Source organism: Rhinatrema bivittatum, chromosome 4 (genome assembly GCF_901001135.1).
Source record: "Rhinatrema bivittatum chromosome 4, aRhiBiv1.1, whole genome shotgun sequence".
Classification (NCBI taxonomy): domain Eukaryota; kingdom Metazoa; phylum Chordata; class Amphibia; order Gymnophiona; family Rhinatrematidae; genus Rhinatrema; species Rhinatrema bivittatum.
In genome coordinates this window covers 338,752,278-339,023,839 of record NC_042618.1, presented here as the reverse complement: position 1 = coordinate 339,023,839, position 271,562 = coordinate 338,752,278, and the positions used below count along the sequence as shown (strand labels likewise).

At 44.6% G+C, this 271,562-nt stretch overlaps 3 protein-coding genes across 7 annotated transcripts; 1 reads left to right on the top strand and 2 right to left on the bottom strand.

Moving 5' to 3' along the window:
* Positions 1 to 477: 477 nt before the first annotated feature.
* ACOX1 (acyl-CoA oxidase 1) lies at positions 478 to 91,895 on the bottom strand. Of its 2 annotated transcripts, none has more exons than XM_029600468.1 (14): positions 91,621 to 91,895; positions 74,669 to 74,828; positions 53,423 to 53,583; positions 43,453 to 43,560; positions 42,395 to 42,514; positions 41,246 to 41,361; positions 31,235 to 31,404; positions 29,696 to 29,858; positions 22,493 to 22,683; positions 22,082 to 22,261; positions 21,784 to 21,889; positions 20,325 to 20,468; positions 7,300 to 7,506; positions 478 to 1,000 (listed from the first exon to the last, which is right to left on the bottom strand). In XM_029600468.1, the coding sequence occupies exons 1-14, from the start codon at positions 91,727 to 91,729 to the stop codon at positions 950 to 952; spliced, it is 1,986 nt and encodes a 661-aa protein (XP_029456328.1). In that variant the 5' UTR covers positions 91,730 to 91,895; the 3' UTR covers positions 478 to 949. The 2 variants fall into 2 exon arrangements, with proteins under 2 accessions (XP_029456328.1, XP_029456329.1); XM_029600469.1 differs by lacking the exon at positions 53,423 to 53,583 and adding an exon at positions 60,077 to 60,237 and having other exon boundaries at positions 91,621 to 91,894.
* Positions 91,896 to 91,914: 19 nt separating this feature from the next.
* On the top strand, positions 91,915 to 121,069 carry TEN1 (TEN1 subunit of CST complex). 2 transcript variants are annotated; one of them, XM_029600473.1, is made up of 4 exons: positions 91,915 to 92,116; positions 111,629 to 111,742; positions 119,352 to 119,509; positions 119,885 to 121,069. In XM_029600473.1, exons 2-4 carry the CDS (start codon positions 111,654 to 111,656, stop codon positions 120,025 to 120,027), a joined length of 390 nt encoding a protein of 129 aa, XP_029456333.1. In that variant the 5' UTR covers positions 91,915 to 92,116; positions 111,629 to 111,653; the 3' UTR covers positions 120,028 to 121,069. The 2 variants fall into 2 exon arrangements, with proteins under 2 accessions (XP_029456333.1, XP_029456332.1); XM_029600472.1 differs by having other exon boundaries at positions 91,924 to 92,077.
* Positions 121,070 to 150,888: 29,819 nt separating this feature from the next.
* Positions 150,889 to 269,937, bottom strand: EVPL (envoplakin). 3 transcript variants are annotated; one of them, XM_029600465.1, is made up of 24 exons: positions 269,797 to 269,937; positions 262,117 to 262,263; positions 224,631 to 224,903; positions 208,125 to 208,224; positions 206,988 to 207,142; positions 204,736 to 204,859; positions 204,099 to 204,224; positions 203,681 to 203,719; positions 200,949 to 201,110; positions 199,619 to 199,726; positions 198,755 to 198,850; positions 197,389 to 197,505; positions 193,820 to 193,966; positions 192,444 to 192,598; positions 191,012 to 191,109; positions 185,142 to 185,338; positions 179,619 to 179,797; positions 176,891 to 177,029; positions 173,185 to 173,378; positions 171,643 to 171,793; positions 170,066 to 170,149; positions 169,845 to 169,955; positions 168,506 to 168,598; positions 150,889 to 154,723 (listed from the first exon to the last, which is right to left on the bottom strand). In XM_029600465.1, exons 3-24 carry the CDS (start codon positions 224,693 to 224,695, stop codon positions 151,268 to 151,270), a joined length of 6,096 nt encoding a protein of 2,031 aa, XP_029456325.1. In that variant the 5' UTR covers positions 224,696 to 224,903; positions 262,117 to 262,263; positions 269,797 to 269,937; the 3' UTR covers positions 150,889 to 151,267. The 3 variants fall into 3 exon arrangements, with proteins under 3 accessions (XP_029456325.1, XP_029456324.1, XP_029456326.1); XM_029600464.1 differs by having other exon boundaries at positions 262,142 to 262,263; XM_029600466.1 differs by lacking the exons at positions 262,117 to 262,263; positions 269,797 to 269,937 and adding an exon at positions 226,123 to 226,253.
* Positions 269,938 to 271,562: the final 1,625 nt, after the last annotated feature.

Genomic DNA, 271,562 nt, shown 5'->3' with positions numbered 1-271,562 from the left:
CAAACTAGGAGCTTAATTCAAACTGCCCGTGTGCGCCGAGTATGCATCTTCAAACCGTGGGGGGATACTTGTGTAAATAAACATGCAGACCCGTTGGTATAAGTACTCCACAAGCAAACTCACAATTGTCCCATAATGTTTAACAAATCACATCTTTTGATGCTCATGCTTTTTTCTCTTCCATTATTAAATGAAAAAGCTCATTCCACCAATCTGGCCAAGGAAATTGTTCAATACAGCTTTTCATGTGATAATCTAAGATTTAGCCCTTCTTTATGCACAAATACATTTGCTTTGTTCATTAGAACCTGCTATAAACAGGCTAAGGGACCAACAGCAAACTAGAATTGTGCAGAAGTGTGAGAACAAGCAATCCAAAAACAAAGCAAATGTGATTGTGAAATGAGATCCTGACTTTCAGGAATAGAGAAAAGTGGTCTCAGGAAGTGCCTTTATAGCATCAGTTTTTCCTCACCAATATATATATATTTATAGCTTCTATTAATCTGTTCACGTGCAGCCAGCAAGAGCTGGCCCTGGTAATTTCTGTAGCAATTTTCAGTGGCAGTTCTTTTTTTCTACAAATTTTAAAAGTTTATCCTATGAGAGTTTTATCCTGATTTCTTACTTGTTGGATTGTGAGATTTGACCACGTGGATGTGCAACTTGATGAATGTAGATGCAAGTCTTTTGACTTAAGGACCCTAAATTATTAAAAGGTCTTTTCTTTCCAAACCTAAGATTAACTGAGCTTTTATCCAGTTTCACATTGTATTTCATTTATAAGAAGTTTTAGATCTGCAGGAAAAAAAAATCCTTATTTTTTCTTGCTTGTTCATTATTCAGATTCTAAAGAGGCAGAGAGTCTGATGACCAATGGTGGGTCAAAGCGAAAGGCGAACACTGGAATCCAGGAGTCTCATGATATGCTCACAGTGGGCCTGACCTTTCACAGCTTAGCTTGTAATGGCTTCAGGTATTTGTAGAAGGAGTCATGGACCTTTAAAGATACAAAACAGAGATCAGGGTCAATGAGAGAGTATTTTCAAAACATGCAGTTCACTGTTCAGGAAACTGAAAATACTTGTACATTTTCAACTATTAAGCACTGGGTTACACTAGGGTACTCCAAAGAATTAGTGGTTCCACTTCCCCATCAGACCCAATACTGCCCAAGTATACATGCGACTTAACAAAAAAGTTAGCCCTTAGTTTGCTAACATAATGAATGCCATGCTAATCAAAGGCTTCCTGCCTTCCCCATTAAAAAACACATAATCAAACCAATCCAAGGAAAAAAAAAAAAAAAAGCTCTGACCCAAATATAGGGGCCGATGCAATACAGTGCGCTCAGCCAAGCGCACTGTTAACGTGCAGTTAGATGTGGAAAAAATAGGCGCTAATCAATTCCCTAATGCAATATGGAGATTAGCGCCTATTTAACACGCGTCTTAACGCGGAGGGAATGAGATAGCGCTCATCACATGCAAATGCACGTGAATGAGCCTATTACTCATTCACTCCCAATGCAAAAAGATAAATGTGAGTCTCAGACACACATTTATCGCTCAGATATTAACGCCTGCCTGGAGCAGGCGTTAATAGCTGAGCGCATTGAAAAGAAGTACAGAAAAGCAGAAAAAACTGCTTTGTACTTCTTTTTTAAAGTAAAAAATAAATAAATAAATAACTCGGCACACACTTCTGCTTTGGATCGGTCCCGCTGGGACCAGCGAGGCCCTTACCTGCTGGGTGAAGTAGTAAGTTCTATAGGCGGGAGCAATGACAGACAAGTAGCTCCGCAGGGAAACATGGATGGAGTTAAAGGCAGATCCAGAGAGGATGAAACATACTGAAGACTGGCAGGTTATGAAAACAGAGGCAGAGTTTACCGGCATCTGTTTTCATAACCGGCCATCTGCCAGTAATGAAAACGGCTGCCGATAAACTCGGGGGCTGTTTTCATTACTGGCAGACAGGCAGCCACGGCAGGTTGCGCTAGGAAGGAGGCGCTAAGGTAGCGCAAGCATGGGGCACCATGCGCGTGTTAAGAGAGCGGGCGCTGATTGTTCAGCGCCCGCTTTCTACGCACCTTTATTGCATCTGCCCCAGAGTCATCAAAAATTGATTCTAGCCTCTTCTTCCTATACAAAATAGTGGAAAAGTGGTCTACTTCCAACTTCTAGAAGAGTGCAAAATCTTACATCCTTTCCCCTTCAGGATTTTGAAAACACCATGGAACAAAGTCTGTCCTATTAGCTGTAACAGAGAGCAGCCACATGAATGCCAACCAAAGTGGTCACTCCCTCCTCATCCTAATGGATTTCTCCGCCACCTTTGACACCGATCACAAACTCCTACTGGAATGACTTAAGTGATATCAGCATTGAAGACACAATCCTCAAATGATTTCAGTCTTTCCTCACCAATGGGACTCAGACCATATCCTTGGTGAACAAGTCACCCTCATTCAAAGATGTCACCTGTAGAGTGCCCCAAGGTTCAGTGCTTTCACATATTCCTTTTCAACATTTACATGCGTTTGATTTGTGATCTTTTTTAGTTCAACTTTGAATGCCACTTTTTTGCTGGCAACATCCAACTCTGTATCAAAATAGAAATCAGACCAAACCTCCTCCATCGCCAACTTTAACTACTATCTTACAAAAGTAGCACAATGGCTCCATAACCCCAAACTCAACATCTCCAAATCTGAGCTCTCTTGCACCCCATACTATTCTTTCCTCTTTCAGGAACTCTTTACAGCCTAAAGACTCAGTACAAAGTTTGAGAGTTCACCTCGATTGCAACCTTACATCATAAAAATAGTAAGGGTCTCCTTTATGCATCTGCGCCAGATGTGTCAGAATTCTATTATATACGTAAATATTGGAATCCGCTTCAAATAATATTAAGGAGATAGCAGAACACAAAAATAAATAAATAGTGACAATTTCACAACTACTTCAACATAATTGTGCTATTGCTATCCATGTACTAATAACCAACTGCACAGACTACCGTAACTCCCTTTTCCAAAGCAACTCTCACAAAATAGTTGCAAGAACTTTTGTAGGAGCCAAAGCAAGTGACCGTCAATCTTAAGACAGTTTCGTCAATTACGTCAATCTTAAGATAGTTTCAGAATTCAAAACTCTGCTTTGTCTTCAAATGTGTAAAAAACTCAGCCCTGGATTATCTCACTCAACTTCTACTATCAAACACTCCCCTCAACAGAACTTTCTTTCTCCACCCTAGCTTCTATAATATTAACTCGCACCAGATGCCATTCATTCTGTTGCTTTGCTCCAAAACTTTTGAATTAGATGCCAGTATCTCTCCATCTTGAGTCTTATTACCTTCAGGGGGAAAAAAACAAAACACAAAAACAAGGCTTGGCTTTTCATCCAAGCCTTTACTTAAACTCACTTCAAAGACTGACAACTGTGGCTATATTATAACAGACACTCCCCTTTATCACTTGACCACTTAACTGTATTTTCTAGCCACTTGACCCTCCTCATTAACTGTACTACCCCTGCACCCATCTCTTCTATCTTGTGTCACCCTGCTGTCTAAGGCAACTAGTAGCCCCTACTATATCCTCACTGTTACTCCTTTAGTTAACCACTTCAGTCCTCCAACCTCAATCTTTCTTATAAAGCCATCCTGAAATTTTCCTTCATTTTATGCTTAGTATAAAAACAAAAAACACAAGAATTCTATAACTTTTTTGGTAATGCAACTTTAGGTCAGCTTAGTTAAGGCAGAATATAGGAAAATTGGTTCTTAACCTGCTAATTTTCATTCCTGAGGTACCACAGATCAGTCCAGACTCCAGGGTTTTGCCTCCCCTCCAGCAGATGGAAATAGAGAAAGTTTTACTGACACTGCCACATAACACAAGGTGCCACTTGCAGTTCCTCAGTATTGATCTGTACTCAAGCCAAAAATAGAACAAATACTAATACAACATGTAACTAACATCCCCTGAACGAGCAATGGAAAGTGGAAAACCTGGAACAGATAACTGCGCCCTCACAAAAAACCTGTGTAGGACTAACAAAACCTGTGCCATTCTTCAGACTAATCACAACAACAGATCGAGCAGACTCTCCAAAATTTCCCTTTCCTCCAGTGAGCGGGACTCTGGCCTGATCTGTGGTACTACAGGAATGAAAATTAGCAGGTAAGAACCAATTTTCCTTTCTCTGAACATACCCAGATCAGTCCAGACTCCTGTGATGTAACAAAGTTTCCCTAAATGGGGTGGGACCGCGAGAGTCCTGCTCGAAGCACACTCTCACCAAAACCCATGGCCTCAGGAGACTAGACATCCAAATGGTAATGCCTGGCGAAAGTGTGAAAAGATTTCCAAGTAGCCATCCTACAGATTTCTTGCGGCGAAACTTGCTGACACTCGGCCCAGGCGGCCACCTGAGAATGGGTAGAATGAACCCTTAACCCCTCCGGGACAGGGCGACCCTGACAGATGTATATGGAGCCAATAGCCTGTTTCAACCACCACGCCATTGTGGCTTTTGACACCTTATGACCCTTTTTTGTACCATTCCATAGCAGAAAAAGATGATTTGACAAGCGGAAGTTGTTAGTGACTGCAAGGTACTGCAACAATGCACGCTTCACATCCAAATGCTACAACTCTTTGGCCTGAGGTGTAGTAGGATCCAAACTGAGGAAGGACTGGAGCTCCACTAACTGACCTTTCGGCAGAATACAAGGAACCGTCCTCAAGGAGATCCTGGAATCCGAAAACCTTTAAAAAGGTTCTCTGCATGACAAGGCCTGAAGCTCTGAAATCCGATGAGCTGAACAAATTGTCACCAAGAAAGCCATCTTCAAAGTGAAATCTTTCATAGTAGTCCATTTCAAAGGTTCAAAAGGGAGCTGTACACATGCTTTAAGGACTATGGCTTCAAGAAGGACAAGGTTTCCAAACCAGAAGACGCAAATGCTTTGCTTCCCAGAGAAAACGCATGACATCTGGATGTGCAGCTAGAGTCACTCCTCAAACTTTCCCTCGAAGGCAGCCTAAAGCCGCCACCTGAATTCTGAGGGAATTAAAGGATAAACCCTTTACCAGACCATTTTGCAGCAAAGCCAGAATATGTGCCACTGAGGCCCGCATAAGATCAACACCTTGCTTCTTATACCAGGCATCAAAAACTCTCCATTCCCTCACACAGGCAGAGGTGAAAGTCTTCCTAGACTGCAAAAGAGTAGCAATACCCCCACAGAATAACCCTTATTTCTTAATTACTCCGTCTCAAAAGCCAAGCCGCTAGACAAAAGTGAGCTGCCTGATCTGAAAATATGGGGCCTTGACATAGAAGATTCGGCAGATGAGCTGGCCTCAACGGACCATCCACTGCTAGGTTAATCAAGTCTGCAAACCAAGGATGCCTCAGCCACTCTGGTGCTACAAGGATCACATCACCTGGATGGACCTCTCTGTTCGTTGCAAGACTTTGCCCACTAGCAGCCAAGGCGGAATCACATACTGCAGGATGTCTTTCGGCCAAGACAGAACTAGGGCAATGACACCTTGTGCTCATCATTCTCTCTTTTTCAACTGGAGAACCGCGGGGCCTTGGCATTGCGGAAAGTTGCCAGATCCACATAAGACCTACCCCATCTGCGACTGATGAGGCGTATCGCTTCCTCTGACAGTTCCCACTCTCCGGGGTCCAGCTGTTGCCATCTCAGAAAATACCAACAACATTTTTATATTAATGATATTTTCCAGTTAAGTCTTTGGTGGAGTCCAATGGATTGAGCACACCTATGAATACACCGATTTAGATTTCATTCAGGTATGATTGTTTTATAAGTTGCACCACCGTATGAAGGGTTTTATAGTACATGTCAGCTAATTTACATTCTAGGTTGATAGTATTGAGGCTTCTGTTGCTGTAATTTTATCTTTTGTCTTCCTCTGTTTTGTTCCATATAATTTGTTTTATCATTATGCACACTGAATTTTTTATGATTACGCAACCTGAATGTTTTATTAGATGTACTTTTGCGTCTATTCTTAATTAATATTAATTTTTTCAATTAATATTATTTACACCATAGTTTTGTTTTTATAATCTTATAAGTAACTGATTATATTTTTAATTATTTATTGTTTATTATTTATTATTTTTTATGTAGCCCCTGAAGCAGCCCTCTGTTGGGCGAAACTCAGGCCTAAGTCGGGCAACCAATAAAGACTTTCTGAAGGACTTTCGGCTATCCCCTTCTTTTATTCATCTCAGAAAATACGCCTGCACGTTGTCTGTGCCGGCTGTGTGAGAGGTCGCTAACAGCGGTAGATGCTGCTCCGCTCACCTGATTAATTCCTGGGCTTCCTGAGCCACTGCTCGACGCATGGTGCCTCCTTGTCAGTTGATGTAAGCTACCGTCGTCGCGTTGTCTAACAAGATTCTCACCAACTTCCCCCTCAACGGGGCAGAACGCCTGTAGTGCCAAATGCACCGCTCTAGTCTCTAAGCGATTGATGGACCACAAGGCTTCCTCCATTGACCACTGTCCCTGTACGGATTCGTCCTAACCCCGCTCCTCATCCGGAAAGACTGGCATCGTGAAAATGATCGTCCACACCAGGACCTCCAGGCCCACATCTCATTTCAACTTGTCTGGAATGAGCCACCATGAAAGATTGGACCTGGCAAACTCCGAAAGAGAAAGTGGCAGGTGAAACTGCTCCAACAACAGGTCCCAGCGGGATAGTAAAGCTGAATGTAGAAGCCTCATATGGGCAAATGCCCATGGAACCAACTCCAAAGTGGAAGCCATAGATGAGAGAAACTGCAAGTAATCCCAAACCTTGGGCACCTGCTTCTCCAACAATCTGCGAACTTGAGCTTATAACTTGGAAATCTGCTCTTCGGTAAGAAAACCCTTCCCCACCTTGGTTTTGAAACATGCCCCCAGAAATTCCAAAACCCGTGAATGTGTCGGGAGAGCAGGCGCTCGCCTCGGAGCCCCAGCTCTCCCACACGTTTTATTGCATCATTATTACATTATTGTTTTATTGCATCATTATTTAGTCATCATCTATGAGAAAAGATGTTTCATTTTGACAATGTGAAGAGAGAATTCCTTCAACTGAGGTCTTCCCAGCTATGATTTTTCAAAGAACAAATTCTCTTCTTAACAAATAAGAAAAGCTATGCAGCACATCCCAGAGAACAAATCTTAACAGCTTTTTTCACTGGCTAGACAGATAAAGAGCAGCTGCTTCATCCCCAGGAAGAGGGCTACAGGTCTTACCTGGGTTTTGTTGAGAGGGGATTTCTTTGCCCACTCAAACATGCTTTCATAGACATTGCCATCATAGCGTCCAAGCACTGAACCAAGCTGGGCATCGCTGTAATCAAAGGCATCAACCAGGGTAACAGCATTGGGGCGGATTATGGCAAGCAGCTCCTTCACACGCTGTTGCATTTGGCTGATCTGAGGAGATGTTAGAAGACCTGCCTGAGAAAGAATAAAAGAAACTGTCAGGTCGATCCAGTATCGTCCGCTCGAGGATTGCCCGTCTGTAACGTGCTCGTAGCGCACAATTCGGGCGCGCAAGGCAATTCGGCGATACAGTCTCCAGTTTCACGCGTCCGTATCGCTTCTGAAAACAGACGCATAACCCTTTCCGCACCCGGCATGTAAATGAACGAAAAAGCTGTATAATGAAGGAATTAGCTATTCCCCTGCGATACTGTAACGGGCGCTGATATTATCTCCTCCGTAACCCGCTGTTCTGCCGCGGCCTTAACCTGCTAGTTTACCGCCTCCCCCTAGTAGGAGTTAGTGTAGTGTAGTGTAGTGTAGTGTAGGGTAAAAACATTGCTTACCCGCCCTGGTCCCGTCCGGTCTCCTGCAGCCCTGTCCGGACCGGACGGGGCTGCAGGAGACCGGACGGGACCAGGGCAAAAAAAAACAAACGAAAAAGTAGCAAGGCTCGGGCCTGCTATGGTAAGTGTAAAAAGTGTAAAAAACAAAAAACCTGTGTGTTATATAAAAAAATAAAACAATTTTAAATACCTGTCGGAGGGCCGTGGGTCCAGGCGGCCGGTGGGCGGCGGGCAGCCATCAGCGGCATCCGGTAGTCCCTTCTCCCTTCCTCCCTCCCTCCCCTGCCTGGATGAGCGCCAAAATCGCATGGGCGGGGCGGCAGCAGGATCCGGGAGCGGCGGGTAGGCAGCAGCGGGGTCCGGGGGGGCAGCAGCAGCGGGGTCCGGGGGTGGCAGCGAGATCCGGGGAGCCAGCAGCGGCAGCATGTTCGATCGGGCAGGCAGGTAGGTGGCAAAGTAAAGATGGCCGCCTGCACGGGAAAATCGTGCAATTGGCCGCTGAAGACGTGACGTCACGACGTTTGGCGTCACGGGGTGTGACGTCACGTCTTCAGCGGCCAATTGCACGATTTTCCCGTGCAGGCGGCCATCTTTACTTTGCCACCTACCTGCCTGCCCGATCGAACATGCTGCCGCTGCTGGCTCCCCGGATCTCGCTGCCACCCCCGGACCCCGCTGCCCCCCCGGACCCCGCTGCTGCCTACCCGCCGCTCCCGGATCCTGCTGCCGCCCCCCCGCTGCCGCCCCCCCCCCCCCCGCTGCCGACCCGCCCGTGCGATTTTGGCGCTCATCCAGGCAGGGGAGGGAGGGAGGAAGGGAGAAGGGACTACCGGATGCCGCTGATGGCTGCCCGCCGCCCACCGGCCGCCTGGACCCACGGCCCTCCGACAGGTATTTAAAATTGTTTTATTTTTTTATATAACACACAGGTTTTTTGTTTTTTACACTTTTTAAACTTTTTTACACTTCCTGGTGCCTGTCATTTCAAATGTCATTTGAAATGACAGGTACCAGCGCACCCAGATTACTGTATAGGCGCTGTTACAGCGCCTATACAGTAAAATGGGTTGCGCGGGCATAACCCTTCCCTAACGCTTCACAGCCGCGGCATGCATTTGCATGCGATTAGAGGAGAGTATCGGGGAGTTAGTGAAGAGAACTGTGCGTGCGGGGAGGAAGGGTGCGCCTGACACTACACCTCACTGTTTTTACCGCAGCCTTACTGGATCGACCTGTGTGTTGGTTACTGGAAATTTCATGCTGGAGAGAAGGAATGTAGTCACCCATTAAGGTGTCTTTCTGCTTCCTCTTTACCCAAAAGGTACAGGTGATGAGGGGAAAAGTTTACCTAAGGCTGAAAGAAAATGCAGACAATCCAAGTTCCTGGTTTATGTTCTCAACTCTGCATAAACTTTTACAAAGACAAGGGTTGGGAGGAGGATTATGTGTCTCTGGCTTTCAGAAGAACAATGCAGAGGAAAAAAAAGTGAGTTTTGAATGAGAAAATGTGTGTGTTTGTGTATCTGTATTAAATAGCTAGTCAGAACAGACAAAAGCAAGGAGTTTTATGTTTGTATTTCCCTCCCACCCATCCCTTGCTCATTCTTTGATTTATAGGCAGGAGACACTTTCAATTAAAAAAAATAAAAATTAGTCAGCCTTTTAATTTAAGGCCTGGGGCAATCCTTAGTTTATCAAGAGTTTAATCATTCCCTTTTAAGTCACTACCAGATAAATAGTGACTACACTAATACATTTAAAGGACTCTAATCTACTCCCATAACAACCTGAACTTAACTAGGAACTGAACAAAATTAAAATGAAGGCAGCAGCCAGCAGTAAGAGGGGGGGGCCTTCCAGTCTTTTGCATCAAGTGTCACATGTATGATTTTTTACTCACCGGTGAAAGGTTGTATATCTCTCAGAACAAGTTTATTTATGTATTTATTTATTTGCTTTTTTATACAGACATTCAATTCAAAATATCACATCGGTTTACATTGAAACAAATTGTCATCAAATACTATTGAGGACATAATACAGTAAAACAGTTGAAAAACATAACATATGGAACTAAGAAACACCAGATTATAAAAAAAAAAGCCTATAGATTAAAAATAGATATAAAGCAATAACCTATCATTGTCACACAAATTTCAGTATCTCATGAAAATAAAAGGAAAAAACCATAGATAAGGGGATGTAATCTATTGTATATGTTGGGGGAAAGCTTTGATAAAAAACCATGTTTTGAGGTTTTTTCTAAAGGTAGGTGTGGAAGGGTCGGTCCTTAGTGGCGATGGTAGGGAGTTCCATAGATTAGGACCAATTATAGAAGGGGCCCGGTTCATAGTAGCTGTTTTGAGAATTTTTTTGCTGGTGGGAATAGTGAGTAACCCAGTGACTGTTGAACGAGTTCAATCTCTGGAGGCGCTGAGGCAGACAGAGTATTATAGATAAGACCTTCAGGAATATAGTAGCCAAGTCCCAACTTCAGGCTGGCAACCCTGGTACTGCCTTGGAGGAGGAAGATCTCCTAATCGGACAGCATCAACCTACTGCAGCAGGAAATGATCCTGTAGCAAGGACCTGCTCTCCAGGTGATATATTGTCCTCTTGCACAGAGGATGTCTCTCCCAGGGATACTGCCCAGGAGGAAAGTATTATGTTGGCCATCATAGCTGGTGATTCGATTATTAGGAACGTAGATAGCTGGGTGGCTAGTGGGCGTGAGGATCGCCTGGTAACATGCCTACCTGGTGCAAAGGTGTTAGACCTCATGCATCACTTAGCTAGGATTTTAGACAGTGCTGAGGAGCAGCGGTTGTCGTGGTACATGTGGGCACCAACAACATAGGAAAATGTGAGCAGGAAGTTCTGGAAACCAAATTTAGGCTCGTAGGTAGAAAGCTGAAATCATGAACCACCAGGGTAGAATTCTCTGAAATGCTTCCTGTTCCGTGCACAGGGCCCCAGAGGCAGGCAGAGCTCTAGAGTCCCAATGCCTGGATGGGACGATAATGCAAGAAAGAGGGATTTAGTAAGGAACTGAGGAACCTTTTGGGGAAGGGGGGAGTCTTTTCCGAAGGGATGGGTCCACCTTAACCAGGGTAGTATCAGGCTGCTGGCACTAACCTTTAAAAAGGAGATAGAGCAGCTTTTAAACTAGAACAAAGGGGAAAGCAGACAGTTGCCCAGCAGTGCTTGGGTCGGAGGGAGGTATCTTCGAAGGATACTAATGAAGCATTAGAATCAGGGCATCCCAACAGAGGAGTTCCAATAATAAGAAAAGTAGACCATGTGCCTATAGTAAAGAATCACCTGAGCTAAAAGATTCCAATTATCCCTGTCAACTGCAAAGCAGAATGTCAATTCAAACAAAAAACATACTGTATGCTAAAGCCAGAAGTTTAAGAAATAAGATGGGAGAGAGAGCGTATAACAGTAAATGACAGACTTAATTGGTATCTCAGAGACATGGTGGAAGGAGGATAAATATGTATTTCCTTCCTTTTTCTTTTCGAAATGCAAATATTTTTAAATGAATATTTGTTAGCTACTGTAAACTGATTTGATATGTTCGCATGAAAAACCAGTATATAAAAATTATTAAATAAATAAATGGGACAGTGCTATACCGGGGTACAAATTATATCGCAATGATAGAGAGGAGCAATTTGGTGGCGGGGTGGCATAGAGTCCAACAGAATAAAGATCCTGCAAGAGACTAAACGCACAATTGAATCTTTGTGGGTAGAAATTCCTTGTGGGTTGGAAACGAGTATAGTAATAGGACTATACTATCATTCACCTAGCCAAATTAATGAGATGGACAGTGAAATAAGAGAAATTGTGCGAACACCGCCCTGCCTAACTGCTACACCAAGGCACCCACTAACCTGGTTTTTCTTTCCCCCCCCCCCTTCTCTCTCTCTTCACAGGCGCCGAGTCCCGCGACCCCGGAAGTGCGACCCGCGCCCCTCCCCCTTGGCCGATGATGACGTCGGCAAAAGTGCGCCAAGCGGGGGGATTTAAAGCGGAGCCAGACCCGGAGGCGCCGTGTGCCGGCGTCGCACACTGAAGGGGCGCAACAAAAGGGCATGCCCCTTCGTACACCCCTAAGAGATCCTACAACAAAAGAAGAACTGACTATAAATCCAGAACAGACAGCACTGATCATGGACAACGAAAGGGATGAACCAGGAACTCAATCTATCAAAACTTGCCTAAACAAAGGTAAATATGGAAATGACTACTCATATAAACACAGAAACAGATACACAGCAAACAAAACCAAGAAAACACAATCTAGTAACTTCATACAAATAAGAAAGACCACAATCAAAAACAACGCAATTACAAATAATTTACTAAATGATAACCTTCCTACTAGTAAATGCACGATCAATCACTAAGAAATTCCCTATAATTACGGACCTATTATACGACACAAAACCAAGCTTCACTGTAGTCACAGAATCATGGTTACAAAAATATCAGACACCGTATTAAAAAATCATATAGCACACAAAAACTATGATGTCTTTTCAATCCCCAGAATAAAAGAGGGGGTGGACCTCTCCTAATAATTGAAAAACATTTTAAATGTAAACTAATCCCAGCAACACCCCCTAGAAACCACGAAATCGCTATTCTCGAAACCAATAACTTACAAATTTGACTTATATACTGCCCCCCAAGCCTTCTAGAATTAAACATCTCACCTCTAATTGAATTCCTAACCACACACTTAAATACCTCAAAACCCACCATTGTATTAGGTGATTTCAACTTACATATGGATGCACACCCCTTATCTAACACCTGCCAAACACTAATGGATATCATGACGGCACTCGGATTCACTCTAACTACTGACAAGCCCACTCACAAAGCAGGACACTCTTGATTTATCATCCACAGACACCTAGAGCACATTAAAACTGACTACACACAGATACCTTGGTCAGATCATTTCCTCATACAATCCTCTATCAAATATACCGAACAAGTGACACAAAAAAATAGAACCCATTGAATTTAAATATCGCCCACCTTATAACATAGAAACCCTGAAAGACAAATTAGAAGAAAAGCTAACAGAAATAGATTACACTGACTGCTCATCTGCTACATCAGCATGGATGCAAACAACCAAAAATTTAGCTAATGAGATAAACCCAATAAAATGTATTTGCATCAAGGAACCCAAGGAAACAAACCTGGCATAATGAAAAGATAAAGGAAGTCAAAAGAAATCTATGGAAAAAAGAAAAAGAATGGAAAAAAAATAAGACAAATGAAAACCTAACTAAATACAGAAAACACCTAGCCTACTATAAACAAGTAATTCTCAGCGCAAAGAAACAATATTACAGCACTAAAATAGAAAAATTTGCAAATAACCCAAGAACATTGTTTACCATAGTAAAAAATCTCACAAACGACAAATCTGACCCTCCCCAAAACCTTCCAGTAAATGGATGTAATGAAACAGCTACATTTTTCAACGACAAAATTAAGAACCTAAAAGCAAAGATCCCAAAGATAACTAAACAAAAAATTATAATGCAAAAAAGAGACGTTAACAATGGACAACATTCAATGAAATATCAGAACTAGAAGTTGAATCTATGCTAAAAAAGATAAACCCTGCCCCACATGCACTTGACATAATACCAACCATAGAAATAAAAAAATTAGCCAACAAATATCATCAATTTATCATTAAAAGAAGGAACCATGCCAGAAACACTAAAAGGGGCAATCGTAAAACCAATTTTAAAGAAAAAAAAAATAGCGATCCACTCATCCTGAGGAATTATAGGCCAGTGTCAAACCTACCACTAATTGCCAAACTAATAGTAAAAAACCATACAAAATCAATTGGCAGAACACAGAGAACAATAATATCCTGTACCCATCGCAACATGGCTTTCACAAAAACTACAGCACTGAAACACTACTGCTCACACTAACGGACAACATCATGAGAGGTTTCGACAGTGGTAAACACTACATTTTAGTGATGCTTGACCTGTCAGCGGCATTTGATACAGTAAATCATGACATCCTATTAGATAGATTAGAAGAAATAGGATTAAGCAACAAAACAATCGATTGGTTCAGATCATACCTAAACAGATACTTCCAAGTACAGATCAAAGACTTAATAGCAGAAAAAATAAACCTTCAAAACGGGAGTGCCACAGGGATCAGCCCTATCCGCCACGCTTTTCAACATATACATGCTGCCATGTCACCTGCTAGCTGGTCTGGGTATCTCATATTACATATATGCTGATGATATCCAATTAATACTTCCCATCGATGACACAATTGAAAAAACATTAAACATAGCCAACATGTATCTAGATATCAAACAACTACTAAACCAAATGGAATTAGTAATTAATATAGAGAAAACAGAATTCCTACATTTAGAACGTAAAAACAGATCATTCAAAACCCAATCACACTCAAAAATAAACCAAAAAATAGAATTAGCTGAAAAAGTACGAAACCTTGGAGTGATAATTGATACAGAACTAAGTATGAAATAACACATATCTCTAAAAGTAAGGGAAGGATACGCCAAACTTATGACTCTTAGAAGACTAAAACCACTGCTAACGCCAACAAACTTCCAATCAGTGTTACAAGCTTTAATTTTTGCAAGCACCGACTACTGTAATGCCCTTCTACTGGGTTTACCTTACACCAGGGGTCGGGAACGTTTTTGGCTGAGAGAGCCATGAACACCATATATTTTAAAATGCAATTCCGTGAGAGCCATACAAGACCTACCAAATTAATTTCTACAACCCCCTTCTCTCCTGACGCCCCCCCAAGACCTGCCAAATTAATTTACTACAACCCCCCACCCTCCTGACCCCCCCCCCCCCCAAGACCTGCCAAAAGTCCCTGGTGGTCCAGCGGGGTCCAGGGCTCGCAGACAAATCTTTAATAAAAAAGTAAAAATCTAACAAAACCCCCCACCCTCCTGACCCCCCGAAGACCTGCCAAAAATCCCTGGTGGTCCAGCAGGGGTCCAGGAGCGGTCCGGGAGCGATCTCCTGGATTTGGGCTGTCGGCTGCCAGTAGTCAAAATGGCGCCGACGGCCCTTTGCCCTCACTATGTCACTGGGGTTGACCAATGGCGGCGGTAGCCCCTGTGACATAGTGAGGGCAAAGGGCCGTCGACACCATTTTGATTACTGGCAGCCGACAGCCCTTTGCCCTTACTATGTCACAGGGGCTACCGCCGCCATTGGTCGACCCCAGTGACATAGTGAGGGCAAAGGGCCGTCGACGCCATTTTGACTACTGGCAGCCGACAGCCCAAGTCCAGGAAATCGCTCCCAGACCGCTCCTGGACCTCCAGGGACTTTTGGCAGGTCTTAGGGGGGTCAGGAGGGTGGGGGTTGTAATAAATTAATTTGGAGGTCTTGGGGGGGTGTCAGGAGGGTGGGGGGTTTTGTTAAGATTTTTACTTTTTTATTAAAGATTTATCTGCGAGCCAGATGCAGCCATCAAAAGAGCCACATCTGGCTCGCGAGCCATAGGTTCCCGACCCCTGCCTTACACCATAAGACCACTCCAGATACTACAAAACACGGCTGCTAGAATTCTGACTGGTAAAAGTAAAGGAGACCATATCACCGAAGCCCTAGCTGAGTTACATTGGCTACCCACTGAGCAAAGAATGCAATACAAAACACTATGTACCATACATAAATTAATACATAACGAAAAAGCAGAATGGCTGAACACAGCCCTTCGCGTACACGTCCCTCACAGGAACCTGAGATCAGTAATCATAGCACTGCTCACAATTCCTTCAGTCAAAACAGCAAAACTAACGCAAGTAAGGGAAAGGGCTCTATCCTTAGTAGGACCTACAATATGGAACACCATGCCATTAGAAATCAGACCACAAAGACACATCAAAACATTCAAGAAAAGTTTAAAAACATGGCTATTTAAGCAAGTGTATCACAAAGAGCATAGAGAGTAGAATCCAGGAAAGTGTAGAATGCGGTCAGTAAGACAACCACACACATCACCGTAATCAATGTGTGTATTTTATTTTATTTATATTCTTGTATCAACACCAAAAGATAAGATTTAACCATTAATTCATTTCATAGTTGATAAAGATAGAAATGGACATGTTTTATCACACCTAACAATTAGTATTTATTACGAAACTATGCTACCGTACCTTGATGGCACCTGTTTAAGTTGATATAAGTTAATACATTTAGTAACTTTAATTTATGTGCCTTATTGTGAACCGTTGTAACAGCAACTAGCTTAACGACAGTATAGAAAAGACTTTAAATAAATAAGGGAAGCTAACCAAATTGATAGTGCAATAATAATGGAAGATTTCAATTATCCAAATATTGACTGAATAAATGTAACATCAGGACATGCTAGAGAGATAAAGTTCCTGGATAGATTAAATGACAGTTTTATGTAGCAACTGGTTCAGGAACAGGCAAGCAAGGGAGTAATTTTAGATCTAATTCTCAGTGGAGCACAGGATTGGTGAGAGGTAATGGTGATAGGGCTGCTTGGCAATAGTGATAACATGATCAAATTTGAATTAATGACTGGAAGTGGGAAAGTAAGTAAATCCATGGCCCTAGCTCTAAATTTTCAAAAGGGAAAACTTTGATAAAATTTTTATTTTTATTTTATTTATTTTTAAGTTTTTTATATACCGAAGTATTGGTGTTGGCCTTCACTCCGGTTTACATTTACAACAACGTACTACATTTGAATCAGATGAACAATAATAACAATAAATAGCAATGGTAACTTCAAGATAACTTTTGCAGCAACGATCTACAGTTAAATCAGAAGAACAATAACAGAGATTAACATTGTAATTTCAGGGTAACAGTGGGAAAATTGGTTAATAAAGAGTGACATTGGAAGTGGTTAGATAAAAACATTGGATGAGGATAAACGGAGGGTATAGAATGGCTGGGTGAGAGAAGGTATAGGGTTAGACAATGGAGAGGTGGAGGGGATGGGGAGGGAGGAGGGAGGGCTAGGGTCTTGAGAGAGGGGAGGAGAAGGGTGGCGTAGTTAAAAAAAATAAATAATAATAATAATAAAATAAAGGTTAAGAGTGTGCAACAAGCATGGACATACCATCTTAGAAGCACAGTCCAGATGTATTCCACACATTAAGAAAGGTGGAAAGAAGGCCAAATGATTGCCAGCACGGTTAACAACTGAGGTGAAAGTGCCTATTTTAGCCAAAAGATCTTCATTCAAAAATTGGAAGAAGGATCCATCAGAAGCATAAGCATTGGCAAGTTAAATGCAAGAGACTGATAAGACTGGCTAAACAGAGAATTTGAAAAGAAGCTGGCTGTAGAGGCAAACACTCATAAGAATTTTTTAAAAATATATACGAAGCAGAAAGCCTGTGAGGGAGTCAGCTGGACTGTTAAATAATTGAGAGGTTAAAGGGGCACTTAAGTTTCCTAAGGCCATCACGGAAAGGCTAAAAGAATCCTTTGCTTCAATGTTTACTGAAGAGGATGTTGGGGAGATATCCGTTCTGGAGATGATTTTCAAGGGTGATGATTCAGATGAACTGAACCAAATCATGGTGAACCTGGAAGATGTAGTAGGCCAGATTGACAAACTGAAGAGCAGTAAATCACCTGGACTGGATGATATACACACCCAGGGTTCTGAAAGAACTCAAAAAATGAAATTTCACACCTATTACAATTAATTTGTAATCTAATCATTAAAGTCATCCATGGTACCTGAAGATTGGAAGGTGGCCAATGTAACCTCGATATTTTAAAAGGGCTCCAGGGGTGATCCAGGAAACTACAGACCAGTGAACTTGACTTCAGTGCTGGGAAAAATCATGGCAACTGTTATAAAGGATAAAATGACAGAACATTTAGATAGACATGGTTTAATGGGACACAGCCTGCATGGGTTTACCCAAGGGAAGTCATGCCTCACAAATCTACATTTTTTGAAGAGGTGAACAAACATGTAGACAAAGGTGAACCGGTAGATGTGGTGTATTTTGGATTTTCAAAAGGCATTCGACAAAGTCTCTCATGAGAGACTTCAAAGAAAACTAAAAATAATGGGATAGGAGGTGAAGTCCTTTTGTGGATTGCACACTGGTTAAAAGACAGGAAACGGTAAGTTTAAATGGTCTATTTTCACAGTGGAAAAAGGTAAATAGTGGAGTGCCTCAGGGATCTGTACTTGGACTGGCGCTTTTTAATATATTAATAATAAATGATCTGGAAAGGACTACAATGAGTGAGGTGATTAAATTTGCGGATGACACAAAATTATGCAGAATAGTTATATCTCAAGCGGATTGTGATAAACTGCAGAAGGACCTTTTGAGGCTGGAAGATTTGACATCCAAATGGCAGATGAAATTTAATGTGGACAAGTCCAAGGTGATATATATATCTAGATCTCTTTCCTGGGTGAAAACTCCTAATATGGAACCTAAAATTGCTATAGGGATCCAAAAAAGTAAACAAACAATGTTAGGAATTATTAAGGGGGGAATGGAGAATAAAATGGTGCCTGTCATAATGCCTCTGTACAGCTCCATGATGAGACTGCAGTTTGAATACTGTGTACAGTTCTGGTCGCTGCATCTCAAAAAAGATATAATTGCCCTGGTGAAGGTACACAGAAGGGCGACCAAAATGATAAAGAGCATGGAACGTCTCCTCTATGAGGAAAGGCTAAAGAGGTTAGGCTATCCAGCTTGGAGAAGAGATGGCTGAGGGGGATATGATAGAGGTCTACAAAAATCATGAAAGGACTTGAAGGGGTAAACATGAATCGGTTATTTACTCTCTCAAATAATAGAAGGACTAGGGGGCACTTCATGAAGTTAGCAAGTAGCACATTTAAAACAAATTGGAGAAAATTCTTTCATTCAACACATAATTAAGCTCTGGAATTCAGTGCCAGAGGATGTGGTTTCAGCAGTTAGTGTAACTGGGTTTAAAAAAAGATTTGGATAAATTCCTAGAGGAGAAGAAACTCTTGATGAACCCCCCAAAAACTGAAATAATTTGGTTGAGCCGCAACCTACCAAAATCTATACCCCCAAGGATAGATCTCAGAAGTTGCCAATTAATCCCAGCAACCCAAGTGAGAGATCTAGGGGTCCAAATTGATGAAAATTTAACAATGAACGCCCACATAAGCAAACTGATTAGATCTGGTTTCCACAAGCTGCACATTCTTAGCAGATTGAAACCTCTACTAAGCACAACAGATTTCATAAAAGTATTACAATATCTCATATTCTCAAACCTGGATTACTGTAATTCCTTAATCCTAAGTCCTCTGGCAAGTCACTTAAAACCTTTGCAACTACTGCAAAATGCCACAGTTAGACTATTGTCTGGAGCAAGGAAATGTGACCACTTCACCCCAACACTGATGGTTCTGCATTGGCTTCCTGTACAGTCAAGAATGCATTATAAAGTTCTAACAATAATATTAAACATTAACCTGAACAACAATGATCTGCTGAGAATAACATTTAAACCACACAACCCCTTGTAAACTCTCAGATCTCAGAACAAAGGCCTCATAGATATCCCGAACTTAAGAAATTCTCAACTAATGCAAACAAGAGATAGAGTGATATCAGTTGCTGGCCCAAAACTATGGAACTCCATGCCAGAGGAACTTTGAACATTAACAGACAAAAAGAAATTCAAGAGCAACTTAGAAACTTGGCTATTCAAAAATGCCTTCTACTTGACAAACTCCCAGTTCCCCATGACTCAGATAACCAAAATAAGTCTTGAACAATAACCCACCCTTCTCAAATCCCTATAATCTAGCTTTGTTTTCATGTTTGTCTACCATTGTAATACTTCCATTTATTATGAATGTTTGTACACCTTGTAACACTCATTTTAATTATGTTTTACCTGTAAACAGTTATGAACTAGTGATTCTCACATGGAATGACGGCATATAAAACATTTAAATAATCAATAAGGAATAGCCACTGCTTGTTACCAGCATTAATAGCTTGGGATCTATTTAATGTTTGTGTACTTGCGACTTGGATTGGCCACCGTTGGACACAGGATGCTGAGCTTGATGGACCCTTGGTCTGACCCAGTATGGCATGTCTTATGTTCTAGGAGGTGTATGTTGTGGAGCAGTTTGTATCTAACCTCCTGGAAGCCCCCATGCTTTTAACAATTCCTATAGTGTATTTAAAGCCAACTAACTACCAAGCGCACCTTGATTGGGTGGCAGGGAAATGAGAAAAATGGCATCTCATGACTGTCCGGACACTATCCTTTTGTTCTTGTTGAGTTCACAAAACACACAGGAGACATTACTTAGGACAGTGTGCCTTGAGAGAAGTAGGGAGTGGCGTGAGGATGCTGCATGACAGACCTGTAGGAAATCCCCTGTGTTCTTGGTGATTCCATGGAGTGCATACAAAAGACACAGATGGCCGAGTACATTGTGGATAGCAACATCACTTATCTCCGAGAGCTTTGCTGCAAATATTTTCAGTACAACATAGTGACAGTGTGCCTGAAGAAGAAGAAAAAAAAAAAACCCCACACATTATCCGAGTTCAGCACTAAGTTGAAACAGATGCAAGGAGAATTCATAGACTTCCTAGCTCATCCAAACTGAATACTCCTTGAATAGCGATCCTCATTTCCAAACAAAATTGTGAATGGAATAATCTTTTAGGTGAGCAAGGCAGGATGGAGAGAGAAAGGAATGAGAAATTCCAATCAGAATTTTGTTCTTCATTATTCAGTGTTCCATTTTAGATCTGTTCCTTAATTTATTTATCATCCGATTTATAAAACTACCCCTCCAACCAGGGCTCTGGGAGAGATCATAACATGGAACATCAAATTATAAAAAGGCATATAAAACAAATACCCAAAAAAGACAAAACATACTGCATAAATAGCAACCATAAAAATAGAATTAAAGTTTTAAACTAAATCAACTTAAATCAAAATATAAATATATCAGGATTTAGCAAAACTACATGGTTATACCTATCATTTAACCCATCCAAAAACAGAGGCCAACAGTCAGGGGTAGATTTTCAAAAGTATGTGCGGGTGTACATGTGTGCGGGCTACCCGGTGCACATACATGTACCCCCGATTTTATAACATGCAAATCGGGGGTCAGCGCTTGCAAGGGGGTGCACAGTAGTGCACCTTGCGCGCACCAACACCCGTGGGCTTGCCCCGTTTCCTTCCCCCTAAGTTAACCTTCCCACCCCTTCCCCTAACCTTTCCCCCCCCCTAGCCCTACTCTAACCCCCCCCCCCCAAATTCTTAATATACCTCTTGCCCCTGCCTGGAGGCAGGCGCAGGTTGCGCGCGCCGGCAGCCTGCCAGCAAGCGATCCTCCAATACAGCAGCAAATGGCCCCTGTGCCGGAGGCATCTGGCCCTGCCCCACCCCTTCCCCGCCCTTTTAGTAAAGCCTCGGGACTTAGACACATCCCGGGGCTTTACGGGTGAACTAGGCCTTTATAAAATAGGCCTGGCACGCGTAAGCCGATTTATGTGCGTAGAGCTTTTAAAATCCGGCCCTCAGGTTTTACAGGATTAATGGAAGACTAAATCATCCATAGCCCATAATTCCTTGGGTAAAGAGTTTCAGAGAGATTGATCTACTTTGATCTTCCGCTGTACAATGGTTATCTGGAAGCTGTAAGATTGTAACTAAGGCTTACGGTCTAAGACAGATGCTACTTATTATACACAGTTAGTATAGTGTGCTAGAGCACCCTGCAGCCACTCCTTCCAGTCCCAACACAAATCTTGCACTTCTGAAAAATGATTATTTTTTTTTATTTGTGGGAAATAACTGACCTCAGATGCTCGCACCAAGTCGACAGAACTTCTGTTCCAGGCATCATGTTTGTCCTTCCTGCGGTTTAGTTCAGCTTGTACGTTTTTAGCTGCAGTTACCACAAGCCTGCTCCCCAAAAGAAATTGAAGGGGGGGTCATGAATGAGGAGTTATATAAACCAGGCAAAGGGACAAACTGGTTCCACCTGGCCCCTCTTTATCATACAATCCTCTACCTCCTCACAGAAGGTGCACACTGATTTAAAAAACATTTTTTTTTCTTACCTATAAATTAAGATGATCTGAAACACATACTTACCAAGCAGCTCGAAGTTTATATGCCTCCACTAGGCCAGTAAGGTCATTGATATCCTTTACTGTGGGCCGAGCAGCCACAGCCTGAGGCTGGATCCGCTGCCGTGGAAGGTCATTCAAATAGGAGACCATGCCACCAACTGGTTTACCAGAACTGACCTGGGTGTAACTTTTCACTAGGAACCTGCAGATAAAATATAACATTCTTATCACATACAAATAGGAAACTGGTTCCTCTCTACCTTAAGCCAATCTTTGACACAAACTGACAACTCATATAACCAAAGGAAAGAATTAGGAAAACACAAAGGGCAACAGATAAGAGGAAAAGGGAACGGAGGATCAAATAGGAGAAAGGAAATAAGGGCAAGATGAGAGAAACCCACAGAAATTCTTCAGTGATACTGTTGCTCACCTGGCAGTCTGGAGCATCATGACTGTGTTTTCACCCTCATAGGTGCAGGTCGGGGTGAAGGTGACATACAGATTAGGGATGCCACTGCAGTGAGAGTAGCCATGCCCACCGCATGCCATCCTGCATTCCTCAATGCCAGCACTAGCCACCCAGGTGGTGAAAGCTTTGAGTCCTGCAGACAGTGCATGGAGCTAAAGAGGGAAGGAAAGAACAAAAACCAGGGGCAATAACCAAGAATGGGTTTTCTTGTAGCCTCCCCACCACCCATAGCTTACACTCCATCATGCTACATGCAGGCAACCCAAAGAGATCAAAAGGTTAAAAAAAAAAGTGCTATTCCAGCTACACATGAAAAAAAATCAATTTTTTTATGCACTTCTCACAAAAAATTAAAAAATTATTATTTTTTTCTTTACAAACGAAGCCTAAGTCGTATTCTGGCAAAACAGAGAGGGAAGTAGAAAGAGGAGGTTCAAAGACAATTGCATCACGAATGCTTGTTCTCAGGTGGGATTGACTATTTAACAGCATGTCAGAAAGGACAGGCTGAGCCCAGCCCTGGTTTCACTCTACTGCATGAAGGGAGATGTAGTTATGATTTTCCTAACAAAAAGGGGAGCTACATCTCCTTGCATGAAATGGGATAAAACCAGAACTGGGTCAGCTCGGCCTTGCTGACATGAAGCTAAATAGTCACCCTAATTCTAAGGTTTAACATTTTACCTACATCTGGAGTTTCCACTCCATTTCATGCTTTCCCTTGTGTCACTTGAAGCTTTGTTTAGTGTGATGCTGATGAGCAGTCAGAACTAACCAGAGAACAGACTCCAGGTTGGACTCTGGCAAAAGTCTTTATAAGCTTCTTTATTGGTGAACAATAAACAAAAACAACTTAGCTGGTTTGTGCAGTTCAATAAAACAATTCTAACTTACAGTTCATTATCTCAAGGCTTCCATCTCTCTTATGTGGCCTCCCTCATCCCTTGGGCCCTAGCCTCTTATCCCTGCTTGCAGTGATCCACCCTAGCCCAGAATCCCTTGCTGGGTTGGGAGTTAAGGAGGGCCGGTACAGATAGCTGTAGCCAGTCCTTTTAAGGTGTTCTGAAGGAGTTTCTTATATGCTCCCTCACATACCCTCCTCACTCAGCTCAGCTTTGTGAAGCCGGGCATCCAGCCATGCCTTGACTACTTCCCAGCTCTTCCTCACTGGTGACTGGGTGGGCTGCCCTGAGTCCCTGTGAGCTGGCTCTACAGGGCCGTAAACTGGGGACGATAGTATCCCAGAATAACTGGGTACGGGATCTCAGGAAGGACTCCCGCTTCCAAAATGGCCTAACCTGGTTGGGTATTCCTGTTTGTCCCCAGATACCCAGGTGTCTCTTTTCTCTTGTAAATGATGCACTCTTTTTGGAGGAGGAGATCCTCAAACAAGAGTCTTGCCAGACCCTGAATCCACCAAAGCTTGGGTGGGCTCTTTGTCCAGTTCCACCTGAATCGAACTCCATACAACGCTGATGAGGAACATCCACCAAGCTACAATTTTGCAGTTTTGCAAACATGTTCTTCCACTCCTGTTCCCACTTTTTGTTCTCATTCTGGGGTTCTGCTTTTGCCATCTCTGCTCTTTCATACAGCTTTCATCCAGCTTGCATTCGCATTCCATGTCATTTAACTATGGACACACTTCAATGTTATGGTCCACCGCCTTACAAAAAGTGCATGCCCACTGGGTGGGTTCGCCTTTGCCTTTAGTCGTTGCATTCGAGGGCTCTTTATTTTTGGCCTTTCCAAATGGGCAGCGGGCTTCCTAATGACCATTCTCTGCACAGAGGCACAGACGGAAAAATTGTCCACAGTTTCATTCCTGGGCTGAGTTGAATTACTTGAGGTACATTATTTCTTCCAGGGTGAGGATTTTTCTTCCTTTGGAGCTTTTCCTTTATCCCCAGAGACTTTACATTCTAGTGTTAGCTTGGTCACTGAGCTGACATCCATAACTTCAGGTCCCTCAAGTTGGCAGTCCCTGCCCAAATGGCTTCTCTAATCACAGTTAAACCACATGGAAGAGACTGGGCTAAGTTCTAGGTACAGAAGACGAGCTATCCACTTCAGAGGGACACTGCTGGGGATCTCTACTCTCTGTTCTTCACCAGGGAGTTTGTGCAGGGTGTCTTTCTAGCCTCCTTACCACATCAGCCATTAATTCTGTTATGCGTCTCATCCGCACCTGTCCCGTGCACAGGCCTGCTCATCTTCATGGTTCCACGGTAGGTCCTGAGTCGTGCCAGGACCTTAGAACTGTTGTGAAGACACTATTGGTGGCCCAATATGGTGCAAGACTCCCAAAACTATGTGGACTCGTGTCCTATCTGTGCCCAACAGAAACCGCCTACTGGAAAGCCTTAGGGCTTACTTCAACCACTCCCAGCACCTACCGAGCCATGGTCTAGTATCTCGACGGACTTTATCACGGACCTGCCTCCTTCCCAGAACAACACTGTGATTTGGGTCATCGACTGTTTTTTGAAAATGGGTCACTTCATTCCCCTGCCGGGCCTCCCTTCGGCTCTGGAATTGGCGAAGCTGTTTCTGAAGAACATCTTTCGCCTTCATGGACTCCCCAAGGAGATTATTTCCGATCGGGGACCACAGTTCGCTGCCAAGTATTGGCGTTCCTTATGTAAGAAGTTCAACATTTCCTTAAGCTATACTTCGGCCTATCATCCACAGGCCAATGGCCAAGCTGAAAGGACCAATCGGACTCTGAAGACATTCCTCTGTTCCTATGTAAATGATCAGCAGGATAACTGGTCTGATCTTCTTCCTTGGGCTGAGCTGTCGCACAATACTCATGTTGCTGCAGCCACCGATGTATCCCCATTTTCTGTGGTATTCAGACGGCAGCCCTCTTCCTGTTCCTCTGACAGTTCCTTCTCCCACGGCACAATCCATGGCTCACACCATTCGTCAAGTATGGAACAAAGTAAAAGAGCATCTTTCTCAAGCCGCTGAACGCTCCAAGCGTAACTCTGACATCCATAGATGTCCTGCTCCACTCTTCTGTCCTGACCAGCAAGTATGTTCAGCGCTCGGCACATACAACTGAGACTTCCCTCTCATCGCTTGGCTCCAAAATACATAGGACCATTCCCTGTAATCCGAAGAGTGGGAGCTGTATCATATTAACTCCAGTTACCTCGTGCCATGGGTATCCATAACACGTTCCAAGTGTCCTTGTTAAAGCCGTTGGTCCTCACGCAGAGTTCCCTCTCCTCCACGAGTCTCTGCTGAACCTGACTCTTACCTCCAGGTAAGAGAAGTCCTTGACTTTCGGCGGCATCGAGGAAAATGGGAATACCTCCTAGCATGGGAAGGTTATGGGGCCAAGGAGAATTTGTGGGAACTCCTGAAAGCCTTTCATAGAACTCATCCTGACAAACCACAGCTGCGCTGGGGGGGGGGGGGGGAAAGAGACCTAGCAAGGGTACTGTTACACGTCCGCGCCTGTCCCGCGTACGGGCCTGCTCACCTTCATGGTTCCACAGCAGGTCCCGGGTCGGGCTCCCTAGCAGCAGCTGCTAGCACTTCCAGGCCTCGGCGTCCTACGGCAGCAGTTGCTGGGCCTTCCACTGCGCACCAGGCCTCACGCCGGAGCTTGGCATCCTCGGCTGTGTTGGCCATGCCCCTATGTGCATGCGTGGACCGCCCGGCTTCCTGTAGGGCCAAAAGCGGGTCTTAGCTCCGTGGCGTGCCCTGATTGATTCCTTGTTATAAGGAAGTCCCTGCTTGTACTTCATTGCCTTGGCAATTGGGTCGGTGTTCTGCTAGATTGTCACTGCATTTGAATCTTGTCCTAATCTTGTTCCAAGTCTCGTTCCAGGATCCTTCTGTTCCAGCTCTGTTCCTGCTTCCTAGTTCCAACGTCCTCCTGTTCCTGTTAGTCTGTCCATCTTCCCAGGTAGTACCTCCAGACTGACTCTCTGGTACTGATCTTGGTTTGCTCCTCAACCTGCCTGCCTGCCTTCTGACTCCAGCCTGCTCCTCAACCTGCCTGCTGCCTGCCTTCCGACTCCAGCCTGCTCCTCAACCTGCCTGCCTGCCGCCTGCTCCTCGACCTGCCTGCCTGTAACCTTGTCTGAACTCCGGTATCTGACCTCTGCTTTGTTGACCATTCCTCAGACTGACTCCCGGACTTTGACCTCTGCCTGCTTGACCTTGTCTCTAGATTCTGGCTCTGTTCCTAGCCTTGTCATCACCTACACTATTCTGGTCCTCCTTGTTCTACCTGACCTCCAATCTCCACAGACAGAGGGGGAGCGCGGTCAGGTCTCGAACCTGACCGCGCTCCCCCTCTGTCTGTGGGCACGCCGGAATTCCACTCTCCCAGGAGACCCTGCGAAGCCCACCTAAGTCCAAACGGCCCAGGTCCCTACGGGCTCCTCCCAGGGGGAACCTCGGGCTTCCAGTGGCGAAGCTCTTTCTAGACTCTGTCTCCTCCAGTGCTCTGCCCCCTGGGGGCAGTTGCCTCCTGGTCCCTACCAGGAGGTGGTTCTCCACTGCCTCAGGACAAGGGTCCACCCCTGAGCGCAACAAATTGTGCCTGGTGGAAAGCATCCATCACTTCTAGAGCTCTTTCCAACATAAGCCCTGTGTGTCGGCAGACCCAATTCCGCATGGCCTGCTCAAGCCAGTCTAAGAATTGTTCCAGAAGATTCTGCTGGGCTACTTCGAGACCAGTCTTTGCGACTAACTTCCAGCCAGCATCCTTCCAGTGAAGCAAGTTTTGGGGGCTCTCTCCAGGCTACAGGAACATCTACCAGAATTGCACCAGTTTGTTTCTGAGGTTTACCTAGCTTTCTCCAGGATAGTGGCCTGGACTTCCACATAGCTAGCCCTCCCATCAGGCTGGCTGCCTGAAAAGGCCACTTCACCCCTACCCATGAGCAAATTAACCAAGTATGTAGTCAAACTGGCTTTGAGCCAAGCCGACAGGTGGCGGTCCTCAAAGATATTTCAGGAAAACCTGCGGGTCCTCACATAACTTCATTTTAAACAGGATGTGAGGTAAAGGATTCGCCTGGGGTATACTGGTCACAGCAATCTGCACGGCCTGTGCTACCTGAGTTAGTTGTGTTTTGCTGTGTAAGTTGTTCTTGCTTGCCCTGCTACTGGTCAGTTTGAGCTTGTATGGCGTTCTGCAATTGCTGCTTCTCTGTAGCAAGGACCTGGTTCACTTGCTCCATATCTTCCTTGCTTTCTGCGCCATCTCCAAACTAGGTGCTTCTCGAGAGAAGGGGGGGGGGGGGGGGGGGGGGACTGCTGGCAGGTCCGGCCCTGACTCACTGCTTGACCTACTGACTGCACAGGTCAGTTGTAGCTTCAGTTGGGTGAGTAGAATTGGGAGGTCCCAGGAGAAAAGAAAACAAATGTATGTTTTTTTCTCTTCTCCTCCTCCTCTGCTGCGGGTTTCTACCAGTGTGCCTTGCTTAGGCAAGAGATCCCACTCCTGATAGGATATGTGATGCTGAGCAATCAGAACTAGCCAGAGAACAGACTCCAGGCTGGACTCTGATAAAAAAAAATCTTTATAAGCTTATTTATTGGTCAACAATAATAAACAAAAACAACTTAGCTGGTTTGTGCAGTTCAAGAAAACAATTGTAATTTACAGTTCATTATCTCAAGGCTTCCATCTCTCTAAGGCCTCCCTCATCCTCTTACCCCTGGCTTGCAGTGATCCACCATATTCCAGAATCCCTTGCTGGGTTGGGAGTTAAGGAGGACTAGTACATTTAGCTGTAGCCAGTCCTTTAAGGTGTTCTGAGGGAGTTTCTTATGTTAGCCCTGGGAGAATTCTGTGCTACTGCGGAGCGCAGAATTTGTGCAGAATTCTCCCCTGCGCAGAATTACCGCCTACGCAAAAAAATGGCAGAGGAGGCCCTGGCATGCTGCGTATGGAGAACATGCCGTTTGCGGCAAAGATGAAGGCTCCTGCATGCCTCTGGTTGCGCTCCCCTCGCGGTGAAAATGAAAGCCCGGATGAGTGTGCGAGAGAGTGAGAGAGAGTGTGAGTGTATAGGGGGACTGGGTGTGAAAGCTGCATGAGGAGGGGGAGGGGCGGTGGAAGAGGTGTGTGAGCAGGGGCAGGGCAGTGTGAGTGTGAGGATGGTGAGGGGGGTGGGAGAGGTGTGAGAGCAGGGGCAGGGCAGTGTGAAAGGTGTGTGCGAGTGTGTGTGGGGGGGGGGGGAAGGGATGTGTGCGTGCAGGAGGCGGAAAGAAAGACAGCAGGGGGAGGTGAGCAGGAGGATGTGAGAGAGAGCAAGGGAGATTGGGAGAGCGGGGGGGGGGGGGGGGGGGGGGGGGGGGTGAGGGAGACCAGGAAAGGTAAGCGGGGGGGGGGGGGGGGGGGGGCGGTGAGAGAGCAGGGGCGGGGTGCTTAAGTGTGTGTGTGTGCCAGAGAGAGAGGGAGCCTATATGAGGATATTGTGAAGGAGTATGTGTATGAAAAAGGCATCGTGTGTATGAGAAGGTGCTAGCCTGTGTGAAGGGATTGTGTATGTGTGAGAGAGAGCCTGTGTGAACGGATGCGGGTGCATGAGAGAGAAACATAGGTAGCCTGTGTGAGGGTGTATGTGTGAGAGAGAAAGGGAGCTTGTGTGGGTGTGCATGCAAGAGAGAGGGACCCTGTATGAAGGGATGTGTATGTGCATTAGAGAGAGGGAGTCTGTGTGAGGGGCAGTACTGAGAATGGAGTCAAACTCTGGAACTGGTGTTAGAGTGGAAGGGGTTGAGCCTAGAGATGGAGGGGAGAGATACTGGCAGGTGGAGGAGTTGGGGTCTGAGAGGGCAGAGTGACCAGGGGAGTAGGGAGAGCGAGTAGAAGGGACACTCTTACAGTGAATTTCTAGGGAAATTCTGCTCAAAATATTTAAAATTCTGCATCTTTAAGTAATAACTTTTTTCTGTATTAATTTAAAATGTAATTAGACTGTCATTTATTTAAACTGTCATGTAAATTGTTATTTTGACCAATATAAAGTTTGCAGAATTTTAAGTTTTTGTGCGCAGAATTCCCCCAGGAGTATTATATGCTCCCTCACATTTAGGTTGAGATTAGTGAAAGCATAGCTCACCAACTTCCCCTTGGAAATAATCGCCTCTACTTCCACTCCTATCTGCACCATTTCTAGACAGGCTTATTACCTCTGGCAGCTCGCTAAGATTCCCCTCATTGATATCCCCAGTGATTCGGTGGTACGTCTCCGTCATGTAAGCCCCTACAAACTGGTAAGCATAAGCGGTGGCCAAGAGAGGAAACAGTTTGTACTGCTGGGTCTGATAGTCCAGGATCTGTGGCTCAGGTTCACTAGGGGGAAGAGTGAGAGAGGGAATGGATATCAATGGGGCTGTTTCAGCAAGCCCCCATTCCAGTAATAGTCTCAGAGAAACACACTGATATACTATTTTATTTAGATTTTTATATTCCGCTTTTTGGCACTTCAAAGTGTAATTAGTGCCGAACGTCACAAATATGTTAACATGTGCTAAAATGGCAAATAATGCATGCATTATTTGCCATTTTAAGAAACTGTCAGTTTCCCAGGACCTTTTTATCTTGGCATTTACATCTGAGCTTCCATGAGTGATATACAAAATGAAGCTTAAGAGGCCTATAAATTAAGCCTCATTTAAAAACCAGATGCAAATGAGTCTGGAGGTAAACAGCAAGTGTTAATGGTCACATTAACATGAGAAATTTATTGCACAAATGAATAAATAAAATCACTCAACTATACTACAGACAGCCATTATTCAAGAAACTTAACACCTGTTAAAACATGCAGATGTTATTTTGCTACACGAACAAGAGTAATAAGCTGACTTACACAATTACACAGCTCAACTAATTAGTAACATAGTAATGAGAACAGAAAAGGACCAAATGGGCCATTCAGTCTGCCCAGCAAACTTCTTATGGTAGTATCTGCTGCGCTCTGCAGGTTACCCCGCATGCATCTCTTAAAAGGTAGCAACTGCTGCTCCATGCAGTTATACCCAAGCCATATGACAACCCATAAAGAAATTTATTGCTAGCAATGTTTTAACTGGGCGGTGAGCCTTCTTGAAAATTCAGACAATGCTACTTGAGTACTTTGCTTAAGGACTATAACTAGATTTGCATAGGTATTGTGCCGAAGCTCACAAGAGCTAAATAATGTGTGTTATACCCACTTCTTGCCACTGTGGGAGGCATACCAGGCTCAAATAAACCTATGGCAGTTATATCGTAGTTATAAAATCAATGAGGTAGTTAGTTATCACCAATCAACACAGCAAGGTAGAAGTTTGGGAAATTGCAGAAAAAAAAAACTTACAGTTTATAGAATATAAATGAGATGTACAAACCAAAAACCTCAAACATAGAAGGATTTAGGTCCTCAACCCAATGGATTTCCAACTAAAGCAAAGACAATAATGGTGGACAAGAATCCTGGAAACTAAGGCTGTGATTGATGGCACGAGACCTGTGCAGGATCTCAAAATAAATTACTTGAAATGACCTAAAAATTGTGTGGTACATTTATTTTATTTAAAATAAAATCTGTAGCTCATCTTCTCAATTCTACAACTGTTACATCAATATACACCTGTCTCCTTCCAAAACAATTCCCTGGCTCGGAATGCCAATATGTATCTAGCAGTGTCTGCTATATCTGCATCTACAGTGTGTTCCACTCTTACCCAGGTTTCATTTCAGATTGGTGTCTCACTGCACTGTAGCGGATGGCAATGGTGCATGCCTTGGAAAGAAAACGTGCAGTTTCTCCCACGATGTGAGAACGGATAAATACCATGGTCCCATACGTCAGCTTGTCGCTCACTGGCTTCACATAAGTGCCATCAGTTTCAACCTAAGAAAGAAGTTATGGTCACTCAAGACAGAGCTTTCCCCAGCACACACAATTTTCCTCTGTGGCCATACACACTGGAGTCCTCTCTGCCAGCCAGCAGAAGGCTTACCTTCTACAAGTCTTAAAGGATGCTGTCATTTTGAAAAAACAACATATTTAAAAGTCATCCTTTCTATTTACACATGTACAAACGTATATATACATATGTTTAATTTGTGACACTGTGAGAACCCACCTATTTGTGTTGCTGTATGAAAGTCACAGCAAGCGTTTCATGCCTCCAATGACATCAGAAATCAGGTTCCCGCTACAAGGGTAGTGCATTCAAAATTTCAAAAAAGATGGAATGCTTTATAAAGAGATACCATTTCCAAATTCACAGCCTCATATGGCTATCGCAATGCTCATTTGCAGTCATTCTTTAAAAGAAAAAATTTCAAGTATGTGCTGAGCCCCCTTTAAGAATCAAGTGACATATCTCCCTGTTTCCATGTGGCTATTTAGGCACAATTATAGCATCCCCCACACAGGTTCCAATGTCATAATTGTGACCTCTGAAGGATTAAAAAAAGGACACAAAATGCTTGCATGTGTCTGTGCTTATACCTGTTTTCATAGCCAAACTGCTCCCCTCCTTCTCTCCCCCAAAAAATGAAAAAAGTCACCATTTTCTGGAATGCCTATAACTATTTCTGTGGATGCAGGTTTTCCTCCAGCTTCTTTAAGATTAGGGAAGGCTTCTGCCTAGTTTTTGTTATATTGCTGTTGGTAAGGTGCTCTCGGAAAAAAAAAAAAAAAAGTTACAGCGTATTTTAGGTGTTGGGGTGAAAAATGTAAAAGTTAAAATGTAAACATCAGTGGACTATAAATTTTGTAAATAAATTCTAATGTTCCAGTATGTACCCAGATCAGTCCAGACTCCTGGATTTTGTACCCCTGCCAGTAGATAGAGACAGATAAAGCTTTATTGAAACTGCTATATAACCCTAGTGTGCCACCTGCAGTCCCTCGGTATTTTTCTGTTTCCAGCAGATGGTGCAAAACCTGCAATCTGAAAAAGAAAAGGAAAAAAAAAAAAAAAAAAGAGGGAACGAGAAGAGATAGACTTCAAGTGGAACCTCCCAGGGAGTTGCGAGTTCCTGATGGGGCTATCCTCCCTGGTCAAGGCAGATGGGCAGGGGGTTGTTGACCCTTCTTTTAGCTCTGTCAGGAGTATAGTGAGGCAGACATCTGGTGGTTCAGATCCCTCAGCCTGTACGAGACAGCATTGTAGCCTGTTGGCGATCCTGTCCACTCCTCGAAGGAACAGTAATTAGGAAGGTATTCCATCTATTTCATGGTGCCAAAAAAGGAAGAGTCCTTTCGGCCCATTCTGGATTTAAAGAGTGAATGAAGCCCTCAGGGTTCCATGGTTTCGCATGGAGAATTTAAGATCCGTCATTGCAGCGGTTGGCATCTCTAGACCTGATAAAGGCTTATTTACACATAGCCATCCGACAGGAACACCAGAGGTTTCTGTGGTTCATGATTCTCGGGGAACATCTTCAGTTTTGAGCCCTTTCATTTGGCCTAGTAACAGCTTCGTATATGTTTACCAAGATAATGGTGGTGCTGGCGGCAATAAGAAGGGAAGAAGTGCTAGTGCATTTGTACTTGGAAGATTGGCTCATCAGGGCAGAGTCAGAGGATCTCTGTCGGCAGTCTGCGCAAAAGATGTTGGGCCACTTGCAGTCACTAGGTTGGATGGTGAATGTTCCGATGAGCCTGCTTGCTGCTTCTCAGTCCCTGGAGTACTTGGGGGTGCGGTTCTACACACGGGAGGGGGGGGGGGGGGGAGTTTTCCTCACAGAAGAGGTGATTTTGAAGCTTCAGGGGCAGGATCGTTGAGTGCTGATGCTTTTGGTGCCCAGGGTTTGGAACTATTTGCAGGTCCCGGGTTCCATGGCATCGACCTTGGAATTGGTCCTTTGGACATTTGTGCTTATGCAACCTCTTCACAGGGCTCTTCTTTCCCGGTGGAATTTCATATTCCTCTCTCACTCAAGGGGGAAGGCAGGGACAGTCTTTCCTGATGGCTACTTTGGGCCAATCTGGCACATGGGGTGCCACTGGAAGTTTCGGACTGGGTGGTTATCACAACAGATGCCAGTCCGAAAGGCTAGGGAACTGTGTTGTCAGAATCAGACGCCACAGGGCCAGTGGTAGAAGAAAGAGGCTTCTTGGTCTATCAATAGGTTAGACACAAGAGAGTATAATTCACTTTGCTTGCCTTTCTTCCTCGATTATAAGGTCATCCGGTGAGGTTTCTTTCAGACAATGCAACAATGGCTTATGTCACCTGACAGGGTGGAACCAGAAGTTGGGCAGTGGCTAAGAAGCGCAAGAGTTGATTCTCTGGGTGGAAGAGAATTTGGAGAAATTAGCCACGTCACACATTGCCGTGGTGGACAACGTGCAAGCGGACTTCCTGAGTTGCGAGGCATTGAACCCTAGAGAATGGGAGCTGTCAAAGGCAGGACATGGGGCTTGCCTCACATGGACCTTATGGCAAAAAAGGAAAACATGAAATGCCTCAGTTTTTCAGCTGAAGAAGAGAGCACGATATGGAGGGCATCGATGCTCTGGTTCTGCCGTGGCCTCTCAAAGTGCTCCTGTATATCTTCCTCCCTCGGCAACAGGCGAGCCAGGTGATACGGTGGCTAGAGAGGCATCCAATAGATGTGATTCTGTTGGCTCCGGAATGGCCATGACATCCTTGGTTTGTGGATCTGGTCAGCATGGTCATAGATGGGCCCCTAAGGTTCAATCATACAGATAATCTTCATTAGGGCCCCATATTTTCGGTCCAGGCAACTCAATTCTGACTAGTGGCCTGCCTTTTGAGAGGCGGCGGTTAAGACGGCAGGGTTATCCCGAAGCAGTTTTTACTACCTTGCTGCAGGCCAGGTGGACTTCCATGTCTTTATCTTATGTGCAAGTTTGGAATGTCTTCAAGTTCATTGCAAGCTATAGTGTTGCATATTTTGACTTTCCCTCAGGAGAGTTTGGTCAAAGGTTTGGCCTTTAGCTTTGAGGGTGCAGGAAGTGGCCCTCAGCTTTCTTCGTGGCAAAGTACAGAATTATTCCCTGTCGGTGAATTTGCTTCTCATACTTTTTCTTTATGGGGCAAAGAACTTGCAGCCGCCGATGAGGAAGTCAAGTCAGTCTTGGAATCTAAATCTAGCGCTTACAGCTTTGTGTGTGGTTCAGTTTGAACCACTAAGGAGAGCAACTTTAAAGGATTTAACTATGAAGGTGGTTTTTCTGGTGGCCATTTGTTCAGTGAGAAGAATCAGAGCTAAAGGCTTTGTCATGCCAGGATCCATTTTTGCAGTTTTCGGAGGCAGGGGTGTCGTTGCGCATGGTGCCCTCCTTTCTGCTGAAGGTAGTGTTGGGGTTCCATGTTAATCAGACAGTGGGACTACCAGCCTTTCCAGACCTGGATCCCTCAGCTCCTCATGCAAGAGAGCAGAGGCTTTTGAACATCCGGCAGGCATTAAGATATCTGAAAGTCACTAATGATTTTCATGCTTCGGATCACCTTTTCTCTCTCTGGAATGGTCCAAGGAAGGAGTGTCAAGCTTCTATAGCTACAATTGCATGTTGCCTCAAGCAGACTATAGGGTTGGTATATATCTCCAAGAGTCAGCTGGTGCCTGAAGGTTTGATAGCTCATTCGACATGTTCGCAGGTAGCCTCTTGGACCAAGGCCCAGTAGGTGTCGCTGCAGGAGATTTGCAGGGCAGCGACTTGGGGAGTCGCTGCACACTTTCGCCAGACCTTATCGGTTGGATGTCAGGGCTCGAACTGCAACTGGTTTTGGTGAGTGTTCTGCGAGCGGGACTCTCCAGGTGCCACCCAGTTTAGTGAGCTTAGGTACATCCCAGGAGTCTGGACTGATCTGGGTAATACTGTAAAGGAAAATTGGTTCTTACCTGCTAATTGTTGTTCCTGTAGTACCACAGATAAGTCCAGAGACCCACCCATGGTATGAAGAAGAAGAGTCATCTGCTCCATTTGTTTGATGGTTTGTAATTTTTGCAGAGTTGTTAGCTGGACACTATGCTGTTTTAGTTTACTCGGTGGCAGAGTTTCTTTCCCACAATGAAACAGTGTCACTTTCCTCCTCGTCATTGGGGATAGGGTGGGCTGGTAAATTTGCTTTGTTTGCATCTTGGTTTGGATACAGGTCCATACTGAGGGTCTGTAAGTGGTACACTAGGTTATATAGCAGTTTCAATAAAAATGGTGTCTCCTTCTGCTGGCAGGGGTACAAAACTCTGGAGTCTGGACTGATCTGTGGTACTACAGGAATGAAAATTAGCAGGTAAGAACCAAATTTTCCTTTAATCACCTGGCATCTACTAAACACAGCAGCAACAGAAGAAAATCATTGCACAAGCTACAAAAATGGAGATGGCAGTGTCCCTATAGAAAGCTGTGTACTGCAGAATATATAGAGTAAAAAATATTTAAAAACAGTATTTTCAGAAGTGCATTTGGCAAACAGGATTCAAAGTAAGAGTTTTGAAATTCTGGAAGCCATCAAGCTACAATTTCTCCCTCAACAGCTGGGGGCCGCCATGGTTTAGAACAGTGTCGCTGAATGCTTCATGCACATACTGGCTCCGACTAGGCCACACTGGCTCTCATGTCGGAAAAAATATCACACATGCAGTTTGAATTAATTGAGTATCAATCAATAGCCATTACATCTGCAATGTAGTGAACAGAGGAAGCCTGCTAGTAGGTTAACAGTTCTACATCTACACATTGCTTAGGAGCTTCAAAATAACATCTGTATGGCCAGGAGAAGCTGAGCTCTCAAACGTATTCCTGTTTGATGTTTGGTTCAGTGGTACAGTAAATTGAAATCATACTTTTATAGTAATAGTGTGAAGTCTTAAAGCCATTCAGCCAGACTTCACAATTTCCTTCAGAAAAAGTTCTCCTAGTAAAATGAAAACACAAGCACCTTCTGTCTGTCAGCCTGCTTTAGGAAATACATGTTTTCTCAGAGCAGTCAATCACTTCAGCTCTTCCCACATTCAACTGAAGATTGGGTGGGGGGTGGGGACAAGCTGCTTTCGGAAAACTAAAGGAATGCACAGAGTAATCTCATAGCACCTGGCTCTGATGAAGCCATAGTATTAAAATATTTCATCTTACAAATCAACATCCAGTCAGAGAGATACTTTCACTGGGCCAGGCTCCCACAAGTGTCACATACTGGGAACACAAGGGCTTGCCTGTAAAGGCCAATAACTGAGGCCAGATGAATGGGTTTTGCCTCCCTTCCAGCAGATGGAGACAGAAGAGCAGCTTCACTGACACTGCTTCATAACAGAGTGCCACCTGCAGTCCTTCAGTATTTCTGTCTCCAGCAGATGGTTGAGATGTTAAAAAAAAAAACAAAAAAAAAACCCAAAACAGAAATAACACAAGGAAAAGTACTTAAATCCCTACTCCCTGGGATGTTAGGCTATCCCCCAGGTTGAGTGGCTGAGCAAGGGATTGGTGACCCTGTCTTGTCTCAGCACAAAGATACCTTCTCTCATGGATAACCAGTGATCTGGCTCCCTCCTTGTCTTCCACGTGGCCTTCTCTCCTTCCTGGGCTAGTGATCAGCAAAGTAAAAGTACTGCCTTTCTTTCTTTTTAGTTTTGCTTGCTGGGTGTAATTAAAAAAAAAAGAAGAAAAAAATGGGTTGCCAGTGTGACTAAAGGTAAATTTTGGGTGCCCAGGAGTGGGATTTATGTGGTTCGGTGGGGAGGGGGTGGCCCAGATCAGAGAGATTAAAGTTGACAGGCCAGCGGTGAAAACAACTGGGGATCGGCTAAGGTGCACTACGTGACTGCCTCACTAATCGACAGGAAGCTGTGCAGTGTACTTGGGGGCACATGGGACAGCAGCGTGAGAGACAGAAGAGTCTGGCACAGCAGTCTCTACAGATATGGCAGTGACTGACTTGGCTGGTGCTCAGGGACTGAACATGAGGCAGACAGTGTTCCATCTGTGAAGGGCCGCTAAGGAGGAAAATGTATACTGCATGCAGACCTCAGTGCACACCCCCCTAAGGCTTTGATGGCTCTGCCAAAGGTTTGCGGCAGAAGCTATTGGTGATATGGTGAGCTACATACGAGCCTGACATTGGCAGGCCTTGGTGGCTGCTGCTGCATATCCGGAGGAACCAGCACCACGCCGGTGAGGAGTATACCCAGATCGTCAGAAGCAGGCACTGCAGCTAATTCGGGAAGCATGGGAATGACGGCCATTCTGTCCACCTGTGCAGAGGAAAAGAATGAGCTGGGGGGGGGGGGGGGGGAGAATCCCCTCCTCCTATATTCCTGGCTGGGCGCAGGCACTCGAGGATGCGGGATATCTTAGAGGACACTGAGGACCCCCCTCAAGGATGATTCTGCATATTCACAAGACTTTGCTTCAGAGTTGGTCCTGCTTCGGCATAAGTCCTTCCTGGCTAGGAAGGTGACAGGGGGAGGCATGCTCACTCCCAGAGTTACCCTAAGCAGTTAAAAAAAAAAAATACCAATGTTGGTCCCTAAGAAGGAGTCTAGGAATATCTTGCAACTACTTGATCGGCGAAGTCAGCAAAGCAATTCAAGGAGGTGGGGGACTTGGAGGAATCCGAGGGAGCAGATGCTCCGGCGGCAGAGTCTCTGGTAGGAAAATCAGTGCAGGATCTTGCTGTTCCTGAGGAGGGGATGATCCTAAGGTGGTCTGCCTTTTCAGAAAGTGGCCGTTAATTCCAAATGGATTGAAGTAGTTACAGATTAGGCAGCTACAAGAAGGATCCGATCATGAAGGGGTGGACCCCGTCATGGAAGTCTCATGAGGACTGGCTAGGGTTTTTCCCTTTCTATAGGTCAGTAGAAAGGTTGGTGGTCCAGGAGTGGAATACTTCAGAGACTAGTCTAATGTGGGAAGAGTAATGATGAAGCTGTACCCACAAGCTGAGAAGGCCTTGGAGCTCTGGATGCTGCCAAAGGTGAAGACTTCAGCATCAGCAGTGATCCAGGAAACCACCAATGTGGTGGCAGGCTCTGCTGCTCTGAGGGACATGCAGGACCAGAAGGTGGACGGCGGTATGCAGTAGCTTTATGTGAAGAGCATGTTTGCACTGGATGTGACAAGCACCAAGAGCAAGCAAGTTTTCTTAGACTCCTGCCAGGCTAGTGGGACATTTGGAGGCAGCAGTGGCCTACATGGCAGACATTCTATGGCTTGATTAGGACATGACAAAATCATAATCCTAGAGCATCGGCCAGAAGTTTCTTGTGGCTGAGGAATTGGTGGACGGATATCTGGTCCAGATCTTAACTGAGCTTTCTCCCAGATGGATCTGATGGCATTAACCCACAAAGCAGACTGAAAGATGATCTGTCGAAACCAGAAGGCAAACAGAAGCAAGACAGACCAGTCGCATTAGCTTGAAGATATTTATTGGCACATATATTTAAACAGAGCCCAACTCTGGCCATGTTTCGCACAGCGGCTGTGTCAGGGGCTTGTTTTTTTTAGAAAATGTTGTACTTTAAAAAAAAAAAAAAAATCAGTATGAATCAATTTTGCTAGATGCAAATTCTAATCTTTTTTTTAATCACTAGATAGGTTTCTGGCAAGATTAAACTTCGAATATTGTGCTTTTTTCAATTCTGCCATTAAAAAGATTTTGCACAACAGAAAGTATCTCCACCATAGTGTCAGATAGAGAGGCACCCAGGAAAAAAGTGATACTTGTGGGTCTGGAATGGTCACAGTGGCCATGGTTGGCAGACCTAGTAAATTTGGCGGTAGACAGACCACTAAGGTTTGTACATCTTCACATGTTGATTCGGCAGGGCTTAGGGGTCTTGGATCAGGTGGATCGCTTCTGTCTCATATCCTGTATTTTGAAAAGATTCATTTGAGAAGGAAGGGATAACTCCAGAGAGGTCATTACCACCTTGCTACAGGGTAGATGACCTTCCATTTCCCTTGGCTTATATGAGGGGGTGGAAAGTGTTCAAAACGTGATATCTTGGGGGATAGTGTTGAGCTACTCAACTTCAGTTTCGCATAGTTTGTCTTTTTATGCAAAGAGGTCTGGTAAGTGGACTAGCCTTTCATTCCCTTCGCGTGCAGGTGGTGGCCTTAGGTTGTTTTCAGAGTAAGGGTGCAGGGAGTGGCTATAGCTTCTTTTTCGGATGTGGCTCATTTTTCTTTGGTGGGGGTGAAGCATTTGCATCCTCCAGTGAAAGAGATGGGTTCCTCATGGAACCTTATTTTGATATTGCGAGTGCTCCATGGAAATCTGTTTGAGCCATTGAAAAGGGAATCTCTACAAGATCTCACCTTAAAGATAGTCTTTTTGGTGGCTATTTTCTCTGTTGGAATTATTTCGGAGCTGTAGGCCTTATTTTGTAGGGACCTTTTTCCTACAGATTTCAGAGGCTGGTGTGTTAAGGCATACAGTGCTATTCTTCCTGCCAACGGTAGACTCTGCATTTCATCTCAGAGAGCTTAATCAGTTAGACAATGGTTGAGCATTGTTAAAGGTTATCATCAGCTTTCAAAGACTGGATTGCCTATTCGTGCTATGGAATTGGTCCAAAGAAGGGAAAGTCTTGCTTCCAAGGCTACTACTGCGAGGTAGCAGAAGGACGCGTTTGGAATATCATATATTTGCAGGGGGTTGTACGGTTCCTGAGGGACTGAGGGGCCCATTCTTCTGGAGCACAGACCACCTCGTGGCTTGTGTGTCCACTAGTTTCCCCACAGAAGTTCTGTCGGGCAGCTACTAGGGTTTCATACACACTTTCACCTGATATCACCAGCTGGATGTCCGGTCGCCAAACTCAGTTGATTCTGGTGCAAGTGTACCACGAGCAGAGCTGTCATATTCCCACCTAGTTAAGGGGAGCTTGGGTACATCCCATGCATCTGGACTGATCTGGGGTATGAACAGGAAAGGAAAATTGGTTCTTACCTGCTAAATTTCATTCCTGGAATACCACAGATCAGTCCAGAGCCCCACCCATTCTGAGCCCGTTCTTGTTTTCAATATGTAGATATTATAGAACTGGTTGGTTGCTGGGTAAGACATTCTCTCACCCAGCCTGGTCAGAGGCAAGCTCCAAGTTTCATGGAATTCACCTTCCTCCTGCTTGGTTTAAGAGGTGGGTTTGGAAGTTGAATTTAGTATTTACAGTTAATTTCATCTTGGCTTGGGTACAAGTTTGCAGGTAGCACTCTAGATTAAGTAGTAGTGTCAGTGAAGCTTTTCTTCTCCGTCTCCTGGTAAGGAGGCAAAACCCATGCATCTGGATTGATCTGTGGTATTCCAGGAATGAAAATTAGCAGGTAAGAAACAATTTTCCTATAGAAAGTCTTCTGCTTGTGCCACACAGATAATTCAGATACTATATTTCACTGCAATTGATATTTTAATGATTGGTGGTAGATCATGGACTGCTAAACCAGAATGCAGCATTTTTTTGGCAGCAGAGGAAATGCATTCTCATTCATACCACCTATGTAAAACATTATTCAGAAACCCTCTATCAGTGAAATGTAAAAATAGGCAAAAACCAAAACCAAACTAATTCATGCTGTACTGGAGCTTTCCCCTTCAGTCAGCTAGGAAGAAAACTCCCTTCAACTCCTGTCAAGTGAGCATCCTGCATGCCATGCTAGTTTCCCCAACAGCGGGATTCAACTTGTCACCCGTTTGCCAGCCTTTTCTCACTCCCTGGGCATCGTGACCATAGAGTGAGATCCCCCCCAATCTGAAGACATGCCTTACCTTGGCATATTTCATCAGCATGTTCTCCCGAGGAATGCGAATATTGTCCAATTTCAAGAAGCCATTGTCTATCTCATCAAAACCAAACTTTGGCCCAATGTCTCCCACAATAACACCTAGCACAGATGAGGAAAACACAGCATGAAACTAGCAGGCAGCAAATTTAAAACAAAATTTGAGAAATTATTTTTTTTCTCTCAACACACAAGCAAAATTGTGAAATTTATTACTAGAGGTTGCAGTCAAAGCACATAGTGTAGATGGGGCTTAAAAGATACATGGACAAGTTCCAGAGGAAAAGGCCATAAACAATTGTTACCCAGGTGGACCAAGGGAAACCCACTGCTTATCTCTAGGAGTGAGCAAGAAATGAAGTATCCAGCAGATCCAATTCTAATGAGACAGATTGGAGACATGATGCTGGGCTCCGTGGATATTTGGTCTGACCCAGCATGGCATATCTTATGTTCTTATAAATCATACCAATGTTTCACTATCCCAGTTTGCAGCTCCTGCCCCTTGCACTTTCCTTAGGTCTAGCAATTGAATTCTCTACATAATTCTGCCACCTCCAGTGCTCAAACAGCACACAAAGAGGCAGGAGTTTAAAATTAGCGGGGGTTTCCACTCAGCTCAATGAACATGTCCAGAAGAAATCCAGGTAACCCTCTTCCTCTTCAGCACCAGTCCATCATACCAAAGGACTGATAGCTGATATTGTCCCAGAATGCTCCAGTTACTATTCCTCTAACACGTTGCTGGTAGTACATAAGTTTCAAAAGCACATAGTCCCTTTCTTAGGTGCATTTCACTAGAGCGAATGTGCTTGTTGGAAAGGTGGTATTTCTATCCATGCATCTGCTTCTTGGAGGCACCTTTCGGTGTAAGGTGTGGATGTGTGGCCACACACTCTGCATGGAAGGCCTTGAAAAATTTGAGAGGAGAGCAAGAGCTTCTCATCTGTGCTGGTTCTGTAAGCACAGAAGTGAGCCAGTAGGAGAAGAGGAAGTGATGGCAGAAACAGGAAACACACTTCTGTGCCATGCTTCTAGCAGGCACTTGCCAATGTGTTTCATACAAATGTCAATACTATTAAAAAACATTACCAAAGACCCCAGGGGAGCCTTAGGCTACCGTCCAGACTCTTACCTGGCAGAGGCTCATGGGTGCCCAAATGGCGTATGGGCACAATGAAGGCATGCAGCCCTTTGCACTGTCCCTGGGTATAGAGTTGGGCCAGTACCACAGCATGATTTGCTGTCTTGCCAACTGAAGCAGCCAACAGCAGGAGGCAGAAAAGAAGGAAAGGGAAAACACAGTAAGCTTAAGATGTACACTTTATATTGTCCATCTCATGGCATAATACAGTTCGCAGAAACAAGCTGGAAAGTTGCAAGAGCACTAGTAATACTCCCTCCCCCCTCCCACCAGAGACAGATCACGTTCCAACTGTGTGTCTGTCTAGTCTGGACACTCAATGCCTCAGCACACACTTTAAACAGGGCCATGTGGTCTTTCTAAATTACTTTATGAGCAGCTCAATAAAATATATCCAATACAGATGAGAAAGAAAATTAAGTACATTAATAAGTGCAGTTTATTAAAAAACAAAAAAAAACTGGCTAAGGAGGATGAAAATGAAGTGGGTTTTAGAACAAAATCTAATGCTAGATGTTACAAATGGCTTCAATTCTCAACAGATATAAAATAAATTATTCAAATGTCATGTGGAAAGTGTATTAAACTGCTTCAAATCCAAATATGCTAGGTCCAACTAACAAATAAAATCTCATTTAGTTCACTGCTGGGTAGACAATTCAGGAATGTTTGCTATTCTGATTTGTGCAAAATCACTCCTTGATCAGCAATGTTAAATAAGACCAAAGAGACACTGAGGAAGATGGCCCCTAAACACTGTCCAGCATCCAGAAAGTTAATCGCCTCCAAAGAACATAGAGTTGTTCTTTCACCCTTATACAAAGGAGGCAGGTCCCAATATCCAACCCTGTACTTCGTACTGTAGTACCCAAACTCAGATCTGAAACACTCCATTCAATTCCAGTGGGGCATACCTGCACAGTGACTGCAATAAGCCAGGCACAGCATGACCTTGTCTTTCATTAGAATATATCACCTGGTAGGCTGAAATAGCAGGGATACATACCCTAGCTACCTGTAAATGTAATACCATAGAAGGCTTCACTTACGTCCACCTGGCCACCACTTGATGGAAGTCACCGTGGGACTGTTGAGGATGAACTCTTGTGAGGATGAGTCGTAAGTGGCAGTGGTCTCCAGACCTCGCAGATGAGTTCCTGTAGGCATTAGCAGATTGAAGTTTGTACAATCCTAGCTGGAAAAAACTGTTGGAGGATCTTCAGGAAAGCCAAAAATAAAATAGCAAGTAGCACAGCTTTCTTTAACATGCAAAGTATAGCAACACTGCCTCTAGAGAAAAAAAAGTCAGCTGACAAAGTCACCTCCAAATGTTTTACATTCAAATCTTGCAGGGTATGTTTATCAGCTCTGAGCATTTCACATTTCTTAGTATCCTTCAAGCTATACTATACATTTGTGATCTACACATTTTTTAGATGTGTCCAGCACACTTGGAGTTATGCTGGATTAATTATACAGATTTGCCAAACAACATGTTCTCTCTTTGCTCCTGATTACTGGAAATCAGTGGAATACAAATTTCCTACATAAATAAATCTTCAGACTTGTTCCTTTATTCATAAGTATTATTAAAAACATTTTTGCTATCCATCTCTCACTCCTCCCATTCAGCAGTGATATTATTGTGCTTGTATATGTGGCAGTAATATCACATAATGCTCAACAGAGGTGTCAGTCAAGTGTTCTGTACTTGATTATGCAAGAGAATCTGGTCAATTCTTTTGAATTTCTCCCTACCATCATCTTTCAAAACTGGTTACAGAAAGCCTTTTCTTTGAAAATTTTAATTTACCAAATCTGTGCACAAGCCCCACAATTGTGTTATAAAAATATAAAGAGTCCTGTTGGTGTAAAGACAGACACAAGGGACTTTGGACAGAGGAGGATACACATTTTTTTTTAAATAAATAAAATAAGGGTGGAGCAGGGCAGGTGAATTTTAGACTGCAAGAGATGCCTGGTTGCTTCTAGCAAATCAGAGTCTGCCCTGACAGGCCATTTCAACTTCTGCATAAACAAGTCAAGCAATTCTACCTTTTTGGGGTTTGTTTTTTTTTTAAATACCAGTGGGTATCTAAGAGGGACTGAGTAAATTGAGAGGGAAGCTGATTCTTCCACCAATACGTTATCAGCAACATTGGCTTATTCTTAGTGCTATATTGGTAGAGAAAGTGTTTTGCAACGTCACAGGTCAATGTTTTCATAACCTGTACCAGAGGTCAATGCTAGCATCACAGCTATAAAAACACACACAAAGCTCACAGAAAGAGAAATCTATTATCATCACCATAAAATAGGACACAGAACTCAGAGGAATAGACTTATAGTAGGCTAGGTAGGTGCCGCATGGGACAAATTCAGGCCATCATGCAGCCACCTTCCTTTCTGTTAAAGGCTCTGTTCATGGTCATAGTCTGGGCTGAAATCCATATAAAGCAGCAGTACTAGCCTGGGGATACTTAAGATTCCCATTGCAAACGAGTTAGACTTGTGCTAGATTTTACTATGATACCAGTCAACCATGCTCAAATGGCTAAGAGGTCCTTAGTTTTCTCAGTTGACAAGCAGAGCTGAATTAGCCATGAGATATGGGTGACATTATAAGGCAACACCAAACAAACTTCTCTCTCTTAGCTAGTAGAGCTTTTGCTCTACTGAACATGTGCAGGATTTCCTGCTCGAACATTATCTTGGGAGCCCCCTTGGTTCTTTTTCATCCAAACACCAGAACAGATGTATCTCTCATTTTTCTGTGAATTTTTTTTTCTTTGAAGTAGTCTCTCTCTGCCTTAGCAGCCCCCAAATAGCACTTTTTCAAGGTTACCTTTAAAAAAATGCTTTTTTTAAATCAGAAATTGTGAGGAAAAAAATCAACACTGAATGGTTTCAAGGACTGTATTTGCAGTAGGAGAATATCTATTACTGATGGACATGGCTTATGCTAGCAATGCCTAGGACTGGACCACAACCAGCCTAACTGTTTTAAATGTGAACGGATGTCCCCGTATACCCAAGAATTGGGGGGACTGGAAAAGGGAAAAACTGCATAACTCTCTCAGAAGCTGCAGTTAGTCCTCTTCTCAAAATCGCAGCATTGTCTGCCTCCTTGGGAATGGAGTTGAGCAGCAGCTCCTCAAAAATCTCACCCATCAGCAGAACAGGCCAAGTTTTTGGGGTCAAGTAAACAGAAATGGCATGCGAAGGAAAAAGGTGCCATTGTACACCGAAGAAGCACCAAGTCTCGGGTGCACCAACACTGTTGCGACACGCCTCTGAAGCAGAGCCCCAGAATATTGATCCTCAACACCTTTGGCCATTAAAGTACTTCCATTAGATGCATCGTGCTGCAGAGCTTCCCACATAGCTGTATACCAACCTAGGCGAAAGTGCTAACAAGGACAGGAGGAGATATGATACCCCTATACCCACCAATTAACAGGCATTCACAACAATAAAATTAATGGAACAAGGACTTCGTCTGGAGACCCTAGATCCCAGTTGCTCTCTGGTACCCCTCACATGTATTCAGCCTCTAACCCAAATTTTGCAGAGCCCAGATGTAGTACAAATTCCATACTAGTATCAGAAGAGGATGTTCCACTATCCAAACCAGAACAGAGAGCATATCAGCCCCTCAACCAAGTAGCAGAGTTGGTGAAGGATTTCTTTACCTCTTTAGTGGCTAAGGATAAGGCGGGTACCTTCCAACTTCTCTTTTCCCGAATATCAGATTCACTTCCATGAGAATTCATTCCAGTATCTCTATTTCATACAGATAGTTCTAGCCCATGTCGTTCCCTTGCAGCATCCAGCCATTCAGAAGAGATGCACCAAAAGTATACCCCTCTGAGGCAACCAAGGACCCCTCCTCAGTCATCTTCTTCATCACTGGGGTTCTGGATTAGTTTTCCCTCACCCCCAGGCTCTGAAGGAGGTAATTCTGGGGGAGGGGGGGTGGATCTCCTTCAACCCTCTTCCAGAGCCTCCAGACCACTCGTCCCCATTGGAAGATTTTTCCTACTCCAGGTTTCCAGACAAGTTAGGAAAAGCTCTTGGAGTTAATGTGCAAGGGACAAAGATTCCTACACTACGGTCTTTGGTCTCCTCCAAATTCTTGACACCAGTGGTGCCAGCAGCTATCTCAATCCATGAGATCCTTCAAGAATTGAGGAAAATCCAATTTCCTGTGCCCCAGTTACAAGAAAACTAGACTGCAAATAAAAGTACAAAAGCCCCAGGTTAAGGGATAGTGCAATTACACCTTCAGACAGTTGTGGAAGAATTGGCTCTTAAAAGAGCAAAGAAAACAATATACTTGAATACTCCACCAAGGAAGGACCTGAGGTTCTTAGACAATTTCACTAAAAAGATATTACATGCTTAATGCATGCATCTCTGCATACCAAAGCTACATGGTTCAATACTTATATGACTGTATATAGAAACGAAAACTTTCTTCCACCCGGTGAAGGCAAAATTGCATACCTTCAGCCATTCTTGGATGCAGAAGTGTGTAAGCTCTTTTATTTGATCTATTTACAAGGCTTTCAATACCACGGCATGCACCTTGACAGCATCCATTAGAACAGACTGTATGGCTTGGTTGAGAGCCAGTAGCCTACGCAATGATGTCTATGACAAGATGGCAGACCTCCCCTTCTTGGGTGATCACTTTTGTAGAGAAAAACTCAGAATTTAGTTGCTCAAATAATGAAACAGCATATGGAAGTCCAGTCCTTCTCTATGGAACCAGAACAATCTTCTTCAAGGCATGCTTACTACATTTTTAAGACTGTTTTTCTAGAAGCACCCCTTCTGGCAATTCCAACAATACCAGATGTTGCCTCTACTTCCACAACATCAACTTCCAACTCATATTCAACAGCTTGAAAGCTGTCATCCAAAAATAATGCAACAAGACCAGCCGAAGTCTGGGCCAAGTTTTTGACCACCTTTCAAACCCAGCAGCCATCCTCTCTGATAGGGGGAGAATCCAATACTGCCTGGAATAGCATAAGATCACCAAAGATTGCTGGGATCTCAAGACTATATTTTGTGATCATGGCTTTCCCATGTATTTTTATAAAGGAGTACTAGTTTTACTGTATTTGACAAGAAAATTGACCTTATGGATTATGTTAATCCAATGATTCTTGTCTGTCATGAAGCTAGCCCTAGTCACCCATCTCTGTGTATTTTACTCTATGTTTACCTGCCTCGACTGAATTCAGAATGGCAAGTAATAAATTAAAAAATTAAATCAAGATCGTGGAGTCTGGATACAGTTTGCATTTCTCCCAGCTTCCTGCACTGCCTCATCGCTCAGCCTTCAATCCAGATCAGTCTCACTTGATGCAACACCACCTGGAGGCAAAGTCACTCCTTGAACTGCAGGAATTAGAATCAGACCAAACCCATCCCCATGGCCAAGTGCTCTATTCCCACTACTTCCTTAACCCCAAGAAACCTGGGTGAGTGAGATTTATACTGGATTTAAGAAGCCCGAACAAGTACATATTCTGGGAGAAATCCAAAATAAATTCCTCCTACACATTCAAAAGTGGGAGTGAATGTGTACTCTGAATCTAAAGGATACTTATGCTCATATCCCTATCTGTCCCCACACTGGCATCACCCTGCATTTATGTCACTGCTCTACAAATCTACGGCGGCACTGACACTCGGCCCACAACTTTGCCTGCACTCTAGCAGAGTGTGCATGCCACCCCTCTGGAATTATTCTCCCCTTACAAAGGTAGGCTGAAATAACAGCTTCCTTCAGTCAATGCATTATCGTGCTTTTGGAGGCCTTGCATCCATTTCTGGCACCTTCAAACAATACAAACAAATGATCCGACCGCCGAAAACTGTTTGTGACTTTTGCCTCCAGTGACTCAACAAACCAATTCGGGAAGGTAGGAGCTCCACAGTCTGATTCAGGTGAAACGAAGATACCACCTTAGATAAGAACAAGGGTACCCTGCACAAAGACACCCCCTAATGCGAAATCTTCAGAAATGGTTCTCTACAGTACAAAGTCTGCAGCTGCAAGATCCTTCTGAACAAACAAATCGCCACCAAAAATACCACTTTCAGCGCAAGGTCCTTTAACGACACCTTCCTCAACAGCTCAAAACAGAAGCCCACAAAGCACCCACAAGACCAATTTTAAACTGCACGCTGGACCCAATCTATGCACCAGTGGCGGCACATGCTTGCCCCCCTTCAAAAACCTCAACATTTTGATGTGAGGCCAAAGGAAAATTGGTTCTTACCTGCTGATTTTCGTTCCTAGAGTACCACAGATCAGCCCAGACTCCTGGGTTTTACCTCCCCTCCAGCAGGCAGAGACAGGTGATCAGATTTGCTGACGACACAAAATTATGCAGAGTAGTTAAATCTCAAGTGGATTGTGATGAATTGCAGGAGGACCTCATAAGACTGGAAGATTGGGCTTCCAAATGGCAGATGAAATTTAACATGGACAAGTGTAAAGTGATGCATATAGGGAAAAATAACCCTTGCTGTAGTTACACAATGTTAGGTACTATCTTAGGAGATACCATCCAGAAAAGAGATCTAGGCGTCATAATGGATAATACATCGAAATATAGTCAGCCCAGTGTGCTGTAGCAATCAAAAACAAACAGAATGTTAGGAATTATTAGGAAGGGAATGGAAAATAAAACAGAGGATGTCATAATGCCTCTGTATCGCTCTATAGTGAGACTGCACCTTGAATACGGTTTGCAATTCTGGTCACCACATCTCAGAAAGGATATAGCTGCACTGGAGAAAGTGCAGAGAAGGGCGACCAAAATGATATGGGGCATGGAACAGCTGCCCTATGAGGAAAGGCTAAAGCAGCTAGGGCTGCTTGGTTTGGAGAATAGACAACTGAGGGGGGATATGATGGAACTCTACAAAATCATGAAAGGACTTGAACAAGTTAATGTAAATCGGTTATTTACTCTCTGATAATAGAAGGACCAGGGGGCACTCTATGTTTATTTATTTAAAATCTTTTCTATACCGTCGCTAAGTTATATACCATCGCAACGGTTTACATATAGGCATATATTTAATGTAGGTAAAAGTGTACTATAGTACATGCTAACAGGTGCTGTCAAAGGTTCGGTTACAATATATCATTAGACAATAATTTTAGGGAAGTAGGTCATGACAGAGTGTACCGAAGGTACTTTCAGGGGTAAATTTATCATACATAGTGTTATCATTATGCTTATTGTGATGTAGAGTTCATAGACTACTCTACTGTACAGTCCTAAGTACTGTGTGTCGGTGCTCATCTGCCTATTCCTGAATAAATCCTATTCTCCCGTCTCTTTGTAAAATGCTTGTTTAAAAAGCCATGTTTTTAAACTTTTCTTAAATGCCTTAAGATCACTTTGTAATCTGATCTCTTGAGGCATTGTGTTCCATATTGTGGGTCCTGCTAATAAGGCCCTTTCCCTCACTTGGGTTAATCTTGTTGTTTTTACTGAAGGAATGGTTAGGAGTGCTTTATTTGCTGATCAAGGTTTCTGTGTGGGACGTGTACCTGTAATGCTGTGTTTAGCCAGTCTGATTTCTCGTCATGAATTAGTTTATGGATGGCACATAGGATTTTGTATTTAATTCTGTGTTCAATTGAAGTTAGCAAGTAGTTTATTTAAAACAAATTGAAGAACTTTTTTTTTCACTCAGTGCATAGTTAAACTCTGGAATTCATTGCCAGGGGATATGGTTTCAGCAGTTAGTGTTACTGGGTTTAAAAAGGTTTGGATAAGTTCCTAGAGGTTAAATCCATAAACTGCTATTAAATAATTAATAAGTAATAGTAGCTTGTGATCTATCTAATGTTTGGGTACTTGCCAGGTACTTGTGACTTGGATTGGCCACTGTTGGAAACAGGATACTGGGCTTGATGGACCCTTAGTCTGAACCAGTATGGCATTTATGTTACCAGCAGCAGCAGGACATCCTCCGTGAGGGGATACAACTTTGCTACGGCTCTAGCCTTCTTGGGGCTTGCCTCCGGGAAGTCCCACTCCTGGTTCATTAGATTTTTGATCCTTTTTGGGATAGGAAAGGGTTTTGGTGGGCCCCAAAGTCCAACCAACACCGGATCCACTCCTTCATTGTCCAACTCCTCCTGGGCCACCTTAATACCCAGTTCCTTCCGAACATGGGAAATAAGGGGCCTCAACTCTTCCTTACGGAACAGATGAACCACTCATGGATCATCTCCCTCCATTATTGGGACCTCTTCCGGATCAGCCATGTCCTTAGCATTGCCCTGATCGACATCCGCCATGAGATCCCTCAGACCAAATCCCAAGACCATCTTCCAGGTCATCTGGGTCTGAATCATCCGAGCTGCCAGGCCCCTCAGGATGGTCCAAGCCCAGCAGACGAAGGAGGTCCTCTGACCAAAACGTCCCTTGGCTTCTTTGCAGCAGGACGAGATGGCTGACAGAAATGCCCTTTTATAGCCAATGCTTTTCCTGGTTAAAAAGACCTTATGTATAAGCAAGACAAATTGAGAGGAAAATTCCATGGCATCCTCTCCCCTGTCCGGCCCAGAGCTTGCCATCTTCTCCCACCCCCGAACCCTGAAGGGATTGTCAGAGACAACATGGGAGGGGACTCCTTGGACTCCTCTAGGAGTCTGTCACCTTCCACAGCTGTAGCCCTTCTCCTGCCTGACAGGCTGTTTAGGCTCCCAGTATTGATCCTGACACGGCCTTGGGAATCTGTGGCTCTTCTGCCAGGCTCGTTCAGCAGAAGGAGGGGGGGGGGGGGTCATTCCCCCCCAGAAATGGATTACCACATAGCGCTACTGTATTCAGCTACCCCCAAGCCAGGCCACCAGCGCAACAACCTTTCCCGCACTGGGAAACCACCGTCTGTGCCATCTTGTCTCCACACAGCCAGGTCTGCTGCAGAGGAACAGAAGCCATGTGATCACGGCATGTGAGAGAGGAGGGGAACACTGCCCAATGCAGCCTTCGGCTCCCCACACAGCCCAAAGCTTTCCCACGCTGGGAAATCGCTGTTTGAGCCATCTTGACTCCATGTGGCTGGGCCTGCTGCAGAGGCACAGAAGCCATGTGATCGTGGTGTGTGGGAGAGGAGGAGAACAGGGCCCAAATGCAGCCTCTGGCTTCCTGAGCAGCCCGAAGCTTTCCCCACACTGGGAAATCGCTGTTGGAGCCATCTTGTCTCCATGCGGCCGGGCCTGCTGCAGAGGAACAGAAATCGGGTGATCGCAGCGCCGACGATAGTACCTAACACTTCAGGAAGCGTCTTCTAACTTCTCTTCTTTAGTCCCTTTTTTTTTTTTCTTAACTGCAGGTTTGCATCTCTACCATCTGCTGGAGACAAAAAAATACTGAGGGACTGCAGGTGGCACACTCAGTTATGTAGCAGTGCCTCAAAGCTTTTAAGTTCTCTGCCTCCATCTGCTGGTAGGGATGCAAAACCCACTTGTCTGGACTGATCTGGGGTACGAACAGGCACAACATAATTAGATGTTTTGTTGTCAATTTCTGCACTTATATACTTTTTATTTTCCATTCATGTTACCATGCAGTGTTTGTGCTTCATTATGCTTACTAAAAATAAAGTTAAAAAAAAATTAGAGGGGACTTAAAGAACAAGAGGATGAGCTGAGAAATGGGTTAGCTGATACTTTGAAGAATCTGCCTAGTGATAATGCATTAAGTGATCCTGTTCAATTACAACTGGTTATTTTCATGTAAGCTTAAAGTGAATCCCAGCAAATCTGAAGCTATGTGGATTATTAGATGACAAGGCAACTCTATAAATCTAGTTCTTCAAATATCTAGAATATACCACAAAAAGACCATCAGACCGATGCAATGATCTGTGCATTAACTGTACATTGAAATCAGCCCACACAGTTTAATGCACAGATTACATTTTTTTTAACTCCCAATGCAGTAAGCTAATGCTATGCTAATACATTGTGAGTTAAAATATACATATGACTAGTTAAAACATGTGTTCAGTACAGGCTGAATAATAGCTCTCTGTATTCCATCCAGCCCAAGTTTCTAAAAGAACACATGAATCACTTGTTCTGGTAAATGATTATACCTAGTGCTACAACATTGTAGTTAAAGAGCTTGGCTGTACATATGGATCCAATACCAACAAAGATGACAACATAATTCACTTTCAATTATAAAGTCAGAACTGTATGTAAGATGAATAGGTATTTTGTTACCCACTGTTTTTCTTTTTTGAGATTATAGTGTGGATTTTTGGATGATTCTCTATTGCCTCGTAGCGGCCAATTTTGAACCAGTCTGAGGTGCAAATCATGTTGCTCTACCACAAAAAGAGGAATAAATCCTCAGTTTTGAATGACTTACCGGCATTCGTAATGCAAACCAAAACGTTGCTAAAAGAAACAGGCATGCAAAAAAAGTGCTCATGGTTCACTGGCCAGAACTCTGTGTGGCATAGGTTCCTATTACAGAAGTTGATGGGGGGACTAGGATTACAGAGGAGGCGTGAACAGTTCCTGGTTGCAGAGTAGAGAAGAAATGTGCGTCCAGTGTGAATTTCTGCTAACTTATCCTTCAGGAAACTATAATCAGCTTGCATGGACACTGGGCATCCATCCTCTGTAGTACAGGAGGAAAGTGATAAATGGTATATAGCTGGGAAGCCATAAGCAATAGTTGTACAAGAGCCCTGCACTGACCTATGAAAAGACCCAGTTCAGATTAAAAAAAAAAAAAAAAAAAGGTGGTGATTCATGGGACCATAAACAAAGTCCATGCAAGAGGCTTTATGATGGAGACAAGCCAGGCTTTGAGTGACAAAAAGTAAAGTAAAAAGGGATACTGCTGCTCATGCATACAGATACACACAGAAATCTTTGCTTGGAGACACAGCAACATCAGGACAAACCGAAAGCTTCCTTCCCCCTTGTAACTCTTGCAAGTAAAGGGAGTTGTACTGTACCATGACCCATCTCAGTCTGGGCATATGTGCCAATGATCTCCAGGTTCCAGGCAGACATGAAGAAGTGGTCCTGCTGCTCAGGGGTTGCCTGACTCAGGAGGGTGGGCAGGAACATGCCCAGATGGAGGTCCAGAGGTTCAGGCCGTCCACGGTGCACATAACTGTAAAGAAATGCCGAAGGAGTAGGAGAAGGGGATATTATAGGATCATCATGAGGTGGAAAGATATAGGAAAAAAAAAATCAAGAAAGGTGAAGAGATTGAAAAAGGGAAGTGTAGGGGAGAGGAGAGAAAGTAAAACAATAGTAAAATAAAAAGTAGCTTAATTAGAAATACAGCATGCAGAGGAGAAGAGCACTATCTTTTTTTCCCTTTGTGTAGCTCTGACAAATAACCATGCCTTTTCTGCATCTGTTCTCAGTGTCTCAAAAGATGATTTGCTTACTGGTGAGGAGAAAGGCATGCCAACTATCCCAGTCACAGATATGCTGGTGCTCAGAGGACCACTGATCTCTGCAATACTAGACAGATCTCTGTAGCAGCCTCTCATGTGCAAACCTTTCATCTCCCTGGTGGATTTCCTCCAGGGCCTCCATGGTTTTGGATGGGCAGCAAATATTTTTATTACAGTGCTAATATTCACTGTTTATAAAGTGGGTTATAGGAAGGATGGAAAATTCATAAGCACTTTTCAATAAAACATCTCAAAGCACTTTCTAGTCATAGCAACTCAGAAACAAACATGCAGCAACCGTTCTGGTGGATAATATACAATGACTCTTTGCAAACTTGAATGACGGCCTCTAAACTAGTAATAAATAAATAAATATAGATAAATAAATAAATAAATTGAATTACTACCACCACCACTCATTTACAGACACGGCAGTAAGGCCATGAAGCTGGTGAACAGTCACATTTCCAAAATAACTGGCCAGATTTTCAAATGTCCCTGTTAGTATCTTGCTCCTGAACTATACTGCAGAACATTCTTCTATTGAAGTTAGAAGCAGCATCCTTTGTTCATTTTTGCTGTTCATATTCCTATCAGTAGTATATCCAGTAGAGAGAGAGAGTACAAGATAAATCAAAAGTGGACTGCCAGGATTCTTACAGCAGAAAAACAGTAACCCTCAGGGAATGGCTCAGTGACTAACCAAGGATTCCCTAAAGTGAGGCTCGGTTACCTTAAGCTTCTATCACTACTACTTTTCTATTGAAAATTTGTCAATCAAAAAAAGAATAGTGCTCTTCAACCCAAGTGCTTCTTCATTCATTAATTATAGAGTGAGTGATTGCATCCCCAGCTCTTCCCACAACTGTGCTATGAAACCCGAGTGCCAGTCTGGGCCCCCCTCACTCCTCAGCATGTCTGATTTTTCTATCCCATCAGAAATTCTAAAAAGTCAGGTACTCAGAGAAAAAACAAACATTATGAAGCATGAAAGAACTAGTTTTTGGAACCTTAAAGAAACTATTTTAGAAAACATAATTAGTATTTAAACATCACCTTTCATATTGGCAAGGCTCGAACATGCTTTAGAAGCAAAAGTTATCATTGAAAAGCACTGCATGAAACTAATGTTATAGTATAATCCAATTACATTGGGCAGAAGGGAGTAAAAGCAATGTGCCACAGCTTGTATAAAATGTTCACAGAGCCTGCATTAGAACTCAAAATACCAAGTGTTTTCCCAGGCTTGCATTTAAACCATCAGATCATACCATCTCCACTACATACAGCGAATTTGCTAGAACAAAAAGCAGCTAGGAAGGGAAGGAAACAAACAAAAAGTACCTTTTAAAAACTATCAATCATTCACAAAGGCATAGAAAACCTAATCATGGCTGCTCTGTATTTTTAAAAGGTTAACTGAGCTGGCTGCTAGCAATAAAGCTGGCTAATTGCAAAAGAAAGAGTGGCGTATCTGAAAGAACTAGATAAAATATGAGCTTTTACCATCTCAAAATTCTTAATACTGATTTTGATCAGTTCATGGAGAGCTAAATGAATCAATGGGTGTGGCAACTACAGTAATAGGGGAAAGGACCTGATGTGTCCCACAAATTGTTTAATTAGTTTATATATACTTTTACATGTAGAACAGAATATGACAGCAGATAAAGATCACAAAGCCAATTTAATCTGGTGACCTTGTCACAATAGCACATTCTACTTTGATCTCCAAATTTAGATTCATTTATCTGCATCTAAAGGATCTGCTGTGCTTATCCTGTTTTCTTGAAATCTGATACTGGTTTGCCTCCACCACCACCACAGCAAGTCTATTACCCTTTTTCTGTGAAGAAATATTTCTTTCCACTACTTCTGCATCAGCCCCTTTTCAGCCTCATAACATGACCCCCTTTCTCCTAGAACCAGTAGTTCCCAAACCTATCCTGGGGGACCCCCAGTCTTTCACATTTTTGGGATAACTGCCATGAATATGCATGAGATAAATTTGCATGCACTGCTTCCATCGCATGCAAATTCATGGCAGATATGCTGTGGCTGGCCAGAGATCCCTCCGGACAGGTTTGGGAACCACTTTTTTATAGCATCTTTTCCACTGAAAAGCATGTCTTGTATATTTATACTTTCTTCTTACAGGAGCAAAAAACAGTAGAAAAAAAAAAAAAAGCCAAACACCAATCCATGGATCTTGGTATCACTTTTGGCTTGTCTAGTATTTTGCTCAATACTGGCAGTAGCATATCACTTACAGGCTGATACAGTAAAGCGCGGCCACCCTGTTTTTAACCCGCTTTGTACGCACATTTTGGATGTGTATGTCTAACCCACGATTCAGTATCTAGTTTTACGAGTCCTTACCGCTTACTGAAATAGACACGTATCCCTTTCCGCCCGCCGCATGTATGTTATGTTAATGATCGGATTAGCTATTCCCTCCGATCCAGTAACATGCGCCCAGATTATCACCTTTTTAACCAACTATTTTGGCGCGTCTTTAACCTGCAAATTTACCACCTACCCTGACCCTGGTGTTAGTGTGGTGAACTTAGCCGCCCAGTCCCAAACTAACCCAATCCACAGAAAAAAAATTGTCACGCAAGGGGAAAAAAGTAACCCAACCTGGCACCACCGCGCTTAACCTCAGAGTACTTCGGTTCCGTAGGGAAGAACGGACACCGTTTCTGGGGGCTCCTCTGGCCTTCTCATGGGTCTGGGCTCCTTGTCGCCGCTGACTTGCAGCGGGCACGAGCTCCTGTATCAGGCCCTATCCCTACACACCCTACACCGTGACCTCTGACGTCCAGCCGGGCACTCAGGTCACGGCGTGCGTTCCTGCACCCTCCCCCTGCCTTGAGCGCCCAACTTGGACGTCCAGGCGGGCGCTCAAGGCAGCGGGAGGGTGCAGGAACGCACGCCGCGACCTGAGCGCCCGGCTGGACGTCCAAGTTGGGCGCTCAGGTCGCCCAACTTTCTAGGAAAGCGGCAGCTTCTCTTTTTCTAAAGTGTAATTTTACAAAAAAAAAAGAAAACCACGCAGTCTTTGCAAAGTTCATCCTACAATGGCATTAACTCCACTTCGGCCCAGACACCGAAAAAGTGAATAGGTAAGCACAAATCACCGGCGACCTGCCCCACCGAGCCTCGCAATCTGCTCATTTGTGCTCGCCCAGTGGAAACACACAACTTCGCCGTTCTTTCAGACGCTCCGACACCGCTAGCCCTGCCCCAGAAAAACCATCTGCAGCTCGTACAACTGATGCACTAGTAGTAGCCACAGGCACAGCAGATCAGCCTATGCCAGGCATGCACACACACACACAAACTCGAGCCCCTGATCTTTCAGGGGCATGTACCGATCGAGGTAAAACCCCAGAGGCACTCCAGCAATAAACGGCCCCATGCAACCCAGGCCCTAATAGATCAATCCCATTGCAGCAGGCGAAGGGCGCAAGAGTGCCCAAGGGGAGCCACTACTCACCAACTGCAAAGTGCAGAGGAAGATCAGCGTGCAGCGTCCCGTGCAACAACCCATGGTAAGGAGGAGGGGAGAGAGAACCCCGGCCCGGACACAGACCTGCTCCTGTCCCCGTCTCACAAAGAGCTCCTCCCAGGCATCCACGGCCCCTCCACACCCCCCTGGCTTTGGCGTCTCTCCCTCTCCCGCTCGTTTCTGCTGCTGCTGCTTTCAGTAGCTCGCATGTACTTATTCGATGCTGGGCTCAGTGCGACCTGAGCGCCCGGCTGGACGTCCGAGGTCACAGTGTGCGTTCATGCACCTTCCCGCTGCCTTGAACGCCCAACTTGGACGTCCAGGCGGGCGCTCAAGGCAGCGGGAAGATGCATGAATACTCGCCGCGCCCTGACCGGCTGCGGCAGCAAGCGGTACAGCGGCATCGCATGGGCTTCGACCAGCGGCACGTCGGCCCTCGCTCCAGCTACTCGGACTCGCGCTACGGGGCCCCGGGCGACCCTGAGGCTGACTGCGCTGGCCCGCCGCAGGCCAGTCCACGCTCCAGCCTGTGCGGTCAGTCCCTAGAACTGGAGAAGGAGCTGGTGCTGCACATGAAGAAAGAGTATTTTGGTGAGTAACTAGTGTGTGGTACTTGCTTCAATGCAGACAGACGTTCATGGGCCTGCGCCCAGGCTGGATGTCTAAGCCGGACGCAGCTTGGACTTCCAGCCTGGGCGCTCAAGGCAGGGGGAAGGCCCATGAACGTCTGTCGGCACTGAAGCAAGTACCACACACTAGTTACTCACCAAAATACTCTTTCTTCATGTGCAGCACCAGCTCCTTCTCCAGTTCTAGGGACTGACCGCACAGGCTGGAGCGTGGACTGGCCTGCGGCAGGCCAGGATACTGTATAGGCGCTGTCTACCGCTCTATACAGTAAAATGGATTGCGCACGCCTACTGCTTCATGGACGCGCTTTGAACACCTTGCATTTGCGTCTCATTTGAATACTGTATCGAGCGGTATGTGAACCAAATTGTGTGCGCGGCAAACGAGGGTGCGCCCAGCACTGCCGCACTCTTTCTTATGCGTCCTTACTGTATCGGCCTGTCATAGCCAAATATTGATGCTGAAACCCCACAAGGCCAATTTTTAAAACTACTAAAAATAGATAACTATTCTAGGATATTTAGCAAGATAAATACCCCACTGAATATCCCTGAATAAAGTTAACTGGCTAACTTTAGACCCAAGTGGCTATCTTTGAAATCTACCAGTTAGACAAAGTTATCTAGGTACATGTACCTGAATAACTAACTTAAGTGGTGACATTCAAAGAATTATGGTGTACCAAAGATAGCTTTAAAACCCCCCCCCCCCCCCCCGACAAGCTCACCTTGTGGGCAGCAGAAGCATAGCTAGCCCTAAATTTCTTCCCCACTCCCCAAATTATGGATATTAATGTTATGCACTTTACTGCCCCCTCCACCCCCAAAAAATCTATAAATGACAGCATTGCTCATCTGAAGCAGGAGGGAAGTGTCCCCCTCCCTCCCATAGGGCAAGAGTGGCTAACTCCGGTGCTCCAGCCACAAACAGGACAGGTTTTCAGGATATCTACAATGAATATGCAAGAGATAGAGGTGCATACAATGGTGGCAGTGCATGCAGATCGCTCTCATGCATATTCATTGGGGGAAACCTGGTCCATTTGTAGCTCGAGGACTGGGAGTTAGCCACCCCTGCCAAAGGGTATAATTCCACACTATCTATACACCTAGATTCTTTTGGTATATGCTTGCCATCTCATCATTGAGTTTATGGTCAGCGAGGAGACTAGAGAAGATTAAGACCATCCCTTGACAAAAAAAAAAAAAGTATCAAAAAACTCTTACCAATTAAATTATGGAATAGTCCAACTAAATTGCTTTACATTCTATTTTAAATTGAACCCCTACTCATTTAGATCCTTAAACTTTACCATTTAGAGAAGACCATATGCAGACAGTTCAAATTACTGTACCCCTATGCCCTCCCCCTCCTAGAGCAGAAAGCTAACCGTTCAGAAGAAAAACTGCTTCTAAGGAGGGAATAGCTTCAAAATACAGTTCTTTTCTATAATTTGTTTGACCATGATGTAGCCCTAATGCTTGTGTCATAAAATCTGAAAGCAGAGCACCCTGCATACTTCTAATCTTGAACATAAAAAAATCATTTCACTTTTGGTTTCCAGTCTTATTGTTTCTTGTCCAGGGAAATCTGTGAAAAACAGGAGCAAGAGGCAGCTCCTCAGGTTAGAAGGTACAGGTTATCAATTTGTTCCTGCCCAAACATACTTTATAAAGCTCCCTAGGTGAAGAGGTGGTGACTTTGTAAACTGACAATGCACATAAAAAGTGAGCAGAACCCCCTTGCCATTTCATTAGCACAAAAAGGAAATTCTTCTATATCTCATCCAGAATCATATTCAGGCATTGCTTTAGAGATTTTTTCATGTTAGTTTTAATTGTACCTCAAAAAGCTATTTGTAACTTATTTAAATTAAAATTAAAATTGTCGTCATTTGCACTCCTTGATTAATGCAACAACAGAATTTAGCTCCACTGGAAGATGATTATGGTGGTGATTTAAATCTAGATGGGTTGCTACAGCTCCTAATACCAGATTTTGGTGCCATTCATCATGCACAGCGCCCATTGTACATAAGTGATTCCAGGAAGTGGACCAACCGTGCCCCATTTCAGTCTGGGCGTAAGTGCCAATTATCTGGAACCTCCTGGACAGGGTCAGCCATTTGTCTCGCTGGTTATCAGCAGACTGGTTCTCCAGGGTGATGCGAAACATGCCAAGGTGCAGGGAAAAAGGGTCAACCAAAGACCCCAGACATGTTCTATCAAAAAGAAACAAAAAAGGGAGGAAGGTCTAACGTATACGTAAGCATTGCCACCTTTCATGCCTCTTGCATCTCTCCTCCTTGAGCCTCCAAATTTCTATCCAGATCTTAAGAGAAACACCCCCCCCCCCTCAACAACTGAGCAACATTTTAGTCCCAAAGCAAAAAAGACATGCCAAGAGAGAGGGAAACTCATACCTGCAGAAAGTGCCTGGCACCCTGTCTTTCATAATATCTGCTGCATTCCAGGATACAAATATCTCCCAACTTGATGTCCCCCTGGCCATCCCACAGTTCAAGTTAAGCGTAGCTTAAGAAGAGCAGACTCTCCAACTGGACCACACCACTAGTCAGAGTGATAAATATTTATATCCAAAGTTTACAATTTGCTAGCTTTAAAAGAAGACAGCTATGGACACAGCAAAAAGACAGAAGAGAAAACCTGGTAGGGATTGCAAAGGAAACCAGTTTTGGAAACATTTTTTGTGAGTAATTAACTAGGTTGAAAACTTGTAATATTTACAGATTATACAGCCTATGAACTTGATGACAGCTGAGGCATATGCACTTGGCAAATTCTAAGAAAAAAAACTTAATCTGCATCCTTCTAAATAGAAGGATAAAGTTGTTCCTTGCAAATTACGTAAATCTTCCTTTGGCTCCTTCTGCTTGTTAAGACTTTGAAATGGGAAGATCTGTATTCCTTCTCATTCTCTTTTCCATTTCTTTTGTGTAATATTTTCTGATCATGTATGCCTTTTTTCTACTTGGAATTAATCTGAAAACTATATAAATATGTAATAAAAAAATAAAAACCTCCTCCTTCAGTTAGAAAAACACTAATCCATAATATCAAGAATAACCAACATTTACTTAAAAAGCTTTAAACTATGAATGCTGTAATAAATGATCTTTTTCATACTTACAGATTCACAAATGGGGTTATTTGCCTGCCTCTAAAATTACCATGTTAAGGAAGACATAAGGAAATTAGGGGGGGGGGGGGGTTGATCTCAACTTGCCTCTAGGTTTCATTTCACCAAAGCTGCTCTGAGCAGGAAGGAGGCTCCAAAAGTAGGCAGGATGAAGGAAGGGGAGGGTAGGTCAATGCTCACTTGGTCAAAAGACATGCACTCACTTCAACTTTCAACCAAGTACAATAAAAACCATATGCCATTCCTACCCAGCCTGTTTCATAATCTCCAGAGCAAGGGGTAAAGTACTGTGCATGCTTGTGTATGTGTGTAAAAGGTGATGAGATAAACCAAGGGAATGTTGCGACACCCCTACTGTTACAATCTCTTCTCTTTTTGTATATCCTATGGAAGGATTACAGAAAAGGATTGATGATCTGCACACGTTGTACAGAAAGATTCCTACGCTATTACGAAGTTAAACTATTCAATCAAAATCCATTGGGGGGGAGGGTGTGGAGGGAAAGAACATTTTTAAAGTTTTCTTGGGGAGGAAGAAGGGGAGAAGGAAATGAGAAGGCATGAAAATCTCCTCACAATATTCACTGGTAATCTTTTAATGTCCAGCTTTAACAGCTGTCCACTAAAAAAAAAAAAAGTCCCAAAAGTTATGTGGTTATGCACAAGGTTAAAGTGTCAGCGATGGGGTGCACAGAAAATAGCATTTTGTAGTGTAACCTTTTAAGGACATTTCATCCTGAAAACATTTTTCTCAAGATCTTAGTTTCATCAACAGTCCAAAACTGTCAAATCATCATTATAAAAACCCACCCCCCCTCCCTCCCCCACATCCAACAACCAAAAAAACAGATAGGGGAGGGAGAAAAACTGGGAAGGGAGTCTAATTTGAAAACTGGTATAACCTATTGCAAAGCAAAGAGATTTTCACTGCATATTCCTTCTAACTGGCCAATTTAATGACACTGCATGGAAAAACTCAGAGGTCCTGCTAGAAATGACTTGATCATTTGCTCTCGATGTTTAATTATTAGCATGCAAGTTCTCTAGCCAAGAAGCAAAGTCTATGATACAAGGTTCATTTGCCAGTATCTCACCTTTTCTCTTAGAATTGTAATGACCTGGAATCTCAGTTTATGTCATGTTATAAAAATACAGAATTTGACAACCCTATATGCACAATTCTTCAGAAATATTTTTCACATAAGATACTTAGCACAGAGCTGATCATGTTAGAAATGTAAACACTTTACATGTATCCAGAACAAAAGAATCTTGAAACACTTTATAATCAAAAAAAATATATATCTACTGTCAAAATATTAAATGCTATATCTGTGTATTCTGTGATCTGACATTTATTAAATAGTTTGCATAAAAAAAATAAAGATTCTACTGCTGCTGGAAAGCACAGTTGCTTACCTGTAACAGGTGTTCTCTTAGCAGGATGTTAGTCCTCACATGTGGGAGACATCATCCGATGGAGCCCAGCACAGAAAACGTTTGTCAAAGTTTCTAGAAGCTTTGACTTGCACACTGAGCATGCGGAGGTCCCCCTTCAGTCTCATAACATAGATAAAAATACGAGCAAAAAACAAAAACAAAAAAAAACCCACAACAAACCTGAAGGAGAATTCGACTCCACGGGGTGGTGGGTGGGACTCCTGAGGACTACCATCCTGCTGTCCTAGAAGAACACCTGTTACAGGTAAACAACTGTGCTTTGTCCTAGGACAAGCAGGATGGTAGTCCTCATATGTGGGTGAATACCAAGCTCTAGACTGTCTCCATTAACAGGTGAGACCAACAGGTGCCGAACAAAGTGCCAACAGGCACAACACAACTGCAGCGCCGCTGTTTGGTAGGAGACTGTCTGGCTTAAACCAGGGGTACCCTGCAAGGAGAGTTGGGCTCAAGCCTGAAAAAGATTGCACAGGACGAACTAACCAAAGGCACTGTCCTGTCACCCATCTTTGCCCAAGCAGAAGTGAGCCGCAAACATGTAAAGAGAATTCCAAGTTGTGGCATGGCAAATTTTGACCATGGGGACAGCTCACAGATGAGCCACCGATGTCGCTATGGCCTGCACAGAGTGAAATTTGATGCAGCCTGTCAGCTGAAGGCCCGCTTGCGCATAGCAGAAGGTGATATAGTCCGCCAGCCAGTTGGATACGGTCTGTTTAACCACCATCATTCCCAGTCTATTGGTGTCAAAAGACACAAAGAACTGAGTGGACTGTCTGTGACTGCTGTGCAATCTAAATAGAAAGCCAAGGCTCTCTTGCAGTCCAGTGTATAAAGGGCCTGCTCCTCCGGGTGGGAATGAGGCCTGGGAAAGATGGTGGGTAAAACGATGGACTGGTTGATGTGGAAATCAATCACCACCTTAGGAAGGAACTTTGGGTGCATACGCAAGACCACACAATCGTGAAAAAACCTCGTGTTCGGCGGGTACCTAACCAGGGCCTGAAGCCTACTGACTCTACGAGCCGAAGTAACCGCCACTAGGAACATAACTTTCCAGGTGAGGAACTTCAGATCGCAGGAACGCAACAGCTCGAAGGGAGGCTGCATGCGCCGCGCCAGGACAATGTTGAGGACCCAGGACGCAACAGGAGGTTGAAGAGGGGGCTTCAATTGAAGCAGGCCCTTCATGAAGTGATCCACTGAAGGCTGGACTGATATGAGTGTGCCAGAGACACCTCGATGGTACGTACTAACAGAGCTAAGATGGACCCTGACTAAGCTGGTTTGAAGCCCAGACTCGGAAAGGTGCCACAATTAGTCCAACATTTTGGGTAGGGGGCATGTGAATGGATCCAAGCCATGCCCCGCACACCAGGTGGAGAAGAGTCTCCATTTCAAACCATAAGACTTCCTGGGAGACAGAGTCCAAAAGCTCCAGACCCTGAACAATTAGGCACTCAACATCCTCACCCATAAGGGCCAACGCCCAAAGGTTTGGATGGCGCAGGATGCCCTTGTTCTGAGTTATCAGATCGGGTACTGTCCCCAGCCGAATGGGGGCCGTGATCAACAGCTCCTGAAGAAGAGGGAACCAGACCTATATGGGCCAATAAGGCACCACGAGAATCATGGTCCCTCTGTCCTGTTGAAGCTTCAGGAGGGTCTTCAAGAGGAGAAGGAGAGGAGGATATACATATAGCAGACCCCTCCCCCAGTGAAGGGAGAAGGTATCGCAGGCCAGAGGACCGCTCCCCGGCAACAAGGAGCAGAAATTACCCACCTTGTGACTGTATCAGGAGGCGAAGAGGTCGACATCCGGGGTACCCCACCGACAAAAAAGTCTGGCCACTACCTCCGGATTCAGGGACCGCTCTTGTAGCTGAAAGGAGCAGCACAGCTGGTCTGCCAGCACGTTCAAAGCCCCAGGTAGGTACGTCACTCGTAGTAACATCCCCTGAGAGGGGGCCCAGGACCATACCTGCACTGTCTCGCGACAGAGAAGGAACAAGGCCGTGCCTTCCTGTTTGTTGATATACCACACTGCAACCTGGTTGGCCGTCCTGATCAGGATTTTCTTGTGGGACAACCGGTCCCTGAATACCCATAGGGTGTAGCGGATTGCTCGAAGCTCCAAAAGGTTTATTTGGCAATGCGCTTTATGAGCGGTCCAGAGACCCTGCATGTGGAGGCTGTCCACATGGGCTCCCCAGCACTGAGGGGAGGTATCGGTGGTGAAGACCACTTAAGGCGGAACAACCTGGAAGGGAATTCCCTGCTCCAGGTTGGAAAGGTTCTCCCACCAGGACAGAATTGCCCCCAGAGGCTCCATGACAGAGAGGAATCTCAAGATCCTAGGAGGCTTGCTGCCACTGTGCCCCCAAGATCCATTGAGCCCTTCGCACGCACAAGCGGGCGAGAGGGGTAATGTGGACCAAGGCCACCATGTGGCCCAACAAACCAAGCAGAAGGCGGGCAGTGACATGCTGGCTGCTGCTCACAAAACCTGCCAATGAGGTGATGGCGAGAGCCCGATCTCAGGGCAAAAATAACTTTTGCTTGCAGTGTCCAGCCTGGCTCCTATAAATTCCAGCTGAGGAGATGTGCAGAGATGAGACTTCAGGTAGTTGATCACGAACCCCAAGGGTTGCAGAGTTCGAACTGTCCTGATTAGCGCCCCTTTGCAGGAATCACTCTCGATTAACCAGTTGTTTAGGTGTGGGAGGACATGCACCGCATGATGGAGGCACATAGCCACCACCACTAGGCATTTGGTGAATACATGAGGGGCTGAGGCCAACCCAAAAGACAGTACCTTGTACTGGTAACCAGCCTTCCCCACCACAAAGCGGAGGTATTTTCTGTGGCCAGGGAAGATGGCTATATGAGCGTAAACCTCTTTGAGATTGAGGGAGCAGAGCCAGTGTCCTCTTTTGAGGAGGGGTATCAGCGTGCCCAGAGAGATCATCTTGAACTTCTCTCTTCTGGAGAAACTTGTTCAACGCCCTGAGGTCGAGAATGGGGTACGGACCACAGTTTCTCTTCGGAATGAGGAAATACCTTGAATAGAACCCTCAGCCCTGCTGAGGGAGAGGAACAGGCTCTACTGCTCCTGCCGAGAGAAGGGTAGAGAGTTCTGTCTGAATATGATCAGCTGGGTGGACAAACCCCATGAAAGCAAATTCTGTTGCTGCTACGGCAGGCTCTCTGCGAGATCCTGGACTCAATTTCCACAGGTTCCGGTTGTACTGGGTCATATACAACTGGTAGGCGGCAATACGGGCGATGAGCATAGTACCCTAAAAGACCTTTCTGCCCAGAGCATTGAGCTCCCTATGCTCTTGCTCCACAGGGGCAGAGGTGTGGGTATGGGAGCACCTGGCCTTTTTAAGGGCGGACTCCACTACCACTGACTGGTGAGGGAGGTGCCGTCTCTCGAATCCCATGGCCTGCCGTACCAAATAGGTGGCATCCGCCTTCCTATTGACAATAGAAATGGAGATCGGGTGCTCCCACATCCGAAGGAGGAGATCCTTAAAGATGTCATGGATGGGAACTGCCACAAACTCCTTAGGGGCTTCGACAAACTGCAGCACTTCCAGCATCTAATGTCGCGCATCCTCCTCTGTAAGCAGTTGGAAGAGGATAACCATCGACTATGGCCCTGACGAACCCTGCAAAGGAAAGATCCTATGGGGGAGACTGACACTGTTCCTCTTGTGGGGAAGGTTCGGAGAGGGAGTCACCCAAATATTCGGACGAAGACTCCGAGGAATCGTACCCCCATGGGTTATAAGGGCCTTCCTCCTACCGTCATCACGGCGCAGGCAAGGCCTGTGGGGGAGTCTAGCCCTGGGCTCCGAGGGCTTCGGCGGCAACGAGGGAATCGACAGTTCCCCCGGCATTGGGAGAACAGAGTCCTCGGGAACGCGACACCAGCCGCGTCTTCCTCTGAGGAGGATCCAATTATAGAGATCACTCCCGAGAGGGGCATCAGTGGCCGCTGGGGAACCGAAAGTCTCTCGGGCACCAGTTGCGTCGATAGGGTGCCTAACAAGATGTCCAGATGCTCAAGCAGAGGTGCCAGAATAGGCAGCTGAGGCTCTGGCACCAGCATGGGGACCAGTAGACAAGCTGCTCGATGCTCCGTAGAGCTCTGAGCACCGCAGTCTGCACCCTGCGGTCCAACTCCTTCTGAAAGTCCGGTGAGGTGAGGACGCGGCGTCACCGGCTCTTCCTAGGTTCTCCAAGGAGGCATGGTGCCTGGCACCAATATCGGTGGGAAATGCCTGGAACTCCCAGGTATGTCAGAGGATGGGGCCTCCAAGGCACAGGATCACTTCGGTGGTGGTACGGCAGCACCAGAACTGGAGCCATGTGCCGACAATGACCGGTGTCACTGCTTGCGGGATCTCCCTCTGTGCTCGGCCCGGTCCTTCCCCGGTGCCGAGGAAGTGGAGGATCCCGATGTCCTGGAAACTGGTGAGATCAAAGATGACTGTTCACTGTTCCCTCAATCCTTCAAAGACACAAAAGGAGTAGCAGTGAAAGGGAGCATATCGAGGGGCTCCCCTCGCCTCCTGGCATTGATGGAGCCAAATTTTTGGAACTGAAAAATTTCTCCATCTTGTCGAGGCGCGCTTGACGGCCTTTGGGGGTCATCTGGTCACATGGCTGACACCCTCGGACGTTGTGCAAAGCCCCCAGGCAGAGGATGCAAACCTCATGCAGATCCGTGATGGTCATAGTCCGCAGGCACTGGGGGCACCAACGAAAGGCGGACGATGCCATGCAAAAATACCCGACGTGTGGTTGATGACCAGCAGCCACCGAGTAACAGGACGCAAGGAATCGACCGCGGAGAAGCAAGAAGAAAGGGTTAACCTACTGCACCAAGGAGGCACAGACTGCGAAGGGGGACCAGATGATGGAACAGAGAAAAAAAAAAAAATCACTTTTTAAACAGAAAAGGCAAAAATGAAGCAGAGCTCCACAAACTGCGAGGCAACTGCACCGTGGATAAAGAGAGACTGAAGGGGGACCTTGCGAGGATGTGCGGATAGTGGCATGCTCAATGTGCTAGTCAAAGCTTCTAGAAACTTTGACAAGTTTTCCGTGCCAGACTCCATTGGATGATATCACCCACATGTGAGGATTACCATCCCTGCTTGTCCTAGGAGAATAGCTATATACATCAGCTGGTGATCAACATATACAATAGTTTCTGAAGAATGGAAAAGAATAATAAGACAGATATTAGTCACTTACAGTTGAGTAAAATGAGACACAAAGCTGTAAAATGGACTTGTTCAACAATATACCCACTAACCTATGCAGGGAACTGCCAATGTCTCCTACCTGCCAAACTCTGCTCCAGCCATCTCACCTGTTTGAACTGTTCGGGACCAGCCAGACAGCAAAATTGCTTACCTTGTAATAGGTGTTATCCCAGGACAGCAGGATGTAGTCCTCACATATGGGTGACATCAATAATGGAGCCCTATGTACGGAAAACTTCTCTCAAAGTTTCTATGAAACTTTTGAATGGCACCGGAGTGCCTACTGAGCATGCCCAGCATGCTATGATATTCCCTGCCACAGGGGTCTCTCCTCAGTCTTGTATTGTAGCAATGAGCGTTAGCCAAAAATAAAATAATAAACGTATGAGGCCCAACTCCGCGGGGTGGCGGGTGGGTTTCGTGAGGACTACATCCTGCTGTCCTGGGATAACACCTATTACAAGGTAAGCAATTTTGCTTTATCCCAGGACAAGCAGGATGCTAGTCCTCACATATGGGTGATTAGCAAGCTAGAGGCTGATTCATTTTGTGCTGAAATGACCGTAAGGTATTGTTATTGAAATGAATCAGTCGAAATCACAGCAGGTTGGATGTAGAAGGAGTTGGGATTACACTGGAAACAAGTTCTTTAAGACGGATTGTCCATAGGCTGAATCTTGTCTTCCCTCTTTGTCTAAGCAGTAGTGAGCTGCAAAGGTATGAAGAGAACTCCATGTTGCTGCTTTACAAATGTCCAGAATAGGTACAGAGCGAAGGTGTGCTACTGAAGTTGACATCGCTCTGACTGAGTGTGCTTTTACTCGCCCTTGAAGAGTAAGGCCTGCTTTTTCATAACAAAATTGTATGCAATCTGCTAGCCAGTTTGACAGAGTATGCTTACCCACTGCTTTACCTGGCTTGTTTGGATCATAGGATACAAACAGTTGACTGGATTTTCTTTGGGCTGTAGTGCGGTTTAAATAGAAGGAGAGCGCACGCTTACAGTCCAAGGTATGTAGGGCTCTTTCACCTTGATGGGAATGAGGCCTAGGAAAGAATGTAGGTAAAACTATTGATTGATTTAAGTGAAATTCTGTAACAACCTTAGGAAGGAACTTTGGATGTGTCCGGAGGACTACCCTGTCATGTAAGAACTTCGTAAAAGGCTCGTATGTGACTAGTGCTTGCAATTCACTGACCCTTCTGGCCGAAGTGATGGCTATAAGAAATACCGTTTTCCATGTAAGGTATTTAAGGTCACAGGTACTTATGGGCTCAAAGGGAGAACGCATAAGTCTAGTGAGTACTACGTTCAGATCCCATTGTATACTCAGGGAATGAACTGGAGGTTTAATGTGAGCTAGGCCTCTCATGAATTTAGTGACGAGAGGCTGTGTAGAGATAGGAGCGTCGTCCAGCTTATTATGGTAAGCTGAGATTGCACTTAAGTGTACCCGTACCGATGATGTCTTAAGACCAGAGTCTGAAAGATGGTAAAGGTAATCTAGTAGTGATGTAGTGGGGCAAGTGAAAGGATTTAAATCCTGCTGAGTGCACCACAGCGTAAACCGTTTCCATTTGTAGGAATAATTCTTTCTAGTGGAAGGTTTACGTGCAGCTATAAGTACTTGAGATATAGCGGATGGAAGGTTGAATTGCTGTAATATTAAGCTTTCAACATCCATGCTGTCAGGGACAGGGATTGAAGGTTGGGATGGCGCAACTGACCCTGTTCCTGAGTTATGAGATTGGGAGCTACTCCCAGGCGAATTGGATCCCTGACTGAAAGATCCAGTAGTGTGGGGAACCATACTTGTCGAGGCCAATATGGGGCTATGAGTATCATAGTCCCCTTGTCCTGTTTTAGCTTCACTAGTGTTTTGGTTAGGAGCGGTATCGGAGGATACGCGTATAACAGGCCTGAGCTCCAATGGCGAGCAAATGCGTCCTTTGGCAGGCTGTTCTGCTGTCGGAGTAGAGAGCAGTAATTGTTCACTTTGTAGTTGAGCTGGGATGCAAAGAGATCTATCATCGGTTGGCCCCAGCGCTGGAAGATTTTGGATGCTATTGTTGGATCCAAGGACCACTCGTGCGGTTGGAACTGACGACTGAGGCGATCCGCCACTGTGTTGTGGATGCCCGCTAGGTAGGTGGCCCGTAAAAGAATTGCATGTGTCAGGGCCCAGTCCCAGATCTGTGCTGCTTCTTGACAAAGGAGGTACGATCCTGTCCCTCCTTGTTTGTTGATGTACCACATTGCAACTGTGTTGTCCGTCTGGATTAAGACAGTCTTGTGTGATAGGCAGTCTGAATGCATGCAGCGCATAACGTATAGCTCGAAGCTCTAGGAAGTTTATCTGAAAAGTAGCTTCGAGTCGTGTCCACTTGCCCTGTGTCTTTAGATGACCAATATGTGCTCCCCAGCCTAAGGTGGATGCATCTGTAGTCAACGTCACTTGTGGCACTGGCTGCTGAAAAGGTAGACCTTTGAGCAGGTTGGGCATTAGCGTCCACCAGAGAAGTGCGGCTTTGAGCTCTGGTGTGATGTAAACAGGAGTGGACATTGGTTGAGTGGCTTGTATCCACTGTGTTTTGAGTGTCCATTGTAGAAGTCGCATGGTCAGTCTGGCCATGGGAGTTACATGAACCGTGGAAGCCATGTGCCCTAGAAGAATGAGGCACTGGTGAGCCGTCACCTTGAATCGGTTGCGGAGCTGGTGAGTTAAGAGGACAAGTGTCTGAGCACGGTCTTTTGGTAGAAAAGCGGTCGCTAGCGTAGTGTTTAGCTCTGCACCTATAAACTGTAGTAGATGAGTTGGTGACAGATGGGATTTCTGGTAATTGATGAGAAATCCCAAGGAATGAAGGACTTGGATGGTGAGCTTGAGGGACGCGACGGCACCTTCTTTTGAATGACTTTTGATGAGCCAATCGTCTAGATAAGGAAACACGTGCACCTTTTGTTTGTGTAGGTGTGCCACTGCTGCAGCCATGCATTTTGTGAACACTCTGGGTGCTGATGCTAGTCCGAATGGCAGCACCCTGTATTGAAAATGCTGATCTGGTACTTGAAACCGCAGGTACTGGCGATGCGGAGGGTAGATGGGGATGTGAGCGTAGGCATCTTGAAGATCCAGAGAGCAGAGCCAATCTCCCCTTTGAAGAAGAGGCAGAATGGAGCCTAGGGATACCATTCTGAATTTTTCTTTCTTGAGAAATTTGTTGAGATTCCTGAGGTCTAGGATAGGACGAAGGCCTCCTGTTTTCTTTGGAATGAGGAAATATCGGGAGTAGAATCCTCTGCCCTTCTGAGGACCAGGAACTGGTTCTATGGCCCTGATTCTCAGAAGGGTGGATAATTCTGTTTGAAGAATTATGGAGTGTTGATTTATTGAATGAGAGTGAAGTGGTGGATTCTCCATAGGGGTAGTTGAGAAATCCAACCTGTAACCGTGGGTCGTGATGGATAACACCCACTGGTCGGTGGTGATGGAGGCCCAATTGCTGAGAAAATGTTGAATGTGGCCTCCTACAGGTGTTTCGGGGAACGGATTTATGCTGCTGCTCTCTGGGGTTGTTCAGAAACCAGACGTGGCTGTTGTTTGTGGAGGCGGCTGAGGCCTCTGCTGCCTTTGCCTAGGCTGCTGGCGCTGTGTTGGACGGCTAGGCCTCTGTCTACCTGCTGGGGGGTAGTATCTTCGTTGGTGATAATAAGGCCTTCGAGTGTCTCTTCTCGGAAATTTTCTGGAAGAGGCCTGCGACTCCTGAGGCTGAGACGACAATTGCTTCAAAGTCTCTGAATGATCCTTAAGTGTCGCTACCGCTTCCTTTATTTTGTCTCCGAAGAGATTATCCCCCAAGCATGGTAGATCAGAGAGATGATCCTGGACTTCTGGGCGAAGATCCGATGCTTTTAGCCATGCCCATCGTCGTGCAGCTATAGCTGATGCGGACAACCTTGCTGCTGTCTCAAAACAGTCGTAAGTGGCCCTGACTTCGTGTTTCCCCGAGTCAAGGCCTTTATGTACTAACGCTTGAAATGCCTCTTGGTATTGATCCGGTAAGGCCAGAGAAAGTTCCTGTACTTGCTTCCAAAGGTTTCTTTGGTATTGGTTCATGTACAGCTGGTAAGCTGTAATCTTCGATACCAGCATGGAACCCTGGAAAACTTTCCTGCCGAGGTTGTCCAACAACCTACTATCCTTTCCCGGCGGCACTGAAGCATGGGATTTCTGTCTCTTCGCCTTCTTTTGGGCGGACTCTACCACCACTGACTGGTGGGGCAGTTGTGGCCTTTGGAATCCCGGAGTTGGCTGCACTAAATAAGTGGCCTCAGCTCTCTTATTGATCGGGGAGACCGAACTTGGATGCTCCCAGATTCTTTGTTGAAGTTCCTGTAAGACTTCATGCACTGGGATTGCTAACATCTCCTTCGGTGGGTCTACGAACTGTAAGACTTCCAAAGTCTTCTGTCTTTGATCCACCTCTGTTTGTATAGGGAATGGGATGGTATCAGCCATTTCCCTAACAAAGTTCGTGAAGGAAAGATCCTCTGGTGGAGACTTCCTGTGATCCTCAGTTGGAGATGGCTCCGAGAATAAATCTTCCTCCGAAGAGTATTCTGAATGGGAATCATCCGATTCCTGCTGAGGCTTAGGATAAGGTGCTGATGGTCCTACAGGTGAATGTGGCCTAGGGGGCCTTGGCACCCCTGAAGGGCCTGGAAGTGGATCTTGCGGTGGTTGCCTTGTCAGGATTCCCAGTAGTGTGTCCAGTTTGTTGAAAACTGGGTGCGAAATGGGAACATCCTCCCGAGGAACCGGTGTTGGCATCGGCCTTCCTGGTGAGGGCACCGGCATGGGCATCGGCACCGAGGACGGAATCAGGTAACGGTGAATCCACCGGGGTTGGAATCGATGTCGGTTCCCGCGGCATCGTCGATGACCCCGGAATCGTTAGTGCAGAGATGGGCATCGATGGATGTGGAATCGGCATCGATGGCGGTCTTGCGTCTCGAAGAGCCTGTTGCACCGCTTGACGAATGAGTATGTCAAGTTCCACACGCACAGCTGGTGAAAACAGAGCAGCTGTGGAGGGAGGCGGTGTTGGCGATGCAGATTCCTCCTCAGGGCCCTGAGGAGGTTCGGAACCCGGCACCGATATCGGTGGGGATCGCCCATCAGTAGGCCTTGGAGCCTCTGCTTCCGTCCGGGTTTTCTTAGCAGGGGAGGCCGTACCTGTGTTAGTGTCTCCGGACACCGACTCCCGCCGTCGTCGATGTCGATGGCGATGCTTCTCAGGCTGTTTGTCGCTTCCTGAAGTGGATGCCTTCGATGAAATCGACGGGGTTGGAGTGGAAGCGTCCCCCGCAGCCGGAAGTTTCTTTTTTAATAGTAACTGCCGAACCGAGGCCGATGGCGAAGACTGGGCCAACGTCGACGGTCTTGGCAGCAGCTGGACTGAAAAGAGCTGCTCCATCCTTTCGGCCCTCAGTCGTCGACCTTTCATGGTCATTTCAGCACAGGATGAACACGCTTGGATGTTGTGATCCTTGCCGAGGCAAAGAACACACTCACCATGCGGATCAGTAATAGACATTGTTCTATTACAATTCGGGCATTTTTTGAACCCGGAGGCCATGGCGCCGGACAGCCGTCGACGGCGAACCCGAATTTTATCGTTCCCAGCCGGGAATCGAAAGAGAAAAAAAGTTACCAGCCGGTAACAAATGGGAAAAACCCTTCGATGGATAAAAATTTATTTGAAATTTTCCGATTTTTTGTGGAGATGAAATTTCACCTCAGACTCCAATCAAACCGCGAGGCTAACCGCTTCGCGGAAAAAAGAAGACTGAGGAGAGACCCCTGTGGCAGGGAATATCATAGCATGCTGGGCATGCTCAGTAGGCACTCCGGTGCCATTCAAAAGTTTCATAGAAACTTTGAGAGAAGTTTTCCGTACATAGGGCTCCATTATTGATGTCACCCATATGTGAGGACTAGCATCCTGCTTGTCCTGGGATAACATACGTTTCAAACCAAGAAATGGCTGACGTAGCTCCAAGTACATAGAAGAGAGCTGGATGTCCACCATGAAAACAGTGTGAAAAAAAGTGTCCAATGTCTCAACAAGCCCCTGGAAGGCCCAAGGACCCACAATTCTGAACCACAGTCTTAACCACAAAACTCTTTCCTCCTTACCGTTTGATCTTCTGAACCAGAATATTGTTTCTGCAGATCCATTGACCAGGCTGACTTTGAAATTGTCTTTTCCTATCTAAGACTGCATTAAAATAAGAATCTAATTTAAAAAAATGCAACCCTCTATAGGTCAAACAGTTACATACAGGGCCAGCTCTAGGCTAACTAGCACACTGTGCAAAAAAATGTTGGCACCCCTATTCCCCTTTGGCGGTGGCAGCTCCAGTACAGGACTTCCTCTTTTAGTAGTGACAGTAGCTCCAGCACAGTATTCTCCTCTATATTTTATTCTTGCTCGGTATCTCCCTCTCTCTAACCCCCCCCCCCCCACACACACACACACACACACCACCATTATCTTTCCATCCCCAACCCTCGCTCTTTCCTCCTGCATGTAAGAGAGTATGGAGATAGGGTGTCTGCAGAGTGGCACCTCCTCATACTTTGCGCCTTATGTGACTACACACCCAAAATGCCAACTCTGGTAATACATTTCTTCTGAAACCAAAATCCAGCGTTTTGAGATTAACCAATAGTAGCATGCATCAGGTACCTTTTAAACCAGTATATCTCTTCTGGGTCTGAAATGCCATGCTCTCTTATTTTCATCACCATTTGTGAGCTCTTCTTGACAGCGACCTCATAGCGCTCACTACGCGAGAGGAAATTTGCATCTTCATGCTGAAAATCAGGATCATTCAAAACCAAGTTTTCTATGGGGACAAGAGAAAACAAGAGTGTATCAGACTAAACTATTAAAACAGTAGGAAGAAAGGAGAATTTCCTTACCTGCTATTTAGGTTTCTCGAAGTCCCACCATAATAGCCCTGGCCATGAGACATATCCTCCCTTCCAGCAGATGGCAACAAATTCATGCAAATTCTGGCTACATGATTATACAGTTGCCTCCTGCTTATAAAATCTCTCTCAGCCGCAAAATTTACTGAGTGTTGTTTGGTTAATAATATTCATTACATAGAGTAAAATAATCGGGCATTCCTATAAAATGTAAGATCCCTCCATGAATAAATTTTATACATAATTCAGGGCAGGCGGTCTGGACTATTATGGGGAAACCAAATTGTTCTCTCTCTCTCTCAAGTGTTTCCATAATTGCCCAGATCATCATTACAATAGCCTGCGATGCTGTTGGGAGGGAACACATTGTTACTTGCCACTGTAGAAAAATCCTTTTTATTCATTTTTTTTTTTTTTTTTTTTTACAAATAACTGTCTTTGGATTTACTTATTATACTGACAAAGCCTTAAACATGCATGCTAAGCTGGTCAAGTAGCTGCCACACATAGTTTTATGGAAGCAAATGATCATTCTACCTAGGATTTATCCTGCAAAATGGCATTCAAAATGACATTCTGGAATACATCAACTCTCCTAGAAAATATACAGTAAACAATTACGCTCTAAAAATGCATTTATTAAAAAAAAAAAAAAAAAACTTTCCTGAAAAGATTTATATAATAGGATCCACTGATTAGCCTCTCTGCATCTTTTGGAAGGAAGGATCTCTTATTGTCTCAGCTATTAGGGAAATTATCAAAAGTACCCATTAGACTCATATGCAAATAGTGTCCAATGCAATGACTGCAATAGAGTCTGCTTTCCTTCATACTCATCAAAACACTCATAGTATGCCCAAACCTCCCAAAGTCACCCATCCCCCACCATGGGCCTTGATTTAAAGTCAGCCTGTGAGGACATCAGTTGGAGGGGACTGGTCCACTAGGCCCCTATTAGCATAACCAAAGCATCAGCCACCAGGAAACAGCGCTGTGAATGTCCTGTACCACTACAGAAATAGCAAGAAGAAGTAGAAGTAGTCGTAGTAAACAGACATGAATCACATGGAACTCTGGGCAACTACTAGGTATTAGGTGGAATAAAAATGTTTACTATTTTACTAACTACCAATCTAAGCAGATTACAAAAATTAAAGCCATCCATAACCACCTCAGATGGTTAAGATATGAAGCAAGGAGAAATTGTGTCTTACCTATTAAATTTTTTCCTTTACTTCTGCTATGGGTTATATCCTCTCATCCAGCACATGGAGACAGAGGGGTGGGGTTGGGTTTTTTTTTTTTTTTTAAATATATGACATCACATGCATAAATGTCATATTTAGAACATAGTCATATTTAGAACATAGTCAGCCAGTTTACTATCATCAAAGCTAAAACAAAAAAAAACCAAAAAAAACTTAAACTAATAATAAACGGCATTACAAGAAAATTAACAGTCCTAATAAAAAGGATAAAAATAAAAATTATCTATGCAAATCTTCATCTTGCATTGTCACAGCCTTCTATATCATCACTAAAAAATTGAAGGAAGCTCAATCTCTGTTTGCAAAAACAGTAAATACGAAAGGGATGGGTTCTGGACTGGTATAGCTGAAGTAAAGGAAAGTAAATTAACAAGAGAGACATAATTTCTCCTTCCTCTTCCTTCTGCAGGGTCGATATGATATAGACCTTCAGACAGCCTGTGCATCATTAAAACTTTGCAATTGTCAAACCTTTTCCATTAGAAAAAAAATCAATAGAACTAGGGGTCATGAAATGAAACTCCAGGGAGGACGACTCAGAACCAATGCCAGAAAATATTTCTTCACGGAGAGCATGGTGAATGCCTGGAATGCCCTTCAGGAGATGGTGAAGATGAAGACAGTGAAGGAATTCAAAGGAGCATGGGATAAACACTATGGATCCCTAAAGGCTAGAGGATGGAAATAAAGAAAAGAGTGCATGGGGTAACTGGGGATAATTTGCTGGTGTAGCAGTTGTTACCCTTAACAAATAAGCCTCGATACTGTTAACACAATTCCATCATAGCTCTTTGCTTCCACGGCAAGGTTTAAGGAAAACTAGATTCAAACAGCATCCAAGGACCCTGACTTTTATGGTCCGGAAAACTGATAAACATGAGGATAACCTGCACAGTGCAGCAGATACTGGCATAAACTTGCTGGGCAGACTGGGTGGATCATTTGGTCCTTTTCTGCAGTCGTTTCTATGCTCCACTAGTCCCAAACCTATGGGAAGTACCAAAGCCCATTCTAAGGGTGGGTGGATGAAAATCCCACTTTTAAAACTGAAGAACCAAAAATTGTATCTTGTCTAGTGAGAAGATCAAACCTGTAGTGTCTTACAAATGGCCTAAAATATGTCCATGTGGCTGCCTTACAAATCTTCACTGGACTTACTATGCATCTGTCAGCCCAGGAAGCTGTGCTTGCGTTGAATGAGCCCAAATCATTTCTGACACATTCCTATCTTGAATCAAGAAAGTCAATGCAATAGAATTTTTTTTACCATTTTGCAACTGAAGTCTTTGAAGCTGATTCTCCTTTACATAGTTCACAGAAAAGAACAACCAACCTTTTGGACCTATGGAAATCCTTAGTCTTATCAGTGTAATCTCTCCAACATCAACACTTTAATAATTCTAAATCTGCCTTGCATTCAATTTTGTTAAAGGCAGGAATAATAACCTGCTGATTTATATGAAAAGAAGAGACTACCTTAAGCAGAAAAGAAAGAACTGGTCTCATAACAGAATTCTTCGTGAACCTCAAAAAAAAGGAGACTGCCATGACAAAGCCTGCAATTCAGAAATTTGTCTGGCCGAAATAATAGCTGCTAAAAAGGCTGTCTTTAAAGTTAAATCCTTTATTGTTGATTGACTTAAAACCTCAAAAGTAGGTTTAGCTAAAGCATGCAAGACCAGATTTAAATTCCAATCAGGGAAACAAGATGTGATTGGTAGACATATATGCTTCATTCGAGACAATGAGAAATAAACTACCCCTTATTTGATCACGAAAACTAGAAATGTCAGCTAACTGTAAAGAATTTAAAGCTAAATCTTTATCCAATCCACATTGTAAAAGGTTAGAATATACTGTATTTGTGCAACCCAAGGAGATAAATTTCTATTCCTGCAAAAATCCTCAAAAATGCACAACACTCCTATATTAAAGGTAAAGAAGTGGATCTCTTTCTAGACTGCAACATCGTGGTAATTATAGAGGGAGAATAACCTCTCTTTGCTAACCTTGCTCTTTCAATAGCCAGGCCGAAAGCAAGAATGGAATTGGATCCTCCATCACTACAGGTCCCTGATGCAGAAGACCCTTGACCTGTGGCAGACGCAGAGGCTGGTCTATTAATAACCTTCTTAGGTCTGCATACCATGGCCTTTGCGGCCAATTGGGAACTACCAGCAATACAGATACTGCTTCCATTCCTATTTTCTTTAACATGTGAGCTATTAGCAACCACTGGGGGGGGGGGGGGGGGGAAGATACAGAAGTTTGCATCCCTTCCAACTTTGTGGAAAAGCATTTATCGCTTCGCTGCCTACTTCTCTGCGCAGACTGTAAAATGTTTTTACTTTCCTGTTCTGCCTGGAAGCCACCAGATCTATCTGATGTGGACCCCCACCTTTGCACTATTTGAAAGTAGTCTCCTGACTTAATTCCCACTCGGGATTATCTGTCGGGATCTATTACATCCCGACAGATAATCTGCCTGAACATTCATCTGACCTGCTATGTGTTGAGCCGACAACTGAATCAGGTAATTCTCGGCTCATGCAAACAAAAGATGTCTCTTCCGAAATGCCTTGACTGTGTTCCACCCTGCTTGTTTATATATGCGACTGCTGTTGCATTGTCACATAAGACTCTCCCTGTCTTCCCTTGAAGACAATTCTGAAAATGTAAAAGAGCCAATCTGATACCTCTGGTTTCTAGCCAATTTATTGACCACTGAGTCTTGCTCTGGCTCCAAAGGCTCGGAGCATAATGATTCTTGTAATGTGCTCCCCAACCTGTTACACTGGCATCTGTTGTCAGAAGAACCCAGTCTGGGTTTTCCAAGGGCATTTCCTTTTCACAAATTCATAAGATGAAGCCACCAAAATTAGAGACAATCAAACCTCGTTGAATAACGAAAGGTGTACTCCATAACCCTGAAGTTGTGGCTTCCATTTGCAAAGAAGTGAAATCTGAAGAGGTCTCATATGAGCCCTTGCGCCAGGTACTATATCCAGATTCAATGCCATTGTACTTAGAAGCTGAAGATAATGCCAAGCAGTTGCTGCTTGATCTAGAACACTTCACCTGGGAACAAAATTTTTTTAAATTCTCTTTTGTGGTAGGTATATCATACCAGTCGATATCAAATAACACCCTAGATGTTCTATAGTCTGAGGGGGCTGCAATTAAATCTTGCAAAATTGATTACCCAACCTAACCATGGAGTAAAAAGAGACCTCCACTTCCGATGCTACTCCCTCGGAAAACAATTTAACCCTTATTAACCAATCGTCCAAATAAGGATGAACCAAGAAGCCCTTCCTTTTAAAAAAGGCAGCTACTACAAACAACTTCTATAAAGATAGTTGGGACTGTCACCAGCCAAAAAGGCAGGGCAATGAATTGATAATGTTGGTCAATTAGACGAAAAACAAAGGAATTTTTGCAAATCTGGTTTTATTAGAATATGAAAAATAATCCTCCTTTAGATCGAGGGTTGATAAACTCACCTTTGCGAACTGAAGCAATCACCGTGCAAATAGATTCCATGTGAAATAGAGGGATATATATATTCTGATTCGCTCCTTTTAGATCTAAAATGGGTCTGAAAGAACCATCCTTCTTTGGAATCACAAAGTATACTGAATGCTACCCCTTTTGATATTCCTTGATAGGAACTGGACGAATTGCTTGCAATTCAATTAACCTGTTCAATGAATTGTGACAATCTTGTCTGGGGTATGGGCAGGTGAGATAACAATGATCTCTTACCAACCTTCTTAATTCTGGAGCATATCCATGTTGGATTACATCAAAAAAACCAGTGATCTGAAGTAATGTGGATACATTCTCTGAGAAAATCCTGCAACCTGCCCCCATAGGCTCCCCAGAGAATGAATCCTCTGGGCTTCATTGTGTACTCTGTAAAGAACTGGAGGACTAGAAAGAATCACCCCTTGGTCTTGCTCCTTGAAAGGAAAGAGACCTACTTTTATCTCTCATAAATTGGAGGATTCCCTTGCTGGCAAGGTCTATATCTCTTAGCTTCCAAGAACTGACCACAACTCCAGTATGGCCGAAAACTGGATCTGGCTTTATCCTTGGTTAATCCTGAACTTTTGAATCCCCCAGATTTTTTATCAGATGGTTCAGCTCCTCATCAAAAAGGTATTTACTTTTAAAGGGTAAATGAGACAGTCTAGACTTTTCACCATGAGTCTGCAGACCAATTTCTTAACCACAGAAGACATCTAGCTCCTACCGAGAGAGCTAAAAACCTAGCTGAAATTCTAATTATGACATACAGAGAGCCAGATAAATAGGCCATTGATGACTAATTTTGCAGTACTTTCCACCTCAGATAATTGCTGAATCCAACGGAGCAAAGATCTGGAGACATAACTAGTGCAAACTGCTCCCTGGAGCACAAATGAGCCTGTGGAAAGTAAAGGACATGTCTACATCACAGCAATTATCAACACAAAAAACTTCAAGCTACAGAGCTCTCTCTAATGTGAGGCCAGGTCTAGAGGTCATTATCAATTCAGACTGATACTTTCACCTGGCTGCACAATAAGTTGTCTTGAATTTTAGGCATGAATTCTCCTTTTCCACTTTGCAAAACATACACATGCTTTATAATAAGTTAATACTCTGTAATGATTGATGACTATTTCTGGTTATAGAATGTCTCCACTTGCTTTGCATTCATGACCCTCACAGCAAACATTAGCAGGGTGACACTTTAATATTATAAGATACACCAACAGTATATTTCCTTACTGTCAGTGTATCCAAACAAGAACTGTATGGCAAATTCAGCAGAATGTATGGAAAAAAATATGTAAGAATCTGACCAATGGGAAAATGACTAAGCATGGTAGCTTACTCAAGCTCTCCCACATTTACACTTACTCCTCCTTCTAACTATATAACATGCTGATTAGAGATTATAACATTACACATTCACAATATTTGTATCCCAATCAGGGCTGAAGCCTTGTGCCATACCAGGAGGCTGAAAAAAAATATAGGCAAAAAGAACAGTATTCAGGAAGTATAAAGTATCCCAAAAAGAGGAACACAGGGAAGAACACCTGGTGAAACTGAGGGACAAAAAGAAATCAGGTCAAGCGGAAGAAAGGATTGACAAAGAGGTAAAGAGAATTAACAAAACATTTTTCAGATATATCAGAGAAAGAAGGCCTGAAGTGGTATAGGGAAATTGAAAGGTGACAAGGAGCAAGGTGTAGAGACAGATGAAATATTAAACAAATACTTCAGTTCTGTGTTCTCTAAAGAAAACTCTGGAGAAGGACCATTGCTGGTTGACAAGACTGTAAATGGGGAATGGGGTAGACAACTCCTTTTACAGAAGAGAAAGTATGGGAAGAGCTAGTAAAACTGAAAGTGGACAAGGCCATGGGCCGGATGAGATACATCCCAGGATACTACGGGACTCAGAGATGAACAGGTATTTTGGTAGACTGCCAGGACAATAGATCCCTCAAAACGGGAGTGGTGTCCCAAGATTAGAGAACAGTGGTTGTGATCCTGCTTCACAAAAGTGGTAGCAGAGAGGAGGCTGGAAACTACAGGCCTTTTAGCCCTACTTCAATAGAGGGAAAATTAATGGAGACTCTTCTGTAATAAAAAAAAAAAAAAAAGTAAAGTATCTACAATCCAGTAAGTTGCATGGATTCACCAGGAGAAAGTCCTGCAAGACAAATCTGATTGATTTTTTTTGACTGGGCGACTAGAGAACTGGATTGAGGAAGAGTGCTCAATGTGATTTACTTGGATTTCAGCAAAGCTTTTGATACGGTCCCGCATAGGAGACTTGGGAGTTGGCACCAAGGTGGTGGAATGGATTGCAAACTAGTTGACAAGAGACATAGAAACATAGAAATGACGGCAGAAGACCAAATGGCCCATCCAGTCTGCCCAGCAAGCTTCCACACTTTTTTTTTCTCTCTCTCTCTCATACTTATCTGTTAATCTTGGCCTTTAGTAACCTTTTAGTTCTATTTCCCTTCCACCCCCACCATTAATGTAGACAGCAGTGCTGGAACTGCTTCTAAAGTGAAGTATCTAGCTTAATTGGTTAGGGGCAGTAACCGCCGCAATAAGCAAGCTACTCCCACGCTTATTTGTTTACCCAGCCTGTGCAATTCAGTCCTTGTTGGTTAATGCTAAATGGAAGTGGGTAATGCTAAATTGAACCTACTCTCAAGAGAAAATGGTGTTAAGTGGGGTGCCACAAGGATCGATATTGGGTCCAGCTCCGTTCAATATTTTTGTGAGCAACATTGCAGAAGGGATAGAAGGTAAAGTTTGTCTATTTGCGGATGATACTAAGATCTGCAATAGAGTGGACACACCTGAAGGAGTAGAGAGAAGGATAAATTATTACTTACTGAATTTCCTTTCATCTAAGGAGGGCAGGCTAATCCATACAAGTGAGTTATACACTTCTACAGCAAATGGAGATGGAGTAAAACTGACTCGCTGATGTCACGGACATATAGCCCTGCTCCAACATCAGCCCGCCAGTATTCTCTGGAAAAGCCAAACTGTGGACAAACTGATTATTCTTGAACATAACTATTAACAGACAACCATTCATGATTCCAACCAAATAGGAACACTGGGCTCAGTTAAAAGAATTAACATGTACTAACCATAGAAGCTGGTGATGGCACTTAATAGTCCAGCATCTGACCTAAGGGATGAACTAAAAGCAAGTAGGCAGCCCAGGACGGGTTGTGGATTGGCCTACCTTCCTTAGAGGAAAGGAAATTATCAAGTAAGTACTAATTTCTCCTACCTCTGCACTCAGGCAGGCCAATCCATACAAGGAGGATATTCCAAAGCTACTCAGAAGTGCGGAAGGCTGCCTGTGGTCCCCTTGACGCCACACACGCGAAGACCGCATCCTCCTAGGCCCGCACGTCCAAGTGGTAATGCTTGAAGAAAGTGTGTAAGGAGGACCACATCACTGCTCAGCAAATCTCGACAGGAGACAGCCACCAAAGCTTCGCCCACGATATTGCCTGAGCCCTAGTGGAATGCGCCCTAACCTGTCTAGGTAATGGGACATCGGCATCCACATTGGCGGCTGTGATTTCTTTTACCCAATGGGCAACAGTTGCCCAAATTGTCGGTTCACCCTGTTTACCTCCATCATGGAGCACAAATAGACAATCATGTTTCCTGAAAGATGTAGTAATCTTCAAGTACCGCATCAGATGCCACAGACGATAATCATGTTCATAGCTCATCTCTATCCCTGTCCTGCAAAGGCAGGGAAACAGGCCAATTCAAATAAAACTCCGAAACCACTGTCAGCAAAAAGGAAGATACGGTTCTAAGCTGAACAGGCTGCTATGAGAAAAACTGTTTTCAAAGTGAGTAGCCAGAAAGAAAGAGAGACCACGCAGTGGGTGAAAATTGGAACCCACCAAAAATCTCAAAACCAGATTAAAGTCCCAAAGAGGCACCAGTAGCCGTAAGGGAGGATGCAGATGTTTAACTCCCTTCAAAAACCTAGACACATCTGGATGGAAAGGCAGTGCTCTCCCATTGACTCACCCCCTATAACAAGCGAGAGTTGCTACCTGCACCTTTACAGCGTTAAGGGCCAAGCCTTTAAGCAAGTCTTCCTGCAAAAATTCCAGAATCAGAAGAATTTCAACTTTGAGAGGATGGGAATCTCACTCCTCACCCCAGCTATTGAACACTCTCCAAACTCTAACATAAGCTAGAGATGTACAAAATTTCCTGGCCTGGAGCAAACTGGAAATCACTGCAGAAGAATAACCACGCTTCAGCAACTGAGTCCTCTCAAGGGCCAAATCATAAGACAAAAAAAACAGTTATCCTCACCACTCGAGTTTCCAGTCACTCAGCAATTCGCAAGCCTGCCAGACGAACTGCACACACCTCTAACCCATTTATGCTCCACTGTCGCTTCTCAGCACTCCAGCAGCCTTGCGTCATCAACTCTTGAGGGTGAGCCCCCATCTGTAGTAAGCATCAACTAATCCAGTATCTCCAAGGAAACCCCCTTCCGGAGATGATCCACTTATAACCACCACTGCAACTGGAGTCTCACCGTGTACTCCTGTGACTGTGAATTCCACCAGGAGACCAAAATGCGCTAAAGGGGCTGCATGTACCCCATCGCCCAGGTGACAACGTCCAATGTGGCTGCCATCGACCCTAAAACTTGCAGTTAAGATCACACCATCAGGTGAAACATCCTTCTCAGGGCCTGAACCTGAGAAATTAATTTCTGAATGCAACCCTCTGGCAGAAACATTCTGCCATGCTCCATATAGAATCACGCACTGAGATACTCTAGCATTTGAGCCGGCTGAAAACTGCTCTTGGTCAAGTTTACCAGCCAGCCTAGTTTCTGAAGCAAGGAAATCACCTTCTGCACTTTTGGCCCAAATCAACCAGCTGTCCAGATACGAATGAACTAGAATGCCCTCCTTGTGCAGTGCTGCTGCTACCACCACCATGACCTTGGAGAAGGTCCTAGGCATAGTCCTGAAATTGATAACGACATCCCAGAGCAGCAAAGTGATGAACAGACAGGAATCCCTGGAGCGGCCCTTCACCCCAAAAGGAAGCGATGCCGCCTTCTTGTCCTCCAATAAACGAAGAACTTTGGATTCACCCCAGCTATTTGCCATTTTTTCTAACTCACTGCCAAACAAAGGGGAACTCAAAGGGTAACCTTGTGAGATATGGTCGGCAGACACTATTCCCAAGTCCAATTTTGCAGCCACAACTGGCGTCTAGCCACTATCACAGAAGCCGCATATCTAGCAGCTGTCCACACCAAATCATAGCCCATATCAGCTAAGAATGCAGCACCCAGTTCCATCACCAATCTGCCATCAGACCCCACGTCTTGAGTCTCCTGAGAGAGACGCAAACCAGCCTAAGCCACCAGGCAACACCAAGAAGCAATCTGCAAATTCATTGCCATAGCCTTGCTTAAAGATACCTTCAATCCTCCTATCCTGAACATTTTTAGAGCTGCCCCTCCCTTCCACTGGAATGATGGTTGGCTTGTAACAGCACATACCAAGACATCCACCTTCGGGAATCGCAACTGATCCCTTGCCTTCAGATCCAATGGGTACAAACCCACTAAAGCGTGCCCCCACTTTAAAATTTGCCTCCGGAGCACTCCATTCAAGGTCAATCAACTCTTGAATTGGATCCAGGAACAGAAAGAAACAGGACGCCTTGCGTAAGGTGACTAACACAGGATCTTACTTTTGCAAGCCCGCAGCATCATCCCTATCCACACTGAGCATCTTGAGAGTCTACATCAATAGACTTGGCAACTCATCTTTGTGAAAAAAACGGAGCAGAGTCCAGTGCGGTTCAAAATCAGGTGGAATTTCTCCCTCTTCCAAAGGGAAGAAACCCAAGTCCCTATCAGAGTCATCTGAGGTATCATGAACCACATCCCCCAGATCATCACTAGGGTTAGCCTCCCTGCCATGCTTGCTCGCAGTGGCTGACAAATGGGAGCCCCGAGCACACAAACCCTTCTTAGTAGGTTGCATTGCCTCCGTTTGACACTCCTGCAGAAAAGTCTTCAGATACTAGAAAAATTCAATCCATGAAAAGGAGGGAGGAGCCAAATTGGGGCCCATAGGCCAAACCAGACACTCTCCGACCCTTCTGCCGGAGATGTCTCTGTTAATGGGAACAAGGAGAGGAACCCATCTGCTGCGTCTCCCTTCACCCCACTCCCCTCCCAAGGAGATGGCCCAACATCAGCAAAATCCAGTGGCCAAATCACTTTGAGCAAGCAAGCAGCGCCGACACAGGTAAAGAGAGACAGTGATGGTTGGATTGCCCTTATATGGCAAGCTTCACAAATAGCCAAGCATTTGTTCCTGTTTCATTCCTGGCGCCATATTCTTTCTGCACTGGACTCTAGGCAGCCTCATGAGTGCCCATCACCAGTGTCCAGGAGTACAGGCACAAATACGCACCCAAGAAGTAGGCTGCGGTCATACGTGTTCAAGTACCCCCACGCTCAACTACGCGCCCAAAAGTAGGCCGTAGTCGTACGTGCACAAAATATCCCTGCACGCAAATACCCGCACAAATATAGACCGTGGCCTTATGCACACACACACACACACACTTACATCAGAACACCGCTGGGTGACAAGATTGCACACACGACTGCACACGGGAAAATTGCTACCAAGGCCTACCACGTGGCTAACAGGATCAAGCCTGAGGAGCAGGGACTAGCTAAAAGCTACGCAACCCTTCGAACCCAAGCCGCTTTTACTATACACTTACTTCCCAGAGAAGTAAGAGAGAAAGGGGGTAAGGATGCAGAGCCACCAACATCGAGGGAAGGAAACCTAGTAAGGAAAAAGAAAGGAACTGAAATTTCCCTACTTTTTTTTTTTTAGTCTGAGCTCAGCCCTCCCTGGCTGAAAGCACAATTGGGTCACTGGCCTTCACCACCAAGTACTCCTTTGTCCACAAACTGTTTTTGGTTTGTTTGTTGTTTGGTTTTTGGTTTGTTTTTTTTTTTTGGGGGGGGGGGGTTGTTTTGTGGTTTTTTTTGTTTGTTTGTTTTTTAAGGCTACACCTATCCAGCTCCCAGACTTAAATTGTTGAACTGAAGGAGAGACCAAAATGTGGGGTCACCTCAGGAACTCAAGGAGTGCTCTGAAATCTCTCTTTTCCTTTTTTTTTTTTTACAAGCAATCCCCAGTAGGGAGATGCATGTCCACCACCTGCTGAAGACAGAGAACACTGGTGACTATGGGGGTTATATGTCTGAAGTCAGTGAGTCATGTTTACGCCATCTCCATCTGCTGGGAAAAGTGCATAACCCTCATGTGTGAATTGGCCTGCCTGAGGAGTACAGAGGAATGAAAAGTGATTTAAGACAGCTTGAAAAGTGGTCGAAGATTTAGTAATTGGGATTTGATGCCAAGAAGTGCAGAGTCGTGCAACTGGGATGGGGTAATCAAAAAGAGCTGTATACGATAAGGGGTAAAGGACTGATGTGCACGAACCAAGAGAGGAATCTTGGGGTGATAGTGTCTGGCTATCTGAAGGCAGCAAATTAATGTGACAAAGTGATAGCTAATGCCAGAAAAATGCTGGGCTGCAAAGAGAGAGGAATAACCAGTACGAAAAAGGAAGTGAAAATGCCCATGTACAGGTCCTTGGTGAGGCCTCACCTGGAGTACTGTGTTCAGTTCTGGAGCCCGTATCTTTTAAAAAGGATAGACAAGGGATGGAGAAGGTACAGAGAAGCGCAACCAAAACGGTGCGGAGTCAGTATTGGAAGACCTATAAGGAGAGGCAAAAGGATCTAAATATGTATGTTCTCAATTATTGTTTACATGAAATTCATGGTATGCTTTTTTATGTTGTAAATTCTATAATCATTTTATGTATGTTCTTATTGTAAATCGCCTTGACCTTTTGTGAAAGGCAATTAATAAATTTTAATAAAAATGAAAAAAAATGAAATATGATACAGACCTTCAGATACCTGAAAGGTTTTAATAAGAACATAAGAACATGCCATACTGGGTCAGACCAAGGGTCCATCAAGCCCAGCATCCTGTTTCCAACAGTGGCCAATCCAGGCCATAAGAACCTGGCAAGTACCCAAAAACTAAGTCTATTCCATGTTACTGTTGCTAGTAATAGCGGTGGTTGTTATCTAAGTCAACTTAATTAATAGCATAAGAACATAGCAGGTAATGGACTTCTCCTCCAAGAACTTATCCAATCCTTTTATAAACACAGCTATACTAACTGCACTAACCACATCCTCTGGCAACAAATTCCAGAGTTTAATTGTTCGTTGAGTGAAAAAGAACTTTCTCCGATTAGTTTTAAATGTGCCACATGCTAACTTCATGGAGTGCCCCCTAGTTTTTCTATTATCCGATTCACATCTACCCGTTCTAGTCCTCTCATGATTTTAAACACCTCTACCATATCCCCCTCAGCCGTCTCTTCTCCAAGCTGAAAAGTCCTAACCTCTTTAGTCTTTCCTCATAGGGGAGTTGTTCCATTCCCTTTATCATTTTGGTAGCCCTCCTCTGTACCTTCTCCATCACAATTATATCTTTTTTGAGATGCGGCGACCAGAATTGTACACAGTATTCAAGGTGTGGTCTCACCATGGAGCGATACAGAGGCATTATGACATTTTCCGTTTTATTCACCTTCCCTTTCTAATAATTCCCAACATTCTGTTTGCTTTTTTGACTGTCGCAGCACACTGAACCGACGATTTCAATGTGTTATCCACTATGATGCCTAGATCTCTTTCTTGGGTAGTAGCACCTAATATGGAACCTAACATTGTGTAACTATACCATGGGTTATTTTTCTCTATATGCATCACCTTGCACTTGTCCACATTAAATTTCATCTGCCATTTTGATGCCCAATTTTCCAGCTTCACAAGATGCATGAATTCCAACGTTTTCCATTGGAAAGAAATCAGAAGAACTAGAGGTCATGAAATGAAACTCTATGGGGGACTCAGAACACCAGAAAATATCTCTTCACGGCAAGGATGGTGGATGCCTAGAATGTCATTTCAGAGAAGGTGAAGACAAAACAGTCAAAGAATTCAAAGTGGCATTGGATAAACACTAGCTAGAGGATGGAAATGAAGAAAAGAGTGCATGGGGGTAACTTGCTGATGCGGCAGTTACTACTCTTAACAAATATGCCTTGATACGGTTGATACAACTGCAACATGGCTCTCTGTTTCAACAGCAGGGAAAAAAGGGGAGTTGGATTCAGACAACCACCAACAAGGGCTCTGACATTTACAGTATGGGGAACTGATAAGCATGGGGATAACCTGCACGGAGCAGCAATTACTACCCTTAACAGAAGGCAAGGGACTAATACTCAACCAATAAGCTTTGATGCAACTACATCACTCTCTGCTTTGCTAGCAGTGAGGGGGGGGGGGGGCAGGGGATAAGAGGAATTTGATTCAGATGAATATCAACATGGCCCCTGATATGCAGACATAACTTGAAAAAGTACAGGACTGCTTCAAAGGCCAAATCCACAAGCCAAACACATCAGCACTGTCTGAATTTTCAAAAAGGCTCATCGAATAACCGCAGGGTTATTCTGGGGTTTTGGGAGAGAATCCGTTCTCACGTGACACGGTTTGCTGTGAAAGTTGGGGGAGCTTTTCTTCCTGGAGCAGGAAGCAGCAGTTGCTACCCTTAAGAGAAACATAGGGGTAACCAGTGTTGCCAACCTCGCTTATTTACCGCGAGATTGGGCTTCTTTTTGTAATCATTCGCGGGTTTTTTTTCCCGATTCGCGGGTTGCTTTTAATTGGGCTATTATTTCTGCCAGTCGCGTTTTTTTGGGCTTGTTGGGCGGGACTTGTGCTCTGAATCATGTTACAGTGATTGGCTGCTGCGATGAAGCCTGTCCATAGCAGGCGCACCCTATCCCTATATTGCAGCAGTAAGCCAATCAGAGCAGGAGCTGCAAGCCTTGTTGATGCACACGTCAGGAGCACATTTTGTGGGCAGACCTAGCCAGCACTGTACAGCATCGCTCGTGGCCGGAACGGGAAGACCAGCAGAACGGCATTGGAGCGCAACAGCAAAGGAATCCAGAGTGTGCAGCTACAGCCAGGTATCAGGAGGGGAGGAATTAGTATGTTGGGAGGGGGAATGAGAATGTGGGGGCCAGAGATGTACTTGGAGGGGGGGGGGATGAGTGTGTGGGGGGGCCAGAGATGTACTTGGAGGGGGGGGGGGAAGGAGCGTGTGGGGGGCCAGAGATGTACTTGGAGGGGGGGGGGGAAGGAGCGTGTGGGGGGCCAGAGATGTACTTGGAGGGGGGGGGGGGAAGGAGCGTGTGGGGGGCCAGAGATGTACTTGGAGGGGGGGGGAAGGAGCGTGTGGGGGGGCCAGAGATGTACTTGGAGGGGGGGGGAAGGAGCGTGTGGGGGGCCAGAGATGTACTTGGATGGGGGGGAATGAGTGTGTGGGGGGCCAGAGATGTGCTGGGAGGGGGGGGAATGAGTGTGTGGGGGGCCAGAGATGTGCTCGGAGGGGTTAGGGAGGGGGGGAATGAGTGTGTGCGGGGCCAGAAATGTGCTCTGAGAGGGTTAGGGAAGTGGGAATGAGTGTGGGGGGCCAGAGATTTGCTTGGAGGGGGCTGGGGAGAGGGGACTGAGTATGTGGGGGCCAGAGATGTGCTGGGAGGGGGGAATCAGCATGTGGGGGGTCAGAGATGTGCTCGGAGGGGTTAGAGAGATGGGAATGAGTGTGGGGGCCAGAGATGGGAATGAGTGTGGGGGCCAGAGATGGGAATGAGTGTGGGGGCCAGAGATGGGAATGAGTGTGGGGGCCAGAGATGGGCTCGGAGGGGTTAGGGAGGGGGGAATGAGTGTGTGCAGGGCCAGAAATGTGCTCGGAGGGGTTAGGGAGGTGGGAATGTGTGTGAGGGGCCAGAGATGTGCTCAGAGGGGTTACGGAGGGGGGAATGAGAGTGTGGGGGCCAGAGATTTGCTTGTAGGGGGGTGGGGAGAGGGGTATGAGTATGTGAGGGCATTAACTGCTATAAAAAAATAAAATGTTTCAATCTCAGGTGTTTTGGGCTTTTTTTGGGCTTGTTTTTTTGGAAAAGAGTGCTTGATCTTTCATGAAAACCTGGCAACACTGGGGGTAACCTGCACGGCACTGCAGATACTACCATAAGAAGCTTTCTGGGCAGACTGGATGGACCATTTATTTGGTCCTTTTCTGTCATTATTATGTTAACATGTACTATGTTAGATAACTATAGACAGGTTCAGATCCTTTATGTTCTTTCAAATGACATGTACTGTCAAATTACTGTAGATTACAAAAGTGTTAAGCACGGTTTCTTAACAATGTATGTACCACCACCCCCTTGATACAATCCAAAAATTACAGCCCTCCTCGTTACATAGCTCAATTATGGGCATAGACAAATTACTTATTTCCTCTTATTCATACAGTAAAGTAAGATTTTAGTTAATTATAGGGAAATCATGATATTCCCCATCTCCGCCTCCCCCCACCCCCAAAAAATTGATAGTTACATATCATTACGCTATTGGATTTAGTCTGAACACGAATAAAGTAACCATTTCAGCAAATTCAAAACGCTCAATGACCACAACGCACTCGAATCTACAATCCTTACTCTCTCGTCAAAAACGCCCAATGAAAAAGGTTTACTTTATATTCGGCTCAGACTGTGCTGAATATTTCACGGGAGAAACCCAAAAAGGTAAAATTTAAAAATAATTTTGCGAATTCAAAAATCCACCCCAATGCCTTATTTCCCAGGCTGGTGCCTTGCAGGTTCCATGCAGCCAAGAGCCCCCACCATGGCCTCCTCAGTTTCTTACCAATCTCCCTGCGGCGCCGGGTCCGCTCTGCGCCTCTGTCCAGAATATGAGTGACATGCTCGGGGTTGAACGAAGCATTCTCTCGCTCCCTGCGCAGGTCCGGGTTCATGGCTACTCAGAATCCGAGAAGGCGGCAGTAGGACAGCGAAACAGCGTCCGGAGAGATTGTGGAGTAACAGCAACACTGCCAAGGCAGAACTAAAGAGCGACCGGAAACAGAGAGAGACAGCCAACCCGTCACCAGGAAGTAGGACACTACTAGCAACAAGCCAACCTTCGTACCCTCGGAAAACCCCATCACGTGACCACACTGGTGTCTGTTACATGAGCACGAAGCGTGGCCAAAACGAGGGGCGGCGCGACTGTTCTTTGTCACGTGACCCTGACAAAGGTGGAGACGGAATGGCGACGTAATCCCGGGGCCTTCGCAAAGCCCAAAATTGCTTTTGTCGACCAGGTCAGGTGGAAAGAATGAGTGGCCGGGTGGAAGGAAAAGGTTTATAATGCGAGAAAAGTCGCTATTGTTATATCTTCTGGGGTTTGGGGGAGAAAATCCGTTCTCACGTGACACGGTTTGCTGTGAAAGTTGGGGGAGCTTTTCTTCCTGGAGCAGCGGGGCGACTCCAGAAACAAAGCAAAGAAGGGTTGAACACCGCTCTAGGAGTCCAAGTTTAGGCTTTGGGGGCCCCATGTGTCAAACATTTTTCTTATAGATGCGAAGAGAAGAAACCTTAGCACGTTAAACTAGAACTGGCCAATTACCTAGTTTCATTGATATTGTGCTGATTTTGAACGAAAAAAAGCGGAACTAATGCCCCCATACGCTCATTTATGTTAAAAACAAATATAAAAATGGCTAAAAGCCTTCCTCCAGGAACTAGTTGAATTAGCGATTCTATTGAATTCATATTCCTAGAATGCACGTGTCAATTCCCAGCATTGTAAATCCAGCTTATTGACTAAAGAATTCATCTTCCACTAGGTCAAATTCACTTTCCCTGTTTTACTAGTTCACCCAGTGCACACTCAGGGCTAGATTTGGTACCTTTAGGTAATCTCGGAAAGTGATGGGAGATGGAGGTCTCCCTCCCGGGTCATCCTCATTTGCCCACCCCTTCTCAGTCCTCTTTAGTGGCAGCAATAAAAAGAAGTTAAGTTAGCACAGGGCTTGTGACAGCCCTTCCACCCTCTTCGGCATGAGTTTCTATTTGGAAAACCCATGCCAGAAGCAGGACCTCTGCAGGGTCTGTGAGCGTGTGCCTGCTCACTGTGCTTTTTTCCGTTGCTGCCAGGGGAGGCGTGGGGCACGGTGCATTCTGAATTACCATCTTCAAGCTCTCTACTGGTACTGGAGATGAGATTAGTATATCTGGTAACTTTTGTGTTGTGGTCAGGTTGAGATTGCAGTGGATTGGTGGTAGGTTGTTTATCAACTTTCTCTCTTCCATCCTTCACTTTCTCTGCTAATACGTATTGTCACACTTTTTCTCTTTTCCCCCATTTCCCCTCCCAGGTTTGACCCCAGCACTCTTCCCTCTCTACCCCCCCCCCCCCCCCCCCAATAAATGACTTAATTCCTTGCCTTGTGCTTTGGAATTTCTCCTTCCTTCTCCCCAACTCTGCACTCAACTAAGACCCAAGTGGTAGGCCAATATAATAAAGCGCATTCAGCAGAGTGTATGCCTGTGGTGGTGTGCCCATTTTTTGAGCATACGCTTTACTGCTGATGCAGCATGGAAATTCCATGCTAATGAGGACATCAGCTATTTCCTTCCAATGCAGAGATGCACTATAAATTTTACTCCTGGTCAGAGGTGGAGTAAAGTTTCCTGAGTTAAGGTGCCAGAACCTTTCCTGCATGCAAACCTGATCAGTCTCCCGATCAGAACTGGGACCAGCTTTTTCTGCACCTGGGGTAGATATACATAATTATGCCCCCACCCCCTTTCACTTTCCAGTGTCTGCTCTGATGCAGTGCTTTCTCCTTTAGCAGCAAAGGCACTGCTGCTTGTAGTGATAGCAGCTTCAGCATGCACTTCCCTCCCTTGCTCTCTCTCCTCCTCCTACCTAGCATCCTCCTTCTCTTCCCCACCCCATGCTCAGCCATCCCTTTCTCTTCCCCTCCCTTCCTCTATATCCCCTTCCTTCCATTCTGTGCCCTGAATCCTCTTATTTCTCCCGAACTCCTTACCCTGCAACCCCCCCCCCCCCACACTACTTGTCTTGCAGCCCATTTACAACCTTACCTATCCCCTGCCCAACAGCAGCCCCTGCTCTCTTTTTGCCCTCTTCCCAATCTATTGCAAAGTAGCAGTCCATTCTTTAGCTCCTCTCTTTACTCCTGCCAAGTGGCAGCCCCCTTCCTTCTCCCTCTTTCTGACTCTCCTTCCTCCTCTGTTCCTTGGGCTGCAATGCTGTAGATCTTTCTACACTTACAGCAGCAATAGAAAAACTTAAAATCAACATGGGGCCAGTAAGCCACGAGGCAGCCCCTACCTGAGACTGCGGGTTCCAACAAAACAGCAGAGAGCACTGACGACGCATATGCGCCATTCTCCATGGCACCACTTCCAGAGTAGCAGCCATCAAGCCGAGCATCTGTAGGTAGGACCACACCGTCTGTCATATGGTGTTCATCTACCGACACACATGAGAAATCAATTTCTGGATCTGAACTTCTGATAGGAAAACTCTGTCCTGTCCTGTTTCGAACCAGACCCCCAGATATTCCAAAGACTGGGATAGCTGAGGATTGCTCTTGGTCAGGTTCACCACCCAACAGAGTTCCTGCAAGAAGGGGATTACCTTGTGTGTCACCAGGCGGCTTTCTGCCGGAGACTTGGCTTGAATCAGCCAGTCATCCAACTACGGGTGTACCAGGATGCCTTCTTTTCGCAAGGCCGCTGCTACTACCATCATAACCTTGGAAAATGTTCTGGAAGCGGTAGCTAGACCAAAGGGCAGCGCCCAAAACTGATAATGGTGCCCCAACACAGCAAAGCACGACCCTTCGTTGAGTGCAACAGTTGCTCACCATGCAAGAGTTGCCTCCAGCGGAAGCGGAGCAGGCAGATCGAGTGGAGGTGGCTGTTGCTTGCACTGCGGATGCCTTATATGATTTTCTCCGGACCTCCTTGCACACATTGGCTTTGGCGGTCTCGGCTCGAAGACTTCTGTGGCTCCGCACCTTGTCAGCTGACGTTTCCTCCAAAGCCCAGTTGGGCAATCTTCCCTTCAAAGGGAAGTTCTTGTTTGGGGATGATCTGGAAGCTCTTATCAAATCTGTAGGAGAAAATAAGGTGTACAAGTTGCTGGAGGATAAGCCTAGAATCTCCAGGGCTTTTGCTTCAGCTCTCCCTCTGTTCCGGGGCCAGCGCAGGTTTCGGCAGGGCAGGGCTCCGACCTTTACTCCATGTCAGCCGTTGATGAGTTCTCAGGCTTGGAATAATTCCTTTCACGGCCGCAGGCCTCTCCACGACGGGGTTTCTCAGGGGTCTTCCGGGGGCATGTCCTCCCAATGAAGGTGTCCTGGCCCATCCCTCTGTCCCGGTGATAGGCAGCCACCTATAAGAACATAAAATGCCATACTGGGTCAGACCAAGGGTCCATCAAGCCCAGCATCCCGCTTCCAACAGTGGCCAATCCAGGCCACAAGAACCTGGCAAGCACCCAAAAACCAAGTCCATTCCATGCAACCACTGCTAATGGCAGTGGCCACTCTCCAAGTGAACTCAACAGCAGGCAATGGACTTCTCCTCCAAGAACCCATCCAATCCCTTTCTAATCACAGCTATGCTAACTGCACTAACCACATCCTCTGGCAACAGATTCCAGAGGACCCACTTCGAGGAGTGGGTCAAGATTACATCGGACCAATGGGTTTTAAGCATCATCGAACATGGCTATGCTTTGGATTTTGCACGCCTGTTGTGGGAACTGTCGCCATGCGGGTCCCACGCGAAACGGGCAGCAGTAACTCAAACCCTGGACCGGTTGAAAGCCCTGGGAGCCATTGACCCGGTCCCGCCCCTGCTGGAGGAGTACAGGACCGGCAGATACTCTCTATGTTTCGTGGTTACCAAGAAGGAAGGCTCCTTCCACCTGATCCTGGATCTCAAGAAAGTGAACAGGGCGCTTCGGGTCCCCCGCTTTCACATGGAAACTCTCCGCTCAGTCATTGCGGCCGTCCACTCTGGCGAATATTTGACCTCTTTAGACCTGACGGAAGCGTATCTCCACATAGGGATCCGCGAGCAGTATCAGCAGTTTCTCAGGTTCATGATTTTGTGCGAGCATTATCAGTTTCAAGCGCTCCTGTTCGGATTGACGACAGCTCCCCACGTCTTCACCAAGGTAATGGTGGTGGTAGCAGCAGCTCTCAGGCGGGAGGGGAATTTAGTTCATCCCTACCTGGACGATTGGCTCATCTGCGCAAAGTCGGTGGAGCTTTGCAAGATAGCGGTTCAGTCAGTACTGGACCAACTCCGATCCCTCGGTTGGGTCGTCAACTTTGCCAAGAGCCAGTTAGTCCCGTCCCAGGTGCTGAACGTCTTAGGCGCTCGGTTCGACACATCGGTCGGCAAAGTCTTTTTCATGCAGGAGCGAATCAACAAGTTAACGGTGCAGATCCGGTGGCTGTTGTCTCTACCGCTTCCCCGGGTTTGGGATTACTTGCAGGTGCTTGGTTCTATGGCATCTACTCTGGAGTTAGTACCTTGGGCCTTTGCTCATATGAGACCCTTGCAGAGGGCGTTACTTTCTCGTTGGGACCCGAAGTCGGAAGAGTTCCAGATCCGACTGCCGCTCTTGGAATCCGCCAGGTCCAGCCTCTATTGGTGGTTGATTCCGGCCCACATATAGCACGGCATGGACCTGGAGAAGCCTCTGGATGATTGTGACAACAGACGCCAGCCTCTCTGGCTGGGGGGCGGTTTGTCAATCGCGGGCAGCACAGGGACAATGGACGGGTCAGCAGTCGAAATGGTCCACAAACCGCTTGGAAACCAGGGCACTACAACTGGTGATGCGCAGTTTCCTCCCCCTGGTGAACCGTCGATCAGTCAGAGTGTTGTCCGAGAACGCAACAACGGTGGCTTACATCAATCGTCAAGGGGGAACAAGGAGTCGTCCAGTGACATTGGAGGCCGACCAACTAATGGTCTGGGCGGAGCGCCATCTGGTCTGCTTGGCAGCCTTTCACGTAGCCGGGGTCGACAATGTTCAGGCGGATTTTCTCAGTTGCCAGCATCTAGATCCCAGACAGTGGGAATTCTCCGAGGAGGCGATGCATCTCCTGAGCCGACAGTGGGGGGTTCCTCGCCTGGACTTGATGGTGACTCAGAGAAATGCGAAGGCGGCTCGTTTCTTCAGTTGCAGGAGGGAACACGGGATGGAAGGTGTGGATGCTCTGGTCCTGCCGTGGCATCGCTACATTCTACACACTAGCGTATCCCTAGCACCTCCTTTTTGACAGAAGCGGCGGCTGTCAGCAGGTTTGACAGCCAATGCTCAATTTTACCGGCGTTTGTTCTTGAACCCGCTGACAGGCAGGGGTTCGGAAAACGGACGCTGGCAAAATTAAGCGTCCGTCTTCTGGGTCGTGGGTAGATTTTTAATTTTTTTTTTTTTTTTAATTTTGGGGCCTCCAACTTAATATTGCTATGATATTAAGTTGGAGGATTACAGAAAAGCAGTTTTTTCTGCTTTTCTGTACACTTTCCCGGTGCCGTCCGAAATTAACGCCTGCCTTTGGCAGGCGTTAATTTCTGAAAGTAAAATGTGCGGCTTCGCTGCACATTTTACTTTCTGTATCGCTTGGGAATGACTAATAGGCCCATCAACATGCATTTGCATGCTGCGGGCGCTGTTAGTTTCAGGGGGGTTGAACGCGCGTTTTCCACACTTCCACGTTTTCCACGCGCGTTTACCCCTGTATAAGGGGTAAAAACAGCGCGTCGAAAACACGCGGCCAAAAGGGGGCTAACAGTACGCTCAGCCTTAGCGCACTTTAGTGCATCAGCCCATATGATTGTAACATCTTTTATTTGCTTATCAAGTCATTTTTCTCCTCCGTCCTTTGTCTCTCTCCTCTTCCAGTAACAGCAATTAAGTCCAACTTCATTTAGGATTTTTCAGTTACTGATATAATAATGAACACCATCTAAAAATTACAGTCATTGGCAGCCAGATCCCAAAAGGAGAATTTAAGGTAATAATCAACTCACTGTAGAAAGACCCAGTATTCATTGACTTGATAGTTGAGCAATAATAGAAACTGCATTTGCCTGGTTCTTTGGATGCTCTACATATTGTTCTCATATAGCAAGACATCTACCAGCTTTACTCAACCCAAAGAATCAAACAACCTATTTGTGTATAAAATGTTTATTCATGTCATTGCTATAAATAATAGCCGTCCTTAGTACAAATATTTGCAAAACAACCCTAACCCAGATTAAACGAATGAATTAAACTAACCATCATTTGTAATTACAATCTTTAAAACTGCTGCAGGGAAAATATATTTCCTGCTGTTTTAATAAGAGACAATAAGGAAATCATGTACTTTTAAGGTCAGCTGCTTCTAGGGCTCATTTATTATTAGATGCTAAAATGACTAGTCAGTTCATTTACAAGTCAGTTCATTTACAAGTTTTGCTGCTTATAAGACTGAAACAGAAAACATACGCATACATTTGTCATGTTAATAATGGAGGGCCAAGCATACTCCTGCCAATCAGCTACTAGCTTGGTTTAGTTTTTTTTTGTTTGATCACTTTTCTTTACACTGATAAAACAAAGTGATGTACAAAATGGTAACTGTAAACAATAGCTGAAATTAAAATAATGAACAAAAATCAAGTAAAACATGTAACAAAGAAAAAACAAGAAATTTATAAACTTTAACAGATGCTACACAAAATATCCAAATTTGACTACACTTTGCATTAATTTGATAGATTTGCAAGAAAAGATGGCTTTTTAAAGGTTTCCTAAATTTTTGGTAGTCCATTTCGAGTCATAGAGCCAAACAAAGATAGAGAATTCCATATATCTGGAGCAAGGTTGGAAAAGCTTGATTCTCTAATAATTTCTATTTATTTATTATTTATTTATTTAAATTCTTTTAATATACCGATGCTCAAGACCAGGTCTTATCGTACCGGTTTACAATAAACTAGAAGTAAACCAGTTAACATTGAAAGCGAAAGTTACATTACAACAGGGAGTGTGGAACTGGGCTGTTAGAAAAAAAAGATAAGTTAACAATTTCTACTGGAGAGCATTCTAATCCTATTTCTGTTGGCAATGGAAGTATCAAAAGTTCATGCTGGAAAGAATGGAGTGAATATACAGGGATGTATGATGGACGCCCTATCTGAAGACTTTGAAGTTATGGCAGCAACGTTTGAAGTTAATTGGTAGCCAATGTAATTCTTGAAGGAGGGGTGGTTTTATTTTTATATATATATAATACCAAAAATAGGTTAGGCTGCCATATTTTGTATAACCTGTAGTCTTCTAATTTGGGTTGTGGGAAACCTTGAAATAGAGAGTTAGAGTAGTCTAGTCTGCTTAATACAAGTGAATGGTGTTACATTTGTCGGTTGTGGATTCCGTCTGCAACTGGCAACCCTCATCTCTGCAGTGCCTTGGCTTTTGGTGCGACCTGGAAACCAGCATGTTCTCCCATCACAGCAGGTTGCTGCCAGTGCAATGCCCCCTTAGCACGCACACGTGCAACATGCCACCAGTTAAAGGGCCCATGGTGGGAACTGCGGCTACTGGCACCTGTTGATGATGACGACATGCAGCTGGGTATATAAGGCCCAGTCACGCACAGAAGCCTTGCTTCAGCAATGGGTCTCGTTTCCAGTAGTGTGTGTTGCTCCTGCATTTCGTGTTTTCCTGGTTCCTGTCTCATCAGCCTTGCCCTTTCCTGACTTGCCTTGTCCAGCCCGTCTCTTCCAGTGTTTTGTGTGTGTGTCTTCTTGTGTTCTCAGCTTGACTTCCTAATATTGACCTCTTGCTTGGACCTGACATTTTGCCTGCCACCTAGACCTGACCTCTTACTTGATCCTGATCACGCTTTGCTTGCCATCTGGATCTGACCACATCTGCTTGCTACCTGCCTCGACCATTGGCATGTCTCCATATCTCTTAACTTGCCTGTCCTGACCCCAGCATGCCTTGGATTTTAGCTTTCTCTACTGCTCTAGGCACCTGCCTAAGTCCTGCCGGCCGCCAGAACCCAAAGGCTCAGTCTGTGGGGGAGATGGCTGGAATAGGTGAAGCTCCAGTCTGTCCTGTTACAGGGCATGTTTGCCAGCTGCTGGCATAGGCCTCATAGGTTCATTTACAAGCTGCGTCAATTATGCTGCAGCACAAAGGGCTCACTTCCACACCAATCATTAGAGCTTGTTGAGGCCATGAGCTCAGCAGACTCGTTCCAGGCCTCCACCATTGCCAAGCTAGCCAACCAAATGAAACAGCAATAAGACCAATTGAATACCATAGCTGGAAACCTTCAGGGCATGGCCACCCTTCCAGCACTTTCTGTTCCTGCTCTGGCAACTCTGTAATGGCCTGCTACTCCCATGCTTCACCTGCCTCTGCCTCCAAAGCATGACAGAGATCCCACTAAAAGTAGAGGCTTCTTAAATCAATGTCAGATGCAATTTGAATTGCAGGAATTCCTCTTTCCATCAAAGTGAGTCAAGATTACCTTCATCTTGGCATTGTTGGGCAGTTCCACCTAGCCTGGGTTTCGCCCCTCCTAGAAAAGAGAAGACCCACTCCTAGGGGATTTGAACAACTTCCTGCGAGAATTTTGCATGATATTTGATGTACCTGGTTGCACATCATCCATGGCCATAGAGCTACTCCAGATCAGACAAGGCACTCGCTCTGTCGGAATATGCAGTTAATTTTCATACACTGGCATCTGAACTGCAATGGGGCCATGATAGTTTGATAGCCATCTTCAGGCAAGGGCTGTTAGAGCACAATCAAGGATGAGCTAGCTGGCTGAGATCTGGCTGATACATTGGAGAGACTAATCAATTGGGCCATATGCTTGGACCTTAGATTTCAAGAAAAGGCTCAAGAGAAGGGTCTAGCTTGATGCCCCATTCACCTTGCTCCCAGTTTCCACCATCAAGTGGTTTCTAGGTCGCCTCTTGAGTCTTGGTCAATCCAAGAGGAGCCCATGCAAATAGATCATCTCAAATTGTCCACAGAGGAGAAACTGGCAGAGTTGCCTCCGTTTATGCCTGTATTGTGCCATATCTGGGTACTTCACTAGTCCTTGCCAAGCCAGGAAACTCCAGGACCTTGGACTGGAGGGAGAGGCCATCCTAGGTCAACCTTGCACTCTCCACAAATTCTGGTACCAATATATCTCTCATTTGAGGACACCTTTGTTGATTCTGAAGCTTCCTTGACACTGGCGCTGGAGGCAGCTTCATTTGAGTCCCTGATCCAGAACTATGGGATCCCGACAGTTCCCTTGGACACTCCACTCATTATCTTGTCTGTTCATGGAGAACCCTTGTCAGGATGTGTTACTAGAGCCACTGTTCCACTCACTATGCAGTCAGGCAACTTTCATACCGTGATGCAACTCCATCACTCGCTGCTTCAACAGCAAGGGAAAAAGAGGAATTTGATTCAAACAACCAACAAGGACACTGAACTGTACAATCTGGGAAAACAAATAAGCATGGGGGTAACGTGCTTGATGTGGTTGCTACCCATAACCAAAAAGCCTGATACTGATGCAACTCCTACATTGCTCTCTGCTTCTACGGCGGGTGGGGGGGGAGGGGAGGGAAGGAAAATTGGACTCAAACAGTAACCAACAAGAGCCCTGACCTTAGCGGTCTGAGGAACTGATAAGTATGGGAGCTTGCTCGGCAGACTGGATGGGCCATAATGTCCTTTTCTGCCATCACGTCTATGTTTCTATGTATATGTTATGAAAACCAATCAGTTTATACGTCTTGCCCAAAGCAGTCAATTGTCATCTTTGGCTCTCTCTGGTTCATGCTGCAATCAGCCCCACATCGATTAGGGTGCTCTTCAGCTTACCAAGTGGCGCTCCCACTGACATTATTTGAGAACAGCCCTAGCAACAAATTTATAAAGCACAGGAGTCACTTATAGCAGTAGTGGATATTTAAAATATTAAAACCTTGGAGGAAGTGACGTCACCGAAAGGGATGGCTGCCTGATACCCGAGCTCCGCTCTCCACCGCGGCGAAATCGGCGATCATCCGCTCCTATAGCGCAGCACATGCGGCGAAAAATCAAATAATCTTACCAGCTGAGCTCGGGAGAGCACGGATGGCTCTTCGAAAAAAACTCCCGGACCTACAGCAGTTTGCTTTCTCGGTGGCGGTTGGAGCGCAGCCAGATAACATGGCCGACCACGTGGCTGAGGCAGCGAGCACAGAACGCAAATCACCCCAGGAGGAGGTGGAATCAGCAGGGGCAGAGGGTGCGCACGCCGTGACCCGGGAAGACTTCCAGCGGTGGTTTGGTGAGATGAAGGAAGGGCTGGGGCACTTGAAAAGCGAGATCCAGCAAATTGCTGCTGATCTCCGTAGAGATTTTGCAGGCTTAGGGGAGCGCATTGATACCCTGGAAACCCAGCATGAAGAACAATTTATTGCAGTAACGTCTCTGGAAAAAGAAATGGGGACCCTGAAACAAGGGCAGAGGGATCAGGCCTGTTGGTTGGAGGATCTGGAGAATCGCTCCAGGAGGGGCAACCTGCGCTTTCGGGGGGTCCCGGAGGAAGAAAAGTATCGCGACTGTTCCAAAGTTATAACGGATATCTGCACTCAAATTTGGCAAGCCTCACAGACAGAGGAGACTCTCCCCGAGATACTGCTCGATAGAGCACATAGAGCCCTCACCAAACCCCGGGGGAATTTCCCCAGAGACATAGTGGTTTGCTTCCACAGTTTCTCATTCAAGGAGAAAATCTTACAGAAGGCAAGGAAACTGGAAGACTTTCAATGGCACGGGGTGAAAATTGAGACTTTTCAAGACCTGTCCCCTCTTACTATTAAAAAAAGAAGGGACTTTCGTGAGGTGCTTCAAGTCTTGCGAGCAGGAAATCATAGATATAAATGGCTGTTCCCCTTTGGCTTACAGTTTACAATCCAGGGAGTTCCATCCAGAGTGTCCACTATGGAGGAGGCGGCAAAAATCCTGCAGGCAGCTGGCCTTATGACATCCAGTCAGGCTGCTAAGCCCCTGGAGGAGAAAAGGCCTTCAGCAACAACATCACAGCGCTGGCAGAGAGTTCCTTATGGAGGAAAAAGGCTACGCAGGAATATCAGCGACCAGCGGGAGGCGCAAGACACAGAGACTTGAACTAACCAGATCAGCATAAAGGATACTCTCTACTGGGTTTCACGGTCCAAAAGCAGGTGGACAGATGACACAGATGCTGGTTCCCCTAGGTCGGGGAGAAACTAATGATGAGAAAGTTTGCTTAATATGGTTTATGAGTTTAAGTGTGCATTGTTAGTATACAACGGTTATGTTCGGATGGTTATATGGTTATGCATAGATCGGCAACAGGGGAGAGGGGTGGGGGGCTCATGGGATGTAAGCTAATCTCTGAGTGGCGTCAGTCCTTCACACACAGGGGACGAGGATTGAGACTTTGGGGAGGGGAAGGGGGGAGGGTGGGAGGGAAAGGGTGGGAAGGGTACAGCGAGCTGCGTGGGCAGATAAGTTAATAGGGGCAACCCAGCTAATATTGTCACCAGTGAGGCAGAGGGGAAGTTTGTCTGCGATTGAGGGGCTTGAGAACCCCAGGCATAGTCCAGACTATACCGACCATGGGTGAAATAAAGGTTATGTCCTGGAATGTAAAAGGCCTTAATACTTGTCACAAAAGGAAGCAATTATTACAGGATGCGGTTAGGGATAAGGTACACATACTTCTGTGTCAGGAGACGCATCTGCGCAAGAAATATGAGAAACTTATGATATCACACCATTACCCTGTACAGTTTTATGCAGCAGCTAGTGTGGGTCACAAGTATGGGGGTGTGGGGATATTATTTTCTAAAGATCTGACAGTAGACGCAGGATCTGTTGTAAGAGACGTCGAAGGTAGATATATTATAGTGAAATTTAAGCTGGGCAGTCTTATGTATACCGTGGTCAACCTATATGCGCCAAATACAGGGCAGGGACCCTTCTTTGAAAAGCTATCGGAAACCTTAAAACAGTGGGTGGAGGGCTCATTAATAATTGGGGGGGATTTTAACCTGACCAGATATCCTTTTCTTGACTCTAATGGCGGGGGCGGCAGTCACTCACGGCGACACAGGAAGGGATTAAAACGTTTAATGAGCGACTGGCAGCTCCTGGATATTTGGAGACTCCACCATCCTACGGAAAGGAACTATTCCTATTTTTCCTCAGTACACAAAACGTATACCAGAATAGATTACTTTCTGGTGGACAGGGATTTAGCAAACAAAGTTTGTGACTCAGACATATGCCCCATCACATGGTCGGATCATGCGGCTATTACCCTCACATTACACAAACTAGGCATCCACTCTGGCGACCGTTTCTGGCGCCTCAATGAGAGTTTGCTAGCGGATGCTGAATATGCCACACAACTCAAGGCAGAAATGGAGACATTTCTAGCAGAAAATACAGCGGAGGGGATATCTGCCAACATGCTGTGGGACTGTTTTAAGGCTGTAGCAAGGGGTAAGTTAATAGCTAGAGCTTCGCATTTACTAAAACAGAGACTTAAGAGGAGAACTGAAATCCTACATTTATTGGGGAAATTAGAATTACGGCATAAGCGGGAGGGGGGGGCGGATCTAGCCAGGCAACTTGTGACACTGAGAGACGAATTAAAGACCCTCTCCCTGGGAGAAATAGCCTTTCAAATGGATAGAGCTAAACAAGAGTTTTTCGAAGGGGGCAATAAAGCCGGGAGATTACTGGCCCGCCGACTAAAGGTGAGGGCGGCCCAGAATCAGATTCTAAAAATTAAGTCTGAATCAGGAGAGGTACTAACTGACACCGAAGATATCCGGGAGAGATTTATTCAGTTCTACCAAAAATTGTACTCACAGCAAACGGAGATTCGGCAGCAGGAGATAGATATCTACTTAGAGGGGGTGAATCTGCCACAGGTAGAGGAGGTACAACAAAGATATTAAAATAAACCTATCACGGCTGCCGAGGTGTCCACGGCTATAACAGGGTTGAAGTCTGGCAAGTCGCCGGGTGTCGACGGCTATACTGGCAGTTTCTATAAATCTCTACGGGAGGTGATCACTCCATTACTGGTGGACGCCTTTAATAATCTTTTGCAGAATGGGGAAATAGCTAAAGATGCCAATAAAGCGGGGATCACTATTCTGGCCAAACCGGGCAGGGATGTTACTCTTTGTGGCTCCTATCGACCCATTTCATTAATAAATTTAGATCTCAAAATTCTGGCTAAAATACTGGCTACTAGACTGGGTCATGTGGCTCCATCCATCATACACACCGATCAAACGGGCTTTGTACCAGGAAGATTAGCTGGCGATAATGTGAGGAGGGTCGTCGATCTCATTTGGTATGCTAAGGTCAAACAATACCCCATGGTTCTATTTACAGTTGATGCGGAAAAGGCTTTTGACCTTGTGCACTGGGATTATCTCTTTTCAGTCCTTCACAAGATGGGGATGGGTGGTAATTTTCTCACCTGGATTAGGAAGTTATATACTACTCCCAATGCGTGCATTAAGGTAAATGGGGGCTATTCAAAAGTATTCCCAATTGAACGGGGAACTAGACAAGGTTGCCCGTTGTCCCCCCTTCTATTTGCTTTATATTTAGAGCCCTTAGCCGAATATATCAGGTGTTCAGGGGAGATACAGGGGATTAGAATAGAAGACCAGGATTATAAACTTTCACTTTTTGCGGACGATGTGCTTTTCACTGTGGTGAATCCCTCCAGCTCCCTCCCACACTTGGTTAACGCTTTACATACATTCAGTGGGGTTTCTGGATATAAGTTAAATATGGACAAGTCTGAGCTACTTAATATAACTCTCAATTCAGCGGAAGTGCGAGAGATACAACATAAGTTTCCGTTTAAACTGGTTAAAAAATCCTTAAAATATTTGGGAGTCAGAATAGGAGCCGACCACGGGGATTTGTACTCTTTGAATTATGAGCCCCTCTGGAACGCTATCAAGGAGGATCTGCAAAAATGGGAAAGATTGGAGTTGTCCTGGTGGGGGAGGATATCCACTATCAAGATGAATGTCTTACCCCGGCTTTTATATTTATTCCAGGTTTTACCGATTCCTGTCCCATCCTCAGCTTTGCGTTTGTGGCAGAGGCACCTCTATCGCTTTTTGTGGAAGAGGCGACCTCCTAGGGTTAGCAGTAAGGTCTTACAATTGCCTAAGGATGGGGGGGGGTTGAGTGTGCCGTGTTTACAGTACTATTATGCTGCGGCCCAGCTTCGATATATCATTGACTGGCATGTTGAGGGGAGTCAAAAAAGATGGGTGGCCCTCGAGGGGGCACTTATGGGGGATTTACCTCCAAAAATGATGGTTTGGCTGCCACAGTCGGCACGTATACTGCCGAAGGAGATCGCTCCGTCCATTGTACATACGTTTTCTATTTGGGAACAGTGGCGAAGGGAGTTGGTGGGAGACCGCACGATATTCTTTAAAACCCCTATTTTCAAAAATAAAGCTTTTCCCCCTGGAGTTTCCGGGGCTGTTGCCTCCAGATGGAGGTCCTTTGGGTGTACATCACTGGAGCAGGTGTGGGCCAGGGGGGCGATTAAGGAATTTTCTGAATTCTCTACAGATTTTCCTTTATCAAGAACGGATCAATATTTTACCTTCAATCAGGCACTATATGTCACAACGCTCAGTCCTGACTGATTTACGTAAAGGAAAATCGCTCTTTGAGGGTTATTGTGATAATGCTAATAAACTTCACAAGGCTTTATCTAGGATCTACACCCTACTTAATAAGGGTCTGACAGTGCCCTCAGCACATATTATTAACTGGGAAACAGATCTGGGAGAAAAACTGTCGGAGTCTGAATGGTCTGCTTGCTATAGGGCGGCGAAGAAGGGCTCAGTGTCAGCCTCTATTATAGAGCATAATTATAAAATGTTATATAGATGGTACCTGACCCCGATGAAACTCCATAAGTTCTACCCAGCTGTTTCAGATCAATGCTGGAGGGAGTGTGGGAGTCAGGGTACCTTTATTCATATTTGGTGGGAGTGTGGCCGCATCAAGGGTTATTGGGCAATGATCATTGAGCTAATATTTGAGATATTACATGTGTCCCTTTCTGTTCAACCTAAATTATTTTTGCTGAACATCTTTCCGCAGGAATGTGCTACTGAGGACACTTATTTAATACAGCAGATTACTCAGGCAGGCAGGGCAGAACTGGCTTTGCTATGGCGCCAGACGGAGATACCGTCGCGGGCACGGGTACTCCAGCGTCTGACCAAAGTGTGGTATTTAAGCCAACTGACAGCTATCAAACAGAAGACTTTGAAAAAACACAAATCCCAGTGGAACTGTTTTGAACTGTGGAAGCGGAAACAGGCGGGGCAGCCGGGGGCAGAGGGGTAGCATTCTGAGGCACGTGAATCTGTATATATGTTTTGCCTAGTATCAGGCTGGATCACCCCACTGTGAGCGCCAAGTCTACATGTTGCGCTTGGTGTATCCGGTACTCTTCACCTTTCTGTATGGTAGCACTGAGCTCCGAAGTCGTATCTGGTACTACCTTATATGTGTTTGCTGGGTGTTGTCTCTTGATAACGGTAATCGGCAGGGGGGGGGGGAGGAAGGGGAAGGGAGAGGGGGGGTGGGGGGGGGAGAAATTCACAAAACAAACGCATTACACACGAGTTGGTATTCAAAACTGCATGTTGCTTTATTATTCAACATTTTATTATTCAATATTTCTTATAGCTTATCTCTCTGTTACGTTGACTATACATGTTTGTTTCGAGATGTATGCACTTGCTATTTGTTTACATGCATAAATTACAAATAAAAAAAAAAAAAAAAAATATTAAAACCTTAAGTAAAAAGTTAGTTTATCTTTCTAGTCTGTTATTGAAAAAGACCCTATGACTTTTATATAACAGTATTTTCCTTCTGGACATTTCATCCGCATTTGACACCGTGAACCACTCCATCCTACTAAATCGCCTAGCAGAAATCGGATTAACAGGATCTGCACACAGCTGGTTTAACTCCTTTCTAAGTAACAGAAGCTTCAAAGTAAAAATCAATAACAACGAATCCCCAGATGACAAATCAACATTAGGAGTACCACAAGGCTCTTCCTTGTCACCCACACTATTCAATATATACCTCCTGCCCCTCTGTCAACTGCTTACGGACCTAAAATTAAAATTCTATCTCTATGCAGATGACGTACAGATTCTGATTCCCATTACAGAATCTCTCCCTAAATCTCTCGCCTTTTGGGAAATCTGCCTCAAATCTATAAACAGTCTGCTCACCAACTTGAATCTAGTTCTGAATGCAAATAAGACTGAACTCCTAATCATCTCCTCGGACCACTCGGCCTTAATCAATCCACCAGCAGGCAACACCCAGATCACGCAAGTAAGGGACCTTGGAGTAATCATTGATAACCGTCTGAATCTTAAGAAAGCCATCAATAACACTACCAAGGACTGCTTTTATAAATTACAAGTCATGAAAAGGCTCAAACCCCTCCTCCACTTCCAAGATTTCAGGACAGTGCTTCAAGTCACACTCTTTTCCAAAACAGATTACTGTAACTCTCTTCTCCTCGGGCTCCCTACTTCATCTATCAAACCATTACAGATGCTCCAAAATGCTGCGGCAAGAATCCTGACTAATACCAACAGAGGAACACACATCACCCCCATACTACAGAACGTGCACTGGCTGCCAATCAAATATAGAATATTACACAAGGCTCTCACTATAATCCACAAAGTCATTCACAACCAACAACAACTAGACCTCCAGATTCCCCTCAAATTATACTCATCAGACAGACCGATTCGAGAAGCATATAAAGGCACCCTGCAACCCCCTACAACGAAATCTACCCGCCTATCATCTACCAAAGAACGAACCTTCTCTACAGCTGGCCCAGCCATCTGGAACAAGATGCCCACAGAACTCAGATTAGAACCATGCCCGTTTACCTTCCGCAAAAAACTTAAGACATGGCTCTTCATCCAGGCCTTCACTTAACCTACAGTTCCAGCAATTCCTCACTAATTCAGACACTGACTCCTACCTAAACTCTCTGACAAGTGTAGCCCATACACTTATGCCTCTTCTCATCATATTATTGTATTATCTAATTTGTTCAGTTATGCCTTCTATCGCTCCAGCTATCCTAGCCCTCCAGGTTAATACCCCTTGTTATATGTAACTTTCATTTCTTGTTATATGGTTGACTTTGTTATTCCCCACATGTTATTTGTAAACCGATCTGATATGAATTTCTTTCATGAAGGTCGGTATATAAAAATGTTAAATAAATAAAATAAAAAATAAATAGACACCCCACTGTGAAAAGTGTTTTATGAATAACCACCTTCTACTAGACCTTAATGTAATGTAATCTAATTTGCATATTTAACAAATCTAAATCAAGCTCCCCCCTCTTCAGTTCTTATAATCATCCTGGACTGTGAAGTGAATCTCAAAATATGGGTAAATAGTATAATCAAAGATGTCTTAAAGAGGCTAAAACCTCTATTACACCTGAATGATTTTAGAACTGTTTTACAAGCCCTTGTCTTTTCCAAGTTTGACTATTGTAACGCTCTCCTTTTAGGCCTACTTGCTTATTCTATAAGACCTCTTCAACTACTTCAAAACTCTGCCGCTAGACTCTTGAGTAACCCCAAAAAAAAGCTGATCATATTAACCCATCTTGAAAGATCTTCACTGGTTACCCATTGGTTACAGAATTCAACACAAGGCTCTTTCTTTAATTCATAAATCACTTTATAACGACAAAGTTGAATTGTTTACAGCATCATTTCATTTCCATATCCCCTCAAGAACAACCAATACTGGGCTGCTTCCAATTCCATCAGTAAAAGCTGCGCATCTAAATACAGTAAGTGAAAGAGCACTATCGATAGCTGGGCCCCGATTGTGGAACTCCCTGCCGCAAGACCTTAGGATGGAATCTAACATTAAAGTTTTTAAGAAAGGAGTAAAAACATGGCTGTTTTATCAAGCCTTCCAATAACTCATTCTGATTTCTTTTAGTCTTTCTGTCTTAATAATTTTAATTTAAGTTTTAATATTTAATTTTAGCTAATTTTATAATACTTTGATATTGTTTTTATAATTTCCTTTTAAATTTTGAATTGCAAATGTTTTAATTGGCATTTGTCCATTACTGTGAACCGATGTGATATCTACACATGAATGTCTGTATACAAAAAATCCCCCAATAAACTAATAAAATGATCAGTGACTTGCTAAGGTATCACCTGTTGTACACTTTGCTTGGACAGTTACCCTGGAACTTCCAGATTTGCCACCGCAGTGGTGGTGGATCATTTTTCAAAGATGGCCTATTTCATATTTCTCCCTGGTCTTCCACCTGCCCCGGAATTGGCCAGTCTTGTCCAGCATATCTTCCAGCTGCATGGCCTTCCTCTCCACATTCTCTTAGATCAGAGAGTACAGTTTACGGCCTGTTTCTGGAAAATCCTGTGTAAGAAATTTGAGATTAGCTTGGACTTCACGTTGGCCTATTGCCCACAGAGCAATGGGCAAACCGAGCATACAAATCAGTCTCTCAGAGCTTTCCTAAAAGTGTATGCAAATTAACCCCAGGACAACTGGGTATCCTTACTCCCATGGATGGAGTTTTGCCACAGTAATCATGTGAGCATCTCGGTCAGCTCCTCATCTTTTTATGTAGCGTTTGGCCTTCTAACACAGCGCTTCTCAACCGGTGTGTCGCAAAGCAGCGGCAGATGTGTTGCTTTCTACTGGTCTCCCGCTGCTCTTCCCCCCTCTTCCTTCACCGAGCGAGAGGCAGGCTATCTTCCACTGCTGCCGTTGCCGCCCAGGCTATCAGCACATTCAAGCCTGGATGGGAACGGCAGCAGTGTTAGTGGAGGCTGGCAACTGCGGCTGGACCTTTTCTTCTTCCCGCACCTGCCCCCACCCTGGTCCCCTAGAGAGCCAGCCTTCACCTCCATCAATCTCCCCATCCCCATCCCCCTCAGCCAGCCTTGACCCCCTTTTCAATCTCATCCGCACCCGCACAGCCAGTCTCAACCTCCTTCAGCCTCCCCATCCCCCCTCAGGCAGCCAGTCAGCCTCAACCCCTTTCAAACTCTCTCCCCTTAATCTGCCTCCCCACTCAGCCTTGACTTCCCCCAACCTATCTCATACCTCCAATGCCCCCCAGCCAGCCTCTCTCTGTACTCACAATAAGCTACTCCATTTGCAACCTTCTGCGTGCGCTGCAGAGTTTTCTGAAGATTTGTTCTCACAAGACAGTGCGAGGATACAGGCACTCACGTCGCTCAAACTTGCAGGGAGCTGTGCGGTGCCTACAGCCTAAAGGAGCCTTCCAAAACAGCAGGCCTGAAACATGAATCGGCCAGGCCCTGGTTGGTTCACTCCAGTCTGACAACCATGAAGAGAATACATTTAAATTGGCAGTGAGGAAAAATTTCACTGCATGGAAAATAATAAATGTGTGAAAACAAATGGATGCCTGCACGTAACCCCTGTGGAATTAAGAATAGAATTACTTTTTATTCTAAAATTCTTAAAATGGTCAGCATCTTACAGCTGCCTGCTGGTGGGAGTTGGGGATGCCCACCCAGACTATATTCATCATTTCACATTTTTGCACTTAAGAGGTAGAGTAAAGAAAGGAGCTGCTCTAGGAAGAACTTGCTGACCCACACACAGTGCTTTTCATTTGTAGATCCTCCAGCAGTTGTCCTGCAGGAATGCTGCCTGCAGCCGGGGTCCATCGCTTTCTTTGGGAAATCAGCTGCAGATTGATTCAGGAGGAGGAATCAGTGAGGACATTTGGCAGGTGAGAATCTTACCAGCTTTCTTTCATGCAGTTATGTTGCAAGGCTGCAAAATTACAATTTGCCATCACTCTCTTGCAGTCCATTTTCCTGCTTTGCAATTTTAATGTCTAAAGAGCCAAATCCTTTATATTGGGCATCAAGCCATAGTATCAGATGACAGCTGGGGCTATAGTTAGTGGTTCTTTAAGCCTTTGAAATCTGGCATTCATTGTAGGGTGGTTAAGCCACTGCCTGCCACGTCTCTTAAAGTTGAATGTATCAGAGTAGAACATGGAAGAGCTTCTGCAATGGAATGAGAGTTTAGAAGAACACAGTGCAGATCACCTTGTCTCTTGCAGCCACTTTTCTTTAATTCCAAACCAACCTGACATGCGAGTGTAGCTTTGTGCATTTCTAGAAACCTCTGCAAAAAGCAAGAGCAAGCCAGGGTTTCTAACGGCTGCAAGAAAATCCTGAGACAGTCTGAAAGGACTGTTTTTGTTATATTACATTTATATATACAAAAAATAGAGTTGTAAACAAACAATTTCACAAAAATGTATTTAATCCAAAAAATAAGAAATAATACAATAAACAATTCTCTGAATATATATTTAAATCTATTGAAAACTTCACTTTATTAGAATCTAAATTAATCAGATTAAAAATTTAAAAAGATGAAATATACAACCACACCATTCATACTGCACACAGATAAAAAAACAAGGTGAAAAACATTAAAAAATTATTTCAAACACTTATAAGTGAGCATGAAAAAACTATAAACTTGCATAACAGTCTGAAATTTCAGTTTTTGTGAAATTAGTTTTGTTTACAACCCTTTTTTTTTTTTAATGTATATGGATTAGTTTAGGCTTGGAGTTTTGCTTCCTTTTTTGTTGTGGATATATTTATAGACTATTTTTTCCTCAAACAAAGCTCAACCCAAAGCGATTAACTGCTGAAAATAATACAATAAACATAGTAAACCCATAATAAGGGTTTCCGGTCTCCTGCTATTCCACAGCCACAGGAAAGGGCACAAAAATGTTATTTATTTAAAATATGGGTGTTTTCTGGAGACCAAAGGCCAGAGCATCAACAGGAACAACACTGTCAGTTAGAAGCCTTATGTATCACCCTGAAATGATCCTGGCTTGTCTGCAGCAATTCAGTGCCAAAAGCTGTGTCTTCTCTGATAGTTGACAAGGCTGCAAGTGTCATTTTTGAACTTGCAGCACTTGTGCTTTGAGCCACACAGAGCACCTAACACCAGCCAAAGAGGATAACAAACACGATTTGAGGTGCTGCACTGCCTGGGTATTTCTGCTGAAGGAAGAGTGAATGAAGGGATTGGGGCAAGAGTGAGGAGGTTTGAGAGGGTCAGTGAGAGGTGGGCTGGGGAGGGCTTTTGGAAGAGTGAGTGAGAAGCGCAAAGGATCCATGAGTAAGTGAGGGGACATGAGGGGTTGCAGGAACAGGGAATGAAGTGCAAGGGGGTAGACGAGTGAGTGAGGGGATCTGAGGGAGTGCAGGGGGGCAAGAATGAGAGGGGATCTGAGGGTTGCAGATAAGGGAATTGCAGGAGGGAGATAAAAGTGGATTTGGGGGACTGGAGAGCATGTTGGGGGATCAAGTGAAAGGATTGGAGGAGATACAAGAGAGGGGAGGAGTGGGGGGGATCAGAAGTGCTGTGAAGTGTGAGTGAGGTAATTTGCTTGTGGTTTTATGTCTGTTTATTGTTCTTATGTCTGTTTCATTATGTTTTTGATTATTTATGTTTTTTATGAATGGTCATATGTAATCTTCCCTGAACAATACTTTGGAAGTAGCAAAATATAAGATTGAATAACTAAATAAATAATTGGAGGGCTAGGCAGTGTGAATACATAGAGAATCAGAGTGGGTGTGAGTGAGGGGATTATTGAGTAGGAGTGAGAGAGAGGATTGATATCATGGGGAGTAGTGTAAATAGATCATTCTTCCTCAATTCCCCCCCCCCCCATCCTCTTTCCTTCTCCTCCCATCTTCTTCCTCTGTTGCTTTATCCTCCTCCATCACTTGTGTCTCATCTCTTCTTCATTTCCCTCCTCTGAGATCCCCTCTCTCCCCATCCCTAGATCTCTTCCCCTGCTTCCTCCCAAGCAGCAATCACTAAGCTCCCTTTTCCTCTAAAAATGAAATAAATTAACTGGGCACAGAAAAAAAAAGACTGTTGGTTTTTATAAGGTCAGAAAATACATTATATTTCAATATGCAAATATGTCACTTAATTGCTGCAGAATCTTGAAAATCTGCCACAGGAAGCCAGGGGCACCTTACATAATATACTATCATAATGTAGTCATTAAAAATACATACAAACAATAAAATCATACCATCTCCCATTTCTAAGCTAATCTTGAACACAAAAATAAATAGGAGCTAGTGGCTGATGAACTCTAACAAGTATTCTGTCAGAAGGGTGCAACTGGAATGCTTCATATCAGTTTGAAAAACGGACACCCCTCCCCAAGGGTGGTGAACATAATATCAATAACCAAACACAGAAGTAAATATAAAAAACAAAAATACAGGAAAAAATAATCATTGAACAAAGAAACGACCAGAAAACAAAACATCCTAAAGATGAAATCAAAACAGTAATTGCTAAGCAGCCAATGGTAACTGAACAAATACTTATGTAACGGCTGTTTCAAATAGTCATGCTTTTACATAACATTCTAAGAGATTTGTAACTATATATAAAAAAAAATGAGGCTTGATGGTAACTAACCAAGGCTGCCAACTAAAAACAAAAAAACCCACTTCTGTGAGGTTTCTAATTTAGCAGAATGTATTACCCTTCAACTAATTTAGGACCGTAAAATATAATCACAGGTAAACTTAAGACAGTATCATATATACCAATGATGTGTATAACAATCAGAAAATGGCCAGTCATAAGAGGTAGTGAATGTGATGTCAAAATGGAAGAAAACATGGCTTCCAAGTAGAGAAGGCAAGAAAGAGAACAAGGAGGAAGAGGAGGACATCCACAAATCTGACATCATTTGGAAGTCAGGACTGTTGAGAAGATCAGCATCAACTGGCCATAGTCTCTGCTGCCATATGAATTAATAAATTGGTGAGAAAAAGGATAATTTTCCATTTGTGGGGTCTGAAAGCTGTTTTTATATTTATTATTTTTATGGGTATATAGAATAAGCAGCACTGATAGTAGACAGTGGTGACAATGTGACCATTCTGAATTTTAGTTCTGGCAGCGTGAAATTTAACTTTGAAAGCAATGAAAAAGGCACAGGATAACTGGTATTAGGACATTGAGATTTTATTTTATGAATTAGTTGTAGCATTTATGTGAGGAACTAATTATAAGCTACATATTGAACATGTTTGTAAAGCTGCATTGCAGTGTAGCCAGCTCAAAAGCTGACAATTGAAGTGTTGCCTCATAGTGCTGCACATCCTTTGCAGAAAAAAAGCTTCTTAAAAATGACAAAGAAGCAGGTGGCACCTTATAGCCTTACCAATTTTTTTAAGGCTGGAGCTTTCAAAGAGTCCACATTGTGGAGCTGCCTCCTACTACTGATTTTTGTAGATAGTGATTTGGAGGAACTGAAACTGGAAGATGTAATAGAGCAATCTGATAAACACATGACAAATTACCAGGACCAGATGGTATTCACCCCAGAGTTCTAAAATACCTCAAATATGAAATTGCAGACCTACAACTAGCAATCTGTAATTTATTATTAAAATCAGCCAGTGTGTCTGAAGCCTGAAGGATGGCCAGTGTAAATCCAGTTTTTAAAAAGGGCACCAAGTGTGATCAGGGAAACTATAGACCAGTGAGCCCGATATTAGTGCTGAGCAAAATAGTAGAAGTTATTCTTAAAAACAAAGTTACTGGGTGTATAGATATAAATGACAACAGGGACGAGCCAACATGGATTTAGCAAAGGAACATCATGCTTTACTGATCTATAAACATTTTTGAACGTGTAAATAAGCATGTAGATAAGGGCGAGCTAGTGGATTTATAGCGCATCTGGATTTTCAGAAGATATTTGACAAAGCCTCTCATGAAAGATTCCTCGGAAAATTAAAAGGCCATGGGATAGGAAGCTATGTTCTACTGTGGGTTGGTAATTGGTGTATTAGCGGTAGAGGGACAGTCTTGTGGAAGTTACTTTGATGTATCATGGGAAAGGTTAATTTAGCTCCTTATGAGAGAGAAATAGTTATTATAGGATGTAGCTTTGTGCTGGCTTGAATTTGCTGTAAAATTTACTCCATTATTATAGTAAAAGGTCAGCATATAACTTAGAAAGTACTGAATATTCTGCCAGAAAAGATAACAGGATTCTGAGTAGTTAGATAGCCCTCCCTCCACAGCTCTCTCTCTACAGCCCGCAGCCTTCCCTTCTCCCCCTCTAATAGAAGTAGCCTGGAAGCTTCCAAGGTCACAAGCAGAGAGATACAAGATGGAGACAAGACCTAATTAAAGAATAAGAATATCGCTTAGATCCAGCTGGTAGTTAGGGAGTTAAATTTTGTCCTTGGTATTTAGTGAAAAGTAGAATCAAGTAGCTCTACTATTGCTGAGAGCTGAAAACATCTGGCATCTGCCCAGGTTTAGTTTATGGTAAAACTTCTTTTTTAAGAAATGGATTATAGATACAATATAAACTGCACACAGTATTTACAGATCCTTTTATATTGGTTTTACAGTAGTGTTTCTATCTGAATTATTATATGATTGCTTTTGTTTATAGGAGCAAAATGTGTTTAGATTTAGATGGTCCCACATCTGAGAGAGAATGCTTGGGCAACATGGTGATTTCAATCAGTAAAAAAATAATCCACCATTTCAGAGTTATCCTGACACATGCAGTAGTTTTTTCTTATCAGTTTGGCAGTATTTCAAGGAGGGCTATTAGACAAAGAAACCTGTTTGGTGCATATGCCATCCTGAAGACATAAAACCTTAACACACAATGGGAGGAGAGAACTGAACTAAGAAGTTAGCATGGCAAACTCTGCAAAGACCCGGAGTTCTCGGCCCTGTTTCAGCCTTCAAAAGAAGTAACACTTGCAGTCACTGACTAGCAAGATAGAGGGTGCGCATCCAGGAAAATGGCAACATTTTTTTGTTAGCCTTTCGTATATATATATTTCCCTGTAAGCTGGGGGGAGATTTTTTACCCTTGTTCATTTGTTGATATATAACCTGTTTATTATAAGAATCTGTTTGTGCATTTATTATACACACAAATATCACTTTCCATATTTTCACGTAAGGCATAGACCAATGTCATTATTTTCTTAGTGTGCTTGTGAGATCCAGATTGCAAGGCAAAAACCTTCATCCTTCTATCCACTACAATTGGTTAAAAGATAGGAAACAGAGAGCTGGTCAATTTTCCCAATGGAGAGAAATGAATAGTGGAGTGACCTACTGATCTATATTGGGAATAGTTTACATAAATGATCTAGAAAAGGGAGCCATGAGTGAGGTGATCACATTTTCAGGTGGCACAATTATTCAAAGTTGCATGAGTGGATGTGAAGAACTGTAGAAGGACCCTCCCAGACTTGAGAACTGGGCATCTAAAAGGCAGATGAAATTTACTGTATACAAATACAAAGTGATGCTTATAGGATAAACCACACTGGATGGGCATTTGATGGGCCAGAAAGGTGGAGCATAAACATTTAGATTATAGGGAGAAATAATTCTAATTATAGGTTCACAATCCTGAGTTCCGTATTAGGAGTCACACCTCGAGTGTTGTGTGCAGTTTTGCCACCCCCTCCCCACACCCATCTGAAAAAAAAGATATGGTGTCACTAGTAAAGGTATCGAAAAGTAACAAAAATGATAAAAAGATGAAACAACTCCCTTATGAAGAAAGATTGAGCAAATTAATGCTTTTCGGCTTGGAGAAGAGATGACAGAGGTTTAATAAAATGAGTGTGATGAAACAAGTAAATAGGGAATGGTTATTTACCTTTTCTAATAGTGTTCAGAATAGAGGGCACTCCATAACACTTTCTCCAATGTGTTTTAAATTTGCTACAACTTTAAAACACATCGGAGAAAGTAATTTTTTCACTCTGTGCACAATCAAGCTGTCACGTGTGTTGAAAGAGGATGTGGGCAAGCTGCCTAACATAGGGTTTAAAAGGGATTTGGACAAGTTCCTGGAGGAAAAACCCATAAATTGTTATTAGCCAGGTAGGCATGGGAAAGCCATCGCTTACCCCTGGGAGCAAGCAATAAGGAATGGCTCTGTGCCTTGGGATGTGCTGTGTACATCTTAGTGACCCACACTGGCCACTGTTAGAAACAAGATGATGGGCTGAATAGACCTTTGGTGTTACCCAGCATGGCACATCTTATGTTCTCTAGAACCCTGCAGGAGGTCAGAGTGCAGCTGGCAGTTCAGTGCCCATGAGAGGCCTTGAAATATGGAGGGCCAAGTGACAGTTATTTCTCTTCAAAGAGTTTAAAACACCATAAGCTAAAAAGGGTACTCGGATGGGCAAGAAAAATGATAAAGGACATGGAACGGCTAACTGATAGCAAATTTAAAATGAATTTAAGAAAGTATACTTTCAGCCATTGCATAATTGAGCTATGGAATCTGTTGCCAGAGGATATGGTCGAGGCATCTAGCAAAGCTGAGTTTAAAACAAAGTTTTTGGAGAAATTTCTGGAGGAAAAGTCCATTAATTATTAGCCAGGTAGACTTGGGGATCATTGCACCTTATTGTGAGTAATCAACAGGGATGTGATCTCCTTCTTAGTGACAGAGACAGGATGCGGGGCTCAATAGACCATTGGTGTGATGTGGCATATGTTCTTACATAACTTGTGCAGGTTATGTAGAAAGGGCAAATGCTGAATTCAGCTGTGTTAGGCTGCCTTAAACCAAGAAATATATTTAGGCTCTGTTTGTTAAAAATTAGTTGTAAAATTGCATTATAAAAAAGATACTTTGATAAAATACATATAGGGCCAGATTTTATAACATGCGCGCGGGTGTAGATTTTATAACATGCGCTGCAGCCGCGCGCATGTTATAAAATCCGGGGTCGGCGCACGCAAGGGGGTGCACACTTGTGCACTTTGCTCGCTCCGAGCCCTAGGGGAGCCCCGATGGCTTTCCCCGTTCCCCCCCCCCCCACACACACATACCTTTATTTTGTGATTTATGCCTGCCGGCCAAGTGCAGGTGCATGAACCAACAGCATGGCCACTGTGCCGGAGGCCTCGGTCCTGCCCCCTTCCCGCCCCTTTTTCAAAGCCCCGGGACATACGCGCGTCCCGGGGCTTGCGCGCGTCGCTGAGCCTATGCAAAATAGGCTCGGCGCGCGCAGGGACAGGTTTTTGGGGTTACACGCGTAAGTTACGCGCATAACCCTTTGAAAATCTGCCCCATTTTGTTTACATACCTACCGTTGATTGACATTTCAGGTAATGAAGAATAGGCCATTCTACACCCTCATTTCCAGAGACCCTGTGGTTTGGACATTTTGATAGTAGCTCCCGGGTACCAGAGCTACTCCCTGTTACGCAGTGAACCAGTGGCTCCCATCTCTACTAAATTCTGTACATTTCAGGTTGAGCCATTATGACGTGTCTCGTTCAGAGGCTGTATTAACTGCCCCGCAGGGTTCAGCACAACATCAGATCTGCATCAGCACAAAATTCGTGGAACCATTCCAGGCGCAGGTTGGATCTATGTACATGGCTCTCGGGGAGATTGAGCATGCCGAAGGTAAGCTTTATCTATGTATGTCTTTGATGTTAATATGATAAATAAATAATAAGGAATTAGCTTTTATGTGCAGGTACAGCTTTTTTATCCCAGCATTGCAGGGATAGCTGATTGATAATAGAAGAATTGCTCAAGTTCACAAGCGGAATGGTGGGAAAGAGATTCTTCTGTTCTCTCCAGTACTCGGCCAATCAACATCCAAGAAGATACCTTAACTGTGGATGGTTCCCCGCATTAAATTTGACAAGAATGTTTAAAAATGCAAGCCAATGTTGCCATGACATTGCCGTACTATTACAAGGAGAAATGTCAGGTTCAATCATGACATGAGCTAGAGATCTGACTGTAACCCACATCTTTGTTTTATATTTGCAGGGGCCATTCCAATGTTACAAGCTCGCATACTGACATGTGTGGATGGGATCAACCTCTCCTTGTTGGAGTTTGCTGTTCAAGAACAGAGGAAGCACTTTCAGGGCAGAGAACTGCAGGCAGAGAGCAGCTCCTCCAAAACGTGAACCATGTCTCATTGCTAAAGAGAACTTTTGTACTGGCCTTACATTCTCGTTTATTACAATATCTTTTTGTAACAAGACTGCATATCCTATGAAATATTTCAGGTTTGGAAGATCTGAACTCAAATCATAATCTTCGCTGGCAAAGATCAGGACTTCTGTTTGTACTAGTAATATTAGAGGTTTGTGAACTGTGATATTCCAAGACCCAGAATACCTGTGATTTTTTTTTTTGTTCTGATAATATTTGGACTCATGAATAATTGCAAAAAAAGATTTATAGATATATAAGAGCATGTACACCTTTGGTCATTTCCATCCAATCAAAATTTGTATAGGTTTTTATTTTTTTGGATTATTTACTTTTTCCTAGATGTTATTTTCTGTAATTAAAATAATTTATTTCTACACGTTTGAGTTTTTTCTGTGCTAGTAATTGCTGTGTCTATGTTGGCATGGTTGTGGCCTCTCGGGCTCCTACGTTCACGGTTGGTGGACTTGTAAATGTATTGGGACATTCTGGAAATCAGTACTGAGGGTATGCCGCCTTACTCTAGGAAAGGAAATAGCCCTGTCACCTGTATTATGCTTGCTGGGTCTATGGAGGAATCATACTCTCACTACTTCACAAAAGAAATTAGCAGATCATTTAATACATGCTGGACGATTCACAATCACCCTCCTGTGGAAATTGCCTCCTTCATTGGAAAGATGGTTGAGTCAGGTGCATGAAATTGCTCTTGTAGAAAAGCTTGCCTCTACCCTTAAATGAAATATGCTGTTATATGACAAAATATGGTCACCCTATTGGGATTATAGGACTTTGCCTGTGTGACAAAGGAGACATTGCTGTCACTGACAAATGTCATGTATTGTCTTGCAGTTTCTGTTATAGCTACACACTGTGTCTGATACGCTTAGATTGTGGCATTAATTTTGCTCCATGGGGAGAAGGGGTTGTCATTGTTTCTTTACTCATGTGTCAAAATTGGTTTTTGTATTGTTAAAATTATTAAATAAAGTTAAAAACCTACTAACAGTGCAAGACCGCTGTCTAAACAATAATGTTTTGTAAAAATTGTGAATAGAGGACCAGATTGCTGCTTTGCCAATGTCCGGTATGGAAGTGGAATGATGAAAAGTCACTGTAGCTACTCCACTATAAACCTTTACTGTTTTAGATGGGTTCGTTTGAATATTTTTATAGTAAATTAGATGCAGTCAAACAGCCAAGAAATGTCTGCGTCCCTAAAAGATAGCCTTGTCTGTTTGTATCAAAAACAATGAATAATTGGGAAGTCTTCATGAGAGACCTTGTCTTTTCTAAATAGAAGAGAATGGCTTTTCTACAGAGTGTGCAGTCTTTCTTCTGCTTTATTGGAAGGTGGCCTTGGGAAATAAGTAGGGAGTACTATAGATATTTCAAATGGACTTGAGAAATGATTTTTGGTTTAAATTTCAGGTGAGTTCTGAGTACTATTGTTCTTGAATATCTTCATATAGGGAGGGTCAACAACTAACGCTTGGAATTCACTTACTTTTCTAGCTGAAGTAACCACTATGACAAATAGCATTTTCCAAGAAACATATTTGAGTTAATTTCTTGTTATGGGTTCAAACAGTGGATTCATCAATCCTGATAAGACTATGTTAAGATCCCACTACACTGTTGGATCCCTTATGAGTGGATGAAGATGGAAAAGACCTTTTAATGGATCTATTAGCAGAAGTCAGGATATAGTCAAACTCTCCAAGTGATGATGATATGTGGCGCTAGCACTCAAGTGCACTATAATCAAGTTTGCTTTTAAAACCTAACTTAGAGGACTAAAGTACTATAGTGATGTGAAAGTTTCAAAATTTTAAAAGAATCTTTGCCCTATTTGATACAGCAGATGGCAGACATTTTCCATCTGAATCTGTAAGAATATCTAGTGGACAGATTCCTAGCCGCCAGAAGTACTGTTTTAATTTCTGAAGAAAAAGGCTTAGGATTTGGCTCTCAATATGTATGTCGTGAGGTGATCAAATTTGCAGATGACATGAAATTATTCCAAGTTGTTAACGCACAAGCAGATTGTGAAATATTGCAGGACGTCCTTGGGAGACTGGAAGAATAGGCATTCAAATGGTAGATGAAATTTAATGTGGACAAGTACAATGTTGGGTTTCATGTTAGGAGTTACCTCTCCGGAAAAGGAACGGTGTCAGAGTAGACAATATTTTGAAATCCTCAGCTCAGTGTGCTTCAGCAGTTAAAAAAAGCAAAACATAATAATAGGAATTATTAGGAAAGGAACAGAGGATAAAACAATGAAAGTCATAATGCTTCTGTCTTGCTCCATAGAGAAGCCACAGAGCCACAGCTGGAGTACTGTGTGCAGTTCTGGTTGCCACATCTCAAAAAAAAAAAGATACAGTTGCATTCAAAAAGGGCAACCAAAATGATAAAGGGGTGAAATGGGTTCTCCTATGAGGAAAAGCTAAAAAGGTTAGGGCTGTTTAGCTTGGAGAAAATACAGCTGGGGGGGGGGGAGATATGATAGAGGTCTATAAAATCATGAGTGAAATAGAATGGTTAATTACTCTTTTAAAAAAAAAAACTAGACCAGGTAGAACTCCAAGAAATTAGTAAATAGCACATTCAAAACAAATTGGAGAAAATTATTTTTCACTCAATGTATTTTATTTATTTATTTAAATTCTTTTACTATACCGATACTCAAGACGCGGTCTTATCGTACCAGTTTACAATAGAACAGGGGGGAAACCAATTAACAACTATATAGAAGGTAAAAAGTTACATCAAACAGGGAGCGAAAACATGGGAGCTGGAGGACAGGAAAGATTTTATAAACGATAACAACTGGAGAGTGATAAAATAGTCAATGAAAAACAATAGAGTAGCGAGACATAATCAGCTAGATTGAGTTCGTCTGTAGGTTTATCTTTGGCAATTATTTACATATCTTGTGGACGGAGGAAACATGGGGAGGTAAGCAAGGGGGGTGGTGGCGGGGCAGGGACTAAGACAGGGGGAGGGGCTAAGACTAAGACAGGGACTAAGGGGGGGGAGTAAGGGAAGAGGTCAGAGGGTGAGAGTCAATGTGGTTGATAAAGGTTCCTTCAACGGTAAGCTTGTGTGAGCAGCCAGGTTTTCAGTTTCTTTCTGAAGGAGAGATGGCATTGTTCCTGGCGTATATCTGGGGGAAGCGAATTCCAATGGAGCGGACCCACAGTCAAAAGTGCTCGCTTATGAATGGAGTTGTGGACCGAGGATTTGTTAGGGGGGGCCTTGAGAGAACCTTTGTAGACGGATCTGATCGGCCTTACGGACGCATGTAGTTCGAGAGGGATGGAGAGTTGGAGTGTGGATTGCTGGTATACGGATTTGTGTATGATGGTGAGAGTCTTGAATAGTATTCTATATTGGATGGGAAGCCAATGTAGGATTTTTAGAATAGGTGTGATGTGGTCCTTACGACGTGTGTTTGTAAGGATCCTGGCTGCTGCGTTTTGCAGCATCTGTAAAGGTTTAGTAGAAGAGGCGGGAATGTACAGTTAAGTTTTGGAATTCATTGCAAGCGGCTGTGGTGAAGGCAGTTAGCATAACGGGGTTTAAAAAAAGGTTTGCACAAGTTCATGGAGAAGTCCATAAACTGTTCTTAACCAAACATACTTAAGGATTAACCACCACTTATCACTGCTTGGGATCGTGCCTGCATTGGATACTGCATTGATGTACACTCAGTCTGACCTAGCATGCAATTCTTATGTTATATTTGTTAGTGCTAGAGAGCATAGATTGGGGTGAAGAAGAAATTCACTGTACTGGGTCAAAAGAATGGAAGATGAATTGGTTGAGCAGTGGACAGCCTTTGAAGTCAAGGAAATCATGGTTGGTATGACTAGAAAGGGGCTATTAGTTTCATCTTTGCTTTGTCTTAATTTAAAGTTATTGGGGGGGAGGCAGGAAGCATAGATTAGGCCCCCTGACCAAGAGATTATCTAGGCAGCTGAGGCCATGGCTCTGTAATCTGGTCTTTTTTTAATAGTAGAGTGTGAGTTTGTAAGGAAAATAAGCTGCAAAGTGGTCCTAGTTGGGGAACTCCCCATTCCTGAGAAATGCTTAGAGGTGTGTCATTCTGTAGTGACCATTTGTGAGGCTTTATGCGAGGGCCTGTACATTGGTTGTCTGTGGAATGTGCATTGTGTACAGATTAATCTTTTTATTGCCTGAGTCCATATAGTGAGAGCCTCATGACATAGTTAATAAGAGCCCATTCCTCCTTGTTTATGTAGTACTTACCTACAATAGTGTTTAGCTTATTAATTTGTTACACCGCTGTTTAGAAACTGTGGTTTACAATACCTTATAACATACATGATTACAGTTAATATAAAACAATAGAGATGTGCATCGGGTGCCCGATCGTTTCCGCTTTCGGGTTTGTGTGGCCACAGGAAAATCTCGTATTCCCGCGGATTGGCTTTTTTTTTTCGTGAAAAATCGTTTTTTGGCTTAGTGCGCGTTAACTCCTATTAGCGTAAACTAACAAAAAGTAATGTTTTTTTGTTAGTGCGCACTAAGCCGAAAAACGATTTTTTACGAAAATTTGGGGAAGTGCACTCGTTTTATCGGTTTCCCGATCCATGACGATTTAGGAAATATCGTATGAATTTCCTAATCTTCAAAAAACGATTGCACATCCCTATAAAACAATGCATTATCATCATACAATTAAAATAAATCAGTCCTTGGTGAGACTCATTCTAAAAAAGCCTTATTAAAAAGCCAAGTTTTGGACTTCTGGTGATGATGCAGGGCTGAGCAGAGGTCGTGGCTTGGAACTCCTAAGGAGTCGGCAAATATCAACTGCCATCTTTCTTCACTAAAGTAAGATGATATCTAAAATCATTGTGGGAGCGTTTCTTTAAATCCATGGACAATTTCATTGTTAAAAAATTGGCGGAGATGACCATCAGGCAAAAGAAACTCACGAGAAAAAACCAGGTCCACAAGATGAGAAAATGGCACCTGAAAATCATCGCAGTCTGAAGATGTGTCAGAGGCACTTGTGCTGGCGTTAACCAGTTTCTGCTGCATTAAAAGATCAATTGCAGAAATTGCAACCTTCTTTGGATGAACTGCATGACAAATTTGAGAATAATCAGTGCTATAACTGCTATAGATTCAAAAGTTTCTCAGCACGAGAAACACTTGACCACTGTTGATGCAGAGGTGACACAGCTTAGAAAACTGGCCTAGGACCTGGAGTCTAAAATAGATTACCTAGAAAATCACAGTCATCAGAACAATGTACATATCTTAGAAGTGGCAGAGTCGATTCAAGGGGTTGCTTTGCTGCACTGGAGTGAAAAGTGGCCACATGAGGCCCTTGGTGTGGTGAATAGGGAGCAGTTGCTACTGGTTGAGCATGTGCATCGCATTGGGCCTGTTACTACCGCAGCACCTAAACCACCATACCTGGGAACCTTTGACTTCCAGTCACCCTGAGATTATCATGGATTAGCAGGGGGGGGAGGGGCAACTGCACAGTGGGACCGGATGCTCACAAATTTGCTCTCATAAACACTCTTACATGTTCACACTTACTTTCACTGCTCATTCTCTCACATTCTCACATGTCCATTTACACCTTTACTTCTGCCATTCTCCCACCAACACATACACTCACTCACGTCTCTCCCTCTTCCATACACACATGCCCACTCACTTTTACACCCATGCTCACGTGCACTCAGCTCTCTCCTACTCACCTACATACACTCTGATCTCTTCTTCCTCCACAAATGCACACTCACTCGCTCTCACATGCTCATTCATTCTCTCTCCCCCCCCTTTCAAAACACCCTAGCAACAGCAGCCTCTAACTTGGGCTCCTGGAGCAGCAGCAGCCTCTTCCTTCTCCTCCTGTGCTGAGGAAGTGGACGCTGCCTGTTTCTTACTCCTCGTTTGATGCACGGGCAGGAAATTGCAGTGTCGATTGGCCAAGGCAAACAGGATGGGGCGGGCAAGTGGCTGGATACAGGAAACAGGCTGTGCAGGAGCAGGTGGTGTCACGAGGAAGCGAAGTTAAGAGTTAAAAAGGTCCGGAGATGGTAGAAATCATTGTCAAGTTCCTCTTTTTTCAGCTGCTCAAGACCAATGACGTTCCTTTCTTCTTTCCGGGTCCATGTCATGTTTGCCTTTGCTAGTGGAGTTCTGCTATCGCGAATGCTTCAAGACGCAACATAAGAGATCATACAGCTCTTTATATGATCACACTATATTCTTAGTCGATATATAACTAATGAATTCAAGAAGATTATTGTAAGCCCCTGAGGCAGCCGTTTTGAAACGGCAAAACTCGGCCAGAGTCGGGCTACCCTTGTGTCTCCACTGCAATAAAGGATTGTTTTAAGACTACAGGCATCTATTTCTTTTCTTTCTTCTTTCCGGGTCCATGCAGATTGGTTTTGCTATAGGACCCGGAGATTTCCAGTATTGGCCCGGAGTCTCCGGGCCAAATCCGGAGAGTTCCCAGGCATGCTAAACCACGACAAGTGTTAGTGAAATATTTAAACTTCATTGACAACATGAAAAACCTTGAAGCCTTTCTGAAGAAGGTGCTTCTCTATAAAAACAGCAAGATACTGTTGTTCCCTGATTTTTCTGCAAAAGTGACGGCAGCTCGAAGAGACAAGATGCCCTATTACTCCCAATTGTTTAAGAAGGGGGTGAAATTTTCACTGCAATATCCTGTTTGCGTGAAAGTTTTTTATAAAGGGGAAATCAGGGTACTCAGCAACAAGGAAGAGGCAAAGCAATTTGTGGAACTGTGCTAGGATGTTGTACATCTGATATTTATGTGGCTTTACAGCTTTATTGATTTCCATGCCACACTGGAGATGGCTCTCCATCTGTAATAAGGAACTTTTCCTAGCACATGGACAGATGGGTTCAGGACCAGTGGGTTATGCACCTCTACCACCAGAAGGAGACAGAGCAAACTGACGTCACAGTATATATACTCCTGCAGTGACATCAGCCTGCCAGTATTCTCTGTCCCCAGCAGATGGTGGACATGCATTTATTTATTTTATTTTATTTATTGTGGGGTAGATTTTAAAAAGCATTTACTCGAGCAAAACTGGTTTTTGCTTGAGTAAATACACTTTACTCAAGTAAGTGGGCTTTTCAAAATTGCTACAATATATGCCATTGAATTGTCCATAGGATTTACTCAAGTAAGTGCACTTTACTCGAGTAAATAGCTTTTGAAAATTGCTACGATAGTATGTCACATTTACATGCGTAACTCCTTTGAAAATGACCCCCTAAGGCTTTTATATACCGACTTTCTTGATACAAATCAAATCAATTCGGTTTACAATGAACTAAGCAGAATATACAATTAACCAATCAACAAGAGATACGGAGCATACAGTTACATTATAACAAGGAAGCCTTAACTTGGAGTAGGAAAATAAAGAAGGGGTGAACGGAGCAATAAATATATAAATAAAGTGAAATAAAATAGAATAAATACTATATACAGAAGAGGGGTCAAGGGGCCAACCTCTCTTTAATGGATATTATGCATGAAAAATTTGGAGAGATTTTGTTTACAGAGATGTGTGGTGTACAATTCTAGATCAGGCAATGGAGTTTGTAGTGGGGAAGGCTTGGCTGAACAGCCATGTCTTTAATTTCTTTTTAAAAGTTGTTAGACAAGTCTCCAGTCTGAGGTCCGGAGGCATGGCGTTCCACATGGAAGGGCCTGCGGTAGAAAAAGACCGGTCTCTGAGGTTTGCGTGGTGCACTAATTTGATTGTAGGAACGTGTAAAGATCCCTTGTAAGCATCCCTTAAAGGCCTGGCTGTCGAGTGCAGTCTGAGAGGATGAGACAGGTCAAGTGGGGTTTGATGGTGGATATTTTTATGAATGATTGTGAGAGATTTATGGAGGATCCGGAAATTTACTGGGAGCCAGTGGAGATCTTTTAGAATAGGAGAAATATGCTCTCTCCGATTGGTATTTGTCAAAATCCTTGCCGCTGCATTTTGTAGCAGCTGGAGCGGTTTAATAGTAGAGGCTGGAAGACCATGCAGAATGGAGTTACAATAGTCGATCTTGGAGAACAGAATGGCTTGGAGGACGGATCTGAAATCGTAGTGGAATAGGAGCGGTTTGAGTTTTTTGAGTACTTGTAACTTGTAAAAGCACTCCTTAGTAGTGTGTTTTATAAAATGCTTTAGGTTCAGGTGACTGTCGATTAAGACTCCAAGATCTCTGGCGTGTGATATATGTGGAATATTTTGTGATTGGAGAAGTATGGGACTACCTTCTGGAGTAATTAGCAAGAGTTCGGTTTTAGAAGTGTTGAGCACAAGGTTGAGGCTGGATAAGTAGTGGTTTATAGTTTGTAGATGAGAGTTCCATAACCTGAGTGTTGAGTCCAATGATTTGGATATAGGGATTAAAATTTGAAGGTCATCTGCGTAAATATAAAATTTGAGTTTGAGGTTTGAAAGTAGGTGGCAGAGGGGGAGAATGTAGATATTAAACAGGGTGGGTGATAGGGAGGAGCCCTGGGGGACGCCAAAAGGAGCATTAGTATGAGGTGATTCCATGTTTTTAATTTTTACCTTATAGCCTCTCATTAATGGCGCTTGCTTTAGATTTTGGAAGGAGAAATAAAAGGAAAATTAATTTGTCCTGCTCTCCTGTGTTGATATCAAATGGTCCCTCCCCCAATCGAGAATTCCTGAGGTGATTTCCATGGTCCCTCAGCTGTGTGCCTTGGTCCGGTAGCTGGTTTTTCAGCCGGCGTGGACTTAGCTGCTTGGACAGCTGAAAGGCAGTGGGTGCAGGAAGCCGAGTGTGGCGGTGACAGCATATAACCTTTCCCCCACAGCCAGAGATTGGCTCTGTACTCAGCTGGGAAAGGCTGAGCTCAGATAAGATTAAAAAAAAAAAAAAAATATATATATATATATATATATATATATATAGTGACGCATAAGGAGGGTTTTTGTTTAGGGCTTCCTCCTTACCCGGTCTCTGTGCTAGGCGGGCCGTTCTGACGTTCGTCCTGATCCTAGGGAGGTTTAAAGGATATGGGCAACCTGGTGGGTTGAGCAGCCTCTATCGGCTAGGCCCCACTCTTAGGCTTTTCTCCTGTGTGCCGCGTAGTAGGCCACTGCATTGTTTCATGCACTTTGCCTGTGCACTCAGCTGCCCTCTTCAGGAGCATTAGTTCAAGCAGTGCATCTGTTTGTGCGTCCAGTTTTTGGATGCTTAGGTGGGTGGGTATAGGTTTGGGCATCCAGGTTAAGTGGTATCCGGGCTGGACGTGTACTTAAGCCAAGCGCTTAGCTTGGGCGTGTTGAATGTGCAGTTATCTTTGGGATGTCTAGGTTTTGGATGCCTAAAAGTTTGGATGCCTAAGTTTTGGACGCATAATTAAAAAAAAAAATCTAAGCACCTTTCCCTGTGTGCTGCCTCTCATGTTCTGGCCTCTCAGCCTGGCATGCCCTCTAACTTGTATCAGCGCTATTTGCAGGCACAGGGAGATTTATCTTCCTCTGATTTTACTATGCCTGGTTCTTCCCAGCCTGATGAGGGCCTGGCTAAAGACATGTCAGGAGGAATGCCGGACCTTGGCACTCCCTGAACTGGTTATTCAGTGGGAGAAGGTAGTTCAGTAGGCACAGCAAAGGTGTCTCCTGGTTTGGATCCATCTGCCTTTGCTTGGGTAGAAGTTTTGAAGGGTTGCAATCCTTTCTTCAGGCACAGTCTTCAGCTCAGCACAATCTTGCCAGGGCAGAGCCGCAGCCTGTTACTGCTGTTAAGCACTGGATTACACCTAGATCAGCAGAGTAGGAGTTCCTGATAGGGAAACGGATGACAAGGCTGATCCTGATTCCCTGGAGGATGGGATATTCCTCCGGGGCTGAAACTGTAAACGACTATGTTGTAGTTCTTTCATAGAGATGGGCTGCTGGCTCTGATTTTCCAGCTCTTGCAAAACCTGGGAGTGCCTGGGATGGATTCAGATTCTAAGTAAAAAAAAATCCATTTTGGTTTCCTTGGAAGGTCTATACCCCTTGGATCCAGTGGTGAGAGAGTGTTTATGTTTTCCGAAGGTGAATGTGCTTGTTTGTGCAACCTCCAGACGGGCATCTATCCCCATAGAGGGAGAAACAACCTTGGAAGATGTTCATGATAGGAGGGTTGAGACCATCCTTAAAACAAGCATCTGAAGCAGTGGCAATGACATTGCAAATAGCTTCTTGTCCTTCCCTGGTGGCTCGCTCTTGTTTACCTCTCTCTTAGGAGGTTGAGGCTCTGGAGTAAATTTCAGGGCAATTATGGATCCAGCAGCCACCTTTTTGATAGATGTGGGCGGCTTTTAGTCCACACTTTGGCCAGAGGGGTGGCTTCAATAATAGCAGCCCGGCATCAATTATGTCATAAGAACATAAGAAACTGCTATATTGAGTCAGACCAAGGATCCATCAACCCAACATCGCCGCATCTCAAAAAAGATATCATTGCGATGGAGAAGGTACAGAGAAGGGCAACCAAAATGATAAGGGGAATGGAACAACTCCCCTATGAGGAAAGGCTAAAGAGGTTAGGACTTTTCAGCTTGGAGAAGAGACGACTGAGGGGGGATATGATAGAGGTGTTTAAAATCATGAGAGGTCTAGAATGGGTAGATGTGAATCGGTTATTTACTCTTTCAGATAGTAGAAAGACTAGGGGGCACTCCATGAAGTTAGCATGGGGCACATTTAAAACTAATCGGAGAAAGTTCTTTTTTACTCAACGCACAGTTAAACTCTGGAATTTGTTGCCAGAGGATGTGGTTAGTGCAGTTAGTATAGCTGTGTTTAAAAAAGGATTGGATAAGTTCTTGGAGGAGAAGTCCATTACCTGCTATTAATTAAGTTGACTTAGATAATAACCACCGCTATTACTAGCAACGGTAACATGGAATAGACTTAGTTTTTGGGTACTTGCCAGGTTCTTATGGCCTGGATTGGCCACTGTTGGAAACAGGATGCTGGGCTTGATGGACCCTTGGTCTGACCCATTATGGCATTTTCTTATGTTCTTATGTTCCAAATTGGTCGACCGATGCAACCTCTAACGCTAAACTTAAGACGTTGCCCTTTGAAGACTCGCTCTTCTTTGGGAGCAAGTTGGAGAAACTGGCCAGTGTGGGGGTAAATCCTTGGTTTCCCGGTTACCGGAAGATAAGAAGCAGATGCCCTGCTCCTTTACAATGAGAGGTCATGCTCAGGGATCCAAGCGTTTTCGACCCTACAGAGGAGCGATCTTCCAGAGGACTCATCCTTTTGGTAGGTATTAGTCCTTTCATCCCTGATAGTTCAGACAGGCGCAGACTCAGGTACTGGAATCTCCTGAGCCTCCCTATACAGTTTGCCGACACACCCCTGGGAACAGGCGAAGGGAAATGCCTGTCTCTCTTTTATCAGAGGCGAGTCGAGAAGCAGGCAGTGGTGTCTACTCTGTCAAGGCTCCTCAGTCTGAGGGCTGTGGTTCCAGTATCCATGTCTCAAGAAAATACAGAGCGATATTCCATTTATTTCATTGTGCCCGAGCAGGAAGGCTCCTTCATTTCATCCTGGATCTCAAAGGGGTCAACTGTCATTGAGGGTGATTCATTTTCACATGGAATCTTTGCGTTCAGTGATAATGGCTGTGCAGTCGGGGGAATTTCTGACCTCCTTGGGTCTGTCTGAGGTGTACCTACACATTCTCATCTGAGTGGAATAATGTAGTTTTTTGCATTTTGTGATGTTGGAGTGCCATTATCAGTTTCGAGTGCTGTCTTTTGGATCTGGCCACCACACCCAGAACTTTTCCAAGATTGTGGTGATGGTGGCGGCAGAATTGAGATAGGATGGGATTCTAGTTCATCCATATTTGAATGACTGTCTGATTTGGGCCAAATCTCTGGAAAAAAGCCGCCTGGTAACCCACAAGGTGTTCTCCCTGTTGCAAGAGCTCAGTTTGGTGGTGAACCTAGGCAAGAGCATTCTTCAGCCATCTCAGTCATTGGAGTATCTGGGTGTTCGGTTCGACACGAGGCAGGGTAAAGTTTTCTTGCCAGAAGCTCATATTCAGAAGTTAGACACTGGGGCGTATCTTGGTGAACCTTATATGCCCGTCAGCGTGGGCCTATCTACAGGTACTCATTTTTATGGCGGCAACCCTGAAAGTGGTGCCGTGGGTGAGGGTGCACCTGCATCCTCTTCAGTGCTCCCTACTGTTTCATGGAACCCGCAGTCTCAGGACTACTCAATATGGCTCCACCTGCCGATGGAAGTCTGCTCTCACCTCCAGTGGTGGTTGCAAGCAGATCATCTGAGAAAGGGAGTTTCCCTGACATCATCAGACTGGTTGGTATGCTTGACAGATGCGAGCCTCCAGGGTTGGAGGAGCTCACTGTTAGGAACTATCGGTGCAAGGGCGCTGGGATTCAGAGGAGTCTCTCTGGAAGCCCGGACGGTCCAGTTGGTGTGTTTGCAGTTCAGTGGCAGATTGCAGGGTCAGGCGGTCTGGGTAATGTCAGACAACACAACGACGGCTGCAGCTTACATCAATTGGCAGGGAGGAACAAAGAGCCAGCAAGTCTCCCAGGAAATAGACCAGCTTATGGAATGGGCAGAAGTGCAACTTCAGGAGATTTTGCCCTCACACATTACAGGAAAAGACAAACTAGGAGCAGACTTTCTCAGCCGAGACAGTCTGAACCCAGGAGAATGGGTATTGTCAGATGAGGCGTTTCAGCTGATAGTGGAGCACTGGGGCCTTATGTTCCTAGCACTGCTGGCAACTTCTTGCAATGTGAAGGTTCCTCGATTATTCAGTCGCAGGAGAGATCCAAAGGCCTTGGGTTATCGATGCTCTTGTGCAGATTTGGCTGGAGGACAACCTTCTGTATGCCTTTCTCCTTGGCCCATGTTGGACAGAATGGTTTGGAGGGTCGAAGGCCACAGGGGGATGATGCTTTTGGTGGCACCAGTTTGGCCCAGGAGACCATGGTATGCAGATCTGCAAAGATTCCTGGAGGACTCCCCTCTTTGTCTGCCGGCACACAGGAATCTGTTGCAGCAGGGGACCTGTCCTTCTCGATGATCCGAGTCTTTTTTGTCTTATGGTATGGTCTTTGAGAAGACTCGCTTATTGAAACATGGATATTCTGCTGTGGTGATTGCCACCTTGCTAAAAGCATGAAAGTTCTCCAATTTCTTAGCCTATGTACGGGCTTGGCAAGCATTGGGAATCTTGGTGTGAGGATCGAGGTGTGTTTCCTCGTTCAGTTAGGATCCTGCTCATTTTGGAATTTTTGAAAGATGGGTTGAATAAAAGGTTGGCTCTTAATTTCTTGTCTGTTTCAGAGGTCAGGTGAATGGTGAATCCTTATCTCATCTTGATGCGACCCATTCCTTGAGGGAGTGATATATCTTCATCCTCCCTTGCAGTTACCGCTACCCTTGTGGAGTCTTAATCTGGTTTTGGACTTTTTGGCAGGTCCTATGTTTCAACCACTGTGCTCCCTTCCCTTGAAAACAGTGTTTCTGGTGGCAATATGTTCTGAGTGTAGAATTTCTGAGCTGAAGGCCTTGTCGTCAGTTCCTTCGGGTGACTCCAGGAGTGGTTCAACTGCATACTGTTCTTTCTTTCTTGCCTAAAAGTGGAATCAGTTCATTTCCTTGCCATCTCTGGATAAGAAAAGTGATGCAAAGGAATATCACCTGTTGCATCCCTTGGATGTCAAAAGACACATCCTGAGGTATCTGGAGGTTTCTAAGCCTTTTTGAAAGACGGATCGCCTGTTTGTCCTTCATGGTGGAGATAAACAAGATGAGCCGGCTTTGCGGGCTACAATAGCTTGTTGGATTAAGGAGACAATCACGACCGCATATGTGGCTACTGAAAAGCCGTTGCCTACTCAGGTTAGGGCTCATTCCAAAAGGGTTCCGGCAGTGTTATTGGCAGAGGTTAGATTGGTCTTGTGACGACATTTGCTGAGCTGCGATGTGGTCCTCCTTACACACCTTTTCCAGGTATTATTGTCTGGATGTACAGGCCAGGGAGGACGCAGCCTTTGCACTGGCAGTTTTGACTAGAGCATGGGCAGCCTTTCACCCTACTGGGGGTAGCTTTGGTATATCTGTCTATGTGCTAGGAAATGAGAAATTACTACTTACCTGATAATTTCACTTTCCTTAATATAGACAGATGGGTTCAGCTTCCCACCTTGGCTGCCGTATGTTTATGTTAGAGGCCTCTTGGGTGACTATGTGTTCCAGGGATTACTGGTAAGTGTTATTCTAGTCCCTAGACTATTGTTAAAGTATTGGCTGTGTATTGAAATGGTTATCTATTTTTAATCAAGTTTTTGCTAGTCTGTCCTCAATTGCTTTTGAAAAGGATACTGGCAGGCTGATGTCACTTCAGGAGTATATATAATGTGACGCCAGTTTGCTTTGTCTCCATCTGCTGCTAGAGGTGTATAACACACTTGTCTTGAACCCATCTGTCTATATTAAGGAAAGTGAAATTATCAGGTAAGTAGTAATTTCTCAATATATTTTAGAAGAAAAGGAGGAAAAACATAAACCACCCCCAACAAGATGTGATTAATAATCCGCTCTTAATTGGACTGATTATTCCATCCTTAGCCATGACATATTGAAGTGGATTCGTGCGGATTTCTGCAGATCAAGGCATGATTAGCTCTGCTCTGCTGGATAAGGGGGATTGTTGATTTATCTGCACTATTGGTTGTCTTAGGTCTGTACTTATATCATATCCAGTGGATTCCTGCATGTTGGTTCTTGATGAATTTTGTCAAAATTTGTCAACTCCTAGAGCCTCAGGGTTTGCTCGTGGTGTATAAGATGGCAACACCAGAAGAAGAAAAGCCGAAAGACCTGGACTGATCTTCCGTGGGATTTAAGTTTCTTTGGTTGAGAGGGTTTTGAAGAATTTATAATGTGTGTGATTGAGATTTGTGTGAGTGTTTGTATGAAAATGTCAACCTGCATATACCTGAACTGTTGAGGAAATTATGCTTTGAAATTGGTTATAATATTTGGCGGGGGGGGGGGGGTGATCTGAGCTGGGGGATTCTACCACTTCCAAATCTAAGAGTCAACCTTTGTGATTCAATCTGGTATTTTGATGTTTCATGACCAACTAGTATTATCTTTAGTATGTTGAACATCGATGGTTTACATTCTCCTTTCAAAAGGAAAAGAATGCTTACAGCTTTGCACAAGCATAGTATACATGTGGCATTCTTGGAGAAAACTCAGTTGGAAGACCACGAATACCAGAAACTGCAGTGCAAAGAGAATGGGTGGGACATTGTTTTTACTCATTTAATTCCAGACAGAGAAGTGTAGCTATTTTGATTAATAAAAATGTGTACTTCAATAAAGAGCGAACCCTGATGGAACCAAATAGGAGGTATGTCATTATTATGGGTCTGTAACAAGGAGTGAGTGATGCTGGTCAACAACTATGCTCCAAATTCTTACTTACATGGGTTTTTCAACACTATTCTGGAAAAACATTTTTATTGAGAAGGATATTCAGTAATTATGGGGAGAGATTTTAACATTATAGATAATCCCTTAGGGCAGGATTTTTAAACCTACGCGCACGGCCTACATTTGTGTGCGCTACCCGGTGCGCACAAATGTACGCCCAATTTTATAACATGCACGCGTCCCTAGCGCCTCTTTTTGGACAGGAGCGGCGACTGTCAGCAAGTTTGACAGTCGACACTCAATTTTGCCGGCATCGGTTCTCAAACCCGCTGACAGCCATGGGTTCGGAAACCGGACGCCGGCAAAATTGAGCGTCTGGTTTTCAACTGCGAGCCACGGGCCCATTTTAATTTTCTTTTTTTTAACTTTTTTTTTTAACTTTTGGGACCTCCGACTTAATATCGCCATGATATTGCCATGATATTAAGTCAGAGGGTGCATAGAAAAGCAGTTTTTACTGCTTTTCTATGTACCCTCTGTACCTTTGGGTAGGCGCTAATTTCTTAAAGTAAAATGTGCAGCTTGGCTGCATGTTGCGGGCGCTATTAGTCTCGGGGGGGGGGGGTTGGACGTGCGATTTCGACGCGTTGAAAATGCGCATCCAAATGCCGGTTAACAGTGCGCTCTACTGGAGCGCACTGTGCTGTATCGGCCTGCTAGAGGAAATGGTAACATGCGTAGCCGCGCGTATCCTTTAAATTCAGGGTCGGCGCGCGCAAGGCTGCCGAGCCGCGCCGCCTGCCTCCGTTCCCTCCGAGGCCGCTCCGATTTCGGAGCGGCCTCGGAGGGAGCTTTCCTTCCACCCCCCCCCCACCCCCGCACTTTCCCCTCCCTTCCCCTACCTAACCCACCCCCCACTCACTGAGTTAGAGATGAGAAAGGCTATTAAGTATTTACAATTGGCAAAAACTCCAGGGCCAGATAGTTTTGGTCCTGAATTTTACAAGCTCTTATGTGAGTAGATTGCCACCCCACTAATATTTATTTTTATTTATTTATTTATTTAAAAGCTCTTCTATACCGTCGTTAAGTTAGATAACCATCACAATGGTTTACAGCAAGGCACGATAATGAATAGAGTAAGTGGTATAGATTACAATTAATCATGTGCCATCATAGTGCGGTAACAATTCACTTCAATAAACTATGTGTGTACATTAAGTTTGTCTGTAGGGAGCATATTAGGCGGAAAGAATTTAACCTTAATGTGCATTTGTAGGTTACAAATAACAATTTCTAGTTTGGTGCATCCTAATTAATCAACTGTTTTTTTCCTTCTCTTTATCTTTATAAAAAGCTTGTTTAAATAGCCAGGTTTTCAGATTGGATTTGAATATTTTGAAGTTTCTCTGCAGCCTTATTTCGAGTGGCATGGTGTTCCATAGCATGGGGTCAGCCAGTGATAGTGCTCTCTCCCTAACTTGCGTGAGGCGTGCTGTTTTGACAGAGGGAACAGTTAGTAGAGCCTTATTAGCAGATCTTAGGTTTCTTTGTGGGACATGTACGCGCAGAGGTTTTTGGAGCTTTCTCGGGATTTAAAATTAATTATAGCAAGTCTATCGCTTTATCCATTGATGTGACCCTTCCTAAGAGCTGGGAAGGTTCTTTTCCCTTCGTACAGGCCGCAGATCATATCCGGTACCTGGGGATACAATTAGCTTGCATGAGGCTGAGATATATGAGTGCAATTTTATGGCAATTTTGGACAATATAAAATTTTTGTTGATGCATTGGAGGTCTTTACCTTTGTTGCTCCTGGGCTGATTACTTTTATGTTTGCCTCTGCTGCGGTAAACAGCGCTCTACAAATCCGCCGGGCGGTCTCTTTGCAGTCAGAATACTCTGCCTCTTCCGGTAGCCCTCTAATTCGTATATTGTTACGACGCGTGCGATTTTCTAAATCTTCAAGTTTCAACTCTAAATCCTCTTGTGCGGTATGTATGCCCGCAACCTCCGTTGTTAGAGCAGTCATCCGGGTGTTATGTGCATCAAGCTGCGTCTCACTTTCCTCTACCCGATGACCCAAATCGCAAATATCAGTACGGATAGTAGCAATCGCCTCCCGAAACTCATCCGAGAATTTTTTAATATCATTTTTCAGGTCTTTAAACCAGTTTTGGAGATCTGCTTTATTAATTGTCCCGTCGCCACTATCCGTACTCAATACGGCTGGGCCGCGGTTACCTTCTGGGTCAATTGCTTCAGCGTCCCCCGTGGTCCCACTCAGGGCCGCAAATCTGGATCCTCCAGCATCAAAGGAGAATTGTTGTAAATCCACGGTCTTTTTGCGGCTTGCCATATTCCTGGTCAACTAAGCTACACAGAGGAGAAAATATGAAGCCTCTATTGCGCCTCGATCGGGAGATTTTAACTTTGCTGCTTTGGAGAGTGTCGGAGGAAAGATTCAGGCAGCCATCTTATTAAGATGACGTCACTTCCTCCATCTGAGCCGATTACTTTGATAAAAATGGTAGTTCTGCCCAGATTCCTGTATTGTTTACAAATGCTACCAATATGGGTAAAAAATAAGGTTATTCTATCTTTTCATGCCATGGTGGCAGATTTTATCTGGGATGAAAAGGCTTAAGATATGTTTTGACACTTTAAATCTGGAACATCGTCAAGGGAGAGTGTCACTGCCTGATCTTTGCCTGTATATTTCCTATCTTCTTTGCTTTATTCAGGATTGGGTTTAAAAAAAAAATTTAATCTGATGTTAAGGGGCTGATGGCAGTATGGACATACCCATATGGACCAAGTAATCTCCTTCATTTACTCACAAGTAAGCTGCTTTCTATTGGGGGCCCTAGATTTTGGTTTCATGCTGTCCATAAGGCCTGGATCAGCTAGTGGAAGCTACCTGGAAGGGACCCCAGGGTATCTCCTTTTCTGATGTTATCTGCTAATAGTGAATTTTTGCCTGGCATGGGAAGGTTGTTGTTTCAAAACTGGGCCCAGAAGAGTTTGGATGCTGTAGGTAAGTGGGTAGATGAAGACTCTTTATGTTCCTATTCTTTTGAGGATCTAAGGGAAACATGGGATATTCCAACATCTCATTTCTTTACCAACCTACAGGGGTGCCATTATTGCACTCAAGTGTGTAAGGGAGATCTGGGTAAGATTGTTGATACAGAACAAGAAGAAAGGATTCTGGAGTCAGTTCCAAAATTTAATAAAATTGCCTTTTGGTCTGCCTCTCTAAAGTCTTTGATGCCTTCTCCACATTTAACTAAATTGGGAACACAATGGGGTAAAGATTTGGGAGAAATTACTGACATATTTTCTTACAAATATTTGCATACATATACAAACATTTCATGGTTGCCAATATGAGGGAGATTCAATTTAAACTGCTCCATAGAGTTTGACTAGATCTTTGAGATACCGCGTGGGGCTGTGGAACTTGACCTTATGTCTAAAGTGTAAAATACGAGAGGGCACTTTGCGTCACGTGCTCATGGGCTGCCACAAATTGGGATCTTTCCATGGATCATATCTTGGGAATTAACATCTCCTGGTCAGGCCCTATAGTATATTTTAATTTTACTGACATGAAGTAAAATTTACCATGGGGGGGGGAGGCAATAAATTTATTGCTATAGTGATTCTATTGGCCAAAAAAGGAGATTCTGATGTGTTGGAAAGATGACGAACTCCCCTCATTCAGAGGCTGGAGAGGATCTATGTTACAAAATCTGCAACTTGAGCACTTAAGAAGCTGAAGCAGTGCAGTAACTGTTAAGACTAAGGTGACTCAAACAGGATACTTTTGTTATGGAAATTGGTTTCTGAACTACTATATGTGTATAATTAATATGTTTCCATTATTTTAAGATGCATGGTTTATGCAAATCTGTACGGTATAGCTGGGAGTGTGTGTGTGGGGGGGGGGGGGGGAATTAGGGGAGGGATATTTTTATAACATTTATAAAAATTAAGTCACTGTGGCTTAGTACCACACTGCTAGACCTAATCTTTTCTGTTCAACCTTCTTGGATATATTAGGAATTTTATCTTTGTTTTGCTTACCACTGTATTGGTTGCCTGGTGACTTCAATAAAAAGAGATTAAAAAATAGCCAAGTCTTAACTGCTTTTTGAAACCTGAGATAATTCAGCTTCTTACAAATCTCAAGGTTTAAGGCATTCAATAAAAAAGGACCTTGGTAGCTAAAAACTATTTAGTAAGTACACTCTATTCTTATTGGGGCCTGGGACTTCTAATAAATGCTGCTTTGATGAATGAAGGACCCATATGGGGAATAGGGTACTAAAATATCAAAAAGGTAAGATGGACTTCATCTGTTTAAGGCCAAATAGTAATTTAAAGTGAACTCAATAAGAAACAGGAAACCCATAAAATGCTTTTAAACAAGGCATTACATGATTGTAACTTTCTTTAAACCAAATATAAATCTGGCTGCTGTGTTCTGAATAATTTGTAACCTTCTCATAGACCCTACTGATAGACCATCCCAATAATCTAGGCTATTAAAAGTATGAGAACATGAATTATGGTTTGAAGATCATGCTTCTTTAAAAATGGCCTCAATCTTCTCATATAATATAGACAGAAAAACAATCTATCGCTGAAACATGGACAGACATAGTTAGCCCACTTTCTAGCTTTATACCCAAAGTATTTATTCCACCGGGGATTGTTTGAATCCAAATGACCTTTACCAATATTTAAGCTACAAGGACTATAAATATAGCCTTCATTTCCAAACTGTTTATGTGAAGACCTTATTCCTCTCTGGTCCACATTTCCCGAGCACATAATTGGTCCCAGGCCAGATTGGATCCATTAATAGCTAAGGTCAGTCAAAATTGTGGAGAGTGAAAAGGTTGTCCCTGCCAAAAAGAGTAAGGTGATTATTCCACCAATATAGCAAATCACAGAGGGGAAGTGTCAGTACACTGTGAGCCAGTCACTGAGTATATTGGTTCCAGAAACACTTCAGATGCCACTGTGGTATTCTGATGTAAAATGTGTGAACGGGGTTACATGAACGGTAACTGCAATATGGCCTAGTAACTCCATAAACCACCTTGCCAATATCGTGTTCTGAGTGAGAATTGAGCATATCAACAATAGCAGAGTGGTCATTCTCTGGCCCGGCAGGAAGGTTTTGCAAGCCTGTGTATCAAGATGTCCTTCTAGGAACTCCAAATGCTGAGAAGGATTCAGCTGGGATTTGTCATAGTTGAGGATAAATTCTAGAGCAAATAGAGTTGGAACTGCAAGATCTGTGGGAATTTTGGCTTCTTTGAAGGATGTACTCGATATTAACCAGCATGAAAACACCGAGAGATATTTCTTTCTCAGATGAGCTGCAACCACATTGCTAGACAAGACATTTCATGAATACTCTTGGGGCTGCAAAAAGCTCAAAAGGAAGGACCTTGTATTGATAGTAATGATTTGCTCTGTTAAATGAGGTATTTTCAATGGTCTGGATGGGAATGCAAATATAAGCAGCCTTAAGATCCTACATGGTTAACCAGTCATTCAGTTATAGCAGAGGAAGGATGGCTGCCAATGAGTTCATTTTGAATTTTCCCCATTTGAGGAATATGTTCCATGCTAACAAATCTAGGATGGGACAGAAGCCTCAGGCTTCTTGAGATTAAGGAAATATTTTGAGTAAAATCCCTTGCCCTTCTCTGTCAAAGGAACTGGTTCTATTTCTGGGAAGACAGGGAAGATGAAGGAGAATTGATCCTTTGGAATGTGATGAGACTGATGTAGAATTATTAGTGGAAGAGTTTCAAAGTTTAACCGTTAACCCTTTTGGATGATGATGAGAACCCACTCATTTGTGGTTTTAAGGGACATTTCGTAATAAAAGATTGAAGCCGTCCCATCACTGGAAGATAACTTGCAGTCAAAAATCCTGTGGCTGCTTTTTTTTTTTTTTTTTTTACTGACTGCTGGGCTGATTCCCGATCCTTGCATGTTCTCTAGCCTGCAACTGCTGCAGCTGCTGTTGTGGCTAGTATCACTGCCTCTGTTAAGATTAAGGAGCATAATATTGTCTCTTGTATGGTTGGAAAATCAATAGAGAGGCTGAAGGATCAGAAGTAGCTGTGGTACACTGATGTCTTAGTATGTTCACAGTCTCCTTAAGCTTATCTCCAAAGAGCTTCTAATGAACATCCTCCCTTAAGCCAAAGGCTTTGAGCCATGCTAATTTTCTAGCTGCAATAGTGACTACTGAAGCTCTGGAGGATGAGTCAGAATTGTCATAAATGGACTTGAGATGTTTTGTTACTTATACAAAATAACCACACATGAGCAAAACTGAATGATGTAAAAAAATTGCTCAATGAAATCAGACATCACCATCAATATAAAAAATGGATCACAATGATTTGATATCTAGCCTTTGCGTTGACCTTACAGCTAGACATCCAAGAGCCATAGTTCATTAAGCCAGTTGTGGCTGATCCATTTCACAATAAAAGTGTTCTTTGTTTTTTCATATGGATGGTGATGTTTGATTGCATTGAGCAATTTGTTTTTACTCACTTGAGATGTTTTGAACATTCATCTGCTTTCTGGAAGTATGATTGGAACTTCCCTTGAAGTTTGGTAGGAAGAGGAGTTAAGACTAATCGGAGAAAATTCTTTTTCACTCAACGCACAATAAAGCTCTGGAATTTGTTGCCAGAGGATGTGGTTAGTGCAGTTAGTGTAGCTGGGTTCAAAAAAGGTTTGGATAAGTTCTTGGAGGAGAAGTCCATGAACGGCTATTAATAAAATTTACTTAGGGAATAGCCACTGCTATTAATTGCGTCAGTGGCATGGGATCTTCTTAGTGTTTGGGTAATTGCCAGGTTCTTGTGGCCTGGTTTGGCCTCTGTTGGAAACAGGATGCTGGGCTTGATGGACCCTTGGTCTGACCCAGCATGGCAATTTCTTATGTTCTTAATTAGTTATTGTCTGTAGAATATTATAGAGATATTGGGCCATCTGAAAGTAGTGGATAGATATTCTATTTTGCAGCATAGTTGCTTGAAAGAACTTTTTGCCCATATTATTCAGGAGCCCATACTCTTTGCCAGGACAACTGCGAGTGGATTTTGGAATTTTTTGCCATGTGGCATGCCAAAAGTCAACTACTAAGTCATGAGGAAGCTGCACCCTCTGATGGCCCAGGTGGTCCTTAACCCTATGCTTGCGATCAACCTCCCTTGCTACAGGCATCGCAGAAAGAGGTGTAGCCCATAATTTTGACTGAAGGTCCTTCAAGGCCTTATGCACCAGAACAGCTGAGGGTTGTTTTGGAGCCTTGATATGTTATAGGACCCCTGAATTCTTCTGATGTTTCCAGCTCTTCCTACAACAAGAATGGGATTGACTCTGCCAACTTCTGTATAAGAGCTGCATATGAAGGTCTTCCGGCCAAGTATTGTTACTCCTTTCCATTTCCGGGCAACGCTCAGGTGGTAATCCTGTAGATTCAGGTACAGAATCATCTGAAATTGAGTCATAAGAATCTGCATCTGAGTGTAATATATGAATTAGAGAGTTTGATTTTGTGCAGTGAGGAAGGGGGCATATCCCTTTCTTCTACAGGTGTTTGATAAGGCAGTACTGGAGACTAAGAGCTGGATTTTCAAAGCCTTACGTGCGTAGGGGGGGTTACACGTGCTGGGCCTATTTTATAGAGGCCTGGCAATGCATATAAAGCCCTAAGTCCCGGGCTTCGAGAAAGGGGCGGGGAGGGGGCGGGGCTGTCTGGGGGGGCAGGGCGAGGTAAGAGGCTCCCGGCACAGCGGCCATTTGCCGCTGTGCTGGGTAATCACGTGCAGTCAGGCTGCCAGCGAGCACAACCTGTGCTTGCCCGGAGGCAGGCGCAGAAGGTAAAACAAAAGTTGGGGGGGTAGGAAAGGGGACGGGGTGGGAAGGTTAGATTAGGTGGTTAGGAAGTTCCCTCCCAGGCCGCTCCGAAATCGGAGCGGCCTGGGAGGGAATTGTGCACCCCCTCGATTTTATAACATGCGCGTACCTGCTTGTGCATGTTATAAAATCAGGTGTCCATGTGTACGAGCTGGGTAGCGTGCGCACATGTAAGCCCACGTGCTTCTTTTAAAATCTACCCAAAGATTCCAATTTTTAAACAATATTTCCAAAATTTGTAAAGGCTGTTCCTGTGGCAATGGCATTTCCTTCTCTTCATAGATTATTTGACAAAGTCATGCCACATTTTCTGGATGAAGGCTTGGTTGTTTACATCTGGTGGAAATGCATATGAAGATTTGTTAAGACTCTGGCATCAGGATGGATGGTGAACACTTATTCTTAGAATCTGAAGCTCTGTCTGACATTTTCTTCACAGATGTAGATGGTTGTATATATGATGGCACTGACAGAGATTTTATCTTCTTTTGTCAGTGCCAAAAGTCTTCATTTTCTTTGGTGCCAAAGTCTGGCATCTAGAGCTGTGCCCCAAAGGGGAAGCATTTATTTTCTGAGAAGTGGATGAGGACAAGGAGCTCTTACTATGGCTCTTCAGTGATTTGATCTCTTTCTTTTATGAGGTACTGGTGCACCCACCAAAAAAGTTCCTTTGCCTTCAGGCGAGGATGGCTCTGAATGAGTTTCAATTGTCTGTATTGGATTGCTCCTGAAGACATCCTGGCACAAACCTCACAGTTAGTGGTGTCATGAGAGGATGACACCTAAATTGTATATAGATTTGTAATTAGCCTGTTACCATTTAAGACTTTACTTATAGACTCTTGTAAATAGCCCGTTACCGTTTAAATCTAATGCTTGTAATTTTCAATACTCTCTGCACTATGTATTTACTCTCTCCCGTTTCCCCTCCCTGTTGATTGTACTTTCAGCCTATTAGTTGCAATGTGAACCGGTTTGATGTTTGCATACTAATGCCGGTATATAAAAGCTTCAAATAAATAAATAAATAAATGAGAGGGGCCCCAGGCACCTAAGGCAGACTTTGTGAAGGTCTGCTGTAGTCATCTTGGAGCTGTATTTCCTAAACAATTTAAACTGTTGGGTTTTCTGACATGACTGACAATTTTTTAAATTTCCCCTCTCTTTATTTATTTTGGAGGAGACTTGAGAAATAAAAGAATAGCCAAACTAAAAACAAAAATAAAGAATGGAAAATTGGTTCTTACCTGCTAATTTTCGTTCCTGTAGTACCACGGATCAGTCCAGACAGTGGGTTGAGCCTCCTTTCCAGCAGATGGAGACAGAGAAAAACTCAAAAGGTATCCTATATCAGGGCAGTGCTCCCCCTGTGTCACTTCAGTATAATCGTTATCAAAGCAGGAAAAAAATTGTAAACTATAATCTTAACCAGAGAAAAATCAAGCAAGTAAAACCTGTAACCTCCAAATTGGAACTGGAAATTTGAAACAATGCAAAAAAGCGCTCATATATAATGGTCTGATACTTCCGGTGCCTTATAGCTCAGATATGCGTTGCTCTGATAAACTTAGGAGATACTCCCAAAATCTGTAAATGAAAGAAACTTCAAGCGGTCATTTCCAAGAAAAGTCAGAATGCAAGAAGGGCGGGCGTCTGGACTGATCTGTGGTACTACAGGAATGAAAATTATCAGGTAAGAATCAATTTTCCTTTCCCTGTACGTACCAGGATCAGTCCAGACAGTGGGATGTACCAAAGCTTCCCTAAGTAGGGTGAGACTGAGATAGTCCCGCTCGAAGCACCTGTCTGCCGAAGGAACCAAAAACTGGCGCCTGTACATCGAGGCGATAATGACGAGCAAAGGTATGAAGAGATTTTCAAGTAGCTGCTCTGCATATTTCTTGCGGGGAGACCAACTGGCTCTCTGCCCAAGGGGTAGCCTGTGAATGCATCGAATGGGCCTTTAAGCCCTCTGGAACCAGCCGGTCCTGACAGATATATGCCGATGCAATCGCCTCCTTTAGCTAGCAAGTGATGGTAGCCTTAGAAGCCTTGTTCCCCTTATTGGGTCTGCTCCATAAGACAAAGAGATGATCAGAGACCCGAAACTCATTTGTGACTTCTAAGTATTGCAGAAGCACTCTTTTCACATCAAGGTGCCTTAGGTCTCCGCCAGGTATGCTCGCAATGTCATCTGGAGAAAAGGCAGGTAGCCCCACTGACTGATTTAAGTGAAAAGATGACATGACCTTTGGTAAAAAGGATGGTACTGTCTTGAGGGAAACACCTGAATCAGAAAAACGAAGAAATGGTTCCCTACAAGACAAAGCTTGGAGCTCGGACACTCTCTTCGCTGAGCAGATAGAGACCAGAAATTCTGTCTTAAGTGTCAGGTCTTTGAGCGTGGCCCGCCTGAAGGGTTCGAAAGGTGCCCCGCAGAGAACTCGAAGTACCAGATTAAGGCTCCATGACGAACAAGTAGCCTGGACAGGCGGGTTCAAATGCTTAGCCCCCTTGAGGAACTGCATGACATCCGGGTGGGCCGCCACCACTTAACCATCGACCCGCCCTAAGAGGGAACCGAGAGCCAAAACTTGAACCCGCAGGGAACTGAAAGACAAACCCTTGGAGAGGCCATTCTGTAGGAAAGATAGGACCTGGGACACCGGGGCCTTGCGCGCCAGTACTCCTGAGTCAGCACACATCGTCTCAAACACTCTCCATACCCAAACATAAGCGAGAGAGATTGAAGTCTTACGTGCATGCAACAAGGTGGAAATAACCTCCTCCTTATAACCCTTCTTCCTCAGTCTGCGCCTCTCAAAAGCCAGGCCGCTAGACAAAAGCGATCCGCCTGATCGAAAAATACGGGACCCTGCCGCACTAGGTTTGGGAAGTGACCGAGGCGAAGAGGACCATCCATCGCGAGGTTCACCAGATCTGCGAACCATGGTCTCCGGGGCCATTCTGGCACTACGAGAATGACCGGCCCAATGTGAAGCTCTATTCTTCTGAGTACATTTCCCACCAGAGGCCAGGGTGGGAACACGTAGAGGAGGATGTCGTGAGGCCAGGGTAGGACCAGGGCATCCACCCCTTCCGACCAGTGCTCCCGTCTGCGGCTGAAGAATCTGGGAGTCTTCGCATTTTTCAGAGTGGCCATCAGGTCTAAGTGGGGGGCTCCCCATTTGCGCACGACAAGATCCATCGCCTCTTCGGACAACTCCCACTCTCCGGGGTCTAGGTGTTGATGACTTAGGAAGTCGGCCTGAATATTCTCCTTCCCCACAATGTGGGAGGCTGCCAGTCGAGCCAGATGGTGCTCCACCCAGGAGAACAACTTGCTGGCTTCCAGGGCTACCACCCTGGCGATTGATGTAGGCTATTGTGGTGGCATTGTCGGAGAGAACTCGCACCGCTTTGCGACGGAGCAAGGGCAGGAACATCTTGAGCGCCAGGCGAACCACTCAGGCCTCCAGATGATTGATGTGCCATTGAGATTGGACTGGGGACCATTGCCCTTTGCCCAGAGAGGCTGGCATCCGTCGTAAAAATGATCCACTGAGGTATTTCCAAGTGCATCCCCATCAACAGCTGAGCGAGTGAGAGCCACCACTGCATGCTGGTGATGGTAAAGTCGGAGAGTGGTAGAGGTGTCTGAAACTCCTCCAAGACCGGCTTCCAGCGGAACAGCAAAGCTTTCTGTAAAGGCTGCATATGTGTGAAGGCCCATGGAACCAAATCTATAGTTGAAGCCATAGAGCCCAGGACCTGGAGATAGTCCCAGGCTGTGAGCACAGAGAGAGATAAAAGATGTCGTACTTTATTCATGAGCTTGAGCGCCCGGGCCTCAGGAAGCAAGACTTTGCCCACGTGTGTGTCAAAGCGTGCCCCTAAAAATTCCAGGACTTGAGAGGGCTTGAGGTTGCTCTTGGGGAAATTGACTATCCAACCGAGGGAGGTGAGAAACGACAAGACTCTGTTGACTGCAATCGCGCAGAGTTTCTCCGATTTTGCCCGAATGAGCCAGTCATTCAGGTAAGCTTGGACCAGTATACCCTCTTGGCAGAGGAAGGCCGCAACTACCACCATGACCTTGGTAAATGTGCGTGGAGCAGTGGCGAGACCAAACGGGAGCACTTGAAACTGGTAATGCCGTCCCAGGATGTTGAAACAGAGATACTTCTGATGTTCTTGGTGGATTGGGATATGAAGGAAGGTCTCCATCAAATCAAGAAAAGCAAGGAATTTGCCTGTGCGAACCGCCGCGATGACCGCTCTCAGGGTCTCCATCCGAAAATGGGGGACCTTGAGCGCCTTGTTGACTCTCTTGAGGTCCAGGATTGGTCGAAAAGAGCTGTCCTTTTTGGGAACTACGAATACTGGCTTGACCCCTTTTCCTCCAGGGGGACAGGGACTATGGCTCCGAGCTATTGAAGCCTGTCGAGAGTCTGGCGCACAGCTGGACGCTTCCGAAGTCCGCAGGGAGCAATTAAATAGAGGTCCGGAAGATCCCAAGCAAATTCTAAAGTGTAGCCTCATTCGATTACTTTGAGGACCCACCAATCCGAAGTAATTTTGACCCATTCCTCATAATATAGGGATAGACGACCACCTAAATCAGGAACGGAGGAATGGGCTGGCTTCATCTCATTGCGAGGACTTTGGGGCGGATCCTTGAGGGTTATCCTCCCAGAATGGCCGTCGTCCACGAAAGGAATGAGACCATGATTGAGATCTAGTGGAGGGACTTCTTTGAGAAGCCCCCCACGTCTTGCTGTACCTGCGCTGCCCCCTGAAATGAGAGCGCGAAGGAAAAAAAGGACTCGGACTGTTTAGGGCAGTCCTCAGGCAGCTTATGAATCTTCTTGTCGCCTAAAGATTTGATAAGCTGTTCCAGGTCCTCCCCAAAAAGCAACTTACCCTTGAATGGGAGAGTGCCCAACTGCAATGTAGAATAGGAGTCAGCTGCCCAATTTCGCAGCCAGAGGAGGCTTCTGGCCGACACCGCTGAAACCATGGCTCTGGCCTGCACCCTGAGGAGATCATAGAGGGCATCAGCCCCATACGCAACTGCAGCCTCCAGCCGCTCCACCTGTTCCGCCTCTGCAGACGGGAGGTCCTGGGTGCTGAGTAGTTGCTGAACCCACCTGAGACTTGCCCGCTGCATGAAACTGCTACAGACTGTTGCCCGAACACAGAGCGCTAGAACTTCAAAGATCCTTTTGAGAGGTATCTCCAACTTCCGATCCTGAAGGTCCTTCAAAGCCATCGCTCCAACCACCGGGATGGTGGTCTCTTTGTGACAATGGAAACCGAAGCATCCACCTTAGGGACCTTGAGCATATATAGGCAGTGGTCTGGGAGGGGATAGAGCTTGTCTATTGCTCTGCCCACTCATAAGCCGGATTCCGGAGCTTCCCATTCCTGGAGAAGTAACTGCATTAGCATAGGATGAAAAGGGAAGGTACGTGGAGGGGCTCTCAGTCCTGCCAGGCCATGGTCCACGTTACTGGAAACTGGGGTACTAGCGGCTTCCGCTGGAGGGGCATCTATGCCTAACTCGGCTAGAACAAAAAGGGATGAGCGGGTCCAGCTCCTCCCATTGGAACAAGCATAAGACCCGCGGGTCGTCCCCTTTGACCGGTGGATTCTGAGTTAAAGGATCTGCATCCGTGGGGTAGGAGAATCCAGCAGGTTTTGTGCCCCTGGTATGGTCCGAACCTGATTAGTCCCCTGGGAATCTGGGAGATTGGGTCCCTGGACTGTAGATACCCTAAGCACCTTTGCAGGCGGAGGGCCTATAGGAACCTTCACCAGTGGGGGGTCTTTGGGGGGATCCTCCTGCTGCAGCAAGCTAGCGACATAAGCTCTGTGTAATAAAAGTACAAAATCAGTAGTAAAATGAGAAGGGGCTTTCCCTGGAATTGGAAGGGAGATATCGTCCTGAGGGTCCAGGATCAAATCCAGAGAGTCCACGGGGCTTAAATCCGGAGAGGATTGATGAACTATAGAATCCCTTCCCCCGTCCGGCAAAGAAACAGGCTCGATATGAGCAGCAGGCTGGCACTCCACATGTTGATACAAAATGGCGATTGAGGCATCGGGAGGGGGGGGGTGAGGAGTTGCCATGGGAATGGCAAAGTCCTTCTGTGCCTGGCTGCTGCAAGCGGGAGAGAGAGAAAACTGCTCTCTGCTCCTTCCCCCTAAGCTGCCGGTCCTTGTCCAGGGTACTGATTAATAAAAAGTAAAAACCTTTCCTCTTTTTTTTTTCAGACAGCTTAAAGTGCCAGAGGAATTTTACTTCACGGACAACAAGAGACCAGAGGCATGAAACTTCTCAGGGGTCTTAACAGGGGAAGGACTGGACCACCAGTATCACTCCAGAACCAGGCAAGAGGCCACCGGGAAAAGGGTCCTAGGCAGAATAAATCAAGGGGCCAGGACCCCCCTAGACCGAAGCAAGAGTGAAGAGTCAGAACAAAACTGCTCCTGATGACTAGACTTCGTTTTCTTTTTAACTTTTTAAACACTGGGAATTAAACCAATACTTGCTTGATCCTTTATAACTAGAGAAGGAGGAAGAAGAACTTCCACAAACCAAAAACTGCTACAAAGAAAGGGAACCACAAGTTCTGCTATCTGCATCTGCTGGAGACAGAGAAATACTGAAGGGACGCAGGGGGAGCACTGTCCTGATATAGGATACCTTTGAGTTTTTCTCTGTCTCCATCTGCTGGAAAGGAGGCTCAACCCACTGTCTGGACTGATCTGGGTACGTACATGGAAACAAGTTATAATGCTAAAATAAAGAAGCAAAAAATACCGCAGGCCATGGAGAAAGAGAAAGATGTTCTACCACTGCAGCAGAAGAAAGACTGAGGAGGCTCACATGGCATTGGAGTATGGTAAGACCTGTGCATGTTCAGATTTCTTTCTGATCTTAGAGAGAGAACATGTTCAAGCTTGTGCCATTGGAAGATGTCACCCACTTGTTTCGCTGTTTTTGACTTGCTTGTTCATGGAAAAAATTTTAAAGTGAGACTAGATACCATGTGAACATCATCCAGATGACTCTGTGTATTTTGGTCTTGCCTAGGAGCTTATTCTGCTAGCCCTGGGTTTGTTAGGAGCAGTATCACCTAATGATACCAAATTATGTGATGAAGATTCGGTTCTACAGATATTCACCTACTACAAGCAAGATTGATACATCTACATTTCATCTGGAATTGAGGCTGGATTTCACTCCCAACCTTTTGAATTTAAATGTCCTATTTTATGTTTGTAATTCTCTTTAAATCTGCATAAGTAATTGCACAGGATCTCAAATCTGCTGTAAAGATGACAATGCAGAAATTAAGATGCAACGTCTGCATTTATTTATTGTATAGGAAAGAAAAGACAAATAACCTGTAACAAACATCATTTCAGGCTAGTACAAAACCCAGAAAAGTTAAGACAATATGGGCATATTTTTAAATACTGGTATACATTCCCCTATTCCCATCAAAACATCAGAAAAAACTTCAGCAGCATCTTTTTACCAAGGTGAACATAATATTTTAAAATAGTCAAGATGGCAGGGCTATTGTGTCAAAAAGATATTTAAGTAAAACATAATAATACAGCAACTTAAAATCCTAGCAAATGAGTTAATGGCATGAGAAAGCAACCTGTTGGTGGATTAGCTTGTAAAAGGACTATAGTAGTAACAACTTGATTCAGCTCTAGCTGCTTAGTACCGAAGATTATGTAATGATGATGAGACATTCACTGGACGATAAAGAGTAGGCTGAAAACCCTGAGAAGCAACAGGGAGAAGCAAGAGGCTACTCGAAGGATCTCTTCGGCAGCGAACCATGGCTTCTTTGTAATTCATCTTTTCTTGGGTGATGGGATCAGTGAGATCTCTCTCATACTCTGACTCATCTTGGAGCTTCTTGGCCATATCATTATTGAGTATGTTTGTCTCAACTGCATCAGATACTGGGATTCGACCTGTCTTTTTGGGATCTATCAGTCCTCCAGTTAGGTGCTGGACTTCCAAATAGGGAAATGCAGTTTCTTTGGTCATCCATCCTTTCTGCACTGCTTCACCCACAGACAGTCTCTTCTTTGTCACAGGGTCTTCAACCCCTGTAAAAGCTTTCTGTGCATTCAGTAGCCTTTGTGTATTGGTGTTATCAATAAGTCCTCTATCAATAGCTTTGTAGACAGAATATCGATCTTTTGTTATTATATCTACTATGCCTCCAGTTGCAGCCTGAGCCTCAAGTAACTTCTGAGCTGTGATTGGATCCAGCATATTCTTTGCCACTGCACTTCTAATGGTGTACTTTGTGTCTGTTGTGTTGTCATACACACCAGCTATGGGAAAAGTGTCATCATAGAAGTTCTTTGGAGAACTTTGTGAGAAGAAACTATTGGCCTGTGGACTAGTTGGTGAAGAAAGTGGTGACCTAGAGCCAATGATGGACCCAATAGATAAAGATGAAGGCTTGGATTCACCTGCTACTAACAAAGCAAACTCAGATATTGGGAGCCTGCCATCCTTGTAACGCTGAAATTCTTCTCTGGTGATCTTTTTTGATCTTAAAGCATCTTCAATTGAATATTGCTTTCCACTTTTCTTATCTAGAAGAACTGAAATTTCACCACTAGACCCCATGGTTGAGATTTCCTCCCAGTCACATTCCAGTTCTTGCAGTTGAATATATTGATTTCTATCTATAATGCCTCTCCTGTATGCTTCATAAGGAGACATATCCAGTCCTGTATCTGGATCTAAAATAGAAATTTTAGTGGATACATTTGTCTCTCTCATTTGGGTTTCCTGATTAATTTCCTCTCGGTTGACCTTTGATTGGAGATCCCTGATGGTCCTTTCCTTTTCATAAATCTGATCTTTCTCCTTAAGGATATCTCCTTCTAGAGATGATAGCTCCTGTCCTAGCTGCATCCTTTTTAGTCTGTCAGACTCTGTTCTTTGTGTAAGTAGCTCTGATTCTTTGCTAAGGAACACTGTATTCTGTTGCTTCTTTCTACCCAGCTCCCTAAGATCATTTTCCAAAGAAGATTTCTCCTGGAGTGCCAAGTTTCTGCCTCTTTGGAGTTCACTTTCCTCTCGAGACCAATTTCTCTTCATACCTTCTGCTCTTTCAATCTTGTCCTTGAGCCGCCTTATTTCTTCCTCAGCATCTTGTCTGGAATTTCGTTCTTTATTGTAGAGTTCTCGTACACGTATGCGCTCATTTTCTAATATTTTGTCCTTCTCTACTCTGATGACCTCTTTGTAAATGGTCTTCTCCAGGGATTTTTCTCTCTGTAACATATCAATTCTACCCTGAACGTTTTTGCATTCCCTCTGTAGGTTCAAAAATTGACTTCTCTCATTGTCCAGATCCAAACGCATGGTACTAGCAGATTTCTCAAGAACTGGATCTTTTTCTATCTTGACTACTTCTTCCATTACAATTTTCTCTTGCACAGGGGGAGGGCTTTCTTCAATTTCTTTGATTCTCAATGTTATTTGCCTCAGTTCTTTTTCTGCAGCAAGTTTCTTATCTCTTTCTTCCTGGAAGTTAAGCATTCTCTCTCTCTCTTCCACTAGAGCTCGTAGTTGTTGTACGTCACGCTCTAGTCGACGTCTGTTACCAGTTTCTTCATCCAAACTTATCTGTAATCTGCTATGCTCCTCTCTCAGTTTTGGATCCTTCTGTAACAGAACAACTTCCTGAAGCACCACCTTCTCTTCAGGCTTTCTCCTTTCCAACAGCATGTACTTATTCTGCAAATCATAGACAACATCCTCAACCTCTCTTCTCCTTTGAGATTCATTACGCACTTCTTGGCGCAAGCGGTCTGCTTCCTTTTCTAAGAGTGGGTCATTTTCATACTTAACAACTTCCTTATTGACCAATTTGGTCTCAACTTTGGACCGTTCTCTCTTCCATTCATCCCGGTCAATACGAAGTTTAGGAAGTTGTTCTTGGTACCTATTACTTGTAGTCACTAGTTCATTCCGCTGCTGCTTCAGTCTTTCAATTTCTCTTAGAATTTCTGGACTCTTCTCAAGCTTCACAACTTCCTGGACAACCTCCTTATACTCCACAGTTGGTTTCTCAGACCTAAGTATGTTCAGTTCAGTCATGGACACATTTATTTCCCTTTCATAGTTTGTTCTCTTGCTAGAAACATTTTGGAGCTCTCTCTTGAGACGAGCTATCTCCTTTTCTGTTTCTGGATCTACTTGGAAAGTCTCATTGACTCTTTCTTTAATTTCTACTTTTGGTTTTTGTTTCTCCACAACAGTATATTTGGTTTGCAATTCGGTCAGCTCCCTAATTAATGTCATGCTCTTTTTCCTTTCTTCTTCAATCAGTGTTTTAAGTTTAGCAGACTCTTTCAGAATCTCTGGATCCTGTTCCACTTTCTTCACTTCTTTCACAATAACTTTAGGCTCTACTGATTCAATCAACCTTTCTAGCTCATCTGTTCTGTTTCGCAGTTTAATTATATTTTCCTCTACAGATTTTCTTTTGAATGTCTCATCATCAATTTGCATCTGAAGAGTCCTGGAAGCTTTTACCATTTCTGGGTCCCTTTCCAACTTCACTACTTCTTTCACCACCACCCTCTGTTTAATATTTGGCTGCTTTTGCTCTAAAATTAACACTTCTCTTTTGAGGCGTTCAAGCTCGTTGGATAGAGATGAGTTCTCTTCCCTGAGTAGCTTGATTTCCCTGCTTAAACTGGCAGCTAAGCTGTCAAGCTCTGGATCTCTTTCAATCTGCGTAACCTCTTTTGTGAGAAGCTGAGGCTTGAGGGTTTTCCTCTGGTTCTCTAGTTGGATAACCTTATTATTCACAGCTACTATTTCTGACTGCGTATTTTCCCTCTGCCTGAACTCATTCTCAACTTGACGTTTCAGCGTGGACACGTTGCTCTCAAGGTTTGGATCCCTGTAGTACTGTACCACCTCCTTTTCCTCCACCCTTTCAATGGGCCTTTTAGTCTTCAGAAACAGAAGCTGTTTCCGGTGCTCTTCCAACGCCTGCTGAACCTCTGCAACTTTATCTTGTTCTTCCTTCAGCTGAGACTGCAGTGCCTCAGTGTTTCTCATGGACCTCACATCATTTTCAGACCTGAGGTTCTGCTGCGTAGCCATCTGCACACCATCGACGACGTCTGTCTGCAAAATTAAAACAGCAATAAAAAAAAAAAGTGTCCGATAAAAGGAAGGAAGGTAATTTTATTTCTATAATTCTATGATCCTGAGATTTCTTAACTTCTACTACAGGATGGCCAGAATTAAAGAGCTGTCTCATTCTCCTGACCAGTGAGGGAAACCCCAAGCACTCAAACACAAGAAGTGGTGCACAGGGTCTGGGACTCACTGGAAGGCCTCGCCTTAAATGGTGCCAGTTACTGTATATTTAAAAAAAAAAAAAAAAAAAAAAGGAACTTCAGAAGCTCTGTGCTCTATGAAAGAAAACAAAATGAAAAGTTTAGAAACTTTTACAGCTAGATAAGACAGAAACCATGCTGATGACAACTGCTCCTTAAAGTAATTGGAGGCAGTCACTCCATTCTGTCACGCAAATACATTACTACACAAATAAAAAAAGCTATTACTACTGCTTCATAGTTCCTTGAAAATTGGGTAATATTACTTAAGCATAGTTTTTTTTCTGGGTAGAAATTTAAAAAAAAAATGAGCGGGCCCACGCCCCCATGTGCGAAGCCCATCACATAATCTGGTGCCTATTCCCGGCTGCAATCTCCGGTGGGGGTGGCCTCCGGTGGCAAGCCGCGCCACAAGGCAGCTCACCTTCCGCCCCCTCACGGCGGCCCGATGCATGCAGCGGCGACATGGCCGGGCGGGGGATGAGCAGTCGCAGCATGATGACGTTGCAGCCTGTTTAAAGGGCTGCAACATTTATTTATTTATTTAACACTTTTTTATACCGACCTTCATAGTAATAACCATATCGGATCGGTTTACATAGAACAAGGGGTATAACTGAAGCAATAAATAAAGTAATTAACAATAGAGGTGAATAAGGCAAAGTTACATTGAACAAGGAGTAAAAACTTGGAAGCTTAAATAGCTGGAAGAAAGGTAAAGGCAGGAGGTAATTATAACATAATACAATAAAGAATATGGGTTAAAGCTTAAGGTGCTTTAACCTGGAAGTGCCAGAGTCCATCGTTCGAGAGGATAGAAGACCATACGTCCAGGTGAGAATAATGACGACTAGTGATTGTCTGGAGGATCATCGAAGGCTTGGTGAAAGAGCCACGTCTTGAGTTTTTTCCTGAACGTTATGAGGCAGGGTTCTAATCTGAGGCTTGAAGGGATGTTATTCCAAATAGATGGTCCTGCTATTGAAAAAGCTCGGTCTTTGGTCGAGGAGAGGCGTGTGGCTTTGGTTGGGGGGAAATTCAGAGTACCTTTGTGAATATCTCTAACATGGGAGCAATCTGGCCTCTTCTTCGCGGCCAGCATTTCTTTCACATGGTGGGTGTGTCGAGCGAATGGGTGGGGCAGGGGAGTAGACGGCCTGCTCTAGGGGAGCCCTTGTCGCTCCTTTGGGGGCGAGAAGGGGGGCCATTGGTGGTCGGCCCAGCTGTGGAGGGTTTTCATTGTCCTGACGGGGAGAATCAGGACCTTTTTTTGTAGCAGATTGGCCGGCCCGGAACAGAGTGGGTTTGGGGAGAGGGAGAGTGGCAAAGGGGCCTTTGTCTTCTAGGCTCTGGGGGCCTTAGTTTGGAGTCAATGGTGGTTGGGGGTGGCTCCTCTGGTTGGGAGTGGACTGGTACCTGGGGTTGCGGGTCAGGATGATCCCAGTTGTTTGGGTTGGGCTGGGCTTTAGACCCGAGGCGTTGGGGGGCTGCCCCCCCCAACTCCTGTTTCAGGGGTGCTCTTGAGGTTTGGTGTGTTGAGAGGAGGCTGGGGGTGGGGAGCTTCTTTCAGGTGGGACTCCGGGGCTGTCAGCAGCTCAGCGGAGGGACCCCCGCTTTTTTCTCTCTCTGTTCCCCTGCCCCCCCCCCCCCCCCCCATTTGTTCCCCTCTTCTCTTTCTGCACAGATGTAAGTTTAAAAAAAAAAAAGAAGGAAGTTTTGTTTATACCAACCAGTGTTGGGAGGAGGGGCCGTGACTTGGCCAGGCCACTACCCCTCCGGCACTGTAGTGGCTCACAGTGGTCTGGGTTGGGAGATATGTTCTTGGCCTGGTGGGGTGGTGTCATCCTTGGGATTGGAGCGGCGGGCTGCAGGGCTGGAGAATTGGAGGTTCACCTCTTGCTGGTGCTCCTTGTGCCCCTGGCGGGTTACTTGGGGAGATGTCATCTTGGCATAGGCGGTTTTAGGGGGGGGAGTGTCAAGCCCAGCTGCATTTTGGCCCCGTCTGGCTCCCTTGCACGGCTTTTTGGCGGGTCCATGAGTGGTTTTAGTTTCGCGTGTGGATTTTCCATGCAGAGGAGAGGCGGTGTGTGGATGAGTTCCCAGGACGGGGGGGTGCGCTCGGTCTGGGGGGTGGGGTGCCCAGCTGCCCTTTTGGTCTCCATGTGCCTCCCGTGTTGTTTGGTCATGCAGGTAGTTGCCCTGGGTGGCGGTGGGGTTGTCGTTGGCTGCGTTGGGCTTGTGTGGGGTTTGCACCCAGGGTCCTTGGCCAGTTTTGTGGGGATTGCGATCACGGGTCTAGTGGCGGAGGAGCAGTTTGGCGCTTCATGGGGCATGTGGGATGGTGATGGCCGACTGCAGCCGGTGGTGCGGTGCATTCCCTGTTGATTTGTGGCGGTCTCGGTGACTGAGCGGGAGGTCTCCATCCCCCGCACCGTCGGGGCAATGGGGTGGTGTGTGGATCACGATATGTTTGCCCCTGGCTATTCCCCCATATGTTCTTCACTGGTGGGGGGGGGGTTGTTTAGTGCCTGCTCAGCTCGGCGGTCTGCAGCTCAGACATTGGCACGTGATATGGGGCAGTTGCTGGATGCAGAGGCGTGAAGCTAGTTGCCTCGGGGATGGGTTGGTTGGCAGCATGCGAGTGTACCACAGGCTTCTTTCCAGGGGTCAGCAGAAGAAGTTAGGAAGAGGGGGAGAGAGAAAGGGTGGATTGGGTTTCTAGCGTGGGAACCGCATAGGATATTTTAGACACAAGTTCCCTCCCCCCCCCCCCCCCCCCCGACGTAGTCTGACACGGTCCGCTGGGATCCTCCGGAGCCAAGCAGAGCCCCTTTGGTCCATTCTAATTTATCCCAGCCGTGGGAGAGTCCACTTAAGTCACTGAGAAGAAACAAAAGAGATCAGGCCTTGACATATGCTGGATACTGAGGGCAGGGGGAGGAGAATCGACAAGAAGGAGAAACAGAGGAACGAGACGGGGGGGTAGGGTAAGAAAGATTCTGACATAATTGGCAGGATGCGGTCATTCCAAAAATGGTCAGTGTATTTGGTCGGACGATGCCTCGCAATCCGGCCCAAGGCCGAGTGAACGATCAGATCCCCTCGGAATCCCACTTGTTACTGTTTGCCTCCTTGATCCTGTAACCATGGCGCCCGCACAGCAAGGATGGACAGTTGAGCCAGCGTTGCGGTTGTTGCTGCCATACTCAAGCAGCCTTCAAACACTCAATTTTTCCATTTCAAAGGCACCTTCTATGGCGATGGGTGTATGACAATGCAATGTTCAATTTTATGCCCATGCTTAGGAGCATTCAGCGCCTTCCTACGCGAGGACCAGTGAGGCATTGCACCTTGCATCCTGACGACATCATGCTTAAGGGAGGAAAGGGTGCACCAAAGGCTCTCATTTATACATTTTTTGCGAGATAACCTACAGGTTCAGCGCCTCTTGCCAGTGGACAAGTCTGGCGCGCAGTAGCCGCCCTTGTCTCTGGGGGATCGAGTTTGTTCCCACTCAGGCGAGCCTGGACCCCTGAGCTATGGGTTGACGTGACTGGCCAGTTTGGTCCAGGGCACATGGGCCCCTCAAGAGCAGCCGGCCTTCATCAGGGGTTTCTTTTCAGGGGCGGGAATCTCCTGCCCTGTGTAACCCTCTCCATGTGGGTTGGGTTTGCTACCACCTCCGCCGGTGGATGGCCCAGGCCACCGGGGCTGGCTTGTGGTCTGGCCCCTCAAGGAATTTTGGTGGGCTTTGGCATGGCTTCATGGAACGGTCTCCAGCAGTGGCCTTCAACGGTATGCTTCCGCTGTCGTATCGAGAGACTTTTGCAGTGGTGTTTTGTTTGTGGGATCCTGCTGCACTGTATGTTGGTCAGACCACAAGGCAGTATTCTCTGTGCTGTTCTATCTTTATAGTCGCTGTGCACACTGGGCAGGACATGTAGACGTCGAAGGGCAGTTTGTAGGGTGATGGTTCAGTGATAGATCAGTTGTCTGACAGCGTAACTTGCTCAGGGGCATTATGGCACGGGAGGGACATGTTTTTCTCGGAGCACACTGTGAGATGGTGAACCCGCCCTTTTCCTGCGGGCGGTCCCATCGCAGGGAGCTAGTGTCGCATGTGGATCTAATTGCATAATGCACGCCGGGCAGCGGGAATGTCTGGGAGCCTGGCTCATTCGTAGCTAGCCGAGGCAGTGTCCTTCTCCAGACTAGAAGCAGGCTGCCCAGGAAATTATTTTGCTGCCGGGGGGGGGGGGGGGGGGGATGATGATGCTGGGCGATGCCGGTGAGTCCCTGGCCTCTGCACAATATGCTGAGTTTGAAGATACACAATGTCACACTGTTCCTTTGTGTACTGGCTGTCGACAGAGTTCACACCCTTCCAAGTTCCCATTTATGCTTGCATTCCTTGGAGCATTACGCATTGGCGGCTGGCAGTGCCATCATGGAGCGCTTCACAGATCTTGTCGGTCCAGGACTGAACTAGAGGCTGTTTTCAGGTCATCGGCTGGACAGCTGTTAGCTGTCTGGTGGCAGCTATCCAGCTGTAGCCACGACTCCGGGTTCCCCCTTCAGGTCTCTGTGCTCGACCTCTCGTGCAAAAAGGGGTGGCTGGTTCACGTTTCACCTTGTGGGTCCCTTATCAGGCAGGTGCCAGTTTCGGCAGTCTTCAAGAGATGCCGTGCTATATGAGCCACAGAACAAATGTTGGGTTCAGGGCTGAGCAGCGAGCAACAAAGAATACCATCGGCGGGGACTGTGTCACCAGGACTTGTTGGCCCCGTTCGGCAAAAGACTGGACTCCCCATTTGGCGACTGGACAGTCACCTGGCTTGAATGAAGTGAGTGATCGGGAAGTCCTGGAGATGGTTACCTCCCGGAGGGCAGGTCCTAGCCTTGATGTGGTGGGTTCCAGGCCGGAGGTGGCAGGCATGCGCCAGCTGAGCGCTGCGCCGAGCAATGGCATAGTGCGATGGCCGCTTTGTGGTGACATGCCTAGGGACCAGCCTGTTACCCTGCCAGGGCGGTGAATGGCGAGATTTGCCCCTCCAGATGCACCACATGATATCGTTGCGGCAACAATCTGGGAACCATGCCCAGGCACCTGATCCTGGACCATAAGGAATGACTTCACGATCATCTGGTACATACGGCACCACATCAGGTTAATGGATCTGAGATAATCCCCCCCACCCCCGCTATTCCTCGTACAAAGTTGACAATGCAGGCCGTGGACTAGGAGACATAAGTTCCAGGGGATGGTTGTTGGAATTGTCGGTGGCCGCAGCTAGTTTTTTGTTTGGGGGTCATGAGGCAAGGGCACACCCTACCTCATGCTTGTGGTGGGTTGCCTGGGCAGGTAGGGGCATTTTGGATGTGGTGCTGGTGGGAGTCACGGTCCAGGTCAGACTTGCGCCTTGGGTGGCGTAGGGACCGGTGTTCCTACACCAGGGGGGGGGCCCTTGCTTGGGGACGAGGCAGGGGCCCGGTGCGATGTTGCCCTGCTAGTTATTGCGGCAGGCAGTGGTGAGGTGGTTGCCTTGCTTTGTTATTGTGGCGGATAGCAGAGGTGGGCATGTAGCCTGGTCTTCAGGCAACTGACTTACTGGCTCGGGTACCAATTCATAGAGGATTATATATATGTATATTGGAGAAATTACTTACCTGATAATTTCGATTTCCTTAGTGTAGACAGATGGACTCTGGACTAATGGGTGTTGTGCTCCTCTGCTAGCAGATGGGAGATGGAGTCAGATTTCAAAGCTGATGTCACTCTAGATATATCCCTGTGGTAACCTCAGCTCTTCAGTATTTTCTTCGAAAAGCCATTGTGGATATATCTTTGCATAAATAATTTGATTAAACATGAGTAAAACTTAAACTGGTTCAACTAATTTCCAAACTGGAGACCTACCAGTGCACTCAACCAATTAACGCCGACACAGGACAAACTGTGGGTGTCTTGAACTAGAGGTAGGCCGCGGGTTACCCATATTTGCTTAGTCTCGAGATTTGTTATCAGAGGTTCTCCTTTTCCGGGGCAGCCGTGGGCGGGATGCTGAGTCCATCTGTCCATATTAAGGAAAACAAAATTATCAGATAAGAAATTTCTCCATTTCCTGGCGTGTAGCCAGATGGACTCAGGACCAATGGGATATACAAAAGCTTCTCCCAGACAGGGCGGGATGCTGCCCGTGGCCACTTAATACTGCCCTTTGGAAAGCTGTGTCTTCTCTTGCCTGAAAATCCAGGCGGTAGAACCTGGAGAAGGTGTGTATGGAGGACCACGTCACTGCCCGACAGATCTTGGTGGGCGACAGCAACTTGGTTTCTGCCCAAGAGACTGCCTGGGCCCTTGTAGAATAAGCCTTAACCTGTAGAGTTAAGAGCTTTCCTGCCTCTATGTAGGTTGCCTTGATTACTTCTTTGATCCAGCGGGCTATGGTTGCCCGCGAGGCCGCTTCTCCTTGTTTCTTCCCGCTGTGAAGAACGAACAAGTGATCATTTTGCGCACTGGTTCTGATCTTTCCAGGTATCACATCAGGAGCCTACCGACATTTAGATGGCGAAGAAGGCATGAGTCTTCCAAGTCCTTATGTTCATCCAGAGATGGTAGCGATACGGTTTGGTTCAAGTGAAACTCTGAAAGCACTTTTGGTAGGAAGGAGGGGACAGTGCACAGTTGTATGGTTCCAGGCATGAACCTAAGGAACGGTTCCCGACAGGATAGTACCTATAGTTCGGAGATGCAATGAGCTGAACATATTGCTACCAGGAATGCCGTCTTCAATGTTGAGGCGTAGTGACAGACCGCATTTTGGTCTGAAGGAAGCCCCAGCTAGGAAGTCTAACACTAGATTGAGATTCCACAAAGGCACTGACCACTTTAAGAGTGGTTGGAGTTTAACCCCTTTCAGGAAGCGGGACAAATCTGGATGGGTTGATAGCTGGATACTGTCCACTTCTGCTCTGAAGCAGGCCAATGTGGCTACTTGGACCTTGAGGGAGTTGAGAGACAACCCTTCTTTATATTGTCCTGTAGAAACTCCAGAATCAGGGGAATCTTGGCTGTCCAAGGGAGAATCCCACAGTCCTCACACCAGGCTTCGAATACTCTCCAGATCCGTATGTACGACAGGGATGTGGAGAACTTGCGTGCTCGGAGCAGGGTGTCAATCACGGCCTTAGAGTAGCTGCGCTTCTTCAGGAGAGGATAGGCTTACTCCTCTGCTTAGGTAGTCTTCCTGTAGCCACCCCTGGAGCTGAGAACATACCTCTGCAGGTAGTTGGAGGCGAATTGAGTAGTTGTTAGACAGTGGGTTCCATTGTGACAGTAATGTGCGCTGGAATGGTCGCATATGGGCCCTTGCCCACAGGATGACCTCCAGGGTTGATGCCATGAGGCCGAGGACTTGAAGATAGTCCCATACTTTGGGGCGTGCATTGGTCATCAACCGTTGTAATTGTTCCATCAGTTTCCTTCTCCTTGGAGAAGGGAGGAAGACTTTGTTCTGTTTGGTGTCGAAACGGGCCCCCAGGTACTTTAGCAACTGAGAGGGCTGCAGACTGCTCTTGCCCGTGTACATGACCCAGCCGAGTTCCTGCAGTAGGCTCTTGACTCTGCTGGTTCACCTGCCAGCTCTCTTCCGAAGACTTTGCCCTGATTAGCCAATCGTCCAGGTAAGGATGTACCAAGATCCCTTCCTTCCTCAGTGTTGCCGCCACGACCACCATGATTTTGGTGAAAGTTCTGAGGGCGGTTGCTAGGCTGAAGGGTAGCGCTCAGAACTGGTAATGGTGACCCAGTATCGCAAAGCGCAGGAATCGCTGGTGATCCTGATGGACTGGGATATTAAGGTAGGCTTCGGAAAGGTCCAGGGAGATTAGAAACTCTCCCGGTTGTACTGCCATTATTACGGAGCAAAGAGTTTCCATGCGGAAGTATAGAACCCGCAGATGATAGTTGACGTTCTTGAGGTCCAAGATGGGCTGGAATGATCCTTCCTTTTTGGGAACGATAAAATAAATGGAATAGCGCCCTGTATTTTGTTGGGGTGTGGGAACCGGAGTTATTACCTTCAGACTGAGTAGTCTTGTTAGAGTGGTTTCTACTGCCAGTCTCTTGGAGTGGGAGTGGCAGGGTGACATCATAAATTTGTCTCGAGGGATGCTGTGGAACTCCAGAGAGTAACCTTCTCGAATAATGTTTAGAACCCATTTGTCTGACGTTCTCTCAACCCATCTTTGGTAGAAGAATAATGTTTAGAACCCATTTGTCCAACGTTCTCTCAACCCATCTTTGGTAGAAGAGGGCAAGTCGAAGGATGTTGAGATCTTTTATTCCTATCTTCCGGTAGCCGAGGCACTGGGGATTCGCCCCATTTGCTGGCTAACTTTTCCAATTCGCTTCCGAACACGAGAGATCCTTTAAAATGCATTCTTGTGAGATTTGCTTTAAATGTTGCGTCCGCAGACCAATTCCGTAGCCATAGTTGTCTTCTGGCTGCCACTACTGAGGCAACTCTGGAATTTGTTGCCAGAGAATGTGGTTAGTGCAGTTAGTATAGCTATGTTTAAAAAAGGATTGGATAAGTTCTTGGAGGAGAAGTCCATTACCTGCTATTAAGTTCACTTAGAGAATAGCCACTGCCATTAGCAATGGTTACATGGAATAGACTTAGTTTTTGGGTACTTCCCAGGTTCTTATGGCCTGGATTGGCCACTGTTGGAAACAGGATGCTGGGCTTGATGGACCCTTGGTCTGACCCAGTATGGCATTTTCTTATGTTCTTATGGCCCCTGGCTGAGGTGCGCACCAGGTCTGAGCTTGTGTCCGTGAGGAAGGCTGCTGCAGGTTCTATCATCTCACAGGTATAGGTTCCGGAGTTATTTGCCTCTGTTCTGTCTATCGGTTCCCGACGCCCTCTCTCTGCCCTCCTTACTTCTTTGGCGCCTCCCTCTTCGTCCGCGGGAAGATTGGCTGCCGCGGCGTTCTTCTGCCAAAATTCTCCGGTGTCCCCGGACCAGCTGGACGCTGCAAACCACCATGTTTCCTGGAGGCCTAGGGGCGCATACGCGGCCCCGACTGAGTACCGGCGATGGCGCGAACCTCGGGGGCGTCCCCCGAAGATGACGTCACCCGCGACGGATATATAAGGTCTTAGAATTTGCTAACAGATTGAGTTAGCAAGGAATGACTACAGACTCGCTTCGACTTTCCAAGCTACTCTGCCTTCTTGGAGTTAGCAAGGGTTACACTACCTAAGCTATTCTGCCTCCTCGGACTTACTAGGGGTACCCGCTCCTCGGGGGCCTCGCTCTCTCCTTTGTTTTCAGGTGACAGTCTGGAACCGGTACTCGCTCCTCAAGGGCCCTCGTTCCCAGACTTGCTCGGTACTCTCTTCTGCCTGGAAGACATCACTGCCAACTCTCTCAGAGCTTTCCCTGGAACCAGGTACTCGCTCCTTGAGGGCCTATACATTCCAGCTCCTGGGCTTCTATGAGACATTGTGTGAGTGTTACCATCTGGTTCAGTACATGAACTCTGCATACCCTGCCTACTCACTATATTTCAGTTTCTCTATGGCTCAGCCTCCAGGGATCACTGTTCCAGTATCTGAGGGACTACAGCCCAGCCGGACATTCCAGCTCACTACTGCCACCTCTGGTGGTTCAGTATACTGTCTAATAAAAGAACTAGTGTGTGTCTGTCTCCATACTCTGAGCCTGACCGGTGGTCCCTCTCGGGATCTTCCCCCGGGGGCATAGTCATCTGCCACCGGTCCAAGGATCCACCCACAACTCTCCTAAATAACAACAGATTGCTATCTCCAAGCATACTGTTAACTCCGAACTGAACAGCCTCTCTCGAGAGAAGGAGCAAGCAGGAACATGACACCAGTGTGCAGCAGGAAGCAATCTGCAGTGTCATTGCTGTTGTGTTGAAGGTCTGCTTAAGGATGGATTCCAATCGTCTGTCCTGAGTGTCCTTCAATGCAGCCCCTCCCTCAACAGGAATCGTTGTTCACTTTGAGATGGCACAGACCATAGCGTCCACTTTCAGGAAACGCAGGCATTCCTTGGTCGCTGTTTCTAGAGGGTATAGGGCTTCCAAGTCCTGACCCCCCCTTTGAAGCTGGCCTTCGGGGCATCCCATTCCAGGTCAATCAGTTTCTGGATGGCTTCCATCATTGGAAAGTAGCATGAGGCCTTACAAAGGGACACCAAGATGGGTTCTTCTTTGGTTCTGCCATAGGGTCCATGCCAGGAATACCCAGCATCTTCAGAGTCTGGGAAACAAGGGCTGGTAATTCGTCCTTGTGGAAGAAGCGAAGCATGGTTCGGTATGGTTCCATTCCTGGAGGGATTTCTCCTTCTTCCAGGGAATCACTCATCATCTGAGGTGTCTGGGTCCCTGTTAGGGAAGTTCTTGGTAGAGATGTGAATCATGTCCTCGATCGTCTTAACGATCGATTTCGGCTGGGAGGGGGAGGGAATCGTATTGTTGCCGTTTGTGTGTGTAAAGTATCGTCATAATCGTTAAAATCGTGAGCCGGCACACTAAAACTCCCTAAAACCCACCCCCGACCCTTTAAATTAAATCCCCCCCCCAAATGCCTTAAATTACCTGGTGGTCCAGCGGCACACTAAAACCCCATAAAACCCACCCCCGACCCTTTAAATTAAATCCCCCACCCTCCCGAACCCCCCCCCCAAATGCATTAAATTACCTGGGAGTCCTCCATAGCGGCGGTCCGTGGCTAAATCGGGGGAAGGGGGAGAGCACGAAAACCGGCACACTAGATCGTGAGGTCTTCAGCCGGCGCCATTTTTCAAAATGGCCGCCGCAAAATGGCGGCGGCCATAGACGAAAACGATTCGACGCAAGAGGTCGTTCCGGACCCCCGCGGACTTTTGGCAAGTCTTGTGGGGGTCAGGAGGCCCCCCCAAGCTGGCCAAAAGTTCCTGGGGGTCCAGCGGGGGTCAAGGAGCGATTTCCTGCCGCGAATCGTTTTCCATACGGAAAATGGCGCCGGCAGGAGATCGACTGCAGGAGGTCGTTCAGCGAGGTCCGGAACCCTCGCGAGATTTCCGGACCTCGCTGAACGACCTCCTGCAGTCGATCTCCTGCCGGCGCCATTTTCCGTACAGACAATGGCGCCGGCCATACGCGTATGGCCGGCGCCATTTTCCGTACGGAAAACGATTCGCGGCAGGAAATCGCTCCTTGACCCCCGCTGGACCCCCAGGAACTTTTGGCCAGCTTGGGGGGGCCTCCTGACCCCCACAAGACTTGCCAAAAGTCCAGCGGGGGTCCGGAACGACCTCTTGCGTCGAATCGTTTTCGTCTATGGCCGCCGCCATTTTGCGGCGGCCATTTTGAAAAATGGCGCCGGCTGAAGACCTCACGATCTAGTGTGCCGGTTTTCGTGCTCTCCCCCTTCCCCGATTTAGCCACGGACCGCCGCTATGGAGGACTCCCAGGTAATTTAATGCATTTGGGGGGGGGTTCGGGAGGGTGGGGGATTTAATTTAAAGGGTCGGGGGTGGGTTTTAGGGGGTTTTAGTGTGCCGGTTTTCCTGCCCTCCCCCCGATTTACGATTTTTTGACGATAAATCGGGGGAATTGGTATTGTATCGTGGCCCTAACGATTTTTGACGATTTAAAATATATCGGACGATATTTTAAATCGTCAAAAAACGATTCACATCCCTAGTTCTTGGTTAGGCGAGGCATGTCTTGAGGCATCCGAGCCGGGCCAGGAGGATCTTGTGCTTCTGGCACTGGTTGAGCCTGGGGCGCAGCTGGAGCTGATTGCTCCTGGACGAAGGCTTGCAATCCTTGGAAAAATTCCAACCAGGAGAAGGTCCCTGGGTCCTTGTTAATCACAGGGGGAGTTGGAGTAGGGGCCCCAGAAGTGCCCTCCTGTGGGGAAGCCATCTCGGAGATGCAAAGTTCCGGGGAGTTATCTTCAGTAGTTCCGGAACCATCTCCCGACAGTAAGGGACCAGGCTTTGGTTTCCCCTGGGATTCTTCGCAATGTTGACACAGGCAAGACTCCAACTCAGGCTGCGTGGCTCTTATGTGGCAGGCTGTGCAAAGAGAGTGCCTTCTGGCCTTCTTGGGTGCTGGTGTCATTGTCTCTATGTAATTGCGCGCGTGCAGTTGTAAATGTGGCTGTGCGTGTAGTTGTGCGCACGGGAGTGCTCAGTTGTGCGCGCCGGGTGCACTCAGTTGTGTACGTCTCAGTTGTGCACGCCGCTGTGTGTGTAGCTGTGCGCGCAGCTATGCGCGCGTCTATATTGAACGTGCACAAGTTAGGCGCCTCAGCCGCCCAGCCTGCCCTGCATGTACTGCCGGCCGAGAAGGGAAGATGGCGCTGACGACCCCCGCACATAAGATGGCACCCCCCGAGGGTCTTCACGTGTGTGGACCCTTGCACCGGATCGGGGCCTAGCCCAAGCAAGGCTGCTCAACCCGATCGGTGCTCCCTTCTAACCTCACTGGGGATGGATTCGGCATGGTAATCCGAGCTCTGGAGACCTGAATTTAAAGATTTTTCCCTTACCTGGTCTCGGCGCTTACCGATTGTGTGCCAGACGGTCTCCAGCTGCGGGGGGAGAGGGAATTACCTTCACCGCATCGCTTGTTTCTGCACCCGCTGCCTTTCAGCCTCACTGGGGCCTAAGTCGACGCCGGGAACCGGCTACCGGACCAAGGCACACCTCTGAGGGATATCGGAGATCACCTCAGGAATTCTCGACTGGGGGAGGGACCCTTAGGTATCACCACAGGAGAGCAGGGCTTGATATTCCTTGAGGTAAATTTGCTTCTTCTTTGCTGTAATTCTTAACACTAATCTAGTGTGTGGGATAGTGTCCGCATCTGCTAGGAGACTGAGAGATACTGAAGAGCTGAGGTTACTGCAGGGGTATATCTAGAGTGACGTCAGCTTTGAAATCTGACTCCGTCTCCCATCTGCTAGCAGAAGAGCACAATACCCATTGGTCCTGAGTCCATCTGGCTACACACTAGGAAAACTGTTAATAAAGCTGTGGCCTTTTCCTCCAATATCTGTCTTTGTGGTTATTCTGTTATATTAAACTATGTATACAGGTAGGGTCACAGGATATTCAGAGGTGATTGGGAATGGGAGGGATGCGGATGGGATGACACTACAGTCGCGGCTGCCAGAATTACAGAAAATATAAGCATATAAGAATTTAACAAACACAGTTTTAGATTCTGAAGCTGTTCTTAAGTTCCAGTGCTACTTTTAAACAGTGAGAAACTTGTTTTTGATCTTGGCGTCTGTTGTGGAAAGAACAAATCCGAGATAATTTTGCATGATTACACAAAAGAAGAGCCACAAATATTTACATAAACAAACAGTCAGCTCTTCTTTAAAGTGGCTACGTGTTACTCTGCAGCACCGCTACAGGCTTGAGAACACCAGTTATTAGTTCAGCACTTTCTTTCCCCCTTTATCCTGACCACATGTTGGCAATTTCCCAGCTCTGTGTCTGCAGGAAATATTCTCATATTTGCTTCTAAATCATGTACCTTGTCCAAAACGTTCTTGGCAAACTGCAACTGATTTAGGTGCTGCTGGTTTTCCACTGCAGTTTCAGTGTAACGTTTCACCAGGTCTTTCTCCTAAATGGAAAAAAAAAACCCGCAGGTGGTGGTAACAGGATAATTGTAGTAGTTCACGACTCACATACATTCTGAGAGCACTGCGTGGTTCTCAATTTTATATCTGACTGAAGTGCAAGAGCCAAGGCCCTCTCCACAGAGAGAGTTGTGCTTGATATGCTATAGCCCCATACGACATTTTGCTTTGTACCCACAGAATTTAATAAATAAAATTTGAAATAGGGAACAAAGTCTGTGGTGTCAATTTTTTTTTTTTTTTTTTTAAGTGTCTTAGCTAGCCTCTAAGGAACAAAATTCCCTGCTCTTGCCACAGTTTATGAAAGCCCTAGCATTGCACAAAATGAGATTACAACCCTAAAGATTTCCATTGCACTTTTCTTTCTGAAAGTAAAAAGTCTGACGTGCATAAAGCAAGAGCAATTCAGGTATTCTTAAACTCAAAATAGGAAAACCTTTTTTTTTTTTTTTTTTTTTAAAGGAAAAAGACATTTACTTCCTATTTTTTATTTTTGGAAGGTTTAAGGCAGTGGAAACTCTACTGTAGTAAAAAAACCCCCAAAAACCCTAAACTGCTTTAGTTAGAAATTTCCTCATTAATGAAACAGAACAAGAGACTCTTCTCGGTTAGTGTATATACTACCCTGAATCCATCATTAACCAAGTACTTCAGAACATTTAAAAGACAGTCTTCAAAGTCAGCAGCTAACGCGTGTATATCATGCAAATTTTCAAAGAGAAGATGCCCAAATAGTTTCTCTCTGAAAAGTGCAAGGTGCACGCGTTAGAAGCTGCTGTGGTACTTTGCACTGGGTGTGGGTAGAGGACGGGGACACAGAATGGCTCGTGGTACGTATGGAAATCAAAGTGTACACATGCTATTTTCTTCCCTCAGCTCGCTACTCCTATTTATAATTTATAAAAGCGCTACTAGACATGCAGCGCTGTACAGCTACACATAAGACAGTCCCTGCTCCATGGAGCTTTCAGACTAGTCAAGACAAATATGCACAACAAACAAGGGTCAATGAGAAGTGTATTTATTGGCGAGAAGTGGCTAGAGTTGTGCGCCATAAAACCCGTGCATGCTTTTAGCCACACTGGAGGAGAGTGGTTTTCATTCAGGCTATTTTACCTGCGTAAATGCCTTTTGAAAATTTCCCTCTCTCTGGGCTACAGATGGAAAGATGACCATTGGATGTCAAGTATTAGTGATTTTGAACCTGTTGGTCTGCTTTCAAGATCTCACCTGGGCTTCAATGTTCTGCTGCAGGGGGGTGATGCGTGGCCTCTTGGCTGAGGAAGCACTGAGGGAAGGGTCCAGGGTTAAGCGGTATCTGTCAGCCTGAGATTCATAGTCCTGTTAGGAAAAAAAAAAAAGCAGATGTGATAATTGGATCAAGGATACCATAAGATACATTTGAAAAAAAAAACTTCCTAAACAAAATGGAAAATGGAGAAAAGACGTACGTTCAGAGCAGACTGAACATCTTGTGACATCTTAACAACTGAGTTTTTGTCAGCTTCCTTGTTTTGGATTTCATCCACCAACCTCTGCCAAAGAAAAAAACAAAACATCAAGAATGGGACATCCAGCAGTCTGTAGGGTAGAAAGGCTTACTCCAGGAATCCATTCTGAAAAGATAGCAAAAATGCACTTAAAATTGGCAGGTATAAAAGGAGCACTCTCTCCATCTCAAAAGAGCACGGCATAAGCACAGAGTATCCCTTGTGGCTAAAGGATGGAAATGAAGAAAAGGGATAACCTGATTGATGTGGAAGTTAGTAACCTTATTAAAAAAAAAAAAAAAAAAAAAAAGCTTGCTGGTCAGACTGGATGGATTCTTTTACTGCCAACATTTACTATGTTACTATTATTCCAACCTGTGTAAATACTGTATTGCATAACTGCACTTAGTGGATGACTGGAGACACTTTACTTCTGTAAAGAGCATATCAGTGCAAATACGTTTCCTCATCATTCAGTCAGACCAGTCCAGACAAATAGGTTATGCCCACTGACCAGAAGACAGAGATGAACGGGTTTGCCGAGGTCACCCTTTCCATGCATCCATGCTGACCTTAGCCTGCTATTACTCTCTGTCTCCAGCAGATGGCAGGCAAGCAACCCATGCTGTGGACTGAGGTATGATTAGGCTGGTGGAGAGTGGCTGGCAGGCAAGTCTGGGCCAGGAGGCTACAATAAGTCTTTGTATTTTCTTTCCATCTCTCCCCCCCATCTTTCTCCTCCCTCCTCTTCCTGCCTGCTACAAAATAAGAAGTAGGAACAGGATTGTTGTGTTTGTTCCTGTGCTATAAAGTAACAAAAAAAAAAAAAAGAAGAAGCTGAAGCAGTGACCAGCAAGACTGTGATGAGGAGGAAAGGCGCGGATAGCAGGTCAGCTGGCACTGTGAACTGGGCGTGAGTGAGGTGTTTGCTTGATCTCCTGCTACTAAAAGATGGAAATTAAGAAAAGGGGTGAACAGCAGTTAGTACCTGTAGCGAAAGGCATGATGAAGGGGAACCTGCATGGAGTGGCAGTTAGTACCCTTAAAAAAAAAAAAAAATATATATATATATATATATACAAACTTCCTGGACAGACTAGATGGACCACTTGGGTTTTTTTTTCCTGCTGACATTGACTATGTTATTATTATTCCAACCCATGTAAATACTGTATTACATAACTGCACTTAGTGGATAATTGGATACGCTTTAGTTTTGTAGAAAGCGTGCCAGTGCAAATAAGTTTACAGTTATAAGATGAATACACACACAAAATACGTCTCCTGGACATGTATTTCTCCAGCAAGCAGCAAGAAAGAACTAGAGTAACAAAACTAAGAAAGACAGAAAGGGAAGGGATGAAAGGGACATAAAAACAGTATGTCTCGAGAAGCTCTCTCTTTAGGTAGTTAAAGATGATTTACAGACAAACTAGTCATAGTAGTGCTATTGCCTTTCTGTAGTATCTACCTCTCGCCAGTCTTGCCCCCTTCCTATTTATTATTTCTAACCCAGCTATCCTGGTACTTCTGCTCACCTTCTGAGACTGCAGTTTATAGTTGATCTGGCTAGGTCCATCTGTGGACTTCACCTGATTTCTGGGCAGGTTATTCAGCCAGGAAGTCATGTTTTCATTGGAGGCCCTGAACTGCTGGTAGGTGAGGTTGGTGTCTCTCAGCAGCTTCTCTCTGAAGGAACAAAGGGAAGGGGCTTTATGACAGGTAGTTCTTCATAATAATGGGGTAGATTTTATAAATGTACGCGCGGGCGTACTTTTGTTCGTGCACCAGGCGCGAACAAAAGTACGCTGGATTTTATAAGATACGCGCGTAGCTGCGTGTATCTTATAAAATCTGGGGTCGGCGCACGCAAGGGGGTGCACATTTGTGCAACCTGTGCGTACCGAGCCCAGCGCGCGCTGCCTGTTCCCTCCGAGGCCGCTCCGAAATCGGAGCGGCCTCGGAGGGAACTTTCCTTCCACCTCCCCTCACCTTCCCCTCCCTTCCCCTACCTAACCCAACCCCCCGGCCCTATCTAACCCCCCCCCAACCTTTGTTGGCAGATTTACGCCTGCGGAAAGCAGGCGTAAATCTGCGTGTGCCAGCGGGCTGCTGGCGCGCCATCACCCGACCCGGGGGCTGGTCCGGAGGCCTCGACCACGCCCCCGGGCCCGCCCCCGAAACGCCGCGTCACTCGCGGCCCGCCCCCTGACACGCCCCTCCATGCAAGCCCCGGGGCTTGCGCGCGCCGCCGAGCCTATGCAAAATAGGCTCAGCGCGCGCAGGGGGGTTTGGGGTAGGTTTTCGGGGGGTACGTGCGTACCCCTTTGAAAATTTACCCCAATATGTATAATTATGACACTTCCACAAAGTACACAGCACGGAGCAAGGTCATTTACGATCACTATTCCAAAGAAGCTAACTATGAACACACGTCTGGGGGTTTCACAGCTTTGCAGTCTAACATCTGGGAAGGTCACCTTTCTTTATGACCATGGTTGGGATCAGATAAGAATACTTCACTAAATAAGCATATGGATAATTTACAAAACATACTGTCAACCATTAAGAATAATGGCAAGCATGCACGTTGCCTTAGGAGTCCTAAGAAAGTACCCAAGCAAGGCTTCCATGGTTGACCCTGCTAAGATTGGAAACTCAAACCACAGGTTTTCTTTAAAATCAATATGCCTATACTGCAGTTTTATTTGTAATCACCCCTTCAACCAAATCAGGGCTGGTGCTTCCATTAGGCAAACTAGGCGATTGCCTAGAGTGCCAAAAATTCTTGGGGGCAGTAAAATGCCACCAGCACAAGGCCAAAGCAATGCTGTGCTACAGCCACCACCACAGGTAGGAGGGAGGATTGTGATGGAGCTGCTGCCAACAGGTACTCTGAGGAAGGGGGAGGTGCATGACTGAAGGTTTGCTTAGGGTGCCAAATACTCTTGTACCGGTTCTGTACCAAATTAATTACAAATCCTCAAACAGAGTAACAGGAATCAAAATGTGTGCCATTTTTGGCAGATGTTATATTGCCAAACTGTTGGCTAAATCCAGTCATCCCAGCAGCAACTCACCTTTGATCAAGCTGGTCAGCTACAGCATGATAGCGGTCATTCAGACGCTGGACTTCGGCCTTCTGCCTGGGAAGGTCAGGGGCGTACTCCTGAAAGTTGGTCTGCATGGTGCTACTGGCCAGTTCTGTATCTTTCAAGCTGCGGTTCATCTTCAGGAGGTAGTCCTGTTTATCAACTAAATCGCGCTTCATTTTCTATATGAGGTGAAAAGAAAAAGGGCAAAGAGAAAAAAATAAGACACTTTATTCAGAAAGCTGCAAAACAGAATATTTATTTATTTAAAAAAATGTATATACTGCTTAAGCTTAATTCAAAGCCATTTACAAGCATACATACATAGAATATATTTAAAAAATGCAAACTTTACAAAATAAAAGACAAAAAAGGTAATAATTACAGAGCCAATAGCACCAGAATGTAACCAACTTCAAGAGTCAAAGGATAACCAGAATAAGAACATAAGACAATGCCATACTGGGTCAGACCAAGGGTCCATCAAGCCCAGCACCCTGTTTCCAACAGTGGCCAATCCAGGCCATAAGAACCTGGCAAGTACCCAAAAACTAAGTCTATTCCATGTTACCGTTGCTAGTAATAGCAGTGGCTATTTACTAAGTCAACTTAATTAATAGCAGGTAATGGACTTCTCCTCCAAGAACTTATCCAATCCTTTTTTAAACACAGCTATACTAACTGCATTAACCACATCCTGTGGCAATAAATTCCAGAGTTTAATTGTGCGTTGAGTAAAAAAGAACTTTCTCCGATTAGTTTTAAATGTGCCACATGCTAACTTCATGGAGTGCCCCCTAGTCTTTCTATTATCCGAAAGAGTAAATAACCGATTCACATCTACCCGTTCTAGACCTCTCATGATTTTAAACACCTCTATCATATCCCCCCTCAGCCGTCTCTTCTCCAAGCTGAAAAGTCCTAACCTCTTTAGTCTTTCCTCATAGGGGAGCTGTTCCATTCACCTTATCATTTTGGTCGCCCTTCTCTGTACCTTCTCCATCGCAATGATATCTTTTTTGAGATGCGGCGAACAGAATTGTACACAGTATTCAAGATGCGGTCTCACCATGGAGCGATACAGAGGCATTATGACATTTTCTGTTTTATTCACCATTCCCTTTCTAATAATTCCCAACAATAAGCTTTCAGGAATTTTTTTTTTAAGGTTTTAGCACACAAGGGTCGATTTTACAAGCGTTGCCCATGCTAAAAAAGCCCATATATGTATTTATTTATTTTATTCCATCTTATATTCTGCCATTTTTATACATTCAAGGCGGGCCGCACCATTGCATACATAATTTTACAAACAATACCATTAATAGACGAATAAATAATAAAAAAATCCCAAAATGTATGCCACACAAAAATAAAATAATAAAAAGACAAAGCACTTTCACAATCTTACTGAAGACTCACTTAAGCCATTGCAAAAAGAACAGCCTTGATTTTTTTTTTTTTACAAAATCTTAGTTTCTTTCTTCATGTATCCAGATCTGTATTCTGGGCTGCGCACGAGCGACACAGATTTTAAAAGCTGTGATCCATGCAAGTATATGTGCGGGTGCAAGCAAAAAAATAAGGGGGCGAAACGGGACGAGGCCAAATGTTATGTGCATAACTCCATATTTTAAAACCGGAGCCTGCGGCACGCAGCAGCTTGTTAGCCATGTAAACTTTACTGCTGCTGCTAATGTGAATCGGTTATTTACTCTTTCAGATAATAGAAAGACTAGGGGGCACTCCATGAAGTTAGCATATGGCACATTTAAAACTAATCGGAGAACGTTCTTTTTTACTCAACGCACAATTAAACTCTGGAACTTGTTGCCAGAGGATGTGGTTAGTGCAGTTAGTATAGCTGTGTTTAAAAAAGGATTGGATAAGTTCTTGGAGGAGAAGTCCATTACCTGCTATTAAGTTGACTTAGAAAATAGCCACTGCTATTACTAGCAAGGTAACACGGAATAGACTTAATTTTTGGGTACTTGCCAGGTTCTTATGGCCTGGATTGGCCACTGTTGGAAACAGAATGCTGGGCTTGATGGTCCCTTGGTCTGACCCAGCATGGCATGTTCTTATTTCTTATGTTCCTGATGAAGAGCAAGTCTGCAGATCTCGCATTTTTGGGTTTACACAACAGGGTGAAGGGTCCGGGTCAGCCTGGGGGGGGGGGGGGGGGAACGTGCAGGATGAATAACTAGAGGGTCTGCATGGGCTAACCAGAGGACTAACTGGAAAAACTGGGAATGTCCCTCACGCGAGCATGTTTTAGAATCCGCTGACGTATGCGCATTAAAGCCGGCAAAGTCCTGTGAGAGATACACAAAGAAGGTTTGCTCGAGTAACCTCTTAAAATTAGGAGCATACTTGCGCGCACGATTTAAAACTCAAGTGTGTGGCCGCGTGCGCGCTTGTTTTAAAAGTTAGCCTGACAGGGAACATGATTTTGGATACAGACGGTTACCGCTGCACATACTCTAGGTACAGAATGGGAGGAACCCTTTTGGAGCTAATCTAAGCCTAAACTCGGATTGGTCCCTGTTGTCAATAAAAACAGTGCATCAATAGTAAATAAAAGACATCTACAACATTGGCTATTGTACCAAAAAAGGAAGCAAAGGCATCCTTAGTTCAGTCATAACACCAACAAAATGTCAAACCATGCTGTGCCGGCCTAACGGTACAACACTCCAGTTGCTGAATAAAGCAGTGCAGTTGCCACATTCATCCTTTTAAATGCACAGAAACGAAGGTCAACAAATAAGTTACAGATGAGACCTTCTTACTGGACTAATTTAATATATTTGCGAATAGCTTTTGAAAGCTGTGCACCCTTCATCAGGTCAGTACAAAATGATGTTATCAAACTATACAAACGAATCACAAGTTGCATTACAATAGTTTTCTCGTTCCTCTGCAAACAGAGAAACATGACGGCAGAAAAAGACCATGTAGCCTATCTTGCCTGCCCAGCCACATCAACTGCTCAGCTCAACAATCCCTATCACTCCCTCAGATCCCCTATGCGCATCCCATGCTGTCTTGAATTTAGATAATGTCCTCGTCTCCACCACCTCCTAACCCTTTTACTTTGAAACTCCGAAAACAAAGCCCCGCCATGTAATGCAACCAGTGATTTTATTTGCATATTTGGGAAAATCATCCTTTGATCATTCTGCACTGACCTGAAGGGAGTTAATCACAGATGTAGTAAGTTTTACTAATAAAACAGAATAACCTACAACTTATTTGTTGGCTTCTGTTTCTACAAGAGTTGAAGAAGCTGACAATATGAATGGTTGAATAATTTTAAAAGTAAAATGTTTTGATTTGTATTGGAAAAGTAATTAAACTAAACTAAATGTACCCAAAGAGCTCTCAGTGTCTCCTTCATGACACTTGGTGTTGACAAAAGTGACAGCAAAACTAGTTTCACAGACTATGCCGTGAAGCAACTTTATTTGCCCAACAACTATAGGGTTTACACATTCAGACAGGACTCCTCCGCTTTCAGCGGTTAAACCTAGAAAGTGAAATTAGAGAGGACAAGAAGCCCATGAAGAGACTTCTGATCTCCACTGAAAATTACCCAACTATTTCTCAACATGGGAGAATTATAGCCATGATATTCAGGCAACTAGGTGGATTCTGATCTTTCAATTTTATATGAAGTCAGTGACGTGCTCACCTGAATCTCACCAGCCCTATCCTGCAGGGCTGTAGGCGATACTGGGATAAAACTGTCCTGTACCAGTTTACCTTCAAAACCACTGATGACCTGATCTGTCTTCTTCATCTGGTTCTCCAGGTTGAGAGCAGCCTTAGCTCTGGGAATAGAGGAGACATTAAGGGTTAAAATGAAGTCTTGCAGAGGGCGTCAACAGCTCTCTCACAGCTGAGGCTCTGTGGTTACGACTTGCAGGACAGTTTTCAAAGTGGTCTGGGCTGGCTAAGCAAGGCACTAACTGGCTACTTCCCTTGTCTGAAACTGCCCCCTCACTAAGCAGCCCATTGCAGCTGACAAGTTTCACTTGGCGGCTACGCTTATCTGCTTTTGATGTAGGCTCACCCGAGGCACAGTTAGGTCGGGGAAATTTCCTTCCATTCTAACCCATCCATTATACTGTCTTAGGCCAGGAGCTACCGAGAGCGCTAGATGTACTTGGATTTCAGCATAGCCTTTGACACAGTTCCATATAAGCGACATATAAACAAACTGAGTGCCCTTGCTTTGGACCCTAAACTAATTGAATGGGTTAGAAACTGGCTGGGTGGGAGGTGACAAAGGATAGTAGTAAATGGCGTTCTCTCAGAGGGAAGAGGGATTACTAGGGGGGTGTGCAGTACAGCGTAGGTAGTTTTCCTCTGAAATCCCCAGCCACACACGCTGCAGGGGAAAAGTAGATGGGGATTAAAATCTGGTGAACAAACATCCTAAATTAAACTGGCAGCAATGAAATTTATTAATAGACAAAAGCATAAAATGCTAAAAATGATTGCAGTTATCCTAAATAGCTTTTAGACTGTAGATTTAATCCACGGGTCTCTGGTTCCACGTTCCCCTTTTGAACTGGTGGTTTTGTTAGCTAGTTCCTTCTTCTCTTTAGCTTGCCTCAAACCAGCATTGTCCCCCCATGTCTTCAAAAACATTTTCGGCCTATAGTTTCCACCTGCTCCTTTGGGTTTCCAGCTCAGCCAGAACTCTCCTCTGCCGGGCTATGAGATTATCATCTTTGATCCCCAGCTAGCCAGACGGTGTCCCCCTTTTAATAAACACTTCCTTCCATTCTAACCCATTCATTATACTGTCTTCAGCCAGGAGCTACCGAGTGCCTCTCCTTCAGGAAACAGCTCTTCCAGCGCGCCCAGTCTGGAGGCCAGGTTTCTCTCCCTTCCCCCGGGGGGAGCGGTGAATGCCACTTCTGAGATGCGATCATCATCATGACAGAAAAAGCAGTGCTCCCACAATGCGCAGCACCGACTCACCGACATAAGGAGGAGAAGTAAAAATGGGACTGTAAGACTCAAAAGCTGAAGGGGGATTATGTAGAAGCCGATGAGAATTCGGAACTGCTGGACAAATATTTCTGTTTGGGGTTCACTGAGGAATGGCACTGAGCTGGACCGCAGAAAATGGCCACAAAAAGGAATGGAAGCGAGGAAGCCCTCGATCAATTTTCAGAAGACTGGGATCATGAGGAGCTAGCAAAACAAAGTTGATAAAGTGATGGGGGCCAGATGAGATACATCCGGGGTATTAAGGGAACTTAGGGAAGTTCTGAAGTCTGACCTTTTCAACATTTCTTTAGAGCGAGGAGACAAGCAAGTGAGGTTTCACTTCACAAAATCAGAAGTAAAGAAGCCAGTTAGTCTGACCTCGGCGGTGAGTAAATTATTGGAACTGCTATTAAACAGAGGATAGTGCAGTTTCTGGAATCCAATGGATTGCGGGATCAGAGGCAGCATAGTTTTACCAGAGATGGTTCTTGTCAGACGAACCTGATCAATTTCTTTGACTGGGTGACCAGAGAGTTAGATCAGGGGAGAGTGCTAGATATACTTGGACTTCAGCATAGCCTTTGACACAGTTCCATATAAGCGACATATAAACAAATTGAGAGCCCTTGTTATGGACCCTAAACTAACTGAACCAGTTAGAAACTGTTTGAGTGGGAGGTGACAAAGGATAGTAGTAATTGGAGTTCTTTCAGAGAGAAGAGGGATTACTAGGGGTGTGCATTACAGCTTTTTATCTTTCGGCTAGGATAGGAGGTAGGGCATTTATTTTTTCAATTATTAACACACCATTGTTGGTAGTTATCTGGGATAGCCTTGATTCCTGAATAGATAGAGACAGGTTTTACCAGTTATCCAGGTACTGAGTAACTACCGTTGGCTCCCTGTGACATGGGGAGTAAAATGTAACACTTTCTTGCTCATCTTTAAGGCTGTTGAGGGATCCATGGGTATTTAAAGTCAGCTCTGATGGAATGCAGGTCTGTGCATTCAGTTAGACCTGCAGGTGATGTGAGGCTTGGTAGTCCTGTAACAGATCTATTTCTTATCTGAGCCCCATATTATGGAATGTGATTCATCTGGAAACGGACCTCCTGTGTTTTAGAAAAATTCTAAAATCTTTTAGCAGGCCTTTGAGGGTTGATGTCACCCTCTTTTCTGGATTATTGCAGTTTTCTGTATATATTTATTGTTGTTTGTTTTGTATTGTTATTGTTTTTATCCTTGCAATACTGGTAATATACTTTATTTTTTTTGTTGTAATTTGCTGCAAGCAAGCTATTTTGGAGCAACAGACTATAAATGTTCAAATATAAATGAACAAAAAAATATATACATCCTAGAGTGCCTCCTTAAAAGCATTTCCTTTTACTATGCTAGCACCGAACAGGAATTCTTACTCGTCATCGTACAGATTGGACAGTGCCTTCACATCATTATACTTGTTCTTGACATTGTTCAGTGTAGTTGGGAGCTGAGTTGCTGAGGGACCAGATGGTTTCTTGGACAGGAAAACCTCACACTCCCGCTGGGCTGCATCCTTCTCGGCTCCAATATTCTGCAACCGCCTGGCTGTGCCCTAATGGAAAGATGCATCATGCACTGTTAAAGTCATTATTCAGTCACAACACCTCAGACCCAATAAGAAACTCCTTTCTATCAAGAGCTGAAGTTCCCAGCCTTCTCTTCTTAGCAGGGACTGCAGTGTTGCTTAATGGTCTTGCTTTATTACCATCAACCATAAAGCTTGCTTAAAAAAACCCCACAAAGGCTGGGGAAAAGCTAATTAATTTGCAAGACTAACATGGTACACTCTAAGATGCCAACTTCTGCAACCACCACAAGTCACTCCATTGGCTCCCCAGCCGCTGTACCTCACAGTTCAAGCTTCTATCAATCATCTACAAATGCATTCACTCTGCAGTTCCTCATTTTCCATCTTTTCTTCTCCCTCCCTCCTTTCCTCCATTCATTGGGCAAGTTGCTTATATCTGTGCCCTTCTTCTCCGCTGCAAACTCCCGACTCTGTACTTTCCATCTTGTCTGGAATAGACTTCCCAAGCTGGTGCATCATGCTCCCTTTTCTGGTCATACTCAAATCCAGTCTAAAATGCCAATTGTTTGAAGCTGCTCTTAAATCTTAACTATTTTGTTATAATAAATACATTGCCTGTAGACTCTCGTTTCTCAAGTACGTCTTGACTAACTTCTTAGCTCCTTGGACCTTAACAGTGTTGTATGCACATCCATTCAGCGACACATACGTCTAGTAGCATTTTAAAAATGATTAGTTATACGAGTAGAATGAAGCAGATGTTCCTTACCCTAAGGAAGAACAAGATACGTTTTGCATATAGGTTTTGATACCTTGCATTAGGGCTTGTAATTTGTGAAAGCTTGCATTTTACGACATTCATGAGCTTAGTGCTGGCATCACTAGCACCAATCTTCTTTTTTCAATTTCTTTTAACAGTGTCCATCTTCCACCTATCACTAATGGTAGGTCACACAATGCAACCCACAGAGAAGCAGTTCTAATATAATCCTGTGATACGGCATCTGACTTTCTAAACTTTTACATGCATGTTGGGATTACTAGTTCCTCTGACATCAGCAATGAACCGGGAGGGGAGGTAGGGGGAGGAATTCTATGCATTAATTCAGGTCATTATTCCCTTTGACTGGGTTTGGGGGCTCGTGCATTGTAATGCTAGCTTGCCTTTGCTACGCCCTGACTGAAAGGAAGTCCCTACTGCCTCCTCCCGTCACTGAAATGAGAATCCAGAAGGGCTGGGTTTTCTATTTACTTGCTTATTATCTTTGCAGTGGGGCTAAAAGCGAAGAGATCCACCTGATAGATGAGGAGCTGATTCAGTTCCACTTATGATAAAGAATCAGGGTGGAGGTAATCAGCTGCACCTCTCCTAATGAAAGGGTTCAAAACAAAAAAAAGAGTAGGCGTAAGGTGAGGTGCCTTTCTCTAAAAAAAAAAAATAATAAAATAATTTATTTTTTTTTTGTTTTTGCTCAGTCAGTGTTGTGTTTCCAGAGCTGGGAGGAACCCTCATTCGTCCATTCAGTGAAAAAAAATCACTTTGTACAAAACTAGATTATGGTACCACAAACATCTCCTCCTTGGCTTATGTCGTGCTTGCTCAGTTCAGCACCCAAAGTTTTAACTGCTTTGATTACTGCAGAGCTAATCTAGTGGAAACTGCTACATAAGCAGAGTTCATTTTTTCGACTTTTTTGTCTCCCACTGAGAGGACTTGATTTTATTTGCATATCAATGTGTGGAAGAAAAAAAAAAAAGACACAAAACATTTTGTTTTCCTTCTCTACAGTGGATTAGCTCAGGGTTCCGACTCCAAAAACAATGTTAATTCAAGCAGTACCAGAGCAAGCAGAACAGGAAAGATACAGAGGGACCGCTTCATGCACTTGTTCCAAGTTTTAAAGCCCTGTTTTACTAAATGAACACCAAGCTCCAAAAGAGCGGCTAGGTTAAGGATGTAAATATCCTTTGAAAAATTAAGCATTTAAAATGAGTTAAAATCTAAATGGTTAACAGTTTAAATGATAAGAGCAGCCTGCAGCTGCAGTGAGGCAGGGCAGGATGCAGCCACCCCCGACATAGCCAGGTATTAAGGCTCCCACCCACCCCCCAATACACCCGTATGATCCACACTTTCCCTGAGGGGCCCACACTCTCCCCAGGCTGGCCAACCACAGCCTAGCTGCTCCGACGGTGGGGAGCCACATAGCACACTGGGAAAAGGGAACCCAGAAGTCAGCTGTGGACCGAATTGAGTGAGTTGCTGGCTGACAGCGGCAGGCATCAACATTTAAAGACTTACTGTTTAATCATTTAAACAATTAATTTTTCATAACACTGGGATAGGTATTCATGGTTTCAACAAGGTAAGAAGCAGGGCCAGATTTAAGAATCTGACGCCCCTAAGCAGAGCGCTTTGAAGCTGTGCTGGCACATGGTCCTAAAAAAAGCAGAAGCAGGCTCCTTTTTGGCCTGGATATTTGGCACCCTAGGCAGTTGCTTATGTTGCCTATGCCTAAATCTGGGCCTGGTAAGAAGGAATCTGACACAGGAAAGAGCATCTTTCTCTCTTTCAGAAAAAGTCTCACATTACCCCCAAAACATGCAGCCACTGCTTACTAAACGAGAATCATGTATCATTGGCAAAGAGGACTTCTGTACTAGCCTTGCATTCTCCCTTACTACTGTATTCTCTTTTTCCCAGACTGCACTCTCTATGAATTATGTTTCAGGTTTGGGAGATCAGAACTCAAACCATAACCTTAGCTGGCAAGATCAGGAGGTTTGTGCCCTGTGACATTCCAAGACCTAGATGACTTGTGATTTTTGCTCTTACTGTTAATATTTGGACTCGTGAATAATGGCATCAAAGATCTCTTTTCGGTGCTTTTTTTTTTTTGTTTCGGTGGTTTCTGTGCATAATGCTTCATTTTACTTGGATAAAATTTGATTTTATCTGCATAAACTGTAATCAAATTGTATGTCTCTAAAAGATTTATATGCATAAACTACTGAAACAAATGAAAATGAACACATATCCTGAAGGTGTACCGGTTTGGAACTGAGATTTATGATTTTGTTTTCCTAGTGCAAATAACAAAATAGTACCCCAGTGAAGTATTTCTCTCTCTTTTTTTATTCTTGATTATGCATAATACTATTTTTTTTTTATTATATATCACTTTGATTTCACTGCAGAAAGGCGATTAATCAAACACTCAAAACTACTGCTGACTAGCCTGTAAGAAAGAGAAGCTACTTTAAAAGGGAAACCCTTGTGGAAAGCAGATACTCAAATCATTGGAAAAGTATCTCACAAGCTATACCAGTAGGTAAGTGCTGGAGCCAGCCAAAGTCAAGACTTTTGTTCTTAAGTATTATGTATAGAAAAGTGTTGTATATCTTTTCTGTTATACACAGGGCCGGATTTTAAAAGCCCTGTGCGTGCCGGGCCTATTTTAAAAAGGCCCGGCGACGCGCGTAAAGCCCCAGGATGCGTGTCAGTCCTGGGGCTTGCAAAAAGGGGCGGTCCAGGGCGGGGCGGGGCCAATTGCCGCTGTGTTGGAGGATTGTGTGCTGGCAGGCTGCCGGCAGGCGCAAAAGGTAAGACAAAGGTCAGGGGGGGGGGTAGAGTAGGGCTGGGGGGGGGGGAATGGTTAGGGGAAGGGGTGGGAAGGTCAGGCTAGGGGGAGGGAACGGGGAAGGCAGTGCGGCTCGGCACGCACAAGGTGAACAATTGTGCACCCCCTTTGCGCGTGCTGACCCTCAATTTTATAACATGCACGCGCAGGCCTTTTAAAATCTATCCCACAGTGAACTGTAATTTGAAGTCCTGTAAAAGAAGGGTGACTGTTGTATAAGTGTAGGTTACAGAACAGATTATACATAGAAGTATTAAAAGGAGTCAGTGTGAGTGATTCATGCCTGTTAATGTTGCATTGCTATATAATAGTTTTGTTTTTTGGCTGAATATCACTCAAATATCTGCTTTTATAATAGGTTTGGTTTTTTTTTTTCTTTTTACAATATTCATCTTCCACAGGCCAAAACGATTTTGGGCGAATCCTAGTTTTCGGGTAGAATAAACTTGTTGGTCCAACTGTCGATTCTGCGAATCATAAACCAGTCAGCCTATTTATAACACTGGCAGCTAAGCGTTATGTCCAGTTTCTTTGTAAAGTACCTCAGTGTTAGATGTTTCAGTCAAGGCTTTGGTGGCATAAGCTGCCACAGATCTCATCACTTGAACTGTAAAAATATGTTTCCCTTGATTTTAAAGTAAATTTATCCTGAATCATTTTTACGCCATGCCTTTTGGTCCATAGTATTTTTATTTAAGTGGCATCTACTTAAGGATTTTCCTGCTTCCCAGGTTGTGACATATATTCTCTTGCATGGTTTTATCTTTGGTAACTTGCTTAATCCACCTTTATTTTAAAATGCCTGGCATTGCTCCAGTTTAGTAGTGCCATAAATGATTCTGCCCTCCCCATCCCAAGCAACAACCCACTGGTCTGGACTGATCTGGGTATGTTCGGGAAACTCCAGTACTGCCCATGTATTGCATTACTATGCTCACTTGTGTTGCTGAGAGCCCTAATTAAGTTAAAAACACATGGAGAGGCCAACTTTTCAAAGCATCTTAGCTGGTTAAAATGGTCTAAAAATTGCCTTCCTCAAATATGGCTAAATGTATGCGCAGGCTTCCATAGTCCACTGACTACTAGCCAGGTTAAGAGGAGGTGTAACCAGAAGTGTGTTTAAACACAGAAACAACGGCAGAAAAGGACCAAATGGTCCATCCAATCTGCCCAGCAAGCTTCCGGTAGGATCTGCCGCCCATGCAGGATTCCCCCATGCTTATCAGTTTCCCAAACCGTAAAAAGTCAGGGCCCTCCGTTGGTTACTGCCTGAATCCAATTCCTTGTAACTCCTTGCCACTGAAGCAGAGAGCGATGATGGAGTAAACAGTATATAAGGCTTATTGGTTAAGGGTAGTAACCGCTGCACCAGCAAGTTACCCCCATGTTTGTTTCCCCAGGAGAGAAAAATAGCATGTTTATGACCTTTTCACAAGTACACTCACTGCTGTTTCCACCCCCCCCCCCCCCTAAACTGACTACCTGCACAAAAATGCAGCTGCACAATACACGACCGCTCTTAGCATTCATACTTTACATTTATTTTCAAAGAGAACACAGGTAGTCTCTCTTTGAGTGGCAGCGTAAAGTACAGGCATGAGAAGCGCCTGTGTTATCTACTACAAGGGCTACTGGAAAACTGCCTCCAAAAGAGTTTACTTGGAGGGCTTCAAACTCTTCTCCCCTATCAAACAGTTACCGATTAGCCATGACTGCGATACACTTACTTCTTGCTCCTTCAGCCTATTGATGATGTCATCGGAAGGGGCGTTGTGGTTCACTGGAGATCTCACCCGGCTCAGAATCTCCTGTTCCATTTGCCCCAGGTCCCCATTAATCCTGTTGAGCCTGCCGAGGAGATTGCCAGCCTCAGGGTCATCAGCTTTCCCACTGCTGGTACCGACTGTGCCACTACTGACTGGGGCTGGAACGACAGCAGAGAACAAGCTGGTGAATCTCTACATTTGTGGTATCCTTCCTTTCCTATTACAAGACTCTAGCGCTCACGCTGTCTTAGTGGTATGGCCTCCAAACCTTAGATTCAAATCCCTCTCTACCATAGGTTTGATAATATTTCTCTAAAATATTCACTGGTGGAACCCTGTCAGTGATTCCTCTGTTACTGTGAATCCTCATTCAAGGTACACCAAAGGCTGCAAAGAATAGTTAATGAGTACTTTTATTTATTTCTGAACATTTGATTTTCTACCTTTTTCCAAAATGGCCTCCATCAATAAGGATGGTTTACAGGTACAAACAATAAAGATAGAGAACAGGTACATGAATGGTAGCATATGTTCAAGGGTAGTGCGTAGCTATCATAGAATCAGTTTCAAGATTAATGGATATTTCTTCTTTGTTAATGAACAGTCTGAGGGAAGGCCTGCTTGAACAACTATGCCTCTGCCTTTTTCTGGAAAGTGAGGTAGGACAGTTCAAGGTGAAGGAAAAGAAGCATCTCATTCCAGATTTTGGGTATCATGCGGAGCACTCACTAACGTGGATTATTTGCCAGACACATTACCTAGACCAGTAGTTTTCAGAGAGGAAGGATTCATTTATTTCCAAAGGGGACAAGAATGTCCCAGCTCCTCTACAGGATTGTAATCAAGGAGAAATGGAGTAAAGAGGAATAATACAATAGGGAAAAAGAAGGGAGTGTGAAAGAAGCAGAGAGTTGCACCAAGGCCATCAATTCAAAAAATGGATGGGAGCAGGCATTCATAAATAGTGACTATTTTGCCCATCTCTTAGAGATTTACCTGATACTAAAAGAGTTTCACCAAAGCAAAGTTGAAGCATCCTTGATATGAGCTCTAAAGTGACCAACTGGGTGAGAAACTGGTTCAATGGAGGGTGGCAGAGAGTATAGTAAAACAGAGTTTTTACTCAGAGGAAAGGGGAGGGGGAGGAGTTACCAGTGGTGTGCCACAGGGATCGGTGCGAGGTTTGGTTTTCTTCAAAATGTTTGTCAGCAATTATTGTGGAAAGGCTTGTCTTTTGTGGATAATACTAAAATCTGCAACAGGGAGATACCCTGGAAAGTGAGGAAAATGAAGAGGGGACATAGTGAAGCTTGAGGAATGGTCTAAAGTTTGGCAGCTATAATTTAATACTAAAAAATGCAGGGCTATGCATTTGGATTAGGGAGCAGTATAGTGTAGGGCAGGGGATGCCAGCTGCGGTCTTCAACAGCCACATATAGGCATGGTTTTCAGTATATCCATTATGAATATGCATGAGATATGTTCATGCAAAGGAGGCAGTACATGGAAATTCTCTCATGCATATTATTTGTGGATATCCTGAAAACCAGACCTGTTTGAGGCTCTTGAAGACTGTAGTTGACCACCCTAGAATAGGCCAAACAGGTAGCTAAGGTGATGGCAACAGCCAGAAGAATGATTGGGTGCATAGGGAAGGAAATACCCAGCTGAGAAAAGTAGGTGATAATGCCTTTATAAAAGCCTCTGGAGGGACCTCATTTGGAGTAAGAACATAAGAAATTGCCATGCTGGATCAGTCCAAGGGTCAATCAAGCCCAGCATCCTGTTTCCAACAGAGGCAAAAGCAGGCCACAAGAACCTGGCAAGTACCCAAACACCAAGAGGATCCCATCCCTAAGTCAACTTGATTAATAGCAGTTAATGGACTTCTCCTCCGAGAACTTATCTAAACCTTTTTTAAACCCAGCTACACTAACTGCACTAAATACGTCCTCTGGCAACAAATTACAGAGCTTAATTGTGCATTGAATGAAAATGAATTTTCTCCAATTAGTCTTAAATGTGCTACTTGCTAACTTCATGGAGTGCCTCCTAGTCCTTCTATTATCCGAAAGTATAAATAACCGATTCACATCTACTCGTTCAAGATCTCTCATGATTTTAAAGACCTCTATCATATCCCTTCTCAGCCGTCTCTTCTTCAAGCTGAACAACCCTAACCTCTTCAGCCTTTTCTCACTGGAGAGCTGTTCCATCCTCTTTATCATTTTGGTTGCCCTTCTCTGTACCTTCTCCATCGCAACTATATCTTTTTTGAGATATGGCGATCAGAATTGTACACAGTATTTAAGGTGTGGTCTCACCATGGAACGATAAAGAGGCATTATGACATTTTCTGTTTTATTAACCATTTGAGTTCCTTCAGTACTCTAGGATGCATACCATCCGGTCCAGGTGATTTGCTACTCTTTAGTTTGTCAATCTGGCCTACTGCATCTTCCAGGTTCACAGTGATTTGGTTCAGTTTATCTGACTCATCACCCTTGAAAACCATCTCCAGAACTGGTATCTCCCCAACATCCTCATTAGTAAACACGGAAGCAAAGAATGAATTTAGTCTTCCTGCAATGGCCTTATCTTCTCTAAGATTCCCTTTAACCCCTCGGTCATCTAATGGTCCGACCGACTCTCTCACAGGTTTCTTGCTTCGGATATATTTTAAAAAATTTTTATTATGAGTTTTTGCCTCTATGGCTAACTTCATTTCAAATTCTCTCTTCGCCTGTCTTATTAATGTTTTACACTTGACAATTAACTTGTACAATTCTAGAGACCACAACCTCAAAAAGATATAAGTTGAATAGAGTCAGTTCAGAGGGCAGCTACTAAAATGGTCAATGCCCTTCATCATAAAGCAAATGAGGACAGACAGCAGTGGCAGCCTCCTGGCCGCATGGCTGGTCAGCAGCGCAGCGGTCCGGGTCACGCAGGTGTGGCGGCAGCAGCAGTCTCCTGGCTGTGTCGGGGAGCAGCAACACAATAGGAAGGAAAAGGTGAGAAACTGCTTGCAGTTGGCCCCGCAAGCAGAATCACAACATTTATATCTTTAGGTCTGTCCTCATTTGCTTTATGATGAAGGGCACTTAGGACCATCTCTCGCGGCAGGAAGCCGCGAGCCAGTCTACCTTCCTAGCAGAGAGCCGCTGTAGCCTGCCTAGCGGCCTGGGGCCACCCTTGAGCCTACCTTCATGGCAAGATTGCCGCCAGCACTCTGTTCTTCCTTCTACCTGCCTCTAGGCGCGTGGCCGCGCCTCCTTACTAGATTTAAAAGGGCCCGTGGCCGGATATGCCCTGGGTCCCACCTGATGATGTCATTCTGGGCGTCTCCAGTTCCAGCCCTATAAAAGGGCTTCACTTTCACTCCTGCTTTGCCTTGCATCGGAGTTCTTTGCTCCTGCAAGTCTCGTCTTCCAGCGCTCCATCAGGTCTTCGTGTCTTCATTGGAGCTCCATGCCCTGTTTTGATTCCTGAGTTTCATTGCTTGTCCTGATGTCCGTGATCCAGTCTTATGTTCCTGTTGTTCCGTGATCCAGTCCTGATGTTCAGTGATGATCCTGTCTTGATGTCCTGAGCCCTTGGTTCCTCGTCGCCACCTTTCCTGGCGTGCCATGTCGTGGCACAGGCCACCTTCTCGTCCGCAGCACAAGTCTCCAGAGGGTCACCCTGCCTGAAGCCAAGTCTCGTCTTGGTCCTCCGTCCTGAATCTCGTTCCAGCCCTCGGATTCCCTTGTGGCTGCTCCGTCCATGCCTATGACTCTGTTTGAACCTGCTCCACTCCAGCATGGTCCGTGACCAGCCACAGGCAGCTGTGTAGGGCACGTCTCGGTGCAGGCTTCTTCTGAATCTTCGCCATGTTCCAGCTTCAAATTCCACGTATTCATTCATCTGGAGTCTGCCTCGCATCAAGCGTGGTCTGCAACCAGCCCTGTTGGTCCGCCCTGTGGTGGGCTGTGTAGGGTGCGCTGTGTCGTAGCCTCAACCTAGTCCTCAATCCTAAACCTTGATCCTGAACTTCCTCATTTCGAGTCCTCGTCTGAGTCTCCCTAGCGCTCAGAGTTCCAAGTTCCTAGTCTGAGTCTCCATGTTCCAAGTTCCTCATCTGAGCCTTCTATGTTCCAAGGTCTTCGTCTGTCCATGGCCTCCATCCGGCCTACCGCTTATTGCCGTTATCCAGCGGCAGGTCCGAAAGGGCTTGGAATGGTCGGAGGACCATTCAAAGACCACCATTGCATTGTTGGTCTTCCTGAAAGCGTGCATGTCCGGTGGAGAGTTCGAACCTTCAGTTTCCACCCATGCTTGGACACGTCTCGCCTGCCTCGGTACTGCTTTGGAGCCCTCTGGGGTTGTGCCGTGGCCCAAGGACACACATTTCCTTCAAATGGGACTGCTCTCCTAGCATTCCCTAACACTAAATGGGGCGGATTTTCAGAGCCCTGCTCGCGTAAATCCGCCCAAAACCGGGCGGATTTACGCGAGCAGGGCCCTGCGCGCCGGGAAGCCTATTTTACATAGGCCTCCCGGCGCGCGCAGAGCCCCGGGACTCGCGTACGTCCCGGGGTTCTCGGAGGGGGGCGTGTCGGGGGCGGGGCCGGAGCGTGCGGCGTTGCGGGGGCGTGTCGGCAGCGTTTTGGGGGCGGGTACGGGGGCGTGGCTACGGCCCGGGGGCGTGGCCGCGCCCTCCGTACCCGCCCCCAGGTCGCGGCCCGGCGCGCAGCAGGCCCGCTGGCGCGCGGGGATTTACGTCTCCCTCCGGGAGGCGTAAATCCCCCGACAAAGGTAAGGGGGGGGTGTAGACAGGGCCGGGTGGGTGGGTTCGGTAGGGGAAGGGAGGGTAAGGTGAGGGGAGGGCAAAGGAAAGTTCCCTCCGAGGCCGCTCCGATTTCGGAGCGGCCTTGGAGGGAACGGGGGGAGGCAGCGCGGCTCGGCGCGCGCAGGCTATACAAAATCGATAGCCTTGCGCGCGCCGATCCAGGATTTTAGTGGATACGCGCGGCTCCGCGCGTATCTACTAAAATCCAGCGTACTTTTGCTTGAGTCTGATGCGCAAGCAAAAGTAGGCTGATCGCACTTCTTTTAAAATCTACCCCAATATGTATACGCTAGAGGAAAAAAGGGAAAGGAGAGATATGATAAAGACATTTAAATACCTCCAAGGAATAAATTAATAGGAGGCGGGCCTCTTCCAACGGAAAGGAGGCTTTGGAAGAAGGGGGGTCATGAGATGAGGGTGAAAGGGGGCAAGCTCAGAAATAATCCAAGGAAATATTTCTTTAACGACAGGTTGGAGAACATATGGAACAGCCTCCCAGTAGAGGTGGTAGAGACATCGACAGAATCAGAATTCAAGAAAACATGGGACAAGCACAGAAGATCTCCAAAGGCTAGGAAGGGCTATAAAGCTGAACAGGAGTTGTGGATGGGCAGACTGGATGGGCTATATGGTCTTTATCTACCATCATGTTCTATGTTTGTTAACTCTTGTCTTTTTTCTCCTTTTCCTCTTCCTCAGTATGACTACCTATGAGATCTGGTTCCCCTGACTGTATAAAGGCTACGAGGGAGGTCTCCTGAGACTGAACCCCTGAAGTACTGCTCTGTGGTCAGCAGAAGTTGCCCTTGCAATGCCAGGTATCTTCCTTCTGAACTGGAGCCCAAGCATTTCACCTCCATAATGTGCCCACACCGCAACGTGTTCTAAGGCCAAACGCCACGAGCCAGGTGATCCTTCAGATTTTAAAGTAAACCAGCACTATCTATTCTGCAGTTTTGGTTTTTTTTAAGCACCTAATTATTTTCATATCCCAACATACTTAGCTGGATAGGTCTGAGTGGCTCTCTGTTGTTGGATTTCAAGGTATTCTGCACTGCTGCTTGTTTCCTTTTCACCTCGTTCATGTCACTTTCGAGCCTGAAAAAAAAAAAATCAGCAGATTTTCTGAAATAAGTCTCCCTGTGACCCTCTCTAAAGTCTAACCTGCCTTCTAGATCACTTTGTACAAGTCTCTAATTCCTCTTCACAGCCCAGTCCAGAGCTCTTTTCACAATCCGCTCACCCTCTCCCACCCCACGCCTTCCAAGAATTATCAGTAAGGAAACAGCAAAGTTGCTAGTGCAGCACCAGTGCCTACAGTCCTCAAACTATTAATGAAATATGTCTCTTTTAGCTCTTCATTCTTGGATTATTCTTATTTGCGCCTTATTTTACTTCTTATAATTTTAGCATCTTTGCTTGCCTCTAGGAGATGCTAATACAAGAGTTTGATAAAGATCAGCTGGGCAGCCCCCAGCTTACAGACAGCCGGGCTTGCTGGAGGAACTTCCAAGAACTGGAAGCATTTTATTCAGCTCGGGAATAAAATTAGAAAAGGAGAACGTTTTCTCCAGCTGCCCACTGACTTCCTTAACGCTCTGCATTAACAGCAGGGCTGCGGCATGAAAAGGGGGCAATCTTCAGACTGTGCGTGTTTCTCACAGCCCTCGCACCAATCACGAAAGCAAGGGCACACGCACACTTTCATTCTGAAGGCCTCCGGGTGTACAGAGTACCTGCGGATGTTTGCGCCTGCTTTTTCCCTGAAAATAACAAGCGCGGGGCTGAACATGTAATCCGTGCATCTTATTTTTCCCCGTGGACAAAAAGCTCTGCCCCATACCCCCTTTCCCTGGGGACGTGGCTAAAAGTATGCTCGTTGTGGATCAGCACGTGAGCTTATAGATGCATTGAGGGATAGCCATTTCCAAGTGGCCAATTCTAGTGGATAAATGCTCTCTTTACATTTAGCAAATGCCTGCTACGACTTGCAGAGATTTACAAAAATAGATTATTATAAATAAAATATATATTTTCCCCAATAACGCTATTTAGTCAACATTAAATCTGAAAGCCCCCAACCCTCCCAAACACCCCTTGCTACACAACCAAAACATTTCAGCTTTTGAGATCATAAAATAAGCATGTCAAAAATACGTCATCGGCCTCCTAGAGCCAACAAAAATCTAGGAAGCCAGAACACTGCGCTCCTGACCCACTCCATCGCACTTCATATCGTTGGCACATCTGACACAAATCGCTTTGGAAATTGCCCCCTCTAAATGATTTACTTATGTATTTATTTTAGATGTAGATCACGCCTGTGCACTGGTAGCTCAAGGCGAGTCACGTCCAAGCGCGGTGGGTACCGGTGATGTCGGCCGAGAGAACTCTTGCTCCCTACCACAGCCCCTAGGGGTTGTGTCCCCCACCTCTTAACACGGTCACTGCAATCAGGGTCCGGGGGTGGAACGATGAAGCAGGCAGAGGGGGCAGTCTTGGTGTCTCCGCTTTTGCTCTGCACCACCCAGTTCTCCGGGTTACTGTTGTCTTTCAGGGTGTACTTTTCCCCCCTGCTGAGCTGCACCTGGGAAGAGAGAAGCAGAAACAAGTTCTTGCTCAGACATCCAACCTATCGGCTTCTCAGAGATTACCCTCCCCTCCACCCCACCCCTCCGTATCTCCTTAGCCGTGTCTCTGCAGAAAAGAGGGTGGGGTAGATGCATGAAATAGCTTTGCAGTAGAGGCAGTGGGGGTCTCGTACAGTATCAGGATTCAAGAAGGCCTGGCATGAGCAGAGAGAATCCTCCGTGGTGGGGAAGCAGGGATAAAGCTGGAAATTAAGTAAGGTCAGTGGTATTATAGGTAGGTAGGGGAAAAACAGGCAGACCAGAGGGGCCAGGCTATCGTATTCTCTGTTTCTATGTTCCTTCAATAGAAAAACCATGGTTGAAGAGCACCCATTTAAATATGGGAAAGTTATAGTATGAAAAATGTTTTTGAATTTGTCAGGGAACCTTTATTTGGCAGTTAGAGAACCTTCTGGTGGGACGGTGCCCTTCTAAATTACTATCACCAACGGCATATGAGCCCTATCTATTTACAAGTGTGTTCAACACACCGAAAGGTCCATATTGAGTGAGCTGAAAAATTATCCGGGTAAGGTTACCTGGATAAGTCTCCACTTTGGATAGGATTTTCGTGGGAATAGCGGATTATAACTGTGTTTAAAATAAAGTAAAATTAAGAACCAGATATTCAATTAACATAAATGGCTGAGTGTTCTGCTGGATGCAGTTATCTGGATAACTCACCTGGCTAGCTTTATCTGAGTGATGCTGACAAACCAAAATAGCTCCTTGGAAACACCCCCCCACACACACACTTCCCAGGGCCACCTCTCTGCAGCCAGGTAAATTTTGTGAGGGTAAGGAGTTATTTGGATACAACTTAGTCGGCGACTGGGGGCAAATATTCAAACCTCAAGTCAGTCCGGCTGGTTAACTCCCAAAGTTACTTGGACAAACCCGATGAATATTGACCTCCAACAGAATCAACCTGTAGCTTCTTCAGTACCCTGTTCCTTTATAGTGCTCTTTGACAAGCTTGTGCCAAGTCAGTTTTATTTTTCTTTTACACTTTCTCTCAGATCTTATTACTGGTAAGTTTGAATTACTGATAAAAAGGGATCTTTGCTAAAGATGAACTGAAATGTCTGACCTCCAGGACAGAGTGTATAGTGAAGGAGGTCTGATAAACTGTGTGTGCACTTTCCCCCTTACTTTTAATGGTAATAAGGTTTCCTTACCTCTCCTGAGTCCCAGTCACAGATGGTGTCCACAGTAACGGGCTGCGAGGGACGGGTCCTCCGTAGTTTCAAAGGTGGGATCTCCATGCTCCTCTTCTTCAAGCCTGCGATATCCTTCTCGGCCTGGTTTAAGATCTTCTCGTTTTTCTGAATGGAGAGAACGTGATGATAAAACAGGTTACATAGAAACGTGGCTCCAGAAAAAAGACCATACGGCCTATCTTGTCTGCCCATAAAAGACTACAGAAAAGGAGTCTCCTACATATTCCTAGGGTGAGAAACCCAGAAAATGGAGGCCTCTGATGGCTATATGACATAAGCCTGCAGCTGTATCACCACGGGTTTTGACCCTGAGATATTTCAGAAGGTAAACAGAGTTAGGCATGAGAAGTACTTAGATGAAAGACCTTCAAGAAACGGATAATTGTGGCAAGAAAATATGCTGATTGCCCACTAAAGGTGAATTCTTCCATCAAGGTCCCAGCAAGGTGTTGGGGGCAAAATGCTGTCTGCATATTAAAGATTTCATGTTACATTTTACAAGTCCAACGATGGTAACCTCGATGTCATGTCACGGTTCTAAGATAGGTTGGAAGTGTTTATGGTTGCTTTTTTGATTTTTTAGAAATTTGTGAAGAATAGCAGATTACGGATTGATGAATTGTCTCTCTTGAATGAGTCCCTCAAGAAGCCCCGATTGAAGGGAGAAACAAAGATCTTTTGTTGGACGGTTGAGTGTGAGCACACTGCGGTGAGCAAGAGTTTGTGCCCGCAGTATTGAGGAAATAACCAGCAAATTTCAAAAACATCTGAGAAATAAATGGACAGTGGGTTACGATCAAATTGAGGCAAGCAGTGGTGGTTATCCACTGTATTAAGGAAATAATAATGAGAGATCTGAATAATTGAATCAATAATTCATTGTTTTATTCATGTGATTTCATGTTCATTGTGAAATGATATAAAATTGATGGTGAAATGTATTAGGGGTCACTATGTTCATCAGATATATGTTTTAAATGTTTTTAGTATGGTGTGAATGTGTACGGATGTGTGGAACAGAGAGTTTTTATTGTCTAGATAGCGTGAGGATTGTGATATGATTCAATAAAGTTTGCACATTATTTGGTATTGTTTAAAATATTCTCTGGGTATTGTATTATTAATGTGTGAGGGGATATTGTGATAAAAACATAAGAAAACACGGTAATTTATGTTCTTATGTGTATTATATACCTTTGACGGTTCTAAGATAGGCAGACCAGATCTCATAGCCTAAGTACCTAACAACACATAATTAGGCTCAGAAAATACTCTTGCCTACTTTACTTGCTATGTTCGTCTCTCATATTTTCTCTCTCCATAAAAGTGCTATTACACTTCCATTAATAATACAATGTGAGTGTTGAATTTTGATGAGCTTTCCAAGGCTCTGAAAGTTTTGTATGCTAATCTGCCCAGCGTGTTGCTGCAGCTGATGTAATTTGGCTTAATGCGGAAATCTCCCTCGTGAAGAGTTTTAAGGATATTTTCACTAAGTGAAAAAGGCACAGAGGATTCGTCATAAATCTCAGACACAAAAAAAGGAGCTTAATTACCACAAGTTTCTCATTCATGCTGGTTCAAACCCATTTTTTTGTCAGTTACTGTACACCCAATATGGGGGCAGTATTAAGAACATAAGAAATTGCCATGCTGGGTCAGACCAAGGGTCCATCAAGCCCAGCATCCTGTTTCCAACAGAGGCCAAACCAGGCCACAAGAACCTGGCAATTACCCAAACACTAAGAAGATCCCATGCTACTGATGCAATTAATAGCAGTGGCTATTCCCCAAGTAAACTTGATTAATAGCCGTTAATGGACTTCTCCTCCAAGAACTTATCCAAACCTTTTTTGAACCCAGCTACACTAACTGCACTAACCACATCCTCTGGCAACAAATTCCAGAGCTTTATTGTGCATTGAGTGAAAAAGAATTTTCTCCGATTAGTTTTAAATGTGCTACTTGCTAACTTCATGGAGTGCCCCCTAGTTCTTACCTGCAGAAATACACTTTCAGGAAATGTTCTCCCTCCTCTCCCCCACCTCCATCCAGTGCATGGGAACAGGGGCAGAGGTGGAGCCAGGGCCGTCCCAACACAGTACACACAAAGAGTTTAACTCCTCCCTGTGGAGTTTGCACTCACAAACTCTGCAGGTACTTATATACCTGTGGTCCTCGCTGGGCAAAAAAAACTTTCAAAGGAAAACCAAAGGAAGAGGAAAATGAAAAGGACCCTCTACAGGTGCACATATTCTTCTTCATAAATCTTTGACTTGCTTCTTTTGCCCCAGATGATAGCCCTTGTGCTGCTGGTTAACACTCAGTGGAAAGGCAAATACAATTGCTCTTCTTGTTGACAATTTGTAGCAAATCATAGCTTGTGATTTATTTCCACTGATGAAGATGCCAATAGCAATTTTTTTTTTATTGCTCTTAGTGTCCATTTTTTATCTTCTTCTCATGTCTATCCATCAAGGTCCTATTTCTTTCCACCAACAAGCATATTTCAATGCTCATGAGTTGTCCATAACAAACAGCAAACTTGCAGAGCTTCTAACCTTAGCTGGATGCAGCCCCCATTTCACTTCTGCAAGATTATGGATTTTGTGGCTTGTGCTGACCTTGTTGGGTTGTTTTTTTTTCTATGTGAATCTTGCAAGAAATTGGGTAGTCAGAACCACTCCACAATATGCTGGATTTGTGCAGTGAATCAGATGTACTACATTCCAGCTGATGTTTGGTTCTTTATTTTCATCACAGTTATGCAGGTGGAAGAGCTTGACCTTACAGTATATCTCGGATCGAAAGAGTCAAAGAAACTCACCAGGGCAAGTATTTTCCCTGCTCCAATAAGCACTGGAGGTAATTTTCAAAAGGTTTTACACGCATAAATGGACTTTTGAAAATTGCTGCTATATATGCTACTTTTGTGCACATAACTCCTTTGAAAATTACCTCCATTATGCATATGGCAATTCAAAAAGGTCCATATTCAGTCACTGTCCAGAAAGCATAGTTAGCTAGATAACCAGATAAGTTTAACTTTGGAGGTATATTAAATTGTGCAGCCACATTACTGAATATAGCTGGTGATCTGAAAGTTAGCCACATAAGTTTATTCGGCTAACTTTAGGACAGCTCTTTGGCGTGATCCAACTTAGACAGATAACTTATCCAGCTAATGTAAACTCCTCGAAATGCTCTAAGTTATCTGGCTAAGTTTTAGCCAGATAACATATTCTGCTGAAATATAGCGGGAAAAGTTATCTGGCTAAGTTTTAGCCAGATAACATATTCTGCTGAAATATAGCGGGAAAAGTGCCCAAATATTAGTTTTAGCTGGATGACTTCTAAGTTATCTAGCTAAATGCCTACGTATAGGGACCTCATGGCAATTGGTGCCGCACCACAATCTAAGAAACGTTTTCACTTTTCACATGTGCCACACTAGAAAACAAGAGTGGTGTATTATATTATTAATTTAGACCTCTGCCCATGTCCACCAAGTCCCTAACAGTCCTCACCTCTATCTGGCGAAGGAAGTCAGAAGCTACTGCTGGGACATTCTTGTTATAGTTTGTATCCAGGTCAGAGTTCACCTTTTTTAGCGACTGGCTCACAGCATCTGCATCCTCTTGGAACTTAGTAAATGAAGATAAATACTTAAGTCAGATATACAGTCTGACCTAAAAGGAAAAATATTGCCAACTTCTTTCTACAAGCCTTAACTATCCACAACCAGTTTCATTTATAGATTTATATTTTATTCTCTGCCAAAGCAGAACCACAAAGGTTGATGATAATATAAAAATGGGGCATGAAAGATCAAGAAGTTCCACCCAGAATTAAAAGGAGCCTGATTTCTGGGATGCATATATCCACAATCCACGGATATGTATAGATCTAAAAAAAAAAAAACATCGGGGTTAAGAATCTTTATATCCTGAAAATCTGTTATGGATAGGATGTCAAACACAAAACATATTCAGGGAACATGACCACACACACACACACACACACACAGACCTCACAAGCTTTCTTTCCCTTCAGGCTAAAAACAGAATTTAAAAAATATCCAGAAAAGGTGAGTTAAATGTTTTATCGTCTTTAAAAAATAAAAGAACAGAATGAAAGAACTAATCTTAAGAATAAAGGTGACCCAGGTCTAACCAACCATTACTTTTCTCTATGAATACCCCATGGTCTGTAGCCATGGGGTACATCTACTTCTGGAAGTAACCCACTGCAAGTAACAATGACTAGTGCCATATCCAACCAATTAATATTAATTCCCCTTTGCCCTACCCAACGTGGTAAGTAAGCTATCAGACCTCACTGGGTGTTGATCCGTGCCTTTGCTTTGTTCAGAAATGCGACACATGATTTAAGCACTGGGTTCTAGATTCAGTGGGAAACAGTGACAAATATAAAGTTCAGTGCAGCAGGGAGGAGGAGCAGGACCACGTAGTACATGCAGTCATAATCAGAAGAAATCATAAAGCACTGTGGCTGGAATTAAAGAGGCATTCTGCTGGTTTATGAGAAATGTAATAGCGAGTATGGAGGCACTTCCCAGCTTCTGCCTTCCTTGCAAAGGAGAAGAGATTTAGAAGACTGGGTAGGTCAACTTCACACACCTTCCCTTCCTCTACTTTTATTTGTCTTCTAAATGGTAAATACCGAGCACTTTTGAACCTGACGCCCAAAGTAGGTTCAACGCTCCAAACTAGTATTACTGGTTGGACCAGGCGGGTTGGCAACCACTCCCAATTGCAAACCCAATTTGTCTGTTCTTCTTTTTATGCTTACTGGTTGGCCAGCATTTGAAAAACTGACCCTTTCTTTGGTAGTTGTCGAGCACAGTCACCCCCCTATATTTGAGCATTTTACCTTTGCATAGTTTTCTGCATTCTTCAAGTGGCTCTCCTGGCAGATACACAAGTTCAAGAAGTTTTGCCACTCACTCTTGATAGCGTCCTGGTGCGTCTATGGAGACACAAGCACTCCTCATTGACTTATGACCCATACTTTAACAAATTTAGCAAAAGGCGTCTATGCTCTATTTTGTTTTCTGGCATATGCACAATGGGTACAATCCAAAAAGTTGCATGCATGAAACATGTTTCCTAAATAAGAATCATTGTTTTAAGCTTGGGCAAGAGGACTTGACTGTGAAATAGAGAATGAGATGACTTGCAGGGCAAGAGATGTAAGAAATTTCACATAAATAATTACTTTATGATAAACTACAAGAAAAATTAAAATATCAGCAATTAATTGCACTGAAAACGCAAGTGGGTTAGGAGAGCTGATTTTAAGTTTGCCATGTGATAAAGATGTACTTTCTTCTTAACTCATATTGGGCTGATAAGTTGGGCGTGCAATCAAATATAACAAATAAAATAAACAAATGAAACACGTTCTGCAGCCCTCTCTTTCTTCATATCCAACATAAATAAAATAGCAAAGTGTTCCATGATTTGAAATATTTAGAGATGTATTAACATGGATCGCCTGGCAATTTTAGGCAATGCTCCCTTTGACCGATTGTCAGACATAATGTAATTTTAATTTTTTTCTCAAGTGTTGTTTGGCCTAGCAAATCCACTAAAGTGCAGTCACGTTATTGTGCAACCTTCTTGGGTTGACCTTGCATGTTTCTTCATAATGGCCGATCTCAAGGTCATGGGTCTTTACCGGAAAGGTGGGGCATAGAGGTTGAAGACAGGAGGACAGGGATGTAGGAGACCGTACCTGAATACTTTCAACAGCTGGGTGCTTCAGCTCAACCATCCTGTCTCCATCATCCTGTAAATTGTTCACAAACTCCTCCTGGGCCAGAAGGTCATTAGACTTGAAGTTCTGCAGACAGAAAGGTAGCGATCACATGGACACTGGACAACTACACTCGGATTTTACAAAAATGCTACTGATCAAACTATCACATGACCAAGGGAAAGGGTGTGCAACTCTGGTTTCTCAGGGGCCGCAAACACCCCTGGTTTCTGGGACATCCACAATGAATATTCATGAGATATATCTGCACGCGTACAGGTCTAAGAAACACAAATCTGTGTCTTTTGATTATGCTGAAAACCAGTCTGTTTGCAGTCCTTGAGAACCAGAACTGCATACCCCTGGCCCAGGGTATTACAAACTTGAAAGCCATCCAAGCTTTCATGCCATACAGAGTATCAGATTTTATTTTCCGGTTTTAATTTATTTAGCCCACTGAGAGCTATTTATTTCTCTTTTTTTAACCTTGTATTGTCATTTCATAGGTCATAAAGTTTCTTTCTCTGGTTGAATACTTGTATCCTCAGATACCCAACTGTCTCTGATGACAGTAAAGCCTTGCAGCAGAAATCTTCGTGCGGCGGGTTCCACATTCCTTGGTCCTGTGCCATCAGCCCTCTGGCTCCCAAACCAGGAACTCCACTACTGACAAAGGAACAGCTGCTGCAGCGGAGCTAATGACTGCACGTTTATTTCATCTTCTTCTATTGCTCTTCTCAGACCCTTCCTGAGAGGCTTAGCCCCATTCTGTGCAATCCTGCTAACTGCGCTGAAGAAATGTAAAGAAAATCTCTATTTCCAGCAGTAAGCTGCCCTGCAAGCAACAGAGCAAACAGGGAGAAATGCTTCTCAGCAGCCGCTGAAGGTCAGGGAATGATACTGGATGGGGTTGTACTGCGAATAAGGGGGCATGCTGAGGAAAGGGCGAGCCAAATTATTTCCAGTCCCTCTCTCCTTTCATGTGACATGTAGCAAAAGATGTTTTAATCACCTGCAATTCCTTCAGATTGCTATTCACTCATATACTGCATCCACAGTATAGCACGTTACTATCTGGACTGAAAAGAATTTCCACCTCCAGATTAATATAAATACTTGTCGTGTTGTCTTTGGGCTAATTGCTTTGCTTTGTTTTCTTTTTTTTTTTTGGGGGGGGGGGGGGAGGGGGAACGCAAGGAGTATATATAGTTTCGGCCTGGTTACTATAGCTGCATTAACATGGAATAAGGGAAGGAGCCCATCCTCCTACTCTTGAAACCAAGGGAGCGAGCATCGCAGTCTAACCCACCTCATACTGCCGGCGTACATCGACAGAATCCGCCATCTTGTCGCTCCAGTCCCGTTTCAGAATCTTGTTCTGCTGGTCACTGAGATAGAGTAATTCCTTGGTGCAGCCATGCAGGTGGTTGTAGAGGCTGCCCAAATTCCGTGATCTCCATGTGGAAGCTTCCTATGCAAGAACAGACAAAGAGCAAATCTTTCAGCGGACTTGCTGAATCCTTTTCGTACCTTCCTCTTTGCTCACATACACACTATCAAGTAGAGAATGCTCTTTTCTAACCCAGTGCTGATCTCGTGCTTAGGGAACACTCTGATCATATCCTTACATTCCTCTTGGAAAAGGTCCATTACTCTCTGCCGGGCCATTAAAGTAATATCTGAGCACTTTTATAGTCTGAAAGAAGGAAAAAACAAAAGGTGCTGCCTCTGAAGCTAAAAGGAGACAGAAAGGGAAGACAATTTCTTGTGTATCAGAGTGAATCATCTTCTTATAAACTTTCAGTGCATGCTCATAAAAGATGAGCCTAGAGAACCATACACTGAAGTCATGGCGAATCCTGCCAAACCTTGGGATCAAGGCAAGGACAACTGTACACAAAGGGGACAATTTTTGGATTCCCTGCAGAGCTTGCAGGCCCATGCGCCCTTTATTCCCTTAAGAACACAAGGCTTGCCATACTGAGTCAGGTCCATCAAGCCCAGTATCCTGTTTCCATCAGTGGCTAATACAGGTCACAAGTATCTGGCAGGATCTCAGAGAGTAGAAAGATTTCAGGCTGCTTATCCCAGGGATAAGCAGTGGATTTTCCCAAGACCACCTTAATTGCTTATGGATTTTTCCTCCCTTAACTTGTCCAACCTTTTTTAAATACAGCTACACGAATAGCTTTCACCACATCCTCTGGCAACGAATTTCAGTGCTTAATTATGCATGGAGTAAAAACATATTTTCTCTTAGAAATTTTAAATGTATCACTAGTAACTTCATTGCGCCCCCTAGTTTTTGTACTCTTTGAAAGAGTAAACAACCAATTAATGTTTACTTATGCCACTCCACTCATGATTTTATAGACTTCTATCATATCTCCCCTCAGTTGTCTCTTCGCCAAGCTGAAGAATCCTAACCTCTTTAGCCTTTCTTTATAGGGGAATCAATCTATCCTCTTTATCATTTTGTTTGCCATTCTCTGTGCCTTTTCTAATTCGGCTCCATATTTTTTAAGATGTGATGATCGCAACTGCACACAATATTCAAGATGAAGTCACATAATGGTGTGATACAGAGGCATTGAGATATTCTCCAATCCTTTCCTATTAATTCCTAGCATTCTATTTGCTTTCTTGGCTGTTGTTGCTCACTAAGTAGAAGATTTTAAAGTATTATCAGTGATGACGCCTAGATCCCTTTCCTGAATGGTGATTCCTAATGTAGAACCTTGCATTGTGTAGCTAGAATTTGGGTTACCCTTTCTTAAGTGCATCACTTTACACTTGACCACATAAAATTTTGTTTTCCATTTCTATGCCCAGTCTCCCAGTTTTGCAAGGTCCTCTTGCAACTTCTCTTGTGATTTAAAAACTTCTCTTGTGATTTAAAAACTTTGAATAATGTTGTGTCATTTGCAAATCTGATCATCTCACTTGTTCCAATTTCCAGGTCATTTATAAATGTATTAAAAAACAGTGGTCCCAAAAAAGATCCCTGGGGGAACTCCACTATTCACCTTTCTCCACTGGGAAAATTTACCATTTAGCCCTACTCTCTGTTGTCTATCTTTTAACAAGTTTGCAATCTGCAATAGGTCACTGCAATCTATCCCATGACTTTTTAATTTCCAAAGAAGCCTCTCATGAGGGACTTTGTCAAATGCTTTCTGGAACTCCAGATACATTGTATCAACTGGCTCACCTTTATCCACATGCTTATTTGCACCCTCAAAACAAAAACGTAGCAGATTGGTGAGGCAAGACTTCCCTTGGCTAAATCCATGTTGGCTTTGTCCTATTAAACTATTCCTATCTGTACGTTCAGCAGTTTTGTTCTTTATGATTAGTTTCTACCATTTTGCCTTTCAAGCTCATTTCCAAAAAGGGGAAACTGCCCTTGAAAATCTTATCTGTAACTTGTACCTAAGGAATTCGCACCTGTTATTTGTGCAGCTCAAGTGCACGGAGAAATGTTTGCGTACAGATTTTAAAAAATCAAGTGTCTGCGCACATCCCTCAACTTCTAACCCCTCCCAGCAGCACGCCTTTTTCCCTACGTGTAAGGGTACGCTCGCCACTATCCAGCGCGGGAACCTGCACGCACAAGAAGAGTGGTCAGTTCTCAAAAGCCCATTTTATAGGGATAAACTCATGTAAACCGCTTTGAAATATTACCCTCTACAAACATGGGTGGCCCTGTGGCTACATCAAGGCAATTATTTTCCCACAGATAAACTTAATTCGTGCACAGATGTGCAGTTATCTCAGATGTAGAACTAGTCAGTATCAGTCCATCCAGAAAGAAGCAAAGTCACCAAATCCAGTCTGAACAAAAGGAGGACGTTAAGTTTTGTAACTCAAGATATGTCTCAATCATTACTTCTAGAACCAAAGGGGGAGGGGAGTAAGGAAACGTAGCCGAGTTTACTATCAAATAGCCCATCCTTTTGGAAGCATTCACCAACCAGAGTGCTTCTTTCGACATAAGGCTGGTACAGGGATCATGTACATAATTCAGACGGTGGAACTTACCTTCAGGTCCCTGTACTGATTCTTCACAGCTGCAGAGTCCTGCTCATCAGCAGAGTCCCAGACAGAATTAAAAGAAATAAAAAAAAAAACACATTAGATGTGAAGCCTGCCGGTTTTACAAAGGAACAGTTCAAAGCATGGAACGCGCCAGGATCAAATCTGAGCGCGTCAAGCACGACCCGGGCAGCTTAGGAGTGGCACAGGACGCAGCAGGAAGCTATTCCCACACAGACTCCAATGGGTGGCACTAATCTAAGTTGAAAGAAGGCAAGAAATAACAGAGAAACACACAAAAGCAGGGTCGAGGGTGCTGCGAGGCTCTGGATCACCTGCCAGGCTGACATACACCTGGAATCGGAAGAGAAGCAGCAGAGCAGAAGGGGTGGCAGAGGGCCTGTGAAGAGCCTGAGGATCTCACCGGTGTGGAGAGGCTCTGGACCTGAGGACCATATTCGTCAATCTCTTTCTGCAAGATGTTGTGCTCAGCGATTTGCTTCTCCACCTCTGGCAGACCTGGTCCATACAGCCCCCTCTCTACCTGTGCCTGAACACAAAGAAACAAAAATACCAGCAGTGAACTCCCGGCTGTTTCATTTCAATCCCTGGATATCTCCAGAGTGTGGAAACAGCAAAGAACTGAGAACAGCCAAGCAAAGAAAACAAAAATCTTTGGAGGACAGGTGAAATTTTTACAATGGTCATCTGTTTATTCCTCACATTTTCATCCCTAAAAAGGTTACATTTTCCTTTCATTATAAATCTGTAGTCTTTGCATTTATATTATTTATTTAGATGTTTATATTCTGCTTTTTGGCACTTCAAATTGTACATCAAAGTGGATACTATAGGTATTTCCCTATCCTCACAGGGCTTACAATCTAATTTTGTACCTGAGGCGACAGAGGGTAAAGTGACAAGGTCACAAGGAGCAACAGTGGGATTTGAACCCTGGTTTCCCTGGGTCATAGTCCACTGCTCTAACCACTAGGTTTCTCCTCCACTCCTGTAATTCCAGCATAAGAGAAGTTCATTTTGTCTGTCTGCTACAAGCATACCTGCTTCTGGTTCAGAACCTGTGGCCAATCCACCTTTGGCCCAATGGCTGGAATGTTAAATTTTTCATATATTTCGCGGTACTCGGCACACTCCTGGCTTATACGCTCGTGCAGTTGCTGGATGCTGCAAACAAAGGAATGAAGAAGAAATGGGATGTTACTCTGCACAACTCTGAACGGGACTTCACTAGGTCTCCATCCATCTTCCTCGTTGCCACCGGTTCTCTCCCCTGCAGGCATTGTGAGAACCCAGGTGGTAAATACTAATGGACTGTGCCAACCTTGATGGAAAAAAAAAATCCAAACCATGATCATAATTAGTTACTACTTATAATTTTTTCCAGATTTACTATGCAGAAATTCCTGGTGCACAAAGAATTTGTAATACAATAAAGTTAGGAGGAGGAAGAAAAAGCAGGACAAAATAGCTTAAGAATTATATTCTGGCCTGTGTTATCATGATGACTCTGTAAAGTGCATGGCATATTATGCTGCTGCTTGTGTGCAATTTTCAATAAACAGTAAGTGAAAAATAAACACATAGTTAAATGTAATCATATTGCCACAAGCTGGGAACAGGCAGATATAGGGACTGGAATGGGCTGGACCTCAGAGGCCATGGTCTGACCAAAACTTGACTCTTCCCAAAGAATCACTGTGGGACATCTAGGGCCTGGTCAGGCAGGAAGCAGTTATTTTGGCAGCAGGAACAGAAGAGCGTGGTGTGTCAGCTGCCTGCTCCACCTCTGCAGCGCTGGGCCAGACTGCTGCTGTGAACCACGTGAGAACACTGTACAGCTGCAGGGTTCAAAGCCGCAGAGGAGGAGGAGGAGGATGTGGCTCAAGGCATCCCCACTCTCCTCTTCCTGCCATTGTGCAGTGCTGGGGGAGGAAGGGGTGGAGAAAGAAAGGAAGAGAGAGAAGGAGATGCTGGGGGAGAAACACCGCAGAGAAGAGGGGTGGGGAGAGGGCAGAGCTTTCTTAGCTTAGCTCCCCTCCCCCCCCCCCCCATCCAAGGTGATGTTCCACTAGCCCTGCAGGTAGGCATCTTGCAGATTCAGTCCTACTGCCTGCAGAAGGAGATGCCATGCAGAGCTCTTCCCTTCCACCCCCCAACCCCCCCCTCCCCACCTCCACCACCATCCTTCCTCTCTAAGGAGCTCAGGAATGGCACCATTTTCATATCTGGATAGATAAGAAGGGCTCGGACACCATATGTATATTAATAAAACTGTCCCCTTGGAATTTTCTTTAGAGGTATTAAACCTTTGTGTTGCATCTGCGACTTCCAAGACAAAGGGATCTCTGTACTAACAAGTGTTCTCCACACTTGTGATATCAGACAGACCATTCTCTAATTGTCATGAGCTGAAAGAAGCGCACACCTTTAAGAGAGAGTCACCATCTCCAGTCAGTGGTTGTGGCAAACGTCACAAGTATGACTTGGAACTCAAAGCAGATACTTAAAAGTCAAATGTTTTAAACTGATCTTTATTACTGTAATGATCCTTAAACACACTGCCTAAGAAGATACCTTTTTATAAGCTGTTTTAGTCACTCAAGAAATTCAGATTAGAAAGAATTCTTCATCTTCCTTTTTGAATCAAGAAGCACCTGCTCTCTTGGTTTCATTCTGTCTCCGTCTCACACACGTATACACAATAAAACCAATTCAGAACAGGAATTCCATTGCGTGAGTGCAACAGCTCAGATAACTTGAAGTCTAAGATCCAGAAGGCATGAATCGAATGCCATAAACAGCTTTGATTGATCTTTAGCAACCATATGGGTCCTGAAGAAAACTGGATTCTTTGCTTGTTGTGATACTTTTCATTGGACCAGTGTAAGAATTATTAAAAAAAAAAAAAAAAAAAGGGGATAGTAGATGGGATTTCTACAAAGCTGAGCAGGAGATGTGGATGGACAGACTGGCTGGGCCCTATGGTCTTTATCTGCCATCATGTTCTATGTTTCTAAGAAGACGGGAGCTGTGTGGTCTCAAAAGCTCACACACATCCTCATCTCTGGATTAAATCTTCTGTTGGTCAAGTAGACAGCATCACAAACTGCAAATGATCCTGTCAGGTTGATCAACCACAAGTACCTCATCCAAATGTACTCTATCAACAGGAACAGGACTTTAGGCTGCTTCAATTCTGGCATTAGCTAGCTCAACAATACCTTTGAGACATTCCTGAGTGCTCTCCTGCTGCCTCTTATGCTGTTAATGAATATACATTTCTTGCACTCACTCTTTGTTGATTTCAGAAGCCTGAGGGTGCTTCATTTGCTTTGCCTTGTCTGCATCCAGGAACAGGTCTTTGAGCAAGATCTCAGACTCCTTCAGACATTTTGCATTTTCCTCCTGGTACTGGAAGTTCTTTTTCAGCCGGTAGTTATCAGCATCCTTTTATCAGATAAACACACAAAGAAGGGTGTGAGTTGGCAGAGTGTGATTACCCTTTCCTGGCATTAATGCAACTTTTTGCACATTACAAAACACCAGGAGACATTTGGCCAACCCTTGCCTCTAAAATTACATGCAGTATCTGTGCCAGCAACTGAATAGCATTTAAACTGTTGCATCATGAGCTGTCAGTTTAAAAAAGTATCACGGTAAAAAGCTCCCTAACTCGCAATCATCAACCTAATAAACGAAGCTTGACCGACGTGCCGCAAATGCATGTAGAGAGCAGCTCTACTGCGCATGTGCGGGCAAGCACGTCGGTCTCCGTGAGCGTCAGCTGGATATCAACACGGCATTGGCGAGCGGCAGCGGCGACGAGGAGCGACGGCCAGTAGCGAGGAGAGAGAGGGAGGAGAGAATGAGTGGGAGTGAGTGAGAGGGAGGAGAGAGTGGATGGGTGGGTGAGAGGGAGGACAGTGGTGGGAGGGAGGGGAGAGGGAGAATGGAGAGGGAGAATGAGGGGGAGGTGAGAGACAGAGGGATGTGAGTAAGTGGAAGGGTAAGAAGTTGTGGAGCAGAGGAGGGCTGAGGGAGAGGGGATGGGATTGAGAGAGGGTGGGGAGTGACTGAGGGAAGGGGAGGGAGGAGAGAGTGAGGGGAGGGAGACAGAGGGTGAGTAAGACTGAGTGGAGGGAAGAGGGTGAGTGAACGAGGGGAAAGGAGAGTGAGGGAGAAAAAGTGTAGAAGGGTGCTGTGTTCGAAAATGGACTGAAAAAAATTTTAATGTAGCCCGTTTTAACAGGCTTAACGGCTTGTTTATTATAAATCAACTACTTGGGTAGTTTCTCTTTGAAAATTCCCCGACAATTAGATGGGTACAAAGGCACCTTGCTAGTAGGTGGCTTAGTGATAGCTGCCCTCGTACTCATTGAGAACGGAGCTCAAACCAGCAGGAACCTATTCTCTTCTTTCTCAGATCTACCTGTGAAAGCTTCTTCTGCGTTTCAAGTACATTCTTCTCCACATGGTCAGCATTCTTCTGCATACGAGAGATCAACAATGCAAGCTCATTGGATGTTGACCTGAAGGACAGAAAAGAGAAACCATCAGACCAAGGTTCAGGACACGGTAGCCACATGCTGAGGAGCTGGCCAAATGCAGATTTAGCAGGTCCAAATCAATCTGCAGCTTGTCCCAGCTAAATTTCAGTTATCTGAACCTCCTCTTTCCCAGTGTGGATAAATTTAATACCACTCAGGTCTGCTCATCTTTAGACCAGATGCACATTTAAAAAAAAACCAAAAAACTTAAAATGCAAGGATTCAATAATACGAATGCCGGTATAGAAAAACACAAAATAAATAAATAAAATAAATAAATAAAGGTTTCTTAAAGGGTTACATTATATTGCAATGCTCTTTTCAATATATTCAATGGTTTGAAGGCTCTTTACAAGTGACTGTGGTACTCAATAACAGATATATTTTAGTGACAGAGAGATGCATCAGTATAATCTTGGGGAAATGTGCCAGCTGCAGACTACCAGAGACCGTTATCCACGAGTCTGTGCTGACTGCAGGCGCACTCTAGTTAGTAGCATCTGTAACCTGCTGGAGAGCAGTTTAAAAGCAGCTCCCGTTTCTGATCAAGCTGAAGAGGGGGGGGGGGAGTGAGAGCTCATGCGCCATGGGGCTGCCGAATAAGAAGCCTCAGGCCGCTTCACCCTGAAGAAAGAGCTCCAGTATGGCTTGTGCCACCTGAACTGAAAATGTGCTGGTCAAAAGCAGCTTAGCTGCCTCAGCCTCACATACAGTTTAGTGAGGCTGTTATATAAGTAGGGGGCCTTTGTTTTCAATTTTATATTATTTTCCCTGAGAATTTAATAAGTGTTACAAAAACAACAATGATATTTATCTGGAAAAGTGATGAGGCATTTATTGCCACTGATTTTGGCCAGGAAAAATTAAAACAACCGAGAAAGAAGGTCCCTGTATATGAGGGAAAATCCCGTAAGGGTTCAATTTTTGGTTTTAATTTTGTTTCAAAATAATTTCAAAAGAAAATAATTTCACCAGGAAACACTACAAATGAGGGCGTTTTAATGTGGTATATTTTGGACATCCACAATGTGCAGTGCAGATGACAAATGATGGTTAAAACATTACATGAATTGTTTAAATGGAAATAATGGCACTGCCATGTTGATGAATGTATAAGCAATTCAATAGCCACGTGAGATTGTAATGTTTCCAGCAGTGATTAACGGTGATTAGTATCACATGACTTAATTGTAAATGCTTTATATTTTAGGGAGCGATTCAGTTTACTGGTAGAACAGTGCTAAGGGCTATAATTGATGTGTACATGTTTTTGGATACATTTTGAGAACTTTGAAAATTACAGCACCTTTAGAGAGAAATAGTATATGTTAATGTTTTTTTTTAAAAAAAAGAATTGAAATGAATAAGAAATCAATTGTTTTAACAGATTTGAAATAAATACATTGTTTTTATATATATAAGAAAAAGTGTTGATGTACGGCATCTGTCTGAAAGTCAAAGTGCTTTTTCCTTTTCTCCAAAATATTTTGTTTTTGGGGGGGTAATTATATATATATATATATATATATATATAGTAAAGGGGGCAAGCGTCTGCTGTTTAAGCTCTTGATGGTGGAATAAACTGCCTTCGTCTCACCTATACAGTCAGCCTAAAGTGTTCTGCTTGGATATCCAAGAGTTCGCCTGGGACCCACACACACACAGGCACAGCATCCTGCGAGTCTCACATACCAGCACGGGCAGAGAGAGGCAGTGGAAGAGAAGAGCTGCTGGTGCCGAAAATGCTGGAGGGGGGAGCTGAAGACCTTCACCCACATTAAGCTGCAGCTATTGACCGGCTCCAGGTTCATTCTGCCAAGTGGCTTCTTGCCTGGGATCCCCCCACTTCGTTGTCTCACCACCTCTCTCTCCCCCCTTTTCTGGTGCCTTCAGTGCCTTTCTTGGAACGGCTCCTCTTGTGCAACACCCCCCTCGAGCAACAGCCAAGGGTAGGGAAGGGAGCGAGGGCAAAAGCAGGAAAAAAAAAGTATAGGGCCTGGGTTATGTTGGTGTCTTTGGAGCCGCAGAGTGCTGGTTTTGCTATTTTCATTGAGGGAGATCTCCAGAACTGACCCTGGCAGCTCAGACAGACCAGGACTTTTTAAATTTTTTTTATTGTCTGCATTTTCTCTTAAGACAGCTCTTCCACCATGAATAACCAAATCAGAAAAGGGTGGTTTCGAAATCAACAAAAATATTATATATTTCTCTTCCGCTCCTTGACGCCGTTCTTCTCTCAGCCCCTTTTCTCCTATTTTTTTTTTTTTATCCATAACTAATTTTATGTACATTTTTGACATATGTACCTCTCATTGTGGCATTCCATACATAAAGTTCTCCCCGAATCTTCATTTTTATGCTTATTTTCTGACAGAACCCCACAAGCAGTATCAGACTGGGTCAGAACAAAAGTTTAGTCTATTCCTGCATCTCGTCTCTGCTTAGAGGACATGTATAAGAAACAAGCCACGAGCAGAGTGGTCCATCCCCTGTCGTACCTTCCCAGGATGCAGCAGTCATGCTCCTCAGTTGCTCCAGGCACAAACATGCCACAAAAAAAATAAACCCAACAATAATAGATTCCAGTAAAACAAAAAAATGAATGAAGAGAAAGCCAAAGAGCAACTGGAGTCTGTGGCAATGGCCCAGGATATAAATTTAGGCAGACTGGATGGGCCTCGTGGCCATCATATGCTAAGTTTCTATGTGACAGCTGAGGTGCAGGTGGCCAGAAACTCCAAGCAAAAAAATAAAATCCTAGAACGGGGCAGAAACAGATACAATATGCAGGTTCTTCCGTGGGCACTAGTGTGTCTCCAAACAGAGAAGGCAGGTTCATCTCATAGAGCCCTGAAAAGAATGGAGGAGAAGTCTGCTCTGTCTCTCACTGTGCAATGCAAGCCCTGATGGGCTTCCAGGACAAGATCTGATCAGACCTCCGAGAGTCTGAGCTGTCCATAACAAAAGGCAGACAGAGAGAGGTGTGGGAACACATTTTCAGTTCACACACGAAACGAATGGGGGTAATACTGAGGGTACTGGTCCTGCATGGGCTGCAGAAAAGTAGGAGGCAGTCGACTGACCTGATTCCAATGACTCTGCAGCCATTGCCATGGCCACTGAACCACGGGAAAATGGAAGCCCTGCTTATAGTCTTAGCTTTGGGCACATGGAGATGACATAATTTACTACAGATCATATGGTGAGTGGTGGAGATGGGATTTGAACCTCATTCTCCAGACCGCATGGATCAGTGTTTTATGTCATTTTTTTCCTTTCCACGTTTTTGCACTGTTTGACACTTCCTTTCCTCCTCTATTAATTCTTCAGTTGCTCAGATCAAGGTTCTCATCTCTGAACTGTTTGATAATTTTACATTGATTTGTGCCATTGTGCTAAGCACTTTGAGATCCTTCCATATGAAAAGACACTGTATAACATTGCATTATCTTGACGGGCAGGGTGACTTTATCTCTCATAAATCTAGGTCATTCCCATTATTGTTTTCAGCACCATTTACCCAGGCATAATGACTTGCCCTCTTCTGCCCAGCTAAAAGTATGCAATGGGCTTCCATGGCACGCTTACTCTTCTACCAGAGGCAAGGAGGCGTTAACAAAAAGGCGCGTTTAGGCCAGGGAGGAAACCTGCGGGCATACATGACCTTTTCACAAGCATGCGCGCTACGTTCCTCCTCTCAGCTGCCTGCACAAAAGAGCAGGGCCAAAACGCACAGCCACTTTTAAGGGGCGTGCCTTATGCTAATTCCGATCCAGATACTAGCTGTGCTGTTTCTCTTAGAATTTTTGCAGAAGGTACACACACCAAAAGAACTACACAGGCTGTTTGAAATATTGCTCCCCCCCCCATTATGTACACAGCTCATACTGTTCGGGGAAAGAAAACATAATGGTGATGATCATGGAGAGGGCAATGTAGCCCTTGTCAGTAAGGACCCACTAAACAGTTGCTCTGAATACTATTTTTAATGCACGAGCAGCGATAAAATCCCGCAGTTCTCAAGATGTGAGTGCATGTAGATATCTCCTGATGGTCTGTGGGAATGTTAGACAGTGACGGGAAAAAAATGTGGGCTGCCTTCACACACACATGTGAAAGCCCAGATCCCATCCCCCATCCTGCCCTCCACATGCCCGTAAGAGGTCAGATCTCTTTCCCCTTCTTAGGCCCGGATTTAGGAATAGGCAACACAGGCAAGGGCTTAGGGCACCAAATTCTGAAGGTGCCAAATACTCGGGCATAAGAGGAGAGCCAAGGAGGCACCTGCTCCTGCTGTCCACTTAAAAAAAAAAACAACAAAAAACACTCTGGGATTCTGGGTGGGAAAGAGGATAGAGGGACTTCACCCACTATCTTATCTCCATGGTCTCTCACATTCCAGTCCTGCCTATGGGCACTCAAATCGTAAATCTGGCCCTACCCTTACTACACCTACATCAAAATCCCTCTCTCTCAGCTGTGCAGTTTTGTTCTAGGTTGATTTCATAAGAATTTGGCTGTTGAGTCACACCCCTATCCCACTCCTCGACCTTGAACTAGGAAGGAATCTGTCATGGGTAAACAGCTCAAGCACCACCCGCCCAACATTCCTGCTGCCATTGCTCACATTGTGGGAGAGGGAGCGATTAGTCATTGCCACCCTAACGTGCTAGAACATTCATGCCTACATTCAAGGCTTTTGGATGTGCTTTTCTACTCGTTACTCCAGAGCCAGTGGAGGGAAGAAAGAAAGAGTCATAAATCCACCTGGCACTGTTTTTCTACTTCATTCATTTAGTAATGGAAACCCCAGTTCTTTGCCTTCTAGGCTGCAGTTAAATAAGTATCAAGACTACCACTCTATGACAATGTTTATCCTGCTGGAAAGTTCAGCTCTTTCTGTCTGCTTGACTGTTTCCCCTGCAGTACAGCCAGATTCAAGCTTAATGGAATTCTTGCATGTCCCATCTGATTTTTTTTTGTTGTTTTTTGCAGTGGATATGGGGAAATGTAGAAAGCATTTCAAGAAATCTGAAATGAACTTGAAACGTTTGCATCATACTTCTGGAAAGACCTGAAGCAGATTCGCAAGCTGACGAAATTCTCTTTGAATCTTTAGACCAGAATAACTGAGCAGACTGGATGGGCTAAACTGGTCTTTTATCTACCATTATCTATCTAGTCTGCTACCTGCGCGGACCGAAAATATTTCCTGCATTTGTGCATGGAACTTTGGAATTATGCACACACACACAAAAAAAAAAAAAAAAAAAGAGTTTTGACTACTTCCCCCTGCCGAAAAGTGCACAAAACGTTGCGTGCACAAAATTTGACCGGACCAAAAGTGGGTGTCAATGGAGGTATTCAGAACGAGGGGCTTAATTTCACTCAGTGTGCACACACTGGCCGGATAAAATTATGCCCATATGCCTGCTTGGAAAAATCAGCAGTCCCAACTTTACCCAATAAAATGTAATGCACGTAACTTTGAGAATATTCAATGGGAGACTTGCGCACCCACGTCCTGCTGAATATCCGGAACTGGAAGAGAAGGATGACAGTAAGCCACAAGAGGGTTTCTCATAAAAGAATGAAGAAAAGGGCTTGTATAGGAAACCGTCAATAAAAACATTTACCTAGGAGGAAATGTAAAAGGAGGAAAAAAAATTGTATGAAAAGGCCGAGATCAATTCAGTGACATAGCAAAATTATCTGGGGAAAGTTGTGTGTGTAATTATCTGGGGAAAGTTGTGTATGTAACTTTCCCCAGATAATTTTGCTATGTCACTGAATTGATCTCGGCCTTTTCATACGATTTTTGTCCTTCTTTTACATTTCCTCCTAGGTAAATGTTTTTATTGACGGTTTCCTATACAAGCCCTTTTCTTAATTCTTTTATGAGAAAACCCCTTGTGGCTTACTGTCATCCTTCTCTTCCATGGCCTTCAGCATTGAGAAAATGAGAAAGGTAGTAGAGAAAGGTGGTAGAGAAAAGTGAACCAAAGCCACCAGGCTCTGAAAGCAGACAGCAAACTCTGGGGCCGATGCAATACAGTGCGGAGCGCACTGTTTAACCCGCTGTCGGACGCGGGTTAAATAGGCGCTAATCCACCCCCTAATGCAATAGGGGGATTAGCGCCTATTTAACGTGCGTCCGACGTGGAGTGAATGAGTTAGCGCTCATCACATGCAAATGCATGTGAATGAGGCTATTACTCATTCACTCCAAATGCAAAAAGATAAATGTGTGTCTCAGACGCACATTTATCGCTCAGATATTAACGCCTGCCTGGAGCAGAGAAGGAAAATCATGCCATAGACAGAATACCAGTCCAAAATCTTATTAGCTTTATGGGGCAGATAACAAACTTGTTTCTTTACATGCAAATGAGTGAACTACTTACATAGAAACGACGGCAGAAAAGAACCAAATGATCCATCCGGTCTGCCCAGAAAGCTTATGGTAGCATCTGCTGTGCCATACAAGTCACCCCCTTACTTAGTTTCCCAAACTGTCAAAATCAGGGCCCTTGTTGCTTGCTGCCTGAGTCCAATTCCCTGTTACTTCTTGCAGTTGAAAGAGAGAGCAATGTTGGAGTTGCGTCACAAGTATAAGGGTAGTAACAGCCACATCAGCAAGTTACCCCCATGCTTATTTGTTTTCCCAGGCTGTAAGATTCAATATCTTGTTGGTTGCTATCAAACTAATTCTCCTTTTCCCCTTGCCGTTAAAGCAGAGAGCAATAATGGAGTTGCATCAACAGTATAAAGGCTTATTGGTTAAGGGTAGTAACCACCACCCCTGCAAGTTACCCCAAGCACTCTTTTCCTAATTTCCATCCTCTAGCCTTTAGGGATCCACAGTGATTCTGAGTCGTCCTCCCTGGAGTTTCATTTTGTGACCCCCTAAGTTCTACTGATTTTATTCCAACGGAGGTTTGTTGATTGTGCATCATTAAAACCTTTCAGGTATCTGAAGGTCTGTATCATATCTCCCCTGCACCTCCTCTCCTTCAGGGTGTACATATTTAGGTCCTTCAACCTCTCCTCATAAGTCATTTGATGGAGAACCCCCACCAATTTGGTTGCCCTTCTCTGAACCGCCTCCATCCTGTCTCTGTCCCTCTTGAGATGTGGTCTCCAGAACTGAACACAATACTCCAGGTGAGGCCTCACCAAGGACCTATACAAGGGATCATCAGCTCATTTTTCTTACTTGTTATTCCTCTCTCTATGCAGCCAGCATTCTTCTGGCTTTAGCTATTGCCTTTTCACATTGCTTCGCTGTCTTTAGATCACTAGACACTATCACCCCAAGGTCCCTCTCTTGCTCTGTGCACAACAGCCTTTCATCCCCATCACATACAGATCTTTTGGATTACCACACCCCAGATGCATGACTCTGCACTTCTTGGCATTGAATCCCAGCTGTCATATCTTCGACCACCATTCAAGCTTCCTTAAATCACGTCTCATTCTCTCTACTTCTTCTGGCGTGACCACTCTGTTGCAGATCTTAGTACCATCTGCAAAAAGAAAAACTTTACCTTCTATCCCTTCTGCAATGTCGCTCACAAAGATATTGAAAAGGATCGGTCCCAACACTGATCCTTGAGGCACTCCGCTTAACACCGTTCTCTCTTCAGAGTAGGCTCCATTTACCATTACATGTTGTCTTCTATCTGTCAACCAGTTTGTAATCCATACCACCATCTTGGCGCACACTCCCAAGCTTCTCATTTTATTCACAAGCCTCCTAAGCGGGACTGTATCAAAAGCTTTGCTGAAATCCAAGTAGATCACATTGAGCGCTCTTCCTCAATCCAATTCTTTAGTCACCCAATCAAAAAAATCAATCAGATTTGTATGACAGGACCTTCCCCTGGTGAATCCATGCTGCCTCGGGTCCAGCAATCTCCTAACTGTAGATAGCTCACTGTTCTTTCCTTCAGCAGAGTCTCCGTTACTTTTCCCACCACCGAGGTGAGGCTAACCGGCCTGTAATTTTGAGCCTCCTCACTGCTCCCACTCTTGTGAAGCGGGACCACCATCACTCTTCTCCAATCTTGTGGCACCACTCCCATTTCCAAGGATCTATTGAAGAGGTCCTTCAGCGGACTAGCCAACACATCTCTGAGCCCCCTCAGTATCCTGGGATGAACCTCATTAGGCCCCATGGCTTTGTCCACTTTCAGTTTTCCTAGTTCTTCCCATACATTCTCTTCTATAAATGGAGTTTCGTCTACTCCACCCTCATCCACAGATTTAACTAGTGACAGTCCTTCTCCAGGGTCTTCTTTAGTGAACACCGAACTTAAGTATTTGTTTAATATTTCCATCATTTCTTTGTCTCTCTCCACACATTGATCCTTTTCATCTTTCAATTTCGCTATTCCACTTTGGACCTTTCTCCTTTCTCTGATGTATCTGAAAAATGTTTTGTCACCTTGCTTTACCTCTTTGGCAATCCTTTCTTCCGCCTGACTTTTTGCTTTCTTGATTACTTTCTTCATCTCCCTCAGTTTCACCAGATATTCTTCCTTGTGTTCCTCTTTTTGGGATCCTTTTTATTTCTTGAATGCGGTTCTTTTTGCTTTTAATTTTTCAGCCATCTCCTTTAAGAACCAAATAGGTTTCTTATTTCTCTTGCTTTTGTTTACTTTTCTAACATATAGGTTTGTTGCCTTTGTAATTGCTCCTTTTAGTTTGGTCCACTGTTGCTCCACCTCTCTCATTTTCTCCCAGTCTTCTAGTTTTTCCTCCAGGTACTTCCCCAATTCAACCAAGTCTGTATTTTTGAAATTCAAAACTTGGGTCTTGGTGTGCCTTCTCTGTATCCTATTTGTGATATCAAACTATACTGATTGATAATTTCTGGTGCTGAGGTGGGCACCCACCTAGACATTAGAGACATCATCCCCTTTAGTGAGCACTAAATCAAGTGTAAACTCCCTCCCTCATGGGTTCCATTACTATTTGTTTGAACAGATCCCCTTGCAAGGCATCCACTATCTCTCTACTTCTGTTAGATTCCGCAGAAGGGACTCTCCAGTCTACATCCAGCAGATTAAAAATCACCAACAATCTACATTTCTCCCTTCTTTCCCAACCTTTTGGATGTCTTCAACGAGATCTCTGTCTAGTTCTTCCGTTTGAGTTGGAGGCCTGTAAAACCACTCCAGTAAAAATGGATGCACTGTCATCTTTTTTTTTCGACCACCCATAATGCTTCTTCTCTACCCCACATTCCTTGCAGTTCAGTTGCTTGGATATTATTTTTTGCACTTGGATATTATTTTTTGACATAAAGAGCTACTCCTCCCCCTGTTCTGCCCTCTCAGTCCTTTCTTAACAAGTTATAGCCTGGTATGGCCGTATCCCAATCATGAGAATCCATGAATCATGTTTCCGTAACAGCAGCAATGTCCAAGTCTGTTCCACCATTAGGGCTTGCAGGTCTGGGATTTTATTGCCCAGACTACGAGCATTTGTGCTCATAGCTTTCCAGTTTCCCTTCTTCAGGTTATTGCTCTTCTTGGACTTCTTTTGTGCCTTATTCAGCTGACTTTTGTAATCCCCTTCACCCATTTCCTTGAGATTTGGGGGTGACATTCCAATTTCCTTCCGCCACCCCCGTTGTCTAGTTTAAATGCCTTATGACATAGGATTTGAATTTATCACTTAGGATCCTTTTTTATGCCACAGTAGATGTAAGCCATCTTTGACATAGAGCCATTTACTGTTCCATACACAGCCCCAGCCTTCAATATATCCAAAACTTTGTTCTTTACACCAAGTTTTGAGCCATGCATTGACGTTATCTATATGGCTTAGCCTCTCTTTCCCCTATCCATGAACAGGTAACACTTCTGAAAAAGCAATAGTCTTTGCCATGTGACTAATCTGCTTCACCAGAGACTGGAAATCTCTCTGTACCACTTAGATGTTGTTTCTAGCAAGATCATTGGTTCCCAGATGGATGATAATATCAGCTTCAGAGTCTTTACTTTCTTCTTGGATTGCATTGACTATCTGATTAGCATTTCTACCAGCTGATCATCCTGGAAGGCTTTTAACTGTAGTGTTTCCCTTGAAAAGAGTTCCCATATTAGTGTCTCTGATGACTGAGTCACCCAGCACAATGAGCTTTTTCTTATGTTTATTGGTTGTATAATTGAATTTCTGTGTGCATTAGGTTTCTTCTTTGCTTTCAGTTATCACGTCAATCTCCATCGCTACAGCTTCTTCATTATTTAAGAGAGAAGGCATTTTGTACTTTTGTCACTTGAGAGTGTGTTTCTCCGCATCACAAGTCTTATTCTACCAGAGCCCACTGTAATCCATTTGTGCTTGGATTCCTGTATGCTCTAAGTGTTTGGGGGGGGGGGGGGGGACGGGGACGTGGCCTGAACAATTGTGAAGAATGGGTGTCTTTGTGTCACAGGTCTTATTCTACCTGAGCCCACTGAAAAACACTTTTTTCTGGGCTTTTGAATTTTCTGTGGTAAGGGGGAAACGATTCCTGAATTCTGTAAAGTGGGTGAGGATTTCTTGGTGGTTTCTGATACTTTCTTTATTGCAGCTAATTCAGCTTTAAGGTGAGCCAATTCATTTTTCAGGGTAGAGAGTTCTGAACAAATGGGGCAAGCCTTAAGTTTCCAAATGATCTGCCTCAAGATAAAAGCTCCACAACTGTTACATTGGATGGTCCTCGTTTTGCTCATTTGATTTGATAGAGAACACCTTAAGAATTACCAAATTAGCAAATTTTCTTGTTACCAATTATGTATTCCAGTTGGTATCAGCTACTATAATTTTAGCTTACATGGAGCTATAGGGATTTTGTAGGATCCTCTGTTTACTTAAAGTGAGGTAAATATATATATATAATTTTTTTGTCTTTTTTGGGGGGATTTTTTTTTTTTATATCTTCTCTTTTAGCACTGCTAAGATTCAATATCACTGCTCCACATTACCTGCTTCCACAATGCAAACCCACAGAACCTTTGTTTATTTTTCAAAGATATCAGGCAGTAATAGCACACACTTAGCTTTTGCAGCCGGGAGCCTTGTGGACAGGAGCTGAACAGTAAGCAGGCTGGCACTTGGTCCCTGCAATTCACAAATCGATCTGCCTGCTATTGAGTAGGAATAGCCCCTCCCCAAGACATGCTTCCTGTTAATTATTTAATTCTTCCCCTCCTTTTCCAGTGCTTTGATTCAACATCACTATTCCAGCAGCGGCCCAAGCACTCCTCTAAGGCACCCCCCAACAATGCAAACCCACAGAACTTTTGGTTATATTTCAAAGCCATCAGGCAGTATCAGGCCTGGCAAGCCAGAAAGCATTCAGGGTGTCAAGAGGCAGAGGAAGGGGTGTTTCCAACAAATACCATTCTAATTAAAAAGCCACCTTTAGTTTGTGCTAGAAGTGATTCCGGTTTAGCCAGGGCTGTCACCGGTTTGGGAAGAGAAGGGTGTGAACGTGTAAGCACCTTTGTGAGGTGAATGAAAGTTTGTGTGCGGTGGTAAAGAAAAAGGGAGCTGTTGCACTATCTGTCCCGTCCCCGTCCCCCCCCGCCCCTTTCCTGCCAAGGATGGTCTAGAACAGGGATGGCAAACGCCGGTCCTCAAGTGTCACAAACAGGCCAGGTTTTCAGGATATCCACAATGAATATGCATGAGATAGATTTGCATACAATGGAGGCAGTGAATGCAAACCTTCTCCTTGGAGGGAAGAAGAGAGGTTTTTTGGAGGGTTTTTTTTTGCCTTTTTGAAGAGAGCTTTGTTTTGCTTGACCTGCTCCAGCTCAGGAGGGACGTCGCCCCTGCCGGAGGGGAATAGGATAGGGCGCTGCTGCACCCTGCTACCAATCTAGAAGGGGGATGCAGTTGCCCAGAAGAAAGGAGTGAGAAGAATTTTGTGTTTCTAAATTTTATTCAGGCCAGTACAGAACGGTGCGCTCGGCCGAGCTCACCGTTAGCCCCCGTCTGGACGCGCGTTTTCCTTGTGCTATTACTACCCCTTACTGTATAAGGGGTAATAATAGCGCGTCGAAAACGCGCGTCCAACCCCCCCCCGAGACTAATAGCGCCCGCAACATGCAAATGCATGTTGATGAGCCTATTAGTTATTCCCGCACCATACAGAAAGTAAAATGTGCAGCCAAGCCGCACAATTTACTCTCAGAAATTAACGCCTGCCCAAAGGCCTCGGAGCGCTGGCTCTCCCGCGCATTTTACTGTATCGGCCTGATTGAGAGGAAGCCTTTTGCCACCAAATTCCTATCAACTGAAGGAAGAAGAGTTTTGTATTTTGGAAGGGTGTGGACTTTGCCACCTTAAATCCAGCACCTGAGCGACTGACGTTTGTCCATCTGCTAGGGGCCCCTCTAGGAGTGTGGGTTTCCCCAGGTGTCACCAGCAAGTGTCAGAGAACACTATTTTGTATAAAGGCACTATGGACCTATCCCTTTTTTTGTATAGAGATTTCTGAACTTTTATTTTTTGGTGAAATGGACTCTGAAGGTTTACTTGGTTACCATAAATGGGTTGTTTTTTTTTAGAACTCCAACTGTCAGCGTCAAGCTGTTTCATTGCAAAAGAAAAGTTGCCATCCAGCTGGGGATACCTCAATTGTGAGTACTAACTAGAGAGACTGTGGAAGGTTCCCACCCCCATGAGCCTAGGGCCCCAGAGGTCAATTCTCCTCCCCACCAGAAGAACCCCTGCAACCCAGTGGGCTCCCGTGGATCTGCTGTGTTATCGAGGGGAAAAGGAGATATGGGAGAGAGATAGCGGCCCTGGGGATTGTTGTGTGCCCATCTATTAACAAGAGTCACCCGAAGAGGGGATTACATAAAATCTGTGGTAATCACAAATCCAGGAACCACTGGGGGTCAAAAGCCCTCTCTTTTTCCCCACACTCTTCTTAACACTGAAACTCATTATATAAATCTTAGTCAATGACAAGTCAGAAATATTCAGTATCTTCCTCACCCAGCAACCATCCAAGAGAAGATGGGAGCAATTTATTAAAATGAGAAACTCAACTGATTTGGAATTACAGTCTTATAGGAGTCATAACATCTGTCACAACAGATTACTTTATTCTGCATATATTATAAAAATGAATCTCTTTCAATAGTACTAAGATAAATACCCCTGAAATAAAACATTGCTGAAAGTTTGATCTGGACAAGTGACAAACTGCCTCTACAGGATCAAAATGATAAAGGGGCTGGAACAGCTCCCCTATGAGGAAAGGCTAAAGAGGTTAGAGCTGTTCAGCTTGGAGAAGAGGCAGCTGAGGGAGAATATAATGGAAGTCTACAAAATCACGAGTGGAATAGAATGGGTAAATGTAAATTGGCTACGCATTCAAAAAAAAATACAAAGACTAGGGGACACGCCTTGAAGTTAGTAAGTAGCACATTCAAAACAAATTGGAGAAAATTCTTTTTCACTCAATGACAATTAAGCTCTGGAATTCATTGCTGGAGGATGTGGGAAAGGCAGCTAGTGTAGCTAGATTTAAAGGTTTGGATAAGCTCCTAGTGAAGAAGTCCTTAAACTGTTATTAACTAAATAGATTTAGGGAATAACCACTACACTGTGCGATAACAGCATGGGATCTATTTACTGTTTGGTATCTTACTAGGTACTTGGGACCTGGATTGGCCACCTTTGGAAACGGGATACTGGGCTTGATGGACCCTCAGTCTGACTCAGTAAGCAAATTCTTATGTTCAGGTGCCTTTTGGCTGTATTGTCCTGTAGGACATACAATGTAGTCTTGTGTATGTGATGATGAAAGATGAGCTGTCAGATTATATGACTGGGCTGTGCAGGAGATTCCCTTAAATTCTCTACTGGGTTAACTGTCTCTTCATGGATTCCATCTGGGGGAAAAAAAGAGTACTCTCCCTTCTATTCCACCTCCTTCTCTCCCTCTTTTTTTTTTATTGCCTTTCACTCCGATAATTAACCTGGTGTTACGGGGTCCTAGAGACCTTCCCAATGCACTCCACAGCAGGTTTAAAGTGTTTGTAGATGGAGTAACTAAGCTTTCTAAATATTGACATGAAACTGCTGTTTGAATAAGAACCTTGCAAAGTCTTCCACTGGTATTGTTTAAACTTATTTAATAAGACACAAACTTCATTTTTTTTTCACTCTGTTTTTCCTTTGGAGAATAATTAGATTTAAAAGCAAGTTAGAGGCAGAAATATGGAAATGCCCCCTGAAACCAGCCTCTATGTTTCATGGGGGTCTGCCAACGGGACTGTCACACACCTCATAAATGAAGGTACTCAGTCTTTAATGTAACCAACACTGAGTCTTCATGACTTTTACCAGACCAATTTCAGACCTCTTGCTCACCAGCTCTCAAGATGCAACTTTTAACTGCAGCTAGGGTTGCCACACCACCCCAACCAACAAAGGCTGCTTCACTTCTGGTTTTGCTCCACTGCATGCACAGATTTGCAGCTCTGATTTTCTTAGGGGAATCAATAAGAAAATCAGAACTACAAACTGATGCAAGAAGTAAGGGAAAAATTAAAAACAAAAAAACCAGGCCTGGATCAAGGTGCTCAGTTGGCCTGGGTTGTGGTGGCAACCCGAACTGTAATCTATCAAAGCTTGAAAAGACAAAAGTGACATATGCAAATTGCAAAGGTTAGGAAACTGCACTTTAGGAAGGATTCTGAAAAGCTAGAGAACTTAAAACTCCAAACTATTATTGCTAGTAACCTGGGCTTACCTTCGACTCCATTCATTAGGGGCAGGTTGAACCAACTGCACTTTCCTCTTACTCTCCCCCAAGCCCCCCATGCCACTTCATTCTAGGGATGTAGCTTCTCTTTTTTTTAAGACGACAAGCAAGATTGAAGATACCCAAATACACTTGGAAATAACTGATAAAATAAAAAAGAGATGACTAGCTTCACCTTTCTCTTATATATCTTACACCAATTGCTGTCAACACAGCTGCCAAGAGCTGATTTGGGCCCCCAAAATGGTCAAAAATATTAAATTACTCCGAGCCTGCCCCGGTCTCTGCTTCAGCAGCACTGGTCACCAACCTCTGGGGACATCCCCGACCTATCTTTGAAAGACTGAAACTTTAGCAATATTGCACGCTTTCCTTTGTCATAATGCATCAGTCCTCCCCCCCCCCCCCACCAGCCACCAACCAATACTGAGCTTCTGATGCCCCCAACCATGGTTCACCCTCTTCAGTTCCATCAAAATTCAGGGGAGATGAATTTTCCACAACCTGCGTGCAAACTGCAGGTGCGCAACAAGCTACCAGAGGGGGCCAAGGCATCCTCCGGAGGGTCCATTTCAAAAGTTATTTACACAGGTAAAAGGACTTTCAGAAAACCGGCCAGACTCCCTGCCATGGGTAAAAGGACCCGTGGTGGCACAACGCATGTTCTATTACCTTCACTGAGTGGAGGCATTCTTGGGGGGGAGATGGGGATAGGGCGGGGAATGCGACAGCGTGCCCAGCTGTGCATTTTGGAAAACCACGCACATTGTTTTGACCTGCAGAAGAAGCAGGTGCAGCTCTCTGCTGGCTCTTTCTTCCTCGCTGTAATTTTCAGAGGGGAAAAGTAAATGCTTACTTTCCCTTTGAGGGCTGGCATAAAGTCCATGGGGAAAAGTATGCACAGACTTTGCAACTACCCTCAGGCAAATTTGAAAATTGGCCCCATAAAGCATAGCGTATGATGCCAACAAAAGTTCAATCAATTTTGGGAAGAACGATGTATTCAGTCTTTGCATAATCCTTGGGCAATCCTTCCCTCGGAAGAGCTGGGGGTTGGTTGTTTTTTTTTTTCCCTCTGTGCCAGGTGGACTCCTGCTCTTTGGGTGGAGGAGGCGCCCACAGGTGGGAGGGAGACCCAGGCGGCACTCGGCAGTGGCATCTATTGGTCGGCTGGAAGTGCATTTGTACTGGGCTCCAATGAGATCTGCGCCTCTAGTCCGGTGACAAGTGGGACTTGCCGCCATGCAAAACCTGGAAGGGGGCCCCAAGAATACATGGCAGCTACAAAGCGGCTCTCAATGACCGCCCGCTGCACTTCAGCCCGGTTTGCTCCCAAGACCTCACTCCCCTTTGCTCTGCAAAGCAATGAGCAGGGCCGGGGCAGATTCTGACTGAGCCAAAAGCTCAAGGCTTAACAGCAAAAAAAAACCCCCCAAAAACAAACCCCCATTCCTAGACCCTGTCTTGGATGCAGTGTTTGGACAACGTTAGAATGAGAAACCGTCCTTCCTTGATGCTGCGAGGCAAAAGAGTTAGAAGCTTCTCCAAGTGCAGGAGCTTCTCAAGAGAATAAAACACAGAAAGAAATGCACTAGAAGTGAGGCAGACTTACTTGCCCTGCTTGGCCTGGGATTTAGTCGGGGACTTGAGCGGGGATTTGCTCGACCCCTTGAACATCTTGCCAGGTGTCTTGTGGGTTTTTTTTCACCTCCTGGGTCCCCGGGTAAAGCCCTCGGTATCTGCGGGTGGCCTCCGCTCCTTTCGGTTGAGATGAAATGATGACAGGCTCTCACTTCGGGAGCTTCGGTGTTATGTAGGAAAGGGCAGTTTCAGGGTGGCTCCTCCCAAAGCTACAGGTGATCAGAAATGAAGGGATGGCACCAGGCTGGGGGGAAAAAAAAGAAAAAAAAAAAATCAGCTTGAAAAACCTGTTCTGAAAAGAGAGCTTTGCAAGACAGCCGGGGGTGGACCCCTCCCTGCTGCAGAGAGAATTTTGTTAGACACATTTTCTGGCTCACGCCCTCTTTCCTCTTTCTGCCAAGTAGTCTGATGCACACTCTTTGCCCAAATCGCACTTTTTAAGAACTGCCTCATGAATTCCTACAGCAAAGAAACAGATGCGAAAAAAAAATAAATAATAATAATATGACAAGTTGGCTGAGCGAAGGGGAAGTCGTCCAGTTGCCTTCTCCACCCTTTTCAAATGATTTTTGCAACTTATTTGCCGTGAAGGTGTGTCAGAACTGTACAGTGAAACTACAGCTGGGCCCCAAGACGCTTTTAGAGATGACATCAGGGTGCCCCTCCCAGACCAGGCACTGGGACACTGCAGACACCCAGAGCCTCAGATTACTAAAGGCTGGTGAGCTCTCGTCATGGAAACAGAGAAAAATCAGGGCAGGCAAGGACCACAAGGCTGCTCCAGTCCTCTTATACCATCTATAACTATAATCAGCCGAAATGGATACGCTGCTGTCTAGGTCTAATTATTTTCAAACCGGGATGCACAACTCTGCTTCCCAAAGGCTGTAAACCCAGGTCTCCTTTTGAGGATATATACCATGAATATGAGCTATATTTGCATTCACTTCTCTTCTTCTGAATACCAGACCTGATGGCGGCTTCCCTCCCTACCCCCACAACTCTACCAAGCACCAGCTTTCTTTCTGCAGCTCTGCTTTGTAGGATCTAGGATTGGAGCATCGACCGCTAGTCCTCCAGGGTCTCAAGAAGTCTGATTGTCAGGCTATCACCAAATGAATAAGGAGATCAAACTGGGCCCAAACCTGAGCAGTATCAGCATGGGGTAAATGTCCTGAACAAACCCAGTAAAGGATATCAGAGCCTGCTATAGGCACATTCTTTTGTAGATTCAGTTTGCATATAACATTTATACATTTTGGTCAACAGAGACACAAACCAGGTCAGATTAAGATACTCTGGGATCCTGGTGCTAATTTTATCCAGGTCTCTCCTCATGAATAAAAAGACAGAGAATATACAAGTGCATTAAAAGGTAGCCTGAAGATGAAGATGACTTCATAACAGCAAACAAAATCCCTGGACTCCTAGCACCGCTGCAAATCCTGGAATTCTGTACATACCAGAACGCCTCGCATAACCCTGAGGGTCCTGTCGTGCTGCATCGCATTCTGTAATCCTTTTGCTCCGCAGCAATGCAGGTCTTGGCATCACATACAATGAATTATAGCAGCGCCCATAAATCTTTCACCCTGTAGAGTTGCCAATTGCATTGCAAAGGATTCTGTAAACCCCCCTCCCACCCAGACTGAAATCATGAAGAATCTGGAGCTCCCTACGTGCAAAGCAGCAGATCCTGCAATCCCTCACACTGTAAGCTCTGGGCCCAGTCTTCTTTTACACTGCAAGCCCCTGCTTGCTGCAGATCCAGTAATCCCTCACACTGCAAGCCCCCTGCTTGCTGCAGATTCTAGAATTCCTTCTTCTGCTTTCCCGCTGATCCTGGAATAGCTCTCCTTAGGTTGCTGAGGATTCATGGACTATCTCAGCCTGCAGTTCTGTATATGCCGGAAGCCATCATTCTTCATTTAAAGCACAGTTAGTAAGGGAAGGCTTTGGTTAATGAGAAATCTGGTAGGAATTATAGGCATTTCTGTCAAGCATAGTTCACTGTGGGTTAGTTTAGGGTGTGGCAGCAGCACTAAGAGAATGAGGGAATGAGGGAAAGCCAGAGAGAACGGGACATGCAAATGTGGCTAAAAAGCAAAGTATTTCATTATCGAGGCAAACTGCAGCGAAAAAATAAAGAAACAGGAACATAGAAGGGTAATGGCCACCAGACTGGAATCCAGCCAGATCTTCCAGAAGTGATAAATTAACCTCTTAGAGTTGGAGCAAAACCAGATGGTAAAATTACAGCACTCCCCTCCACACACATGAGAGGGAGGAGGCTCATATTTTACCAAACCCAAACCACAACAGTAGTTTACCTTGGCTTAGAGCCTCTTCTTCTCTCCCTACCTCCAAAAAGGATTCTTGCCAGTCAGTGCTACAGCAGACAAGGGATCCTCCATCTCGTAACTGCTAAGCCTGGAGACTGGGGTAGGAGCTCCTTCTCCTTTCTATCCACAAGATCCCATCCTATGTCACTGCTGTGGGCAGGCTTTGGACTCCTGCTGCTCCCTCTCCCCCAAATCATTGTCTGCGTCACTACTGTGGGGTTTTTCTTTCTTCTGGTTCCAGTCTGGCCCAATCTAGTTGTTCAGAATCAGAACTGGGCACATGCTGCTGCGACTGCCATACTTCCAGAACAAACACTTACTATATAGTAGAAATAACTCAGTATTCTTCAGTTCCAACATTCAAGGATATTCTTCTTGAGAAACTGGGACAGACAAACCAATAAACATTACATACACAGTTACATCGTTCTATATGACCGGACACAAAAAGCAAGGAGGAACATAGAGATACAGACTCAGTCACTAGTGTAGGTTACAGCCTATCTAGGTAACCCTTACAGTCCCATCTCTTCCCATGAAGGGTCAGGTCACAGCAAGGGAATGTTAACCTCTGGCTGTCTGGTCTGAAGGAGATCTTTTGCTATTGGTTCTCCCTTGCTGAATGGTCAACCCTCAAGACCCATCTTCCCTAGGATGTCCCTGTAGTGATTTCTAGTGGAAATCACATGACTGTCCCTGCTGTGTCCTCATGGAGAAAATCTCATCTTTCCTGCTGCTCTCCTCAGTCTCACACCGGGGCAATGTTTCAACATCCTCCAAGGCTGAGGACTCCAGCACTTCTTGATCCTGCATTCTGTATGAGAGTCTGCAAGCTGGTATACCCTTTGTTGTCCAGGTAGACCTTCAAAGTACTGGTTCCTCTTTGGGCTCTACCCATTCAGTGTCATCTGGTTGCTCTACAGTCTAATCCTCCTTCTTTGTCTCAGCTGATTGTTACGAATCCGGAAGTGGACCCCAGTTCAGAGGTAAGGTTAGCGCCGCCAAAGAGGGAGTCAACCCTCTCTAGTCCCTTCCGTCGGAGGGCAAGGCTTGAAGGTTCGCCCATTGAGTAAAGACTTCGCCCTGGAAGCTCGCGGTTCCCCCAGGAGGAGCCTGTAGGAACCCGGCCGCTGGGACTTAGGAGACTCCCTCAAGACTGAAGATTGGTCTGGATGCAGGCGCCTCCTGCAGGTCGTTCGATTCCAGACGGTTGGCGCCTCCAGCAGGTCGAGTCAGTCCAGGAGTAGAAGCCGAAGCGTGGTCGAAAGCCGTTCCGAGGGTCGAAGCCAGGAGAAGGGTCCGCAGCCAGTCCAGAAGCAAGCCAGGAAAAGGGTCCACAGCCAGTCCAAGGTCAAGCCAAGTGAAGAATGACAGCCAGTCCAAGGGTCGGAAGCCAAGAATCAGTCCAACAAAGAAGGAGAGCAGAAGCGGGACAAAGCCCAGGAATGGAGATCCGGAACACCAGCACGGAATCCTGAACCAGAAGCCTCAATACCAAGGCAAGGTCTGAGGAGCAGACCTTGCCTTAAATACCTAGAATGAGGGAAGAGTCTCAGGAGGGAGCCATGACCATTTCCTGTCGTGGCCCCTTTAAATCTTATCTTCAGCCGCGTGCACGGCTCTAAGGCAGCCAAGAAAGGAGAGGACTCAGCTCAGCCCCACTGGGATCCGCAGCTGGCCTAAGCAGCGGTCAAGGCCGCGGGAAGAACGCCAGAGGAGGCTCCCTGCTCCTGCAGGAGCCTCCGGGCCCAACCGACGCCGCAGGTGAGTACCTGGTCCTGGCCGCAGGCTGCCGCGGCCAGCGGCCATAATACTGGTTGCTCCACAGTCTAGTCTGCATTTGCAGTGACATCCAGTAGTTCTGCAATTCTGCCTTAGTTTGCACCGGTGGCAATGTCTAATTTTTTCATGACTTCACCTTGACCCATATCAGTGATGAAGCTTGTGGGAATCATCTGCTTAGGGCTCACTGGAGTCACGATGTTCAATGAGAGTGCCTCGTTAAAGTGCACACTCTGGATTACGTCACTTGGTCTGTACTGGAGAGTAGGATTCTGTATCCCTAGCCTTGCTTGTTGTATCTAAATAGTGTGCCCTCAGGGCCGGATTTACACATTTCTAAGCCCTAGGCCAAAGCACAATTCTGCGCTCCCCTCCCCCTCAAAAGTTGATTTATAATTTTCAATTTAATATGTAATAGTTTATTTTTGAAACATGTAAGCACTTAATACAATCTTTATAATCTTTGAACCATATATTTTTAATTCAAAACTACACGACTTATGAAATTGCATAACATTAACACATACAAAGAAAAAAAAAATCTTTCCATCAAATTTCTTCAAGTCGTCTTAAATATCTACTAGAATTTCTTCCTTCGTGCTTTTGTCCATGAAAAGGCTTCAATTGTTTCATTGAAGTCGACAGATCTTGTTAAATCTGCTTCAATGCAAAGAAGTGCAAGGGGATTCAGCTTATTTTGCTGCATCGCAGATCTTAAATGATCCTTGATTCTTTTCAGAGAAGAAAAAGACCTTTCAGCCGAGGAATTCGTCGCTGGCGTGCAAACATTCTTAATAAAATGTAAACATTTGGATAAACTGTTTGTAGTCCTTTTTCTCGAAGCCACTTGCAAAGTGCTAAGGGGTTTTTATTCCCAATGTTGCAGTTTCCTGTAACTATTCCCTGCCAGTTATTCGAAACGTATTTAAACTTGCGATGCGTGAACCCAGAAGCAAAATAAAACAGACCAAAACCAGTAAAAAAAAAAATTTTCAGCCCGCGGGACCTGCATCGCCCCGCGGAAGTTCTTTTGTCCGACCCGACCCGCGCTGAAATATTTTGAACCCAACCCGACCCGTGGGTTTGAGGCGGGCCAGCCCGCAATATGCAGACGTCTGCCTATCTAACCCAGACGAGGTACGACGATTACTTCTTTGGTTAGTTCAAATTATTCACCAGGATGGCGTATTCGATACAAAAAACAGCAAATAAAATGGACATAAAATGCAGAAGATTTACATCGATTCTTATCTGACATTATAGAATTTTACTGAAATGTTTTGCATTTTGTGTCAAACTTACATTACACCACATTAAATGATGCTGCATAAACAAGCCATAAGTTGTATATGTTTCATGTTTTGTAATAAAAATCGCAGCCCCCTTATAATTTGGCGAGCACCCCCGTCAACTTTTTCTGCTTACGGCTTTCAGCCCTGAGTTAACAAAACAGTATATAAAAGTAGTAACGATATATTTTACATATCTATTATCAGTAGATATTAGAAGACAAGTGATATGAGTGTGATGAATCACTTGGAATCACTATTGTAACGCCAAATCTGGAATTTTCCTTTAACACTTGGTTTACGCTGAGTGTGTGAGGGAGAAATAGCAAATGCTTTTTTGCCTGTGACTGAGCAAGACAGCGCAAACTGTAGAGATGGGCAACGTAAATGTACCGCTCAATTTATTTAAAGTATATGGATGTAAATTTTTTAAAAAAACAGCATTTTATATGGCTTTTTCAAAATAATACTGAAAAATTTATAAATGTTTGATTGTTATTTCTGCTGTATATATGCCCCCCTGACTGCTGCGCCCTAGGCTATGGCCTAGGTTGGCCTTATGGGAAATCCGACCCTATGTGCCCTCTTTGGCTCTGTCTGCCATCTTGGAGCATTTTCCATTTGGGACATGTAGGTAGGCCTTCAGCTGAATACCCTCAGGAGGCTCATCTGATGTTTTCTGCTGTGCCACCTTTCATGTGGTGTCACCTTGTTTGCCCTTGTTGGCAGCAGGTTCTGCAGATAATTTGCTGTCATCAGTGTCTCTCTTCAGAACTTGTGAGGAAGGTTGACATCCAGCAGCACGTTCCTTACCATCACCAGTGTGTGGTTCTTCCTCTCTGCTATACTGTTATGATTGGGAGCACAGGGCACTCTGTTCTGATACTTGATCTCCTGCCACTAGATGTATGTTTGAGTTGCTCTATGCATGTACTGTCCTCTGTTGACCCGTATGAATGGCTCCAGATTTATGCTTGACACTTGTTTTTCATCACTGCCATGTATTCCTTGAATCTCTCCAATTTTCACTTTTATGTCTTAAGTGGTAACTCTTTGTGTCCTGGAGTAAACATCGATGAAGGTCAGGAAGTATCTGTTTCCAGAAGGAATCACTGTCTTCACTGGTCCACATAGATCACTGTGGATTAGTCCAGTGGATGTCTTACTCTGCAGTGGCTTGCCTCTGGCAGTGGTGTACGTATCACTTTGCCTTTCAGAAAGTTCATGCATGTCTATGTCTATGTACATGGGGATATCTTTAAATCTGCCATCATGTTTGTTTAGCAAGTCATTTATTGCAACTGGGCATCTCTGCCATGTGTGTATGCAGTTCTGGTATGTGGGTTGGGCACTTGTTTTGGCTTCTTCATTTGTGCAGGTGATTATATGCAAGTTGTCACCGACAACCCTTTGTACCACTGTGCCTGTCCCCTTCTTAATCATACATATATCCTTGTGAAAGAAAACAGTAATGCCTTTGCTTGTTAGGAACTTCACTGATAATAGGCCTCGCTTCAGGTCTGGCACATACAGAAAATCTTTCACGAAAATTCTGTGCCTGCATCCAGTAGTGGTGGCACATCTAAGCTATCCTCCTTTCCCCATCACAGAAATGCATTTCCCATCTGCTACATATACTCTGAGGTCTATATTCAGATGCCACATAGTCAGATACGTAGAACTTATCTGGTTATCGAGCAGCCACTGAATATCCGGTTATATTCAGTGGCTGCTAGATAGTTGGATAAATCAGGTCTAAGAAGGAAAAGACTTGTTCATCTAAGGTAGGTCTATCCAGCTAACAAATAACTGGCTAGTTTCTGAATATTGACCCCTTTATCTTTTACACTGAAATCAATATCTGTGAAAAAATCTTTAATACTTATCATGTGGCTTGTTGCTCCTGAATAAATACACCAGTCAGGGAGTTTAAAACTGCAGCTCCAAAGCAACCCAGTCTTTCTTTCAGCTTCAAAATTGCTATTCACAGTCTTGATAATGTCCTTTGCCTCTATGACTCTCTGGTTCTCAGATTTTCATGCTAGGCATCTTCTTTTTAAATGCCCCTCTTCTTTGCAATGAAAACAGCTTGGTTGTAACCACCCAGCAGTTGCACCCCTTCTGTTAAGGTATCTTTGCCTTTCCTGGGTTGCACCTGCCCATAAGCTTCACCTTCTGGTGTGTGAGGAATTTAAGCTCTTCTGGACTGTTTTCATCTATCAGCCCCTTCCCCTGAAGTAAAGGCAGTTTGAAAATCTTTCATTGTTTTCTTTCCCTCCCCCATATACAACTGCCTCGTGGTTACTTTCTTATCACCTTTACTCCCTCATTTCTGTTGACAGATTGATCCATAGGTCTTCCTTTCATATAGACCAATGTAATTCACATTCTGATGTAGTTTCTGCTGTCAAACTGTACAGTAATATTGCAGATACATGATCATCTTTCAAATCCTCTCCCATGCATCTCAGTCTCTCTGTGATTTCTAAGCCCACGACGTATGTTCCAGAATTTCCTGGGACTCTGTTAGTCTTATACTGTATAATTTGCAAAACAGAAACAGTTTGCTGTTAAAATTACATTTCTCATGCAATCTCTTCATGCTTTCCCACATTTATTTTATGGTGTTACATCCACAGATGCATATTAATTGATTATCCTCAATGAGAAGAAAAATTATACTTTTTGCTTGCATATTTCTGTCATCCCAGAGCTCTGCTGCATATCACATCCCATAATTATCTTTATTCAGCAGCATTTCTATCTTTAGCTTCTATATCTTCGCTTCCGGAAGAAATAAGACTTGAAACTAAACTTAAAGAATTCAGAAAAAATGCTTAAAATGTGGCTCTTTAACCAAGCATTTAAGGAAAGCACAGGCTAAGCAAACTTGACATTACATGTTTCATACTCTCCAGACACAATTAAACTGCAAAGCTCTATTTCAATTTTTACTTTTCTGTTGGTTTATTCCTAGATATTTTACTTAGTTGGTTTATTTTAGATGTTTTACTTCTTATCTTAATTTGTAATATGAATTGAAAAGGAAAATTGGTTCTTACCTGCTAATTTTCGTTCCTGTAGTACCACGGATCAGTCCAGACCATGGGTTGAGTCTCCTGTCCAGCAGTTGGAGACAGACCAAAACTGAAAGGGTATCCTATATCAGGACAGAGCCTACCCTGCATCCTTTCAGTATAACCATTGTCAAAGCAGAAAAGTATAAAGACAACGAGTATAAGGTTAAGCAAGTAACAAGATAACTAATAAATCTGTTAAACAATTGAACAATAGAACAATTGAACGGACTCTGTAAATAATCGCTCTTGTAAAAATACCCATGGTCATCTTAAGAGATGCATCCGGTGCCTTCAATGAGAATCCAAGAAAAAGACATCCAGAAATACCTGTAAGGACAAAAAGAAACTTCGAGCGGACGGACCAAGAAAGCACAGGAGGGCGACTGGACTGATCCGTGGTACTACAGGAACGAAAATTAGCAGGTAAGAACCAAATTTTCCTTTCCCTATACATACCCGGATCAGTCCAGACCGTGGGATGTACCAAAGCTTCCCTAAATAGGGTGGGACCGAGACATTCCCTCTCAAAGAACCTGCTGTCCGAAGGACCCAAACATTGGCGCCCTAACATCCAAACGGTAATGACGAGCAAAAGTATGCATGGATTTCCATGTAGCTGCCCTGCATATCTCCTGGGGAGAGACCAACTGACTCGAAGCCCACGACGTAGACTGAGAATGTAATGAATGAGCCTTAAGGCCGTCTGGGACCGCTTGGCCGTGACAGATATAGGGCAAGATTTAGAAGAGTCCGCCGACCAGTTGCGCAGCCAGAGGACACTGCTGAGACCATTGCCTTGGCCTGTACACAGAGTAAATCGTAGAGAGCATCTGCTCCATACACCACTGCACACTCCAGTCGTTCAGCCTGCTCCGCCTCTGCAGACAGGAGGTCCTGGGTGCTGAGCAATTGTTGGACCCATCTAAGACTTGCCCGCTGCATGAGACTGCTGCAGATTGTCGCCCGGACACCTAAGGCCAAGACTTCAAAGATACGCTTGAGATAAAATTCAAGTTTGCGGTCCTGGACATCCTTCAGAGCAGTGGCTCTCACCACCGGAATGGTGGTGTGCTTGGTGACCGCAGAGACGGAAGAGTCCACCTTGGGAATTTTCAGCATTTCCAGGCAATCCTTGGGAAGAGGATAGAGCTTGTCCATAGCTCTACCCACACGTAGCCCCGTCTCGGGAGCTTCCCATTCCCGAAGGAGCAGCAGCTTATGCATGGGATGGAACGGAAAAGAGCGTGGAGGCGCCCTGAGTCCTGCCAGGACCGGGTCCATGTAGGCTGGCATTGCGGCCGTAACCGTATCATCTGGAGGGATTTCAATCCCCAGTTCCTTTAGGATGAAGGGAATGAGAGGCTCCAGCTCCTCCCTTTGAAACAAACGGAGCACTCAGGGGTCATCCCCTTCAAGAGGGGGACCCGGCAAAGACAGATCCGCATCCGGATCCTGATCCGGAGTCGCGGGTGGCTGAGGCGGATCCAGGGGGGGGGGGCAGTACCCCCGGTACCAGTCTAATCCTGATGGAGCCTTGCATATCCGGCACTGCAGGAGCGGGTGGAGTGGGCATCCGTGGGATTTTGAAGGGCAGGGGACCTGGGGGGGGGGGGGGTCCTTCTCCTCTTGCAAGCTAGCCAGGTAAGATTTGTGCATCAACAGCACAAATTCTGAGGAAAGACGTGGCCTGGATTTCCCAGAGGGGGAAGATCCTCATCTGGGGGGGGGGGGGGCACAGGGCTCAAATCGGGGGGAGAAACTTGAAAATCTGGCTCCTCTCCCCCCTGCAGCCCCAAATCGGGAGCTGCACTAATACCTAAAATGTCCACCATTCCCGCGGTTTGCCAAGTCGGGAACGGCCTGGCCATGTGACCCCGGGTCACTGGTGGAGTCGGTGCCGCGGAGGGACCCTCCCCACCCGGCAGGCACCCCGAACAGAGCCCATCGCGGGAGAGCCGCAAGGCAGGCTCCCCGCAGGCTAAACATAAGTGAGATCGCGGCATGACTGACAGGGGAAATTGTCACGAGCAGGAGAAACAGCTGAGCAGTGCTGGGGAGAAGAGCGAGTGCAGGCGAACGAACCCTGCCCGCTCCCTTCTCTGCTGAAGCAGACGAAAGTAAGCTGCCTTCCATTTAACTTAAGTATAAATAAATCTTGTTTATTTCCTTTTTTTTTTTTTTTCAGACAGGGGAATGAACTTCCCTGTAAGTGCTGCCGGGGAATTACAACGTCCCGGGGGGGCAAGGCAGTTATTTAGGGGGAGTGAATGGACACCAGTATCGCCCCAAGTACACGAGTCACCGGGAAGGGAGCCTAGACTGAGTAACTCAAGGGGCAAGCCCCTCTAAGCCCCCCAAGAGCGAGGAGACAGCGCTGTCTCCTAAATGACAGAGCTGCTTTAAAAACGGTTTCAAACTTTTTTTTTTTTAAATTAAATACAAAGAAGAATAATACTTGCTTGAGCTTGAGAAATAGAGAGAAAAACCCCACAGGGCAAAGATAAAGAAATGAAATAAGGGAACCTCAAGGTGAGCTGCCTGCATCTCCTGGAGACAGACAAATACTGAAGGGATGCAAGGTAGGCTCTGTTCTGATATAGAATACCCTTTCAATTTTGGTCTGTCTCCATCTGCTGGACAGGAGGCTCAACCCACGGTCTGGACTGATCCGGGTACGTACAGGGAATTAGTTTTATCTTTATTCACATTGAATTTTTAATTTATTATTATGTTTTATATATATGTATCTCTATGCTTTTTATAATTGCAATGTTGTAAACCGATGTGACGGTCTCTGGACCAAACACCGGTATAGAAAAACTTTACAAATAAAATAAACAAATAAATATCTGATAATTGCTTGCAGTGAATTTGGTTATAGCTGCTCTGAAGTCTATGCTGGAAGCCACACTCTGAGTTAACAGCTTTCTTATTGCTCTAATCACAATTCCTTTGTTGTCAAGCTCAGGGTGCCTACTTCTCTGCAGCTTGCTTCAGGTTTGTACCAGCTCTCTGGGCTTGTACCTTTCAGTGTTTCCCTGGATCAGCACAATTTGAATTCAGAACCATTTTCTCTTTGGGATTTTTTTTTCTTCTTGTATCAGTCTGGCCCAATCTAATGTTCAGGGTCAGAACCAGGTGTGTGTAACTGGGATTTACGTGACTCAAGGTAAAACAAACGCTTACTGTGGAGCAGAAAATAACTCAGTACTCTCCAATGGCAACATTCAAGAATGCTTTACTTGGATAGAACAACGTTAAAAAAAATTATATACAGTTACATGATTCTGAACAATATAGGTTGTGCTGGTATGACATATGGAGATTCAAGACTCGCTAGTACAGGTTACATCCTATGTAGGTAACCCTTATGGTCCCACCCCTTCCCATGCAGGGTCAGGTGACATAGCCAGGGCATGTTAACCCCTGGCTGTCTGGTGTGAAGGATGACCTTTTGTTATCGGTCTTTCGACAATTGCAAGGAGTGAATAGTGGTGGGTGAAAGATAGAAGTCCCTGTCCTCCAGGCCAGCTTGATCCTTCCTCTGCCGAATGCCTGCCAGTTTGATCCTTGCTCCTTCTGACCCCTACACCTTCACAGCTTGATCTCTCCTCCCCCATCCCGCCTTAGGATCCTTCTCTCTCCTCATCAGCTTGATCTGTCTGCCTTCCATTCCTCACCCAGCTGCTCAATGTCTTCATCCCCTGCTCCTGCTACTCTGCCAGTGGCACATCTTAAATGTTCTGGCTCTCCTCGACCATGTAATTTTGCATGTGAAGTGTGAATTGCACAGTTCATACTGTTTCTACGGTAGGTGGTTGGGATTGGGAAGGAGGGAGAGAAGGGCAAAAGAAGAATGCAAAGATATGACAGGAAAAGAATGTATGTAGTAAGAAGAAAGAGCAAATAGCACAAGGAAGAAAGAGATGATAGAGGACTGGGAAGCGGGTCAAAGGAATGCAAGATAGAAGATAAGAGGTAGATAGTATATGGAGGGTTGGAAAAATACAATGAGAAGGGGAGATGAAGGACTGAATGGTAAAAGTTGGGAGTGGAGGAAGAATAATGAAAAGTTGGTAACAGGCAGAGAAGAGAAAAAAGTTGGAGAGAAATGGCAAAAGAAGGAGTCAGGAGGCGGCAGTAGAGATGGAACAAGGGAATAGGTAGAAAAAGTCTAATTTTAATATACTGCGACTTTTGAACATTTTAAATTGTATACTGTTTCTAATTTTTAATTTCTTTTATCAAGTGACATAGGGCACTGTTCTTCTCCTTTGTTTACTTACTTAGCAATTAGTATTTCTAGCATGACTTTTCACAAGGGGGAAGGGAGTGTGGTTTCAATGTGCAACTTTACTCTGTCCATATCTCACCCACAGACTCTCTTAGATCAACAATCCAAACTTGTGCTGTCTGGATTATATGACACTTGAACATTTCAAATGATTAAACATTGTAAACATATTTTTTGAAACCTGGTATAGTGAATGACGGATTTGGGATTTTGGTGCCCCTAAGCTCTGGTGGTGCTATCAAACCCCCCCCCCCCCTTCTCTTCTCCCATCCTCTGATAACAGGATAACAGAGAGCAGAAGGTCCAAGGCACAGTTCCCCTAGTTTTCTGTGGTAGCTCAGAAGTAGATCCTGTGGCAAAAATTTCCATCTTTTACATTAAATTATAAAAAGTCTTACATCATAATTATTAGTATAATTTATTTTATTTTTATTGGGTCAAGAAAACAGATCTCAAGTCTCAGAACAGGGAGGAGACCTCAGAGATGGGGAGAGGAAGGGAGGAGGATCGGGAATGGAGTGAGGAGAAAGGGGGAGGAGAGAGAGAGAAGAGGACTAGGGATGGGAAAGATTTGGAATCCGGGATGGGGAAGAGGAGAAGGGAGTAGGAAAGACTGAGGAGTGGGTTCCAGGGTCCGTGGAGAAGGAAGAGGTAGGAAGGAAGGAAAAGAGGTTGCAGGATCTGGTAGATAGAATCCAAGATCAAGGGAGGGAGGATTTGAATTGCATTGGGTGGGGAGAAGAGGGAGGTATCCCTACCATGCTCTGGTCCTGCGCCTCCTTGTATCCCCTCTCTAACATCCTACCAAATGATATACACATACACACTTGGCACCAATCCATTCTATCTCACACATATAAACACTGCCTCCCCACCCCCCCCCTTGTTCCCCTCTCTCGCACACAGACGTATATCCCCCACCTGATCCTCCTCCAGCCTTTCTTCCCACATCCGGTGATCTCTACTCAGTCCCTCCTAATCTCCCCAAAGTGATCCCCCTTTGATCTGTCTGCTACAGGCTCTCCTGTTCTCTGCCTGGAGGGGAGGGACTGGATCAGGAAACACAGGGGCTTGTTCTCTGCTAAGTGAGATTCAGCACGGCTGAAAGGCAGCAAATCTTCAGCCAGCCTGCTGCTCCCTAGATTTCTGCCGCTCTAGGTACAGACCTAGCGTGCCTATTGACAAATCCAGGCCTGGATATAGTGTTTTTCATGCTCGTCTGGAGTCATTTTAAGATGCAGCCTGTACTACCAAAAAAAATCTGTTACACAATGTTTGTTTCCAAAGTCCCGCCTGCTCATAATTCTAAAGAGGTCTTAAAGGATATGTTTAAGCTATTTTAGACAATCAGGGCCTGATTTTAAAAAGCATTTACTCGAGTAAAACAGGGTTTTACTCGAGTAAATGCACTTTACTTGAGTAAGTGGGCTTTTGAAAATTGCTATAATATATGCCATTGAATTGTCCATAGGATTTACTTGTGTAAGTGCACTTTACTCCAGTAAATGGCTTTTGAAAATTGCTACAATAGTAGTTACATTTACATGTGTAACTCCTTTTGAAAATTACCCCCTAAGGAGACAAGTTCTGCATATTTACTTTAGTTTCTATCTTATCCAAACCCATCAAGTTTTTGCAAAAACCAAACTAAAAAAATGTTTTAGTAAAAAAATCAAAACCACAAAACACAGGACTTTAATCTGTCTCTACTATTAAAGCACCTATCCCTGGAACAGTGTTTTTAGCAAGGTTTATTCTGTAGGCTTTATGGACAATGGTACAGAATGTCAGATCTGGACCCAAAAAACATCTGAAATCTAAGACCTTTAGGAATTTTCTTCTGCTAGAAAGACAGGGGTAGGCATGCACACTGCTTCAATTGCATACAACTATCTCAAGGATAAGTGTCCATTAGAACTAGACGTTGTCTATCCCCGAAGAAAGGACACATTAACAATTTCCTCAACCAGGCTTGGACCAAGGGTTCAAGCGAGCAATGACATTACTCCCATCTATCTGCAGATTTACTGAATGGCTTGAGGCCATCAGGGGCTAGTTGAGCAAGTCATAATTGTGTCCCATTGTATGTAGGTACTTGTTGTTCCAATATCTTTAAGAAAAGCAGAAGTTTGAATCCACTGATGCAGCGGGATAAATGCAGGACTAGTTCAATCTGTCCCTGATGATCCAGAACATCTGTTAATCCTACAGTGGAAGTCCATTAGAGATGCGCTCACCAGTGGCCCTGAATATCCATGGACACAGAACCATCTAGTAACCCTACAATGGGAGTAAACTGGGAATATATTCTCCAAGGACCCAGGTTAAATCTTTTTTTCCTGGCTATCCATATTGATGTCATATGGTCCAGTTCAGGACGTATATATATATATTTTTTTTTGTCATCTCAGCTGCTCCATTGTAATTCCAGCTCAATCGGAAGCAGGGGTGGAATCTGGCACCTAAGCCTTCATTTGCAACTACCTAGGGAAATTTTCCCTTAATTTTTTATCTCCCTTTCCCAACATATTTAGACTGGTCAACGGAGCGATGGTAATGATCCAGGGGCCATGCACTAAGGCTCCCTCCAAAACCTTGCAATCATCCAGCCTGCAGTCAGCTACCAGGTGTCACCCTTAAGCAAGGACCATGGCTTTCTCCCACCTACCACCTACCACCCCCACCCAACCCTCAGGGATTGTGAATGCTGCCTCTGCAGAATCCCCAAATCCAGCTTGAGGAGAGGAAGATCCGACTCAAGGATCAACTGGTGACCTTCCATATGGCAGTACACATCATTTGCCCTTTCAGTCATTGGGTCAGACCTAAGCTTTTTCAACATCTATGTTTAAACAATTTTTATTGGTTTTGTTCTTACAGCAAATACAAAAACCAACTGTGAGGAAGGTGGAGTTCTGACCTTACCTCAATAGAACATCACCTATCCCTATAGGTCACAAAGCAGAAATCTCCAAATACCATCCCACCCCCTGGAGATCCCCAAACCCCCACCCCACCCCATCCCCTACTGTCCTTGAAATGAGATGAGTCCATTACTATAGGGTCCAAATGTAAGGCCTCCAGGACATCTAGGCTGACCACGGTTCAGTCATTCACGACCAAGCTGCGGGCACGTGGCGGTAGGTGCTCTAAGTAGGAATTCCAGACCATGAGGAAGCGGCGCTTGTGACGCGGGGATTCTTGAGACGCCAGGTGTTCCATCGTCATCAGGGCATGAAATTGGTTTCTCCAAGCCCAAAAAGACGGTTGGTCAGGGGAATGCCATACAGACAAAATCACTTTTTTCCCAACAAGACCAGCTTTTTGCAGTAGCATGCGGGAGCCAGGATCTTGAATCCGGATTGGGGAGATGCAGCCAAATAGCAACCACATAGGGGACACAGGGAATACCACATCAAGTATATCCACCGTATAGTCCGCCACCCGACGCCAAAAGCGGCGCACCAGGGGGCAGGACCAAAAAACATGAGATAAAGTACCAATGACGGTATTACAGCGGGGGCAAGCAGCTGATTGGGTTATGGTTAGTTGTCGTGGCACCTGAGGAGACACATAGGCACGACATAAAAATTTAAACTGTATCTCCCGATAGTACATACTGGTAGAGATCCTGGCTACGTGCCTGAAACATCTCTGTAAAATATTGTGTGTCACCATAAAGACCCCATCCTGATTCCAACGGGTTACCAAAATTGAAAAGACATCTAGGCGTACCTTGTGACGGAGGAATTTATGATAAACTGACAAAGAGGGGACTTTTGAACACTCAAAGTGGAACACTCGATCCAGTGTCATAAAAACCTCGGGTTGCTTAGAGACATCCGGCAAGGCCTGGACATGAGGACGGATCTGTAGGTATGGAAAAGTATGAGTGGCTCCCAAACCATACATCTGACCGAAGTCAGCAAAGTATAACATCTGCCCATCCCTAGAAAGGAGGTGTCCCAAACAGGTAAGACCTTTAGACTCCCACACCCGAAAGGAACTCGATTGGGACCCAGGAAGAAATTCTGCATTCCCCATGATAGGAAGAAAATGGGAACATAGCATGTAGGTTTGCAATATTTTGGTTAATCTCACCCATGTCTGTCGGATGGGCTTAAGCAAGGCCGATTGAGACAAAAAAAGGGGAGAGCTGCGTGGACTGAGCTTGTAAGACATATGGGAGAGCTCGTGGGTGGGTTACCGCAGTATCTAACACCAGCGGGGCAAAGTGCGACTGGTTCAGCAGCCAATCTTGAATTAGACGTAAATTACATGCTAAATTATATAAAGCTAAGTAAGGGAGTCCTAGGCCCCCTTCTCTTCCTTGTGCCTGTAACCAGGAAAGGGGAATCCTAGGCTTCCCCCCACGCCACACAAAATGGCAGATAGCGCTATTTAAAGTGGCCAGATCTCTCCTTTTCAACCATAAAGGTACATTCTGCAGGAGATAAAGCCATTTTGGTAAGATGGTCATCTTAAGTACCCCAGGTTTTTAATAAAGCTTGAGTGTCTCGAAGCAACCCTGGTACATTCGCTTGGTAAATCTGGTCCGGGTCAGCGGGGATAAATACCCCCAGGTAGCGAATATTATCGCCAGACCATTTCAGAGGAAACACATCCGGCCATTGAGCCCTCAAGGTTACTGGAAATGCTAAGGCAGACGACTTGGATTGAGTCTTAGCCCCGAAAAGGTCCCAAAACTCCCCATTAATCGCAGCAAGGGTGGTAACGAGGTGTGCTGATTAGTAATAAATACCAACAAATCATCTGCGAAAGCCACACATTTAAAAATGTTAGGCCCTACACGGACACCACGGATGTCGTTCTGAATTTGTATAGATAGCAGATAGGGATGTGAATCGTGTCCTCGATCGTCTTAACGATCAATTTCGGCTGGGAGGGGGAGGGAATCGTATTGTTGCCGTTTGGGGGGGTAAAATATCGTGAAAAATCGTTAAAAATCGAAAAATCGAAAAACCGGCACATTAAAACCCCCTAAAACCCACCCCCGACCCTTTAAATTAAATCCCCCACCCTCCCGAACCCCCCCCAAATAACTTAAATAACCTGCGGGTCGTTAAAAATCGAAAAAATCGAAAAACCGGCACATTAAAACCCCCTAAAACCCACCCCCGACCCTTTAAATTAAATCCCCCACCCTCCCGAACCCCCCCCAAATAACTTAAATAACCTGCGGGTCCAGCGGCGGTCCGGAACGGCAGCGGTCCGGAACGGGCTCCTGCTCCTGAATCTTGTCGTCTTCAGCCGGCGCCATTTTCCAAAATGGCGCCGAAAAATGGCGGCGGCCATAGACGAAAAAGATTGGACGGCAGGAGGTCCTTCCGGACCCCCGCTGGACTTTTGGCAAGTCTCGTGGGGGTCAGGAGGCCCCCCACAAGCTGGCCAAAAGTTCCTGGAGGTCCAGCGGGGGTCAGGGAGCGATTTCCCGCCGCGAATCGTTTTCGTACGGAAAATGGCGCCGGCAGGAGATCGACTGCAGGAGGTCGTTCAGCGAGGCGCCGGAACCCTCGCTGAACGACCTCCTGCAGTCGATCTCCTGCCGGCGCCATTTTCCGTACGAAAACGATTCGCGGCGGGAAATCGCTCCCTGACCCCCGCTGGACCTCCAGGAACTTTTGGCCAGCTTGTGGGGGGCCTCCTGACCCCCACGAGACTTGCCAAAAGTCCAGCGGGGGTCCGGAAGGACCTCCTGCCGTCCAATCTTTTTCGTCTATGGCCGCCGCCATTTTGGAAAATGGCGCCGGCTGAAGACGACAAGATTCAGAGCAGGAGCCCGTTCCGGACCGCTGCCGTTCCGGACCGCCGCTGGACCCGCAGGTTATTTAAGTTATTTGGGGGGGGGTTCGGGAGGGTGGGGGATTTAATTTAAAGGGTCGGGGGTGGGTTTTAGGGGGTTTTAGTGTGCCGGCTCACGATTCTAACGATTTATAACGATAAATCGTTAGAATCTGTATTGTATTGTGTTCCATAACGGTTTAAGACGATATTAAAATTATCGGACGATAATTTTAATCGTCCTAAAACGATTCACATCCCTAATAGCAGAAGGGGTTCCAATTGTAGTATAAACAGTAACAGAGAGAGAAGGCATCTCTGCCTCGTACCCCGTGTTACAGAGAACCTGTCAGATTGTGCACCATTAGCAGTAATCAGAGTCTGCGGATCCCGATATAACAGGCGAATGACGTTTGAAAAAAAAAACCCTCAAAGCCCATCTTTTGCAATATAGAAAAAAGATACTCCCACTCCACCCTATCAAAAGCCTTCTCGGCATCAAAACTAATGACCAAATATGGAGAAGCTGTTTGCTGGCAAATGGTCATTGCAGTCAACACTCTGCGAATGTTAGCCAATGCATAACGCTTGTGCACGAATCCCATCTGATGGTCTCCAATGAGAGTGGGGAGAATGACTGCCAGCCGGTCCGCCAATATCTTGGCCAGCAATTTCTGATCATAATTAAGAAGGGAGATAGGTCTGTAGGACTCAGGGGAAAGTAAGTCCTTGCCTGCTTTTGGGATTAGGGTGATATGCACTAGGTTCGCGTGATCAGGGAAGGAACCCCGATCTATCAGGGCTGTGAAGACAGAGGCCAGCAGACGGGATACCAGTCCCTTGAGAAGTTTAGAAAAATTCTGCAGTGTAGCCATCTAGCCCCGGAGCCTTAAAACCTTTGGAACGGAGAATGGCGAGGCGAGCCTCCTCCTCTGTAATAGGTACATTAAGGCCATCGCGCTGTTCCCTGGTTAAGCAGGGAAGAGAGAGTTGGGCGAAAAACCTGTCACAGGCTTCTGCATTCCACCCTTCGGAGGCATATAACCATGCAAAAAAATCCCGAAAACACTGTAAAATAGCAGAAGTATCCCTTAACACGTGTCCCAAAGAGCTACATAAGGCTGGGATAAAATCGGCTAACACCCGTGGATCTTATTAAGTTCGACATCATTTTCCCCGCTTTATTACTATATTGATATAACCGATATTGGTAGTACAAAACACTTTTCTTCGCTCGTTGATGAATTAAGGAGTTTAATGCATATTGCTGGGAAAGGTATTGGGTTTGCAGCTCCTGTGTGCCGGAAATAGCTAACCTAAGGCGAGTTTTGCACAGTTGGGCACTAAGGGCCAAGATTCGTTGACTGAGCACCTTCCGACGATGTGCAACATAGGAAATAATTTCTCCACCATACAGCTTTCGCAATATGCCAAAATAATACAGGTTGAGATTCATGAGCCCCATTGAAAAGAGTATAATCGGACCATTTGGCCCGCACAAATTCCCAAAATTTCTCGTCGTGGGCCAAGAAATAGGGGTATCGCCAAAATCGCGCCGAAGGCCCAAATCAAAAAACCGAAAATCCACCCACACCGGGGCGTGGTCAGAAATCACAATGTCCTCAATACCAGCGTCCCATATACGAGAGAAGATATGCGTACTTATGAGAAAGTAATCTAAACGCGAGAGGGTCGCATGTGCCCGAGAGACATGTGTAAAGTCTCTCTCGGCTGGGTGGAGGATTCGCCAAGCATCCAACAAATGCAGAGTGCTTTCCAGCATAGCAGGGCCCTTACCTTGGCCCGGTTCCCGGCTGCGTCCCTGAGAAGCATCTATCTGGGGGTCCCGGATAGTACTAAAGTCCCCCCCCCGACAACCAGGATATCTGTTAAATATGGGATCAAATGGGCATATATTCCTCTGAAAAAACGCGCGTCATAGGTGTTGGGTGCATAGATATTACACATTACCACCATCTGCTGGAAAAGCTCAGTAACCAAGATGAGATACCGGCCTAAGGGATCCCGTATCTCGCGAGTAATTTTGATGGGGAGTTGCTTATTAATCAAAATAGCTACCCCCCTTGATCGAGAGGTGGTGGAAGCAAAGCGCACCTCACCCACCCACTGGCGGCACAGTTTGGCCTGCTCCACTTCGTTAAGGTGTGTTTCCTGCAGGTAGGCTATGGATGTGTTTTTCCTCTTTAACAGAGTAAGCACCTTGGCGCGTTTAATAGGCGAATTCAGCCCGCAGACATTCCAAGAAACAAAGCGGGTATCACCAATCATCACACCAGGAAAGAAAAGGTCGCCATGGAGTGCCATTCACATAGGCTGTGGTGACCCTCCCAGCTGGGGTCCCCACATAATTAGCTCGCCTCCTGGTCTGCCCCACACAAGCCTGGAAAAAAGGAACTCAGAACCATCTCATTCAACTGTGAAAATCTATCCACCCCCTTACCCGTCAGCCTCCCCTTCCTCCCCTTTCCCCCCGCTGAGAGCCCCTCCCAAACCCCCCATTCTATACCCCCCCCCCCCAGCATCCCCCCCCTACCTACCCTTCCCTCCCAACCTCTGCAGAGAACCCAATTCCATTCTCCTAGTAACCCATAGCATCGCCCTCATCTAAGAGGGCACAGAGATCCCCGTATAGATGTGACCAGGTACACTCCAAATAAGGGTGAAACAGTGACTTGCAACGTAGTAAAAATTAAAAAGTTATATATGTCAAGTAGAAACTGTCAACCTTGCAAACGAAGGGGTACAGTGGGGGAAGAAGAGACTGCAGCTTGGATTGGCTAGGGAGTTACAAGGGCATAAAGCCCCCAAGGTCGCAGAATAAGTCACATTCCCTAACTCGCGGTAGCAATGATCCCCTGAAGTGGAGTTATAAGGTACTCCTGTCCCAGATGGAAAAAAGGAAAGTAAAAAACAGTCAATGCAGGTACAAACAATCATAACTGCATATATATGCCACTAGCGTCCAGGGGATTCCCCTCCACAATCGCAACAGGGTAGTATTCCAGAGCTCAGTTCACAGTTCGGGAAGAGGAGCTCCCCTGTAATGTGCATTCCAGAGGGTTAAGGGCTGACGATGCAGCCTCGGCTGTGTCGGAGAGGTGGGTGAAGAGTCCACCTAACTGCTAATACTGGGACTAACAGCAAGAAAAGACAACAAAAAAAACAAAAAACCCCTCAGTCTTGCCGCCCTGCCCCGAAAGGGCTAGGCTCACCGCCGTGAGTCTCAGTTCCTGGAAAAGAATAAAACAGGCAAAGAATAAAAAAAAAAGAACCAGCCAAGCACGTGGGCAAATACGCCATCAGGTATCCATCTTGTCCACAAACGCTTGGGCCTTTGCCGGATTATCAAAAAGGTAAGTTTTGTCGGCGGTCCAAATGCGCAGACGGGCTGGATAAAGCAGTGAAAACTTGACTCCGCAATTATGTAAAGTGGTGCAGAGCGGAGAAAAGCCCCTGCGGGCCTCAGAGATGGAGGCCGAAAAATCCTGAAATACCCTGATAGGGTGTCCCTGGTAGGTTAGGGCGGATTTGCTCCAAGTGGCGCGCCAGATTTCCGTTTTATGGGCCGAATTTAAGATCTTGGCGATGATGAAGCGCGGTTGGTCCAATTTGGCGTTTTTCGCCCAGAGTCTGTGGGTCCGTTCTATTACCAGCTTCCCACGGAGCTGAGTGAGATTCAACACTTCTGGGAGCCAATCCACCAACAATGCACAGAAGGATTTCTCCTCTATGTCTTCAGGAAAGCCCATAAAACGGAGGTTATCCCTCCGGGCTCTGTTCTCCAAATCGTCCACTTTATTTTGGAGAGCAAGGATTTGTTTTTCATGGGCCGCCATGTTTTCCGAGCGGGTCATCACGCCGTCCTCCAGCGCCAAGATTCTGGTCTCGGCCTGTTCCAAGCGGGGGTGTAGTGCGGAGAGCGTGTCCCAGACTTCCCCCCAACTGAGTGTTAATTTGGGCCCATTTTTTATCAAGAGTTTCACGAATCGCATCTTTGATATCTGCGATAGTAAGTGGGGCCGGGGAGGGGGGTGACTTACTGTCAGTGGCGGCCAGCATCTTAGACTCCGGCGCTCTCAGCTTGTCTTTTTCTCTTCTCCCGCTCTTAGTGGTCATCCCGGGCGAGGTTCGACACCAAGTGCCAATAGTGGACATGCAGTGTGTCTTATTGAATGGCCCAAATTTAATAATTCGGTCACACGCGCTAAGATGGGCCGCGATAGGTAGAGTGGGCCTGGGAGCCGGTGAGCAGCACGTCCTCACGGCTCAGCACATCACGTGATCCCGCTTTTTCAACATCTAAACCCTTCCATGTGCACACCAATGCTGGAAGCTAAGTTTTGCATCAAGCCGTAAAGATTTTGCAACAGGAACAAACAGGGGACCCCTACACTCAACACAGTGTTGGTCATTTACCTTTCAGCATGGCCCAACAGTACTAGCAGTGGTCCCCAAACCAGTATGGTTGTCAGGATAGCAACAATATTTGTGCATGAGATAGATGTGCATATAATTGAGGCAGTGGATGCAAATCTCTCTCATATGCATATTCATTATGGATATCCTGAAACCAAATTGGCTGGGATCTCCTCTAGGACCGGGCTGAGGATCACTATGCATACATGATACAACAAGAGTTCAGGAGAACACAGCCTCAGGTGGGGCACAAAACGATGCAGGGCTAGTGGATGCCTGCAACATATTTCTGAGGGTTAAAGTTTGTTTTCACGCTGCTGAACTTTGCTCAAGATCCCTTAAGTTTCTGTAGTGTTTGACATGTTGAAACGGGCATAGAAGTCAGACAAAGCCGACCCTGTTTCATTGTATAAACACTTAAGTCTTATGCAACCTTGGGTCTCCAATGCTAGGGGAGGAGTTTGCTCGGTTTTCATTGAGAAGCAAATCTAAAAAGCAGGTCTGAAGAATAAAAAGATGAAAGAAAAGAAGTTTGCATGATGACAACCTGAGAATTCCAAAGCCAATGAAATAATTCAGATTTCTACAACTCTCAATAAAACAGGATCCCTTGTTTAGCTTGTTTCAGCGACGTACATGCCATGCAGATGCATCCAGGGTAGACAGAATGAGAGCACAGTTCTTGCTGCTGGATGGCATAAAAGATCCTAAAGAGGTGACGACCAAAGGAACAGTGACCCATTTACAGCTGGCCAAGCTGCTGGGACACTGGACTACTGCACCTAAAAACTTTGTATTTTATTTTTAGTTTTCACCGTTCTGTACCAGATGTGTGTCAAATTCTTCCTGTTTAAATACTCTTTCCTGAAATTTGCTTTGCTCAGAAAATGTTTCTTGATCAGGCTGTAGTCTAATTGGCCACCCTTCATGCTAGTTGTAGGTGCATTTAAAGGTGCTGTCAACCATGAATGAGCAGGCCAGAAATAAAGTCTGAACGGCAAGGGAGGAGGTAACTGTGCATCATCAGGGACACACCTGGGAAGTTGCCAAATGTGACTCAGTTGCCGAGTGTAATGATCTGATTATCAGCAAACTCCAGCTGTACGGAAGTAGAACAAGTTAAGCAAGGAGAGGTCATGAGGGCGACCCCCATTCCACTGGTCAGCTGAGGGAGGAATGGAGAGAGAAGCCAGGGCTGAAGAGGAAAAAGGAGTGGTGAAGAAAGAAAGAAGGAAAGGAAACAAGAGAAGTGGACCATAAGGAGGAGAAGAGAAGAAAAAAAGGGATGAGCGCAAAAGAAAAAAAACATACAAGACAACAAAGAAAAAAAAAAAGGTACAAACGCTAGACCAAAAGAAAGACACTAGTCAATGAATACAAAAAAGAAAAATAGAAAAACATTTGGTATGAGAGATGTAAAATCAAATTAAAAAAAAAAAAGAGAGAGCGAAATCTAGAAAACGTGAAGCGAGTAATAGTTGAGATACAGATGCTCGCTTTAACCACCTCTTCCTGGTCCTGGCCCTGCAAAGTATCTGCTTTACCGAATCCCGACTAACCAACCAGTGGCTTCTGACCACAACAACTTCTGTTCTCCTGTAGCATTAAATTAGTATGAAAAGAGGGTGGCTCCTTCCATGCAGGCCAGGGCCCAGGCTGAAAACTGTGTCTATGTAGGGACACACTGGCTAAACAGACTCTCAGGTTAGGCAAGGTTCATTTTAGAATAAATTATTTCACTTGGACCTTTAACCCGAGAGTCATCAGGAACAATTTACACATACTGAGGAGTTTCCTTTGCTAATCTTGTGATCCTTTCAATTCCATTTTTCACACATTTGTTTTTTTAATTCTCTCCCAAAGATAGACAGCTATAGTAGTAAGTCTGATCTCTATGGTCCCCTGAAGGATCTGGTTCTCAAGGTAATCACATATGCAAATTAACCTCATTCTCAGACCAGATGCATGCAAATCTTTCTCATACATAGTCATCATGAATGTCTTCAAAATTGTATTTGTTAGGAGATATGTTTTTTACTTGCATAAAAAAAAGAAAAAAATTGACATTTTGGCTGATGATTAAACATAGGTGTCCAACACCGGGAGTACCTATCATGATGGCCACATTAGATGGTTAAAAATTTGATAGTGAAGGTTTGGTGTGTAATATTATCCTTCACATTTTCTAGCACCTTTACTATATCGTATTGTTGGAATTTTGCCATCAAAATGGAATGTGCCACAAACCATCACAGTTTTCTGCAATTTAATTAGGCTCTGAGCTCCGTTCTACCATTGAACACAGGAGTTTCCATTCTGCCTCCCAACACACTAATTTCCATGAAATCACATTGAATGGAAAGTTAAGATGGGCAGGAGGAAAAGCAGCTCTGCTTATTGGATTGGATACAGACATTATTTACATGTCGTTTGGAACACCAGCTAGCTAATCATTGCTTACCAATAAAGTCCCCTGAATCACCTACAAAAAGAGATTCCCAAACCTGTCCTGGGGGACCCCCCAGCCACTCAGGTTTTCAGGATATCCACAAAGAATAGGCAGAAGATAAAAGGAGCATGCAATGGAGGTAGTGCATGCAAATTTACCTCATGCATATTCATTGTGATATCCTGAAAACCTGAGTGGATGGGGGTCCTCCAGGACAGGATTGGGAACCACTGCCCTATAATAAAATTAATAGCAATAGTGATCTTTAGTTACACTGGGCCGATGTAATAATGTGTGCTGAAGCTGCCATGGGTTTGTGTGCGCTTATACGCACACAAAAAGGCATTTGAAACGGTCACTGAAGCATAAGCCAGGTTTTTTACATGATCTATTTTTAGTCTGTTCTTATCTAAATTTTAATGTTAATTTTGGTCCTTATTTTAGATAGTTTTTTATAGAATTTTATTTTTGGAAATTTTATGATGTAGTGTTATTTTCTTCCTTTCTTTGTGTTTTAAAATTGTGTATTGTAAACCATGAAGATAGAACTCGTTCTGTGCAACGGTATATAAAAATTGCATTAAAAAAAAATAAATAAAAATACGCGCGTTTGTATGAGCGTTTTCCCAAGCAAAGCCTATGCGTACAAGCTCGCTTACAGACCCACGATTTTTCTGCACGAATGCATGCTAATGGCATGCAAAGGAGGCGATTATCTATTCATGGGCAATGCAGTAGGGGTGTGCATTCATTTTCGATGTATTGGCAATCTGCAATGTATATGTCCCTATTCGTTGTATTCGTGGGGTCACAAAACATATGGCGAACCCCTACGAATACAATGTATCTAACGAATAAACCCCCCACCCTCCTGACCCCCCCCAAGACTTACCAAGACTTACCAAAAGCGATGAACGGCCGGGCACCATCTTGTGCTCCTACCATGTGACAGGGGCTGACCAATGGCACCGGTAGCCCCTGTGACATAGTTAGGGCAAAGGCTATCGGCGCCATTTTGAATACTGGCAGCCCGAGTGCAGGAGATCGCACCGGGACCCCTGCTGGACCACCAAGGACTTTTGGTAAGTCTTGGGGGGGGTCAGGAGGGTGGGGAGTTTATTTGTTAGATACGTTGTATTTGTGGGGGTTCGCCATACGTTTCGTGACCCCACGAATACAACGAATAGGGACATATACGTTGCGGATTGCCAATACGTCGAAAACGAATGCACACCCCTACTACATTGCCCATGAGGGTCAGGAGGGTGTGGGGGGGGGGGGGTGTAGTTAATTAAATTTAAAGGGTTGGGATGGGGGTTTTTTTTGGGAAACGAATAAATACGTAACTAATGAACGGATCGGGGTCCCCCGAGAACGGATGCAACGGATTTGGCTCCCTACAAATACGAATACCGAATGGGATAAATCCGTCCCTGCTGCACATCCCTACAATGCAGGAAGCCACGCTAGCAGGAAGATCGGGTTAGTGCAGGTTTTTTTAATGCAGGTTTATAGCACCTGGATCAGAGCAGGACTAAGTGAAAGCGCCGGTGTGGAAACCGGTTTTTTTTTATGCTTTTGCAAGTCAGCCAAGCAGCAGACGGAACGGGTAGAGAGAAAAACAGCTTCTCAATGAGGCAAAATCGCCGATCTGCATTTCACACTCTCGCTGGCGGTCGGAGTCCGATCATGAAGGGGTTAGATATTGCTCTACCCACCTTCTCATCAACTTCTGGACCACTGATTTATTCATTTTATGGAAACAGAACAGCTTTCAAGCCTGAGAATCAATCGCAGGCGTTCACACGCTGGTGGGTATCTGCACAAATGTCTGCATGTTTTACTACATAGGGCCATTAGTGCGCGAAAGTTTGGTGTGTGCGGATTTTATGTGCGTATCTAATTAGCATACATGGCCGTTACCTTACATCCTGCACGTCTGCTGGTTTTTGCTGTGCGTGCGAAAAAAATCCGCACAGAAGAATCAACGCGGGTCTTATTACATCGGCCCCCATTATTTACAAATATTAAGGTTGGTGGTATTTGCAGTAATTATGGTTGATGTCTTAGGGGGTACTGATCACTGATCCTCCAAAATAAATGTTAATATAAGACAACATGGAATACTGTGTTTAGTCGGGGGGGGGGGGGATTGGGGGGACAGCCAATTTCCAAAGGTTTTTATGCAGGTAAACCCATGTTTATCTGTACTAAAATGCCTCTTGCACACTGCCCTCCTTCAGGGTGGATAACAGCGCACATGCCGGGAAACAGTGCACCTATTTTTTTCTGTGCACAGAAAAAAAAAGGGGGAGGGTTCTTCGAGTGGGACTGGGAAGGCAAAGCAGGTGCTGGTTTCATTTTGAAATCCCCAAGCGCGCATGCTTTTCGTGTGAACTCTGCCTCCGTTTCAAAGCGGACAGAAAAAGCACACCGTCACAAAAATACCTGCAGTCCCCACTGGCCCCCAGTTTTCAAAAGGGAAAGGGCCACAAAGAATTTCACTTTGAAAATGAACTTGACTGCCACTGTTTTTAAAAATTGCCTCTCCACCCCCCCAGCCTGAAAATCATATTACAGCAGCAAAACTGCAAAAAAAAAAAAAAAAAAATGCACTCAACTGCCACTCATCAGGAACTGGAGTCTCAATCTGCATATCTGTGTACTAACTGAGTTTTATTCCTTTGAACATTCACAGAAACATAATTTTGCATTAAAAAAAAACAAACAAAAAAAACACAGTTCAGTTTTATTTGATATTCAAAGATGATTTTATAGTGTCCAGATCACTCCTATGCAAATGTGTTTTTATAATGTTCTCCTCTCACCACGTGCAGCAGCAAAACTATGCAAATTAAAGCAACAGCACTGACCAATCCCGCTGAACTCCTACATCTCAAGTCAAGTTAAAAATACCAGCAGAGAAAATCAATAGTGGCACATCGCTGACAGCACAAGACTTATCCATACAGAATTAATATAACCTTCTTTTCCTATTCAAATTGTTAGATTCTTCCTTTTTCCTCTCAAGAAGCTTCTTGAAGTATAAATTAAGAATTACATATAAAATGTATAAAACCTTATGCAGCTACTTTCTGGGATGCACATGCTCGTACATGTTTCCGTACATGCAGTATAGGTGGCTCATCAAAAAAACAAACAAAAAAAATGCTGTCAAGACCCTCTTGGACTCCTTAATTTACTAAAGATTTGGCATGGATTGGACAACAAACACAAAATTATTAGGGGAGGGGAGGGAAGATACACACACACATATGGTGATTTCATAAGCAGGATTCTATTTATTTATTTATTTTAAACGGAAAAGGCACTTTAGAAATTAATAAATTGGAGCAAATCCCTTCAGAAAGTAGGCTAAAAACACCAACTAGCAAAATCATTCTTTTGGTAAAATTCTAGTTTTCCCATTATCAGTCTTCCAATGCCCATTTAAACTACAATGTGCTCTATGCATTTCTCCACTGGGGCATTCTGTCACCTGTGCCTGCATCTGCTTGCCTCCAGCGCTCCATTCCAGCAATGCCCGGTCTACTGGGCTTGGCTCTGCCCACTGCTGACATCATTCACCTGCCCAGCATCATCTGAGGGCCGATGCCGGAGGCACAGAGTGAGACGCTCTTGTTGCGTGCCGAAGGGGTGCAACTAAGGAGCATGATTTTCAGTGCGCTCCTTTGTGCATAATTCATGCTCGTTGCTCTTTGGGAAGTTAACACAACTACATAAAATTACAGTACTTGAGTTATTTGCGGTAAGACGCATTTGTGGTTTTCAATGTGCCTGCATATCCCTATCATTCTGGGAAGGTTGATTACCTCGGTGCAAATATTTGACAACCGTTCCAAGGAACGCAAGCACTAATAACTGTACCTTTTGTAAAAATTATTCAGAATTTAATGATTATGAATTCTAACTGTGTTGCTTATTAATGGACAAGCTATAAAAAAAAAAGAAAATCCCGGTTATTACTGATTTAATAAGGAAGCTAGCTCCAGATCTATTTAGTATTACTGAAATCTGGCTAACTGACACAGATGTCCTGCCACTTAAACAACTGTCTCTGCCTCATTACTCTACCTTTAATTGCTCAATATCAGGAAGAGGAGGAGGTGGGATTATAATTGCCAAGTTGAAGTTAGAATTAAAGACACAGTATAGAGCCTGTTCCTAATGTTGTGTTTCTAGTAGAGATGTGCATTCGTTTTTTGCTGAATTGGAAAATTTCCCGTTCGCGCGCACTAACAAAAAGTAATAAAAAGTAACAAAATCTAATGGTTTTTGTTAGTGCGCGCTAACCCAAAAAACGATTTTTCGTGAAAAAAAAAACAAAACCCGAACTGCAAAAAAACCCGACATTTCCCACAGCGGCCGAAAAATGAAGAACGACACGAACACAAAAAAAGATTCACGTCTCTAGTTTCTAGTGGTGACAGCTCCATCACGGAGTGCTTGTTTAGATTATAGTCCTCCATAAATTTTGAATCACTTTCCAATTTTATTAAGTGAAACGATGATCATCTTTAATAATGATCATAAAACATTTTATTGTATTAGGAGATTTTAATTTACAGCCAGACAAGCTACCTTTGTCCAAATCATGTGAATTAGTGTTAAATCCAATGGTGTTGCGTTTCCTGGCCGTGGCAGGCCCGCGGCCGGCTCCACTCACCCCCAACGCCCAGGTTCCGGACCTGGCTCCTTCCTCCTTGGCAGCAGTAGGCAGTCGTCTACGCGCTCGCACTCCTGCTACACTCCCAGGATCCTCCACGGCCTCTTCCAGTCCCGGTCGGGTCTCCCCACGTGCGTCGAGGGGAGACGCCGCAATCTCCTAGTTCCAGCCTGCCCAAATTAGGTGCGCGCATACCTTCACTGACTTTAAAGGGGCCACGGCGGAAAACCTTCCTGTGGCCCCGGATGACGACATCTCTCAGCCTTGCTATTCAGTCTTTGCCTTGGCAACAGGTCTCCATGCTTCCTGTCGTGTGCTTAGTTGCTGCTCGTTCGTGTTCTTGTTCCAGTACCTGATCCTGGTACTGGAGGGCTGGTATTGGTGAAGCTCCAGTCGGCCTCCGCTTCCCATTCCGCTCCGCCTCCCGACAGTGGGGACCCATCGAGGTTTCCTCACGGGTAGCGCCAACTCCATCTCGGGCCAAGGGTCCAGCTCTGCAATAAATGGTGGCCTTGAGATGGTCTCAGTTAATGAACCCACTCATGGATATGGGCAGATGTTGGATCTTGTGTTTGTGAACAAAAGAATGGCCACTTGACACTCAAGCTAGCTACACATGCGAGAAAATGTTTCTTGGTCAGATTATTTTTTGGTTTCTTTAGAACTTTCCTTTAATTATCAAAGCTCTTCCACTGCTCCACTTCTCAAGGTATTTATAAAAAGACAAAAAAGTTTGAGTTGAATGATTTGAGAGATCACAGTCTTCCAAAATTAAAAGAACTGACTTGGAACAGGATGGATCAAGTTTTTGAAGGCTGTCAATCTTCACTTTCCTCTGTATTAGATGATATTGCCCATTTGCAAAGTAAACTGTTTAAACAAAACCACAGTGCTGCATGGTTTAATAATGAATTAACCTCACTAAAGCAAAATATGAGGCATTGTGAGACACATTGGTAAACACATTTCTGGGAACATTTTGTTTCCTCCACAACCTTTGGTGAAACAAGTAGATTTTAACAAGCTGATCACAAATATGCATTTATTATGTCTGTATCACGTACTGTTTGCCAGAAAAGTGTGATATACATTAAGCATTGTTACGTGTCTGTAGCGGCATAAGCTATAATGGTAATGTTGGCACCAGAAAACAAAACTAAAAATGTTTTGCGGCAGATTTTTGTTTGTAATCACTGTCCAACACTTTGCGGATGAGAGTCCAACAATAGTCACCCAGCATGGAGGGGTTCCACTTGCCTTGATACCGTTTCTCCATTTTGACAATGTCTTGATGAAACATTTCACCATGTTCATCACTCACAGCACCAAGGTTGTCTGGGAAGAAGTCCAAGCGGGAATGAAGAAAATGTTATCTTCAATGACATGTTGCACTTCATCAATTTGTATGCCTGAAGCATATTTTCAATCTGTTTGACATAGTCTGCTGCCTTATAGTTGCCTAGAAAGTTACAAAGGACATGCAATATGTTCTGTACCTTGCAGAAGACCATCAAAGTGGCTGTCCTTCATCACAGCTTGGATTTGTGGGCCAACGAAAACACCTTCTTTTATCTTGGCATCACTTATGCGTGGAAACATTTGCCACAAATAATCAAAGGCTTTACTTTGCTTGTTCATTGCCTTAAAGTTTTTCACCAGCCCAAGTTTGATGTGCAATGGTGGAAGAAATATCTTACTTGGATCCACCAATGGGTCATGCGCAACATTCTCCTGCCCTGGAACCAACTTCTTGCGGAGATGCCAGACTTTTCTGATGTAATGCAAATCTCTTGCTCGGCTGTCCCACTCACAAAGGAAGCAACAATACTTGGTGTAACCAAGCTGCAGACCCAGTAGAATTGCAACTACCTTGAGATCACCACACAAATTCCAGTTGTACCTAGAGTACTCAATATGGTTCAGCAGTAGCTACATGTTCTCATACGTTTCTTTCATATTAACGGCATGTCCGACAGGTATTGATAGGTAGATATTGCCGTTGTGCAGCAAAACAGCCTTCAAACTTAAGATTGATGAATCAATAAACAGTTGCCATTCTGTTGGGTCATGGTCACATCCGAGAGCACAAACAATCCATCGATGTCACAGCAAAAAGTCAGACTGTCTACTTGGTTGAAATATTTTGTCAAATCTTCATGACGGCTGTAAAATACTGAAATTTTCGAATCAGATGACAAAAGATTCCATCCTTGCAGCCTTGACCTAAGCAGCTCCGCCTGACTCTTCAATAAAGCCAAATCTCTGACCAGATCATTCAGCTCTGACTGAGATATTAAATGAGGATCGCTAGATGTTGATGGCACAAAGTCAGGACCAGCTGCAGCTTCCATCTGTGATGGCTCGCCATCATCGCCTACCTCCTCATCCTCATCAATTGTCCACACCTCTGACAGTTTTGGAACAGTTTTGGTCTCATTGCTAATGCAAAGTTAGGGTACTCAATAAACTTCCTGTTCTTTAATGAGTATCCTGACACATTCGTCATGCAGAAGTAACAGTCAGTTATATGATCTTTCTGTTCCCTCCATATCATTGGGATGGCAAACGGCATGGATGGTCGCACACCTTTCAGCCAAGCTCGCAGACTATTGGCGCAAGATGTGCAACATATATGAGGAGCCCATGCTCTGTCCTGGTCACCAATTTTGCACCCAAAGTACAACTCATATGCCTTCTTAATGAGTGCAGTCATACTCCTTTTCTGTGCTTTCAGAGTAAACTCACCACAAATGTAACAAAGCGTGTCATGGCTATTACTACTTTGGCACGACATTTCATAAAGTATATGAAATTAAATCATCAAGCTTTAAACTCAACAGTTTTAGTGGTACGATTCGCTCATTCACACAGATGTTGCATAGGAGTCTACTCATTGCTGCTGCTGCTTATATAAGGCTGCATCGTCATGGAAACAAGTTGGAATCTTGCAGCTGAGCTGGAGCTTGCCTGAGCAAGTTCAGGCATGATCAGACAGAGTTTCTTGGTGTATTTTAAAAAAAAAAGTTAGTCTCTGTTACATGTTACGTTGCTTATGGCTGTCAAAAATACAATATGAATTTTAAAAATCATAAAAACTACTGTCCAGCAAGAAAATATATATACACACGAGATTATGTTTTAAAATTTCACAATTATTGTAACACGAAATTTGCCGTTTCTCAAAAACCTTACATGATGTACAAATTTCGAAGTAATATCTGTGATCAGCATCAAAAAATCTATTTGGAACACCAAAAAGCCTGAAGGAAACAAAAACTTTGTTTACCAGTGTAATCTAATGTCTTATCGGACTGTGCTCCCCGAGTACAAAGATGCATAATATTAACTTTGCTAGTGACAATGTTGTTAGCATAGTCACTGAAACATGGGATCAGGTTCATGAAATTTCAGGTACTGACGTAATAGAAGTTATTACTGGACTAAATGAAACCTTTTGTCCTTTTCTGAAATGTTCAAGCTGCTCATTTTAAAACTGCTGAGAGATGACCTAATGCCACCTCTTACAAAGCTAGTTAACTTATCCTCGCAGGAAGGGTATATACCTAAATTGTTAAAACTGGCATCTGTTCGTCCTTCTATTTGTGCAAAATACCATCCCATTTCAACACTTCCATTTTTGGACAAGCTTTTGGAGAGTATAGTGTTAAGGCAACAAAGTGAATATATTGAGGATATATTGTTGGATAAATGCCAATTTGGCTTTCGGCCAATGCATGAAACAAAGACTATTATTACTTATTGATGCAATGAGTTGAGGATTTGACAGTAGGAGGGAATTTTTCTCAATTCTGTTGGATGTCAAACCACCATTTCACATGGTGAATCATAGATTACTGTTGCAAAGATTACGTGAGATAGGTTTGAACTCTAACCTGATTAAATGGTTTCAGTCTTTTTTGAGTGATTGATCACAGCAAGTTGTTATAAAAGGAGAACGGTCAAGTCCAATAGTTTTAGAATCTGGAGCGCCGTAGGGGTCGGCACTATCTGCTATATTTGTACATATTCCCACTGTGCCAGATTCTTGCTAATTTAAATGTGGGTTATTTCTCATATGTCAACATACAATGTTATGTCCCAATTGAATCCTCTGTTGAGGATGTGCTAAAACAGGTGACAGTCATTAATAGTGGCCAAGAATTGGTTACCTGAAAATGGATTAATTTTAAATGTTAACAAAACTGAGATACTGAGATTCTTAACTAGGAAACTATCAGCTTTTTTAACCATTGAAGGCGTTAATATTCTGATTTCTGAGCAAGTGCGAAACACTGGAGTAATAATGGACACATCCTTATTGTTTAAACCACAGATTAAAGCTATGGTATGGAACTACTTTGATAAACGTTGTATACTCTGGCAACTGAAGCCGTCCCTTTTGGAAAGTGACCTATAAACTGTTCTCCACAGTCTAGTAATTTCAAATATTGATTATTGGAATTCTCTATATTTAGGATTACCTGACTCGTTACTTAAAGCACTACAAATAAAACAAAATGCAGCTGCCAGATTTGTGACAGGGCAAAGAATACGTTAGCATATTACCCCAGCACTTGTATGCCTTCATTGGTTACCAGTCCGCTTTTGGATTAGGTTTAAAGTTATTTCAACTGTGTTTAAGCCATGTTATGGGTTAGCCCCTAGTTGGTTTAATTCAATTTAAAAAATCTACCAGCCTACATAACTCTCAGATCATCTTCCCAGTTTCTAACATCTGTACCATCACTGCGACAAGTCAGACTCGTGATATCTAGAACGCGCATATTCTATGTGGTAGGCCCCCATTTTTGAATGAGCTACCTCATGAAATTAAGTTTGAAAATTCATTATTTGAGTTCAGGAAGAAATTGAAAACATATCTTTTTAAGCAAGCATTTGAAGGTATCTAGTTGACAGTGATTTTATAGAACTTTGAAGGAGGTAAGCCCAGAAATCAATTGATGATCAATAAAGTAGGAAGATAGATAACACTTCTGGCAGAATAGGCTACTCAAATAGATACACAGGTGCTAGAGTCAGAGAAAAGCAATTCATTTATGTTTTAAAGTATGTTTTATATTATGGATTTTATTTGCGAATATTTTACATTTTGATCTTAATTTTATTTGATGTTTGGATATGATATTTTATTATGTATGTTTTTATGTAATCTGTTTAGTATCGTGGATAGGCAGAATAGAAATATTTTAAATAAATTAAATTGTGTTATCCAGTTAGTAAGTACAGATGATAATCAAGTTTTTCAGAGAATGTAAACAGTCTCGTAATACCAGGGCCAGCAGAACACCTTTTTGGTTGGGGGGAGGGCAAACAACCCAATCTCCACCTCTGCTCCCCAGATTCCCTAGTTGCTGATAAAATGAGGGGCAAAACGTTGGTGGGACCATGGCCCAGTGGCCTACCCCATTCCACTGCTTATGCATAATACTGATCCTTAGCTGACAATTTATTGGGAAATCTGTTCTAAACACACTCATAAATCCCCAGCCTGAATGAGGCATGAAACATGCAGATCAAACAGATAATGCTTAGCACACCCTCCTGAATGTGGATTAACTGGTTTCCTCAGTAACACTGGGCAGCAAATTACAAACTCTCATATACCATTCCTTGAATACTTTTTTTTTTTTGTGTCTAGGCAGCCACTTTGCTCTCAGTACATCAGCCCTTGCTTAGACACAGCATGACAAAAGAATCTGTATGGAGGGCTTGGTGACATTTTGTCAGCATATGCAGAATGGGACAGGGGGGTAGGTACAACACAGGGTCCTACTACTATAATTCAAAATACAGTCAGAGTGACTCAGAATGTGGAGACCTTACAATTCTATAATCAGGGTTCTCTCTCCTATCTAAACCACTTGATCCACTGGTATTGCCAATTGAATCTGGGGACAAGCAGACCCAATCTAGTCATTTTATTTTGGAGCCTACTCGTATTGAAAGTGTTCTCAGGGGTATGAATATGTTCAAGTGCCAGTACAGGTGAAACAGTCTCAACTATTTATTTGATTTCTATAAAGCTTTTTATTCAAAGTGCTGTACGGTAACATTAACAAGAGAAATATTCAAAGCGATAGAGCAGAGATTTTCAAAGACTAATTTGGATCTTTATCCAGGGGAAATTTCAGCAGGCTCTAGTGTACAATTTGTGCTGGAATGTATATTGAGATTACTATCTCTGCTCTTGCAAAATGTGCCACTGGATGCTTAATGACCCAGCAGAAAAAAACAGTGCCCTAATTAGCACTGTGCTCCCTAACTGGGACAGTGGTTCTAACTGGCTCGGGCAGAGGGACCAGGTCCTCCTAGTAGGGCAGCGAATCCATTCTCTGCAGCATCCATGCTCCATAGAAACAGATTATGACAGCAGATAATGGACCATAAGGTCCCATCTAATCTTCCCAGATTATTCCTGCTGCAATGCCATGGGCCCCAGTGGATCTCGTTTCTCCTCACTTTTTTGCAGCTATGGACCCCCTCTGTGCTTGTCCTAGGCTTTCTAGAATCCTGTTAATTGTTTTTGTCTTCACCATCTGTCCTAGAAAGCTGTTCCATACATCCACCACTCTTTCCATGACAAAATACTCCTCAGTCAAGCTTATGTATGTCATCGATTCTCTCTCTATCCAGGTCTTCCACAGGTGCAGACATCTGTCATTCACTCCTGTGTAGATGGAAGTGCCAGTCCCCTCATTTCCACATGGCCCAGAGTGCATCTTTATTACAATCTTTCCCCCTGCATTATTATTATTAATTTATATTTTACATAAAGTGCTAATCCTCCCCCTTTTCTACCTTCACTAGCCTTCCTTGGAGGTCTCCCATCCAAAACATGACCCTGAATAACTTTTGTGATTTCACAAGATTAGCGCCCAGGAGGATAAGCCTGAATGCATTATACTAGCAGTCAACAGGTAATAACTGGACAAGCATGACACGTTATTACAGGCGAGATAAAATAAATAAATAAGTGAGAAATTCTTGGGGGGTGACCGATGTGCCATGAGAAGGAGGTCTCACCATACTCTCTCAATAACACCTATTCTTAAAATGCATTACCTTACCATGCTTTAACTGTTATTATTTCAATAGTACAAGGACCTGTGGAGGATTAATGCAAGCTCCAATGAGCACAGTCTTGTGAATGCAAATATATATAAGCAGCAAGACTGGCTGAAGTATTCAAAACATCAACATGCCCATTTCCTGGCTCTGTTTTTCTCATTTTGGTCTTTTTCCTAGTTCTCTTCTTTTTCAAATCTATTTCATACCTTTTGTTTAATAAAAGGCGTGTACCTTTCTGTCACATTCATGCCTTTGTGCCTGAATCGCCTTCAGTTGTTTGTGCTGCTTTCATGCGTGGTATGTCACTGCAGATACTTGCATGGGGTTATGAGGCGTGGTGGTGCAGCAGCGCCCTGATTTAGAGAGGACACAGAAAGAAAGGTTAACAACTAAAGACAAAAATTACTGGGTATATATATATATAACTAGGTGAAACCTTTTCATTGGACAAACTTAACACATTTCTTGACTAACTTTCAGGAGCTAAAACTCATCTTCATATTGAAGAAATTTATTTAGTCCAATAAAGCAAGTTTGCTTACCATAAAAGATGAATTAGGCAAGATCTGAGGGAGATGTTATGGCACTGGATGGATGTGTCTCTCCCAGCTATTAGAGCTTTGAGCTCTTCTCAGCATTTGGGGGGAGTTTTCATGCAGGCACTGCCTCAGAGTCTCCTCAGTCTGTATCAAAGCTAGTAGTAGGACAGTCTACTGTCCAGGGAGGAGGACAGGCATCTCATGTCCAATTCATCCTGCTATCTACAGAAAACACTATTTACAGTAAGCAATAGAGAGGTTTGGCCTTCGTTATCGGCCCGCCACAGGAAATTTTGTTTTCCCATGACTTTAATTTTGCCTGCCCCCCCCCCACCCCGAAATGAAGCCCGAAACTCGGGGGGGGGGGGGGGCAGACAGGGGGTTCTAAAAAAAAAAAACCAAACACAAAAATCCAAACCCACCCCATCCCTTCAAATTTAATTGCAACCCTCCACCCTCCTGACCTCCCAAGACTTACCGAAAGTCCCTGGTGGTCCAGTGGGGGTCCCGGGAGCGATCTCCCGCTCTCGGGCCATCGGCTGCCAGTAATCAAAATGGCGTCAATGGCCCTTTGCCGTTACCGTGTGACAGGGGCTATCGGTGCCATTGGCCAGCCTCTGTCACATGGTAGGAGCAATGGACGGCTGGCGCTATCTTAAAAAATGCCAAGTCTGTCGCCAAGCCGTCTAGGCAGTAGTGATATGTAAAGGTATGCACCGATGACCAGGTAGCTGCTTTAAAAAATGTCCTCAATATGTATCTCTCTTAGACATCCAATGAGGAAGCTGTTGCTAGTACCCGGAGAAAATTCGTTTTCACTCAATGCACAATTAAGCTCTGGAATTTGTTGCCAGAGGATGTGGTTAGTGCAATTAGTGTAGCTGGGTTCAAAAAAGGTTTGGATAAGTTCTTGGAAGAGAAGTCCATTAACTGCTAATAATCAAGTTTACTTAGGGAATAGCCACTGCTATTAATTGCATCAGAGCATGGGATCTTCTTAGTGTTTGGGTAATTGCCTGATTCTTGTGGCCTGGTTTGGCCTCTGTTGGAAACAGGATGTTGAGCTTGATGGACCCTTGGTCTGAACCAGCATGGCAATTTCTTATGTTCTGGTGAGCTCTAACTGGGTTGATAAGATCGAGCGAGCGCAGATACTGCATAGCAGTGTTGTATACAATTAGTTATCCAATTCAACACTGTTCTTTTGGTAATCGGTGTGCCCAATCTGTTGGGCTTGTGTAATACAAATAGTTGTGAGGCTTTCCTGTGAGTCTGCATTCTCCACTTTCAGTAATCTAGCGTTCTTTTGCAGTCTAATGTTTGTAGCTGCTTTTCACTCTCATGTGCACGAGTCTTTGGGAAGAAAGTGGGAAGCACAAACAATTGGTTCAGGTAAAAAGTTGGCACCGCTTTCGGTAAGAATTTTGGGTGTGTTTGAAGGACTACCTTACTTATCACGGAAAAATGGCACATACACAGGCCGATACAGAACGCACGCGCTAAAAAAGGCGCATCCATTTTCAGCGCTCGCTCGTTGGATGTGCACCCAGCCCCCTCTCTCCTAGGCGCACGATACAACATGTAAATGAGGGGTCATCCTAAAAGGAGGTGCTAGGGGCCACGGCGTGCCCCTAGCACCTTCTTGGTCCAGGAGAGGTGGCCGTCAGTGGGTTTGGGAAACAGATGCTTGGTTTTATGAGCGTCTATTTCCCAAATCCATGGGAAATGGGGAGTGTTGCAGAGACAGCATTTATAGGCCCTGCATAAAGGCAGAGCAAAGCACTGCTCTCTGATGGTAACACTTGCTGCTCACCTGTTTGAATAAGTTAAGAAAGGTACCAAGTCCTTTTTTCATTTGCCATTGGAAGCAGCAGTTGATTTATATTCCTGATTGCCCTTAGATATGTGGACAGCCGCCTCCCATAAGATGATGTGCTACAGCTGATGATGTAAATTGAGGTACTCAAACAGCAGGGCAGCTGCCCATAGGCACTTGCCTACTCTGCCTATTGATAAATCCACCTGGATTGGAAATCACTGTGGTGTCTGGCTGCTGTAGCACTGGTGGGTAATGCAATCAAGCACTGGCGTTTGGGGCTGAAAGATTCAGGGGTGGTCACCTCCGATCCTCATTAGCCACAAAAGACCTGGTTTTCAGGATATCCACAATGAATATGCATGAGAGAGATTTGCATGCACTGCCTCCACTGTACGCAGATCTATCTCGTGCATATTCCTTGTGGATATCTTGAAAACCTGGCCAGTTTGTGGCTCTTGCAGACTGGAGTTGGCCTCCCCTGTTTATAGAAGTTGGGGATGTGTAGGATGGGAAAATAAATACATATAAAAAGCACTCTGCTACTTAACTAGAGGGCATGGAACAGCAGATACAACCCTAAATATCTTGCTGAGCAGACTGGATGGGTCATTTTGGTCCTTTGCAGCCATCGTTCATTAAGTTACTGTGTAAGGTTGTCTCAATCATGCATTTTGGTCCTGCATAGCTTCAAAACTCCTAGGAGCATACAATAATGTTTACATGTAGGGGTGCTATTAGAAACCTGACTTTCAGGTTTACTCTGAGTGTTAATCTTGTGTACATTTTTTCTCAAGTGATCATAGACCTTCAGACCTATTCTTCCAGTTTTAATTTATTCTGTTGAATCCTGTGCTCCTCCATTTTCTCTTTGCTTAATCTTGTTTGAGCTCGGATAAGAGAACCAGGCCCCTTCCCCAGTGATGCTCAAGCCCTCTCCTCTCACAGAGGCAAATGCTGTGAGATCTCAAGCGGTGATGGATGAACTGTAGTGCCTGCCACTAGAACATTTGTGTGATGCTGTCAAAACTATTTTGGGCATTGAGAGTGCCAGGTCAAACAAAGCCCTGGGGATTTCCCATTCCTCATTCTGATTTGTATTGTGTACCAGATTTGATTTGATTTGTATTGTGTTCCAGAGGAGACATACGGCCCGATTTTAAACGGGCCATGCGCATGAAAACAGGTGGTTACGCGCATGGCCGGAGGCCTGGGCACACGCGTAAACCTTCTTATATGCCGAAGTGCTGGATGGACGGGGGGGTGTGGTCTGGACCGGGGGGGGGGGGGGGGGGGGGCGGGCCAGGACAGCACCATTTGACGCTGTCCTGGGGAAGCTTGCGCCAGCAGCTGACCGGCGTGCAGAGATTACTTCTGCGCCAGAGGAGCGGTAAATAATTGAACAAAAAAAAAAGTAAATAGCTAGGAAGGAGTTAGGGGTTGGAGAGGAGAGGAGGAAGGTTAGGTAGGGGTATAGGGAAGTTCTCTCCCAGTCCTCCCAGTCCGCTCCTTAATTGGAGCGGACTGGGAGGGAACTGGGGAAGTCCTATTCCCATCGCCACACATGGCCTTTTAAAATCCCCCCCCCCCCCCCCGTACGCACGAGTTGCAGGCTGCCCGCACATGCGTGCGCGGTGCCATCGGATTTTATAACATGTGCATGCACCAGCATGCACATGTTATAAAAACGGTGCGCACCTGTGCTCCTTTTAAAATCGACACCATTATGTTTAAAGTTTCTGTAATCTCCTACAAACTGTCATCTCTCTCTCTCTCTCTCGGTGTCTCTCCAAGCTAGTAGAGCTTTGAGCTCTACTCGGCATGCATGGGCATTGCCTGAGTCTCCTCAGTCTGTTTTTGTCCACACTCTGCGTGGATGGCTATTTTTGTCTCTCCATAGAAAAACATATTCTCAATTTTTTCGCTTCAGCGACCCCAAAGCAGCACTTCTCAGTGCTATTTCAAACAGTGGCCGTAAAGAAAACCTGCAGGTTTAAATATTGTTCCTGTGGACAAATTATGCCCATTACTGATGGCCACAACTACAGATACCTCTGTTTAGGCCCAAATCAGGACCAGCAAAATTTCTTGGAGGGGGAAGGATGTCACCAAGGGCACAGAGATCCAGAGTGACTAAAATAGCTGTCATCCGAGCTGAGGGACTGAGCAAGTCCACCTTTGAAGACCATCTGCCCTAATCTTCCTCTCATAGCAGTTGCAGTAAGTCCTCCGAAGCAAATTTGGCTCAACAAGAATCAGGGGACTCGATGCAAAGGCTGGCTAAGAGTAAGCACAGGGATTCCTCGTCTCACTCCATGCACTCCATACCCATCCTGGCCAAGAAGCCGAAACCAATGACTCTGCATTGAATTGACTCAGAATGCTCCACAGGGGGCTTCGAGGAAGGCCATTGCATCGATGAAGACTATGCAGGATCCATCGCGAGTGGCGCACAAGGCTTGGAAGCATTCACTGCATGGTGCACCAAGGCTACTGGTGCACAGAGCATCAAAGCACGGCACATTGGAACACCTGAACCCTAGCACATTGGAAGGATTGAAGCACAGAACACTGACTCACTTGACACGCCTCATCTCCAAGGTCACAAACCCAAGATTCTCCAATGTTTCAGAAAGAGCATAGTGCCAGAAGATAAAGGCTAGACAATTCTGATGAGGCACTAGACCTCTCACTGTAATCTCCATGATCCACAATATCTAAAGGATCCTGAAAGCAATACAATCTTTTTCCGATAATTCCAGTGCAACTTGAAGAATGGTATACTCAGGAAATTTTAAAACAAATGAAATGAGACCCAAAAAAAGCAGAAATCAAGAACTCAACGCTAAAATAAATATTCTGCTAGAAAGTAAGGCTATCACATCTCTTAATGGAAGTATAAGGTGACCATCATATGGTGTCTTTGTACGATGGCTTATAGGTGAAGCCTTTAAGGCACAAGGACTGATTTAATCATCGGTCACTTATACTGAGTCCATATATTCTCCTGGCTGAAGCTGTGAGTAACTCAGAGTAATGCACAATTAGCAAAAGTATGAAGTGCACTTATCTCCAAGACTGGCAGTCTTTAATGTGGTCCTGAAGTCTTTGGGCACTGAGTATAAGTGACCAATGATTAAATCAGTCCTTGTGCCTTAAAGGCTTCACCTATAAGCCATTGCACAAAGAGACACCATATATGATGGTCACCTTATACTTCCATTAAGAGATGTGATAAGAGCCTTACTTGGGCATTTTGATAGGGCTAGTGGTGTTTTATGTTTGAGAAAAAAAATATAGGTTGAACTAAGTTTCCATTTTATCTATTTTTACTTTTTTTTTTTTATTTATAAATAATATTTATGAGTACAACTGGAGAAAGAGATTAAAAGGAACTGCACATCTGAAATCTAAAAATCAAAAGAACACATAAAATTAAGAAAAAAAGAAAGAACCTTATTTTTCTTACTTTTAGTTAACATCTGCACTCTAAAGAGCCAGAAAGTAAGATATAAATATCATAATAATCAAGGTTTCTCACACTTTAAAGTTAAAAAAATATATATGAAAAAATACACAGATCTGTATATTAAAGCAAATGTGGAACAATAAAGACAAAAAAAGCCCCAATTATTGACAGTTACTACAAACATTTGTAAGGGCTCATAGCTTTTTCTGCAACAAAAAACATATTCACAGGATGCCAACATCATAAGCTAACTGGTGATGTCAGAGGTTCCGTGTTATGACATCACTTTGGGACAATGCAACAGTAGACCAGTAAGGGAGAATAATTTCAAACACAAAGAATAATGAAGCAAGGAGCAGGCCCCATGGCCCAGCTGAGGCACTGCAGCCTGGGGGATCCAAATTTGCATCCCTCATCTGTGGGACCTGCGCTTGCCATGGACATGGTGTGCAAAGGCCAAGAGAGGGCGGGAAAACAACTGTTGCTACTGTGACAGCCCCTGCAGGCCAATGGGCCCCATGTACCAATGGGCTTTCCCCATTTTGTGTCCACGGGGCCATTGCTTTATACATCTGGTCCACAGCGCTACTGAGGTGGCGCCTCTCTAGCCCTTAGGCCAGCAAGATTACACTGAGCCATCTGGGCAGCAGACATAATTGAAGGGTCTTGCTTTCAGAGGGACTATTACAGATCAGTGTTTCTCAATCTTTTCAAGTCCAAGGCACGCCTACATTCACAAAATTGTTGTGTGGCATACCAACCTCCATGGAACAGGCAGCCCAGCATGGAGAGGGCAGATACGGCCAAAAAAAATGAGCGAAGGAAGCACTGAAAGCCACACCAAAATCTCTTCCAATTTTTTAAATAAAGGGAGAGGTGGGTGGAGACACATAATGAACCAGACAAGATGGACCAGACTCCCCCGCTCCTTCTATATAAAAGCGCAGGATAAGGGAGATGTTGGTGTGGTGTGAGCAGCCGGCAAAGTTAGTTACCTTTGTTGTGGCTGCGAGAGCGCCTTCACAGCTGCTACTCCCAGCGTGAGTCACATCCAAAACTCATTCTCCCCATCTCACTGAGCCTGGGGATAGGACAGAGGAGGCGGCTCAGGATTAGTTTAATTACTGTACTCTGGGGCTCATGCTGTAGCTAGGAAGAGGAGGCATGCATGATTACCCATGTTGTCAGAAAAGCGCCCCTAGAAATGTAAATCACTGCTAGGGTCACTTGTTGCTATAAGTGCTAAGTGCAGAGCCCAGGTGCTGGTCTGGCTCTGGGCATCAGGCAGTGAGGCTCTCCTGTTCAAGTCTGAGGGCACACTGGCTGGGAAAGAGTATAGTAGAAAACTTTTTTAAAAACTCACCCATATATATATACCCCCCCACCCCCCATCTATGTGAGGCTGCTTTTAAGTCTTGAATCTCTCCGTAATCATATCCTTGTTGAGTTTAACCATGTTTTCTAAAGAAATAAAATTCATGAACTGTCTTAAGTCTTATCTGTGTGACTTGACTAAATTGTAAACTCCACATAACAGAAACTGTCTCCTATATGTTTCTGTACAGCACTGCGTACATGGGCTATGTAGTAATAGCGAAGAGAAATGAGAAAAAAAAAAACAAGACTTAGCCGAAAAAGAAATGTTTTCCTTTTAATGAAGTCAGAAAATTGGCAAATATGAAAAGGTTTTCTACTGTAATAGCTCCTGTGAAAACAAAACCTGTTTAATATAACCTGGGTGGCTGGTTTCCGGTTTCCAGATCATATTTGATCGGTTTAGTAGTTAAACCTCACTTTAACATCCAAAGCTCCAGATCCACTAGATTAGTTTCACTAAGCAGTAAATATACACAATGTGATCAGAAGAAAAGCGCAAACACATCTTGGAAAGCAGATCACGGTTACAAACGTGCAATCAGCCAACAATCCACATTTTTAATGTAGTATCCACAGTGGCAGTGTTGCGCCACTGTACAGCTTGGCCGGCCGGCCGGCCAGCCGCACAAAAGAAAAGATCGCCGTTTTGCTAAATCAGAACCTGGTCTCCCAGCCCTTATCTCACCTGTCCCCTTTTCGGTGGGAGGATACCACCAGGCTCAAAAGTTGCTTCCCAGCCGCTAGCGAACTCACACGTTGAGGAAGTGCCCCTCCCCCACCGGGCCCAGGCGCTCCAAGGTGCAGCATCAAGCAGGGGGAGGGGCCAGGGCGCTCCTGCCTGTGCCACTGAGCCGGCCGGGAAAGAGGAGCACTACGCCCGGGCGAAGCTAGGGGGCGAGATTTCCCCGAAGCTATTTCAATGCCAAATCGCCAGGACTTCTTTTTTTTTTTTTGTTGGCTTGATACCTGTAATCAGTTCAACTTGCCGGTCGATTGCATTCATTCTTTTTTTCTGTCCGAATGATCGAACCTTTGTGTGTTTATAAAGCTTATAGGTATAGAATAGGATACTCTTATAAATCTAAATTCTCTCAAAGCGTCCTCCAAGCTATTAAACAAGTTGGATTCATCTGGCATCGGGGAAGTTTATAAATGAAAATGTGGAACATCACGCTGGATTTCTTTCTTTACTGAATCTAATAATTAGTTAGCTTCAAATACGAAGACAATTTTATTAGACACAGGGGCATACCTAAAGGATTTGGCATGGGGGGCAGATACTTCCTTTGGCACACCCGCCCCCCCTCATCTAATTTAAACATTTCCTAACCATCCCTAAAATATTTCTAAACAGCAGCCATCCAATAACACCCAATAATTAAAATTAATAAGGATTTTAAAAAGCTCCGGAACTCCTCATCGGTCCTCCTAAGATGCTTATAGATTTGGAACAGGCCTGCATACACACAATAGGCTTTCTCTCTTTCACCCCCCCCCCCCCCACCCGCTTAGAGAAAGTCAGGATGGGTGGGGGTGGGAGAGATACACACTGCCTCTGTGCGTCTCTCTCACTCACATTTCCCCTCTTTCTTAGGCCATTGGTTGCGCAGGAAGACTTCTTCTGGTGATGGGTCTAGTGAAATGCCGGCAGCACTGCAGGGCTTCTTCATCTGGCACCAGCTTGGAGGAAACACTGGCAGTGATGGAGGGGCCTCTTCAGCTGCTGCCAGTTCGGAGGAAATGCCGGCAGGCACCTCCGGGCCTCTTCTTCCGCCACAGGACCTCTCTTTTGCTGGCAGGGAGTGGGAACCCCACCAACACATCACTTCTCCCTGCTGCAGGACCTTCCTATAGGCTGGTGGCAATGGCACTAGTCCCCCTTTTGTCACCCGGGGCAGACTGCCCTCCCCCCCCTTCGTAGGGCACTGATTAGACTGATAGTATGAACTTCATATCTTTCATGATTTGACAGGACTGAAAAAAATAAAAAGTGCATTACTGAAAGAAATCTTTACTAGTGTAAAGATGCAGATAGTTATTCTTTATCTAGCCCAGTATAGGATTATTTCTGAAAATAAAACTAGCTTTCTATGATTATGATCTTGCTAAGGAATATTTAGACAAAATCCATGCCAAGAAACCAGGAGCAAGACTCAGAAGCACATCCCGCTGAGTATCTTAAAAGTATCAGATGTTTTAATTATGTCTTTATCTGTTTGGCTGTTGAGCAACATGAGATGGGCTAGCTGATGCTAATGAATGGTTCAAACTATAACAATCTGCAAGTTGATAAAGTTTTAGTGTATATTGCTTTGTAATCTCTGCCCATTTTAACTGTGAGTGGATGTTAGGTTTAGTCTTGAATAAGTGATTATGACTGAGAGTGTGGGCAGTTCAAAATATATTTCCTTTTGCTGGTTGAAAACAGCGTGTAACTAATAGAAAGCAAGG

Bases quoted from the DNA above. Each gene is read 5' to 3' on its own strand.
- EVPL (XM_029600465.1), bottom strand. From the start codon at position 224,695: ATGTTCAAGGGGTCGAGCAAATCCCCGCTCAAGTCCCCGACTAAATCC. The intron at 191,110-192,443 runs GTGGGGGACACA...TTTTTTTTTCAG, and splicing joins TGCAGTGACCGTGTTAAGAG to GCTCGAAAGTGACATGAACG. The intron at 177,030-179,618 runs GTAAGAATTCCT...CTCTATTCCCAG, and splicing joins TCCAATCTGTACGATGACGA to AGCTAAGGCTGCTCTCAACC.
- TEN1 (XM_029600473.1), top strand. From the start codon at position 111,654: ATGCTGCCTGCAGCCGGGGTCCATCGCTTTCTTTGGGAAATCAGCTGC. The intron at 111,743-119,351 runs GTGAGAATCTTA...TGTACATTTCAG, and splicing joins TCAGTGAGGACATTTGGCAG to GTTGAGCCATTATGACGTGT. The intron at 119,510-119,884 runs GTAAGCTTTATC...TTATATTTGCAG, and splicing joins GGAGATTGAGCATGCCGAAG to GGGCCATTCCAATGTTACAA.
- ACOX1 (XM_029600468.1), bottom strand. From the start codon at position 91,729: ATGAACCCGGACCTGCGCAGGGAGCGAGAGAATGCTTCGTTCAACCCC. The intron at 41,362-42,394 runs GTAAGAGTCTGG...CATCTGTGCTAG, and splicing joins CACCCATGAGCCTCTGCCAG to GTGTTATTGTGGGAGACATT. The intron at 22,684-29,695 runs GTAATAAGCCTG...TTCCCTCTTTAG, and splicing joins ATCTTAGCGAGCTGCCAGAG to CTCCATGCACTGTCTGCAGG.